Below are 288358 nucleotides of genomic sequence, written 5' to 3' on the forward strand. Positions count from 1 at the left end.
CAGCGAGATGTCTGCCCTTTTTATAGGCTTGCTGGACAGGAACGGGGAGTGGAATAGACCACCTTTGAGTCAGGGGACCCCTTCTCCCAGCAGGGGAGGAATCAAGTCCCATCTGGATTAAGTTTCTTTTCTCCACCTGGGGGCTGGGTTCTTTCAGCCTGTGTCGGTGTGAGCTGAAATTCCCCCCCACCAACAATAACCAGGCTAGCTCAGTCTGGAAGCAAATGAAAAGCTGTATTTACAAGCAGAGTCTAAAATCTACAATGAAATGCAATGAATATGTACAAATATACAAAATTCACAACATTCACAAATATATACAATCAACAGAAAAAGCACAATCGATCTCCCTTTGCTTCCCCCCAAGGGGACCCTCCCAAAGGGGCCTCCCTCTCCCAGGAGCTTCCCCCCCAGACCCCCCTGGACAGAGAAGCAGAGTTTAGTTAGAGCAGAAAGTTGTTAACTTAGCTGCCAAGGTCAGTACGTGTTATCTTCAGCCAGAAGAGAAGAAGAAACAGCATCCAGACAGCCCAGCAACTGCCCCCACTGCCGAACGCAGAATGTGCAGAATGCCTACTTTGTTTTGGGTAATAGTTCTTAAACATTTCTATCTATCCAATGGAAGTGTTTAGAACAATCGTTAGTTTGCTTTCTTACACCCAATAGTGACTTATTTACATTCTTTCACTTTCTCTGTTCTGAATTTTGCAAGGAAAAATTAAAAAGACAGTTTCAAACCATCACGCAGCCCCATCCAGGATGGGTGTAACCCAGCACACCTGCTCAGTTCCATAAACAAAGGGGCCTATATCTATATGTTATCTGTTACTCTTATGCACCTGGGAGCTTCTGACCAAACACCAAGAGTTCCCAGACACCCCCCGGGCAGCTGGGCACAAACACCAATTATCCCTGGGCAGGCATTGGCTGCTAGGGTATTTCTAATCAAACCTCCAATTAACTCTCCATTGCTACAGAGGGGTCTGGAGCACAAGCCCTATGAGGAGTAGCTGATGGAGCTGGGATTGTTTAGCCTGGAGAAGAGGAGACTCAGGGGAGACCTTATTGCCATCTACAACTATCTGAAGGGAGGCTGTAGCCAGGAGGGGGTTGGTCTCTTCTCTCAGGCAACCAGTGACAGAACGAGAGGACATAGCCTCAAGCTGCACCAGAGGAGGTTTAGGCTGGATGTTAGGAAGAAATTCTTCACAGAAAGAGTGATTTGCCATCGGAATGGGCTGCCCAGGGAGGTGGTGGAGTCGCTGTCCCTGGAAGTGTTTAAAATAAGACTGGATGAGGCACTTAGTGCCATGGTTTAGTTGATTAGATGGTGTTGGGTGATAGGTTGGACTAGATGATCTTGAAGGTCTTTTCCAACCTGGTTAATTCTGTGATTCTGTGATTCTTTATTTCAGCGCTGGGAGCACAAGTGATATCTCCTCCAAAATTCTGCTCACCCAATCAGGTTAAGTGGTCAACTTATATGCAGGTGTGGTGGGTTGAAAATTTCCCCCCAACATTAAACTTGCCAGACCAGCTCAGTTGGAAGCAAATGAAAGCTGTATTTTCAAGCAAAACTACAATCTACAATGGAATGCAATGAATATGTACAAATATACAATATTTACAGGTATTTACAATTAATGAACAGCACAGGGACCCCTCCTGGCCAAAGACCAGGGGAGCTGTAATAGCTTCTCCCCCGCTGCCTCCTCCATACACCCCTGTACAAAAGGGACAAGAGAAAGAGCAGAGAAACATTAGACTTAGCCAAAACAATGCAGCCAAGGTCAAGCAGAAGCCAGCAAAAGCACAAAGTTAGTATCTCCCAGCCCGAGGAAGCGAGAAGAGAGAGAGATTGTTTTGGCATAGCCTAAAACTACCACAGCAAGCCAAACATACATATTCATAACATTTCCAAGAAAGAACTAACATATTCATTATTTTTCTGATAACTCATTATCATAGGTTAACACCCTTTCTCAGATGCATACTGTAGTCTTTAGGTGGTCTTTAAGGACCTCTGGTGTTTGGTTAATTTTAGCTTCTCCTAGCTCTTTGCTCTAGTTGTAATCAGTCAGCATGGGGTTTTTTAGTGGTCCCTGAATGTCAACTCTCGAAGATTAACTCCTCTCCAAAGATTACCAAATGATTACATTCCACAGTTGCTGATATACTGCTGCTTGTTTTGTGGCTGGTAATTTTCCACCAAGCTGAACTTTTGCTTCACCACAGAGCAGCCTGGTCTAGAGGAAGTGGATACCCGGCTGAGCAGCTACGCCTCCCCAGAAGTGCATGCAAAAATACAGGCAAGACCCTTGGAGGGGACAGCCCAGGATTCAAAGTGCTCTGTTGCTTCCTTAGTTCTTATTTTCTGTGGGCAGTGGATGTTTTTGTAGGAAAGGGGGAAAATTAAAAAAAAAAGGTGGAGGGAAAAAGACCAATATTCTCTCTAAAAGCAGGCCTGATGGAAAATTTTCAGCCTGCCTGTGGTGAAGGCACCAGATGCCCAGAATTATGCCCCAAATCCTGTAAAACTTGTCCCAACATGTTTGGGCAAATCCCTCCTTCCACCCTCCTTTCCTGGAGTGGGGGACAAAGGCCCAGGTGCCAACCTGCCTTCTAAGGGGTAAACAACTACATGCACCCATCACATGGGATGCTCATGCTTCCTCTGAGTATGGGCAAAATTCTTGCTTCATGCTTTGTATAGGCTAAAGCAGGTTGCTGACAAGAGTGCCCATTGGTCAAAATCCAGCCTCGAGAAACTTATAAGTATTACCCCACTTGTCAACAAGTTGCTCTCTCTTTTTGTTCTCCAGAGCTCTGCACGCTCTCGCTTTGCTCTCTCACTGCTCGAGCTTTGTAAGCTCGCAGCACTTAAGTCATTGCCTGTAAGTCTTCTCACTCCCAAATGCAAGCATACGAGCGTCCTCTGCAACACGGAGAAGAATCCAGCACCCCGGGAAGGCCGCCATGCCCCAGTTTGCCCGAGGGATCTGCAAATGAGATCCCTTCACTGAACCTATGAAAGCCAGTGTCAAAAGCCCAGTCCCAGTGGATCGGAAGAAGAGCCTGCCATGTCTTAAAGAGGACTGAACTCCCCAGGGTAAGCTTTAGCCCAGAGGGGGAGGGACTAGCCCAAGCCTGGCAGTCCAACTTCTGCTACAGCTATAAGCAGCAGACCGAGCAGCCACAACCTCGTGTGTACTGACTCGCATAAGCAGGAACCACGCTCAGCCACCCTTCATGACCCTGCCATTCGTAGGAGACAAACGCAGCCACTCCGCAGCCCTGTGCCGTCAGGGCAACATAAAGTCGGGACTTCCTGAGAGAGAGAGTCCTGTCCTCTCTTTTGAGTTCAAGCTAAGGGACTGCCTCGTAACCTTAAATGGGAAACAATCGCTGATGAGATTTGGCATTGCCAGCTAGTTTGAGCCGAGGGGAACCACCGCTCTGTGTAGCCACGCCCCTTCCCCAAAGTCTGTCACCCCGCCTTGTGGCGAGGGCCGACTCTGCAAGGGCCAACCCCGCCTGGGAGCTGCACCGGCCCTGCCAGCCCCCAGCCGCCACAGTTGTGCTGTGCAACCACCCTGCCAAGGGAAGCCGCTGACCAGCGAAAGTCTTGCCCCTCCCGCAGAGGCGGGAGGAGAAGGAAAGTCACCGAGCCCGTCCGGAGGGAGCCTCCCCCGACTCGGTATGGACCAGCCCTGGACCAGCCCGAGGCAGACAGAGCATAATCCAGCAACTTGCTTCACTGCAAACACAAGACACAGTGTATCTTTTCACGTGTGTAACACTCGCTAACTTTCAGTTCAAAGCACCCATGCCTGGTCGCATGACATTCTAGCTTGAATTGCCTATGATAGCATTGTAAATTTTTCTCTGCATATAGTTGAGGCTGACAAGCATCTTGTCGAGTCGCTATCTGGTTGGACAAGCGTCGGAACTGCACCCTTCGTTCCCTTAATTAGAAATTAATTCTGTAAATATTCTAATTGGGCCAAATTGTACATACTAAACCAGTTATGGGATGTATATCACAACCGTGCACGAGAATCTATATATATATATAAAAGCGTGATTAATCAGTTAATAATTTTAATAATTAATAAAAACATTTTTCATAATTCATATTTCATAATTAATAAATTAATAACCTCGCCATCACACTGCCCTATTGAATACACCAGGGCTTTCTTTACTTTCTGCCTTGCATGATCATCTCTTTTGTTAACATTTGAGAGAGGCAGCAGGCAGATGGATAGAAGTCCTGAATAGCTTCATGTCTCCCACCATGAGGCTGGTTAAGACAAAGCCTGCACTGGAGGCTGGCTGCAAGGAAAGGTGTTTAAATTACTATAGAAATAGGGACAGTGGAATCCCAAAATAGCTCTGCTCCTGCCTGTTGAATCAACCCATTTTCCTCTGAGCTTGAGCAAAGCCACATCTGACTGGTGAGCTGTTATGCTGCGTTAACGGAGCAGGTCCTTGCTGTCTGATGTCAGCTGAGGAAAGTCACAGAATGGGCCTCCAGGTTGGATGCATTATTAGACTCATTGGCGATGTGGAGGGGTAACTGTAAGTACATACTGAGGTTGGGGCATTTGGGAATGATAGTGGCTGTGACATTAAATTTGGGCATTTGGGAGGTGAGGATAGAGGTGTGAATGGGGCTGATAAGGTTTGGGGAACAGGGAGCGTGGGCAGCTGGGATTGGCAAGAACAGGGATGAAGCCAAAGACTCATTGCTGACCCCCTGGAGAAGAGAAATGGTGATGGAAATACCTGCTACCTAAGAAGCAAGAGTGCAGCTCCCAGCCCGTGTGTCCTGCCAGTCATCCTGACAAAATATTATTTCCATCAACCCAAGAAATTTAAGAAGAATGTAAAGGTACTTGAATGTATCCAGGGGAGGGCAATGAAGCTGGTGAAAGGGCTGGAAGGAATGTCCTATTAGGAGAGGCTTGAGGACTCCGGATTGTCTAGTTTGGAGAAAGGGAGGCTGAGGGGTGATATCATTACTCTCTACAGCTTCCTGAGGAAGGTGAGTAGAGAGAGAGGTGCTGAGCTCTTCGCCCTGGTACCCAGCAATAGAACATGTGAGAATGGTTCAGAGCTGCATCAGGGGAGGTTTAGAGTTGGCGTTAGGAAACACTTCTTTGCAGAGAAGGTGGACAGACATTGGAACAGGCTTCTTAGAGAGATGGACCATGCCCCATGCCTGTCACTGTTTAAGAAGCATTTGGACAATGCCCTTAGTAATGTTTAAACTTTTGGTCAGACCTGAATTGGCCAAGCAGTTGGACTAGACGATTGTTGTAGCTCCCTTCCAACAGAAATATTCTATTCTAGACATAAATAAGAACACGCCTGTGATGGTTTTAAGGCTATACCTTTAATTGTTCTTCACAGAGTTCAAGCAGAAAGGTGAAAGAATGTAAATAAATCACAATTGGGTGTAAGAAAGCAAAATAATGATTATTTTAAACACTTCCATTGGAGAAATAGAAATGTTTAAGAGTCAGTACTCAAAACAAGATACGGGCAGTCTCTCTCTCTTTCTGTCTGGTGTTTCTCTGCTGAGCAGTCTGCTGGCTTTGGGAGATAACGCACACACCTGCATACTGACCTTGACAAGCTAAGTTTAACAAACCTCTCTGCTTCTTGGCTTTCTTCCCCTTTGCATGCTAGCTCTGGGAGGGGGTGGGGAAAGAAGAAGGGCCCCTCTGGGGCCAGGTGACTTTGCTGTGTCTTTCTGTTAAATGTACATATTTGTAAATGTTGTGAATGGTGTATATTTGTACATATTTATTGCATTTCATCATAGATTGTAGTTTTGCCTGTAAATACAGCTTCATTTGCTTCCAAACTGCGTTAGCCTGGTTATTGTCAGTGTGGGAGGGGGATTTCAGCCTACCATACTACAACAATTAATATTTTGGCACCCAGCGTGGGGCAATTGCTTGTATGATTTATTTCTGCTCAGATTAGGAAGCAAAATGAAGCTGCTTTGGATCCTGTGGCATGTTATATATTCTGTTCTGACTGTGGTGATTTGTAAATGGGCTGTTTCCACTATGGTAGATAAAATTGCAAGATATGTAGCATATAAACTATTTCTTTGGGGAAAGGACAAGTTACAGAAAGTTGTTGAGTATTGTTTTGCGTTTATTGGAGTAGGGGGTTATGGCAACTCAACGCTAAATCTGCCAGCAAAAGCATACAAATTTACTATTCCTATCGCAGAAGGTTCTGTGAACAAATAGATCCCTAAATTGATTTATATGCTATGCTTGAATCTGGTGTTTGCAGTAATAATTATATACCTGCTGATAGCACTGTATTGAGAGAGACATGGAGCTACTTGTTCTAGCAGCCTGTGCAGATGCAAAAGAAAACACAGAAGAGCTCAGATAGACCCTGAAATAGGTTCAGATTCAGACTACAGCATACAGGAGATGACAATCAAATGCAGACAGGTGAAAGCTTATGAGAAAGCGTCTCTGAATGCCAACAGTGGCAGTTTTTGCTCTGAGCCAGTATCTGCAGGAACTCTGCCAGGACCTCAGATGGCTACCGTAGTTACAGAGGCAGCCGCCATTAACAAAGCACAGTCTCTTCTGCCCTCTGCAGCGAAAATGGAAGCAGCAGCAGCTACAGGGTCTCAAAGATTCCCTGCTGTATCTCCACAGAATCTCTTTGTTTCTACTGATTCTGCTGTGAATTTGAAAGCTAAACCACTGAATTTAGTTACCACTCTGACCAAAAAGCACAAGGGAGACACAAGAGGGGGGGGAGCACAGGCTGCAGGAGGAGGTGCAGGAGGTGCAGAAGGTGCAGGAGGTCAGGATCCTTCTGTTCAGGGACCCTCTGTTAAGAAAGATGCTTCTGATGAGGAAGAGAAGTTTAGCCTTAAAAGTCTGGCAGACTTCATGAGACCACCCATGGATGGTGGAGGTGTAGGACAGGATATGAGCCCTGGTAAATTAGGAGCTGCTGGAAGTGCCTCTGAACCCCAGGAAATTGCACAGAGGCTTGCGGGAGGAGCATGGGGACAGCAAGTACAAGAAGAAGATGATGATGATGATGAGGATGATATACAGTCAGCTAATGCACCCAGAAAGGAAATTAGGCATATGAGGAAAGATTACATCAGAGAAGACACTGAGCCAATCCTGACTTGGCTAGGAAGGTATTTTGATACGGGACCTCCAGCCTTGGTGGTAGGTGACAAGTCTGTATCACAGCTAGGGACAATCACGAAAGACATTGGCATAGACAGGCATCTGGGCAGGTGCCTTGGTAAAGTTTCTCTGCGGGCACACCTCCTACTAGCAGTGGTTATGAGGTACCATAGCAGAGATGATTTACCATGGAACCCTAAGCCTTGGAACACAATAGATGAGGGAATCAAGCGTCTGAGAGAGTTTGCTGTGAGAGAAGGTATGTATGGAGATCATAATACACTGAATCCTGATGAAATTCCTGTGGGAACAGGCCTTGCCAAAAACTTCATTAAGCTTGATCCTCCTAATTATGCTACTAATATGGCAAGCAGAATGGTGGCAAGAAATTACAGTGGAGCGCCTCCAACTGTTGGCCATTTCAAAGAACAGATGAGGCAATTGGAGGATAGTCTCGCATGTACTTCTTTGGTTTCAGCCATTGAAACTCTGCCTGGAGAGCTAAAGAATTTCATGAAAGAGCTGAAGGAGGAACTTAAAACCTCCATATCCAACTTGATGAAGGGGGATGATGCTGATTCCTCTTCCACCAGATGGATACAAGTTTCAGCTGTCAGAAACAGATGTGCTCCAAGACCATTTCAGAATAGGTCAAACCAAATCAGACAAAAAAGGCAATCACGTGGGAGTATCTGGATAACTCCACGTGATCAGCTTAGTGAAAACATGAACAGGAGGGATGATCAACCAAATTATGATCTTTCCAGGAGGTTAGGGGAGCTGCAGAGTGGCAGAGCCTGAGGAAACAATACCAGAAGGGTAGCTGTCACTTCCTCAGTTTCCCAGGACAACTCTAATAGTTCCAACAGTGATTCGAACTCTGGCACAAGACATTGTACCAGCTGTACATGTGGATGTAATCCCCACCATTAGGGGTGCCCTGCCTTCTGCCAGGGGGAGGTAAGGGGTAGTGGAGATAACAGAATCTATTGGGATGTGTACATCCAGTGGCCCGGCACTTCAAAATTTCAGAAGTACAGGGCCTTGGTTGACACAGGACCTCAGTGCACCATAGTACCATCAGATTATCAAGGGGCAGAACCTATAACTATTCGGGGAGTCACTGGTGGAGCCCAAGAGTTGTTTAAGATAGAGGTTGTTATAATTTTAACTGGGAAACAGTGGAAGAAGCATATTATTGTAATGGGACCTAATGCACCTTGTATTTTGGGAATTGATTTTCTGAGAGAAGGGCGTTTCAAAGACCCTAAGGGTTACAAAAGGGGTTTTGGAACAGCAACTGTAGAAATTGATGGAGGAAAATTGAAGCTCTCTATCAGACCTGAGCTTTCAGATGAATCTGCAGTTGTGGGACAACGTGTAATAGAGGATGTGAAGTTGCCGGTTGCTTCTCAAACTGTGCATCACAGACAATGTAGAACCAACTGTGACGCTTTGGTGCCCATTCAAACTTGATTCATCAGTTAGAAGGTCAGAAGGTCATCAGCAAAACTCATTCACCTTTCAACAGTCCAGTCTGGCATGTGCGAAAGCAGAATGGAGAATGGCGTCTGACAGTTGATTTCCGTGCCTTGAATGAGGTAACTCCATCCATGAGTGCAGGTATACCAGACATGATTGAACTCCAATATGAGGTGGAATCCAAGGAGGCCAAATGATATGCTACCAGAGACATTGCTAATGCTTTCTTCTCTATTCCCATAGCAGAGGAATGCAGGCCTCAGTTTTCCTTCACCTAGAGAGGCATACAGTACACATTAAATTTTTTGCCCCGGGGTGGATTCACGGTTCAAGCATCTGTCATGCAGTGATCCATGATGCTTTGGAGAAAGGTAGAGCTCCAGAACACATTCAGTTCATCGATGATATCATCATCTGGGGTGAAACTGCTGAAGAAGTCTCTGAGAATGATAACAAAATCATTGACATTCTCTTGTAAGCCGGTTTCGCTATCAAGCGAGACAAGGTGAAAGGACCTGCCAGAGAAATCCAGTTTCTGGGAGTGCGGTGGCAAAGACGGTCGACATCACATTCCAATGGATGTGATCAACACAGTCTCCACCATGGCAAATCCCATCAACAAGAAAGAAACTCTACGTTTCTTAGGCATAGTGGGATTTTGGAGACTTCACCTTCCTGGATACAGTCAGATTGTGAAACCTCTCTATGATGTGACTCGGAAGAGAACAAGCAGACTTCGACCAAAAAAATCGAGTAGTCCAAGCAATGGGTCTGGGACCTGTCCGAACTGGTCCAGACATTAAGAACATTCTGTACATGGCTGCAAGTGATAATGGTCCAACCTGGTGATTATGGCAAAGAGCTCCAGGTGAGACACGTGGACATCCTCTTGGTTTCTGGGGTCATGGCTACAGAGGCTCAGAAGCAAACTATACTCCAAAAGAGAAAGAGATTTTAGCTGCTTATGAGGAGTGAAAGCTGCTTCTGAAGTGATTGGAACTGAGTCACAACTTCTTCTAGCTCCTAGATTGCCAGTTCTGAATTGGATGTTCAAAGGCAAAGGTTCTTCACCACATCATGCAACAGATGCTACCTGGTCTAAGTGGATGGCTCTGATAACACAGAGAGCTCGAATGGGAAATCTCGAAAGGCCTGGTTTGGTGGAGGTGATCACAAACTGGCCAGAAGGCACAAGCTGTGCAAACCTCCAGAGGAGAGAGTAACTCGTGCTGAGGAAGCTCCTCCTTACAGTGATCTGTCTGATGATGAAAAGAGATATGCTTTGTTCACAGACGGTTCCTGTCGTCTTGTTGGGAACAAGCGGAGGTGGAAATCTGCAGTGTGGAGTCCAACGCGCAGAGTTGCAGAAGCGAGAGATGGAGAAGGAGAATCCAGTCAATTCGCAGAGGTAAAAGCTGTCCAGCTAGCTCTTAACGTAGCTGAACGTGAGAGATGGCCAAAGCTTTATCTCTACACCGACTCGTGGATGGTAGCCAATGCCTTGTGGGGTTGGCTGAAAGACTGGAAGAAGAATGGCTGGCAGAGGAAAGGAAAGCCAATCTGGGCTGCAGATCTGTGGCAAGACATTGCTGCTCGCATTGAGAGAATCCCAGTGAAAGTGAGACACATCGATGCTCACATTCCTAAGAGCAAAGCTACTGAGGAACAACAACACAACCATCAGGCAGATCTAGCTGCAAGAGTTTCCCAGGTGGACACAAACTCTGATCCTGATCCTGATCTTGACTGGAAACACCGAGGTGAGCTGTTCTTAGCTCGGTGGGCCCATGACTCGTCAGGACATCAAGGCAGAGATGCAACCTACCGATGGGCTCGTGACAGATCCATTGACATTTCCATGGATGCTATCACACAAGTCATCCATGACTGTGACATTTGTGCTGCTATTAAGCAGGCAAAGCGGATCAAGCCCTTGTGGTACGGTGACCGATGGTCCAAGTACAAGTATGGTGAAGCCTGGCAGATTGACTACATCACTCTACCTCGTTCTCGATCTGGTAAGCAGTATGTGCTGACTATGGTAGAGGCGAGCACTGGATGGCTGGAAACTTATCCAGTTCCTCATGCAACTGCACGTAACACCATTCTTGGTCTGGAAAGACAAATCCTGTGGAGACACGGAACTCCAGAGAGGATTGAGTCAGACAATGGAACTCATTTCAAGAACAATCTTGTGAAAAACTGGGCCAAAGAGCACGGCATCGAGTGGATATTCCACATTCCCTACTATGCACCAGCTGCAGGGAAGATCGAACGCTACAACGGTTTGCTGAAAACCACTCTCAAAGCCATGGGGGGTGGATCTTTGAAAAACTGGGAGAAACATTTAGCACAAGCAACCTGGTTGGTGAATAGTAGAGGTTCAGTGAATCGAGCTGGACCTGCCCAATCAGATTTGTTGCGAAAGGAAGAAGGTGATAGAGTTCCTGTTATCAGAGAAAAGAATCTGTTAGGCAAAACTGTTTGGGTATTTTCTCCTTCAGGAGAGGCCAAACCTGTCCGAGGGGTGGTTTCTGCTGAAGGTCCTGGTCACACCTATTGGGTGATGCAAGAAAATGGTGAAATTCAGTGTATTCCACAAAGAAATCTAACTTTGGCTGAGAGAGGTTAAATTCAGAGTGTTGCACAGATACAGCATCGCGCCCAAGAGGAGAGTCCATGAGATCTACGGTGCACGAACCCTGAGAGCCCTGAGTCACCTGAGAGTCCCTGTTCCTTCCTTCGCTCCATCTGCGAGGAAACAAGCTGTTTGCTGTTTTTCCTGTGATTTGACTCTTTTGAATCATCTACATCTGAGATAGCCAGAATGGACTATAATCTTTATTCACCTATTGTTGTAGATATTATTTTAGATTCGATAAATGATAGTAGCAGCCAATGGAATTGTTTAGAAGGGGTGGACTGTGATGGTTTGAAACTGTCTTTTTAATTTTTCCTTGCAAAGTTCAGAACAGAGAAAGTGAAAGAGTTTAAATAAGTCACTATTGGGTGTAAGAAAGCAAAATATTGATTGTTCTAAACACTTCCATTGGATAGATAGAATTGTTTAAGAACTATTACCCAAAACAAAGTGGGCTCTCTGCACATTCTGCGTTCGGCAGTGGGGGCAGTTGCTGGGCTGTCTGGCTGCTCTTTCTTCTTCTCTTCTGGCTGAAGATAACACGTACTGACCTTGGCAGCTAAGTTAACAACTTTCTGCTTAACTAACTCTGCTTCTCTGTCCAGGGGGGTCTGGGGGGAAGCTCCTGGGAGAGAGAGGCCCCTTTGGGAGGGTCCCCTTGGGGGGAAGCAAAGGGAGATCGGTTGTGCTTTTCTGTTGATTGTATATATTTGTAAATGTTGTGAATTTTGTATATTTGTACATATTCATTGCATTTCATCATAGATTTTAGACTCTGCTTGTAAATACAGCCTTCATTTGCTTCCAGACTGGGCTAGCCTGGTTATCGTCGGTAGGGGGGGAATTTCAGCTCACACCGACAGGATGAGGATGTGAGAGCAAAATTAAGCAGTGAATGGAATCAAAGAAAGTGATACTTGACATCTGATGTGATTTGTCAAGCAGGTATTATTTATTGCAGTGCTGGGGTACACCAGGATGTCTCCCAGAGCAGTGTACTGCCAAACACTTGAACAAGTAAAGTTTTTATAGTACCAAGACATACATATTCATGATTTCTACATAAACTATCTAACATAACTCCTCCCAATCTAGAATGTTTCAAATTCAAGGATTATGTGATTTTTTTGTTACTATTCCACAGTCTCTATTACCAGCTACTGTCAGTTCTGCTGCTCTGAAGGTCTTGGTGGGCAGCCCCTCCCCCCCATCCTTGATGACTCAGTGGCTTAATCTTGCTTGTTCCTGTTTGGTAGCACCTGCTTTTCTTTGTCCTTCCTTTGGCAAGACTTCACACAGAATCGCACAGAATCAATAAGGTTGGAAAAGACCTCAAGGATCATCAAAGTGCAACCTGTCACCCAAGACCTCATGATTACTAAACCATGTCACCAAGTGCCACATCCAATCCCCTCTTGAACACCTCCAGGGATGGTGACTCCACCACCTCCCTGGGCAGTACATTCCAATGTCTAACAACTCTCTCCATTAAGAACTTTCTCCTCACCTCGTGCCTAAACTTCCCCTGGCACAGCTTGAGACTGTGTCCTCTTGTTCTGGTGCTGGTTGCCTGGGAGAAGAGACCAAACCCCTCCTGGCTACAACCTCCCTTCAGGTAGTTGTAGACAGCAATGAGGTCACCCCTGAGCCTCCTCTTCACCAGGCTAGACAATCCCAGCTCCTTCAGCCTCTCCTCATAGGGCTTATGTTTGAGGCCTCTCACCAGCCTCGTTGCCCTTCTCTGGACACGTTCAAGCATCTCAATGTCCTTCTTAAATTGAGGGGCCCAGAACTGGAGACAGTACTCGAGGTGCGGCCTAATCAGTGCTGAGTACAGGGGCACAATGACCTCCCTGTTCCTGCTGGCTACACTATTCTTGATGCAGGCCAGTATGCCATTGGCCTTCTTGGCCACCTGGGCACACTGCTGGCTCATGTTCAGCTGGCTGTCAATCAGTACCCCCAGGTCCCTTTCTGTCTGGCTGCTCTCCAGCCACTCCGACCCCAGCCTGTAGCGCTGCATGGGGTTGTTGTGGCCAAAGTGCAGCACGCAGCACTCGGACTTGTTAAATGCCATCATGTTGGACTCTGCCCATCTGTCCAGCCGGTCAAGGTCCCTCTGCAGAACCCTTCTACCCTCTAACCAATCAACACCTGCTCCCAACTTAGTGTCATCTGCAAATTTACTGATGACTGAATCAATCCCTTCATCCAGATTGTCATAAATACGCTAGCCAAAAAAATGTCTTTTAAAGTTTTATTGGGAATAAAAAAAAGCAAGCAAAGCAGTGCACTGGGCTGAGAAAAAGGGACGAAAATACAGCAACAGCAATAGCTTTTTTTCCTTCTTATTTAGCTACCTCATTTACATAAACAGGCTTATGTTAAATAGAAGGCAGGAATATGGCTATGAGTCCCCAGAATGTTCTGGGGTGCTCGGGAGAAGAACAGGATCAGAGAGTAAGACAATCTTTCTCACAGAACACTGAAAAACCTCCCACATTCTTATCTGAAATCTGCACTTTCCAAGGCAGAGCTAGGCAAGGCTGCTTTTATCTTTGGTCTGTCTGGTAAGAAGTCAATTCGAGCCTTTTGAAAACAGCTCTTTGCGATCTTTTAAAAGAAGTTCACTGAACTTAACTCTTCACTTGACACAAATCACATATTCTTTTATGAATATTGTAATAATATTCACAACAAGATCATCAATAAAGATATTGAACAGGATGGGGCCCAGAACTGATCACTGGGGGATAAAACTAGTGACTGGCCTCCAGCTGGATGTGGCACCATTCACCACCACTCTCTGGGCTCGGCCCTCCAGCCAGTTCCTAACCCAGCACAGAATGCTCCTGTCCAAGCCACGGACTGTTAGCTCGGCCATGAATTTGCTGTGGAGAACAGTGTCAAAGGCGTTGCTGAAGTCCAGGTAGACTACATCAACAGCCTTTCCCACATCCACCAGGTGGGTCACCTGATCATAGAAGGAGATCAGGTTGGTGAGGCAGGACCTGCCCTTCCTAAATCCATGTTGGCTGGACCTGATCCCTTGTCTGTCCTGCAGGTGTGCAGTGATTGCCCCCAAGACGATCTGCTCCATAATTTTCCCTGGCACTGAGGTCAGGCTGACAGGCCTGTAGTTTCTAGGTTCATCCATCCAGCCCTTCTTGTGGATGGGCATCACATTGGCCAGCTTCCAGTCATCTGGGACCTCTCCAGTAAGCCAGGACTGGTGGAAAATGATGGAGAGAGGCTTGGCAAGTTCATCTGCCAGCTCTCTCAGTACCCTAGGATGGATCCCATCCGGTCCCATGGACTTGTGAGTATCCAAGTGGCTCAGCAAGTCCCGAACTAATTCCTCATGGAAGTCAGGGATACTACACTGCTCCCTGACCCCATCAACCAATTCAGGAGGCCAGTTATCCTGAAGTCCTCCTGCCTTACTGTTGAAAATTGAGGCAAAGAAGGTATTTAGAACCTCAGCCTTTTCCTCATCTTTATTTACAGTGTTTCCTTCCAGGTCCAAAATTCCTCCCTATCTGGTGCCAGAAGCTCCGATGGCCTTATCTTGTTCTTGTCCAGTGAAGCATCTGCGGTTCTATCTTGTTCCTATCTCAGGAGGCATCTGCAGCCTTGTGAATTAGTACCAAAACATCTGTTAGTTTGACACTTATACATTCTAAACATCACTATCAGCTCAGCAGGATTCCATCCTGCACTTATCTTATGAAGTTACCAGTTTATGCACTTACAAGTTGCAGTAATATTCCGGTTAAGCTAGAAAATAGAATAAGGCTTGTTTATTAATATAATATTCTAAATCATACTAATTTATTGACCCTATATTTCAAACACTCATTTCAGAATTAAGCAGCTTTCTGTAAACGAGCTCACTCCAGGGTGGTAATCTCTGAAGTAAACACTTCTCAACGCTTCTCTATAAAGCAGCATCTCAGGGTCTTTTACCAGTTCATCCCTGGACTTTATGTAAGCAAATGCCACTGATTTATATTAAGGCATTATGCGATTTTCACTTTTATTCATCCACAATTTTTATTTGACCACAAGTCCAGAGATGACAGATTTCTTGCAAATAACCCTGACATTTTGGGGGACAGTACAACTAATTTATAACTCATCACAGCCTATTAGTTATTTAAATTATTCCCACTAGAATCACATTAATTCTTTATCAAGAAAAAGGCATCAGCTTTTCTCTGTCAGAGCTGTTATGTTCTTGTTGCTTCTCCTGTTCTGTCTGAGATATCCAGCTTGCACCTATGTCTCCATGCCCAGTATTTCTCATGCAGCTGGGTGGTCATTTGTGCTGATGAGCAGATGCATGCATTAACATTTCCAGAAGTGAAACTCAGATTTACACCATCTGGAGTTGTGCTACACTGTTTGTCCTCTTCCTGGATAATTACTTTGTTATTTTAATTTCTACAATGAATAATATTTATATTGTTCATTAAAGACTAGATAAGGACTAGGAGCTTGCAAGCACCATCTGAAGTGCTTGCTCACATTCACAGGTTTGCCACCTGAAAGAGGGAAACAAAATATGTCAGTATTTGTCAGAAAACTGTTGAATTTTTAAAATGTGTGATTCCGAAGGGATTCGTGGAGATAACTGAATTTTGCAAGGCTCAGCCCCTGCAAAACCGGTGGAACTTGTAGAGCTGGTCGCTATATGATACTGATTTACTTGACCAAAGAACTTGACAAGCAGCTTGGGGGCACACATCCAAAGGACAGACATCTGAGAGGATACAATCATCGGCCATTTGGAGGTGTTAAAGGACATGGACAACAGGTCAAGTGACCATGAAGTTACAGTAGCTGTGAATAATGTATGAGCGCCAGGTATAGGCGGGGACAATGATTTCTGGGAAAACTGGTGAAAATGTATGTTTATATGCTATAAAAACTCATGTGTCCATGGATTCGGTGGTGCACACTTTGGGAAAGATCCCAGTGTACCCCAGCGCTGCAATAAAAGAATACGGACTGGATAAACCTCATTTGCTATCTAGTGTAATTTCTTTGTTTCACACCTGCAAACGTTTTTCTCCTTTAACAGTGTTTGGGAATGGGAAAAAAATGGAAATAGTATTTTCTGCCTGTAGCACCTCATACATCTGTGGAGACATGTAAAAATAACACCCGTAGGAGCAGAGTAGCTTCCTGTTGCTCTCCTACTGCTGCTGGTGCTGCTTAGGGGTTATTCTAAATTTTTAGGAGATGCTGGGTCATGCGAGGTCGCTCCTCAAAAAACATCCTTTCTATAAAGCTTATCTTTTTCAACTGTAGGCATCTGTCAGCACAGCAGTGTGGGCCAGCCATACCCCGCTGTACCCACCCACGACCCCGCACAATACCATACTCCCTGTGTCGCTCCCAGTCCATCTTCTCCCCTGTTCCGTAACTCACCAGAAAGGAGACGCCAGACTGGCCCATGGGGGCTGATGTAGCGACAGGAGCCCCTCACCCACATACCATACAAGCGTTATTGCGGGTCCGTTGTCCCTTTAATCACGCCTGTAGGCGCGGCTTGTGCGGCGCGGCGCGCTGAGGTCAGCGGTGAGCGTGCGCCGTCACAAAAGGAAGTGGTGGCAGCAGTGGCCGTCAACGCTGGGGTCTGTGGGTTGCAGCGGCAGTGCGTGTGCCGTGCCGTGCCATGGCCCAGCAGCAGATGAGCAGCTCGCAGAAGGCGCTGATGCTGGAGCTGAAGTCGCTGCAGGAGGAGCCAGTGGAGGGCTTCCGCATCACCCTGGTCGACGAGTCTGATCTCTATAACTGGGAGGTGGCAATCTTCGGGCCCCCCAACACTCTCTATGAGGGTGGTTACTTCAAGGTATGGACTTTCCTCTGCCTCGCCGGCAGACCGGGCCTCTCGTCACCACAGTGGGCCTGGGGAGCTGCCGTTGGGGCCTGTACGCTCCCACTATCTCCGACTGCTGGGCCTTTTTGCTGGGCTCGATGGAATGGCTGGGGCTCCAGTGGGGCGGCCGGCCCACGGCCCCTGTCAGCCGTTTCATCCACCGCGAGAGGAGGGAGGATAAGGAGGCTTGGCTCCGTAGGAGGTGTCCCGGCACTTGCCCTTTCCTTCCTGCTGTTGGCGGTGAGGATATGGGGGCAGTCTGTAGGGTAGACTGGCTGAGATCTGTAGGACCGCTCTTCCCCTCTATCTTGGGATGTGCGTCGGGTTGAGAGGGGCGTGTCACAGCTGTCTATTCTATTATTTCCGTATTTTAACGCCGAAGAATGGCAGGTATCTCATAGCGGAGTGCAAATTCTTCTCTTTCACTCCCAAGTTGTCCTTATCTTTGGTCTGTATATATTTATTTCAAATGGGCTTCCTAGCTTTCCCTCAATAGCTTTTCTTGTTATGCAGGTGATGTATCCTGTGTAGGATGATGAATTCGAGATAAAGGGCGTGTTTTCCTCAGAACTTCATGCGCGTCATAACTGTTTTTCATGTTTATTTTTTCCTCATGTTTTCCTTTTCTTTTTCTCTAACCTTTTAGAGGGCAGCTTTCAAGGGGCTACAACAGCATGTAATAGGTAAAGGTAGAAAAATGCTTTCAATTTATTTCTCAGTCTTCTGGTAAGACAAAAAAAAAATCAAACCTGTTGTGGCTGGTTATTTCCCCCCTTGTAAATACAATAAGTGAGAAATCCATCTCTGCTGTCCAAGAAAGGGAATAGATTTAAATTTTCAAAACAGCTGGAGGATAAATTGCATGTTTTACCTTAAAAGAAGCAGTTAAAAAAACTTTGGTGCCTGCAGAAGACATGTTGTATTGGGCATATCCTTTTGTATTCGATGTCTACTTGATCTGTAGCAAAATATTGTCTTTTCCAGCTTGCTTCTCCCAGGAGTTATAGTTTTAATACTGACTCCTGTGTCTCCCATTTCATGCCCTTTGACTTCTGTCAAACTGAAAAAAATTAGCCTCCTCTCTTTGCTTGGCTAACATGCACCTCTCTGAGTCAAGGTTTAAGAGCTTTGTTCCACAAAACCAAAATAACACATAGCTTGGGAAATGATATGTTTGAGTCACATTTGGTTTGGCCTCATTGTCTTGAAAGAAAGGCTTTGGCACAAGACTTGCCTTCTGTAATGAGTTGACTGGCTTATTCCTGTAGGGGTGATAGCTTCCTGAATAAGTTATAATTTAGGCAAGTATAACTAGTATAGTCTTGGGTTGGTAACTGGGTAATTTTTACATCCAAATGATTTGATAACTTCTTCCTGCGCTTACATTACTCATCTATTTTTAATTTTTTTTTCAGTTGGCCAGTTGACTGACTTCAGTATTATAAATGTGATCACTTTTAAAAGTATTTTATGTGCTTGAACTGTTGTGCCTTTAAGTTCTTCTGACTATCCTGTGCTACTTATTTTGAGAGTAGGAGACTAAGATTTCATGATGCCTTTACTCTTCCACAGTAGAGGGATTCCCTTCAGGTGGCATGGTTGTAGTCTGTCCATATGTTGTTTCTGTCTCATTTTCTCTGTGAAGAGTCACAGACTCACAGAGTGGTAGGGGTTGGAAAAAGGACCTCTGGAGATCATCTAGTCCAACCCCCACACAGGAACGCATCCAGGTAGGTTTTGAAAGCTTCCAAAGAAGAAGACTTGACAACCTCTCTGGGCAGCCTGTTCCAGTGCTGTCACCCTCACAGTAAAGTTTTTCCTCATGTTGAGGTAGGACTTCCTGTGTTCTAGTTTGTACCCATTACATTTCAGCCTTTCACTGGGCACCAGTGAAGGAAGACTGGCCCATCTTCTTGACACCCACCCATAAGGTACTTGTAAACATTGATCAAATCCCATCTCAGCCTTTTCTTCTCCAGGCTGAACAGCATTTCCTTATGAGAGATGTTCTTTTCCTTTAATCATCTTTGTAGCCTTCTGTTGGACTCTCTCTGGTAGTTTCCTGTTTCTCTTGAGCTGGGGAGCCCAGAAATGGACATGCTACTCCAGATGAGGTCTCACTAGGGCAGAATAGAGGGATAGGACCAGCTGGTCATACTCTTCTTAATGCACCCCAGGATACCATTGGCTTGCTTGGCCACAAGGGCACATTGCTCTTTCACAGTCAACTTACTGTCCACCAGGACTCAAAGATCCTTTTCTGTGGCGCTGCTTTCTAACAGGTCAAGCCTTAACCTGTACTAGTGCATGGGGTTATTCTTGCCCAGGTGTAGGACTCTACAGTTTTCCTTGTTGAATTTCATTAGGTTCTTCTCTGCCCAACTCTGAAGTCTGTCCAGATCTTGCTGAATGGTATCACAGCCTTCTGGTGTGTCAGACAAACCTAGTTTTTGTATTATCAGCATACTTGCTGAGGGTATACTCTGTTCCCTCATCCAGGTCATTGATGGAAGTGTTGAACAAGACTGAACCCAGTATTGACCCCGGGGAGCAACACTACTAGTTACAGATCTCCAACTGGGTTCTGCACTGCTGATTACAACCCTTTGAGCTCTATTGTTTAGCCAGTTCTGAATCAATTTCACAGTCTACTCATCTAGCCCATACTTCCTGAATTTACATATGAGGATGTTATGGGACACAGTATCAAAAGTCTTGCTTGAAGTTGTGTAGGTGTGAGCTGAAATTCCCCCCCCACGAACAATAACCAGGCTAGCTCAGTCTGGAAGCAAATGAAGGCTGTATTTACAAGCAGAGAAGTGCAATGAATATGTACAAATATACAAAATTCACAACATTTAAAATATATATATAATCAACAGAAAAGCACAACCGATCTCCCTTTGCTTCCCCCCAAGGGGACCCTCCCAAAGGGGCCTCCCTCTCCCAGGAGCTTCCCCCCAGACCCCCCTGGACAGAGAAGCAGAGTTTAGTTAGAGCAGAAAGTTGTTAACTTAGCTGCCAAGGTCAGTGTGTTATCTTCAGCCAGAAGAGAAGAAGAAAACAGCAGCCAGACAGCCCAGCAACTGCCCCCACTGCAGAATGCAGAATGTGCAGAGTGCCCACTTTGTTTTGGGTAATAGTTCTTAAACATTTCTATCTATCCAATGGAAGTGTTTAGAACAATCAGTATTTTGCTTTCTTACATCCAATAGTGACTTATTTACACTCTTTCACTTTCTCTGTTTTGAACTTTGCAAGGAAAAAATTAAAAAGACAGTTTCAAACCATCACAGAAGTCGAGGTACACAACATCCACTGCTATTCCTTCATCTACCCAGCTAGTCAGCCCATCATAGAAGGCTATCAGATCAGTCAAGCATGATTTTGCCTTGGTGAATCCATGTTGGCTACTTCTGATAACTTTCTTTTCTTCCATGTGCTTAGAGATGACTTCCAGAATGAGCTGCTCCATCACCTTTCTAGGGATGGAGGTAAGGTGAATTGGCCTATACTTTCCTGGGTCTTCCTTCTTGCTGTTTCTGAAGACTGGAGTGACATTGGCTTTCCTCCAGTCCTCTATCCCCTCTCCCATTTTCCATGATCTTTTGAAAATGGAGAGTGGTAGAGCCACAACATCAGCCAGTTCTCAGCATTTGTGGATTCATCACATCATGGCCCATGGTTTTGTGGGTATTCAGTTTGCCCAAATGATTTCTAACCCAATCCTTCTTGACTAGTGGAGAGTGTTCCATTCTCTAGACTCTCCCTTACATCCAGGGACTGAGATTCCTGAGGGCTGGTCCTAGCAGTAAAGACTGAAGCAAAGGCGGCATTCAGTACTTCTCTTTTTTTGCATCTGCTGTCACCAGGGCTCCCTCTGAATTCAGCAATGGGCCCACATTTTCCCTGTTCTTCCTTTTGCCACTGATGTATTTGGAAAAGCCATTCTTCTTTTTTACTTTTGCCAGATTTAATTCCAAGAGGGCTGTGGCCTTCCTTGTTGCATCCCTACATTCCCTGACAGTGTTCCTATAATCCTCTTGAGTGACCTGTCCTTTTTTCCACATGCTATAAATTTCTTTCCTCCATATGAGTTTTTCCATCAGCTCCTTGCTCATCCGTGCAGGTCCTGCTTGCTGTTGTGTTTTGTTTTGTTAGCATTTGACCTTTGGTTATGCATCCTAAGTTCTGAGCCACTGAAAAAGTGGTCTTAGACCCTCCTCCTAGGGAGGAGTCCTAAGAAGTGATGTTCTTGGCTTTCTTTGTATTAAGTCTTCAGGCAAACCTTTTAAGTGTTAGACTTGGGTTGCTGAATTGTTTAGAGTGTTAATCTTATGTCTAAAGTTTATTTGGTGGGGTGACTTGTATAATATATAAGCCTAGTTTACATATACTCTGAATGCTAGTTCAGATCAACATCTGATTTATTTTTCCATTTTTTTTTTTGGCTTGATTAAATATCTAGCTTCATCTGTTTTTTAGTTTCCTTAGATTAGGTAAGCAGGTTTAAGAAATACACAATTACAAGATGTAACTTTTTAAAAACTTTGTCGTGATGCGAGTTTGGGAATTTTCTTCCACTTAATGTAGTTTGAGGATAGGAACTGAACAGAAAGTACAAAGGCTTCTACTCAAGATCAAGTATAAATATTTTGAGGAAAAACTGTTTTTAATGTGACCTTAATGAAGTGTTAGCTGATTTGGACTACAAATGCTTGATTTGTGCTCGTGGAGCTCTGGGAGCTGGTGATATCAGCTTTAGACACCTTGTTTATTCTTGGAGAAATGTACCCTTTATCTCTGGGTTGATGAACTAACTGAATAAACTGAAATGAGGAAAGTGTTCCCTTTGCACCTTCTTGATAGGAGCTACTGCTGTTAAAAGGTGGTTCAACATTTCAACAAATTATGGTTTTATTTGCTAATCCTGTAACTCTAGCATTTGAATTGAAGCAGAAAACACATCTCCCTGAATTTTTAAATAGATTATCAATACCCTAACGTTGGCTATAATAAACTCTGACTTCTTAAAAATTCAAGCACAGCATCTAAGCATATTTTATCAACTAATATAGTATGTTCATATTTAATCCAGTACTTCATATCTTAGGACCTCTCAGCTAAATGGAAAGGACAGCAGCCTTCAGAAGCAACCACTTTGTGAAGAGCAGCTTGTGAGTTGAGGGATAGGAGCAGTCTTGAACTACAAGCACCCCCTACATAATTGAGTACACATCTGCAGTGGAGTTTATCACAAGTCCAGGTGTTTCTGCATGACTGTCCTGTCAATCTTTGATTTGTCTAGTGAATTTATGTAGCGATTCAGCATGACTGGCAAAAGGCAAAAGTAGCTTGGGGTGACTGATGTTAAATTCTCTGAAGAGGTCCAGCGATTAAGAGCAAATATCTGTCCTTCGGTTGCTGTCAACAAGAAATTGACAGTTTGAGTTTCTGGCAGAATCAGTTGTGTTGGGTGTACAGGTATTTGACTGCAATAGGTAAACTTGATTTTTATTTTACTTAATCTTATTTTTTGCCCCTGGCTCATTTTGAGTTTAAGGGTGAAAGGTAGGTAAACCTTGTGTGTCCAAGATGTTACAGAATCACAGAATTCTTGAGGCTGGAATAGACCTCTGAGGTCAAGTCCAGCCTATGACCTAATACCACCTCATTGACTAAACCATATCATTAAGTGCCACATCCATTCTTTCCTTAAACACCTCCAGGAACAGTGACTCCACCGCCTCCCTGGGCAGTTCGTTCCAGTGTCTAATTACCCTCTCTGTGAGGAAGTGCTTCCTAACATCCAACCTAAACCTCCCCTGGTGCAGCTTCAGGCCATGCCATCTCATCTTGTTGCAAGTTGCCTGGGAGAAGAGCCCGATCCCCACCTTACTACAACTTTCCTTCAGGTAGTTGTAGAGTGTGATAAGGTCCCCCCTGAATCTCCTCTTCTCCAGGCTAAACAACCCCAGCTCCCTCAGCCTCTCCTCCTAAGACTTTTCCTCCAGTTCCTTCACCAGTCTTGTAGCTCTCCTCTGGACCTGCTCTAGCACCTCAATATCCCTCTTGAAGTGAGGGGCCCAGAACTGCATTTGACATTTTCCCACATGACATCCTTGTCTCTAAGATGGAGATGGATTTGATGGATGGACCACTCGCTCGGTAGATAAGGAACTGGCTAGAAGGTTGCGCTCAGAGTTGTGGTTAATGGCTCAATGTCCATGTGGAGACCAGTGACAAGTGGAGTTCCTCAGGGGTCTGTTCTAGGTCCAGTGCTGTTCAACATCTTTGTCAGCAACATGGACGATGGCATCGAATGCACACTCAGCAGGTTTGCTGATGACACCAAACTGTGTGGTGTACTCAGTTGAGGGAAGGGATGCTGTCCAAAGGGACCTTGAGAGGCTTGAGAAATGGGACAGTGCAAACTGCATGAGGTTCAACAAGTCAAAGTGCAAGGTCCTGTGCTGCCTGTGTTGGGCCAATCCCAGGCACAAATAGAAACTGAGTACAGGGTGGGTTGACAGTAGCCCTGAAGAGAAGGACTTGAAGGTGTTGATGGATGAGAAACTCAACATGAGCCAGTAGTGTCCTCATGCAACCCAGACGACCAACTGTATCCTGGGATGCATCAGGAGGAGCGTGGCCAGCAGATCGAGAGGCGATTCTCCCCCTTTACTCTGCTCTTATGAGACTCTACCTTAAATACTGTGTCCAGTTCTGATGTCCCCATCCTAAGAGGGACATAGGTTTGCTGCCTCCCTGGGGCCTGGATCAGAGATGCTACCAGAAGGCTATCTAGACTGGTACAGCCTTCTGATTACTATCCCTTACTAGTTATGCAGGTGTTGTAGTATGGTGGGCTGAAATTCCCCTCCCACATGAACACTACCAGACTAGCTCAGTTCAGAAGCCAATGAAGCGGTATTTACAAAGCAAAAACTACAGTCTACAATGGAATGCAATGAATATGTACAAATATACAGTATTTACAAATATGTACAATTAACAGAAATAGCATAAAACCCTCCTGGCCAAAGCCAGGAAAGCTGCCCCCCTGCCTTCCTCAGACCCCCCCTGGCAGAAGGAAGAAAGCCAAGAAGCAGAGAGGTTGTTAAACTTAGCTTTTCAAGGTCAGCATGCGGGTGTGTGTTAACTCTGAAAAAGCAAAAGTGCGGAAGAGAAATGCAGACTACCCAGCAGAGAAACACCAGACAGGCTAACAGACAGACTGAGACTTTGTTTTGAGTACTGACTCTTAAACATTTCTATCTCTACAATAGAAGTTTTAGAATAATAATTATTTTGCTTTCTTACACCCAATCATGATTTATTTACATTTTTTTACTTTTCTACTCACTCTGTGAAAAGAAATTAAAGGCATAGCCTTAAAACTGTCACAGCAGGTGAGAAGTGATGAGGTGAAAACCAGGAGTCCAAAAGTAATCAAAAGGGACTTCAAGGCACTAGGGAGACTGGTTGAAGGATCAGGGACACAAGATCGTGTGGTGTTTTTTTTTTTTGTTGTTGTTTTTGTGTGTGTGTGTTTTCTTTGTTTTCTTTTTTTTTTTTTTGTCAATACCCTCAGTGGCAGGAAGGAATACTGGAAGGAACAAGAAATCATGTGTGATTTATAAGTGGCTCAGAGGCTGGTGCTACCAACAGAATTTTGGGGTTTTTTTGATCTTGGTGAACTTTATCTGGCACTGGGTCTGCTAGCAGCAGATGGAGTACGTTTGTCTCAGAGGGGGGGAAAGATCCTGGCACATGAGTTGGCAGGGCTCATTGAAAGGGCTTTAAACTAGGCTTGAAGGGGGAGGAGGTTAAAATAAGGTACACTAGAGATGAACCGAAGGACAGCCTTCAGTCTGTCATTTCACTCGAGGTGGGAGATAACAATATCAAAAATGTCTGTGACAAGGGGCAGGAAGACACACCAGGGTTGAAAGGATGAGGTGATAGTAAGGGCCTTCAACCTGTTGCCCTGAAGCATGCTGTGAACACTGCAGCAAAGGTAAGGTCTTACAGAGGTGAGCCAGGGGCCTCTGAGGTAATAAGAGACAGGAGGGTAGCTCCCATGAAATGCCTTGGGGGAACGATGGGGTGCCCCTCTGAGAAGGTGACATGGCCATCAGCCCAGCTGAAGTGCCTCTACATTGATGCATGCAGCATGGGCAACAAACAGGAGCAGTTGGAAGCTACCCTGCTACAGGAAAGCTACAACGTAGTGGTAATCACAGAAACTTGGTGGGATGAATCCTGACTGGAGTGTGGCTATCAATGGCTACAAGCTGTTCAGAAGGGACAGAAGAGGAAGAAGGGGGTGGAGGTGTTGCCCTCCATGTAAAGAAATAGATAGAGTGCAAAGAGTTGTTGTCAAAGAATAGCCACAAGCAGGTTAAAGGAAGGGGTAGGAATTAGGGATTGGGACAGCAAAGGGAGCCTTGTGGTAGGAGTTTACTACAGGCTGCCTGATCAAGCGGAGCCTGTTGATGAAGCCTTCTTACTCCAGCTTGAGGAGACATCACAATCACAGGTTCTCATCCTTATTAAGGATTTTTACCACCCTGACACCTGTTGGAAAAGTAGCACAGCTAGCTGGTAGGCAATCCAGGAGGCTCCTAGAGTGCCTAGATGGCCACTTCTTAAAACAAGAAATTAACAGCCCTACATGAGGGGATGCGTTATTAGAAGTGTTGATCACAAATGCAAGTGAAGTCATCGGGGCGTCAAAGTCAAAGGGAGCCTGGACTGCAGCGATTGTGCGCTAGTGCAGTTCCCTGTCTTAAGGAGTATGAAGCCCATGAGAAGCATAGTTAGGACTAAATTTTAGGAAAGCAAACTTCTAGCTCTTCAAGGAGTTAATAAATAGGACCCAGTGGGAAACACCCTTCAGGTACAAGGGAGCAGAACAGAGCTAGCAGATCTTTAAGTGTGTTTTCTATAGAGAACAAGAGATCTCAATCCCCAGGTGTAAGAAATCAGACAAGGAGGGCAAGAGACCACCAAGGCTGAGCCAAGACCTGCTGGTCAAACTAAAAGGCAAGTTGGGACTACACAGGAAATGGAAGAAGGGACAGGCATCATGGGAAGAGTAGAGGGATGTTGCCTGGTTGTGTAGGGGCAAGGTCAGGAAGACCAAGGCACAGCTGGAACTGAACTTGGCAAGTGATGTAAAGAAAAACAAGAAAGGCTTCCACAGGTACATTAACCAGAAAAGGAAGGTTAAAGAAAACATATATGCCCCACCCCCTGATGAGCAACAGTGGTGAACTAGTAACAACAGACAAGGAGAAAGCTGAGATTCTCAACAATGTTTTTGCCTCAGTCTTCACTGGCAACCTGTAGCAGTTTAGGCTGGGTGCCTCCTGTTGCTGCCACATAAGCTACACCTCCGGTGTCCCTAATGTCCACCCAATAAGGTGGACACAGGAAATGGCATATTTCTACCCATAAATCCTGCGCCCTATAAATCCATCTGCAAAGTCATTCTCTTCCTCTTTCTTCCCTCTCTGCTCCTGTGGGAGATGCTCTCTTATCAGGTAACGGTGGGGGAGTAACTTTCCATCACTTGCCAATCTGTTTGTGTGAATGTCATACTTTTGTCTCTCTCGGGGCAAGAGAGGATCTGTCTGGCCCCAAACCAGTACCCAACCTCTCTCCTCATGGCTCTCATGTTGATGGCCCACAAGTTGGAGACAAAGATGTCAAAGTCCCTCCCACTGTAAGTGAAGACAAGGTGTGTGATCATCTGAGGAACCTGAAGATATACAAGACCTGATGAAATGCATCCCAGAGTCCTGAAGGAACTAGATGATGTAGTTGCCAAGCCACTCTCAATGATATTTGAGAAGTCGTGGCAGTCAGGTGAAGTCCCGGTGACTGGAAAAAAAGGAAACAGACCCATTTTTTAAAAGGGTAGAAAGGAGGACCCTGGGAACTACCGACTTGTCAGCCTCACCTCTGTGCCTGGGAGGATCATGGAACAGATCCTCCTAGATGCCATGCTAAGGCACATGGAGGACAGGGAGGTGATTCAAGACAGCCCACATGGCTTTACTAGGGGCAAATCCTGCCTGACTAACCTAGTGGCTTTCTATGATGAAGTGAGTAAGGGGCAACCTATGGATGTGATCTCTCTGGATTTCTGCAAGGCTTTTGTCATGGTTCCCCCCAATATCCTACTCACCAAGTTGGAGAGTTAAGGAATTGATGGTTAGACTGTTCAGTGGATAAGAAATTGGCTGGATGGTCACATCCAGAGGGTGGTGCTCAATGGCTGGAAGTCCAGATGGAGAGTAGTGACAAGTGGTGTCCCTCAGGGGTCTGTACTGGGACTGTTTAATATTTTCAGCAATGACATAGACAGTGGGATTGAGTGCACCATCAGCAAGTTTGCAGATGACACGAAGCTGAGTGATGTTGATATGCCAGAGGGATGGGATGTCATCCAGAGGGACCTGGACAAGCTGGAGAGGTGGACCCAGGTGAACCTTGTGAGGTTCAACAAGAGCAAGTGCAGGGTTCTGCCACTGAGGTGGAACAATCCTCAGTGTCAATACAGACTACGGGATGAGGTGATAGGAATCAGCCCTGTTTAAAAAGACTTGGGGTGCTGATGGACGAGAAGCTGGACATGAGCAAGCAGTGTGTGCTTGCAGCCCAGAAGGCAAATAGCATCCTGTGCTGCATCAAAAGATGTGTTTCTAGTAGACCTAGTGAGGTGTTTCTGCCACTTTGCTCTGGTGAGACCTCACCTAGAGTACTGTGTCCAGCTCTGGAGCTCTCAATATAGGAAGGACATGGACCCAATGGAGTGGGTCCAGAGGAGGGCCACAAAACAATCAGGGAGTTGGAGCACCTTTGCTATGAAGACAGGCTGAGGGAGCTGGAGTTTTTCAGCCTGGAGAAGAGGAGGCTCTGGGGAGACCTAATAGCAGCTTTACAGTATCTGAAGGGGGCCTACAAGAAGGATGGAGAGAGACTGTTTACAAAGGCCTGTAGTGATAGGACAAGGGGCAATGACTTCAAACTAGAGAAGAGTAGATTTAGATGGGATGTTAGGAACAGGCTCTTTACCATGAGGGTAGTAGAACAATGGAACAGGTTGCCCAGGGAGGTGGTTGCAGCCCTATCCCTGGAGATATTCGAAGTGAGGCTCGACAGGGCTCTGGGCAACCTGATCTAGTTGAGGATTCTCCCGCTTACTGCAGAGGGGGTTGACCTGGATGACCTTCAGAGGTCCCTTTCAACCCAGACCATTCTATGATCTGTTGGAACAAGTCCAGAGGAGGGCCATGTTATGAAATTTATTTAATTCATAAACGATATGGCAAATGGATATTAATAAAAATATTAACTTTCTATTATGAAAAATTTCCAAAAACTTATTAAATAGCTTTGATGTATAGTTAGAATATATATTTACACTGGGAATGTACAGTATTTAGGCAACTACAACAATTTTCACAATTTTATACAAACCGGTAGGAATAACAGGGAAAGAGAGAATTCCCAGGAGTGAAATGGTGCTTGACCGCAGCAGGGGGAGACTTGACAAGAACCATTAAGTCAAAGAGGCAATGAATTAATTAATCACAGCTGATTCCACCCAAGTGGGGAGTGCTGCTGCTATTAGCTGTTGAGACTTTTGGGGCGCTCTCATGCGCCAGGCTCAGCAGGTTGCCAGCAGGAAATGTCATGTGGTCTTGGGGCTGGTCTGGCTTCAGCAGGATGGCGGGCTGTTTTATGATGCTTCTCACAATGGGAACTTGCTTTTTTCTGGGTAAGCTGAGGCACAGCAAAATTCTAGTTGCAAGGGGAAGCAAGGCTACGCTCTGGCTCCAAGGCTCATGGCTTCTCTAGCTTGCAGTGTGTAGGCTTGTGGCTTTTATTCCAGGCTCTGGACCAGGCAACTTGAAGCAGGGCAAGGCAACTCAATGTGGCTTGAAGCAAGGCAGGTCCAAGAAGGCAATTCAAGCAAGGCAAGACGACTAGAAATCAGCCTGTACATATATCTTGCCCGAGATTCCATTGGGCCAATAGGGTAACTGAAGCCAGTACACAATTACCTGATGAAAAGGGGTTCTGCCAGGCTGTGGCCATAAAAGGCAGAAACATAGGCCTGGTCAGGGAGGAGGAGTGGCTAGTACATGTGCTCTTACCCCAGAAGCAAACTTGTTTACCAGACACACATGGTCCTGTCCCCTTTGTTCCTTTTCCCATGTTACCCTGACTTTCTGCAGGAAGGAGGGGGGAGAGTGGGACCATGTCTAGATGCATCAGGGCTTGTCTGGGTGTGATGGTTTGAAACTGTCTTTTTAATTTTTCCTTGCAAAGTTCAGTACAGAGAAAGTGAAAGAATGTAAATAAGTCACTATTGGGTGTAAGAAAGCAAAATAACGATTGTTCTAAACACTTCCATTGGATAGATAGAAATGTTTAAGAACTATTACCCAAAACAAAGTAGGCATTCGGCACATTCTGCGTTCGGCAGTGGGGGCAGTTGCTGGGCTGTCTGGCTGCTGTTTCTTCTTCTCTTCTGGCTGAAGATAACACACTGACCTTGGCAGCTAAGTTAACAACTTTCTGCTTAACTAACTCTGCTTCTCTGTCCAGGGGGGTCTGGGGGGGAAGCTCCTGGGAGAGGGAGGCCCCTTTGGGAGGGTCCCCTTGGGGGGGAAGCAAAGGGAGATCGGTTGTGCTTTTTCTGTTGATTGTATATATTTGTGAATGTTGTGAATTTTGTATATTTGTACATATTCATTGCATTTCATTGTAGATTTTAGACTCTGCTTGTAAATACAGCTTTTCATTTGCTTCCAGACTGGGCTAGCCTGGTTATTGTTGGTGGGGGGGGAATTTCAGCTCACACCGACACACTGGGTTTGTGCTAGGCCTGTTTGGCCCCTACCATGACAGGCCACAAAGATGATTCAGGGGCTGGAACACCTTTCCTATGAGGATAGTCTAAGGGAACTGGGATTGTTCATCCTGGAGAAGGGAAGCCTCTGGGGGGGGAGACCTTATAATTGTCTTCCAATACCTGAAGGGAACCTACAGGAAGGCTGGAGAGGGACTTTTTTTACAAGAGCATCCACTGATAGGAGAAGGGGAAAGGGATTTAAATGGAAGGAAAATAGGTTTCATTTGGATCTTAGGAAGAAATTCTTCACTATGAGGGTGGCAAGACTCTGGAATGGATTGTCTGGAGAGGTTGTGGATGCCCCTTCCCTGGAGCTGTTCAAGGCCAGGTTGGATGGGGCCTTGAGTAACCTGGTCTAGTTGAAAGATGTCCCTATCCATGGCAGAGAGGTTGGATTAGATGATCTCTAAGGTCTCTTCCAGCCTAAATCATTCTACGTATTGCTGAATGGTGGAATTCCAAGTAGAAACAGAAAAGATTGTCTGTTGGAGTTTTCTGAGATTCTATGTCTGCTAAACATCAAGAGGTTCTTTTGCAAAAGCATTAAGAAGTTTTATCTTAGCTTAAACACAAATCCCAACCTTCATGCAATACATTTATTTTTTTAATCTTGTCTGTGATGCCAATTTATGTAAATCCAATTGACAGGGTTAGCACAAGGGACATAGACACCAAGTTAAAGAAGTAAACTTATCTTTTACTTATGAATAGAGCAGTAAAAACAGGCAAAATAATAATAATACAGCGAAGGTAAAATACATCAAGGTAATATACCTAATCATTACTACATAAGGTTAGCTATAGTGATTAACAAAGATACATCACCAATTGCTCCAATGTTTTACCATCATCCAGAGCTGCAGCCACTGGGGAGCCCTGGTTACAGTGAGGATTTGGAGAACCTTTCCTAGCAATTGGGAAGTTCTCTGCAGTGCATTCTCTCATAGGTGAGGCTTCTAAAGTTGCTGCAAGAGGGCCCAGCTTTTGTACTGTTGAATAAACAAGTCTACATAACTTCAAATGCAGGGATATCTGGCTTTGTTCTCCTGTTAGATTCTTCCCATTGCCTAGCCAGGGCCCAGGAGGAAGTAAGGGAGTGTGTCTATTTATTTGGTTTTGACCATATCCTTCCCAACGGGGCCAAACACCTGGCTGTATGGTCTTGACAAGCTCCCAGATATGGTCTTGATAGTCTACCAAGCAAGGCCATGTGCCTACAGGACTTGATGATTTACTAAATAAGGCTGAACATCTGCTTACATGGCTTTGATACTCTAGTAAAGAATGAGAGTTAACTACATTCTCACAACATTTCATCCCCACTAATGAATATATTTTGTCAAAGCTACATCTTTCACTAATGAGCGTGCTTATTTTGCTAACAGTTACATACTAGGAACAGATACATATTCTGCTAATGAGCAGATACTAATATTATCTAATATTTGGTTTGGGGCCTAGTGCTCAGGCCACAACACGTCAGGTCAGCAGAGTGAGAGAGGTGATTCTGCCACTCTGCTCTGGTGTAATTTCACCTGGAGTATTGTGTCCAGCTTTGGAGCACTTAGCACAAGAAGGACTGTTATGAATAAGGGGGAATAAGGTGAGACATTTATAATAATATATTTATAAATTTGGCTCCATCTGCCTTGTAACGTGATACAGAGCTTATAAAGGTTCGGTGGTTTGGTTGTGGGTTATCTTCACAATAGGAATGGTTATGGATAGTTTGAGAGGAGTATTTGGAAAAGATAGATCCAAAAGTAGCAATATGTACTGGTTTGGGGCCAGACAGATCATCTCTTGCCCCGAAAGGGACAAAAGAATGAGACTCACACAAACGGATTGGAGAGTGATGGAAAGTTTAAATGGAAAAGCAATTGGTGAAGCTACAGAGAACTACAAGCTACAAAGCATAGTGACAAAGAGTATCCCAAAGCGTACAGAACCCCTCACAGAATTCCCAAAGCTTCCCAATCCTTCCCTTCTTCCCACCTGAGGGTAAACCCAAACCCCCCAGGGCTCTTTCTTCCCCCTCCCACTGCTAGGCAAGTCTCAGGCTGGCCAGGTCTGAGACTGCCCCCCCCTCCATTCTCCTCCTGGCATTAGGCCTAGACAGGCCTAAGAGGCCTTGAGGATACTCCCCCGGCATTACCCGATAAGAGAGGACATCTCCCGTGGGAGCAGAGAGGGACGAAAGAGGAAGAGAATGACTTTGCAGATGGCCTTATAGGGTGCAGGATTTATGGGTAGAAATACGTCGTTTCCTGTGTCCACCCCTGTGGGTGGGCACCCAGGACACCAGAGGTGTATCTCATGCGGCAGTGGCAGGGGGCACCCAGCCTAAACTGCCACATTCCACCCCTTATTTCATACCCATAATTCCTGCACCCAAAACATATCATCAAATTAGAAACAACTTTCAGATGACATGTCTGGCAAAGTCCAAGTCTCCATCTGGGCGTCCTTCCGAAAGGTCTCTCCCTCGGGCTCAGGTAACAGTTCAGTCCAGCTCTTCTCCCTCATCCTATGGAACCTCCCAGCGACGCAGAGTTCATTCTTCTGCACGGTGAACTCTTCATGGATCCGATGGAGCATCCTGGCCACCTGGAAACAACCTCATAACTTCTCAATCAAACATTTCTCCATCCACTCAAGCGGCATGTTTCCACCCCTCGGGGCAATCGAGTCTGAGCAATCAGGCTCCTCAACTCGACTCCTTCCACCCCTTGCAGGCAACAGCACGCTGAGACTTTCCAAAGCTGCACGGACCTTTCCCAAGCCCAGTGCTGACCGCTTCCAGCCGCGGCCCGAGGCTAATACGGATACACACCACGCACAGGCACACCGCTCCCCCTGAGCGTACGCATGCCAAGGCATGGAGGCATCCGGCTACACAGCCCTCCCCCGGAGAGGGAGTGGCTGCACTGCAACCCGCCGAGAAGAGAGGCGGAGCCAGGTGCTAGGCGCCATTTTCGGAGCGCGTCCGAAAATCAGGGGAGAGATAACAGCGAGAGCCGCCGTCACCTCTGCAGCCGCGGTACAGATCAAAACCGCCGCCACCCCTCGGGCCACAAGAGCGGCTTTTCCAGCCAAAGCTATACTCGCTCCCTGGGTCCTCGGAAGCAGCTTTTGAACTGGAGCCACCGCCCGCCTTCTTGAGTTGCGGGAGCCACCGCTCACCGCCCCGCTGCGGCTAGCCCCCACCGCCGCGGGACAAGCCGACCCTGGTCTGCTTCCGACTGTCCCTCCCCCTTCCTCGGCTCCGCGCCGCTCTACTCGCCGCTGGCGCCGCGGGGAACAAAAGGGAAAGGGACAGGCACCGCATTCTTAAGCTTTCCCCCAGTGCCTGCAGCTATAGAATCGCCGCTGCCGCTTCGGAACAGCAGGAGGGATTCCACGCCACGGCTACGCACCAGGGTGTCCCCTCGGAACCCATAAAACGCCCACACGGTCGCCCCAGCACAAAACCTTGAGCCCAGCCACCAAAAACCAACAACGCCCAGATACCATTTTAACTTTTCCACCCCTGCTCTTCTCCAATCCAATTTGCAGAGTTCAGCACAGGAACCATCCTCTGCTACCAAAAATCTGTGCTGGTTTGGGGCCAGACAGATCGTCTCTTGCCCCGAAAGGGACAAAAGAATGAGACTCACACAAACGGATTGGAGAGTGATGGAAAGTTTAAATGGAAAAGCAATTGGTGAAGCTACAGAGAACTACAAGCTACAAAGCATAGTGACAAAGAGTATCCCAAAGCGTACAGAACCCCTCACAGAATTCCCAAAGCTTCCCAATCCTTCCCTTCTTCCCACCTGAGGGTAAACCCAAACCCCCCCGGGCTCTTTCTTCCCCCTCCCACTGCTAGGCAAGTCTCAGGCTGGCCAGGTCTGAGACTGCCCCCCCCCCCCCATTCTCCTCCTGGCATTAGGCCTAGACAGGCCTAAGAGGCCTTGAGGATACTCCCCCGGCATTACCCGATAAGAGAGGACATCTCCCGTGGGAGCAGAGAGGGAAGAAAGAGGAAGAGAATGACTTTGCAGATGGCCTTATAGGGTGCAGGATTTATGGGTAGAAATACGTCGTTTCCTGTGTCCACCCCTGTGGGTGGGCACCCAGGACACCAGAGGTGTATCTCATGCGGCAGTGGCAGGGGGCACCCAGCCTAAACTGCCACACAATAATACCCCACTTACAAAAGGAAGGAACTTCCCAGGGACTTAGGAATACATCAGATACAATGCTGCTTGCTAATTGTGGGAATTCCTTTTTTTTTTTTTTTTTTGTCCCTTTTTATCAGAGAATTCTCCTAAACTGCTACAGCTGCTTAATCCACATGTGTGGTAAGGGAAAAACCCAAGAGAAAAAGCTTGCTTGCTCTGCAACTGTCCTGTTTGCATGAAAGCCAAATCTAATTTTGTCAGATGTCACCAGGAGAGCATTTCCAAAGCCAGACAATAGAAGTGGGTGCCAGGAACAGATAAAGATCTGTCCTTTGCCCAGACTTGCCTCAGCTTGGGGTCTGTGTCTTACCGTGCCTGGCAGGGTATATGGCTTGGAGGAAAGGCTCATAGGAGTCTACTGACCTGACAGCCCTGGCTGGGGGGAAGTGTTTCCCCTTGGCTTCCTCTGTCCCAGCTTCTCTGCTTCCCCCCAGCCCAGCTTTGCAGGGAAAGGAAGGGGCTTTGGATGTATTTTTACAAGGATGTGAACCTGTCAAATAATTTTTGTGACCCTTTGGACCTGCTCTTGAGGGCTGAAGCAACTCTCTTACAAGGACAGACTGAGTTAGGGTTCAGCTTGGAGAAGAGAAGGTTGCAAGGGGGACCTTATTGTGGTATTTTCAGTACTTAAAGGGCACCTATAAGAAAGACGGAGGCGATCTTTTTTTATCAGGGCCTGTTGTGACAGGATGTGTCAGTGTGAGCTGAAATTCCCCCCACACCAACAATAACCAGGCTAGCTCAGTGTGGAAACAAATGAAAGCTGTATTTAGAAGCAGATCTACAATCTATGATGAAATGCAATGAATATGTACAAATATACAAAATTCACAACACTTACAAATATATACAATCAACAGAAAAGCACAACTATGTTCCCTTGGCTTCCCCCCAAAGGGGACCTTTCCCAAGGGGCCTCTCTCCCAGGGGTTTCCTCCCCCAGATCCCTCTGGCAGAAAGCAGTTAGTTAAAAGCAAAGAGGATTGTTAACTTAGCTCACCAAGGTCAGTGTGTTATGTTCAGCCAGAAGAGAAGAAGAAACAGCAGCCAGACAGCCCAGCAAGTTGCCCCAATTGCAGGCTGCCCCACTTTGTTTTGAGTAGTAGTTCCTAAACATTTCTATCTATCCACTGGAACTGTTTAGAACAATCATTATTTTGCTTTCTTACACCCAATGGTGACTTATTTACACTCTTTAGTTTTCTCTGCTTGAACTTTGAGGAGAAAAATTAAAGAGACAGTTTCAAACCATCACACAGGGCAAGAGGTAATGGTTTTAAACTAAAAGGATAGATTTACAGTAGATATAAGGAAGTTGGGGTTTTTTTGTGGGTTTGTTTGGTTTTTTTATAATGCAGGTGACGAAACTCTGGCACAGGTTGCCCAAAGAGGTGGTAAAAGCCCCATTCCTGGAAACATTCAGGGTCAGGTTGGATGGAGCTCTGAGAAACCCCATCTAGTCAAATATATCCCTGCTCACTGTTGGGTGTGTGTGGGTGTGTTGGACTAGATGGCCTTTAAGGGTCCCTTCCAACCTAAAGAACTTTATGATCTTCTGCATTTTGCATCTAGAGAGTGGGAAATGACAGAGAAGTGAGAGGGGAGGGAGAAAAACACCAGAAAAACCCCCAAAGCTAACAAGCCAACAGAAAACCCAAACCAAACAAACACCACTTGTGGATCATTTACAATGGTTATGCGACTCTTCCCCAAGTTAATATATTTTAAGTTAAAGAATTTAAAAAAATGTTTTCATGTTTATTGTAGCAAAATATTTGGAGGGCTTAAGATGCAAAACCTTTTGCCCAGGGTATTGGAATAGTATGCAGTCCAGTGGTTAGCCAGTTCTGCAGCTTGGGTCTATTCTTGTGCAGTCTTGTCCAATGTACAAACTCTTGTTTTTTAAGTTAATCCATAGGCTTCTTTGCAGTTAGAAACCTTTTGCTGTCAGACCGAGGCAAAAGCTGAAAAAAAAATTCTATTTTCCAGCACTCTTTGTCAAAACAAAAGCCACGTAACAGAGTAGCTTTGACTTAAAATGCGTTTTGTGAAGATGCATTTGCTCTTGCATAAAGTCTGCTTCTATAAGCCTTTAATTCATGTATGTAAACTACACTGGTGTGCAAGTGTTTGCACATTTGACTGGAATAACTCTCTAACACTTTATTAAAAAAAAGGATTTCTTGCACTGAGATCAAATTCAATTTTCTTCAGTATTTGTAGTTGCTGCTTTTGCATAATAGTAACTGTACTCACACTAAATAGCTGAATGCCTTTCAGTGATGCATTAAGCAGTATGACTTTAGAGGTTAAGGTCTCTTGCACCTGAAGTGTCTTGCAGCTGTTATCTAAATCATAGAATGCTAAGGGCTGGAAGGGACCTAGAAAGATCATCTAGTCCAACCCCCCCACAGAGCAGGATCACCTACACCAGATCACCCAGGAATGCATCCAGGTGGGGTTTGAATATTTTTTTTTTTTCTCATGTTTCCATGGAACTTCCTTGTGTCAGTGTGAGCTGAAATTCCCCCCCCCCCCGTGACAATAACCAGGCTAGCTCAGTCTGGAAGCAAATGAAAGCTGTATTTACAAGTGAAATCTACCATCTATGATGAAATGCAATGAATATGTACAAATATACAAAATTCACAACATTTACAGATATATACAATCAACAGAAAAGCACAACCACTCTCCCTTTGCTTCCCCCCAAAGGGGACCCTTCCCAAAGGGGCCTCTCTCTCTCCCAGGAGCTTCCCCCCCAGACCCCCCTGGACAGAAAGCACAGTTAGTTAAGCAGAAAGTTGTTAACTTAGCTGCCACGGTCAGTGTGTTATCTTCTGCCAGAAGAGAAGAAGAAAACAGCAGCCAGACAGCCCAGCAACTGCCCCGACTGCAGAATGTGCAGAGTGCCCCACTTTATTTTGAGTAATAGTTCTTAAACATTTCTATCTATCCAATGGAAGTGGTTAGAGCAATCATTATTTTGCTTTCCTTACACCCAATAGTGACTTATTTACACTCTTTCACTTTCTCTGTTTAGAACTTTGCAAGGAAAAATTAAAAAGACAGTTTCAAACAATTACATTCCTATGCCTCAACTTCCACCCACTGCCCCTTGTTCTGCCTTTGGGCATCACTGAGAAAAGCCTGACTGTCGCAAGATGGGGCTGCACACAGACCAATATGATCGGCAGAATCCGTTTATTGATTTCCAAGCTCACACTTATATATGCTTACAGTTAATTATGCCTACTAGTCAACTACTAATTGGCTTACAGCTAGGTGTCAACCCCACCTCTTGTAGGTTAAACATTCCATTCGGCTTAATCACAACATCCTGTTTTTCTCAGGCCCGTTACTTTCCAGCTTTTCCCTCCTCCGCCCAAGGACACCGCAGCCCTGCAAGTTTGCAAGTCACAATGATTCAGCTAAACCCATCTTGTCCTAAGGTGCTGTATATCTTCTTCAGTAAAGTCCATCAGGCCTTCATGTCCTTTCTTTGCCAACCATTCCTCAACACCTGACTCCATCCTCTTAGCACTTACCCTTTACATATTTATAAACATTAATGAGGTCACCCCTTAATCTTCTCGTCTCCAAACTAAACAGACCCCGTTCCCTCAGTCTCTCCTCATAAGGAAGATGCCCGTGGTCCAAAAGAGACCAGGAAAGCTGTCTCTCTGCCCGTTGCTCTTCCCCCCCCCCCCCCCCTCCCCCCCCAGCAAAAAAGGAGAGAGAGAGAAAAGCAGGTAAGGTTAATACCAGACCAAGCAGTCAAGGTCAGCAGAGGCATGTTAGAAATCCTTCCCAGCGAAAGAAGCAAGAAGAAAGCAGAACAAACTGCCCCGCACTCCTAAATGGAACTGAACATTGTTTTGAGAAACAAATCTTAAGGGAGCTATCTCTCCAATGGAATTGTTTAGAATAAATGTAATTTTTTTTCCTTTTTACACCCAGTAATGATTTATTTCCATTCTTCTATTTTTCTGCTTGAAATCTGTGTTAAGGAATTGCACTTAACTAACAAATGATGTGGCAAATGGGTATCAATAAAAATACTAGTAACCCTTTGTTAATATGAAAAATTCCCAAAACTTGTTAAATAAGATTGTTGTATGGTTGGAATATATATTTACAATAGGAATGTACAGTCTTTGGGCAAAATACAACGATTCTATGCAAACTGGGAGGAAATAACATGGAAAGAGAGGATCCCCAGGAGTAGGTAGCGTTCAATCACAGCGGGGGGAGACTTGATAAGAACCCTTAAACCCTAGAGGCAATGAATTAATTACTCACAGCTGGTTTTACTCATGTGAGGGATGCTGCTGCTGCTATGTTAGCTACGAGGCTCAGGGGCGCTCTAGTACGGCAGGCTGCCAGGTGCCACGTTGTCCCAGGGCTGATCTGGCTTCAGTGGATGGCAGGCTGTTTACGATGCTTCTTGTGACGGGCACTTGCTTCGTTCCTGGGTAAACTGAGGCATGGCACAATTCTAATAGAAAGGGGAAGCAGGCTGGGCTCATCTGGCTTCTAGGCTCATGGCTTCTCTGGCTTGTTGTGTATGGGCTCATGGCTTTATCCCAGGTTCTGGACCATGGGCTTGAGGCAGGGCAGGGCGGGGCAACTCGAGGCAGCTTCATACAAGACGGGTCCAAGTAGGTTCAAGCAAGGCTTGAAGGCCAGACTTGAAGACTACAAGTCAGCTTGTATAAATACCTTGCCCAAGATCCATTTGGCCAATAGGGCAACTGAAGCCAACATACAGCTTCCCAATGGAAAGGTGTTCTGCCAGGCTATAACCATAAAACGCAGAAACGAAGTCCTTGTTTCTGGGGGAGCAGTGGTCAGCACACCTGCTCTTACCCCAGGTAAATAACTTGTTTACCAGACATGCACGGGTCCTGTCTACTTTGTTCCTTTTCCCACGTTGCCCTGACTTTCTGCAGGAAGGAGGGGAGAGAGTGGGACCGTGTCTAGACACCTTAAGGCCTGTCTGACTTTGTACTGGGCCTATTTGGCCCTACCGTGAGAGTCTGTGAAAAATGTTAAAGGCATAGCCCTAAAACCAGCACAATCCACCCTTTCTAAACAATTCCATTTGCTGCTACTACCATCTATCTAATCTAAAACAATACCTACAACAAGTAAATAAAATTCATAGTCCATTTCTGGCTATCTCAGATGCATATGATTCAAAAGTTCAAAAAACAGGAAAACAGAAAACTGTTTCTTGGCAGATGAGACAAAGAAAAGGAACAGGGATCCTCAGGTGACTCAGTGTTCTCAGGATTCTTATGGTGTTTCGGCTCTTATGGAATAGGAGCAGGAGGAACCAAAACTGCTCGGATAGGCACCTTACAAGTCGCTCCACCCTTGCCCACATCGAGCATCACATGTGTTGCACAATACCCACTACCAGCAGCAGCCAGACAAGGCATCACCGAAGTGATTGCAGACCTGGAAAAGAGACAAATCATCACCAGAACACACTCACCTTACAACTCTCCTGTTTGGCCAGTGCGTAAACCTGACGGATCTTGGAGACTCACCGTTGACTATAGGAAGCTCAACAGCAATACACCCTCTCTCACAGCCACAGTCCCGAGCCTGACAGCAACTGTGACAACGATCCAAGCTGCATCACACACCTGGATGGCCTCACTGGACATCAAGGACATGTATTTCATGATCCCTTTGTGTGAGGAGGACAAACCTCAGTTTGCTTTCACATGGCAAGGCTCTCAATTCACCTTCAATCGTCTCCCGCAGGGGTACAAATACTCAGGTACTATTGCACACAATTCCTTAGCAGCATTGCTAAACACTCTTGAGATCCCAAAGGATGTAAGTGTCTACCACTATATAGATGACATCTTTGTGGGGGGGAATGACAAAGATAAAGTGGGCTCAGTAGCTGCAGCCATCTGGGAACTGTTAACAGGTTACAAGTTCCACAAGCCAAATGTCAAGGCCCAAGTCAAGAGATTAAATTTCTCAGATCCTGGTGGGTAGCAGGGGCAATATCGGTGCCAGAGGATGCTCTGGGAGGTATTGAGAAGGGCCAAATCCCTAACAACAAGAGGGAGCTTCCACGACTCTTGGGTACCTTTGGTTACTGGAGAAAGCACATTCCAGGCTTCTCAGTAATTGCTCATCCCCTTTATGACTCGCTTAGAAAGCACAGCGTCTGGGACTGGACCCCAAGGCACACTGAAAGCCTCAAAGTCTTGAAAGACGAATTAAAGTCTTACCAGAAACTGGGCCCTCTACACCCACGAGATCCCTTAAGGGCAGAATGGGGCTTTTCTGAACATGCCTCCTATTGTGGGATTTTCCAAAAGGGACCCAAAGGCCCTAGCAGAGCCCTTTCATTCTCTTCAACAGCATTTAAAGATGCTGAAAGGAGGTACTCTGAATGGGAAAAGGGACTCCTGGTTCAGCATCCTGCCTATGCCTGAATGTATACAAAGTGACAATGATTCACATTTCACCTCAGCCTTAGTACAAGACTGGGCTAGAGGGGAAGGGGTCAAATGGATATTCCATACTCCCTATTACCCTCAGGCTAATGGCATGGTCGAAAGGGTAAACGGCCTCATTAAAAAACACACAAATGTCTCAAAGAGTAATTGGGACAAGCGTCTGCCTTCTGCAGTCTTTACTGTGAACAACCATTAGGGGAATTATGGTAGCCCCAAAGTGAAGGCATTTTGCCCCGCTGAACCAGCAAGGGATGCTAATTGCATGCCAGGGGGTCCAAAGGACAAACCCCCACACTCACTAACGCAGTTGCAGGTGGGTCAACCTGTATTAGTGAAGTTACCTTTGATTGGAACTGTGCTCATGACGTTGGCTACACCCAGAGGTTTGTATGCCTGGGAAGCAACAGACAGTAATGGGAAAACACATTGAATAAGCGCTCGATGGATTGTTCCAAATTACTAATTGTCAAGCCTGGCTTCTATATGCAATGGCCAGTTTTCTTTCCCCACAGAATGAAGCTGTTCCAGCAGACATCCTGCACTGAAAATGAAAACCTCCCCCATAAGGACCAGAAGTCAATCACCAGTCAGGGGGTGGAAACTGAAACACTGAGAGTACAAATTCAAAGCTCAGAACAGGTGCTACCGTATACTGCTTTTGCAGTATACTCTGGTTAGGGTATGGTTATACAGTTTGCAAGCTTATATGTATAATGTTCTTGCAATGTTCATATAAATTAGGATAACTTATTTGAAACAAATTCACTCATGGAGCAACATTTGCCCACATACACTTGCCCATAAGCAGGGGGTGGAATGTGGTGAATGATGCCTATGCCCAAGACTATATTCTAAATAGTGGCGGGACATGTCCCTACATGTTCAGCTTGAACCCCCTCTTCCCTCTCCCTTCTGGAGTGGGGGGGAGTCTTGGCACCACTTTGTCTGGGTAGACAATTCCCTGGGCCCACTGGGGTAAACAAAGCTCAGGCGACATGCTCATGCTGGCTTTGTTAGGAGTTATGCTCACACTATATTTGGTGAAACATCATTTCATTGGTTAAATGGTTAATTGCTCTGTTTACCAAGGATGCTCACTGGACCAGTGTTCGTGTGGCAAATGTTAAATAGGGGTTGTTTGGTAAACCCGTGTTCCATGTTTATACCCGTGCCTGTTCTCGTGTGCGTGCCTGTGTTTGCCTCGTGCGTTGTGCTGCCAAGAGATCCACTTTGCCCAGGACTCGAACCGGCGTGTTCAAGTGCATCGCCGCAGATTGCTACCTTTGCCCGACTGACCGGCGAGCACACCGCCCGTCCTGGATCGCTACAGCCGCCCTGAGGTGGGGACATCGTTCCGGCAGGACTGGCACCTCCCCAGCCGATCTCCGTGAATCGCGGAAAAGGTCGCCCCAGCCTCAGAGAGAAGACGCCTTTTGCCATACCCTGTGACTGTAGCGATAAGGCTTTTCCCCTGGAGCGGAAACCTTGTTTCACACAGCGCACCCCGCGAACTGACTTGCAAAAGCCTCCGAGGTTCACCGGCAAACTCCCAGGACCCTTTTGTTCTGAGAGGAGCCGCAACCACGCAGCACAGCACCACGCGGTCGGCACCATTTCAATTGCTTTATTCCAGCTGAATATTAGAACCTGTAAATATCAATTGTAAATACTTTGTAATATAGTGTAAATAAATATTTATTAAACCTTTATAAATATCTCTGCTGCTTATTTTCGGCGAGAATTTACATTTCACATCAGGTTCATACACCTTAGAGTCCTCATGGGATTCTTCCTTTGGGTGCAATGTTGCATCTGTACAACCCTCTGAATTTAAACTCTCTCAGCTAAAGTTAGCTTTCTTTGTGGAATACACTGAATTTCACCACTCCCTTGCATCACCCAGTAAGTGTGACCAGGACCTTCAGCAGAAACCACCCCTCAGACAGGTTTGGCCTCTCCTGAAGGAGTTTTGCCTAACAGATTCTTTTCTCTGATAACAGGAACTCTATCACCTTCTACCTTTTGTAACTAAATCTGGTTAAGCAGGTCCAGCTCGATTCACTGAACCTCTACTATTCACCAACCAGGTTGCTTGTGCTAGATGTTTTCCCCAGTTTTTCAAGGATCCACCCCCCCATGGCTTTGAGAATGGTTTTCAGCAAACTGTTGTACCATTCAATATTTCTTGGAGCAGGTGCATAGTAGGGAGTATGGAATATCCACTCTTTGGCCCAGTTCTTTACAAGTTTGTTCTTGAAATGAGTTCTGTTGTCTGACTGAATCCTTTCTGGAGTTCCGTGTCTCCACAGGGTTTGCCTTTCCAGATGAGGAATGGTGTTACGTGCAGTTGCATGAGGAACTGGATAAGTTTCCAGCCATCCAGTGCTTGCCTCTACCATAGTCAGAATATTGCTTACCAGATCGAGAACAAGATAGCATGATGTAATCAATCTGCCACACCTCACCATACTTGTACTTGGACCATCAGTCACCATACCATAAGGGCTTGATTCACTTTGCCTGCTTAATAGCAGCACAAATGTCACAGTCATGTATGAGTAGCATCCATGGAAATGTCAATGGATCTGTCATGAGCCCATCGGTAGGTTGCATCTCTGCCTTGATGTCCCGACAAGTCATGGGCCCACCAAGCTAAGAACAGCTCACCTTGGTGTTTCCAGTCAAGATCAGGATCAAGATCAGAGTTTGTGTGTACTTGAGAAACTTTTGCAGGTAGATATGCTTGATCGTTGTGGTGTTGTTCCTCAGTGGCCTTGCTCTTGGGTATGAGCATCAACGTGTCTCACTTTCACTGGAATTCTCTCAACGCAAACAGCAGTGTCTTGCCACAGATCAGCGGTGCAAATTGGCTTTCCTTTTCTCTGCCATCCATTCTTTTTCGCGTCCTTTAGACAACCCCATAGAGCATTGGCTACCATCCATGAGTCGGTGTAGAGATAAAGCTCTGGCCACCTCTCACGTTCAGCTACGTCAAGTGCTAACTGGACAGCTTTTACCTCTGCAAATTGACTGTTGTCGTCTTCTCTGTCTTTTGCCTCTGCAACTCTTCATGTTGGACTCCACACTGCAGATTTCCATCTCCACTTGTTTGCAACAAGACGACAGTAACTGTGTGTGAACAAAGCATTTTTCTTTTTATCATCAGAAAGATCACTATAAGGAGGAGCCTCCTCAGCACGAGTTACTCTCTCCTCTGGAGATTTTGCACAGCTAGCGCCTTCTGGCCAGTTTGTGATCACCTCCACCAAACCAGGTCTTGCGAGGATTCCCCGTCAAGCTCTTTCTGTTATTGGATCCATCTACTTAGACCAGGTAGCATCTGTTGCATGATGTGGTGAAGAACCTTTGCCTTTGAACATCCAATTCAGAACTGGCAATCTAGGAGCTAGAAGAAGTTGTGACTCAGTTCCAATCACTTCAGAAACAGCTTTTACTCCTTCATAAGTAGCTAAAATCTCTTTCTCTGTTGGAGTGTAGTTTGCTTCTGATCCTCTGCAGCCACGACCCCAGAAACCAAGAGGACGTCCTTGTGTCTCACCTGGAGCTTTTTCCCATAAGCATCAGGTTGGACCATTGTCACTTGTGGCTCTGTACAGGTGTGGACTTGTGGTTCAGACAGGTCCCAGACCCATTGCTTGGACTACTTCTTGCTTTATCTGGTCAAAGGCTGCTTGTTGCTCAGGACCCCACTGGAAACTGTTTCTCTCTTGAGTCACATCATGACGAGGCTTCACAATCTGACTGTATCCAGGAACGTGCAGTCTATGAAATCCCACTCTCCTGAAGAAACGTAGAGTTTTTCTTGTTGATGGGATTTGCCATGGACTCTGTTCATCACATCCATTGGAATGTGATGGTGACCATCTTGCCACCATGCTCCCGGAAACTGGATTTCTCTGGCAGGTCCTTTTACCTTGTCTTGCTTGATAGCGAAACCAGCTTGCAAGAGAATGTCAATGATTTTGTTACCTTTCTCGAAGACTTGTTCAGCAGTTTTACCTCAGACGATGATATCATCAATGACCTGAATGTGTTCTGGAGCTCCACCTTTCTCTAATGCATCATGGATCACTGCATGACAGATGGTTGAACCATCCACCCCTGGGTCAAACAATTGAATGTGTACTGTATGCCTCTCCAGGTGAAGGCAAACTGAGGCCTGCATTCCTCTGCTATGGGAAGAGAGAAGAAAGCATTAGCAATGTCTATTTGGCCTCCTTGGATTCCAGCTCATATTGGAGTTCCATCATGTCTGGTACATCTGCACTCATGGGTGGAGTTACCTCATTCAAGGCACGGAAATCAACTGTCAGACACCATTCTCCATTCTGCTTTCACACAGGCCAGATTGGACTGTTGAATGGTGAATGAGTTTTGCTGATAACCTTCTGACTTTCCAACTGAGGAATGAAGTTTTGAATGGACACCAAAGTGTCACAGTTGGTTCGACATTGTCTGTGATGCACAATTTGAGAAGCAACCGGCAACTTCACATCCTCTATTACATGTTGTCCCACAACTGCAGAAAGCAGAAAGCTCAGGTCTAACAGACAACTTCAATTTTCCTCCATCAATTTCTACAGTTGCTATTCCAAAAGCCCATTTGTAACCCTTAGGGTCTTTGAAACGCCCTTCTCTCAGAAAATCAATTCCCAAAATCCAAGGTGCTTTATGTCCCATTAAAATAATATGTTTCTTCCCCTCTTTCCCAGTTAAACTTATATGAAGCTCTATCTTAGACAACTCTTGAGATCCACCAGTGATTCCCTAAATAGTTATAGATTATGCCTCTTGCTAATTTGATGGTATTATGGTGCACTGAGCTCCTGTGTCAACGAAGGCCCTATACTTCGTGCAATTTCCTGGAGTTCAGAGGCAGTTCCAGCAATTCCTAATTTACTAGGGCTCATATTCTGTCCTAGATCTGCATCATCCATGTGTGGCCTCAGGAAGTCTGCCAGACTCTTCAGGCTTACCTTCTCTTTCTCATCAGAAGGATTTTTCTTAACAGAGGGTCCCTGAACAGAAGGATCCGGATCTCTTTCTGCACCCTCTGCACTTCCTCTTGCAGCCTCTGCACCTTCTCTTGCAGCTCCTTTGTGCTTTCTGGTGAGAGTGGCAACCAAATTCATTGGTTTAGCGTTCACATTCACAGCAGAGTCAGCAGAAACAAAGAGCTTCTGTGCAGAGACAGCAGGTACTCTTTTGGACCCTGTAAGCCGCTGCTGCTTTCATTTCGGCAGCAGAGGGTGGAAACAACTGCCTCGTTAATGGTGGCTGCCTGGGTAACCATGGGAGCCATCTCATGTTCTGGCAGAGTTCCCGCAGGTACTGGCAGAGTTCCCACAGCCACTGGCTCAGAGCCAAAGCTATCGGCAGCTCTCTCATAAGCCTTCTCTTCCCTGCACTTAATGGTGATCTGAATGCTGTAATCGGAATCCAAACCTAATTCCAGATTGCTCTAACCTCTTCTGTGTTTTCTTTTGTGTCTGTGCAAGCTGCTAGAATGTCTTTTTTGATACAGCGCTACCAGCAGCCATATGATTATTACAACAAACACTAGATTCTAACTTAGCATAAAAATCAATTTAGGGTTCCATTTGTTCGCATAACCTTCTGCAATAGGAATAGCAAATTCATATGCTTCTGCTGGCAGACTTGCAATCGAGTTGCCATAACTCTCTATTCCAATAAAACTAGAACAGTACTCAACAAATTTCTGCAACTTGTTCTTACCCAAAAGAAACTGTTTATATGCCATATATCTTACAATTTTATTTTTAATAGCAGAAACAGCCCATTTATAAGTGACCACAGTGAGAACAGAATATATAATATGCTGCAGGATCCAAAACAGCTTCATTTTGCTTCCTAATCTGAGCAGAAATAAATCATACAAGCAATTGCCTCATGTTGGAGCGCCAAAATAGGAATTGTCACAATGTGAGAGCTGAAATTCTTCTCTCACACTGACAATAACCAGGCTAGCTCAGTCTGAAAGCAAATGAAGCTGTGTTTTACAGGCAAAACTACAATCTAGGATGAAATGCAATGAATATGTACAAATATACACTATTCACAACATTTACCAATATGTACAATCAACAGAAAAACATGACCAAGTCCCCTTTGCTTCCCCCTAAGGGGCCTTCCCCAAGGGGCCTCCCCCCAGCCAAAAGGAATCTCCCCAGACCCCCCTGGGAGAAGGCAGAGAGTCAAGAAGCAGAGGCTGTTAGACTTTGCTTGTCAAGGTCAGTATGTTATTTTCAGCCAGGAGAGAGAAGAAGCAGAAAGAAGCCGAGCAAGCTGAGATTGAGTGACTTTGTTTTGAGTAGTGAGTCTTAAACATTTCTCTCTTTCCAATGGAAGTGTTTAGAATAATCATTATTTTGCTTTCTTACACCCAATAGTGATCTATTTACATTCTTTCACTTTTCTGCTTGAACTTTGTGAGAAGAAAAATTAAAGATAGACTTGAAACCATCACACCATAACACAGAGCTTAAAACACATAAGCAGAAAGCCAAATTTTACATTTGGCAAGCACTTTAAATGGAGAACTACCACACAAGTGACCTGAAGGTACTTTTCCTTTCATAAGGAAAACTGGTGCTATTTTTAACTGCTGGAGGCTTCTTTGCTTTAATTACAAATGCATTGGTAAATGCTATTGTAAAATACTTATTTGCTAAAGTAATGTTTGGTCACAGCTTATTGTGATTGCCATGTAGGATGTGCATTTCATGCAGAATATGAATTCTTTTTCTGCTCCAGTTTTGTTAACCTTGTATTAGTAGGTATGATGAAAAGACTTCTCAGAGCTTTTTCCAAGATACTGTGTCAACCATGACAAACCACAAAGGTTCATGGTACTAAACTGTTGAGATTCTTTTATGGTGTTTAAGTATGTCGATGTTGTAGCAGTGGCACATTTGATCTGTCTCAAGCACAGCAGTGGCCTGGTAGTGACAGCACAATATTTAAGACCTTTAGTGAATTGTCCACTGGACAACTCTGTGTGGGTGTGTATTAGTTTTGGGTTAAATTAACGAGGCGGGAATTATAAAATATAGTTATTTTTATTTTCCAAAAAACCCCACCCCAAAACTATGTACAAAACTGATAGAATTATTTACAGGTTCTATTTGGTCGTGAATTCTTCCAGGATGCTTAATGGCAATTTGGATACAATTTAGAGAGTTCAGAGACTGGGAAAAGCTATGACACAAATAGCTTCACCCACTTATAGACCAAAGGCCAGCCAATAACCCTTAGGAAAATATGATCAGGCCAGGGTTTACTCATGAGGATTAGAGTGGGAATTTGGAGATAGTCCCTAGCTCACTCTCTCTGCTGACAGGCTCCAGAAACTGTTGGTTTGTAATCCAGTTCGAGGCTCAGGCTTTATCCCAGGGCTCTGGACCAGGCACTCGAAGCAAGGCAGGGCACTCGAGACGACAAGGCTTGAAGTGAGGTGAGGCTTCAGCAGATGTGAGCAAGGCTTGAGCAAGGCGGATCTGAGCAAGAGCCCCTAGGCTACCTAGCCACTTGCATATATACAAAATGCCAGAGGTCACTTGGTCCAATGGGGCTCTAAAGCTAACATGTAGCCGCCCAGTGGAAAAGCATTCTGCTAGGCTATGACCATAAAAGGCAGAGGCCAGGACCTTGTATCTGGGGAAGCTTACGTGCTCTGACCCCAGATGGGCATCTTGTTTACCAGACAGGCAAGGTCCTGTCCCCTTTGTTCCTTTTCCCGCATTGCCCTGTTTTGTGGCGGGAAGGAGGGGAGATAAAGGACCTGTCTAGACATCATAAGGCCTGTCTGGATTTGTGCTGGGCCATGCGTCATGGCCTACCACCACAGGGTGGACAGATTTTATTGGTCTTTCCTGCTTTGTGGTGAGCTCTGCAAAACCCTTGAACATCAGCTGGGGCTCTGTGGGGAGCCCTGAGAGCCTGGCAGCAGTATGCATTAGATTAGGGGGAGGTACAGCTCTAGGTGTGTGAGGGGGCCAAGACGACCACCTGAGCACTGGTCTTGCATCATCCAATCTGTTCACAAAGCCAAAATGTAAGAGAAGCATCACCTTCCCCAGGTCTATCAAATGCATAAAGGTATCCATCACAAGTGAGTTTTTCCTTTCCTCTTTGGTTGTGAACCGTCACAGCCATCTCAGAAGTAGCAGCCGAGCAGTATGATTTTTGAAAGGAAGCTATATGTATATTTAAGGGGTTTAAAATGTAAGAAATAATGAGTCACACAATTTGTAATGTGCTAGTTGATTAATCACATACTTTCATTGTGCTTGGCTATCAGAGGTGTCCACCTTGCTCTGCAACTGTTTATGGTGGCAACCTTATGTTTGGGTTTGGTGATTTTGATCTTTTCCAGACAAAACAATTCTATGATAGCTAAAACATGAAATACAATAATTTGAAAACTTTGTCCAGCATAAGCAGAGTTAGTTAATGTGCAGGTGGAACGCAAGGTGGGTGGAGAGAGCTAGAGGAGGGATTTGCTTGGGAAAATGAGGTATAGGTGTTGCTGTTTTGCTTCTCCCTGGCACCGATCCTGTAAAGCTGTGAGCCTCGAATTGGATCACAAATGGACAGTTTCTGGAGCCTGTCAGCAGAGAGAGCAATCTAGGGACCGTCTCCAAATTCCTACTCCAATTTTTTGTGAGTAAAACCAGCCTTCTCATATCTCCCTAAGGGTTATTGGTCAGCCTTTTGATTTATAAGTGGGGTGAAGCTCTTTGTGGTTTAGCCTTTTCCAGTCTCTGAACAAATTGCAAATTGCCGTAAGCATCCTGGAAGAATTTGTGACAGAATAGAACCTGTAAATAATTTTTAACAGTTTTGTACATAATTTTGGGACAGGGTTTTTTGGAAAATAAAAATAACTATATTTTTATAATTCCTGCCTCGTTAATTTAACCCCAAACTAATACAGTAGGTGGCTTCCCCCCAGCTACTCTGGTGCTGGTATGCTGTGCTTGTTAAGCAGATGGGGAAGAAGCACCGCGATGGCAAGGACTGCTGACTCCCTCTGTTCCTGGTTGCCTGGTGCTGAGGGAGATGCTGGGGTGGTGGGATGCAATGCCCATAAGTCCCTCAGTTTCAAAAGCAGTAGCACCCTAAATAAAAGGGGAAGGGGCCAAATCAAAACCCTCACAAAAAAACACAAGGCATGGCAGGAACAAGCTTGTGGGCAATCCACTCTGCCTCCTGTGAGAGATCTGCATAGAATTGTCCAGTGGAGAGGTGGCTGCAAAGAATTGTCCCATTCTGTTTTGCAGCCTATGATTAATCTTCTATTTCCATGATTAGACCACTACCAGTATCTATGTTAATGGATGCAAAGCTCGTACATTTGTAGCTGTAAATCTGTGTGTAATTTACAGCAGTAAGGGCTATATAGATGTGAACTTGACTTCAAATGCTCATGGTACAAAGATGCTGGTAGCTTTGGTGGTGGTAGAACTTAACCAAACCTTGCTTGACTGTTTCTGTTGACCTAAATTTGGATTAAAGCTCTTATTGTGAAGCCTTTTTTTTTTTTTTTGGTCTATCATAGATGAATTGGAGGAAGGAGAGTGCTATGCAGAGTCTTATTTCCCTACTTTTCCTGTTGTGAAACTCCTAGAAACTGTATTGTATCTTCTGAGGACTTAGCTGCTTGCAGAACTCAGTTAATCACCAGGTTTTGTGGTTGCCATGGCAGGAGAGTCTGGCAGCTTAAGCCTTGCGTAGTTAAAACATGCATATACCTATGGGGATTATCCACTTATCACAGAATTTCCACAAGTAATTTTTAATTTTTTTTTAAAGACACCTATGTTGGCATGCATTTCAAGGCCTAGCTGAGTTTAAGTATTATAACAAATATTGAGTCTCTTGATAACAGAAAACAGAAAGAGTGTAGCGAGTTGCTGAAAGCAACAGCATGGGTGTGCATAAAGCTGATTTAGATGTATACAGCTATGATTGCATCTTCCCTTTCATCATCTCTGTGCCCTGGAATTTAAGCTATCTGGCTTCTTTTTAAAGAAGAAGTCAGAATTCAAAATGACTGTTTATGATCACTGATTTCCTAGAAGTCAGGGTGAAATGAAGGGAAGCCCAAGACAGATGTGATCACAGGATCACAGGATGTTAGGGGTTGGAAGGGACCTCTGAAGATCGAGTCCAACCCCCCTGCAGAGCAGGACCATAGAATCTAGCACAGGCCGCCCAGGAATATATCCAGATGGGTCATGAAAGTCTCCAGGGAAGGAGACTCCACAACTTCCCTGGGCAGCATGTTCCAGTGCTCTGTCCCCCTCACAGTGAAGAAGTTCCCCCTCATGTTGAGGTGGAACCTCCTGTGCTGTAGTTTATATTCCATTATTCTAGTCCTATGATGGGGTGCAACGGAGAAGAGCCTGTCCCCTCCCTCTTGACACCCAGCCCTAAGATATTTATAAATATTTGTCAATTTCCCCCTCAGTCTTCTCTTCTCCAGACTGTATTGGTTTGGGTTAAATTAACGAGGCAGGAATTATAAGATATAGTTATTTTTATTTTCCCAAAACCCCACCCCAAATCTATGTACAAAAACTGATAAAATTATTTACAGGTTCTATTCGGTTATGAATTCTTCCACGATGCTTATGGCAATTTTGACACAATTTAGAGAGTTCAGAGACTGGAAAAAGCTATGACACAAATAGCTTCCTCCACTTATAAACCAAAGGCCAACTAATAACCCTTAGGAAGATATGAGCAGACCGGGTTTACTCACGAGATTCAGAGTAGAAATTTGGAGATGGTCCCTAGCTCACTCTCTGCTGACAGGCTCCAGAAACTGTTGATTTGTAATCCGATTCAAGCTTTTGGTGACGGGTGCTTGCGTGGTTCCTGCGTGGGTAAACTGAGGCACGGCACTATTCTGGTGGCGAGGGGAAAGCAGGCTCGGCGACTCTGGCTGGCTAGGCACTGACTTCTCCAGCTTGCACGTCTATGGCTTGTGGCTTTATCCCAGGGCTCTGGACCAGACACTCGAGGCAGGGCAGGGCTTGAAGCAAGGCTTGGGCAAAGCAGATTTGAGCAAGGCGCCTAGGCTACCTAGCTGCTTGTATATATACAAAATGCCAGAGGTCACTTGGTCCAACGGGGCACTAAAGCTAACATGTAGCCGCCCAATGGAAAGCGTTCTGCTAGGCTATGACCATAAAAGGCAGAAGCAAGGACCTCTTATCTGGGGGAGCTTAAGTGCTCTGACCCCAGATGGGCATCTTGTTTACCAGATAGGCAAGGTCCTGTCCCCTTTGTTCCTTTTCCCGCATTGCCCTGTTTTGTGGCGGGAAGGAGGGGAGAGAAAGGACCTGTCTAGACATCATAAGGCCTGTCTGGATTTGTGCTGGGCCATGTGTCATGGCCTACCACTACAGACCACCCCCTGACCCCAATGGGGCAAGTGATTTCGGGGCAATAAATGCCCTTTAATGAGGGTACACTGTGAACCCTAGCTTAAACAAGCATAATGGCTTACATATCAAATACAGTGTTCTACATACAGTGGTTTACACAATTAAGCATAGTGACTTACAATTCATATGCACTATATGAGCAGTGTATACAACCACATAAACCATGTAGCCATAAACAAAGTGTTATACAAATACTGTAGAGAGCAGCATATGCTCTGAGCCCCAATATCGTGGTGTTCTTTTAATTATCCACCCTCTGACTGGTGATGGGTGCATCTCCGGTATGACACTGAATTAATCAAAGTGTCCACGGGGCTTTATTTCCTTTATCTCCCACCCCCCAGATGCAAATGTGTCTCTATTGCTGAGAGACACGGTTTCCACGAAAAGACATCTCTCATGAAGTCGTTTATCCTGGCTGCTGTGTTGATTCAGTATTGGAAGGACTGTTTTGGTTTTTTTTGTTTTGTTTTTTTTTTTTTTTAACTTGGGACTCCTTTAATAAACTTGTGAACCGCTCTGGCATTCCCAAGACAATGAATAGCTGGTACCAGTCCACCGGTGGGGGATCAGAGCTTTCAGGATGTCTCTGAGTATTTGTTTCTCCTTGACTACCGGAACGGCTGGGGCGACTGAGGTGTCCGTCTCCGCGGGGCACCGGTTCCCCATTGTCAGACCACTGGCACACGCTAATGAAGCGATGAGGCTGGCCTGTTGCCTTCACCGCTTCTTTTAGTTTTCTGTCTCCTGCCGACCGGGAGTAAAAGGGTTAATTTTTCCCTCAGGAGAGGCAGTAGGAGCCTCCGCGGGGGGGGCTGCGGCTCCTGGGCTCCCCGTGGCTGAAACCGCTTTTGTTTCTTAACGACCGTACTAAAACCTTAATTTGCCAGCCAGGTAAATATTTCAAAGTTACCTCAGGCACACCGGAAGACTAGCGCCTGCTTATACCAGCCTTGTGGGGGTGAGGAAGACCTGTGAGCTGGACGCGAGCTTGCCCCTCTGCTTGCCCATGTCCCTTCCCCGGTTTTGTCCCGAACGACGCTTGTTGCCAGGGGAACTAACAGCAGGAGGGGACGGTTTCGTAACCCGAACCGCACGCTTGTCCCGCGATACTGTCTGGGCTTTGCTTTTCTAGGGGCCGCTCTGGTTTCTCTCAAATCCAGAGCGTTTGCCCCCACGATCGCCAAAGCCGAATTTGTGGCCGTGAGCGGACAAATCCAACAAAAGCTCAGTCCATGTCATGACGTGCTCCCGGGCGTCTTTTGATTTGCGATTTTTCTCTATCGCTTTCTCAATTGCCTCCATCCTTTCTGAGGTGCGTCCCTGCAGACAGGGGGGCAGGCCGTGCATCAGAGGATGGAGCCGATCAGGGTCCACTGGTGCACTTAATGGGGATTCGTATTTTCCCTTATCATAAATTGCAGGGTTGGTCCCTGCAATCGGGAGGATAGAAGAGAACACTACCTGTGCTCCCACTCCTTTGACCAGTTGACCCAAGGCCCTGAAGTCTCTTTTGATAGCTCTCAGCTTCCTTTTTTCAAGGTCATCATTGCCTGTCTGGAAGGTTAATAATGGGTAATAATCTGTGGGCTGTACCAGGGTAGGAAGCCTTATTACCACATCCTTAACCCAGGCCCCGGGGAGACAGCAGATTTCCTTCTGAAGTGGGTCAGGTCTGCATATTGGGTCTTCTGTTTCCATCAGAAGGGAGTCACCTATAACAATGACTCTTCTCTTTTTTTTGATAGAAGATGTTTGTATGCTAGGCCTTGGCTTCCTTAGTCTTGGGAATGTTTCTAAGACAGATAGTTCGTCTTTCTCATTGTCTGGCTGCACTTGCAGGACATCATACCTGTTCTGCAAGGGCACCTGGGGGGCTAGGGGAATAACTGAAGCAACGCTCCTGCCATGCTGGGCAGGAACTTATTGCCACTCACCCTTGTTGAGGGGGAGGGGGGAGGTGGACAAGGCAGGAGTTTGTTTACTGCCTTGACCATGGACTTGCCTGCACTCCCTCCTTTCTGTTAGGTTGCTGCCTTCAGTCTGGAGGGGAAAGGCTACAGGGGATAATTGTCCTTCATTACTATTTAAAAGGTGTTCCTGACTCTTCAGGGCAGTCAGAGCCTGGTTCCATCAGTCAGTCTCATCCTCAGCTTTCCTAATGCTCCTAAGCCTATCAACTTCATCTTTCAATCTGTCAACTTTGCTTTGAAACTCTGCTGCATGGCTGAGTAGAAATTCTACCTGCTCGCAGCATGCACAGCTCCCCGCTACCAAGGAGAAACTGAGGCATTCACTACAGCCAGCAACCTGAATCATTGCATCCTCCTGGGGGTGCTCTGTCTGGGTACCCTCCTCCATCTTGACTGGCATCAGTAGCATAATCTTCTTCTGACAGGTAAAGACTATTATATTTTGACTGAGATGGTGAAAAGTAATTAATTGTGTTTGGGTTTTTTTTATATATATATATTCTACCTGACTGCTGACTATGTTTTACCCAGGCTACCACTAAGGCTTCTGCACTCTGTCACCTGACCTTGCATGCGCTGCCTGCTGTGATCCAGTGAGAGAGCTAGCTCTCTCTCTGTATTGCGGTCTCGTGGTTTTTCCTGTTCTCTCTGCATTTAAATTTCTTGCAGTTGACCCCTAGCTACATCACCCTCCCGAGCAGGTGCATGAGAGGAGGACCCTGCCAGTCCTCACTTTCTGTTTGAGTCCACCTGCCCTGGTAAAGCCCCAAAAAGAAACAAACAAAAAAAACCAACTGCTCAGCTAGAGTTCACCGGACCTGGTCCCAGAATCGCTCTCTCACTGTATTGCAGTGGTGGTGTTGATACAGAGAGATAGAAAAACTCAACAGCTAAGACTGTTAAGTAGGTATTCTTTAATAATTTTTGTACAGTGCTAGACACAGCTCATCTCATTCATGCATGGCAGCATGCCCTGGCAGTGGGCTTGGGAGGGTCTTCCTCTTAGTTGCATTTTTACGATCCACATATGCTCTTTTGGTTGTTTTTTTCTGTCCTTCTGCTCATGTCTGCAGGAACATCTGATCTGTCCCCTGCCTGTTTCCTTTTATCTATACATTGTCTTAGATAAGCATTCCACAGATTTACCTTCATCTAAATATTACATTTTTGTGTGACAGCTTTCTTCCTGCATGGTAAGCAGGCCTCGAGCTTCTAAATACAAAGTCCAAGATTTATGTCTTCCCTTCTTTCAATTCACAATTTAGAAGCACATTGTGATGTGTGGTCATCCTGTCCCTCAAACTCTCTGTTTTCCATATGTTAATTTAGTTCCTGTTATTCTGACTTACAATAGGTAAATGTATAATTATTCTAAACAGATTAATACAAAACAGATTAATATAAAAACTCTCCTTCACTGTTGATGAGGCAGTTGTCTTGGCAACTGCAGTAACTTTATCTCTAGGAAAATAAATAGCAAATGTTAAGATTGAGAAATAGTGACAGGTTGACAGAAGAATCAGGAGCAATGGACAGTTTGAGGTTCAAATTAATTCATTTGACTACAATAGGAAGTTGTTGTTTTCAGTGGTGGGATCTATGAGTGATGCAATCTTGATTGTTGCCTTGTAATGATAGTGTGTCTGGCTGCCCTCTTGTTGCATGAAGCAAGATCCTTGGGGAGAAATGCTGAATTCCCAGGATATATTCATTCCAAAAATAGTGGTGGATGAATGTGGTGTGAATTCTGGTACTGTCGGAGTGCTTCATTTCACAGCACCACTGGTCAATGTAGTCATACAAATATTGCAGCAACCCCCAGTGCAAAATGTATCTGTTTGCACACAGGGTTTATGTGAGAATTGTATTCCATGTCAAAGCTAAATTGCAGAAACTGCAATTGTGTCAGTGATTGTTTTAGGTCCTTTTAGTGGTTATCCTGGTAAGAAATTGAGACCATGTGTATTTCGCTACTCATGATTATACATGCTGTTTTGCGGTTCTGTAGGTAAAACTGGTAAGTTTTAATCTTTTCCTTTCCTATATGGAGCATTTAATTCTTCAACATTGGAACAAAAAGCAAACCCTGGAGAAAGCCCAACTGAATAAACCAAGTGAAGTTTGAGCCAATTGTTCCCTGCTGTCACAAAGATATTTGTAACTGCCAACTATGACAAGTGTTTCTACAGGCACTGAATCGTTAGCAGAACACCAGGTGCTCAGAGAAGTTACAGAAAACTAAGTGTACACTTTCTGCCTCTCATCCAATAACTGGTTTCTAAGCTTCTCTTTATGTAATGACTTGTGAAAAGTTGTGATCAAAAGCTTCATTCGAATGGAAGTGGAAAACTCATGAACTACTACTTGCTGCAAAGGGCAGAAGTGGACAAAACTGGTGGTAGGGTCAATTTCCTATCACTTTTTTTTCTTTCTGGGAAAACTCTAGAAATAGGAACAGTATATGTGTGTGTGTATATACACACAATCTTTCTCACAGAATGCTGAAAAGCCTCCCACATTCTTATCTGAAATCTGCACATTCCAAGGCAGAGCCAGGCAAGGCCGCTTTTATCTTTGGTCTGTCCGGTAAGAAGTCAATTCGAGCCTTTTGAAAACAGCTCTTTGCGATCTTCCAAAAGAAGTTCACTGAACTTAACTCTTCACTTGACACAAATCACATGTTCTTTTATGAATATTGTGATAATATTCACAACAATCTCCCCCATTTCTCTTTTAGCCATAATTGATTTGTGTTATGATTTCTAAGTTTTCAAAACTACCTGCCATCTACCTTTTACCTAGAGGACCTATCATCCTAGGACAATAATTACGAATTACTAAGGTTATACAGATCAGTGTTACAATTATTCTAAGAAGCATTGCAAACAATACCTATTCATAAAGCAAATCCGAAGCTAATCTATGTTGAGTAAGTATTTTCAAAAGACCATTAATCTTTACTTATATCATCATATGTAGGTCTACCTAATTTACTTATACCTAGGAATATGTTAGGTGATATCATTGATTTTGGCTGGACTCCTTATATAAAACAGTGTTAGGATCAGAGTTTCATTCCACCTGTATGTCAGTTCTGCCTCCTTAGCCTACTGGGTTGCAGCCAGCAGCTAGGTATGATGTCTTCTCAGCAACAATTGCATTCTTCAGGAACAGACTCCTTAACCCACTTTAAGATTTTAGTAGGAGTCACTTTTCTACTTCCTCGGTTAACTCATTTATCACTTCCCATAGTGCTTTTATTGTACCAATATCTCTTTCCTCTTTTTCCTTTTTACTAATTCCCTCAATTGCTCCTAGTACTCCTGTGGTGGTTTGAAACTGTCTTTTTAATTTTTCCTTGCAAAGTTCAGAACAGAGAAAGTGAAAGAATGTAAATAAGTCACTATTGGGTGTAAGAAAGCAAAATAACGATTGTTCTAAACACTTCCATTGGATAGATAGAAATGTTTAAGAACTATTACCCAAAACAAAGTAGGCATTCTGCACATTCTGCATTCGGCAGTGGGGGCAGTTGCTGGGCTGTCTGGTTGCTGTTTCTTCTTCTCTTCTGGCTGAAGATAACACACTGACCTTGGCAGCTATGTTAACAACTTTCTGCTCTAACTAAACTCTGCTTCTCTGTCCTGGGGGGTCTGGGGGGGAAGCTCCTGGGAGAGGGAGGCCCCTTTGGGAGGGTCCCCTTGGGGGGAAGCAAAGGGAGATCGGTTGTGCTTTTCTGTTGATTGTATATATTTGTGAATGTTGTGAATTTTGTATATTTGTACATATTCATTGCATTTCATCTGCTTGTAAATACAGCTTTTCATTTGCTTCCAGACTGAGCTAGCCTGGTTATTGTCGGTGGGGGGGAATTTCAGCTAACTAAAATTTCCCTATTATACTATAACATTATAAAATTATAAAACACTTTGAAATCATAAAATTACAAAATTATAAAACACAGTAAAATTATAACAGATACAATACCATTTCTTACAACATCTAAAAACATTTGCAGACTCTAGGATGCCTTATATGAGATAGGGGTGTAAGAAATCCTCGGTGTTCTCTCGCAACGCAGATTCAATATCGGAGGGTAGGCTGAGTCTGTCTTGTGAGCTCCAAATCTCCTGGATTAAGGTGTTACGTTTATTCGGGTACTTATCTGGTCTGTCGGCACTAACCACAGTCCTGGAGATACTTCAAACCACCTGTTTAGTGCTGGCACCAGGTTCACTTTCTTCATAGAATCACTTTAGTCTTTCCAGGCTCAGAGGTTACTGTCCATTCCCAAATTGGTCCTTTCACTTGTGAGACATGCATCCACCCTTTCTCCGCAGTTCGAACGGCAGCATCTGTTGTCAATAAAACAAGAAACGGTCCCTCCCAAAGGGGGGACAGTGACTCTCCCCTCCAAGTTTTTATTAACACTTTATCTCCAGCCTTAATTTTATGTATAGGAAAACCCAAAGGTGGGGTTTGAGACAAGATACCCACTTCCCTTAACTCATTCAGTCGTTTACCAATTTGGACGATATATTGCTTTATACTCCAATCTTTGATTAAGTTATCTTTGAGGGGCATCCCCTGAATATAGGGCATTCCATACAATAATTCGTAGGGGGAAAGGCCTATATCCCTATGGGGTTTAGTTCGGATATTCAATAGTGCTAATGGTGAATACTTGATCCAAGACATCTGGGTCTCTACCATCAATTTCGATAACTGTTGTTTTATGATTTGATTCACTCTTTCTACTCGTCCAGAACTCTGAGGATGCCATGGGGTATGGTACTCCCACCTAGTTCCCAAGGCTTGCATAAGTAATTTTATAACCTTAGAGGTGAAGTGTGTGCCTTGATCTGAATCAATTACTCGGATTATACCATATCTTGGAATCACTTCTTCCAATAGTGCTTTTGCTACCGTGTGTACAGTAGCTTTTGCAATGGGAAAAGCCTCCACCCATCGAGTGAGATGATCTATTATCACCAATAAATACTTAATCCTTCCTACCTTAGGCAATTCAGTAAAATCTACTTGTATCTTTTCAAAGGGTCTTACGGCCACCTGTCTTCCTCCCATCACTACCTGTCTAAACACCTTCCTATTTATCTTCTGACATATTAGACACCCCTGTGTTATTTGTTTTGCTATCTCATATACTCCGATGCAAGCATATTGTTTAAGAAAGGCTTCTCCCAGGGCTTTAGAGCCCCAATGGGTATGGGCATGCAGCCTATCCATAATTCTCTTAGTATAAGCTTTAGGTAGTAATTCTCTTCCGTCTGGGATATTACATTTCCCCTCTTCCAGAGTGGCCCCCATTTCTTTTATTCTAATCAATTCTTCCTCTTGATAAACTTTCGGTTCAGATTTTTCAGGATATCTTTGTTCTAAGTGTAAAATCTTCAGATCTTTTTCAAGTTTCCTCAGAGCAGCCTTCCTCGCTTCGCTGTCTGCAGCATTATTTCCACGGATGTGATATTCTAATCCCCTCTGATGTCCCTTTAGATGGACCACTGCAATGTCTTTAGGACCCCTTAAGGCCTCAAGGATTTTTACCACTAGCTCCTGGTGTATCAGCCCTTTCCCTTGGGTATTTGTTAATCCCCTTTCCTCCCAAATTTTTCCAAAGGTATGCACTGCCCTGTAAGCATATTTAGAGTCAGTATAAATAATTCCTGACTTATCCTTTAACAATTCCAGTGCTCGGAATAGAGCATACAACTCACAAGCTTGGGCTGACCAGCTGGCATTCAGAGGACCTGATTCCCCTACCCTCATTTCTCCATCTACGATGGCATAACCTGATTTTCTTTTACCTTCCACTATCTTGGAAGATCCATCTATAAATAATCGTTCTCCGCTGTCTAATTCAGAGCCTTTTAGATCTGGTCTTATTTCAGTTTGTAACTCAATTATTTCTACACAATCATGCTGCATATTTTCTGTCAGTTCCCCAAACAAAAACTGCGAAGGATTTTGGGCTTTTGTCGTTCTAAGTTCCATACCTGGTGATTCCATTAAAATAGCCTCATATTTCAAAATTCTGCTATCTGTGAGCCATTTCTCTGCCTTTTGTTGCAGAACTCCCCTTATGTTATGTGGAGTGTAAACCCTCAAAGGGGCATAAAAAGTTATTTTCTGGGCTTCCTCTACTAATAATGCCGTGGCCACTAAGGCTTGTAAACAGACTGGCCATCCCTTACTTACAGGATCTAATAACTTGGAACAGTATCACACAGGTTTCTTACTTCCAGCCCAGTCCTGAGTTAACACTCCCTATGCTGTGTGATTGGATGTGTTTACAAAGAGATCAAATGGCTTCTCCACGTCAGGCAGATTTAAAACAGGAGCCTCAATCAACATTCTTTTTATCCTATCCAGTCGCTCATCATCTTCTGGACCCCATTTAATACTGTTAAAGGTCAATTTCTCATATAGAAATTTCACCTTTTCACTATACCACTCTATCCATGGTCGACAATACCCCAAAAGTCCAAGCAACTGTCTGATTTCCTTTTTACACTGTGGGGCTCTCAAAGCCAGTATTCCTGACACCCTGTCACAGTCCAGCTTCTTTTTGCCCTTACTTAACCAGTGTCCAAGATATTTCACTTCTTGCTCTACAAACTGTAGTTTTGATCTTGAAACCTTAAGTCCCATATCTCCCAAGAAGTTTAGCATCTGTATTGTAGCCGACCAGGTCTCTTCCTCCTCTCTTCCTGCCACTAGCAGGTCATCCACATACTGCAAGAGTTTAATATTTTCTGGGATTTCCCAGCCTTGTAACAATTTTTCTAAAGTTTGCCCAAATAAATTTGGTGACTCTGTGAACACTTGGGGCAACACGGTCCACCTTAATTGCTGTTTCCTTCCCGTTTCAGGATCTTCCAACTCAAAGGTGAATAAATCCCTCAAATCTTTGTCTAAAGGACAAGACCAAAAGGCATCTTTCAAATCTATTACACTATACCAGGTGTATTCTGGGGACAAATGGCTTAGCAACGTATATGGATTTTCTACTACAGGAAATTTGGTTCGTGTTCTTTGATTTACTACTCTTAAATCCTGTACTAATCGATAAGTCCCATCTGGCTTCTTTATTGGTAATATTGGGGTATTATGAGGAGACATACAGGGAGGGCTCAAGTGTTCCCTTATTTATTAATTCATCTATGATTGGTTTCAAGCCCTTTCTCCCCTCTAGTGGTATAGGGTATTGTTTTATCCGTATAGGATTATTTGAATCTGTTATTTGAACTTTTATTGGGTCCATGTCAATTTTTCCTATGCTCCCATCTTTATACCACACCTCTGGATTTATATTCTTTTGATCTTCCTCAGTTAATTTGTATAATCGAACGTTCGATCTGTCCCCTTGGCTTTCCAAACCCAGCTTCTATTTTATAATTAAATCCCTCCCCAAGAGATCGTACACAGCCTCTGGAACAACTAGCAGATCATTTAAACAAATCCTTTTTTCAGATTCTACTTCTATGTCTTCAAGCAGGGCACCTTAAAGGGTTCCCCTTTAGCTCCAATTACCGTTACTGTTTTTCTTCCTTTCTCAACTCCCTCAGGAATCTTTTGTATAGTCGATTTTTCTGCTCCAGTATCTACCAAAAATATTACTTCCTCCTTTAGGGGACCTATTAATAGTTTTATCAAGGGCTCGTTTGATGTTCCCATCCCCAAAATATAGAGCCCCTGACACCCCTAGTCTTCCTTAAACACACTCTCATCTCTTTCCTTTTAGAACAGAATAGAATAGAATCAAGAAGGTTGGAAGAGACCTCAAGGATCATCGAGTCCAACCTGTCACCCTACACCTCATGCCTATCTAAACCATGGCACCAAGTGCCACGTCCAATCCCCTCTTGAACACCTCCAGGGATGGTGACTCCACCACCTCCCTGGGCAGCACATTCCAATGGCCAACCACTCTCTCTGTGAAGAACTTTCTCCTCACCTCCAGCCTAAACCTCCCCTGGCGCAGCTTCAGGCTGTGTCCTCTTGTTCTGGTGCTGGTTGCCTGGGAGAAGAGACCAAACCCCTCCTGGCTACAACCTCCCCTCAGGTAGCTGTAGACAGCAATGAGGTCTCCCCTGAGCCTTCTCTTCTCCAGGCTAAACAATCCCAGCTCCCTCAGCCTCTCCTCATAGGGCTTGTGCTCAAGGCCTCTCACCAGCCTCGTTGCCCTTCTCTGGACATGCTCCAGCAATTCAACATCTTTCCTAAACTGAGGGGCCCAGAACTGGACACAGTACTCAAGGTGTGGCCTAACCAGTGCTGTGTACAGGGGTACAATGACCTCCCTGCTCCTGCTGGCCACACTATGCCTGATGCAGGCCAGGATGCCATTGGCTCTCTTGGCCACCTGGGCACACTGCTGGCTCATGTTCAGGCGCCTGTCAACCAGTACCCCCAGGTCCCTTTCCACCTGGCTGCTCTCCAGCCACTCTGACCCCAGCCTGTAGCTCTGCATGGGGTTGTTGTGGCCGAAGTGCAGCACCCGGCACTTGGACTTGTTGAATGCCATCCTGTTGGACTCTGCCCATCTGTCCAGCCTGTCAAGGTCCCTCTGCAGAGCCCTTCTACCTTCTAACAGATCAACACCTGCTCCCAGCTTGGTGTCATCTGCAAATTTACTGATGATGGACTCAATCCCCTCATCCAGATCATCAGTAAAGATATTGAACAGGATGGGGCCCAGCACTGATCCCTGGGGGACACCACTAGTGACAGGCTGCCAGCTGGATGTGGCACCATTCACCACCACTCTCTGGGCTCGGCCCTCCAGCCAGTTTCTAACCCAGCGCAGAGTGCTGCTCTCCAAGCCACAAGCTGCCAGTTTGGCCAAGAGTTTGCTGTGGGGGACAGTATCAAAGGCCTCGCTGAAGTCCAGGTAGACTACATCCACAGCCTTTCCCACGTCCACCAGGCGGGTCACCTGATCATAGAAGGAGATCAGGTTGGTGAGGCAGGACCTGCCCTTCCTAAATCCATGTTGGCTGGGCCTGATTCCTTGGCTATCCTTCAGGTATGCAGTGATTGCCCCCAAGACAATCTGCTCCATGATTTTCCCTGGCACTGAGGTCAGGCTGACAGGCCTGTAGTTCCCAGGTTCTTCTGTTCGTCCCTTCTTGTGGATGGGCGTCACATTGGCCAGTTTCCAGTCTTCTGGGACCTCTCCAGTGAGCCAGGACTGGTGGAAAATGATGGACAGAGGCTTGGCCATCTCATCTGCCAGCTCTTTCAGCACCCTAGGATGAATCCCATCAGGTCCCATGGACTTGTGAATATCCAAGTGACTCAACAAGTCTCGAACTAATTCCACATGGATTTCAGGAGTACAACACTGCTCCTTGACCCCATCAACCAGTTCAGGAGGCCAGTTATCCTGAAGTCCTCCTGCCTTACTGTTGAAAATGGAGGCAAAGAAGGTATTTAGAATCTCAGCCTTCTCCTCATCCTTAGTTACAATGTTACCCTCCACGTCCAATAAAGAGTGGAGGCTCCTCTTGCCCCTCTTTTTAGCATTAATATATTTATAAAAATGCTTTTTGTTGTCCTTCACAGAAGCGGCCAGTTTAATTTCTAACTGTGCTTTTGCCTCTCTAATTTTTCTTCTACATGATCTAACAACATCCTTAAACATATCACTAGTTGCCTTCCCCCCTTTCCAAAGGCGATAAACCCTCTTTTTTTCCCTTAAATCCTTCAGGAGCTCCTTGCTCATCCAGGCCGGTCGTCTTCCCCGCCGGCTCGTCTTACGGCATGTGGGAACTGCCAGTTCCTGTGCCTTTAGGAGCTCCTGTTTGAAGTAGGTCCAACCATCCTGGACCCTTTGTTCTTCAGGGCTGTTACCCAGGGAACTTTCTGAATAAGTTGCCTGAACAACCTGAAGTTTGCCCTCCGAAAGTCCAAAGTGAGGGTTCTGTTACTGCTCCTCCCTATTTCCCTGCATATTGAAAACTCCTCTATCTCATGGTCGCTGCACCCTAGACAGCCTCCAACCATCACATCTCCCACCAGCCCTTCTCTATTTGAGAACAGCAGATCAAGCAGAGTCTTGCCCCTGGTAGGTTCACCTAAGAGCTGCATCAGGAAGTTGTCATCCATGCACTTTAGGAACCTTCTGGACTGTCTCCTCTCTGCTGAATTAAGTTCCCAGCAGATGTCTGGTAGGTTAAAGTCCCCTACAAGGACAAGGTCTGATGATCTTGAGACAGCTTCCATCTGCTTATAGAATATCTCATCGTCCTCCTCATCCTGGTTGGGTGGTCTATAACAGACTCCAACCAGGATGTCAGTTTTGTGTGGCCTCCCTCTGATTTTAACCCATAAGCATTCAATCCTTTCATCTGCAACCTCGAGTTCTGAGGCATCAAAAGATTCCCTAATATACAGGGCCACCCCTCCTCCTCTTCTCCCTTGCCTGTCTCTCCTAAAGAGCTTATAACCCCCCAGTGCAGTACTCCAATTGTGAGAATCGTCCCACCACGTTTCTGTAATGGCAACTACATCATAGTCTTCCTGGTGAACCAAGAGTTCCAGTTCCTCTTGTTTGTTGCCCATACTGCGTGCATTGGTGTACATGCACTTCAGCTGGGCTGCTGATTTCACCAGTTTGTGTGGTCCTCCCTCCTCTCCAGGGAGACTGGTTTCCACACCCACCCCCTTCACACCTAGTTTAAAGCCCTCCCAATGAGTCCTGCCAACCCCAGTGCCAGCACCCTCTTACCCTTTCTAGATAAATTCAACCCATCTTGGTCCAGCAGGTCAGGTGCAGTAAGAGTTGCCCCGTGATCAAAGAAGCCAAAATTCCTGCTGCACATCTCCTAAGCCAACTGTTGATGGTGTGGGTTTTCCTGTTCCTCTCAGTGTACACCACAGCTGCTGAGGGAACTGAGCAGAACACCACTTGAGCTCCTGCCCCGTCAATTGATTTCCCAAGGGCCTTAATTTCCTTTTTAATCTTCCTGGTGCTGCTCTTTTCAATTTCTTCACTTCCAGCCTGAATTACCAGCAATGGGTAATAGTCAGAGGGCTGGATTAGTTTAGGTAACCTCTGGGTGATGTCCTTCACCCGGGCCCCAGGTAGGCAGCACACCTCCTATGGGATGGGTCAGGACAGCATATGGGTCCCTCTGTTCCCCTCAAGAGAGAGTCTCCAACAACTATAGCCTTTCTCTTTTTCTTTGTAGCACTGGTCCTTAAGGTTTGGGGGGGCTGCTTCGTCTTTGGTATCTCCTTGTTCGGTTCCTCTACAATACTCTCATCCACATTGCCCTCAGCCTGCAGAGTCTCATAGTTATTGCTCAAGGGCAGCGGGGGAGGGGAAGAGGGTCGGGGTGCATTCCCTTTGCTTCCCCTGACAGGGACCCGTATCCACCCTCCACTGCTCCCCTCAACTGGAGAGGGTTTCAAAGCCTGTTCCCACATATCCAACTCCCTTTCACATTCTCGTATGGTCCTGAGCCTTGCTACTTCTGCTTTCAGCTCAGCCACTTCATCCTTCAGCTCAGCTACCAAATTTATGAGAAAATTCACCTGGTCACACCTGACACAGGTGTCTCCTTCACCCTCCACACCAAGTGCCAGGCTTGAACACTCACTGCAGCCAGAAGCCTGAACACCAGCATGCTTGCAGAGAAACTCAGTCTGAGAACCTACTGCATGTTTAACACCCTTTGTCCGAGTTGCTACCATGGTAGGTACCTGCAGACAAGAGATCTTAAGATCAGAGATTTTATTGAGGGTTGGTTTTTTGGTTTTTTTTTTTTCCCCTGTACCCTGTCAGCTGACCTGGCACGTGCAAGCAGGCAAGAAGCCTAGCTCACCAGCCAAAATGGCGTCGCGTGCTCAGCTCTGCCGGGTTTTAAACATTCCCGCGGCTGACGTCACAATCCCGAGCAGGCACGCGAGAGGACGACCGCTGGTTGTCGCTCTCTGCCAGGGGTCTTTCCGCCCCGCAAACCCCGAAAAGAAACGAAAAGAGAGAGAACCCAAAGCAGGCACAGCGGACCCGGTGTCGATCCTGATCAGCTCACCAGCCAAAATGGCTCTCTACAGTTTCTCTGGATGTGTCCCTTCTTATGGCAATAATAACAGGTAGGGGCCTCTTTCCTCTGAACCCTATTTCCCTGTTTCTGCTCCTGTGTTTCCTGTGGTTTCTGACTTTCCTTTATAGCAGTTACAAACAACTTAGCTTTAGCTTTTTGTTTCTCCTCGTCTCTTCTTACATATACCTTCTGAGCCTCTCATAATAAATCTTCTAACCCTCTGTCCTGCCAATCCTCGATCTTCTCCAACTTCTTTCTAATATCTCCCCATGATTTCGCTACAAACTGTGTTCTGAAAAGTGTCACTCCAGCTGCAGAATTGGGGTCTATTCCCGAATAAATTTGTAAACTTTTCTTCAATCTTTCCATCCATTCAGTGGGAGACTCATCCTTCCTCTGTTGTTCACTAAAAGCTTTGTCAATATTTTTTCCCCTGGATACAGCTTCATTAATTCCTTGTATTAATATAGTCCTCAGGTCACTCATATTCTGTCTCCCCTGAGGTTATTGATGGTCCCACCCAGGATCTTGATTAGGCCACTTCTGATCTCCCGGTGGTCCCCCTTGGTTTTGTCTCTCCCATGTCCTCATTCCAGCCTGTCTGATCAAATTTCTTTCCTCTGCAGTAAATAGAATACTCAAAATTGCTTGTACCTCTCTCCAGTTATATGTATTAGGACCCAAAAATTGATCCAATCTCTCAGCTACACCTAAAGTGTCATCCAACAAAGCACCCACCTCTTTCTTGAAATTACACACATCTGATGTATTAAGAGGTACAGCCACGAACACTATTCCGCCCTGAGCACACCCCAGGGGCACTTCCCTGAGTGGATGTAATCCAACACTGCTTTCTCTTTGTTCATCCCTGGCCCTGCTTCTTGTTTGAGCGGGTGAGCGAGGAGGGGTCAGCTGAGGAGCTGTTGGATTTGGGGGACCTCGACCCCTGCCCCTGCCCCGATAATAAGGAGGTGGTAGGTTATCCAAGGGTTCCCATCTTTCCTTTTCCCTATCTTTATCCTCTTCCTTATCTTCATTCTTATCTTCAGATTTTAATGCTAATATTGGAACAGGGGAAGGACATGTGGCCCTAACCCAAATAGCAGCATATTCACTCTCTTCCTAACTAAAAGGCTTTTTAGAGTTCACATGAAAATTCAGCGCTTGACAAACCCAGTTCTCAAAAGATCCAAAAACAGGCCAATATACACATAATCTTAATGGTTCTTTTGGCCATAACTTCATACAGTAGTGGATCATCTTTTCCTTTGATTTACCTTTTAACAGCCCGCATTCCCCCCAAAATTGTACCATCAAACTGAGTGGGCTTTCCGGGGGGATAAAGGGAGGAAGCTTTCCTCCTTCCTGTTCTAAAGATTTACTCTTCTTTTGTCCCATTTTCTTAATTAATTAGTCTCGTGGCTACCGCAAATATTCATGCAAGTGAAAGAACCTCAATAATTCTCACCCGTGAATACTATTTCATAGCTACTAAAAAAACTCATGCAAGCAGAAGGATCCCGACCCCCGCCCGCAGATGTTCTTAAGTACCTAAACTTAAGCACTTTGGTCTTTGACAGACCGGTAACCAAGGTTACCAAGTGTGCTGGTTTGGGGCCAGACAGATCGTCTCTTGCCCCGAAAGGGACAAAAGAATGAGACTCACACAAACGGATTGGAGAGTGATGGAAAGTTTAAATGGAAAAGCAATTGGTGAAGCTACAGAGAACTACAAACTACAAAGCATAGTGACAAAGAGTATCCCAAAGCGTACAGAGCCTGTTACATAATTCCCAGAGCTTCCCAATCCTTCCCTTCTTCCCACCTGAGGGTCTACCCAAATCCCCCAGGGCTCTTTCTTCCCCCTCCCACTGCTAGGCAAGTCTCAGGCTGGCCAGGTCTGAGACTGCCCCCCCCTCCATTCTCCTCCTGGCATTAGGCCTAGACAGGCCTAGGAGGCCTTGAGGATACTCCCCCGGCATTACCCGATAAGAGAGGACATCTCCCAGGGGAGCAGAGAGGGAAGAAAGAGGAAGAGAATGACTTTGCAGATGGCCTTATAGGGTGCAGGACTTATGGGTAGAAATACGTCGTTTCCTGTGTCCACCCCTCTGGGTGGGCACCCAGGACACCAGAGGTGTATCTCATGCAGCAGTGGCAGGGGGCACCCCGCCTAAACTGCCACACCAAGGGTCATGACCCTGGCAAACGGCTCAGACAGAAGCCGCAACTAAGAGATCCCGAAACCCGATCGCCTCGGAACTCAAATACATAGCCGAAAACAAACACAAGTAGCCAAGTAATCTCCCTCCCCGAACGGAATACAATTTTACTCACCTTTGTCCGGATCATCGTGCACAAAGTATTACAACTGAACAAAAGGAATTTCTTTGCTTGCTCTTATTTGGGTTCAGAAGGCATTGATTTCCTATCCTCCGAAGCCACAATGAAGCCACCAGAACCTTCGGTGGGGGCCCCCTTCAGATGAGGCTGAAAGACAGAAAAATCAAAACTTTCCCGGCCAAGCACCAAATTGTCGTAAATAAGCTAGCCAAAAAAATGTCTTTTAAAGTTTTATTGGGAATAAAATAAAGCAAGCAAAGCAGTGCGCTGGGCTGACAAAAAGGGACGAAAATACAGCAACAGCAATAGCTTTTTTTCCTTCTTATATAGCTATCTCATTTACATAAACAGGCTTATGTTAAATAGAAGGCAGGGATATGACAATGAGTCCCCAGAATGTTCTGAGGTGCTCAGGAGAAAAACAGGATCAGAGAGCAAGACAATCTTTCTCACAGAACGCTGAAAAGCCTCCTACATTCTTATCTGAGATCCGCACATTCCAAGGCAGAGCCAGGCAAGGCCGCTTTTATCTTTGGTCTGTCTGGTAAGAAGTCACTTTGAGCCTTTTTTAAACAGCTCTTTGCGATCTTCCAAAAGAAGTTCACTGAACTTAACTCTTCACTTGACACAAATCACATATTCTTTTATGAATATTTTAATAATATTCACAACATATATATAATTTTTTTTTTTTGCCTGCATGTTTAAAAGCTACGTGGTACTGCTGATCACAGTCAACATACTAGGCAGGTTTGATGTTCCTGTGATGCAGACACAGTTGGTGCTGTGGTTAATTCATTCAAAGCTTTTGTTGTCTGACCAGCTATTTCATAGAATCATAGAATAGTCCAGGCCAGAAGGGACCTCCAAAGGTCATTAGTCCGACCTCTCCCCAGTCAGCAGGGACATCCTCAACTAGACCAGGCTGCCCAGAGCATCGTCAAGCCTTACCTTGAATATCTCCAGGAAAAGGGCTTCAAGCATCTCCCTGGGCAACCTGTTCCAGTGTTCCACCACCCTCATAGTAAAGAACTTGTTCCTAACATCCAATCTAAATCTGCTCTTCTCTAGTTTGAAGCCATTACTCCTTGTCCTGTCACTGCAGGCTCTTGTAAACAGTCTCTCTCCATCCTTCATGTAGGCCCCCTTAAGGTACTGGAAGGTTGCTATTAGGTTTCCCTGGAGCCTCCTCTTCTCCAGGCTGAACAACCCCAGCTCCCTCAGCCTGTCATTGTAGCAGAGGTGCTCCAACCCCTTGATCATTTTTGTGGCCCTCCACTGGACCTGCTCCATCAGGTCCATGTCCTTTGATATTGAGGGCTCCAGACCTGTACACAGTACACCAGGTGAGGTCTCACCAGAGTACTTTGCCTATACTAAAAAAAGTGGCTAAATCTTTCTCTACTAGTGTGGTAAATACTGCATTATGCCCAGAATTATGCCCCAAATATTGCCAAAACTTGTCCTTACATGCTTTGCTCTACCCCTCCCTTCCCCCTCCCTTCTGGAGTGGGTACTCAGCCAGAGCTGAGAAAACAAAGGACAAGGCATCAAGAAGCCTGAGTAAACAACCCAACCTGCCTTGTTGGGATAAACAATAGCATGCACTGACCTTGTGGGATGCTTGTGCTGTGCTTGTGCTTCTTCCAAGTATGGGCATATTCTGGCCATATTCTCTGCCACTGGCTAATGGTACGCTGACCAATTTTGACTATTGGCTAAATCCAAGCCTTGAGCAAATTATAAATATTACCCAAAATTGTAAACAACTCATTCCTTTGCTATTAAGCTCTTTTGCTGTGCTTCTGCTCTTGCTCCTTGCATGTGCTCTACTCTCATGCACATGTTCTGCATTTGTCTGCAGTCCAGAGAGAAGCTTTGCTACCCGGGATGTGTCGTCATGCCTCATGTGGTAGGTTGACCTGGAAACTATAATTGTAGCTGTTGTGTTCTTCTCATAAGCTTCGTGTTATGGTGTTTCCAGGAGAAGATGAGACGAGAATACTCTTATGGTGAAAGGCAAAAGCATTTATTGCCTAAGCAACTAAGCAAAGTACTAAGCAAAAGCAGAGCAAGAGCTCTGCAGTTATAGTAACAAGCTCACAGTCCTTTCTCTTATTTCACAAGGTCAAGACACAAACAAGATAGTTGCTTCTCTGTTTCTCCTAAGGAAAGTTACTAAGTCCTTCTAACTAAAAGCCTCTAAAATTTTTAATCTTTCATAAATTCTGTTAAACCACACCAAAAACTGAAAATTTGAAAACATAACATGCTTTAACTAAGCATTCTTGTGAAAATATTTTTTGTGCTATAATCCATTTTGACCTTCCATTTAACCATTGGACATTATTACTTAACTATGACATTCTGGTGATTTAACATACAAATCCATGTAAACATATTTCCTTATTACATGATAATTAAGCAATTATGATAGCCCTAATTCAGATGTTTTCTCTTGACATTTGTGTCGGTGTGAGCTGAAATTCCCCCCCCCACCGACAGTAACCATGCTAGCTCAGTCTGGAAGCAAATGAAGGCTGTATTTACAAGCAGAGTCTAAAATCTACGATGAAATGCAATGAATATGTACAAATATACAAAATTCACAACATTTACAAATATATACAATCAACAGAAAAAGCACAACCGATCTCCCTTTGCTTCCCCCCAAGGGGACCCTCCCAAAGGGGCCTCTCTCTCTCCCAGGAGCTTTCCCCCCAGACCCCCCTGGACAGAGAAGCAGAGTTAGTTAAGCAGAAAGTTGTTAACTTAGCTGCCAAGGTCAGTACGTGTTATCTTCAGCCAGAAGAGAAGAAGAAACAGCAGCCAGACAGCCCAGCAACTGCCCCGACTGGAGAACGCAGAATGTGCAGAGTGCCCCACTTTGTTTTGGGTAATAGTTCTTAAACATTTCTATCTATCCAATGGAAGTGTTTAGAACAATCGTTATTTTGCTTTCTTACACCCAATAGTGACTTATTTACATTCTTTCACTTTCTCTGTTCTGAACTTTGCAAGGAAAAATTAAAAAGACAGTTTCAAACCATCACAGTCCACCCCTTCTAAACAATTCCATTGGCTGCTACTATCATTTATCTAATCTAAAATAATATCTCCAACACTAGGTGAATAACGATCAGAGTCCATTCCAGCTATCTCAGATGTAGATGATTCAAAAGAGTCAAATCACAGGAAAAACAGCAAACAGCTTGTTTCCTCACAGATGGAGCGAGGAAAGGAACAGGGACTCTCAGGTGACTCAGGGCTCTCAGGGTTCGTGCGCCGTAGATCTCATGGACTCTCCTCTTGGGCGCGATGCTGTATCTGAGCAACACTCTGAATTTAACCTCTCTCAGCCAAAGTTAGATTTCTTTGTGGAATGCACTGAATTTCACCATTTTCTTGCATCACCCAATAGGTGTGACAAGGACCTTCAGCAGAAACCACCCCTCGGACAGGTTTGGCCTCTCCTGAAGGAGAAAATACCCAAACAGTTTTGCCTAACAGATTCTTTTCTCTGATAACAGGAACTCTATCACCTTCTTCCTTTTGCAACAAATCTGATTGGGCAGGTCCAGCTCGATTCACTGAACCTCTACTATTCACCAACCAGGTTGCTTGTGCTAAATGTTTCTCCCAGTTTTTCAAAGATCCACCCCCCATGGCTTTGAGAGTGGTTTTCAGCAAACCATTGTAGCGTTCGATCTTCCCTGCAGCTGGTGCATAGTAGGGAATGTGGAATATCCACTCGATGCCGTGCTCTTTGGCCCAGTTTTTTACAAGATTGTTCTTGAAATGAGTTCCGTTGTCTGACTCAATCCTCTCTGGATTTCCGTGTCTCCACAGGATTTGTCTCTCCGGACCAAGAATGGTGTTACGTGCAGTTGCATGAGGAACTGGATAAGTTTCCAGCCATCCAGTTCTTGCCTCTACCATAGTCAGCACATAACTGCTTACCAGACAGAGAACGAGGTAGAGTGATGTAGTCAGTCTGCCAGGCTTCACCATACTTGTACTTGGACCATCGGTCACCGTACCACAAGGGCTTGATCCGCTTCGCCTGCTTAATAGCAGCACAAATGTCACAGTCATGGATGACTTGTGTGATAGCATCCATGGAAATGTCAATGGATCTGTCACGAGCCCATCGGTAGGTTGCATCTCTGCCTTGATGTCCTGACGAGTCATGGGCCCACCGAGCTAAGAACAGCTCACCTCGGTGTTTCCAGTCAAGATCAGGATCAGGATCAGAGTTTGTGTCCACCTGGGAAACTCTTGCAGCTAGATCTGCCTGATGGTTGTTTTGTTGTTCCTCTGTAGCTTTGCTCTTAGGAATGTGAGCATCGATGTGTCTCACTTTCACTGGGATTCTCGCAATGCGAGCAGCAATGTCTTGCCACAGATCTGCAGCCCAGATAGGCTTTCCTTTCCTCTGCCAGCCATTCTTCTTCCTATCTTTCAGCCAACCCCACAAGGCATTGGCTACCATCCACGAGTCGGTGTAGAGATAAAGCTTTGGCCATCTCTCACGTTCAGCTACGTTAAGAGCTAGCTGGACAGCTTATACCTCTGCGAATTGACTGGATTCTCCTTCTCCATCTCTCGCTTCTGCAACTCTGCGCGTTGGACTCCACACTGCAGATTTCCATCTCCGCTTGTTCCCAACAAGACGACAGGAACCGTCTGTGAACAAAGCATATCTCTTTTCATCATCAGACAGATCACTGTAAGGAGGAGCTTCCTCAGCACGACTTACTCTCTCCTCTGGAGGTTTTGCACAGCTTGTGCCTTCTGGCCAGTTTGTGATCACCTCCACCAAACCAGGCCTTTCGAGATTTCCCATTCGAGCTCTCTGTGTTATCAGAGCCATCCACTTAGACCAGGTAGCATCTGTTGCATGATGTGGTGAAGAACCTTTGCCTTTGAACATCCAATTCAGAACTGGCAATCTAGGAGCTAGAAGAAGTTGTGACTCAGTTCCAATCACTTCAGAAGCAGCTTTCACTCCTTCATAAGCAGCTAAAATCTCTTTCTCTGTTGGAGTGTAGTTTGCCTCTGAGCCTCTGTAGCCACGACCCCAGAAACCAAGAGGACGTCCTCGTGTCTCCCCTGGAGCTCTTTGCCATAAGCACCAGGTTGGACCATTGTCACTCGCGGCCGTGTACAGAATGTTCTTAATGTCTGGACCAGTTCGGACAGGTCCCAGACCCATCGCTTGGACTACCTCTCGCTTGATCTGGTCAAAGGCTGCTTGTTGCTCAGGACCCCATTGGAAACTGTTTCTCTTTCGAGTCACATCATACAGAGGTTTCACAATCTGACTGTATCCAGGAATGTGCAGTCTCCAAAATCCCACTATGCCTAAGAAACTCAGAGTTTCTTTCTTGTTGATGGGATTTGCCATGGTGGAGACTGTGTTTATCACATCCATTGGGATGTGACGGCGACCATCTTGCCACCGCACTCCCAGAAACTGGATTTCTCTGGCAGGTCCTTTCACCTTGTCTCGCTTGATAGCGAAACCAGCTTGCAAGAGAATGTCAATGATTTTGTTACCTTTCTCGAAGACTTCTTCAGCAGTCTCACCCCAGACGATGATGTCATCAATGAACTGAATGTGTTCTGGAGCTCCACCTTTCTCCAAAGCATCATGGATCACTGCATGGCAGATGGTTGAACTGTGAATCCACCCCTGGGGCAAACGATTGAATGTGTACTGAATGCCTCTCCAGGTGAAAGCAAACTGAGGCCTGCATTCCTCTGCTATGGGAATAGAGAAGAAAGCATTAGCAATGTCTATGGTAGCATACCATTTGGCCTGCTTGGATTCCAGCTCATATTGGAGTTCCATCATGTCTGGTACAGCTGCACTCATGGGTGGAGTTACTTCATTCAAGGCACGGAAATCAACTGTCAGACGCCACTCTCCATTCTGCTTTCTCACAGGCCAGATTGGACTGTTGAAAGGTGAATGAGTTTTGCTGATGACCTTCTGACTCTCCAACTGACGAATCAAGTTTTGAATGGGCACCAAAGAGTCACGGTTGGTTCTGTATTGTCTGTGATGCACAGTTTGAGAAGCAACCGGCAGCTTTACATCCTCTATCTCATGTTGTCCCACAACTGCAGATTCATCTGAAAGCTCAGGTCTAATGGACAACTTCAATTTTCCTCCATCAATTTCTACAGTTGCTATTCCCAAAGCCCATTTGTAACCCTTAGGGTCTTTAAAACGCCCTTCTCTCAGAAAGTCAATTCCCAAAATGCAAGGTGCATTAGGACCTGTTACAATAGTATGTTTCTTCCACTGCTTCCCAGTTAAACTTATATCAACCTCTATCTTAAACAACTCTTGAGATCCACCAGTGACTCCCTGAATAGTTATAGATTCTCCCCCTTGATAATTTGATGGTATTATGGTGCACTGAGCTCCTGTGTCAACCAAGGCCCTGTACTTCTGAAATTTTGAAGTGCCAGGCCACTGGATGTACACATCCCTATAGATTCTGTTATCTCCATTATCCCTTACCTCCCCCTGGCGGAAGGCAGGGCACCCCTAATGGTGGGGATTACCTCCACATGTACAGCTGGCACAACGTCCAGCACCAGAATTAGGATCACTGTTGGAGCTATCAGAGTTGTTCTGGGAAACTGAGGAAGCGACAGCTACCCTCCTGGTATTGCTACCTCGGGATCTGCCCCTCTGCAGCTCCCGTAACCTCTTGAAAAGATCAGAAGTTGGTTGACCATCCCATCTGTTCATGTTCTCACCAAACTGATCACGCAGAGTTATCCAGATACTGCCACGTGATTGCCTCTGCTGTCTGTTTTGGTTTGACCTGTTTTGGAATGGCCTCCTTGGAGCACGTCTGTTCCTAACAGCTGAAACTTGTATCCATCTGGAGGAAGAGGAATCAGAATCATCCCCCTTCATTAAGTTGGATATGGAGGTTTTAAGTTCCTCCTTCAGCTCTTTCATGCAATTCTTTATTTCTCCAGACAAAGTTTCAATGGCTGAAACCAAAGACGTACGTGCAAGACTATCCTCCAATTGCCTCATTTGGTCAGTGAAATGGCCAACAGTAGGAGGTGCTCCACCATAATTTCTTGCCACAATCCTGCTTGCCAGAATAGTAGCATAATTAGGAGGAGCAAGCTTAATGAGCTTTTTGGCAAGGCCTGTTCCAACAGGAATTTCATCAGGATTCAGAGTCTTATGATCTCCATACATTACTTCCCTCACAGCAAATTCTCTCAGATGCTTGATTCCCTCAGCTATTGTGGTCCAAGGCTTAGGGTTCCATGGTAAATCATCTCTGCTGGGGTACCTCAGCGAGACTGCCAGTAGGAGGCGTGCCCACAGAGAAACTTTACCAATGCACTTGCCTAGGTGCCTGTCTATGCCTGTATCCTTTGAGAGCATCCCCAACTGAGAGGCCGACTTGTCGCCTACCACCAATGCTGGAGCTCCCATATCAAAACACCTGGCTAGCCAAGACAGGACTGGCTCATTATCTCCTCTGATGTAATCCTTCCTCACATGTCTAATTTACTATCTGGGTGCATTAGCTGACTGTATGTCTTCCTCATCATCATCATCATCATCCTGAGGTTGCTGTCCCCATAATCCTGTTGTAATCCTCCGTTGAATTTCCTTGAGTTCAGAGGCTCTGCCAGCAGTTGCTAATTTAGCAGGGTCTACATCCTGACCTACATCTCCATCATCCATGTGGTGTCTCAAGAGGTCTACCAGAGTTTTAAGGCTAACCCTCTCTTCCTCATCAGAAGGATCTTTCTTAACAGAGGGACCCTGAGTAGAAGGACCCTCATCTCCATCTGCACCATCTCCTGCAGCATCTGCATCTCCTCCTGTAGCTCCTTTACGCTTTCTGCTTACAGTGGCCACCAAATTTACTGGATTGGCTTTCACATTCACAGCAGAGTTGGAAGGAGTAGAGGAATTTTGTGCAGGGTTAGCAGGAGCAGAGGGAGTCTGTGCAGGGTTGGCAGGAGGCGTGCTTTGAGATCCTGCAGGCACTGCTTCATCCGTCGGGGCAGCAGAGGGAGGAGGAGGAGACTGTGCCTCGTTAATGGCGTCTGCCTGCACAGCTATGTCTGTCTGCGCAACCATTTCTCTCTGTGTTACTATGTCTGTCTGCGCATCCATTTCTCTCTGTGCAACTGTGTCTGTTTGTGTACCCCTGTCTGCCCGTGTACCCCTCTCTGCCTGTGTAATCGAGTCTGTCTGTGTCGCCGAGTCTGTCATCACAACATTCTTGTGCAATTAACTTCAGATTGATGCTTTGGATCTCAGTTTAACATAACAGTCACTGTGGTGAGCCTCAGGTGTGATGATTTTTAGCTTCATGGGCAATCCCTAAAAAACTTAAAGAACTATTTTAAAATTAAACCATCAAATCAATGCCTAAAAAAAAAAATGTTACAATACCTAGAACACAGTTTACAATGTAAATCTATTCACTATAACCCTTACATTACAAAGAGCTCTCTTGGAAATGCTAGCACACAAAAAAGGTTCATTGAGAAGAAAAACAACCTCTGAACTCGTAGAATAACTTATTCTACTTAATTTTAACCATTATCAGTTATATCTTATTATTAATATTATTGATTACCATGTTTATTATAATTAATTATTAATTGTAATAGTATATGATAATTACCATATGCTTATCACAATCATTATTATTACTTATTACTTGATAAACCTTATTATAATTGCTAAATACTTATACGTATTTAGCATTCATTATCCTCAGTATTAATAATTCATAAATCATTATATTAAAACTTAATCATTACAAACATCAAAATAACAAATCACCAAAACCCTTACAATCAGAAATAATGCTAAAATCATTATCCACATCAGGTTTGCATGTACAAAATGGTGAAATACCCTTCATAACAAAATTTAGCAATGTGTCTTTAAATGTAAGCAGAATTTTTGTAGATTATAGACTGCTGCATACCAGAAGAGATAAGAGCAGCAACTAGAGCTTCTAAAAAACTGGAGGAGGAGGAGGGGGGGAAGAGATGGTTGTAGCTGTTGTCTTCAGAAATGTGCAGATTTTGAATCTTTTAGAAGAAAGTTCTGAATGGATTAATAGTGTTTTCAGGTCCAAATTTGATCTTTTCTAAGTTTTTGGTGATGATTTCTTCCATTGCTTGTTATCTAATGTTTTTCCCAAGTTTCTATAGGATCACAGAATGGTCCCGCATCGTAGCCACAGGGGTGGATGAAAGGGCATTAGCTTCAGAAGCTAGCAGCAGGGGGGCAGAGGGCTGCAGCGGCAGCAATGGAGGAGACAGTATAGTTTGGCAGTGGCTGGGGCGGTGGGCAGAGAGCTGCGGCAAAGTCCAAGCTGCAACGGCGGTGGCTTCAGAGGAGGAGAAGGGGGTAAAGGCATGAAGGCAGAGCTTTGATCTGAAGCAGTAGCAGCGGCAATTTTAGCAGCATCAATCAAAACTTTCCCTTTCCCTCTCCCAGGTTGTAGGTTCAACAGCGCTTTGCACTGTGCAATTTTTTGCGTTTTCTCTAAGCCATGCAATCAAAGCAGAAAGATTCTTTTCATAGACTTCTCTTGACATTAGCTTCCCCATTTTGTGCTCGCCAAAAAAATAAAAAATATAACTCCCTTTTATAATTGCCCCAACTGCTCACCTCTGACTTTTTTCTTCTTTCTTCTTCTTTTTCCCAGAGGTGCTTTTAAATTTCAGCCAGAGTTTTAACCTTCCTTTCAGGTCCTGCTCTGACTTCTTTTTGTCATTTCTTCTACTTCCTTGTGGGGTTTGTTTTTTTTTTTTGTTGTTGTTGTTTTTGGGTTGTTTTTTTTTTTTTTTGAAAGGCTGTTCAAAGGTTTGCTATCTTCCTACAGGAAACCAGCAAAGAGTCCTTTGAATAAGCTGCACTGAAACTAGAGGCAGCGTAGCGTTGTATCTGCAGTCCCGCTGGTAGGAAGAAGCTGCCTAACTGCACCCTGAAGGGACAGACACCCGGGAAGCCAAGCCCTGGGGAGAACTTGCCTGAATCCATTTCGGCAGTTCTAAGTGTGTCTGCTGCAAGCATGAAGCTGCAGATCTGCGAGCCAAAGCCGCCCTTCGTGCGCCTGCCACTCGCAAAGCCAGAACTGTGCCCAGTTGCTTCTGTGCTGGCTGCTAAGTCACAGGAGAAGGAGCCACCCGTTGCTCCACGCCCGAGAGCCAAGTGCCAGTACGACTCAGAGCACCATCCATGCCCTTGCCGGGACTACCAGGTAATGCCCCAGACAGCCTCATAGGCTTCTGTACTGTGGGAAGCCCGCCACACTCTGCAATCGGACATCATGTCTGTTGGAAACAGGGGAACTGAGACCAAAGAAACACGTGTGAGACGATCCTCCAATTGCCTCATTTGGTTAGTGAAATGGCCAAAATTAGGAGACGCTCCACCATAATTTCTTGCCACAATTCTGCTTGCCAGAATAGTAGCATAATTAGGAGGAGCAAGCTTAATAAGCTTCTTGGCAAGACCTGTTCCCACAGTAATTTCATCAGGATTCAGCATACCATGACTTCCATACATTACAGCAAACTCTCTCAAATGCTTAATTCCCTCATCTATCATGTTCCAAGGCTTAGGGTTCCATGGAAGATCATCTCTAGAGGGGTATCTCATTAGGACAGCCAATAGGAGGTGTGTCCACAGAGAAACCTTACCAAGGCACCTGCCTAAATGCTTATCTATTCCAGAATCTTTTGAAAGAGTTCCTAGCTGCGCTGCTGACTTGTCACCTACCACTAAAGCAGGAGCACCTGTGTCATAGCATCTTCCTAACCAGCTCATGATTGGTTCAGTATCTCCTCTAATGTAATCTTTTCTTACATGTCTAATTTCCTGCCTGGGTGCATCAACTGACTGTATGTCATCATCATCATCTTGCGGTCCCCTAGGAATCCCTGTCATAATCTTGTCCATGATCCTCTCAAGTTCAGAAGCACCTCCATTAGTTCCTGATTTACTAAGACTCATATCCTGTCCTGCATCTCCATCATCCATTGGTGGTTTCATTAAATTAGCTATATCTCTAAGGCAGACTTTCTCTGCCTCATCAGAAGGATCCTTGTCTCCTTCTGCGCCTCCCTTGCCTTTAGACTTCTTGCTCAGAACAGCAACCAATTTTACCGGTGCTGCTTTTAAGTTCACAGCAGGATCAGCAGAAGCAGAAGGAGTTTGCACAGAAACGGCATCACCAGGTGCTCTTTGGGACCCTGCTGCCACTGCTGTTGGTCTTGCTTCCATTCCAGTTGCAGAGGGCGGAAGAGTCTTTGCCTCGTTAATGGCTGCCGCCTGTGAAGTCATCGCTGCTGCTCGCGCAGGAGCTTGGGCTTGCAGATGGCCCCCCACTGACTTAGTGCCAGTACTGCCGCAGCTTCTGCTGTAGTTTAAAACAGCTCTTTTCCCATTAACTCATTTTCTTTGCTACTTCCTGTTACTGCAGGTTCTTCACCACTAGAATCGGTCTCTGTACCTCCCTCACTGCTTGTATTAGACATAGACCTCCTATGCTTCCTTCTGCGCCTAGAGCAATCAGCTGCATGTCTCTCTCAGTACAATGATATTAGCAGACCTACAATCACCACTACAAATAGCAAATTTAGGCACAGCAAACAGATCACCTTAGGATTCCAATTACTGAGATAACTCTCAGATACAGGCACAGTAAATTCATAAATCTCAGAAGGGACAGTCACAGTTGCATTGCTATATCCTCCCAAACCAATAAATCAAAGGCAGTAATCACCAAACCTCTTTAGCTTGTATTTAAACCAAAGGAACAGCTTATATGCTAAAAATCTGCCTATTATATCAATCATTGCAGAAACACACCATTTATACATCATTGCAGTTAACACAGAATACACCAAATGCCACAAAGCCCAAAACAGCTTCATTTTGCTTCCTTAATCTGCAGGAATTAATCAATCAAGCAATTGCCCCACGTTGGGCGCCAATTAATTTTGTAATGTGGTGGGTTGAAAATTCCCCCCTGCCACCATTAACTTTACCAGACTAGCTCAGTTTGGAAGCAAATGGAGCTGTATTTACAGGCCAAACTACAATCTACAATGGAATGCAACGAATATGTACAAATATACAGTATTTACAATATTTACAGGTATTTACAATTAACAAACAGCACTAGGACGCCCCTGGCCGAAAGATCAGGGAAGAAGCTGTAACGGCTTCCCTCTCCCTGCCTTACCCTGACCCCCCTCTACAAAGGGAAGAGAGAGAAGCAGAGAAAGTTAATACCAGACAAAACAATGCAGCCAAGGTCAGCAAAGCCAGTTAGCATATCTCCCCAGTGAAGAAGCAAGAAGAGAAGAGAGAAAAAGATTGTTTTGGGAACCAAATCTTATGGAGATATTCCTCCAATGGAGTTGTTCAGAATAATCATTATTTTCCTTTATACACCCAATAGTGATTTATTTACATTTTTACTACTTTATGCTTGCAATCTGTGAAAAATTTTAAAGGCATAGTCTAAAACTACCACACCAGCCTCCACACCGCACCCTGCAACCGTGGGAGAAAGCTGCCTCCACTGTGTCTGGAAGGGACCGCCCCTGGGAGCCAGTTACAGCGGCTACCAGCTTAGCAACAAGCTTAGCGATGAGCCTTCATCAGTGATATTGAATCTTTTTCAGTGTTCCCGTGTTTAACACCAGATTTTGTTCTGTTTAAAATCTCTGCACTTTAGCCCATGTGGTATCATGACCTGTGGATTATAATGCAATAGCCCGGTATGCCCGGAGTTATAATTCGTGGGAAAAAAAACTGGTTTAAGTCTCTTTGAAAGGTTCCTGTATGTTCCTGACACCTAGCCTCACTGCTGTAGTCAGCTGCCAGGTGCCTGCTGAGTCTCCCCCTGGTGGACAAATGGCAAATTGCACCCTAATTCTTATTAAATAACTATTTTATATTTTTCTAATTTGGTTCAAAATTGTTAAACTGTTGTGGTAGGGCCAAACTGGCCCAGCGCTAACCCAGACAGGTTCTGATGTGTCTAGACATGGTCCCCCTCTCCCCCTCCTTCCTCCTGCAGGAGTTGGGGTGACACAGGAAAAGGGACAAAAGAACAGGCCCAAATATGTATGGGTAAACAAGTCTCCTTTTGGGATAAGAGCATGTGTACTGGCCACTGCTCCTAGACCAAGCCTATGTTTCTGCCTTTTATGGCCACAGCCTGGCAGAGTCCTATTTCATTGGGTAACTGTTTGCTGTCTTCAGTTGCCTTATTGGCCTAATTGACTCTCGGGCTAGTGATGAACATACGCTGATTCGTAGTCGCCTTGCCTTGCCTGGTTGGTCCTGCCTTGCCTGAATATCCTTGCCTGGACTGCCTTGCCTCAAGTTGCCTGGTCCAAGACCTGGGATAGAAGCCCCGAGCCCTACTCGCTGCAAGCTTGAGAAGCCATGAGCCTTAGGATCCGATCCTTGCTTCCCCTTGCAACTAGAATTCTTGCCGTGCCTCAGTTTACCTAGGAAGTCGCAAGAGCCCTTTGCGAGAACACATCGTACAGCCTGCCATCCTGCTGAAGCCTGATCAGCCCCTAGACCGCGTGGCACCCTTACAGCCTTAACAGCTAATATGCAGCAGCAGCACCCTCCTATTTGGGTGGAACTCTTCATAATTAATTAATTTCCTCCTTGGCTTAATGGTTCTTGTCGAGTTCCCCCCCCCCCCGTGGTTGAGCGCCATTTTGTGCTGGGGGATTCTCTCTGTCCCAGCTATTCTTCCGGTTTGCTTAAAATTGTTAAATATTGCCTAAATACTGTACATTCCCATTGTAAATATATATTCCAGACGTACATTGAACATATTTAATAACTTTTGGGAAACTTTTCATATTAATAAAAAGTTATTAATAATTTTATTAATTTTCATATTTGTCATATTAATTTCATAAATTCTATAACTGTACCAGTTTATGGAAACTATATCCACGATCATACAGTAGAAACTGCATATATATATATACTGTTAAAAGGCTATTAATAATTTTATATTTGTAAATAATAATTATCAATATTTCATAATTCATATTAATAACCATGACAACTATCAACGTAAGCATGTGTTACAATCTATAGTTGATTGGACTTCTGAAGCCTTGCCAAATGGGAGGGAAGTTTTCCTTGGCAAGTGATATCAGGTTCTGTAATACTGAAATGTTAAAGTAAAACAATTGCAGTCCTTGGTGTAATGCAGATACCAATGTAAATTGGTTTTGTTTTTTTTTTATTTGAGTATCTTTACTGAAGGAGCAATGGCAAAAAAACCTATTTTGGTGTCTCCCCTCTTTCTCCCTTCCCTTTATGGTTTATAAGCTTTTAACCTGAAACATCTCCTTCTGACCCATCAAGGTGTTGTTACACTGAAAGTGTTAATCTCAGATACATGACTTCAGAAGCCTTATCTGGCACTATGACAGATTAAGGTTCATAAATAATCTCTGAAAATAGTGGTATATTTTCAAAATATTTCCTGTTATGGCCAGAGAATGCTTAATACTTTGACCAGGTAACCCACCTGGTGGATGTGGAGAAGGCTGTGGATATAGTCTACCTGGACTTCAGCAGGCTTTTGACACTGTCCCCCATAGCAAACTCCTGGCCAAGCTGTCAGCCTATGGCTTGGACAGGTGCACTCTGCGCTAGGTTAAGAACTGGCTGGATGGCCAAGCCCAGAGAGTGGTGGTGAATGGTGCCACTTCCAGTTGGAGGCCAGTCACTAGTGGTGTCCCTCAGGGGTCAGTGTTGGGCCCAATCCTGTTTAATATCTTTATTGATGATCTGGATGAGGAGACAGAGTCTACCATTAGTAAGTTTGCAGATGACACCAAGTTGGGGGCAGGTGTTGATCTGTTGGAGGGTAGGAGGGCTCTGCAGAAGGACCTTGACAGGCTGGACAGATAGGCGGAGTCCAACGGCATGAGATTCAACACGTCCAAGTGCTGGGTTCTACACATTGGCCACAACAACCCCATGCAGTGCTACAGGCTGGGGTCAGAGTGGCTGGAGAGCAGCCAGGCAGAAAGAGACCTGGGGGTACTGGTTGACAGCCGGCTGAACATGAGCCAGCAGTGTGCCCAGGTGGCCAAGAAGGCCAATGGCATCCTGGCCTGTATCAGGAATAGTGTGGCCAGCAGGAGCAGGGAAGTCATTCTTCCCCTGTACTCAGCACTGGTTAGGCCACACCTCAAGTACTGTGTCCAGTTCTGGGCTCCTCAGTTTAAGAGAGATGTTGAGATACTTGAACATGTCCAGAGAAGGGCAACGAGGCTGGTGAGAGGTCTCGAGCACAAGCCCTATGAGGAGAGGTTGAGGGAGCTGGCGTTGTTTAGCCTGGAGAAGAGGAGGCTCAGGGGAGACCTTATTGCTCTCTACAACTCCCTGAAAAGAGGTTGTAGCCAGGTGGGGGTTGGTCTCTTTTCCTAGGCAACCAGTGACAGAACAAGAGGACACAGTCTCAAGCTGTGCCAGGGGAAGTTTAGGCTCGAGGTGAGGAGAAAATTCTTCACAGAAAGAGTGGAATGGGCTGCCCAGGGAGGTGGTGGAGACACTGTCCCTAGAGGTGTTCAAAAAATGATTGGATGTGGCACTTGGAGCCATGGTTTAGTTGTTGTGAGGTGTTAGGTAATAGGTTGGACTTGATGATCTCTGAGGTCTTTTCCAACCTGGTTGATTCTGTAATAAAATAAGGGAGTATGGGATGAAACCTGGATCACCTGATGTGAACTCTGAATTATGTACTAATAGTGGGCTGCTCTGCTGTTTGGATCTGCTATGCTTTTAATCTGTCTACTTTCACTATTTTAGCAGATAAAAGTTGCAAAAAGGACTGGTACAATCAAAACCACCCTCTTGTCAAAATGAAGCTTGCTTTAGGCAAATTTAATAAACTAGGCACATGAGTTGTCTGGGTTTTCTGAAGAGAGCATGTGGTAGATGACCCTTCATCTGGAGGTAACTTGGTAATTACAGCACCTTAATCTCAATCCCTCTGCTATTTCATGGGGCTAATGGCAAATTAAGCTGCTCTTTGTAGATGTAAGGGGAGGCAAGCTGCTAAAAATATTTGGTTTCTGCACAGCTCTATTTTATCAGACTTGTGCTGGGCTGAAATCTTGGGGTCCAAGGTATGAGATCAAAGTGGTTAAACTATTCTAAAATGAGTAGTCCTACTACTCGTAACAAACCACTTTCAGAATGGAGAAGGATCTTGATTTTTCTGGTTCATCTTTTTTAAGACAGGACAAGGCAAGACTGTTAGAGACCTGTTTTTTTTCCTCTAGTTCCAGGTAACAGTGGGTTAGTGAAATTGGCAGACAATTACTTAGGTGCTTCATTGTGATAATTTGGCTTTGAGGGTGAGACACATCAACTTCTATGACTTAAATGTCTACATTCCAGATCAATGTGTTTTCAAGCATCCATGAATATAAATCAGCTAAAGTTTGGCCTGAGTTGCTTTTATTCTCATTAGAGAAGTTTGACACTGAGAAAGTGAAATCTAGTTTGTTTATTTTTTGTAGGTGTAATGAAAGAGGTTATTAATTTGAATATGAAAATTTGAAATATGAAAATTAATTTTTATTAGTATTAAAAATAACTGTTTATCAATATTTATATGCACATTCTAGTGCACGATTATGGATATATCCCATAAACTGGTACCATATAACGATTTGAACCCAATTAGAAAAATTATAAAATAGTTATTCCATTAAGAACAAAGGTGCAATTCTGCTGCTTGTCCACCAGATGGCGACTTGACAAGGCGCTGGCGGCTGCTAGCTAGCTAGAAGAGACAAAACGTCAGGGCAATACAACTTAAGGGAACCTTTCAGAGACTTAATTAAGATCACACATTATAGCTCTGGGCACTGCCAGGGAGGCTGCTTATAAGGCTTAGGTTATAATTCCACACGAGCTATAGGTGTGGAGATTTAAAGTGAACCATATCTGGTGCTGAACACGTGCACGCTGGAAAGATACACTTTCATTTGTGGCTAGTTGCTAAGCTACAGCTAGCTGGCTGCCTGCCGAGCTGGCTAGCTGGCTCGTTCTGAGACCCGACGGGGCTGCGGCTGCCAGGGGCTGGTCCATGCTGAGGCTTGGGGCTTGCAGGGCTGGCACAGCTCCTGGGGCGGTCCTTCCAGATGTGGTGGTGGGGGCAGCTTTCTCCTCTCACAACTGCGGGGGGGTGAAACATAGACTTCTGCTACTCGGGCAGGTTCCCCTGGAATGGGTGCTCTCTCTCTTGTGGCTCCCTTGGCACAGAGGTCCCCGCAGGGGCCAGCAGGGCGCTGTGGGGGAGGAGTTTCCCTCCTGGCAACTGCTTTACTATTTCTAAGCTTACGGGCAGTCCTTCGTGTGGGACACTCACAGGTAGTCCCGGCTCTGAATTACGGGCATGGACAGTGCTCTGAATTTCCCTGGCACATATAGGTCTGTGGAGCAGGCACGAGCAGACAGCTTCTCTTCTCTCGCAACAGCAGGGTCCTTCGTTGTGAGCTGGCATGCAAAGGGTTGTGGCTCACTGGTCTGCAGCTTGTGGCTGTAGCAGATGTTTCGACTTGCTGAGGTTCAAGATAGTCCTCCCCCCTCAACTGGGTTAAAGCTTACCTTTGGGGGTTCAGTCCCTTTCAAGACGCGGTGGCTCGTTCCCGCCGGTGGGACTGGCAGATTACAATGCTAGGCTGTGAAGCAAAGGACTCTTTGTGAGTTTCTGGGTAAACTGAGGCATAGTGGCTTTTCCTGGGTTGCTGGCTTCTCTCCGTACTGCAGAGGCTGGTAGTATGCATGCAAGTGAACGGAGCTTGATAGAAACAATAGCAAGGAGCTTAGTAGCAAAAGCTTAAGCACAAAGAGCAAAGAGTGAATTGCTTACAATTTGGGGAATACTTATACATTACTCGAGCCGTGAATTTGGACCAATGGTCAACCATGATGAGACCTTTCAGCCTATGACCAAGCATGTGGCTAGAATTATGCCCAAACTTCGAAGGAGCATGGGCCAGCCCAGCTGAAGTGCCTCTATGCAAATGCACGCAGCTTGGGCAACAAACAGGATGAATTAAGGGTCACTGTGCTGCTGGGATGCCATAACATAGTGGCTATTACTGAAACCTGGTGGGATGATTCCCATGACTGGAATGCAGGGATAGATGGGTACAAGCTCTTTAGGAAGGATAGGCAGGGAAGGAGAGGAGGAGGTGTTGCCCTCTATATCAGTGACCAGCTGGAATCAGTGGAGCTCCACCTGGGGAAGGATGATGAGCTGGTTGAGAGTGTATGGGTTAAAATTAAAGGCAAGACAGAGTAGGGTGATGTTACTGTAGGGGTCTACTACAGGTCACCTGACCAGCAGAACCAAGCAGATGAGGCCCTCCACAGGCAAATAGAAGCAGCTTCCAGGTCACAAGCCCTGGTCCTCATGGGTGATTTCAACCACCCTGACATCTGCTGGAGGGACAACACAGCAAGGCACCAGCAATCCAGGATATGACAACTTCCTCCTCCAAATGGTAGAGGAACCAAGAAGAAAAGGTGCTATGCTGGACCTTGTTCTCACCAACAGGGAAGGGCTGCTGACCAGTGTGAGGCTCAGGGACAGCCTTGGCTGCAGTGACCATGAAGCAGTTGAATTTAAGATCCTCAGGACAACCAGGAGGACGTATTCTAAGTTTACGACCCTAGACTTTAGGCATGCAGACTTTGATCGCTTCAGAGATCTGCTGGCCAAAGTATCATGGGATGCAGCCCTAGAGGGAAGAGGGGCCCAGGACAGCTGGTCAGTATTCAAGGACCACCTCCTCTGTGTCCAGGAGCAATGTATACCAACAAAGAGGAAAGCAGGGAAGAATGCTAGGGGGCCTGCCTGGATGAGCAAGGAGCTGCTGGACACCCTGTCACTTAAAAGGAAACTCTACAAGGAGTGGAAGAAAGAACAGCAAGAATGGGGGGTATATAAGGAAGCTGCCCGAGCAGCAAGAGATCTGGTTAGGAAAGCCAAGGCACAGTTTGAATTGAATCTAGCCAGGGAGGTCAAAGGGAACACTAAGAATTTCAACAGATATATTAATGATAAAAAGAAGACTAGGGAAGGTGTGGGCCCCCTCAGAAAGGAAACAGGCAAAATGGTCACAAGTGACCCGGAAAAGGCTGAGGTTCTCAATGACTTCTTTACCTCAGTCTTCACTGCAAGGGCCTCCAGCCACACTCCTGGAGTCATGGAAGCTAATGGCAAGGACCGGGAGGAAGAACTGCCCATCATAAGTGAAGATCAGTTTCGTGATCACCTGAAGAACCTGAAAGTGTTCAAGTCCATGGGACCCGACGGGATACACCCACGGGTACTGAGAGAACTGGCAAATGAGGTTGCTAAACCCCTCTCTATTGTATTCCAAAAGTCCTGGCAGTCTGGGGAAGTCCCCACTGACTGGAAAAGGGGAAACATTACTCCCATTTTCAAAAAGGGTAAGAAGGAAGAACCAGGGAACTACAGGCCAGTCAGTCTCACCTCTGTGCCCGGTAAGATCATGGAGCAGATCCTCCTGGAGGCACTACTGAGACCGAAGAATAGTGAAGAGGTGATTTGGTACAATCAGCATGGATTCACCAAGGGCAAATCCTGCCTGACAAACCTGGTGGACTTCTATGAACAGGTCACAACCTTAATAGATGAGGGGTGAGCAACTGATGCCATTTATCGACACTGTCCCGCACTACATCCTGGTCTCCAATCTGGTGAAACATGGGTTTGATGGGTGGACCACAAGATGGATAAAGAACTGGCTTGATGGCCGCACCCAAAGAGTGGCTGTCAATGGCTCCATGTCCCAGTGGAGGCCAGTGACAAGTGGAGTCCCTCAGGGCTCAGTCCTGGGACCAGTCTTGTTCAATATCTTTGTTGGTGACATGGACAGTGGCATTGAGTGCACCCTCAGCAAGTTTGCTGATGACCAAGCTGTGTGGTGCAGCAGACACGCTGGAGGGAAGGGATGCCATCCAGAGGGACCTTGACAGGCTGGAGAGCTGGGCACAAGCCAGCCTCATGAGGTTCAACAAGACAAAGTGCAAGGTTCTGCATCTGGGTCGAGGCAATCCCAAGCACAAATACAGGCTGGGCAGTGACTGGCTGGAAAGCAGCCTTGAGGAGAGGGACTTGGGGGTGCTGGTAGATGAGAAGCTCAACATGAGCTGTCAATGTGCACTTGCAGCCCAGAAAGCCAACCAGATCCTGGGCTGCATCAGGAGAAGTGTGTCCAGCAGGTCAAGGGAGGTGATTCTCCCCCTGCTCAGCTCTGGTGAGACCCCACCTGGAGTACTGCATCCAGTTCTGGAGCCCCTATTACAAGAGGGTTATGGACATGCTGGAACGTGTCCAGAGAAGGGAAATGAGGATGATCAGAGGGCCGGAGCACCTCTCTTATGAGGACAGACTGAGACAGTTGGGGCTGTTCAGTCTGGAGAAGAGAAGGCACTGAGGTGACCTTATTGTGGCCTTCCAGTATCTGAAGGGGGCCTACAAGAAAGCTGGGGAGGGACTTTTTAGGATATCAGGTAGTGACAGGACCAGGGGGAATGGAACAAAGCTGGAAGTGGTTAGATTCAGACTGGATGTGAGGAAGAATTTCTGCACCATGAGAGCGGTGAGACCCTGGAATTGGTTGCCCAGGAAGGTGGTTGAGGCCCCATCCCTGGAGGTGTTTAAGGCCAGGCTGGATGAGGCTCTGGCCAGCCTGATCTAGTGTGGGGTGTCCCTGCCCATGGCAGGGGGGTTGGAACAAGATGATCCTTGTGGTCCCTTCCAACCCTGACTGATTCTATGATTCTAAGCATGAGCATCCCATGCAGTGGGCTCATGGTCTTGTTTACCCCAAAGAAGGCAGGTTGGGTTGTTCACTCGGATCTGACTGGTGCCTTGGCCTTTGTTTACTGGGCTCTGGGCTAAGCTCCCACTCCAGGAAGGAGGGGGATATTGGGGACTTGACCAGAAAATGTTGGGAGAAGTTTTGGCAATATCTGGGGCATAATTCTGAGCATAGGATGTCTTCACAACAGTAGGCTTTAGTATAATTTAGCTAACAGTTGCTAGAGCAATGGGCATGATTTCTACTGCTCTATGCTTGGTGAAACAGTTACAACAATGTGATTGTTTGAAACTGTCTTTTTAATTTTTCTTTGCAAAGTTCAAGCAGAGAAAGTGAAAGAGTGTAAATAAGTCACTATTGGGTATAAGAAAGCAAAATAGTGATTGTTCTAAACACTTCCATTGGATAGATAGAAATGTTTAAGAACTATTACCCAAAACAAAGTGGGCACTCTGCATTATGCAGTCAGGGCAGCTTGCTGGGGTGTTTGGCTGCTGTTTCTTCTTCTCTTCTGGCTGAACATACACTGACCTTGGTGAGCTAAGTTAACAACTTCTCTGCTTTAGCTAACTCTGCTTTCTGCCAGGGGGATCTGGGGGAGGAAGCCCCTGGGAGAGATGCCCCTTGGGAAAGGTCCCCTTTGGGGGGAAGCAAAGGGATCATGGTTGTGCTTTTCTGTTGATTGTATATATTTGTAAATATTGTGAATTTTGTATATTTGTACATATTCATCGCATTTCATCATAGATTGTAGATTCTGCTTGTAAATACAGCTTTCATTTGCTTCCAGACTGAGCTAGCCTGGTTATTGTCGGGGGGGGGGGGCAGAATTTCACCTCACAATGACACAAACAATTTATGATATAGTCGCTGAATCATGCTACAAGGCTTGGTATTCCTTTAATCACTATTCATTTCTGATAAACTGTTGGTATTAATGTTGCCTTGCTATAGCTAGCAAAATACAGGTGGTTTCTGTATTAAGTCCTCACAGAAGCACAGAATGGTAGGGGGTTGGAAGGGACCTCTGAAAATTTAGTCCAATCCCCCTGTCAAAGCAGGATCACCAAGAAACACATCCAGACAGGTCTTGAAAGTCTGTAGAGAAGGAGACTCCACAACCTCTCTGGGCACCCTGTTCCAGTGCTCTGCCACTCTCAAAGTGAAGAATTTTTTCTTTACGTTTAACACTCACCCTTTAGATATTTATAAGCACTAAGAGATCCTTCACTCACTCTCCTCTTCTCCAGGCTAAACAGACCCAAATCTCTCAGCCTTTCTTCATAAAACTTGTTCCAGTCCCCTAATCATCTTTGCAGCTCTCTGCTGGACTCTCTCCAGTAGTTCCTTGTCCTTGAATTGGGGAGCCCAGAACTGGATGCAGTATTCCACATGAGGCCTCACCAGAGTAGAGGGGGAGGAGAATCTCCCTTGGCCTGCTGGTCACACTGTTCTTCTTAATGCATCCCAGGATGCCACTGGCCACCTTGGCTGCAAGGGCATACTGATTGTTCTTTCCCAGGTGCAGGACTCTACACTTGCCCTAGTTGAATTTCATTAGGTTTCTCCCTGCCCAACTCTCCAGCCTATTCAGGCCATGCTGAATGGCAGCACAGCCTTCTGGTGTGTCAAGCCACTCCTTGCAGTTTTGTATCATCAGCAAATTTGATGAGGGTACACTCTGCCCCTTCATCCATGTAATTGATGACAATGTTGAATAGGACTGGACCCAGTATTGAGCCCCCTGGGGAACACCAGTAGCCAGAGGCCTCCAACCAGACTCTGTCCCACTGATCACAACCCTTTCTGCTTTGTCATTCAGACAGTTCTCGATCCATTTCACTGCAATCATTCAATGCACATTTCTTAAGCTTGGCTGTGAGGATCCTGTGGGAGACAGTGTCAAAAGCATTGCTGAAGTCAAGGTAGACCCCATCCACTACCCTCTCCTCATCTATCCATCCAGTTATGCCATTATAAAAGGCATAATATATATGCTTTGAGACAGTTCCAACAACAAAATGTTCCTGTAGTTACTCAGGTCCTCCTTCTTACCCGTTTTGAAGACTGGAGTGACATTGTGTTGTGGTTTAAGTTTTTCCTGGAGCCCAAAAAGCCCACCAAAACAGATTTAGATTGCCTCCCCTCTCCCCCTTTTCCTGGTAGGGAAAAGCAAATTAAGCAGGAGGAGGAGAAAGAGAGGTAAAACTACAAAAGAACAGTCTTAAATTGATTTGGAAGTAAAAAGGTAAGCTTAACAAAATATATAAGGCATTTAAGTAAAAGGAAGGTTACAAAGGTATAAGGAAAAGGGATAAAAATATACAAAAAACCAGACACAGCTGGCAAAGGATTCTCTGGATGTAAGATGGAGTCTCTTTAGATGCAGTTCCCTTAGGAGTCTGGAACAGCACGGAGCAGGCCCGACCACGTAGTTAACAGCTAACAGCAGCAGGGTGTCGGCAAAGCGAGGGCAGGAGAAGGGAGAATGGCTTCCCACTAAATAGGGTTGTGGACAGGAAGTGGGAGTGGAATAGACTTTGACCTGGGGACCTGTCCCCCTGGGAGGGGGCCAAGTTTCTCTGCCCATCTGGGTCAGGTTTCTTTGTCCACCTGGGGCTAGGTTCTTTTCAGCCCACCCCTCCTGGGCTGGGCTTAACCTAGCACACTCCACCCCTTCTATTCCATTTCCACTTTCTGCCACAGTCTCTTCATCCAATTAGGAATTGTCTCTCTAAATGATGAGTGTTTGAGCTCCTGTTGCAACTCCTCCTTCATCCTGGCTGTCTCTCAGGTCAGTCTGACCCTCCGGTGCAGGTTGTCTTTGAGCAGGGCTGGAATGTGGAGAACAATCAGGAAACATTCTTTGTCTCTGAATGGAATCAGGAACAGTCTTTCTCTGTAGGGCATCAGGAAATCAGTCTTTCTCTCAGTAGAGCATCAGGAAACAGATGAAGGTGAGATGGTACAGGAGTCCTCCGGGTTGGTTCTTGTGTGATCTGGGTTCATCTTGGATTCTGGACACCACATTGTTATTTAAGTAGAAAAGAAACTTATAACCACTTATAACTATTATACATTGACTATATTACATTAACCTATGCTACACACTGAGATTAGACCTTTTCAGCTAGAGTTACGTTTCTTTGTGGCACACACTGAATATCCCCAGTTTCTAGCATGACCCAATATGTGTGACCAGAACCTTTGTCAGAGACCACCCCTTGGGTTGGTTTGCCCCCACTGGCAGCAGGAGAAAACCACACAGTTTTCCCCAACAGATTATTTTCACAGACCACAGGAACTCCATCCCTTTCTACTGTTTGCAACAGGTTGGATTGGGCAGGACCTGCTCGGTTTACAGACCCTCTGCTATTTACTCACCAAGTGGCTTGTACTAAATGTCTTTCTCAGTTTTTAAAAGTTCCACCCCCCATTGCTTTCAGAGTGATCTTTAGCAAGCCATTGTAGTGTTCGATCTTTCCCACATCTGCTGCATAGTATGGGATATGGTAAATCCATTCAATCCCATGTTATTTTGCCCAATTATTTATGGGGTTGTTCTGGAAATGGGTCCCATTATCTGATTTAATTCTCTCTGGGTACCATGTTTCCACAGTACATGTCTCTCCAGACCCAGAATACCCATTACATGGAGAGCTCTTTTGAAATGCCAACACACAGAAGTCCTAAATCATTCAAACTATAAAGGAAACATTGACCTATAAACTTATGAACAAATTATTCTATTTAAAATTACTCCAAACTTATTCTAATTATATTCCAATCACAAAACTTCCTATTCATTTACAACTATCATTACTACTATTTTACTATTATCAATTACTATAACCTTACTTATATTAATCTTACTTCAATCACTATCACTATTGTCTATTCTTATTACTTACAATCACTTATCCTATATTATACCATTCTATCCTAAAGTATTCTATTAATTATGTACTATTACTTATCCTATATTCTATTCCTTATTCATTATTATCCTATATTATTCTATTTACTATTACTTATCTATTATTATAAATATCTCATACTTAACATTTTATTAGAATTAACTACTTATTTTCTAATTACTTATTACTTAACATATTATAATTACTTAATACTTATCATAATTACTCATTATTTAATATTCCTACTGTTAAAACTTAATTATGGGCATTAAAAAGCAAATATTTAAGATCCATTACAATCAAAAACTAACTCTGAAGTATCATGAGAGAATTTGGCTGTAACAGAGTGAGAGCTGAAATCCCCGTCCCACACTGACAATTTCAGGGGGGCCTGACACAGACCCCCCTGGCAGAAGGCAGAGAGTTAAGAAGCAGAGAGGCTGTTAGACTTAGCTTGTCAAGGACAGTATGTTATCTTCAGTCAGGAGAGAGAAGAAGCAGACAGACAGAAGCCGAGCAAGCTGAGACTGCCCAACTCCCCAACCTTGTTTTGAGTAGTGGTTCTTAAACATTTCTACCTCTCCGATGGAAGTGTTTAGAATAATCATTATTTTGCTTTCTTACACCCAATAGTGATTTATTTACATTCTTTCACTTTCTCTGCTTGAACTTTGTGAAGAAAAATTAAAAAGACAGTCTTAAAAGCATCACATTGGCATAAACTTAAACTAAGCATGAAGTACGTTGTAAATCATCCCTTTAAGAATCCATCAAAGTGAAATGAAAACACAAGCAAAAATTGCCATCATGAGGTACGCATTAAAACTTTTTTGAAAAACCTTTTTCTGTGTCTTTAACAGTGAATACCGTAATGCGTCCCAGGGTGGGGGGGGGGTGAGAGCCATCGCCATTATTATTGCTGCGACTGCCCAACAACAGTCATAAAACTGTCTGTTGTAAAGCCATAAATTGATTACCATGTAAGCTTAAAAAACACAAGCTTGGGCTCTGCCTGTTCTCACCACAGAGGCAAATCCAAGAACTTAAGGAAGCTTTATAGCAGTTGTGTTTAATACTGTGCGTTTGTGTCCTTAGAAAGTATCCTGAACCCATCTTGTGTTTGTAAGATAAAAGAAAAAAAAGAACCTCCTCCAAAAAAAATGCTGCACGTGATGGGGAGCATTCCCTGGAACGTTAGGGAAGGTGCAGGCTAATTTTATACTCACCAGCTGGCTGCATCAACATTTGCTAGTCATGGGCAGGCCCTCCATCGAACTTAAAGCCTCCTCAGGCTTCCTCCATGCAAGAAGTAGACAGAAGAAAGGGCAGCACAGGGGCTGCTTAATCCCTTGGTTCTCTAGGCTTCGTAGAGAAATTTTTTGGCATCGACCACTCATGGGGCACCATCTGTGGGTTTTTTTCTGAGCGTATTGAGCAATATGTTGATCCCAGACCTGCCGGTCTCAACATGGAGAGCAAAAATACAGCTGACAGACCAGTTGCAAGGAGGTGACCACTGCCACAGAGTGGGCAAAGTGGCCCAGACCTGCAGAGCTGGTGGCTATTTATTGAGACATACGTGAATGTTATAGTTCCACTTTCCCACAGCCTGCCTCGATAAGCCCACTGATTTATCTTTATTATAACAGGTGCCTTTCTCCCCAGTTGCCTTCCCATCCATTTCTAATAGACAGTACTTTGTTATTTTTTACCCCTGTCCCTTTCTCACCCAGTTTGGAGGTACATCATCTCTTATCACTTCCAGGGTCTCACAAGCATGAAGGCCATATACACATTCCATTATTATTCCCTTTTCAGGTTCCCAGAGTGGCTACCTTATTTACTACATCCAGAGGGATATGGTGGTGGCCATCTTGCCATCGAACTCCCAGAAACTGGATTTCTCTGGCAGGCCCTTTTACCTTGCTTCTCTTTATGGCAAAACTGGCTTCCAACAGGATATCTATTATCCTCTTACCCTTCTGGAAGACATCCTCATCTATCTCACCCCATAGAATGATGTCATCAACAAACTGCAAGTGGTCAGGAGCTTCACCCTTCTCCAGTGCTGTCTGGATCACTCCATGGTGGATTGTAGGGCTGTTTCCACCCTTGAGGGAGATGATTCCAAGTATATTGGACTCCTCTCCAGGTGAAAGCAAACTGCAGCCTACATTCTTCTGCAATGGGAATGGAGAAGAAAGCATTAGCAATGTCTATTGTGGCATACCATTTGGCTGCCTCTGATTCCAGTTTGTACTGGAGCTCCAACATTTTGGGTACCTCAGCGCTGATTGGAGGAGTCACTTCATTTAGGCCGCGGTAATCCACTGTTAATCTCCATTCTATATTTGCCTTCTGCACTGTCTAAATCAGGCTGTTGAAGGGTGAGTGAGTTTTGCTGATGACCCTCTGGCTTTCTAGTCATCGAATCAGTTGATGTATGGGGAGCAGGGAGTCTCAGTTGGTCCCATATTGCCTGTGCTGTACTATACGAGAAGCAATAGGTAATTTCACATCCTGCACCTTATGTCTGCCAATTACGGGAGGGTCATCTGAAAGGTTGGGCATAGTAGACAGCTGTTCTTTGTCTGCAGTCTCTACAACTGCTACCCCAAAAGCCCACTTGTTCCCTTTAGGGTCCTTAAAATATCCTTCCCACATAAAGTCAATTCCAGGAATGCAAAGTGCATTTCTCCCACTTATTCCAAGTCAGGCTTATCTCAGCCTAACACACAGTCAATTCTTGTGAACCCCTGTCACTCCTGAAATGGTTATGGGCTCAGCCCCTCTATGGCTTGAGGGTATCAGGGTGCATTGGGCCCCTGTGTCCACTAGAGCTCAGTACTTCAGGGCTTCTGAAGTGCCAGGCCATTTCACAAACACGTCCCAATACACTCTGTTGTCATCCCTGTTCTCTGCCTGGCTGGAGGCAGGGCACCTCTAATGCTGATGGCGGTGTCCACACTTGTCACGTGGTCCTGAGTTACTGGCAGGTTCGCCTCTTGGACGAGAGGAACCACCCTGGGAAACTGAGGGAGCCCTTCTCCTGGAAAAGTTATTTCCATTGTGGCCACCTTGCAGTTCCCATACTCTTGCCCAGAGGGCAGAGGTGGGTTGGCCACGCCATCTGTCCATGTTTTCTCTGTGGTCACAGAAGGTTCGCCACAGAGACCCCTGTGATGCCCCCTGCTTAGCTTGATCTGATCTCCTAGGAGGAAGAGGGCATTTATTTCTGAGGGCTGAGACAGAAGGAGAAGGGGAAGTGTCATCCCCCTTCTTCAATTTGGACGTGGAGGCTTTAAGCTCTTTCATGTCTTTAGTTAGAGTTTCTAGGGCTGAGACCATGGACTGATGATTGACACTGTCTACAAATTGCCTTAAGTCATTAGCAAATTCACAGGTGGTTGGAGGATTTCCACCATTTACAGTCAAGACAGAGGAGTCCTGTAAACCCTTATTTGAATAAAGGGAGAGTCCACGAGGCAGATCCCTGTGGGGTCTCTCAAGTTGCTGGAAGACGCAGCTTCCCTTTTATCCTAAATTCCCAGATGCAAATTTCCCTCTCCCTTTCCCCATTGGCTGAGGTACTCAGAATTTACAATCTTCCAGATATGCTTACTACATGTCCCCCTTTACATGTAACCCCTCCCTGCATCATACATTGTATGTTCATTTAAATTAGGTTCTTCATTCTCTGGGTGAAGAAATTAATATTCAGTAGCCTATTAAGCCTGTGCTCTATCCTAAAAGTTCAGAAGTTCAGGCTGTGTTCAGTGTCTGCTATCTTCAGACAGCACCCTGCTGATTTACAGCAAGACCCCAGGTGAGGCACTTAGTAGAGGCCCTTTGTGATTTACATATAACATAGATAAAAGTGGACTGTCTGGTTCTTTCTTTGTTATCCCAACTCCCTCTAACTGACTCTTCATTTGTAATGACACCACCCACCTTAATCCTATCACTAAAGTGCCCAGCTTTGTAGTGGGACTTGGAGGGGTTCTGCCATCTGTTGCCTGGGGACAACTGTGCTCTCCTCAGGGCTTTGGCTTGTGAAAGAAATTTAATACGTGGTGCTCAGCGAGAAATACTGGCCAGTCTTGACTTATTGCTCAGAGCTGGTTCACTTCCCTCTTCATCTAAGCCAATATATTCTGGGTTTTTTGGGGTAACAGCTATCATGTTGTCCCAAAACTGAGTTCTTTACCCACTGTGCAACACCCAATTGACACAGAGCAGAGATATTTATTTTATTCCAGTTCTGCGCAGAAAAGGGTGCTAGATGATAATTTGTAAAGGTAGCACACCGTTTGAGAAAGGTCTTATATACAAAAATTATAATAAAAAAGAAACTACAGCAAAGCAATTGACTGGTCATTGTTGCACCCTACTTTGCATATGAAACAAGAAATTTACCTTTCTCTTATCTCCTGAACTTTTATGGGAGGGCATCTACTAAGAAGGTGGAGGATGCAAGTTAAAGTGCCTTTGGAACAAGTATCCCATTACCAGCTGACTGAATAAGATGTCCCAAAGAAGCTCTGTGTGGGGGGAAAAGTTTCTGTAGTTGGGGGGGGGGTGTTCTTTCTTTCATTTTTTGTTATTTTGGTTGGTTGGTTGATTGGTTTTGTTTGTTGGTTTGGTTTTATTGCGTTTTTGCTGTTGTTGTTTTGGGGGGTTTGGGTGTTTTGTTTTGCTTTTCAGTTAGGGTGACGATCTAAACCAAATGTGTGGTTGTGATGGTTTGAAACTGTCTCTTTAATTTTTCTTCTCAAAGTTCAAGCAGAGAAAGCTGAAGAGTGCAAATAAGTCACCATTGGTTTCAGCCATTGAAACTCTAACTGGAAGGATGGAGAATTGCATGAAAGAGATGAAGGAGGAACTTAAAACCTCCATAACCAACTTGATGAAGGGGGATGATTCTGATTCCTCTTCCTCCAGATGGATACAAGTTTCAGCTGTCAGGAAAAGACGTCCTCAAAGAAGGCCATTCCAGAATAGGTCAAACCAAAACAGACAGCAGAGGCAATCATTTGGGTGTATCTGGATAAGTCTTCGTAATCAGTTTGGTGAGAACATGAACCGATGGGATGGTCAACCGACTTCTGATCTTTTCAGGAGGTTACGGGAGCTGCAGAGTGGCAGACTCCGAGGTAGCAATACCAGGAGGGTAGCTGTCGCTTCCTCAGTTTCCCAGAACAACTCTGATAGCTCCAACAGTGATTCTAATTCTGGTGCTGGACGTTGTGCCAGCTGTACATGTGGATGTAATCCCCACAATTAGGGGTGTCCTGCCTTCCGCCAGGGGGAGCTAAGGGATAATGGAGATAACAGATTCTATTGGGATGTGTACATCCAGTGGCCTGGCGTTTCAAACTTTCAGAAGTGCAGGGCCGTGGTTGACACAGGAGCTCAGTGCACCATAATGCCATCAAATTATCTAGGGGGAGAATCTATAACTATTCAGGGAGTCACTGGTGGATCTCCAGAGTTGATTAAGATAGAGGTTGATATAAGTTTACCTGTGAAGCAGTGGAAGAAACATACTAAAACAGAACGTGATGCACCTTGTATTTTGGGAATTGATTTTCTGAGAGAAGGGCGTTTCAGAGACCCTAAGGGGTACAAATGGGCTTTTGGAATAGCAACTGTAGAAACTGATGGAGGAAAATCGAAGTTGTCTATTAGACCTGAGCTTTCAGATGAATCTGCAGTTGTGGGACAACATGAGACAGAGGATGAGAAGTTGCCGGTTGCTTCTCAAACTGTGAATCACAGACAATACAGAACCAAACGTCACTCTTTGGTGCCCATTCAAAAACTGATTCGGCAGCTGGAGAGTCAGAAAGTCATCAGCAAAACTCATTCACCTTTCAACAGTCCAATCTGGCCTGTGAGAAAGCACAATGGAGAGTGGCGTGTGACAGCTGATTTCCGTGCCTTGAATGAAGTTACTCTGCTCATGAGTGCAGCTGTACCAGACATGATGGAACTCCAATATGAGCTGGAATCCAAGGAGGCCAAATGGTGTGCTACCACAGACATTGCTATTGTTTTCTTCTCTATTCCCATAGCAGTGGAACGCAGGCCTCAGTTTTCCTTCACCTGGAGAGGCATACAATACACATTCAATCATTTGCCCCAGGGGTGGATTCACAGTTCAACCATCTGCCATGCAGTGATCCATGATGCTTTGGAGAAAGGTGGAGCTCCAGAACACATTCAGTTCATCGATGACATCATCGTCTGGGGTGAGACTGCTGAAGAAGTCTTTGAGAAAGGTAACAAAATCATTGACATTCATTTGCAAGCCGGTTTCGCTATCAAGCGAGACAAGGTGAAAGGACCTGCCAGATAAATCCAGTTTCTTGGACTGTGGTGGCAAGGTGGTCGCCGTCACATCCTAATGGATGTGATAAACAGAGTCTCCACCATGGCAAATCCCATCAACAAGAAAGAAACTCTGCATTTCTTAGGCATAGTGGGATTTTGGAGACTGCACATTCCTGGATACAGTCAGATTGTGAAACCTCTCTATGATGTAACTCGAAAGAGAAACAGTTTCCAGTGGGGTCCTGAGCAACAAGCAGCCTTTGACCAGAAAAAGCGAGAGGTAGTCCAAGCGATTGGGTCTGGGACCTGTCCGAACTGGTCCAGACATTAAGAACATTCTGTACACATCCACGAGTGACAATGGTCCAACCTGGTGCTTATGGCAAAGAGCTCCAGGGGAGACACGAGGACGTCCTCTTGGTTTCTAGGGTCATGGCTACAGAGGCTCAGAAGCAAACTACACTCCACCAGAGAAAGAGATTTTAGCTGCTTATGAAAGAGTGAAAGCTGCTTCTGAAGTGATCGGAACTGAGTCACAACTTCTTCTGGCTCCTAGATTGCCAATTCTGAATTGGATGTTCAAAGGCAAAGGTTCTTCACCACATCATGCAACAGATGATACCTGGTCTAAGTGGATGGCTCTGATAACAGAGAGCTCGAATGGGAAATCTCGAAAGGCCTGGTTTGGTGGAGGTGATCACAAACTGGCCGGAAGGCACAAGCTGTGTAAAACCTCCAGAGGAGAGAGTAACTCACGCTGAGGAAGCTCCTCCTTACAGTGATCTGTCTGATGATGAAAAGAGATATGCTTTGTTCAGAGACGGTTCCTCTTGTCTTGTTGGGAACAAGCGAAGGTGGAAGTCTGCAGTGTGGAGTCCAGCGCGCAGAGTTGCAGAAGCGAGAGATGGAGAAGGAGAATCCAGTCAATTTGCAGAGGTAAAAGCTGTCCAGCTAGCTCTTAATGTAGCTGAACGTGAGAGATGGCCAAAGCTTTATCACTACACCGACTCATGGATGGTAGCCAATGCCTTGTGGGGTTGGCTGAAAGACTGGAAAAGGAATGGATGGCAGAGAAAGGAAAGCCCATTTGGGCTGCACATCTGTGGCAAGACATTGCTGCTCGCACTGAGAGAATCCCAGTGAAAGTGAGACACATCGATGCTCACATTCCTAAGAGCAAAGCTACTGAGGAACAACACCACAACCATCAGGCAGATCTAGCTGCAAGAGTTTCCCAAGTGGACACAAACTCTGATCCTGATCCTGATCTTGACTGGAAACACCGAGGTGAGCTCTTCTTAGCTCGGTGAGCCAATGATTGGTCAGGACATCAAGGCAGAGATGCAACCTACCGATGGGCTCGTGACAGATCCATTGACATTTCCATGGATGCTATCACACAAGTCATCCATGACTGTGACATTTGTGCTGCTATTAAGCAGGGAAAGCGGATCAAGCCCTTGTGGCACGGTGACCGATGGTCCAAGTACAAGTATGGTGAAGCCTGGCAGACTGACTACATCACTCTACGTCGTTCTCGATCTGGTAAGCAATATGTGCTGACTATGGTAGAGGCGAGCACTGGATGGCTGGTGTGATGGTTTGAAACTGTCTTTTTAATTTTTCCTTGCAAAGTTCAGAACAGAGAAAGTGAAAGAGTGTAAATAAGTCACTATTGGGTATAAGAAAGCAAAATACTGATTGTTCTAAACACTTCCATTGGATAGATAGAAATGTTTAAGAACTATTACCCGAAACAAAGTGGGCACTCTGCACATTCTGCGTTCTGCAGTGGGGGCAGTTGCTGGGCTGTCTGGCTGCTGTTTCTTCTTCTCTTCTGGCCGAAGATAACACGTACTGACCTTGGCAGCTAAGTTAACAACTTTCTGCTCTAACTAACTCTGCTTCTCTGTGCAGGGTGGTCTGGGGGGAAGCTCCTGGGAGAGAAAGAGGCCCCTTTGGGAGGGTCCCCTTGGGGGGAAGCAAAGGGAGATCGGTTGTGCTTTTCTGTTGATTGTATATATTTGTAAGTGTTGTGAATTTTGTATATTTGTACATATTCATTGCATTTCATCGTAGATTTTAGACTCTGCTTGTAAATACAGCCTTCATTTGCTTCCAGACTGGGCTAGCCTGGTTATTGTCGGGGGGGGGGGGGAATTTCAGCTCACACCGACACAGCTGGAAACTTATCCAGTTCCTCATGCAACTGCACATAACACCATTCTTGTTCTGGAGAGACAAATCCTGTGGAGACACGGAACTCCTGAGAGGATTGAGTCAGACAACAGAACTCATTTCAAGAACAATCTTGTGAAAAACTGGGCCAAAGAGCACGGCATCGAGTGGATATTCCACATTCCCTACTATGCACCAGCTGCAGGGAAGATCGAACGCTACAACGGTTTGCTGAAAACCACTCTCAAAGCCATGGGGGGTGGATCTCTGAAAAACTGGGAGAAGCATTTAGCACAAGCAACCTGGTTGGTGAATAGTAGACGTTCAGTGAATTGAGCTGGACCTGCCCAATCACATTTGTTGCAAAAGGAGGAAGGTTATAGAGTTCCTATTATTAAAGAATTTGTTAGGGAAAACTGTTTGCGTATTTTCTCCTTCAGGAGAGGCCAAACCTGTCCGAGGGGTGGTTTCTGCTGAAGGTCCTGGTCACACCTATTGGGTGATGCAAGAAAATGGTGAAATTCAGTGTATTCCTCAGAGAAATCTAACTTTGGCTGAGAGAGGTTAAATTCAGAGTTTTGTGCAGATTCGACATTGCTCCCAAGAGGAGAATCCATGAGATCTACTGTGCACGAACCCTGAGAGCCCTGAGTCACCTGAGTCACCTGAGAGTCCCTGTTCCTTTCTTCGCTCCATCTGTGAGGAAACAAGCTGTTTTCTGTTTGTGGTGGTTTGGCCATGCCCTGGAGGCCAGATGCCCCCCAAAGCCACTCTATCACTCCTCCTCTTAAATGGACAGGGGGAGAGGGGAGGAAGAAAAAAGAATTGACCGCAGATAGTATTATGGTAGAAGCAATTTTAATAACAATATTAAGCAAAAGCAATAGACCGCGCGGAAGCAAAAAAGAAGGAAAGAGAGAGATGTTAGTCTCTACTTCCCATCAGCAGGACGATGGTCGGTCTCAGGAAGCAGGGCTCTCTAAGCTTGATGGTTGCTTGGGAGGATAGACACTGTGGACGAATCCCCCCACTTCCTTCTTTTACTTCATTCTTATGTCTGAGCTGACGTCATATGCCATGGAATACCTCTCTGGCCAGTCCAGGTAAGCCAGCTCAGCCATGTCCCCTCCCAGGATCCTGCCCATCCCTCAATGTACTCTTGGGGCAGGGAAACATTGAAAAGACACAGCCTGGATACTTATTCAACAGTAGCCAAAACACTGCTATGTTATCAACTGCCGCTGCAAAACACAGCACCGGAAAGATTCCATGAGAAGAATTAACTCCAGCTTGGCCAAACCCAACACACTGTTTTTCCTGTGATTTGACCCTTTTGAATCATCTGCATCTGAGATAGCCAGAATGGACTATGATCTTTATTCACTCATTGTTGTAGATATTATTTTAGATTAGACAAATAGTAGTAGCAGCAATTGGAATTGTTTAGAAGGGGTGGACTGTGATGGTTTGAAACTGTCTCTTTAATTTTTCTTCTCAAAGTTCAAGCAGAGAAAGCTGAAGAGTGTAAATAGGTCACCATTGGGTGTCAGAAAGCAAAATAATGATTGTTCTAAACACTTCCATTGGATAGATAGAAATGTTCAAGAACTACTACTCAAAACAAAGTGGGGCAGTCTGCAGTCGGGGCAACTTGCTGGGCTGTCTGGCTCCTGTTTCTTCTTCTCTTCTGGCTGAAGATAACACACTGACCTTGGTGAGCTAAGTTAACAGCCTCTTTGCTTCTACCAAACTAACTGATTTCTGCCAGGGGGTCTAGGGGGAGGCGGCCCCTGGGAGAGAGGCCCCTTGGGAAAGGTCCCCTTTGGGGGGAAGCAAAGGGAGCTTGGTTGTGCTTTTCTGTTGATTTTATATATTTGTAAATGTTGTGAATTTTGTATATTTGTACATATTCATTGCATTTCATCACAGCTTGTAGATCTGCTTGTAAATACATCTTTCCTTTGCTTCCAGACTGAGCTAGCCTGGTTATTGTTGGTGTGGGGGGAATTTCAGCTCACACTGTCACAGTGGTAAAGGTGATTATGTACAGGATTTTGAGTTCCAAGTCAGCCTCCTACAGACACCTGCTTGTAACCTTGAGTTCAGTATTAAATTCAGAGTTTGGAGTTCAGGACATGTTAAGGCATTTCCTTTGTTGTCACTTCTTTTGGGCCGCTCACCAAGCATTACTGAGAAGGGATATATTGAGAATCTTGAGAATTTCCCAGGATGGGTCCCTGGGTCAGCACTGGCTCCTGAGATGCACTTTACAAGCAGCACCAGGCTTGTAATGTTGTAATGGTTTAGTGCAAGGGTTAACCTGCCTGCTCCCCCAACACAAAAGTGAGAGGAAAAGTAACACACACAACTCAGGGTTGAGATAAAGAGATAAGAGTTTAATATATCATAATCACAATGCATAATTACCTTAGCTAATAGTCTAATTAATCTAATAATACAATGCATGATTACCTTATCTTAGCCTATTTTGCAGAAGTGCAGTGAAATACAGTGAAAAAAACAACATAAAACAGAAAAACAAAACCAGCAGATACCTGACTCCCACCCATTCTGCTGCGATGCCTGCAGAAAAAAAGCCAACACCAAGAACCCAAAACCCAGAAGCAGCAACCAGAACAGGATGCCTTCCATGTTGCAATCTGTACTTCAAGCCCCATAATACATTACTCCAGTTAGCACTTTCATTTTTTGAAGCTGGCATCACTGCAGCTTGGTATGAATAACAGCAGCAGATTCAAGTCAGTCCATAACAATTGTTCACCCATGCAATGCTTATCATGTCACTCTTGTTCTAGCAGTGTCCAGAAAATCAAAGGACAAGCTATTTGTAAATAGCTATCAATTTTCTTCTGGAGGATTCTTTTTACCTGGTTAAACTTGTTTATCTTTCTGGAGGACACTTCTGTTACATATGGGATAAGAAGGTAGCTTCAACCAGTTCCTGTTCTGTGCTATGTATTTCAGAGCAAAATATGGGGGGGGGAACTTTGTGTAATGTGGTAGTAGGCCATGACACATGGCCCAGTACAAATCCAGACAGGCCTCAAGATGTCTAGACAGGTCCTTTCTCTCCCCTCCTTCCTGCCACAATAACAGGCCAACGCAGGAAAAGGAACAAAGGGGACAGGACCTTACCTGTCTGGTAAACAAGATGCCTATCTGGGGTCAGAGCACGTAAGCTTCCCCAGATATGAGGTCCTGGCCTCTGCCTTTTATGGCCTCGTTAATTTAACCCAAACTAATACAGTAAAAGGATGATGACTTTTAAATCCATCATTGCAAGCATTTTGTCCTTGTCTGACTTCTTTTGGTTTTGCATATTCTTGGGTTTTTCTGGTGAAATTTTCTCATTAGTTTGCTATAGCTGGTTGTCTCTTGGATGAAGCTGTGATTATTTTTTTTTAAGACATCATTTCACAATGGAAGCAACTTTAATGTCCTATGATGACATGTACAAGAATGTCAGAGCAGTCAGTGTTTAATTTGAAAATTTAAAAATCTTCCTTTTGTGGCTTTTTGTTAAAGTGCTGAACTGTAAAGATAATGAACTAGTGATGGAGACTTACATGATCATTAATCTGATATTGTACTTGATGTGTTTTAAAGCTTAACCATTCACAGTAAAAAAGCAAATGAGTTATGTGTTACCTTTAGATATGCTGCCTTGTATGTTTAGTTTGGAGATTAGAACAGAAACATTAAGAACAAATGTACAATATAGGCTGGAATGCCCAGTGCAGAAGTGATTGTACAATGAATGCGAGCTCTGCAGCACATAGAATAATAGAATGGTTTGGGTTGGAAGGGACCTTAAAGATCATCTAGTTCCAACCCCCCTGTAATGGGCAGAGACACCTTCCACTAGACCAGGTTGCTCAAGGCCTCATCCAACCTGGTCTTGAACACCTCCAGGGAGGGGGCATCCATGACCTCCCTGGGCAACCTGTTCCAGTATCTCACCACCCTTACCGTAAAGACATTCTTCCAGTCTAAATCTACCCTCCTCAAGCTTAAATCCATTCCCTCTGGTCCTATCACAATAAGCCCTTGTAAAAAGTCCCTCCACATCTTTCTTGTAGGCTCCCTTCAGGTACTAGAAGGCTGCTGTAATGTTTCCCCAGAGCCTTCTTTTCTCCAGGCTGAACAGCCCCAACTCTCTCAGCCTGTCCTCATACAGGAGGTGCTCCTGCCCTCTGATCATCTTCATGGCTCTCCTCTGGACCTACTCCAGCAGTTCAATATCCATCTTGTGCTTGGAGCACCAGAACTGGACACAGCACTCTGGGTAGGGTCTCATGAGAGCAGAATAGAGGGGGACAATCACCTCCCTCATCTTGCTGGTCATACTTCTCTTAATGCAGCCCAGGATACAGCTTGCCTTCTGGGCTGCAAGCACACATTGCTGGCTCATGTTGAGTTTTTCATCAACTGACATCCCCAAGTCCTTCTCCTCAAGACTGCTCTTAAGCCACTCCTCACCCAGCCTATATTTGTGCTTGGTATTGCCCTGACCCAGGTGTAGGACCTTGCATTTGACCTTGTTGAACTTCATGAGGTTGTCATGGGCCTACCTCTCAAGCCTGTCCAAGTCCCTCCAGTGTGTCAACCTCCAACTTGGTGTAATCCACAAACTTGCTGAGGGTGCACTCAATCCCACTGTCCATATCGCTGACAAAGATGTTAAACAGCACTGGTCCCAGTACCGACCCCTGAGGGATGCTGTAGGAGATTAGCCAGAGTCAAGACACGGACTCAATATGAGTTTAGAATCTTGCTCATTTATTGCTAAAAGACACAGGCTTTTATAGTATTATGTGCTGTCCACACGAATAACATTAGCTCGCTATTGGCTAACATACATTGTTCACACGCCTGTTGTTGTATGCTGATTGGAATATAACATTTGCGTACATCAGCAATATCTTCCTGCCTTGCAGTTTCAGCACCTGGCTTCATGTCCTGTTTATTGCTTGCCAGCTTCCTCTTATCAGCCTCTCAAGGACATGTCAAGTTGTTTATAGTTAGTTAGCTTAGCTAAAAGGCTGGATTGTGCAGCTCATGGCCTTTATTTAACTCAGCTAAAAGGCATCTCTCCACAGGATGCCACTTGCCACTGGTCTCCATTTGGGCATTGAGCTGTTAGAATCATAGAATCAGTCAGGGTTGGAAGGGACCACAAGGATCATCTAATTCCAACCCCCCTGCCATGGGCAGGGACACCTCACACTAGATCAGGCTGGCCAGAGCCTCATCCAGCCTGGCCTTAAACACCTCCAGGGATGGGGCCCCAATCACCTCCCTGGACAACCCATTCCAGGCTCTCACCACTCTCATGGTGAAGAACTTCTTAGAATCATAGAATCAGTCAGGGTTGGAAGGGACCACAAGGATCATCTAGTTCCAACCCCCCTGCCATGGGCAGGGACACCTCACACTAGATCTTCTTCCTCACGTCCAGCCTGAATCTCCCCACTTCCAGCTTTATTCCATTCCCCCTAGTCATATCACTACCTGATATCCTAAAAAGTCCCTCCCCAGCTTTCTTGTAGGCCCCCTTCAGATATTGAAAAGGCACAATAATGTCACCTCGGAGCCTTCTCTTCTCCAGACTGAACAGCCCCAACTCTTTCAGTCTGTCCTCATAAGAGAGGTGCTCCAGCCCTCTGATCATCTTGGTGGCCCTCCTGTGGACACGTTCCAGCATGTCCATAACCCTCTTGTAATAGGGGCTCCAGAACTGGACGCAGTACTCCAGGTGGGGTCTCACCAGAGCTGAGTAGAGGGGGACAATCACCTCCCTTGACCTGCTGGCCACACTTCTCCTGATGCAGCCCAGGATCTGGTTGGCTTTCTGGGCTGCAAGTGCACATTGACAGCTCATGTTGAGCTTCTCGTCCACCAGCATCCCCAAGTCCCTCTCCTCAGGGCTGCTTTCCAGCCAGTCACTGCCCAGCCTGTATTTGTGCTTGGGGTTGCCTCGACCCAGATGCAGAACCTTGCACTTTGTCTTGTTGAACCTCATGAGGTTGGCTTGTGCCCAGCTCTCCAGCCTGTCAAGGTCTCTCTGGATGACATCCCTTCCCTCCAGCGTGTCTGCTGCACCACACAGCTTGGTGTCATCAGCAAACTTGCTGAGGGTGCACTCAATGCCACTGCAACAGCAACTGCCATATAACAACTTCTTCCACAAGGAAGAAGAGAAGAGTTGCAGTTGTTGGAGACTCGCTCCTAAAGGGAATAGTGGGCCCAATATGCAGGGTTGATCCTCATCATAGGGAAGTCTGTAGCCTGGAGCCTGAATCAGGGATATTACTAGGAAACTCCCCAAACTGGTGCTGTCATCAAACTACTACCCACTACTGATCTTCCAGACAGGTGGGGAGGAAGCTGCATCCCCTAGTCTGAAGGGAATGAAGGGAGACTTCAAGGCCTTGGGACGGTTGGTGTAAGAGTCTGGGGATCAAGTTATTTTCTCTTTGCTCCTTCCAGTTCTAAGTGATGACATGGGATGGAATAGAAAGATCCAGTCTGTAAATACCTGGTTCCAAGACTGGTGCTACAGGCAGGGGTTTGGGTTCTTTGATTGTGGCTGGTTTTATAAAACACCAGGCCTGACAATAATACATGGGAAGGCCTTATCTGGCAGGGTAAAAGGGTCCTAGGACAAGAATTATCAGGGCACATTCATAGAGCTTTAAACTAGACTCAAAGGGGGATGGGGTTGTAGCTGAATTTGCACCAGTGGGGCAGTGTTCTAGTATTAATGAAGACCAGAATGCCTTCCACCCCCCTAGGGTGGAATCAAAGTGCTCAGCTCACTCCCTCAAATGCCTGTACACCAATGCACACAGCATGGGGAATAAACAGGAGTTAGAAATCTGTGTGCAGTCAAGGGGATATGATCTGGTGGCAATTACAGAGATCACAGAATCACAGAATGTTAGGGGTTGGAAAGGGCCTCCAGAGATCATCGAGTTCAACTTCCCTGCCAAAGCAGGATCACTTAGGGCAGGCTGTACAGGAATGGATCCAGGCAGATTTTGAAAGTCTTCAGAGAATGAGACTCCATAACCTCTTTGGGCAGCCTATTCCAGTGCTCTATCACTCTTACTGTAAAGAAGTGTCTCCTCATGTTGAGGTGGAACCTCCTGTGTTCTGGCTTGTACCTGTTGTTCCTTGTCCTGTCACTCTGCACTTGTCCTTATTGAACTTCATGAGATTTGCCTTTGCCTAACACTCCAGCCTGTCCAGATCTCATTGGATGGCAGCACAGCCTTCTAGTGTGTCAGCCACCCCCATCCCCCACCCCCAGTTTCATATCATCAGCAAACTAGCTAACTTGCTGAGAGTATGCTCAATGAATGTTGGGACAGCTCATGTGACAGGAATATGGTCACGGATGGCTATGTCCTTTTTAGGAAAGACAGGTCAACAAGGAGAGGTGGTGGAGTTGCTCTTTACAATGAGAGAGCACCTAGAATGTATTGAGTTCTGTCTAGAGATACATGAGTAACAAATTAAGAGTTTGTGGGTGCAAATTAAGGGGCAGGCTAGCATGAGTGATAATGTTGTGTCTATTACACCTGATCAGGACAAGAAAGTTGATAGGCCTTCTACAAGCAGCTAATAGCAGCCTTGCAATTGCAGGCCCTGGTTCTCAAGGGGGCTTTGAATTACCCAGATATTTGCTGAAGGCCTACTCAGCCAGCCATTCACAGTCCAGGAGGTTCCTCGAGTGCATTGATGATAACTTCTTGATGCAAATAGTGGATGAGCCAAATAGGAGAGGAGGGTCTGGTTAAAGTGGTGAAGGTTCAGGGCAGCATTGGCTGCCACGACCATGAGGTGGTAGAGTTCAGGATCTTCTGTGGTAGAAACAGAATACCAAGCAGGACCACAAATCTGGACGTCAGCAGGGACAACTTTGTCCTTTTCAAACGATTGCTAGGGAAAATTCCATAGGAGAGTGTGTCAGTGTGAGCTGAAATTCCCCCCACACCAACAATAACCAGGCTAGCTCAGTCTGGAAGTGAATGAAAGCTGTATTTACAAGCAGATCTACAAGCTATGATGAAATGCAATGAATATGTACAAATATACAAAAGTCATAACATTTACAAATATATACAATCAACAGAAAAGCACAACCAAGCTCCCATTGCTTCCCCCAAAGGGGACCTTACCCAAGGGGCCTCTCTCCCAGGGGCCGCCTCCCCCTAGACACCCCTGGCAGAAAGCAGTTAGTTAGGTAGAAGCAAAGAGGCTGTTAACTTAGCTCACCAAGGTCAGTGTGTTATCCTCAGCCAGAAGAGGAAACAGGAGCCAGACAGCCCAGCAAGTTGCCCCGACTGCAGACTGACACACTTTGTTTTGAGTAGTAGTTCTTAAACATTTGTATCTATCCAATGGAAGTGTTTAGAGCAATCGTTGTTTTGCTTTCTGACACCCAATAGTGACATATTTACACTCTTTCACTTTCTCTGCTTCAAATCTGAGAAGAAAAATTAAAGAGACAGTTTCAAACCATCACAGTCCACCCCTTCTAAACAATTCCAATTGCTGCTACTACTATTTGTCTAATCTAAAATAATATCTACAACAATGAGTGAATAAAGATCATAGTCCATTCTGGCTATCTCAGATGTAGATGATTCAAAATGGTCAAATCACAGGAAAAAAGAGAAAAAAGCTTGTTTCCTCGCAGATGGAGCGAAGAAAGGAACAGGGACTCTCAGGTGACTCAGGTGACTCAGGGCTCTCAGGGTTCGTGCACAGTAGATCTCATGGATTCTCCTCTTGGGCGTGATGTCGTATTTGTACAACACTGAATTTAACCTCTCTCAGCCAAAGTTAGATTTCTTTGTGGAATACACTGAATTTCACCATTTTCTTGCATCACCCAATAGGTGTGACAAGGACCTTCAGCAGAAACCACCCCTCGGACAGGTTTGGCCTCTCCTGAAGGAGAAAATACGCAAACAGTTTTGCCTAACAGATTCTTTTCTCTGATAACAAGAACTCTAGCACGTTCCTCCTTTTGTAACAAATGTGATTGGGCAGGTCCAGCTCAATTCACTGAACGTCTACTATTCACCAATCAGGTTGCTTGTGCTAAATGCTTCTCCCAGTTTTTCAGAGATCCACCCCCCATGGCTTTGAGAGTGGTTTTCAGCAAACCGTTGTAGCGTTCGATCTTCCCTGCAGCTGGTGCATAGTAGGGAATGTGGAATATCCACTCGATGCCGTGCTCTTTGGCCCAGTTTTTCACAAGATTGTTCTTGAAATGAGTTCCGTTGTCTGACTCAATCCTCTCTGGATTTCCGTGTCTCCACAGGATTTGTCTTTCCGGACCAAGAATGGTGTTACGTGCAGTTGCATGAGGAACTGGATAAGTTTCCAACCATCCAGTGCTTGCCTCTACCATAGTCAGCACATATTGCTTACCAGATCGAGAACGACGTAGAGTGATGTAGTCAATCTGCCAAGCTTCACCATACTTATACTTGGTCACTGTACCACAAGGGCTTGATCCGCTTTGCCTCCTTAATAGCAGCACAAATGTCACAGTCATGGATGACTTGTGTGATAGCATCCATGGAAATGTCAATGGATCTGTCACAAGCCCATTGGTAGGTTACACCTCTGCCTTGATGTCCCGACGAGTCATGGGCCCACGGAGGTAAGAACAGCTCACCTCGGTGTTTCCAGTCAAGATCAGGATCAGAGTTTGTGTCCACTTGGGAAACTCTTGCAGCTAGATCTGCCTGATGGTTGTGGTGGTGTTCCTCAGTGGCTTTGCTCTTTGGAATGTGAGCATCGATGTGTCTCACTTTCACTGGGATTCTCTCAATGCGAGCAGCAATGTCTTGCCACAGATCTGCAGCCCAGATTGGCTTTCCTTTTCTCTGCCAGCCATTCTTTTTCCAGTCTTTCAGCCGACCCCACAAGTCATTGGCTACCATCCATGAGTCGGTGTATAGATAAAGCTTTGGCCATCTCTCACGTTCAGCTACGTTAAGAGCTAGCTGGACAGCTTTTACCTCTGCAAATTGACTGGATTCTCCCTCTCCTTCTCTTGCTTCTGCAACTCTGTGCGTTGGACTCCACACTGCAGACTTCCACCTTCGCTTGCTTCCAACAAGACGACAGGAACCGTCTGTGAACAAAGCATATCTCTTTTCATCATCAGACAGATCACTGTAAGGAGGAGCTTCCTCAGTGCGAGTTACTCTCTCCTCTGGAGGTTTAGCACAGCTTGTGCCTTCCAGCCAGTTTGTGATCACCTCCACCAAACCAGGCCTTTCGAGATTTCCCATTCCAGCTCTCTGTGTTATCAGAGCCATCCACTTAGACCAGGTAGCATCTGTTGCATGATGTGGTGAAGAACCTTTGCCTTTGAACATCCAATTCAGAACTGGCAATCTAGGAGCCAGAAGAAGTTGTGACTCAGTTCAAATCACTTCAGAAGCAGCTTTCACTCTTTCATAAGCAGCTAAAATCTCTTTCTCTGGTGGAGTGTAGTTTGCCTCTGAGCCTCTGTAGCCATGACCCCAGAAACCAAGAGGACACCCACATGTCTCCCCTGGAGCTCTTTGCCATAAGCACCAGGTTGGACCATTGTCACTCACAGCCAGGTACAGAATGTTCTTAATGTCTGGACCAGTTCAGACAGGTCCCAGACCCATTGCCTGGACTACCTATTGCTTTATCTGGTCAAAGGGCTGCTTGTTGCTCAGGACCCCACTGGAAACTGTTTCTCTTTCGAGTCACATCATAGAGAGGTTTCACAATCTGACTGTATCCAGGAATGTGCAGTCTCCAAAATCCCACTGTGCTTAAGAAAAGCAGAGTTTCTTTCTTGTTGATGGGATTTCCCATGGTGGAGACTCTGTTTATCAAATCCATTGGGATGTGATGGAGACTATCTTGCCACCGCACTCCCAGAAACTGGATTTCTCTGGCAGGTCCTTTCACCTTGTCTGGCTTGATAGTGAAACCGGCTTGCAAGTGAATGCCAATGATTTTGTTACCTTTCTCGAAGAATTCTTCAGCAGTTTCACCCCAGACGATGATGTCATTGATGAACTGAATGTGTTCTGGAGTTCCACCTTTCTCCAAAGCATCATGGATCACTGCATGACAGATGGTTGAACTGTGAATCCACCCCTGGGGCAAATGATTGAATGTGTATTGTATGCCTCTCCAGGTGAAGGCAAACTGAGGCCTGCTTTCCTCTGCTATGGGAACAGAGAAGAAAGCTTTAGTAATGTCTATGGTAGGATACCATTTGGCCTGCTTGGATTCCAGCTCATACTGGAGTTCCATCATGTCTGGTACAGCTGCACTCATGGGCGGAGTTACTTCATTCAAGGCACGGAAATCAACTGTCAGACGCCACTCTCCGTTCTGCTTTTGCACAGGCCGGATTGGACTGTTGAAAGGTGAATGAGTTTTGCTGATGACCTTCTGACTTTCCAACTGACGAATCAAGTTTTGAATGGGCACCAAAGAGTCACAGTTTGTTCTGTATTGTCTGTGATGCACTGCTTGAGAAGCAACCGGCACCTTCACATCCTCTATCTCATGTTGTCCCACAATTGCAGATTTATCTGAAAGCTCAGGTCCAATAGACAATTTGATTTTTCCTCCATCATTTTCTACAGTTTCTATTCCAAAACCCCATTTTTAAGCCTTAGGGTCTTTGAAACGCCCTTCTCTCAGAAAATCAGTTTCGATAATAGAAGGTGCATGAGGTCCTGTTGCAAAGGTATGTTTCTTCCACTGCTTCCCAGTTAAACTTATATCAACCTCTATCTTAAACAACTCTTGAGATCCACCAGTGACTCCCTGAATAGTTATAGATTCTCCCCCTTGATAATTTGATGGTATTATGTGCACTGAGCTCCTGTGTCAACCAAAGCCCTGTACTTCTGAAATTTTGAAGTGCCAGGCCACTGGATGTACACATCCCAATAGAATCTGTTATCTCCATTATCCCTTACCTCCCCCTGGCGGAAGGCAGGGCACCCCTAATTGTGGGGATTACCTCCACATGTACAGCTGGCACAATGTCCAGCACCAGAGTTAGAATCACTGTTGGAGCTACTGGAGTTGTTCTAGGAAACTGAGGAAGGGACAGCTACCCTTCTGGTATTGTTACCTCGGAGTCTGCCACTCTGCAGCTCCTGTAACCTCCTGAAAAGATCAGAAGTCGGTTGACCATCCCTTCGGTTCATGTTCTCACCAAACTGACCATGCAGACTTATCCAGATGCTCCCATGTGATTGCGTCTGCTGTCTGATTTGGTTTGACCTGTTTTGGAATGGCCTTCTTGGAGCACGTCTGTTCCTGACAGCTGAAACTTGTATCCATCTGGAGGAAGAGGAATCAGAATCATCCCCCTTCATCAAGCTGGTTATGGAGGTTTTAAGTTCCTCCTTCAGCTCTTTCATGCAATTCTCCATCTTTCCAGACAGAGTTTCAATGGCTGAAACCAAAGAAGTACGTGCGAGACTATCCTCCAATTGCCTCATTTGGTCAGTGAAATGGCCAACAGTAGGAGGCACTCCACCATAATTTCTTGCCACAATTCTGCTTGCCAGAATAGTAGCATAATTTGGAGGAGCAAGCTTAATAAGCTTGTTGGCAAGGCCTGTTTCAACAGGAATTTCATCAGCATTCAGTGTCTTATGATCTCCATACATTATTTCTCTCACAGGAAATTCTCTCAGACGCTTGATTCCCTCATCTATTGTGGTCCAAGGCTTAGGGTTCCATGGTAAATCATCTCTGCTGGGGTACCTCATAAGGACTGCCAGTAAGAGGCATGCTCACAGAGAAACTTTACCAATGCACTTGCCCAGATGTCTGTCTATACCCGTATCCTTTGAGAGCGTACCCAACTGGGAGGCCGACTTGTCACCTGCCACCAACGCTGGGGCTCCCATATCAAAACACCTGGCTAGCCAAGACAGGACTGGCTCAGTGTCTCCTCTGATGTAATCCTTCCTCACATGTCTAATTTCCTGTCTGGATGCATTAGCTGACTGTATGTCATCCTCATCATCATCATCATCATCATCATCATCATCATCATCATCATCATCATCTTGAGGTCGCTGTCCCCATACTCCTACTGTAATCCTCCGTGCAATTTCCTGAAGTTCAGAGACACTTCCAGGAGTTGCTAATGTACCAGGGTCAGCAGCCTGACCAACATCTCTATCATCCATGTGGGGTCTCTAGAGGTCTGCCAGAGTTTTAAGGCTAGCCTTCTCTTCCTCACCAGAAGGATCTTTCTTAACTGAGGGACCCTGAGTACGAGGACCCTCACCTCCTTCTGCACCTTCTGCACCATCTCCTGCAGCATCTGCACCTCCTCCTGCATCTCCTTTGCGCTTTCTGGTGATAGTAGCAACCAAATTTGCTGGGTTAGCTTTCACATTCGCAGTAGAGTCAGCCAGAGCAGAGGGATTCTGTACAGAATCAGCAGGAACAGAAGGATCCTGTGCAGAGTCAGCAGGTATGCTTTGAGACCCTGGCAGCACAGATAGGAGAAGGAGACTGTGCCTCATTAATGGCGCCTTCCTGTGCAGCCCTGTCTGCCTGTGCCTCGTTAATGGGGCCTGCCTGAGTAGTCTTGGCTGTTATCTCAGATTCCGGCACACTTCCCGGAGTTGCTGGCACAGGCCCTGCAGCCGCTGCTGCTGGCTCTGAGTCAAGGCTATTGGCAGCTTTCTCACAAGTCTTTTCTTCCCCGAACTTAACTGTGATCTCCTGGGCACTGCAATCAGAATCAGAACCGAATTCTGAATCTCTCTGAGCTTTTCTATGTTTCCTCTTACGTCTACGCAGGTTGCAAGAGCAAGTAGCCCTATGTCTTTCTTGATACAGTGCTACCAGTAGCCATATGACTACTACAACAAGCACTAGATTCAAGATTAGCATAAAAACCAGTTTAGGGTTCTATTGGTTCACATAATCCTCTGCAAGAGGAATAGCAAACTCAAATGCTTCTTCTGGCAGATTTATAGTTGAGTTACCATATCTCCCTAGCCCGATAATACCATAACAGAAATCAACCACATTTAGTAACTTGTTCTTAACTCAAAGAAACAATTTATATGCCACATACCTCACAATCTTGTCTATCATGGAGGAAATGGCCTATCTGTAGATAATCACACTGATAACAGAGGAAATAAAATTACTCAGAATCCAAAACAGCTTCATTTTGCTTCCTAATCTGAGCAGAAATAAATCATACAAGGAGTAGCCCCACGTCGGGCGCCAAAAATAAAAATGTGTCAATGTGAGCTGAAATTCCCCCCACCCCAACAATAACCAGGCTAGCCCAGTCTGGAAGCGAATGAAAGCTGTATTTACAAGCAGATCTACAAGCTATGATGAAATGCAATGAATATGTACAAATATACAAAATTCAGAGCATTTACATATATATACAATCAACAGAAAAGCACAACCAAGTTCCCTTTGCTTCCCCCCAAAGGGGACCTTTCCCAAGGGGCCTCTGTCCCAGGGGCCGCCTCCCCCCAGACCCCCTGGCAGAAATCAGTTAGTTAGGTAGAAGCAAAGAGGCTGTTAACTTAGCTCACCAAGGTCAGTGTGTTATCCTCAGCCAGAAGAGAAGAAGAAACAGCAGCCAGACAGCCCAGCAAGTTGCCCCGACTGCAGACTGCCCCACTTTGTTTTGAGTAGTAGTTCTTGAACATTTCTATCTATCCAATGGAAGTGTTTAGAACAATCATTATTTTGCTCTCTTACACCCAATAGTGACTTATTTCCACTCTTTCACTTTCTCTGCTTGAACTCTGAGAAGAAAAATTAAAGAGACAGTTTCAAACCATCACAGAGAGGGAACTAGAAGGTAAAGGGGTTCTGGCTTTTGCGAGCAGGCACATTAAAGGCTGGGTTTGGCTCTCAGGTCTGCAGCTTTGTGCTCTGCAGCAGACGCTTAGAACTGCCAAAAGGGTTCGGGCAAGTTCTCCCCAGGGCTTGGCTTCCTGGGTCTCTGTCCCTTCAGGGAGTGGTTAGGCAGCTTCTTCCTACCAGCGGGACTGCAGATACAACGCTAAGCTGGCTGTAGTTTCAGTGCAGCTTATGCAAAGGACTCTTTGCTGGTTTCCAGGTAAACCAAAGCACGAGGGCACTTCCTGGGTAGCAGGCTTCTCTCCGAACTGCAGACAAAGGCAGAACATGTGCACAGGGGCAGAACACATGCAAGGAGCAAGAGCGGAAGCAGAGCAAGAGCAAAAGAGTGCAAAAGAGCAAAAGAGCAAGTTGTTGCTATTTAGTCTTGAGAAGAGAAGACTGAGAGGAGATCTCATCAATGTGTATAAATATCTGAGGGGTGGGTGTCAAGTGGAGGGGGGCAAGCTCTTTTCGGTGGCTCACAGTAATAAGACAAGAAACAAGAGGTTCAAGCTTGAACATAGAAGATTTCACCTCAACATGAGGAGAAATTTCTTTACAATGAGAGTGACGGAGCACTGGAACAGGCTGCCCAGAGAGGTTGTGGAGTCTCCTTCTCTGGAGACTTTCAAAAGTGATCCTGCTTTGGCGGGGGGGGGGGGGGGGTTGGACCCAATGATCTCTTGAGGTTCCTTCCAACCTCTAATATACTGAGATACTGTAATATGCCCATACTTGGAAGAAGCACAAGCATCCCACACAGTGGGCGTGTGCTCTTGTTTACCCAAACAAGGCAGGTTGGGTTGTTTACCCAGGCTTGTTGACACCTGGCCTTTTGTTTTCTCAGCTCTGGGCTGAGTACCCACTCCAGAAGGAGGGGGAAGAGGGGGTTGAGCAAAACATGTAGGGACATGTTTTGACAATATTTGAGGCATAATTCTGGGCCTAATGCACCCTTTGCCACAAGACTGTCCTCAGGAGCCCCAAAACCCTGAGGCCCCAGAGCAAGTCAGGATAAAGGAGGAGTTTGCCTTGGTTGATGAGGATTGGCTTAGGGATCATCTAAGCAACCTGGTCATCCATAAATCCATGGGTCCTGATGGGATGCACCTGCAGGTGCTGAGAGAGCTGGCAGAAGCCATTGTTAAACCACTCTCCATCATCTTTGGTAAGTCATGGGGAACGGGAAAGGTGCCTGGGGACTGGAGGAAAGCAAATGTCACTGCAGTCTTCAAAAAGGGCAAGATGGAGGACCTGAATAACTACAGACTGGTCAGCCTCACCTCCATTCCTGGAAAGGTGATGGAATAACTTATCCTTGGCACTGTCTCTAGGCATATAAAGGATAAGAGGGTCATTAGGAGCAGTCAACATGGTTTTACCAAGGGGAAGTCATGTTTAACCAAGCTGATAGCCTTGTATGAGGACATAACCAGGTGGATAGATGATGGTAGTGCAGTGGATGTGATTTATCTTGATCTCAGGAAGGCATTTGACACTGTCTCCCACAGCGTCCTTGCAGCCAAACTGAGGAAGTGTGGTCTGGATGATCAGGTAGTGATGTAGATTGTGAACTGGTTGAGGGAAAGAAGTCAGAGAGTTGTGGTCAATTGGTACTGGGACCAGTAATATTCAATATATTCATCAATGACCTGGATGAGGGAATAGAGTGCACTGCCAGCAAGTTAGATGATGATGTTGCAGCCACTGCTGGACATGTGCAGAATGCATGATTCCTTAGCTGACTAATTCCTTAGCACACTGTGTAGAGCAAAGCAATAACATTCCATGTGTGCCAAGAACAACATCCTTATGTTGGAACCCTTTGATTGGAACATGCTGCAGAAGCCACTTCCTTGACATGCTGGCACCTCTTATTGGGAAAAGATTTTAGCTTATATATGTGGTTGTATTTTACTGGTTATGCGATTGATAACAAAGAGTATAAAAAACAGCCACTCTGAGCAATAGTCACTTTGGTTAGAGATTCAGCTAGGGCTTCGGTGTAGGAATGCTACTAGGGATATGCTCACGACTTCTGTTAGCTGCTTTGTCTGTTAAGGGCTTCTGGGACTTCATCTGTAAGTGGGACTCTGAGACTCTGGAATGCTAGGGATTCTAGAACACAGCAATAAAGGACTTCTGGGAGGACTTCTGAGATTCTCTGCTCTTTGCATTTCTGGAATCCTGTTGCTATACAGCAACGGGGTTTGTCATTTGTCACCCAATGGCACCTTGTTATAAGGGGTCTGCAACTACATTCAGCTCCCCTGGACGAGGGGAGCGACAGATGGCACAAAACTGGGAGGAGTGGCTGACACACCAGAAGGCTGTGTCGCCATTCAGCGAGGCCTGGACAGGCTGGAGAGTTGGGCAGAGAGAAATTTAATGAAATACAACAAGGACAAGTGTAGAGCCTTGCATCTGAGAAAGAACAACCCCATGTACCAGTATAGGTTGGGGACTGACCTGTTGGAGAGCAGTGAAGGGGAAAATGATCTGGGAGTACTGGTGGACAACAGGATGACTATGAGCCAGCAATGTGCCCTTGTGGCCAAAGCCAATGGCATCCTGGGGTGTGTTAGAAGGGGTGTGGCTAGTAGGTGGAGAGAGGTTCTCCTCCCCCTCTAGTCTGCCCTGGTGAGGCCACATCTGGAATATTGTGTCCAGTTCTGGGCCCCTCAGTTCAAGAAAGACAGGGAACTGCTTGAAAGAGTCCAGTCTGTATTCTTTTATAGCAGTGCCGGGTACACCGGGATCTCTCCCAAAGTGTGCAGATGGGGTTTTATAGCATATAAATATACATATTCACCAGTTTCCCCAGAGATCGTTATCTTATCCCCACCTGTACCTGATGCTCATACATTATGCATAGCTATTGTAACTTCATGGTCACTCTGTGACACATGCTGCCTGTTATCCTTCAAATAGTCTTGTGGCCTCTCCAAATGTTTGTTTTGTCAGGTGACTGTATCTTCTCCCTTGCATGTCCTTCAGATGTGTGCCCTCAAGTCATTCTTCAGCTTCTTGCCTTATTAGAGACAAGTTCTTTTGTCAAGCAAAGCAGTATCACATAGCAACCAGTTCTGCAAGGTCAGCAGGTTCTGCAGGGGCTACTCATTTACACAAGACTTGCAAAAATTAATTATCTATCCACCTTAAGATAGCCACAAATCTCTTTGGAATCACACATTTACAAAATTCATCAGTTTTCTAAAAAAATACCAACATATTTTAAGTTTCCCTCTTTCAATCCCCCCCTTTTTCTTGAAGGTCTGTGAATTATTTCACAGCATTCCATCATCAGTCAAACTTTTCTTAAAATATATTCCTGTTTCCACCTGGTGTTTTACTTTATTTCTTTTCCAGGTTTCATATTCTGTAGCAGTTAGTCAACGACATCAAAAAGAACATTGAATTAAAATACATGTTAATACAATTAACAATCCTAGGGTTATTACAAAAACAAATAATTGTTTTAACCATGTAAAATTTTGTCTGTCTTGGGGGGGGGGCAGAAGCTGCCAGCAGCCGAAAGCAGCCCTGTTTCGCCAAAACTACTGAACAAACCTAAAACAACAAACCCACCTTTGCCTAATTAACTGCAAAGTTTACACCCATCCTGAAGGGACAAACCCCAAAACATGCCCTAACCCAGACAATGGGCTAAGCACCTGTGAATTTGCAAAGCTGGACATTTCCAGGGATCCAGATGGTCTAAGTAAACATGTAGCACATGTAACTAACCTTGTAACACACCTGTGAACTGTGTGTGCTCCTGGCCATGTTTGGACATGCCCCATTCTATAGGTTCAGCTATCAGGTTTCTCTGTTACCAATAGACATTAATTGTCTTCAGACAGTATTTAAACCAGCCGAGATGGTAGGCAATTTGCCTTGTTCTCACCGAGAAAGCAACAAGAGCCGAATGCTACCAAAGTTGCAGCTGAACAGCTTGTCCTAGCAGGCAAACTACACCTGGGTCTTGTACCTGGCCTGAAGTAACCAATGCTCCAAGAGCCCTGCACTGGAGGCAGAAAGGGGAAAAGCCCTGAGAGAAACAAATCCTGGAAGAGCTGCACTGCTGCAGCCAGAAGCAATCAATGCTCTGAGAGCCCTATGCTGGAGCACCTGAGAGGAGAAAGTCCCCTTAGCTGTCTCCAAACCAAGGAAAAGACACAGCCCATGAACCAGGAAGAAAACGCTTGAATTATAGCTCCGAGGGCCCTGTGCCGGAGTGCATGAGAGGAGAGAGGCCCCTTAGCCCTCTCCAAGCCAATAACCACTTGAATTATAGTTACAGCATCTGGAAAGATACCAGTCAAAATAGCAAGCTGTGAGTAACCGTCTAATTTGCTATAGAATCCCTCTTGTGGGAGATTGCAGATCGCGGCACCTCAATTTCCAATTTGAATCGCTGTATTGGAAATTCTCAGATTTTTGCTTAAATTGTTTAACCATCTTCATATTCCTTGTGTATGGAATATATTGCCCACAACCAAATAACAGAACTTTTAAATGTACTTTGTAAATAAGTTACAACAGTGTCTGAAGATACCACTGACCAGAATATAAAATATAAATATATTTTATTACAGCGCCCCCTCCCTCCTTAGGCATTTGTGTGAATAATTACTTTCAGTGTCTCATCTACATGTACTACTAATACAACAGCCTATGCCCCAGGGAAGGACACTGGAGGTTCACCTGGGGTCTTTGCAGAGTTATTGTTAATTGAGAATGGCACAGTGCAACTTAGTCCTCCTGAACTTTATGTTAGCAGGAATTCATCAATGACCCAGACGAAGGGACAGAGTGTACCCTCAGCAAGTTTGCTGATGATACAAAACTGGGAGGAGTGGCTTGACACACCAGAAGGCTGTGCTGCTATTCAGCATGACCTGGATAGGCTGGAGAGTTGGGCAGGGAAAACCCTAATGAAATTCAACTAGGGCAAGTGTAGAGTCCTGCACCTGGGAAACAGCCTCACATATCAGTACAGGTTAAGGGCTGACCTGCTGGAGAGCAGCTCTGGGGAAAGGACCTGGGAGTCCTGGTGGACAACAGGCTGACTGTGTGCCAGCAGTGTGCCCTTGCAGCTAAGAAGGCAAATGGCATCCTGGGATGCATTAGAAGGAGTGTGGCTAGTAGGTGGAGAGACGTTCTCCTCCCCCTCTGCTCTGCCCTGGTGAGGCCTCATCTGGAATACTGCATCCAGTTCTGGACTCCCCAGTTCAAGGCCAAGGAACTACTGGAGAAAGTCCAGCAGAGAGCCGCAAAGATGATTAGTGGACTGGAACAAGTCTTATGAAGAAAGGCTGAGGGAGTTAGGTCTGGTTAGCCTGGAGAAGGGGAGATTGAAGGGGAGATCTCAACGCTTATAAATATCTAAAGGGTGAACATTAGGAGGATGAACCGAGACTCTTCTCAGTGGTGTCCAGTGACAGGACAAAGGACAATGGACACAAACTGGAATAGAGGAGGTTCCATGTAAACATAAGGAAAAAAATTCTTCACTGCAAGGGTGGCAGAGCACTGGAACAGGCTGCCCAGAGAGACTGTGGAGTCTCTGTCCTTGGAGGCATTCTGAAGCATCCAGGTTGGAAAAGACCCTCAGGATCACCAAGTCCAACCGATAACCCTACTCTACAAGGTTCACCCCTCGACCATATTCCCAAGCACCACATCCAAACCACCTTTAAACACATCCAGGGTTGACAACTCAACCACCTCCCTGGGCAGCGCATTCCAATGCCTGACCACTTTTTCCCTGAAAAAGTCACTGACTCTTTGCAAGGCCCTTCTGGTCAGCTGATTCAGGGGTGGGGCAAGGAGGATAATTTGAGTTTGGATCATTTCCATGAGCTGGTCCCACTGCATGGTTTCACATCTGTCTGCTGGGTCAGCAGTGGGCAGCACCATGGGCACAATGGCAGCCCATTCAGTTGACAAGCTGTGGACAAGCATCCTATTGGCGGCACCATACCACCACATACCACTGCTGCATCCCTCAGCTCCTCTGGGACAACTTCCTGCAGGGCAGCATGACAAACTCGCTCCACGTTGGACAGACAGCATCTCTAAGCTAGGCCTATTCCTGGAGCGGGGCCCTGGAGGAGTTTCACTCACCGCTTCACCTGAGCAGTGGAGTGGGCACGTGGGTACAGGAATGGGGAGCAGAGGAAGCTGAAGGCAACATTATTCCTACAGATGCTCACCTACAGCCTGGGAACCACAGAATTGTTTTGGTTGGAAAAGACCTCTAAGACCATTGAGTCCAATCATCAGTTAACACCACCACCATGCCCACCAAACCATGCCCCAAAGTTCCATCTCCACATGCTTCCTGAACACACCTCCAGGGGTGGTGACTCCACCACCTCCCTGGGCAGCACTCCTTGGCTTCACTCTGACATGTGAAGTGATTAAATGCTTCAGAATACAATTAAACTCCCAACATAATACTTTATAAACACGAGGCTGTTCAACACTAAAAATATATCCTGCTTAAAATCTGGAGTACAGCAGCATCATGCAAGTGCTGAGAATCACAGGATGTCAGGGGTTGGAAAGGACCCAAAGAGATTGTTGAGTCCAACCCCCCTGCCAGAGCAGGACCACACAATCTAGCTCAGGTCACAGAGGAATGCATCCAGATGGGCCTCCAGCGAAGGAGACTCCACAACCATTCTGGGGAGCCTGTTCTAGTGGTCTGTGACCCTTACAGTAAAGAACTTCCCCCTTGTGTTGAGGTGGAACCTCCTGTGCTGCAGCTTACATCCATTGATCCTTGTCCTATCACAGGGAGCAAGTGAGAAGAGCCTGTCCCCTCCCTCCTGACACCCAGCCCTAAGATATTTATAAATATTTATTAAATCCCCCCTAAGTCTTCTCTTTTCCAGACTAAAAAGCCCCAGGTCCCTCAGCCTCTCCTCATAAGGCACATGCTTGTGTCAGTGTGAGCAGAAATTCCCCCCCCTCCCCGACAATAACCAGGCTAGCCCAGTCTGGAAGCAAATGAAAAGCTGTATTTACAAGCAGAGTCTAAAATCTACAATGAAATGCAATGAATATGTACAAATATACAAAATTCACAACATTCACAAATATATACAATCAAAAGAAAAAGCACAACCGATCTCCCTTTGCTTCCCCCCAAGGGGACCCTCCCAAAGGGGCCTCTCTCTCTCCCAGGAGCTTCCCCCCAGACCCCCCTGGACAGAGAAGCAGAGTTTGTTAATCAGAAAGTTGTTAACTTAGCTGCCAAGGTCAGTACGTGTTATCTTCAGCCAGAAGAGAAGAAGAAACAGCAGCCAGACAGCCCAGCAACTGCCCCCACTGCCGAACGCAGAATGTGCAGAGTGCCTACTTTGTTTTGGGTAATAGTTCTTAAACATTTCTATCTATCCAATGGAAGTGTTTAGAACAATCGTTATTTTGCTTTCTTACACCCAATAGTGACTTATTTACATTCTTTCACTTTCTCTGTTCTGAACTTTGCAAGGAAAAATTAAAAAGACAGTTTCAAACCATCACAGTCCACCCCTTCTAAACAATTCCATTGGCTGCTACTATCATTTATCTAATTTAAAATAATATCTACAACAATAGGTGAATAAAGATCATAGTCCGTTCCGGCTATCTCAGATGTAGATGATTCAAAAGAGTCAAATCACAGGAAAAACAGCAAACAGCTTGTTTCCTCACAGATGGAGCGAAGGAAGGAATAGGGACTCTCAGGTGACTCAGGGCTCTCAGGGTTCCTGTGCCGTAGATCTCATGGACTCTCCTCTTGGCCGCGATGCTGTATCTGCGCAACACTCTGAATTTAACCTCTCTCAGCCAAAGTTAGATTTCTTTGTGTAATGCACTGAATTTCACCATTTTCTTGCATCACCCAATAGGTGTGACCAGGACCTTCAGCAGAAACCACCCCTCGGACAGGTTTGGCCTCTCCTGAAGGAGAAAATACGCAAAGAGTTTTGCCTAACAGATTCTTTTCTCTGATAACAGGAACTCTTTCACCTTCTTCCTTTTGCAACAAATCTGATTGGGCAGGTCCAGCTCGATTCACTGAACCTCTACTATTCACTAACCAGGTTGCTTGTGCTAAATGCTTCTCCCAGTTTTTCAAAAATCCACCCCCCATGGCTTTGAGAGTGGTTTTCAGCAAACCATTGTAGCGTTCAATCTTCCCTGCAGCTGGTGCATAGTAGGGAATGTGGAATATCCACTCGATGCCATGCTCTTTGGCCCCGTTTTTTACAAGATTGTTCTTGAAATGAGTTCCGTTGTCTGACTCAATCCTCTCTGGAGTTCCGTGTCTCCACAGGATTTGTCTTTCCAGACCAAGAATGGTGTTACGTGCAGTTGCATGAGGAACCGGATAAGTTTCCAGCCATCCAGTGCTTGCCTCTACCATAGTCAGCACATACTGCTAACCAGATCGAGAACGAGGTAGAGTGATGTAGTCAATCTGCCAGGCTTCACCATACTTGTACTTGGACCATCGGTCACCGTACCACAAGGGCTTGATCCGCTTTGCCTCCTTAATAGCAGCACAAATGTCACAGTCATGGATGACTTGTGTGATAGCATCCATGGAAATGTCAATGGATCTGTCACGAGCCCATCGGTAGGTTGCATCTCTGCCTTGATGTCCTGACGAGTCATGGGCCCACCGAGCTAAGAACAGCTCACCTCGGTGTTTCCAGTCAAGATCAGGATCAGGATCAGAGTTTGTGTCCACCTGGGAAACTCTTGCAGCTAGATCTGCCTGATGGTTGTGTTGTTGTTCCTCAGTAGCATTCCTCTTAGGAATGTGAGCATCGATGTGTCTCACTTTCACTGGGATTCTCTCAAGGCGAGCAGCAATGTCTTGCCACAGATCTGCAGCCCAGATTGGCTTTCCTTTCCTCTGCCAGCCATTCTTTTTCCAGTCTTTCAGCCAACCCCACAAGGCATTGGCTACCATCCACGAGTCGGTGTAGAGATAAAGCTTTGGCCATCTCTCACGTTCAGCTACGTTAAGAGCTAGCTGGACAGCTTTTACCTCTGCAAATTGACTGGATTCTCCCTCTCCATCTCTCGCTTCTGCAACTCTGCGCGTTGGGCTCCACACTGCAGATTTCCATCTCCGCTTGTTCCCAACAAGACGACAGGAACCGTCTGTGAACAAAGCATATCTCTTTTCATCATCAGACAGATCACTGTAAGGAGGAGCTTCCTCAGTGCGAGTTACTCTCTCCTCTGGAGGTTTTGCACAGCTTGTGCCTTCTGGCCAGTTTGTGATCACCTCCACCAAACCAGGCCTTTCGAGATTTCCCATTCGAGCTCTCTGTGTTATCAGAGCCATCCACTTAGACCAGGTAGCATCTGTTGCATGATGTGGTGAAGAACCTTTTCCCTTGAACATCCAATTCAGAACTGGCAATCTAGGAGCTAGAAGAAGTTGTGACTCAGTTCAAATCACTTCAGAAGCAGCTTTCACTCCTTCATAAGCAGCTAAAATCTCTTTCTCTGTTGGAGTGTAGTTTGCCTCTGAGCCTCTGTAGCCACGACCCCAGAAACCAAGAGGACGTCCTCGTGTCTCACCTGGAGCTCTTTGCCATAAGCACCAGGTTGGACCATTGTCACTCGCGGCCGTGTACAGAATGTTCTTAATGTCTGGACCAGTTCGGACAGGTCCCTGACTCATGGCTTGGACAACCTCTCGCTTGATCTGGTCAAAGGCTGCTTGTTGCTCAGGACCCCATTGGAAACTGTTTCTCTTTCGAGTCACATCATAGAGAGGTTTCACAATCTGACTGTATCCAGGAATGTGCAGTCTCCAAAATCCCACTATGCCTAAGAAACACAGAGTTTCTTTCTTTTTGATGGGATTTGCTATGGTGGAGACATGGTTTATCACATCCATTGGGATGTGACGGCGACCATCTTGCCACCGCACTCCCAGAAACTGGATTTCTCTGGCAGGTCCTTTGACCTTGTCTCCCTTGATGGCGAAACCAGCTTGCAAGAGAATGTCAATGATTTTGTTACCTTTCTCAAAGACTTCTTTAGCAGTCTCACCCCAGACGATGATGTCATCGATGAACTGAATGTGTTCTGGAGCTCCGCCATTCTCCAAAGCATCATGGATCACTGCATGGCAGATGGTTGAACTGTGAATCCACCCCTGGGGCAAACGATTGAATGTGTACTGAATGCCTCTCCAGGTGAAAGCAAACTGAGGCCTGCATTCCTCTGCTATGGGAATAGAGAAGAAAGCATTAGCAATGTCTATGGTAGCATACCATTTGGCCTGCTTGGATTCCAGCTCATATTGGAGTTCCATCATGTCTGGTACAGCTGCACTCATGGGTGGAGTTACTTCATTCAAGGCACGGAAATCAACTGTCAGACGCCACTCTCCATTCTGCTTTCGCACAGGCCAGATTGGACTGTTGAAAGGTGAATGAGTTTTGCTGATGACCTTCTGACTCTCCAACTGACAAATCAAGTTTTGAATGGGCACCAAAGAGCCACGGTTGGTTCTGTATTGTCTGTGATGCACAGTTTGAGAAGCAACCAGCAGCTTTACATCCTCTGTCTCATGTTGTCCCACCACTGCAGATTCATCTGAAAGCTCAGGTCTAATAGACAACTTCAATTTTCCTCCATCAATTTCTACAGTTGCTATTCCAAAAGCCCATTTGTAACCCTTAGGGTCTTTAAAACGCCCTTCTCTCAGAAAGTCAATTCCCAAAATACAAGGTGCATTAGGTCTTGTTACAATAGTATGTTTCTTCCACTGCTTCCCAGTTAAACTTATGTCAACCTCTATCTTAAACAACTCTTGAGATCCACCAGTGACTCCCTGAATAGTTATAGATCTCCCCCTTGATAATTTGATGGTATTATGGTGCACTGAGCTCCTGTGTCAACCAAGGCCCTGTACTTCTGAAATTTTGAAGTGCCAGGCCACTGGATGTACACATCCCAATAGATTCTGTTATCTCCATTATCCCTTACCTCCCCCTGGCAGAAGGCAGGGCACCCCTAGTTGTGGGGATTACATCCACATGTACAGCTGGCACAACGTCCAGCACCAGAATTAGGATCACTGTTGGAGCTATCAGAGTTGTTTTGGGAAACTGAGGAAGCGACAGCTACCCTCCTGGTATTGCTACCGCGGGATCTGCCCCTCTGCAGCTCCCGTAACCTCTTGAAAAGATCAGAAGTTGGTTGACCATCCCATCTGTTCATGTTCTCACCAAACTGATCACGCAGAGTTATCCAGATACTGCCATGTGATTGCTTCTGCTGTCTGTTTTGGTTTGACCTGTTTTGGAATGGCCTTCTTGGAGCACGTCTGTTCCTAACAGCTGTATCCATCTGGAGGAAGAGGAATCAGAATCATCCCCCTTCATCAAGTTGGATATGGAGGTTTTAAATTCCTCCTTCAGCTCTTTCATGCAATTCTCCATCTTTCCAGACAGAGTTTCAATGGCTGAAACCAAAGAAGTACATGCAAGACTATCCTCCAGTTGCCTCATTTGGTCAGTGAAATGGCCAACAGTAGGAGGTGCTCCACCATAATTTCTTGCCACAATCCTGCTTGCCAGAATAGTAGCATAATTAGGAGGAGCAAGCTTAATGAGCTTTTTGGCAAGGCCTGTTCCAACAGGAATTTCATCAGGATTCAGAGTCTTATGATCTCCATACATTACTTCTCTCACAGCAAACTCTCTCAGACGCTTGATTCCCTCATCTATTGTGGTCCAAGGCTTAGGGTTCCATGGTAAATCATCTCTGCTGGGGTACCTCAGCGAGACTGCCAGTAGGAGGCGTGCCCACAGAGAAACTTTACCAATGCACTTGCCTAGGTGCCTGTCTATGCCTGTATCCTTTGAGAGCATCCCCAACTGAGAGGCTGACTTGTCACCTACCACCAATGCTGGGGCTCCCATATCAAAACACCTGGCTAGCCAAGACAGGACTGGCTCATTATCTCCTCTGATGTAATCCTTCCTCACATGCCTAATTTCCTGTCTGGGTGCATTAGCTGGCTGTATGTCATCCTCATCATCATCATCCTGAGGTTGCTGTCCCCATAATCCTGTTGTAATCCTCCGTGCAATTTCCTGAAGTTCAGAGACACTTCCAGCAGTTGCTAATCTACCAGGGTCTACATCCTGGCCTACATCTCCATCATCCATGTGGGGTCTCAAGAGGTCTACCAGAGTTTTAAGGCTAACCTTCTCTTCCTCACCAGAAGGATCTTTCTTAACACAGGGACCCTGAGTAGAAGGACCCTCACCTCCATCTGCACCATCTGCACCATCTCCTGCAGCATCTGCATCTCCTCCTGCAGCTCCTTTATGCTTTCTGCTTACAGTGGCCACCAAATTTACTGGATTGGTTTTCACATTCACAGCAGAGTTGGAAGAGCAAGTAGCCTTATGTCTTTCTTGACACAGTGCTATCAGTAGCCATATGATTATTCCAAGAAGCAACAAAATTAAGATTAAGGTTAGCACAACATATCTAGGGTACCATTGGTTCCAAAGACCCTCTGTAGTTGTAAGAGGAGTAACAAACTCAAATGTGTCTGCTAGCACATCCATAGTTGAGTTACCATAGCTTCTTAGCCCAATAAGACCACAACAGAATTCACCAACATTCAGTAAATTGTTCTTAACCCAAAGAAATGACTTATATGCCACATATCTCACAATCTTGTCTATCATGCAGGAAACAGCCCATCTGTAAACAATCACACTGATAATAGATGAAATAGAATGACTCGGAATCCAAAACAGCTTCATTTTGCTTCCTAATCTGAGCAGAAATAAATCACAAGCAATCGAGCCCCGAGTTGGAGCGCCAAAAATAAAAAGTGTGTCGGTGTGAGCAGAAATTCCCCCCCCACCAACAATAACCAGGCTAGCCCAGTCTGGAATCTAATGAAAAGCTGTATTTACAAGCAGAGTCTAAAATCTGCAATGAAATGCAATGAATATGTACAAATATACAAAATTCACAACATTCACAAATATGTACAATCAACAGAAAAAGCACAACCAAGCTCCCTTTGCTTCCCCCCAAGGGGACCCTCCCAAAGGGGCCTCTCTCTCTCCCAGGAGTTTCCCCCCAGACCCCCCTGGACAGAGAAGCAGAGTTTGTTAATCAGAAAGTTGTTAACTTAGCTGCCAAGGTCAGTACATGTTATCTTCAGCCAGAAGAGAAGAAGAAACAGCAGCGAGACAGCCCAGCAACTGCCCCCACTGCAGAACGCAGAATGTGCAGAGTGCCTACTTTGTTTTGGGTAATAGTTCTTAAACATTTTTATCTATCCAATGGAAGTGTTTAGAACAATCGTTATTTTGCTTTCTTACACCCAATAGTGACTTATTTACATTCTTTCACTTTCTCTGTTCTGAACTTTGCAAGGAAAAATTAAAAAGACAGTTTCAAACCATCACAATGCTCCAGTCCCCTAATCATCCTCCTAGCCCTCTGCTGGACCTTCTCCAGCAGGTCTCTGTCCCTCTTAAACTGGGGAGCCCAAAACTGGACACAGTACTCGAAGTCTCACCAGAGCAGAGTAGAGGGGGAGCAGAACCTCCCTCAATCTGCTGGACAGACTTCTCTTAATACACCCCAGGATCCCATTGGCCTTTTTGGCCACAAGGACACATTGCTGTCCCATGGATAACGTGTTATCCACCAGGAGTCCCAGGTCCCTCTCCACGGGGCTGCTCTCCAGCAGATCACCTCCCAACCTGTACTGGTGCAGTTTATTATTCTTCCCCAGATGCAGGACTCTGTACTTGTCCTTGCTGAACCTCATTTGGTTCCTCTTTGCCCAGCTCTCCAGTCTGTCCAAGTCTCGCTGGATGGCCGCACAGCTTTCAGTTGTATCAGCCAAGCCTCCTGGCTTGGTCTCATCAGCAAACTTGCTGAGCAGACACTCTGTCTCCTCATCAATGTCATTGATGAAGATGTTGAACAGCACCGGACACAGCACTGATCCCTGGGGGACTCCACTAGTTACAGCTCTCCAGCGGGACCTGGCACCATTGATCACCACTCTTTGAACTCTGTCTTCTAACCAGTTCCTAATACACCTCACTGTCTGCTCTTCCATTCCACATTTCCTGAGCTTGCTCACTAGGATGTCATGGGAGACGGTGTCAAAGGCCTTGCTAAGGTCAAGGTAGACTACATCCACTGGTCTTCCTGAATCTACCCATTCAGTTATGGCATCCTAGATAGCTATCAGATTAGTCAAGCATGATTCCCCCTTGGTAAATCCATGCTGACTACTCCTGATAACCTTCTCTTCCAAGTGCCTTGAGATACCCTCCAGAAGGAGCCGCTCCATCATTTTTCCAGGGATGGAGGTGAGGCTGACTGGTCGATAATTCTCTGGATCCTCTTTCTTGCCCTTTTTGATGACTGGAGTGACACTGGCTCTCCTCCAGTCCTCAGGCACCTCTCCTGTCTTCCAGGATTTGGCAAAGATGATGGAGAGTGGCAGTGCGATAACATCCGCCAGTTCTCTCAGCACTCTTGGGTGCATCTCATCAGGGCCCATGGACTTGTGAATATTCAGTTTGTGTAACTGATCCTTAACCCAGTCTTCACTGACCAGTGGGGAGCATTCCCTCCTCCAGGCTTCTTCTCCTTCATCCAGGGTCTGGAGTACATAGGGGAATTCAGTCTTAGGTGTAAAGACTGAAGCAAAGAAGGCATTCAGCAACTCTGCCTTCTCTGCATCCTCATTTATCAATCTGCATCCTCAGTTAACCACTTGCTTAGTGTTTACAACAGGTAACAGAGAGCAGTCTGAGCCCTGCACTGAAGGCTACTAGGGGAGGAATTCTAAAGCATGTATCAAAATACAGATCTCTTTATGAGTATTCCATTTCATTAGGTAAGCACGCAGCAGGCAGGCAACATGATTTCATCACAGAATGGCTCAGGTTGGAAGGGACCTCAGAGCTCATCTCCTCCAACCTGCCCACCATGGGCAGGGACACCTCTCAACTAGACCCAGTTGCTCAAGGCCTCATCCAGCCTGGCCTTGAACACCCCCAGGGAGGAGGAATCCACAGCCTCCCTGGGCAACCTGTTCCAGAGTCTTCCCACCCTCCTACTGAAGAGCTTCTTCCTCAACTCCAGCCTAACCCTGCTCTCCCTCAGCTTCAAACCATTCCCCCTTGTCCTTTCTCTAGACACCCTCATGAAAAGTCCCTCTGTAGCCTTCTTGGAGGATCCCTTCAGCTCTATGGTCCCCCTGTAGTCTTCTCTTCCCCAGTCTGAACACCCCCAGCTCCCTCAGCCTGTCCTATCAGCAGAGGTGCTCCAGCCCTTGGATCATTCAAAAACTGCTTGGATGTGTTCTGGTGTGATTTACTCCTGCTCTAGCTGGGAGGTTGGACTAGATTATTTTTCAGAGGTCCCTTCCAACCCTTCCCATTCTGTGATTCTCTACTTAACTGATTTCCTAGTTAATCTTGTAAATATTAACTTCCCCCACAGCATTTTTTATTTTTGAATTATAGCAGTTTGTTTAGTACCATTTGAACTGTGTAGCACATTAGTCCAATATTATTTTTCAAATGCAGCTAAATTATTTCAGAAAGAAAGCATCCTCTGAGAAGAATCCAAGAGTCTAAATGCTGAATTCTGGAGCTTGATTAGTCAGTTTGGCATCTTCTTTACATCTTTTCTGTACAGACAGATAAATGCTTTAAGGCTGCAAAGTGGCAGACTAAAATGGCACACAGTACCTGAAATGAATTTGGATTTTAGACTAGGCTATTTAGACTATTCCTGTAGCTAATGACCTAATAAGTCAGTAGGAAGAAACCAAGGCTGTTAGGACACTGAAATTACAAACTAAATGATGCCAAGTAAAAAACTTTCTAGTCAATGCTTTTTGCTTGCATTTTGGGAAAGGGCTAAACATGGTTAATGAAGTTAAGAAAATTTTCTTGAGTTAGATGATCAAGGGATCACTGGGATCGGTTCCAGGGAAGGAAAGCAAATTACCATCTAGCTTGGCATACCTTGATATCATATGCTTCCTTATTTCATTATGCTATTCTGTGCAAGTGAGCTAGGTTTTATACTGATGGCTCTGCAATCTCATGCAATAAGTAGCCAAAACATTTCTGATGGGAGTACCCTGATTCCCCAGATATATCATACTTTTTGCATGTATAGTTCATGCTTGTGTCGGTGTGAGCTGAAATTCCCCCCCCACCAACAATAACCAGGCTAGCTCAGTCTGGAAGCAAATGAAAAGCTGTATTTACAAGCAGAGTCTAAAATCTACAATGAAATGCAGTGAATATGTACAAATATACAAAATTCACAACATTCATATATATATACAATCAACAGAAAAAGCACAACCAATCTCCCTTTGCTTCCCCCCAAGGGGACCCTCCCAAAGGGGCCTCTCTCTCCCAGGAGCTTCCCCCAGACCCCCCTGGACAGAGAAGCAGAGTTAGTTAAACAGAAAGTTGTTAACTTAGCTGCCAAGGTCAGTACGTGTTATCTTCAGCCAGAAGAGAAGAAGAAACAGCAACCAGACAGCCCAGCAACTGCCCCCACTGCCGAACGCAGAATGTGCCGAATGCCTACTTTGTTTTGGGTAATAGTTCTTAAACATTTCTATCTATCCAATGGAAGTGTTTAGAACAATCGTTATTTTGCTTTCTTACACCCAATAGTGACTTATTTACATTCTTTCACTTTCTCTGTTCTGAACTTTGCAAGGAAAAATTAAAAAGACAGTTTCAAACCACCACAATGCTCCAGATTCTATAGAGGAGCTGCTGCTCTGCTTTATCAACACTACTTAGTAGATGCAGAAATGCTGGTTATTAGAGATGGATTGCAGATGTTTTTGCCATAGTACACAACTTGAACCAAGCAGCTGCAGCTGGTTTCCTGACATACTAGAGCAGAAACCATAAAGGATGTTGTTTCCTTTCTACTCTTGAACTCATTGACAGTGCTGTGTTGCCTAATCAACTCATATTGCAGGTTTGTTTTAATTGTACTCAGTTTCCCAGACTACCTTCAGTGTTAGTGAAGGTTGCTGCTGTTGCAATCTCTGATGGAGACCATTTTGCTTGGCTGAAAGCTTTTCCTTAGAGGTTATGAAAACTGGAACAAGGTGGAACAATGGGAATTTTGTGGACTGCTTGTTGGTTTTGTTTGGGTTTTTTTCATGCAGGAACGTAATTGTACCCATGTAAAACTATAGCTTTGTAGTCTAAATAGGGAAGAAATTGTATTTGCCTTCCAGTCAATTTGCAGTGTAATTTTCATTCAGGGATTTTACACAGTGGCATGGTTTATTATATTAATAATTTAAATAATATTTGATGATACTTAGTTTTATATATATTATTTGAGAATACATTGAGGGATATACTTTTATTGAATCTAAGTCTTCTAAAACAAACCCTGACAAGTGACAATTGCTATCAAGTTAGTCTAGGAACAGCTGGATAATTTTTGGTAGTGTTTGGGGGGAAAACACACCAACAACATTAGCTCTGTTAATTATTTGATTTGGGGGAAATTTTACTCTGCATATCAGATGGAGTTATAAAGAAGATAAAGAGCTATAGTTGTCAGAAAAATCTTTCACCTGATAAAAAACAGATCTCTCAAGTACTTTGACAGTGTTTAGTCTGCAATTATAGTTGTAAAGTGCTGAAACAGCATTAACTTTTTCAGTGTCTGCACCTATTAACTACCAACAAAAGTTAGTTGTTTTGTTCAGTACCTGATGCCAGATGAGCAGTTGTTTAAGGGCTCTTGCTGGAACCTAAATAGTGTGTGAGTGGATGCAAGCAAATCACAAATATGAGGGTTTTTTGCTTTTCCCTTGTGCTAGGCTAAAGCATTATATCAAAAAGTGTAATGTTTCACAGCTTCTTGAAAGAGTGAAACAAGCTTTCCAGTTTTTGTGCCATATCAGTGTGGCTGCTTAATACACAGTTTATAAGATTGGGGAAACTGCATAGTTAATGGCTTGTATCAGAAATAGTGTGACCAGCAGGAGTAGGGAAGTGATTGCCTCCCTGTACTTGGCATTGGTGAGGCCACACCTCGAGTACTATCTTCAGTTTTGGGCACCTCAGTACAAGAAAGACATGGAGGTGCTTGAGCAGGTGCAAAGAAGAGCAACTAAGCTGGTGAAGGGCCTAGAGAATAAGTCTTATGACTTGAGGGAACTGGGACCGTTTAGTTTGAGGAAGAGTGTTGTGGTGGGCTGAAATTCCCTTCCCACATTAACAACACCAGACTAGCTTAGTTCAGAAGCAAATGAAGCTGTACTTACAGGCAAGAACTACAGTCTACAATGGAATGCAATGAATATATACAAATATACAGTATTTACAGTATTTACAAATATGTACAATTAACAGAAACAGCACAAAACCCTCCTGGCCAGAGCCAGGAAAGCTGCCCCCCTGCCTCTCCCTTCCCTGCCTTCCCCAGACCCCCCTGGCAGAAGGAATAAAGCCAAGAAGCAGAGAGGTTGTTAAACTTAGCTTTTCAAGGTCAGTATGCAGGTGTGTATTATCTTCATAAAGCAAAGTGCAGAAGAGAAACACGGACTGCCCAGCAGAGAAACACCAGACAGACTGAGAGACTGCCTCTACTTTGTTTTGAGTACTGACTCTTAAACATTTCTATCTCTCCGATGGAAGTGTTTAGAATAATCATTATTTTACTTTCTTACACCCAAACGTGATTTATTTACATTCTTTCACTTTTCTGCTCAAACTCTGTGAAGAGAAATTAAAGGCATAGCCTTAAAACCATCACAAAGAGGAAGCTGAGGGGAGACTATCACCCTCTACAACTACCGTAAGGACAATATAGAGAGGTAGGTGCTGGTCTCTTCTCACAGGTGATTAGTGATAGAACAAGAGGGAACGGCCTCAAGCTGCACCAGGGTAGGTTTAGGCTAGACATTAGGAAACAATTTTTCACTGAAAGAGTAGTCAAGCATTAGAAGGGGCTGCCCAGGAAGGTGGTTGAGTCACCATCCCTGGATGTGTTTAAAGGTCATTTGGATGTGATGCTTAGCAATATGGTTTAATGGTGAACTTGGTAGAGTAGGGTTAATGGTTGGACCTGATGATCTCAAGGGTCTTTTCCAACCTGAATGATTCTATGATTCTATGATACCTGCTCTCAGGCTTGCCAGATGGAGTACAAACAGAACTGTGTACAGCTCATACTGTGAAACAAAGTTCATGCTCTGAAAAAGTCATTTTCCAACAGCAAAATGTTCTCCAGTCTTGGTACCTATGGAAGACACTTCTCTAATATGTGCAAAATTGCTCAAAGGATGTGGTTTTGCAGTGCAACTCTTAAATGTCCTTGCCTTCTGTGTGCATAGGGACAATTTATTTTAAAATAGTGATCTACCTATGTCAATATAACTTGGTGCTTAAATCAGGTACAAACATTGCTCCCTGTTCTAGGAAGCATTCAGAACTCTATTTGCTTTATCTACTACATGTTATCTGCAAGAAAAAGAGAACAAAAAATAAGCTGGTTTGTTTCCTTATTTGAATCAAGGCAAGGTAAAACCTGTAGGTAGAGCACTATTTAAAGCATCCAACTTGATTCCAAGTATGTGTGGCTTTCAGACGCTGATGGAGTTCACTGTCTTAAGGAGTATGAAGCAGCTTGCAGTCCAGAAGGCCAATCACATCCTAGGCTGCATCAAAAAGATGTGTTGCTAGCTGTGTCAGTGTGAGCTGAAATTCCCACACACACCAAAAATAACCAGGCTAGCTCAGTCTGGAAGCAAATGAAAGCTGTATTTACAAGCAAAATCTACAATCTATGGTGAAATGCAATGAATATATACAAATATACAAAATTCACAACGTTTACAAATATATACAATCAACAGAAAAGCACACCCAATTTCCCTTTGCTTCCCCCCAAAGGGGACTTCCCAAGGGGCCTCCCCCCAGATCCCCCTGGCAGAAAGCAGAGTTAGCTAAAAGCAAAGAGGCTGTTAACTTAGCTCGCCAAGGTCAGTGTGTTATCTTCATCCAGAAAAGAAGAAGCAGCAGCCAGACAGCCCAGCAAGGAAGCGAACTCCCCACTCCGACTGTCCCTACTTTGTTTTGAGTAGTGGTTCTTAAACATTTCTATCTATCCAATGGAAGTGTTTAGAACAATCATTATTTTGCTTTCTTACACCCAATGGTGACTTATTTACACTCTTCTGCTTTCTCTGCTTGAACTTTGAGAAGAAAAATTAAAAAGACAGTTTCAAACCATCACACTAGCAGATCCAGCGAGTTGATTCTACCACTTTGCTCTGGTGTGACCTCACCTGCAGTACTGTGTACAGGTCTGTAGCCCTCAGTATAGGAAGGACATAGACCTGATGGAGCAGGTCCAGAGGATGGCCACAAAAATGGTCCGGAGTTTGGAACACCTCTGCTACAATGACAGGCTGAGGGAGCTGGGTTTGTTCAGCCTTGTGGTGGGTTGAAATTCCCCCACAACATAAAATTGCCAGACCAGCTCAGTTAGAAAGCAAATGAAGCTGTATTTACAAGCAAAGCTATAATAAAAAATATGGAATGCAATCAATATGAACAAAATATACAATATATACATATATATACAATTTATAAACAGCAGAAGAACCCCCCTGGACAAACCAGGGGGCTACTAATAGCTTCCCCTTCCCTGCTCCCTTCCCTCCCCCCTGTACACACAGGACAAGAGAAAGAGCAGAGAATTGCTGTTAATTACTTAACCACAACAAGAATGCATTCAAGGTCAGCAAAGCCAGCAGAAGCCAGAAGTTAGCATCTGCCAGAGCAAGGAAGCCAAAAAGAAAGTTAGTATACACAACTAGTTTATGTTGGTAATCTGTCCAATGGGATTATTTTGACCTTATCATTATTTTCCTTTTTACATCCAATGGTAATTTTTTTACATTCTACTACATTCTGTTCAATATTTGTGGAATTTTTTTCAAGGCACAGCCTAAAAGTACCACAAGCCTGGAGAAGAGGAGGCTCTGGGGACATCTAATAGCAGCCTTCCAGTACCTTAAGGAGGCCTACATGAAGGATGGAGAGAGATTGTTTACAAGGGCCTGCAGTGACAGGGCAAGGGGCAATGGCTTCAAACTTTGAGAAGAGCAGATTTAGATTGGATGTTAGGAACAAGTTCATTACTATGAGGGTGGTGGATCACTGGAACAGGTTTCCCAGGGCAGTGGTTGAGGCCCCTTCCCTGGAGATATTCAAGGTGAGGCTTGATGAGGCCCTGGACAGCCTGGTCTAGTTGAGGATGTCCCTGCTGACTGTGGGGAGGTCGGACTAAATGACCTTTGGAGGTCCCTTCCGGCCCAGACCATTCTGTGATTCTGTGATTCTGTGATTCTGTGATTCTATGATTCTATGATTCTATGATTTTTGGTAACCTGACTAGGGGTAACGCATCTGTGGGCTAGTTATCTTATACTTGAGCATCTGTTAATTCATAATCATATCTACTTTATCACCACTAGAGGGTCCTCCAAGTCATGCTTTGGGTATATTTGTGTCAAGAAGTAGCTTATGCTTTAAATAGCATGTGGATGTCTGAATCCGTATAGCATCTTTTTACAAGCAATGAAATTTTTTTTATCAAAATCAGCCATCCTCTTTGTTGAACCTGAACCATCAATTTAAAATAATTACTGATCATTAACTCCTGATGAACTTTAAAATTATGTTGAGTAGAAGTTTGTAGTGTTGCTTGCTAGTAACTGGAAAAAAATGCATGAAAAGATTTGTGTGGGTAAATAACTTTTTAACACCAATATATTTTATCCCAGCATAGATAAGGCTATAACTAACAACACAGATTATTTTAGAGTTATTTTTTAGAGTTGTCTGGGGTAGGTTTCCCATGACAAGGCTGTACTTACACTTGTGTTCTCAAAACACTGTCAACTTTTGCTGTGAACTGATTATTACTGCATTGTAATTTGATATGGTATAGGCACCTTGCATCAGTTGCAGTGTGTCTGAGATACAGGCTCTAATCAAACAACTTAACAACATTTACATTTTCAATAATTAATTTTATAAGACAGGAAAGAATAGCTAGCATAAAAATAATGATGAATTCTTTGTTCTCTGCCATACCAAAACCCAGGCCTCCAAGGAGGCCATTTCAGAATAGGTCAAACCAAAACAGAAAAGAAAGGCAATCACATGGGAGTATCTGGATAACTCTAATCCTGAGAAACTGAGGAAGTGACAGCTACCCTTCTGGTATTGTTACCTCAGGCTCTGCCACTCTGCAGTTCCCGTAACCTCCTGAAAAGATCAGAAGTTGGTTGGCCATCCCACCTCAGCTTATTCCATATACAAGCAAATTCTGTGCTTGAGTCTTAGTTTTTTGCAGATGTGTGGTTCCCAAACTGACCACATGAATGCTACAATTTTTGAGCATGATGACATGGAGGAGCACCACATTGGAATTATTGGAGACACAGTATTCATTTTTGTAGATTAAGCATCAGTGATCTCTGTAGTCACAGATACTTAAATGTGATGATCCTATTTAGAAAGTGGAAGAGCTTTTAGATGAGTTTTTTCAGGAAAGCAAAATGATTTGTTTCTGTGGAGGTTTCAAAATAAGAAAGTACTGTGTGGCTAATCACATGACCATCTACTGAAAGGCTATTTTTATTTTTATCTGTTTCTCTAGCATTTGGCTAGTGTTCTTAAACTTCAAGACCAGTAATATTTCAGAATGACAATTACCAGGAAAGTACAGAAACCTCAATATGATGTCAGTTTTCTTATGGGGGAGTCTGAAATCTTTAGTGCTCGACAAAAAAAAAAGTAAGGGAAGTGAACCTGGCAGTTGTTAGCCTAATATAGGTGAGTGCTCTTGTAATCTGCTTGTTCACTTGAACTGAGGGCACTGGTCAAGTTTCAAGAAAAAAAAAGTCTAAGTAAAACAAATGTGCCTTAAGGGTTTATACTAAAGAGCTCAGAGGTCTAACCCTTTCTGGAGACATTCTTGCTTTGCCATTATCAGCCTGGGATATAGAGCTGAGGCAGGAAAAACCTCGCTGTCAAACCATGGGTACTGCAGTACCGACCCATGTACAGCTGGAGATGGGCACCTGCTGCCCCTGTGCTGGTGGGGCCATGCTTAGTTTTGCAAGCAGAGGGGAACAACTTCAGGAGTGTGCAGGTGGCCTCTGGTCAGGGAAAACCTCTTATTCAGCTTTCAACCTGTCCCCAGCAAGCTCTCCACATATGAACATTAATAGCCACCCTGTCTGAAGCTAGATACTCCCTGGCTCAAGCATTGACAATGCTTCTAGCCAGAGCCAAAGTGGTTGTTGCATGATTTGGAGTGAACAGCACCATTTACAGGGTAATAATATGGACTTGTCCCTGCAGTAAAACCCCACTGCAAGAAAGAAATATCTTATCAAACTACTGAACTGCTTGAGATCCTAAACACAGCTAACTTGTGCAGGCTAATTCAATCTCTAGATGAGTAGCAGCTGCCATGAGCAGTTATTGTCATGAAGGCTAGAACCTTCACACTGAACTTCTAGGTTATCAAAGGGAGACAATATAAAAAAAAATCCTTTTATTTCTTTTGAGTAATGGTAGAAGAAAATGGTTTGGTTTCCAGACACTGCTAGTTCTAATGTCGTTTTTCAGAGCAGTTTTATTTTCACGGAACTGTTGAGAGATGGCCCAGGCAACAGGAATATGAATGTATGAAATCACAGGAGCTTAGATGCAAACCAGATTAACAGGGCTGTAGTTTTATGTCTATTGTTAGTCCTGATATCAGATCCAAGAAGCAAAAGACTAATATGTGGGTGAAAACCCTTTCTTTAAAGATGTAATTGTAACTTTGACTTTTATATCATAGGACCAAAGGGTCCAGATCAGGTGACTTAACAACAGTCACAGCTTTATGAAAATAGCGACACTGACAGAGGAATTTAACAATTTACTGTTCAAAGTTTTGGTAAACAGAAACCTAGTAATATCTTGGATAACTAAACTAGTGTAATGGTTTAGCACAAGGGCTAACCTGCCTGCTCCCCCAACACAAAAGTGAGGGGAAAAGCAACACACAAAACTCAGAGTTGAGATAAAGAGATAAGAGTTTAATATAACATAAAATATCATAATCACAATGCATAATTACCTTAGCTAATAATGTAATTAATCTAATAATACAATGCATGATTACCTTAGCCTAGCATATTTGCAGAAGCAGCACAGTGAAATACAGGAAAAATAAGCCAGCATAAAACAGAAAACCAAAACCAGCAGCTACCCAGTTCCCACCCGTTCTGCCGCCATGCCTGCAGAAAAGAGCCAACACCCAAGAATCCAGAACCCAGAAACAGCAACCGGAACAGGAAGCCTTCCATGTTGCAATCTGAACTTCAAGCCCCATAATACTTTGCTCCAGTTAGCACTTTCATTTAATGAAGCTGGCATGACTGCAGCATGGTATGAATAACAGCAGCAGATTCAACTCAGGCCATAACAATTAGGAAGTATATACAAGATATGATTTAGTGTGAAACACGAATGAACTCCTGTCTGTCAAACCAGTCTCTGAATTTTTGTAAGTTAACCTCATTTCTTGATTCATCTTTGCCCTACTGACTTGTGGCTTCTTTCTTTCTTTGTTTAGAAGCTTCATGTCCTTTTTGAGATCTAGTTCACTTTTCACATTCAGATATTTGATTTAACTTCCTTATGAAACAGCATAGGTAATATAGAATATAAAGAATTTCCTGCTGTCAGTGTTCTTATATCCACTGTAGCACTGTTTGCTATGGCTTTGCCATATCCAAATAGAAGAAAAATAACAAAACTGAAGTGCAGGAAAAAGGATGCCAGGGAGCAAGGCAGTAAAATAGGAAACAAAGTGACTGTGCTGCTGGCAATATTTTTTAAATGTGTCATGGTATAACTTAAGAGCAGTTGAAGTTCTTGTGCAGTAGCTGTAAATACCTATAAAGGACTGAATCTTTTGCCAGACTGGTCTATTGAGTGTAACATCAGGGGAGTTTTTTGGTTTTTTTTCTAGGGACTATAAGCATGATTAATTAAATTGGAAGAGAAGAATAGGTTGATGATTGTTGTCTCCACTTTCCTGGCTATTGAGGATGTTCATTTGTGTCAGAGCCATGGCAAGCAGGCAACTAAAACCAGGACACTGAAATAAGATTATTTCATTTCAGTTTAAGCTCAGCTGGAGGAGTCAAACATAATGAATGCAGTAGTGGTTGGGTACCTGTAGGTGGGGGACACATTGCATCTTTAGTCCTCCTAAATTAGTTTGGCTGTAAGTGAACTAGCAAGCTGTTCTAGTATTCTGACACACTCTAGTACCTAGCAGTGTATGGCTGTGATGGTTTTAAGGCTATACCTTTAATTTTTTCTCACAGAGTTTGAGCAGAAAGGTGAAAGAATGTAAATAAATCACTATTGGGTATAAGAAAGCAAAATAATGATTATTCTAAACATTTCCATTGGAGAAACAGAAATGTTTAAGAGTCAGTACTCAAAACAAAGTACAGGCAGTCTCTCTCAGTCTGTCTGTTCTGTGTTTCTCTTCTGGCTGGAGATAACACACACACACATACTGACCTTGACAGGCTAAGTTTAACAAGTCTCTCTGCTTCTTGGCTTTCTTCCCCTTTGCATGCTTGCTCTGGGAAGGAGGGGGGAAGAAGCATGGCCCCTCTAGGGCCAGGGGGCTTTGTTGTGTTTTTCTGTTGATTGTACATATTTGTAAATGTTATGAATAGTGTATATTTGTCCATATTAATTGCATTTCATTATAGATTGTAGTTTTGCCTGTAAATACAGCTTCATTTGCTTCCAAACTGAGTTAGCCTGGTTATTGTTAATGTGGGAGGGGGATTCCAGCCCACCACACTGTAACAATGGCAGAAATAAAATCAGCTGATTTGCCTTCCATTAGTGAAATTGTAGGGGGATAACCTTTCTGTGAGCTACTGCTTTATTTAAAGACATGTTTATTGCCCAGATGTTATGAATTATCAATATTTATCAGGTGGATATAGTAATAAAAATATATTAAATATTTATTAATCCAAAAATCTCACTGAAAACTTATTTACAGTTGATATTTACAGCTATGGGTATTCAGTTGGGGTTGGTATTTCACAAAAGGTACATATAAACAATTTAAAGCGGTTTAAGCAAAATCGGAAATTCCCAAACAGGAATTTAAATTAGGAAAGAGATTCACGGCAAAATGCCTGCTTGCCCACAAGGGGACTCTAAACAAGGTGGCTGGCACAAACCTTTACAAAGAGACTTTATAGAAAATTATTACTCACGGTGCTAGTCGTGGCAGTCAGGTTAAGTCCCTGGGGACTGGAAGAAAGGAAACATCAGATCCATTTTTTAACAAGGGTAGAAAGGAGGACCCTGGTGTGTCGGTGTGAGCTGAAATTCCCCCCCCACCGACAATAACCAGGCTAGCTCAGTCTGGAAGCAAATGAAAAGCTGTATTTACAAGCAGAGTCTAAAATCTACAATGAAATGCAATGAATATGTACAAATATACAAAATTCACAACATTCACAAATATATACAATCAACAGAAAAAGCACAATCGATCTCCCTTTGCTTCCCCCCAAGGGGACCCTCCCAAAGGGGCCTCCCTCTCCCAGGAGCTTCCCCCCAGACCCCCCTGGACAGAGAAGCAGAGTTAGTTAAGCAGAAAGTTGTTAACTTAGCTGCCAAGGTCAGTGTGTTATCTTCAGCCAGAAGAGAAGAAGAAACAGCAACCAGACAGCCCAGCAACTGCCCCCACTGCCGAACGCAGAATGTGCCGAATGCCTACTTTGTTTTGGGTAATAGTTCTTAAACATTTCTATCTATCCAATGAAAGTGTTTAGAACAATCGTTATTTTGCTTTCTTACACCCAATAGTGACTTATTTACATTCTTTCACTTTCTCTGTTCTGAACTTTGCAAGGAAAAATTAAAAAGACAGTTTCAAACCACCACAGTCCACCCCTTCTAAACAATTCCATTGGCTGCTACTATCATTTATCTAATCTAAAATAATATCTACAACACTAGGTGAATAAAGACCATAGTCCACTCCATCTGTTCATGTTCTCACCAAACTGATCACGCAGAGTTATCCAGATACTGCCACGTGATTGCTTCTGCTGTCTGTTTTGGTTTGACCTGTTTTGGAATGGCCTTCTTGGAGCATGTCTGTTCCTAACAGCTGAAACTTGTATCCATCTGGAGGAAGAGGAATCAGAATCATCCCCCTTCATCAAGTTGGATATGGAGGTTTTAAGTTCCTCCTTCAGCTCTTTCATGCAATTCTCCATCTTTCCAGACAGAGTTTCAATGGCTGAAACCAAAGAAGTACGTGCAAGACTATCCTCCAACTGCCTCATTTGGTCAGTGAAATGGCCAACAGTGGGAGGCACTCCACCATAATTTCTTGCCACAATCCTGCTTGCCAGAATAGTAGCATAATTAGGAGGAGCAAGCTTAATGAGCTTTTTGGCAAGGCCTGTTCCAACAGGAATTTCATCAGGATTCAGAGTCTTATGATCTCCATACATTACTTCTCTCACAGCAAACTCTCTCAGACGCTTGATTCCCTCAGCTATTGTGGTCCAAGGCTTAGGGTTCCATGGTAAATCATCTCTGCTGGGGTACCTCAGCAAGAGTGCCAGTAGGAGGCGTGCCCACAGAGAAACTTTACCAAAGCACTTGCCTAGGTGTCTGTCTATGCCTGTATCCTTTGAGAGCATCCCCAACTGAGAGGCCGACTTGTCACCTACCACCAATGCTGGGGCTCCCATATCAAAACACCTGGCTAGCCAAGACAGGACTGGCTCATTATCTCCTCTGATGTAATCCTTCCTCACATGTCTCATTTCCTGTCTGGGTGCATTAGCTGACTGTATGTCATCCTCATCATCATCATCATCATCCTGAGGTTGCTGTCCCCATAATCCTGTTGTAATCCTCCGTTGAATTTCCTTGAGTTCAGAGGCTCTGCCAGCAGTTGCTAATCTACCAGGGTCTACATCCTGACCTACATCTCCATCATCCATGTGGGGTCTCAAGAGGTCTACCAGAGTTTTAAGGCTAACCCTCTCTTCCTCACCAGAAGGATCTTTCTTAACAGAGGGACCCTGAGTAGAAGGACCCTCATCTCCATCTGCACCATCTCTTGCAGCATCTGCATCTCCTTTACGCTTTCTGGTTACAGTGGCCACCAAATTTACTGGCTTGGTTTTCACATTCACAGCAGAGTTGGAAGAGCAAGTAGCCTTATGTCTTTCTTGACACAGTGCTATCAGTAGCCATATGATTATTCCAAGAAGCAACAAAATTAAGGTTAAGGCTAGTACAAGATATCTAGGGTACCACTGGTTCCAAGGACCCTCTGTAGTTGTAAGAGGAGTAACAAACTCATATGTGTCTGCTAGCACATCCATAGTTGAGTTACCATAGCTTCTTAGCCCAATAAGACCACAACAGAATTCACCAACATTCAGTAACTTGTTCTTAACCCAAAGAAATGACTTATATGCCACATATCTCACAATCTTGTCTATCATGCAAGAAATGGCCCATCTGTAGACAATTGCACCGATAATAGATGAAATAGAATGACTCGGAATCCAAAACAGCTTCATTTTGCTTCCTAATCTGAGCAGAAATAAATCACACAAGCAATCGAGCCCCACGTTGGGCGCCAAAAATAAAAAGTGTGTCGGTGTGAGCTGAAATTCCCCCCCCACCAACAATAACCAGGCTAGCTCAGTCTGGAAGCAAATGAAAAGCTGTATTTACAAGCAGAGTCTAAAATCTACAATGAAATGCAATGAATATGTACAAATATACAAAATTCACAACATTCACAAATATATACAATCAACAGAAAAAGCACAATCTATCTCCCTTTGCTTCCCCCCAAGGGGATCCTCCCAAAGGGGCCTCCCTCTCCCAGGATCTTCCCCCCCAGACCCCCCTGGACAGAGAAGCAGAGTTAGTTAAGCAGAAAGTTGTTAACTTAGCTGCCAAGGTCAGTGTGTTATCTTCAGCCAGAAGAGAAGAAGAAACAGCAGCCAGACAGCCCAGCAACTGCCCCCACTGCCGAACGCAGAATGTGCCGAATGCCTACTTTGTTTTGGGTAATAGTTCTTAAACATTTCTATCTATCCAATGGAAGTGTTTAGAACAATCGTTATTTTGCAAGGAAAAATTAAAAAGACAGTTTCAAACCATCACACCTGGGAACTACCGACCTGTCAGCCTCACCTCCATGTCTGGGAAGATCATGGAACAGATCCTCCTAGATGCCATGCTGAGGCACATGGAGGACAGGGAGATGGTTCAAGACAGCCAGCATGACTTTACTAGGGGCAGGTCCTGCCTGACTAACCTAGTGGCCTTCTATGGTAGAGTGACTGTGTCAGTAGACAAGGGACAACCTATGGATGTGATCTATCTGGACTTCTGCAAGGCCTTTGACACGGTCCCCCACAACATCCTGCTCACCAAGTTGGAGACATATGGATTTGATGGGTGGACTGTTCAGTGGATAAGAAATTGGCTGGATGGTCACATCCAGAGGGTGATTCTCAATGGCTTGAAGTCCAGATGGAGAGCTGTGACAAGTGGTGTCCCTCAGGGGTCCGTACTGGGACCTGTGCTGTTTAATATTTTTATCAATGATATAGACAGTGGGATCGAGTGCACCATATGGAAGTTTGTGGATGACACCAAACTGTGTGGTGTTGTCAATACACTAGAGGGAAGGGATGTCATCCAGAGGGATCTGGACAAGCTGGAGAGGTGGGCCCAGGTGAACCTCATGAGGTTCAACAGGAGCAGGGTTCTGCACCTGGGCTGGAACAATCCTTGCTATCAATACAGAGGTGTTAGAAAGCAGCCCTGGACTTGGGTGGTATGGTAGATTAAGGCATGGACTCCAATGTGGTGATTGAAGACATTTTATTAACGCATCTGAGGGTGTATATATACTAAAGTGTCTGATGTAATGTGGGCAAAATTACAAAAGCTGCAGCTGTGTGCTTAACAAGCAAACATTCTTTCACTACTCAGGGACATCTCTACTTCCTTATCTAAGAGGTCAGGGTAGCCACAGACAGATTCTTCTCTTAGACAGATGCCAGATTTTCATCCCATGGCTTTAAGCTCACAAGCATAACATTGCCTTTGTTGCCTTCCTGATCTCTTAAGGAAGACTTAGATCCTGCTGGTCCAATTCCCACATCTCCCCCTTTTTTATATATAAAAAAGGCCTGTTTCAAAGCATGTTTAACCATTGCTTGCAACACAGCGTAACAGTAACACCATCCTGTAAGTCTCGAATGCTCTTATGTATAGACTCAGAATGATCATAAAGATTCATACAACACAAACCTTCAAACTCTTGGCAACCATGGCCTTGGGCTAATAATAAACAATCTATAGCTGCTCTGTTCTACAAAATAGCGTGTCGAACAGAATCTACATCTAACAGAAGCCCTCTCAGGGCCAGGCAGGTAGCATTAGTTTGCTTTGACAGCCAACATCCCAGCTTATTCAGAGTGCCCTGGGCCTTAGCCAATGCCACTCCTGGAGTAAAGAGAGATGCTGCTACAATTTTTCCTGTTCCCTAAAAATCAACATTGTCTTTACAATCTGCTTCAAAAGCATGAATGCTATGCCTCTGCCTTTTCCCAAGATGGTTCAAAATTACAGAGTTTTTTGGCATCAACATGGTCAAATGACCAAGGCTACAGGGTCCTCCCCTAATCCGTGAGGGTAAGGCTGGCCGGGCCCTATCCCCACAGATAAGGAAAAGACCTGCAGGCAGATGGCGAGGGTTAGTAAACCCTTTCACTACTGTGCTTTCAGTTTGATTACACCATGCACTATAGTTTTTGTATTCCCTCCCTGCCAGAATGACATCCTGAATATATGTAGTTCTGTCTGATGTAAAATTAAACATCATACAATAATCCATTTTTACTGATCCTAAAAGACTAACCTCTTGAGGCTCCATTTCGGCTAAAGGAAGGCATCAAGTCCAATTTTTCCAACTCTTGACCATATATTCTAATGTTTGTTTTTTTCAAATCCTTCCCAACCAAAGCCACCAAAACTTTTAAGTCCTCCATAAGTTTTGTTAAAATGTATCAAAAAAATGCATGTAAAATGATCTCTTTAAGTTCAGTGGTTCAATTTTCTCTGTGATGTCCTTCCATCCATTCACTGGAATGCCCACCAGACAGGTACAGGATTGGTAAATGTTGATACTACGAGGCCTAATGTATCTTGTCTCGTGGCATTAGCAAGCGTGACCCACACATTTTGCTGTGGCTGCTCCGGGATCCATATGGCTGCCCCTACAGTCAGCATCCTGAAGATGATGAAAGCGCTGGTTGAACCCATTGCACCAGGACCCATTGTGGTCCAGTACCTGTTGAGACACAAGCATATCCTTTACCCCAGGTTATTAAAGGATAAGGTCCTTCCCACTGACCTGAATTCAAATCTTTTATCTCTACTTGTGCCTTTTCTTATATTTGACTATTTCCTCCCCTAAAGTGCCTATATATTGGTGGTCCTTCTTCTGTCCAGTGATTTAAAAAAATTAAGAACATAACATGCTTTAGCAATTCTTTCTTGTGGCATCGTACCTGTGCTCCCCCTTTTTTGTTTTTGTAACATGGACTTGAGGGTACCATGTGCTCGTTCTATGATTGCTTGGCCTGTTGGAGAGTGTGGGATTCCTGTGATGTGCTTGATACCCCATTGTTGAAAAAAATGAAAGTGTCTTTTGTGCTATAATCCATTTTAACCATCCCTTTAACCATTTGAGATTATTACTTAACTATGACATTCTGGTGAGTTAACACATAAACCCATGTGAACATGTTCCCTAATCACACAGCAATTAAGCAATCATGGTATTCAGTCCTAATTCACATGTCTTCTGGTGTCATTCATGTGTGATCAGCCTCAGATCGATGTCATCGGTCTCAGTTCAGCATGACAGTCATTGTGATCTGTCTCAGGTCTGACTCCCGGCTTCATGGGCACTGCTGTCATGACAGTTAGCCTTCATTCGGCTGTGGTGTTCCCAGTGGTGTTTCAACCATGCGTTGATTCCTGCGTTGTCAGCTGAGATGTTTGCAGAACTGAGTTGCAGAACTGATCTCTCCAGCTCATGACATGGATTGACTTTTCCTTGCTGGTGTCACTAAAAACCTGTAGGTGATAAAATACACACACATCCCTTTCCTACACTAACAAATCTTCTGACCTTTCTAGGCAAAATCTGTGTGATATATCAGATTTTTTTTGGGGGGGGGGGGGTATTTTTATAATCCTTATCTTAAAACACTATCATAAATATAAAGAAAAGAACAAAAAACATTCTGTAATATCCCTATACTAAACTCCTGACTTATGCTAATACTAGAAATCTATAAAAAACTAAAAAAAAGTTAAAGTAAAACCATCAAATCAATGTCTAAAACAAAGCAAAAAAGATTTTATATTACATAGAGCTCTTTTGAAATGCCAACACGCAAAGTCCTAAATCATTCAAACTAGAAAAAAAACTTAACCTATGAGCTTACAAAACAACTTATTCTATTTTAAATGACTCATGATTACTCATATTTCATTATTATTAATCACCATATTTTACTATGATTAATTACCATATTTTAATATAATTGATAACTAATTATATTCTATGATAAATACCATATATTTATTCCATTTTATTATAATTACTTATAAATTTTATTATAATTACTTATTGCTTAACATACTTTATTATAATTATGAAATACTTATCATATTTATCATTATTATCATTATTTATTATCCCTACTGTTAAAACTCAATTACTACAGACATTAAAAGAACTAATCTCCAAGATCCATTATAAACAAAAAAAAAATGCCAAAGTTATTATCCATACCATGTCTGCACCTACAAAATGTTAAAATATCTTTCATAACAAAATTCAGCACTTTCACTTTAAAACCTTAAACAGCTTCTGCAAACTGCAGAAGACTTCAAGGGAGGGAGAGAGGGGGGTGAAGAAGAGGGAGAACTGCAAACAGATGACAGTGGAAAAGCAATTTTCTTCCATTATTTACAAGCTGTTGTCTTCAGAAATGTGCAGGTTTTCAAGCCTTAGAACTAAAGTTCCTACTGCATGAATACTGCTCTCAGCTCCAAAGCTCCTTTTTCACTAGATTCTTGGCTCTGTAAAAAACAGACTAGTGTTCTTTTAAACCAGATCTGTGCAAAAGAAAACCAAAGGCAGGAGGAGAAGCTGCAAAAGCCTCTGCTGCTAAAGACGCTCGATGTTGATGCATGCCTATACTCATACTGGTTGTCAGCATATCACTTATAGTAGGATATTTTTAAGGTGTGCAAAACTCTCTGGCAATCAATGTTTGCATTTTCAATAGCCATCTGTTTAAAAATAAGATCTCTAGCTTGCTCATTTTCCACTTGCTTCTCCAAGGCATCTTTCAGATGATCAAGAAGTAGCATATAAGGCTCTTGAGGTCCCTGCTTAATGTTGACAAATGATTGTCTTTGTTTACCAGCGTCAGGCACTGCTTTGATTGCTCCGATCTTATCATCCTTCGTAGCAGAGTCCCAGAGCTTTAACCCCAATCTTATCCCAGACTCCTGGGTCATACATTGTCCATCTAGCAATAGAGGGGTGGTGTTTATTAGCCCATAAAAGCATTTGTTGAAGAGACAAGTTACTGATAGATTTCCCATGTTGCTTAAAGATTTTCTGAAAGGCTTCCAGGACAGTTTTCTGTTCCTGAATTACATTATTCCCCTGGTCTTCAACAATAGTGTTAAAAGTGCTCAAAATATTTTTCTGTTCGTGTGTTAATTGATTCCCCATAGTTCACAGCCCCTTACCTTCATCCAGCAATAGGTAATTGTTACATGCACGTCTATGTGTTTCCTTTCAACACCTTTTTAGTTCGGCTGTGCTCCACCACCAGATCCTTCCTTTGAGGATTTCAGACTTTGGGTCCCTCAGAATTCAAGCTTCAGGCCCCTGTTCAGGCGTCATTTGACATGGTGGATTAAGGCACAGACTCCAGTGTGCTGATTGAAGACATTTTATTAACACATCTGAGGGTGTATATATCCTAAAACATCTGATGTAGCATGTGGGCAAAATTACAAAAGCTGCAGCTGTGTGCTTAACAAGCAAACATTCTTTCACTACTCAGGGACATCTCTACTTCCTTATCTAAGAGGTCAGGGTAGCCACAGACAGATGCTTCTTTTAGACAGATGCTAGATTTTCATCCAACGGCTTTAGACTCACAAGCATAACATTGCCTTTGTTGCCTGCCTGATCTCTTAAGGAAGACTTAGATCCTGCTGGTCCAATTCCCACACTTGGGGGTGATAATAGACGAGAAGCTGGACATGAGCAGGCAGTATGCGCTTGCAGCACAGAAGGCAAATCACATTCTGGGCTGCATCAAAAGATGTGTTGATAGTAGATCCAGAGAGGTGATTCTACCACTTTGCTCTGGTGAGACCTCACCTGGAGTACTGAGTTCAGGTCTGGAGCCCTCAGTACAAGGACATAGACCTGATGGAGTGAGTCCAGCAGAGGGCCATGAGAATGATGAGGGATTTGGAGCATCTCTGCTACAATGATAGGCTAAGGGAGCTGGGGTTGTTCAGCCTGGAGAAAAGAGGCGGCTCTATGGAGACCTAATAGTGGCCTTCCAGTACCTGAAGGGGGCCTACAAGAAGGATGTGGAGACTGTTTACAAAGGCCTGCAGTGACAGGACTAGGGGCAATGGCTTTAAGATCGAGAAGAGCAGATTTAGATTGGATGTTAGGAACAAGTTCTTTACTGTGAGGGTGGTGGATCACTGGAACAGGTTGCCCAGGGAGTTGATTGAGGCCCCTTCCCTGGAGATATTCAAGGTGAGGCTCGATGAGGCCCTCAGCAACTTGGTCTACTTGGGGTGTCCCTGCTGACTGCAGGAAGGTCAGACCATTCTATTATTCTATGATTCTATAATATGGCATCCGCAACGTGGAGCACTGTGCCTGAGAAAAACTTTCCGAGAGTTTGCAGCTTTACTTTCTGGAGCGGTCTTGGGGAAGCTTTACCACCGAGGTCTTTGAAGAAGCACAGCACTACTGCGACTGGTCTCTGAGACGGCTCTCTCAACTCATGGTGCAGTGGTTTATTTTGCGGCTCAGCAACTGGCGTGGTTCGCCAGCTGGGCATGGAGCAAGCGGCTTCTGCTTGCATGTTAGCAGCTGGTAACGGCTTTTTGGGTGCTCACAGGGTGAGCGGTGTTTCTTGGCTTGGCACGGCAGTGATGTGGCTTGACAGCTCAGTTTGGCAAGGCGACTTTTCCTGGCTTGCAGATGGTGCTTTCGGAGCTTTTGCGGGGCGCTGTGGCAACTGTCCCCTCTCGGGCGAGTGGCTCTGTGCTGGTTTGAGGCTAGACAGATCCTCTCTTGTCCCGAGAGGGATAAAAGAATGATACTCATACAAACGGATTGAAGAGTGGAAAAGCAATTGGTGAAACTACAAAAAACTACAAGCATAGTGCCAAGAATATCCCAAAGCATAGAGAGTCCCTTACACAACACCCAAAAGACTCCCAACTCTTCCCTTCTCCCCACCTGAGGGTATACCCAAACCCCCAGGGCTCTTTCTTCCCCCCCCACTGCTAGGCTAGTCTTAGGCTGGCCAGGTCTGAGACTGCCCCTCCCCTTTTTCCTCCTGGCATTAGGCCTACACAGGCCTAAGAGGCCCTGAGATACTCCCCCACCGTTACCCGATAAGAGAGCATCTTCCACAGGAGCAGAGAGGGAAGAAAGAGAGAGAGAATGACTTTGCAGATGGATTTATAGGTTGCAGGATTTATGGGTAGAAATATGCTGTTTCCTGTGTCCACCTTATTGGGTTGGACACTCAGGACACTGGAGGTGTAACTTATGTGGCAGTAAAAGGAGGCACCCAGTCTAAATTGCCACAGGCTTTTGAGCTCTGGAGCTTGGCTTGCAGGCTGTGGTGGCAACTCAGTGCTCTGGCTGCAGCCGGCTTCTCAGCACAGAGACTGCGGCGAGTTCTTGATGCACAGAGCGAATGGCCTGGCAGCGGCTATTCGCTTATGGGCTGCAGCAGTGGCTTTGTGGCTGCAGCTTCGGCTTGCCTCATCATTCTCATGGCCCTCTGCTGGACTCACTCCATCAGGTCTATGTCCTTCCTGTACTGAGGGCTCCAGACCTGAACTCAGTACTGTTGCAGTGGTTTGGGCTCATGTGACTGGTTTCTTTTCAGCGCACGGAGGCTGCAGAAAGTTCAGCAGCTTTTGCTTGCAAAGGCTACGGTGCGACGGGCTTTTGAGCTTTCCGGGTTGTGACAGTTTTAGGCTGATGCCTAGGAAATTTTCCATAGATTGAGTAGAAAGTGGTAGAATGTAAATAGATTACTGTTGGATGTAACGAGAAAATAATGATAAGGTTCAAATAATCCCATTGGTCTGACAATGAACATAAAGTTAGTTGTATGAACTCTTTCACTTTCTTGTGCTCTTCACTCTAGCAGATACTAGCTGGTTGCTTCTGCTGGCTTGCTGACCTTGGCTGCATTTCTTTGTTGTGGCTAACTACTGACAAGCTACTCTCTGCTCTTCTCTCTCTCTTCTCCCTTGTACAGGGGGGGGGGGGGGGGAAGGGAGCAGAGAGGGGAAAGCTAATGGTAGCCCCTGGTTTTGTCCAGGGGGATTCTTGTGTTGTTTATAAATTGCAAATACATATAAATATTCTATATTTTGTACATATTCATTGCATTTCATATTTCTAGATTTAGTTTTGCTTGAAAATACAGCTTCATTTGCTTCCATCTGAGCTGGCCTGGCAATTTTATTTTGGAGGTATTTTACTCCAAATTAGCTGGGGGGTAAATTCAACCTGCCACATACTTTAATTGGCACTTATCCAATTGTGGGGCATTGATCAATTGATTGATTAATTAGCGCTCAGATTAAGGAAGCCAAAATGAAGCTTTGGAATTCGGTGAAAGCAATGTTTGGAGTGGTTGGTGATTATTGCTTTGGTTTTGTCAGTTTTGGGGGATATAGTAATATTTCACTGCACATATTCCATGTGAGTTTTTCGAAGTCATAGTCCCCATAACTATGAGTTATTTAAGTGATTTGAATTCTACAGTGGTTTGTCATCTGTGTCTAAATTTGCTGGGTTTTGTTCCTATATTAGGATTTGCTATAGCTTTGTGGAGAGAGAAACGTAAGACTTGGCAAGTTTTTACCTTTTCTGCAAGCAGCAGCAGGGAGCCGAGTTAACAAAGAAGCAGTTTCAGATCACAGCAGGGGAGGGGGAAGAAGACAGAAGCGCCAAGCTAAGAAACCTTTAGAAAGGGAAAGAAAATGTCCAGATCCCCCCTTTCCCATTGACCCAGAGATCTGGAACCAGCAGGCAATGTGAGTTCCTTTAGTGCTTGATATAAGACAGCAAAGCAAAACCCCGGCAAAGCCGGCAGCACAAGCAGGAACAAGCAGCAGCAGTGCTGGAGAAAAGCCAGTGGAGGGGCAGCCGCAAGCTCAAGTGGCAGCACCAGCAAGCCCTGCACAAGCGGCGGCTGTACCTGCAGCCCCTGTGCAGGCAGCGGTGAGCGCAGCTGTGAGAAATGATGCCTATGGTAAAATCACTCGTAGGGATGAGGTGGAAGAACTGTGTTGTATAAAACACGGTTTGGACAGTGTGTTGTGCTGGGTTACACCCATCCTGGATGGGGCTGAAAGAACCCAGCCCCCAGGTGGACAAAAGAAATTTAACCCAGGTGGGACTTGGTTCCTTCCCTGCCGGGAGAAGGAGTCCCCTGACTCAAAGGTGATCTATTCCACTCCCCCTTCCTGTCTAGCAAGCCTATAAAAAGGGCAGACATCTCGCTGCTTGCTCTCTTTTTCCTGCCTCGTCCGCTCGAAAGAACATCGCTGCTGCCGCTGCCTCCTGCACTGACCACGTGGCCAGGGCCTACTTCTTCCAACTGAATCCACTTGCATCCAGGGGAACAGAAGGCCATCCAGGCTTGGTTTTGTATATTTTCCCATTTACCCTCATCCCTCACCTTTGTGAACCCTCCCTGTTACTGCTATATATATATACATATATATATATTTTTTTTTTTTTTGCTAAAAAAAATTTACCTCTTCTACTTCCAAACCAATTCCAGACTATTTCTTTCGTGAATTTACTTCTCCTCTCCCCTACCTTTTTTTTCCTTTCCTTCCCCTCCACCTTGCCGGGAGAAAGGGGGGGGGGGGGGGGAGGAATCTCCATCTGTTATCATTTGAGCTCTTAAACTCCAGTCAGAGCTCAAACCACTCCATGTATATTGTATAAGAGTGCCGGCAGACCATGTGCAAGCGGCAGCAGCGGCAGCAGCAACTTGGTCGGCAGTGGCCATGACTTCCGCCTGCAGAGGCTGGAACTGGAACGAGTCCAGCAGTGGCGGCAAGGTCCCAAGGAGCACCCGGTAGCGCTGTTTCTATGCTAACTGCTTCTGCTGTAACAGCTGTGAATTTCCAAGTAGCACCAGTGTCTGTAAACCTGGTTCCTCCGGTGGAAAAGGATCCTTCTAATCCAACTCCAATTCTGTTAAGGAATTTATTGAATAATTAATTAAGATATGGCAAACGTTTTGCTTTTGAGTGATGCAGGCAGTTCCCTTTTCCACGGGTCAGGAACAGGATTGCTTTCTGCCTCTGCGACTCCTCTTAAGGAGGCATTAGACTTAATTTGCAGCACTAATAAATTATAAAGCCTCTGGTTCTGTCTCTCCATCATTTCTCATTCTCTTTCCAGACAAAAAATCTTTTTGTCATAATTTTTAAATTCCTCTAGCATCTGAATGATGCAAGTTCTATTATCACAGCATGTACACTGCTGGGTTCGCTAGCATTCTTGGCTAGCTTTTGGGAAATACATTCTGGATTTCTGCAGTTTTGTTTTGCCCAGTCTAAACCTAAGACTGTTGGTACATATCCCAATTTTTGTAAAATATATCTGATTGTACATCCTGCTCTATGCTGCTCCATTCTGTTAAGGAATTTATTGAATAATTAAGATATGGCAAATGGATATAAATTAAAATATTAATAACTTTTTATTAATATGAAAAATTGCCAAAAACATATCAAATAGGTTCAATGTATGGTTAGAATATATATTTACAATAGGAATGTACAGTATTTAGGCAGCTATAACAATTTCTAACAGTTTAAGCAAACCGGTAGGAATAACAGGGAAAGAGAGAATCCCCGGGAGCAAAATGGTGCTCGACCACAGGGGGGAACACTCTATAAGAACCGTTAAGCCAAAGAGGCAACGAATTAATTACTCACAGCTGATTCCACCCAAGTGGGGAGTGCTGCTGCTGTGTATTAGCTGTTGAGGCTTTTTGGGGCGCTCACATGCACCAAGCACAGCTGATTGCTGGCAGGAATGCCACACGGTCTCGGGGCTGGTCTGGCATCAGCAGGATGGTGGGCTGTTTACGACGCTATTACTGTGACAGGCTCTTGCTTTGTCTTGGGTAAACTGAGGCACGGCAAAATCCTAGTTGCAAGGGGAAGCGAGGCTAGGCTCCGTATCCTAAAGCTCGTGGCTTCTCTAGCTTGCAGTGCATAGGCTCGTGGCTGTTATCCCAGACTCTGGACCAGGTAACTCGAGGTGAGGTAACTTGAGGTGAGGTAACTCGAGGCAACTTCAAGCAAGGCAGGTCCGAGCAGGAAAGACAGGTTCAAGCAAGGCAAGGCAAAGGCACCAAGAAATCGGCCTGTATATATATCTTGCCCAAGATTCAATTAGGCAAATAGGGCAACTGAAGCCAGCACATAGTTACCCAATGAAAAGGGATTCTTCCAGTCTGTGGCCATAAAAGGCAGAAACATAGACCTGGTCTGGGCAGTACATGTGCTATTACCCCAGAACTAGACTTGTTTACCCAGACATGTTGGGGCCTCTCTTTTGTCCCTTTTCCCGTGTTACCCCAACTCCTGCAGAGGGAGGGGAAGAGTGGGACCATGTCTAGACACATCAGGGCCTGTCTGGGTTTGTGCTGGGCCCATTTGGCCCTACGGTGACAAATTCCATCTCCATGTAAAGCAAAGGAAAAGACAAACCAACCAGTCTTGGATGACCTCTTAGAGGGTTTACGTAAGGGTACACATTCACTTGACGAAAGTCGATGCCAAGAATGCAAGGTGCATCTGGACCAGTCACTATGGTGTGCTTTCCCCACTCATTCACAGTCAGGCTTATCTCAGCCTGCAGTACAGTCAGATCTTGCGAGCCCCCTGTGACCCCTTGAATGGCTATGGGCTCGGTCGCTCTGTAGCTTGAGGGTATTAGGGTGCATTGGGCCCATGTGTCCACCAGAGCTCAGTACTTCAGGGCTTCTGAAGTGCCAGGCCATTTCACAAACACATCCCAGTATACTCTGTTGTCCCTGACCTCCGCCTGGCTGGAGGCGATGCCCACACTTGTCACAGGGCCCCGTGTTACTGGGAGAAGGATCTCTTGAACGAGAAGAACCACCCTGGGAAACTGGGGCTGCCCTTCTCCTGGGCAAGTTATTCCCCTTAGGGCCACCTTGCAGTTCCTGTACTCTGGCCCTGAGGGCAGAGGTGGGTTGTCCATGACAGCTGTCCATGTTTTCTCCATGGTCACATAAAATTCTCCATAGAGACCCCATCGACATCCCCTGATTAGCTTGGGGTGACCTCCTAGGAGGAGGAGAAGGACGTTTATTCCTCATGGCTGAAACATGGATCCATTCTGAAGGAGAAGGTGAAGAGGGAGAAGAGGTGTCATCCCCCTTCTTCAATTCATACATGGAGGCCTTAATCTCTTTGACGATGTCTTTAGTCATAGTCTCTATGGCTGAGATTATGGGACTCTGACACTGTCCTCATATTCCCTCAAGTCACTTAAAAGGAAACTCTACAAGGAGTGGAGGAAAGGACAGCTAGAATGCGGGGTATATAAGGAAGCTGCCCGAGCAGCAAGAGACCTGGTTAGGAAAGCCAAAGCACAGTTTGAATTGAATCTAGCCAGGGAGGTTAAAGGGAACACTAAGAATTTCTACAGGCATATTAATGGTAAAAAGTCGTCTAGAGAAGGTGTGGGCCCCCTCAGAAAGGAAACAGGTGAAATGATCACAAATGACCTGGAAAAGGCTGAGGTTCTCAATGACTTCTTTACCTCAGTCTTCACTGCAAGGGCCTCCAGCCACACTCCTGGAGTCATGGAAGCTAATGGCAGGGACCGGGAGGAAGAACTGCCCATCATAAGTGAAGATCAGGTTTGTGATCACCTGAAGAACCTGAAAGTGTTCAAGTCCATGGGACCCGACGGGATACACCCACTGGCAGATGAGGTTGCTAAACCCCTCTCTATTATATTCCAAAAGTCATGGCAGTCTGGGGAAGTCCCCACTGACTGGAAAAGGGGAAACATTACTCCTATTTTCAAAAAGGGTAAGAAGGAAGAACCAGGGAACTACAGGCCAGTCAGTCTCACCTCTGTGCCCGGTAAGATCATGGAGCAGATCCTCGTGGAGGCACTACTGAGACAGAAGAATAGTGAAGAGGTGATTTGGTACAATCAGCATAGATTCACCAAGGGCAAATCCTGCCTGACAAACCTGGTGGACTTCTATGACAAGGTCACAACATTAACAGATGAGGGGCGAGCAACTGATGCCATTTACCTGGACCTGAGCAAAGCCTTCGACACTGTCCCGCACCACATCCTGGTCTCCAAACTGGTGAAATGGGTGGACCACTAGATGGATAAAGAACTGGCTTGATGGCCGCACCCAAAGAGTGGCTGTCAATGGCTCCATGTCCCAGTGGAGGCCAGTGACAAGCGAAGTCCCTCAGGGATCAGTCCTGGAACCAGTCTTGTTCAACATCTTTGTCGGTGACTTGGACGTGGCATTGAGTGCACCCTCAGCAAGTTTGCTGATGACACCAAGCTGTGTGGTGCAGCAGACATGCTGGAGGGAAGGGATGCCATCCAGAGGGACCTTGACAGGCTGGAGAGGTGGGCACAAGGCAACCTCATGAGGTTCAACAAGACAAAGTGCAGGGTCCTGCATCTGGGTCGAGGCAATCCCAAGCACAAATACAGGCTGGGCAGCGACTGGCTAGAAAGCAGCCCTGAGGAGAGGGACTTAGTGCTGGTGGACGAGAAGCTCAACATGAGCTGTCAATGTGCACTTGCAGCCCAGAAAGCCAACCAGATCCTGGGCTGCAGCAAGAGAAGTGTGGCCAGCAGGTCAAGGGAGGTGATTGTCCCCCTCTACTCAGCTCTGGTGAGACCCCACCTGGAGTACTGCGTCCAGTTCTGGAGCCCCTATTACAAGAGGGATATGGACATACTGGAATGTGTCCAGAGAAGGGCCATGAGGATGATCAGAGGGCTGGAGCACCTCTCCTATGAGGACAGACTGAAAGAGATGGGGCTGTTCAGTCTGGAGAAAAGGCGGCTCTGAGGTGACCTTATTGTGGCCTTCCAGTATCTGAAAGGGGCCTACGAGAAAGCTGGGTAGGGACTTTTTAGGATATCAGGTAGTGACAGGACTAGGGGGAATGGAATGAAGCTGGAAGTGGGGAGATTCAGACTGGATGTGAGGAAGAAGTTCTTCACCATGAGAATGGTGAGAGCCTGGAATGGGTTGTCCAGGGAGGTGGTTGAGGCCCCATCCCTGGAGGTGTTTAAGGCCAAGCTGGATGAGGCTCTGGCCAGCCTGATCTAGTGTGGGGTGTCCCTGCCCATGGCAGGGGGGTTGGAACAAGATGATCTTTGTGGTCCCTTCCAACCCTGACTGATTCTATGATTCTATGATTCTATGATTCTATGATTCTATGATACTACGTCGCTAGCAAACTCACACACAGGTTTAGAACTTCCTGTCCTTTCAGGAGAATCCCTCCTAGTGTGTGTGCATATCTTTGAGGGGCACCCTGGGTGAGTTTCTTTACTAAGAACCGTCTCATGGGCACCTCATCTGGGTCCAAGGGGAGCTGGCCATTTCCTTAAATTATCTCCAGCACAGCCATCTGTCTCAGGTACCGAATGCCCTGTTCCATAACTGTCCATTTAATTGGGGCCCAGGGCAAATCCTCTTTGGTAGGGTACCTGCGCTTTATAGCATCAATAATCCGGGCCCAGGGAGTTTGTGTTCCATCGAGTTTTGCTAACTCTCTTTGTCCAGACCGGCATCACGAGGCAGGGAGCCTAGAAGCTTTGCCTCCCTCTTATATAGATCTACAGTTTCTGCACCGTCATCCCAACATTTTAGGGTCCAGTTTAGTATTGTCTCACCCTCTTTCTGTGCATAGTCCAGATGAGTTTTGCCTTAATTCTTTTCTGGGCAGAGATGTGATGGTTATTATCTCCTGATCTGAGTCCTCTTCATCTGCTGGTAGGTTCTGAGATGTGCTAGGTCCTGCTGAGGTGCCTTCTTCACCATCCGTGTTTGGAGCTGATTTTTGCGTCTTTTTCGTGCGTGTGGTGACCAGTGCTAGAGAAACTAGTGTGTAGGAGCATCAGGGGTTAGGTTTGAAGCTGTTGGTGGGGGGTCAAACCCTCGGGGCTGGGCCTCAGGCTGGGCCAGTCCCTGTCGGGCTGGACAGCAGTAACTGCAGCCAGATTCCTCCCTCCTGTTTTTCCAAACATTATCACAGTGTCTACAGTGTTAGCAGATCTCCACCCCTCGGCCATCAAGGCTTACAAAAGACTTCCTTGAGCCTATTGTCCCCCCCAAGAGAGCTCTTAATGGATCAGCACATCACCCTCCCCGTGTGGCCAGAGCTGATTTGATTATCAAGATTACATTTAAGCCTATAGAACATATTGTTCTATAGTTCCATTTTCCTTCAACAATATTTTTATTTACACGGTTAGTTAGGCTTCAGAGAAATTCTTTATGTCACAGAAGTTTGAGAAGTGCCCACTGCCAGTAAAGTTGATGGAATTCAAGAGGTACATGCAAAACTTCATCGGTAAGGTTTTTACCCAGTCAAGCAGCATCTCTATCATTAACCAAATCACATGGTAAGTGTGTCAGTGTGAGCTGAAATTCCCCCACACACACACGGACAATAACCAGGCTAGCACAGTCTGGAAACAAATGAAAGCTGTATTTACAAAGCAGAATCTCCAGTCTATGATGAAATGCAAAGAATATGTACAAATATACAAAATTCACAACATTTACAAATATATACAATCAACAGAAAAGCACAACCAATTCCCCTTTTCTTCCCCCCCAAAGGGGACCCTTCCAAAAGGGGCCTCTCTCCCAGGAGCTTCCCCCCCAGACCCCCTTGGACAGAAAGTAGAGTTAGTTAAGCAGAAAGTTGTTAACTTAGCTGCCAAGGTCAGTGTGTGTTATCTTCAACCAGAAGAGAAGAAGAAGTAAACAGCAGCCAGACAGCCCAGCAACTGCCCCGACTGCAGAATACAGAATGTGCAGAGTGCCCCACTTTGTTTTGGGTAATAGTTCTTAAACATTTCTGTCTATCCAATGGAAGTGTTTAGAACAATCAGTATTTTGCTTTCTTACACCCAATAGTGACTTATTTACACTCTTTCACTTTCTCTGTTTTGAACTTTGCAAAGAAAAAAAATTAAAAAGACATTTTCAAACCATCACAGTCCACCCCTTCTAAACAATTCCATTGGCTGCTACTACCATTCGTCAAACCTAAAATAAAATCTACAACAATAGCTGAATAAAGACCATAGTCCATTCCAGCTATCTCAGATGTAGATGATTCAAAAGAGTCAAATCACTGGAAAAAACAGCAAACAGCTTGTTTCCTCGCAGATGGAGCGAAGAAAGGAACAGGGACTCTCAGGTGACTCAGGGCTCTCAGGGTTCGTGCATCGTAGATCTCATGGATTCTCCTCTTAGGCGCGATGTCATATCTGTACAACACTGAATTTAACCTCTCTCAGCCAAAGCTAGATTTCTTTGTGGAATACACTGAATCTCACCATTTTCTTGCATCACCCAACAGGTGTGACCAGGACCTTCAGCAGAAACCACCCCTCGGAAAGGCTTGGCCTCTCCTGAAGGAGAAAATACCCAAACAGTTTTGCCTAACACATTCTTTTCTCTGATAACAGGAACTCTATCACCTTCCTCTTTTTGCAACAAATCTGATTGGGCAGGTCCAGCTCCATTCACTGAACGTCTACTATTCACCAAACAGGTTGCTTGTGCCAAATGCTTCTCTCATTTTTTCAGAGATCCACCCCCCATGGCTTTGAGAGTGGTTTTCAGCAAACCGTTGTAGCGTTCGATCTTCCCTGCAGCTGGTGCATAGTAGGGAATGTGGAATATCCACTCGATGCCGTGCTCGTTGGCCCAGTCTTTAACAAGACTGTTTTTGAAATGAGTTCCGTTGCCTGACTCAATCCTCTCAGGAGTTCCGTGTCTCCACAGGATTTATCTCCCCAGAACAAGAATGGTGTTATGTGCAGGTGCATGAGGAACTGGATAAGTTTCCAGCCATCCAGTGCTTGCCTCTAGCATAGTCAGCACATATTGCTTAGCAGATCGAGAACAAGGTAGACTGATGTAGTCAATCTGCCAGGCTTCACCATAATTGTACTTGGACCATTGGTCACCGTACCACAAGGGCTTGATCCGCTTTGCCTGCTTAATAACAGCACAAATGTCACAGTCATGGATGACTTGTGTGATAGCATCCATGGAAATGTCAATGGATCTGTCACGAGCCCATCCATAGGTTGCATCTCTGCCTTGATGTCCTGACGAGTCATGGGCCCACCGAGCTAAGAACAGCTCACCTCGGTGTTTCCAGTCAAGATCAGGATCAGGATCAGAGTTTGTGTCCACTTGGGAAACTCTTGCAGCTAGATCTGCCTGATGGTTGTGTTGTTGTTCTTCAGTAGCTTTGCTCTTAGGAATGTGAGCATCGATGTGTCTCACTTTCACTGGGATTCTCTCAATGCGAGCAGCAATGTCTTGCCACAGATCTGCAGCCCAGATAGGCTTTCCTTTCCTCTCCCAGCCATTCTTTTTCCAGTCTTTCAGCTGACCCCACAAGGCATTGGCTACAGTCCATGAGTCGGTGTAGAGATAAAGCTTTGGCCATCTCTCACATTCAGCTACGTTAAGAGCTAGCTGGACAGCTTTTACCTCTGCAAATTGACTGGATTCTCCTTCTCCATCTCTCGCTTCTGCAACTCTGTGCGTTGGGCTCCACACTGCAGACTTCCATCTCCGCTTGTTCCCAACCAGATGACAGGAACCATCTGTGAACAAAGCATATCTCTTTTTATCATCAGACAGATCACTGTAAGGAGGAGCTTCCTCAGCACGAGTTACTCTCTCCTCTGGAGGTTTTGCACAGCTTGTGCCTTCTGGCCAGTTTGTGATCACCTCCACCAAACCAGGCCTTTCGAGATTTCCCATTCGAGCTCTCTGTGTTATCAGAGCCATCCACTTAGACCAGGTAGCATCTGTTGCATGATGTGGTGAAGAACCTTTGCCTTTGAACATCCAATTCAGAACTGGCAATCTAGGCGCTAGAAGAAGTTGTGACTCAGTTCCACTCATTTCAGAAGCAGCTTTCACTCCTTCATAAGCAGCTAAAATCTCTTTCTCTGATGGAGTGTAGTTTGCCTCTAAGCCTCTGTAGCCATGACCCCAGAAACCAAGAGAACGTTCTCGTGTCTCTCCTGGAGGTCTTTGCCATAAGCACCAGGTTGGACCATTGTCACTCGCGGCTGTGTACAGAATGTTCTTAATGTCTGGACGAGTTCGGACAGGTCCCAGACCCATCGCTTGGACTACCTCTCGCTTGATCTGGTCAAAGGCTGCTTGTTGCTCAGGACCCCACTGGAAACTGTTTCTCTTTCGAGTCACATCATATAGAGGTTTCACAATCTGACTGTATCCAGGAATGTGCAGTCTCCAAAATCCCACTATGCCTAAGAAACGCAGAGTTTCTTTCTTGTTGATGGGATTTGCCATGGTGGAGACTCTGTTTATCACATCCATTGGAATGCGACGGCGACCATCTTGCCACCGCACTCCCAGAAACGGGATTTCTCTGGCAGGTCCTTTCACCTTGTCTCGCTTGATAGCGAAACCAGCTTGCAAGAGAATGCCAATGATTTTGTTATCTTTCTCAAAGACTTCTTTAGCAGTCTCACCCCAGACGATGATGTCATCGATAAACTGAATGTGTTCTGGAGCTCCACCTTTCTCGAAAGCATCATGGATCACTGCATGGCAGATGGTTGAACTGTGAATCCACCCCTGGGGCAAACGACTGAATGTGTACTGAATGCCTCTCCAGGTGAAAGCAAACTGAGGCCTGCATTCCTCTGCTATGGGAATAGAGAAGAAAGCATTAGCAATGTCTATGGTAGCATATCATTTGGCCTGCTTGGATTCCAGCTCATATTGGAGTTCCATCATGTCTGGCACAGCTGCACTCATGGGTGGAGTTACTTCATTCAAGGCACGGAAATCAAGTCAGATGCCATTCTCCATTCTGCTTTTACACATGCCACACTGGACTCTTGAACGGTGAATGAGTTTTGCTGATGACCTTCTGACTCTCCAACCGACGAATCAAGATTTGAATGGGCACCAAAGAGTCACGGTTGGCTCTGTATTGTCTGTGATGCACAGTTCGAGAAGCCACTGGCAACTTCACATGCTCTATCTCATGATGCCCCACAACTGCAGATTCATCTGAACGTTCAGGTCTAATAGACAGCTTCAATTTTCTGCCATCAATTTCTACAGTTGCTATTCCAAAAGCCCATTTGTAACCCTTAGGGTCTTTAAAATGCCCTTCTCTCAGAAAATAAATTCCCAAACTACAAGGTGCATTAGGCCCTGTTACAATAGTATGTTTCTTCCGCTGCTTCCCAGTTAAGCTTATATCAACCTCTATCTTAAACAACTCTTGAGACCCACCAGTGACTCCCTGAATAGTTATAGATTCTCCCCCTTGATAAGTTGATGGTATTATGGTGCACTGAGCTCCTGTGTCAACCAAGGCCCTGTACTTCTGAAATTTTGAAGTGCCAGGCCACTGGATGTACACATCCCAATAGATTCTGTTATCTCCATTACCCCTTACCTCCCCCTGGCGGAAGGCAGGGCACCCCTAATTGTGGGGATTACCTCCACATGCACAGCCGGCACAATGTCCAGCATCAGAATTAGAATCACTGTTGGAGCTACTGGAGTTGTTCTGGGAAACTGAGTAAGTGACAGCTACCCTTCTGGTATTGTTACCTCGGGATCTGCCACTCTGCAGTTCCCATAACCTCCTGAAAAGATCACAAGTTGGTTGACCATCCCATCTGTTCATGTTCTCACCAAACTGATCACGCAGAGTTATCCAGATACTGCCACGTGATTGTCTCTGCTGTCTGTTTTGGTTTGACCTATTTTGGAATGGTCTTCGTGGAGCACGTCTCTTCCTAACAGCTGAAACTTGTATCCATCTGGAGGAAGAGGAATCAGAATCATCCCCCTTCATCAAGTTGGATATGGAGGTTTTAAGTTCCTCCTTCATCTCTTTCATGCAATTCTCCATCTCTCCAGACAGAGTTTCAATAGCTGAAAATAAAGGACTACGTGCAAGAGTATCCTCCAATTGCCTCATTTGGTCAGTGAAATGGCCAACAGTAGGAGGCACTCCACCATAATTTCTTGCCACAATTCTGCTTGCCAGAATAGTAGCATAATTAGGAGGAGCAAGCTTAATGAGCTTTTTGGCAAGGCCTGTTCCAACAGGAATTTCATCAGGATTCAGCATCTTATGATCTCCATACATTATTTCTCTCACAGCAAATTCTCTCAGACGCTTGATTCCCTCCCCTATTGTAGTCCAATGCTTAGGGTTCCATGGTAAATCATCTCTGCTGGGGTACCTCAGCGAGACTGCCAGTAGGAGGCGTGTCCACAGAGAAACTTTACCGAAGCACTTGCCTAGGTGCCTTTCTATGCCAGTATCCTTTGAGAGTATCCCCAACTGAGAGGCTGACTTGTCACCTACCACCAATGCTGGGGCTCCCATATCAAAACACCTGGCTAGCCAAGACAGGACTGGCTCATTATCTCCTCTGATGTAATCCTTCCTCACATGTCTAATTTCCTGTCTGGGTGCATTAGCTGACTGTATGTCATCCTCATCATCCTCATCATCATCATCCTGAGGTCGCTGCCCCCATATTCCTATTGTAATCCTCCGTTGGATTTCCTGGAGTTCAGAGGCACTTCCAGCAGTTGCTAATTTACCAGGGTCTACATCCTGACCTACATCTCCATCATCCATGTGTGGTCTCAAGAGTTCTGCCAGAGTTTTAAGGCTAACCTTCTCTTCCTCACCAGAAGGATCTTTCTTAACAGAGGGACCCTGAGTAGAAGGACCCTCACCTCCATCTGCACCATCTGCACCATCTCCTGCAGCATCTGCATCTCCTCCTGCCACCCCTTTGCGCTTTCTGGTGATAGTGGCCACCAAATTTACTGGGTTAGCTTTCACATTCACCGCAGAGTTAGCAGGAGCAGAGGAATTCTGTGCAAAGTTGGCAGGAACTGGGGAATCTGTGCAGAATCGGTAGCCACTGCTGCGTCCGTCACGACAGCAGAGGGAGGAGGAGGAGACTGTGCCTCGTTAATGGTGTCTGTCTACGCAGCTGTGTCTGTCTGTGTAGCTATGTCTGCCTGTGTACCCGAGTCTGCTATCTCAGATTCTGGCAAAGGTCCCGCAGATGCTGCTGCTGGCTCTGAGTCAAAACTATCGGCAGCTTTCTCACAAACCTTAACTGTGATTTCCTGGTCACTATAATCAGAATCAGAAGCGAAATCTGAATCTCTCTGAGCTTTTCTATGTTTCCGCTTATGTCTACGCAGGTTGGAAGAGCAAGTAACCTTATGTCTTTCTTGATATAGTGCTACCAACAGGCATATGATTATTCCAAGTAACAACAAAATTAAGGTTAGCACAAGATATCTAGGGTACCACTGGTTCCAAAGACCTTCTGTAGTTGTAAGAGGAGTAACAATCTCAAATGTGTCTGCTAGCAGATTCATAGTTGAGTTACCATATCTTCTTTGCCCAATAAGACCACAACAGAATTCACCAACATTTAGTAACTTGTTCTTAACCCAAAGAAACGACTTATATGCCAGATATCTCACAATCTTGTCTATCATGCAAGAAATGGCCCATCTGTAGATAATCACACTGATAACAGAGGAAACAGAATGACTCAGAATCTGAAACAGCTTCATTTTTCTTCCTAATCTGAGCAGAAATAAATCATACAAGCAATCGAACCCTGAGTTGGAGCGCCAAAAATAAAGACTGTGTGAGTGTGAGCTGAAATTCCCCCCGCCACACACCGACAATAACCAGGCTAGCCCAGTCTGGAAGCAAATGAAAGCTGTATTTACAAAGCAGAACCTACAATCTATGGTGAAATGCAATGAATATGTATAAATATACAGAATTCACAACATTTACAAATATATGCAATCAACAGAAAAGCACAAGCAATCCCCCTTTGCTTCCCCCCAAAGGGGACCCTTCCAAAAGGGGCCTCTCTCCCAGGAGCTTCCCCCCCAGACCGCCCTTGGACAGAAAGCAGAGTTAGTTAGAGCAGAAATTTGTTAACTTAGCTGCCAAGGTCAGTGTTTGTTATCTTCAGCCAGAAGAGAAGAAGAAGAAAACAGCAGCCAGACAGCCCAGCAACTGCCCTGACTGCAGAATGCAGAATGTGCAGAGTGCCCCACTTTGTTTTTGGTAATAGTTCTTAAACATTCCTATCTATCCAATGGAAGTGTTTAGAACAATCAGTATTTTGCTTTCTTACACCCAATAATGACTTATTTACACTCTTTCACTTTCTCTGTTTTGAACTTTGCAAGGAAAAAAAATTAAAAAGACAGTTTCAAACCATCACAGTAAGTTAGTAGTTTATACACATGTGTCCAAAAGATCCGGCCAACAGCCCATCCAAAAACTTGAACCATAAGAATTTGTAAAATTAACATCTCTACTTCCAGACCCTTCTTTCCCAATCAAGTATTACTTTTTAAGCAAAATATTATTTCCCAAGCCCCACGTTGGACACCAAAAATATTGTGGTGGTTTGAGCTCTGACTGGAGTTTAAGAGCTCAAATGATAACAGATTGAGATTCCTCCCCCCCTCCCTTTCTCCCGGCAAAGTGGAGAGGGAGGAAAGGAAAAAAGAGGTAGGGGAGAGGAGAAGTAAATTCATGAAAGAAATAGTCTGGAATCGGTTTGGAAGTAGAAGAGGTAAATTTTTTTTAGCAAAAAAAAATATATATGTATGTATATGTATGTATATATATATAGCAGTAACAGGGAGGGTTCACAAAGGTGAGGGATGAGAGTAAATGGGAAAATATACAAAACCAAGCCTGGATGGCCTTCTATTCCCCTGGATGCGAGTGAATTCAGTTGGAAGAAGTAGGCCCCAGCCACGTGGTCAGTGCAGGAGGCAGCGGCAGCAGCGATGTTCTTTTGAGCGGACAAGGCAGGAAAAAGAGAGCAAGCAGCGAGATGTCTGCCCTTTTTATAGGCTTGCTAGACAGGAAGGGGGAGTGGAATAGATCACCTTTGAGTCAGGGGACTCCTTCTCCCGGCAGGGAAGGAACCAAGTCCCACCTGGGTTAAATTTCTTTTGTCCACCTGGGGGCTGGGTTCTTTCAGCCCCATCCAGGATGGGTGTAACCCAGCACAACACACTGTCCAAACCGCGTTTTATACAACACAGTTCTTCCACCTCATCCCTACGAGTGATTTTACCATAGGCATCATTTCTCACAGCTGTGCTCGCATCTGCCTGCACAGGGGCTGCAGGTACAACCGCCGCTTGTGCAGGGCTTGCTGGTGCTGCCACTTGAGCTTGCGGCTGCCCCTCCACTGGCTTTTCTCCAGCACTGCTGCTGCTTGTTCCTGCTTGTGCTGCCGGCTTTGCCAGGGTTTTGCTTTGCTGTTTTATATCAAGCACTAGAGGAACTCGCATTGCCTGCTGGTTCCAGATCTCTGGGTCAATGGGAAAGGGGGGATCTGGACATTTTCTTTCCCTTTCTAAAGGTTTCTTAGCTTGGCGCTTCTGTCTTCTTCCCCCTCCCCTGCTGTGATCTGAAACTGCTTCTTTGTTAACTCAGCTCCCTGCTGCTGCTTGCAGAAAAGGTAAAAACTTGCCAAGTTTTACGTTTCTCTCTCCACAAAGCTATAGCCAATCCTATTATAGCAACAAGTGACCACAAATGCAGGCACAATGAACAGACCATCATAAAATTCAAATCACTTAGATAACTCTCAGTTACAGGAACACTAAATTCAAGAAACTCAGAAGGAATACTCACAGAAATATTACTATATCCCCCGTAACCGACAAATCCAAGGCAATAATCACCAAACCCTCTCAACTTGTTTCTAAACCAAACAAATAGCTTATATACGATGCACCTGCCGATTTGGTCAATCATTGCAGAAACAAACCACTTATAAAGCAACACTTAAGACAGAATATACCAAATGCCACAAAACCCAGACTAGCTTCAGTTTTGCTTCCTTAATATGTGCACTAATTTATCAATCAAGCAAAGCCACATGTTGGGACACCAATAAAAAATGTGGTGGGTTGAAATTACCCCCCAACTAATTTGAAGAAACTACCCCCAAAATAAATTGCCAGCCTCGCTCAGAACATTTTGAAGCAAATGAAGCTATATTTAGAAGCAAACTAAAATCTAGAAATATGACATGCAATGAATATGTACAAAACATACAGTATATGCTATATATATACACACACACACACAAAATTTATAAACAACACAAAAAGTCCTCAGACCCACCTGGACGAATCCAGGGGACCCATTCACCTCCTCCCCCACTCACTCCTTCCTTCCTGTTACCTCACACAGTAGTCAAAACAGAGATACCCCAGCAAGGCCACAGAAAAGAGAGAGAGAGAGGTTGCAAACAGAGGTGACAGAAGAAGAAAAGATAAAGAACTGTTTATGCTTCTGCATCCCCATTAGCAATCCAATCATTATTTTTCTTTTGTATACACTGGTCATTCTATTATACTTTCAGTCTTTGCAGTCAGGAACTAGGCTAAAGTTTCCCCTTCAAATTCTAACAGTGTGGTGACAAGGCATTTCCTTGCTGTGCCTGGAAAATTGTTTAGGGTTTATGTTCACATAAACCCACATTTTTCTGTCTACCTGGCACTCTGTTCTCGTAAAATAAAGTTTACAAGGCAAAAATAAATGCCAATCTAAGTTAAACTGTACCCAGGTACTAAATGGCTCTTAAGGGATTACACTTAACCAACAAACGATATCAAACAATATAGCAAATGGGTATTAGTAAAAATACTAGTAACCCTTTATTAATATGAAAAATTCCCAAAACTTGTTAAATAGGATTGTTGTACAGTTGGGATATATATTTACAATAGGAATGTACAGTCTTCAGGCAAAATACAACAATTCTATGCAAACTGGGAAGAAATAACATGGCAAGAGAGGATTCCCAGGAGCAAAAGAGCGCTCACCCACAGCAGGGGGGGGCGAGACTTGGTAAAAACCCTTAAGCCCAAGAGGAAATGAATTAATTACTCACAGCTGATTCTACCCACACGGGGAATGCTGCTGCTGTGTTATCTGTTGAGGCTTTGGGTCACTCTTGTATGGCACTGGTCCGGCAGGTTGCTGGCAAGAAGGGTGCCACGTTGTCCCACGGCTGATTTGGCTTCAGCGGATGGCGGGTGGTTAACAATGCGTTCTTTGCGACGGGCACTTGCTTTGTTCCTGGGTAAACTGAGGCATGGCATGATTCCAGGTGCAAGGGGAAGCAGGCTTGGCTCCTAAGCTTGTGGCTTCTCCAGCTTGCTGTGTTGCGGGCTCGTGGCTTTATCCCAGGCTTTGGACCAGGCACTCGAGGCAGGTTCATGCAAGATGGGTCCGAGGCGGCAATTCAAGCACAGCTTGAGCAAGGCAAGGCTTGAAGGCAAGGCAAAGGTGACTACAAATCAGCCTGTATATATATCTTGCCCAAGATACATTTGGGCCAGCATATAGCTGCCCAATGAAAATGGTTCTGACAGGTTGTGGCCATAAAAGGTAGAAACAAAGGCCTTGTTTCTGGGGGAGCAGTGGCCAGTACACATGCTCTTACCCCAGGTAAACAACTTGATTACCAGACATGCACAGGTCCTGTCCCCTTTGTTCCTTTTCCCGCATTGCCCTGACTTTCTGCAGGAAGGAGGGGGAAGAGGGGGACCATGTCTAGACACCTTAGGGCCTGTCTGGGTTTGTGCTGGGCCTGTTTTGGCCCTACCATGGCAGGAATTAAATCTGGCAAAGGATGTGAAAGACAACAGGAAGGGCTTCTTCAAGTACATCAGTAGCAAAAAGAGGATTAGGGAAAATGTGGGCCCACTGCTGAATGAGGTGGGTGCCCTGGTAATGGAGGATATAGAGCAGGTGGAGTTACCAAAAGCCTTTTTTGCTTCACTCTTTATTGCTAAAGCCAGCCCTCAGGAATCCCAGTCCCTGGAGATAAGAGAAAGTGTGGAGGAAGGAAGACTCTCCTTTAGTTAAGAAGGACTGGATTAGAGGTGAGCAGGACAGCCACAGATCCATAGTCCCTGAGGGGACACACCCATGAGTGCTGAGGAGCTGGATAAGGTTGTTGCTAAGCCACACTCCATTTCTGAAAAGTCATGGAGAACAGGAGAGGTGCCTGAGAAGGGGAAGAAAGCCAATGTCACTCCAGTTGTGATGGTTTGAAACTGTCTTTTTAATTTTTCCTTGCAAAGTTCAGAACAGAGAAAGTGAAAGAGTATAAATAAGTCACTATTGGGTGTAAGAAAGCAAAATACTGATTGTTCTAAACACTTCCATTGGATAGATAGAAATGTTTAAGAAGTATTACCCAAAACAAAGGGGGGCACTCTGCACATTCTGCGTTCGGCAGTGGGGGCAGTTGCTGGGCTGTCTGGCTGCTGTTTCTTCTTCTCTTCTGGCCGAAGATAACACACTGACCTTGGCAGCTAAGTTAACAACTTTCTGCTCTAACTAACTCTGCTTTCTGTCCAAGGGGGGTCTGAGGGGGAAGCTCCTGGGAGAGAGAGGCCCCTTTGGGAGGGTCCCCTTGGGGGGAAGCAAAGTGAGATCGGTTGTGCTTTTCTGTTGATTGTATATATTTGTAAGTGTTGTGAATTTTGTATATTTGTACATATTCATTGCATTTCATCATAGATTTTAGACTCTGCTTGTAAATACAGCCTTCATTTGCTTCCAGACTGGGCTAGCCTTGTTATTGTCGGTGGGGGGTGGAATTTCAGCTCGCACCGACACACCAGTCTTCAAAAAGGACAAGGAAGAGGAACAAGGAAAGTAAAGGCCAGTCAGCTTTACTTCCATCCCTGGAAAGGTGATGGAACAGCTCATTCTGGAGGGCATCTCTAAGCACGTGGAGGAAAAGAAGATTATCAGGAGTATTTGGCATGGATTCATAAAGTGGAAATCATGTTTGACCAATCTGATAGCCATTTATGATGGTGTGATTAGCTGGGTAGATGAGGGAAGATCAGTGGATATTGTCTACCTTGACTTCAGCAAGGCTTTGGACACTGTCTCCCATAACATCTTCATAGGTAAGCTTAGGAAGCGTGGGTTAGATGAGTGGAGAGTGAGGTGGATTGAGAACTGGCTTAAAGAGCTCAAAGGGGTGTGATCAGTAGTGCAGAGTCTAGTTGGAGGCCCGTGACTAGTGGTCTTCCCTAGGGGTCAGTACTGGATCCAGTCTTGTTCAATGTCTTCATCAGCAACCTGGATGATGGGAAAGAGTGTACCCTCAGCAAGTTTGCTGATGATATAAAACTGGGAGGATTGTCTGACACACCAGAAGGCTGTGTCTCAATTCAACAGGACCTGAACAAGCTGGACAGTTGTGCAGAAGTGAACCTCATGATATTCAGCAAGGACAAGTGTAGAGTCTTGCACATGGGGAAGAATAACCCCATGTATCAGTACAGGTTAGAGGTTGACCTGCTGTAAAGTAGCTCCACGTTAAAGGACCTTGGAATCCTGGTGGACAACAAGATAACCGTGAACCAGCAATGTGCTCTCATGGCCAAGAAGACCAGTGGTATCCTGGGGTGCACTAAGTGTGTCCAGCAGGTCAAGGGAGGTTCTCTTCCCACTCTACTCTGCCCAAGTGAGGCCACATCTGAAGTACTGTGTCCAGTTCTGGGTTCCCCAGTTCAGGAGAGACAGGGAATTACTGGAGAGAGTCCAACTGTGGTGGGTTGAAATTTCCCTCCCACATTAACCACACCAGACTAGCTCAGTTTGGAAGAAAACGAGGCTGTATTTACAAGCAAAAACTACAGTCTACAATGGAATGCAATGAATATATACAAAATATACAGTATTTACAATATTTACAAATAAGTACAATTAACAGAAACAGCACAAAACCCTCCTGGCCAGAGCCAGGAAAGCTGCCCCCCTGCCTCTCCCTTCCCTGCTTTCCCCAGACCCCCCTGGCATTATATCAAAAAGTGTAATGTTTCACGGCTTCTTGAAAGAGTGAAACAAGCTTTCCAGTTTTTGTGCCACATCAGTGTGGCTGCTTAATACACAGTTTATAAGATTGGAGAAACTGCATAGTTAATGGCTTGTATCAGAAATAGTGTGACCAGCAGGAGTAGGGAAGTGATTGCCTCCCTGTACTTGGCATTGGTGAGGCCACACCTTGAGTACTGTCTTCAGTTTTGGGCACCTCAATACAAGAAAGACATGGAGGTGTTTGAGCAGGTGCAAAGAAGAGCAACTAAGCTGGTGAAGGGCCTAGAGAATAAGTCTTATGACTTGAGGGAACTGGGACTGTTTAGTTTGAGGAAGAGTGTTGTGGTGGGCTAAAATTCCCTTCCCACATTAACACCACCAGACTAGCTTAGTTCAGAAGCAAATGAAGCTGTACTTACAGGCAAGAACTACAGTCTACAATGGAATGCAATGAATATACACAAATATACAGTATTTACAGTATTTACAAATAACTACAATTAACAGAAACAGCACAGACCCCACCTGGCCAAAGCCAGGAAAGCTGTCCCTCTGCCTCTCTCTTCCCTCCCTTCTCCAGACCCCCCCTGGCAAAAGGAAGAAAGACAAGAAGCAGAGAGGTCATTATAACTTAGCCAAGGTCAGTGTGCAGGTGTGTTATCTCCAAAGCAAAGCCAGAAGAGAAACACAGAAGCACTCTGCTAGACTGCCCAGCAGAAAAACACCAGACAGGCTGAACAGAGTGAACTTTGTTTTGGGAACTGAATCTTAAAGGTTTCTCTCTCTCCAATGGAAGTGTTTAGAATAATCATTATTTTTCTTTCTTGCATCCAATAGTGATTTATTTACATTCTTTTACTTTTCTGCTCAAACTCTGTGAAAATAAATTAAAGGTATAGTCTTAAAACTACCACACCAATGGAGGACCATGACTATGATTAGGGGACTGGAGCATCTCTATTATGAGAGACCTGAGACTGTTTAGCCTAGAAAAGAGTGAGAGGGCATCTTATAAATGCATGTAAATATCTAAAGGGTGCCATGAGGATGGGGCTGGGCTCTTTTCACTGGTGTCCAGTGATAGGACAAGGGGCAACAGACACAATCTAGAACACAGGGAGTTCCATCTGAAGATAAAGAAAAACTTCTTTACCTTGAAGGTGACTGGGCACTGGAACAGGCTTCCCAGAGAGTTTGCATAGTCTCATTCTCTGGAGATATTCAAAACCCATCTGGATTCATTCCTTTGCAGCCTGATCTAGATGAACTTGTTCTACAGGTGGGTTGGGCCAGATGATCTCCATAAGTCCTTTTCAACTCCTACCATTCTATGATTCTGTAAATCAGATCACCTTAGCAAATATTTTTAGTTAGCAAGATGGTGATTATATTTTGAGTTCTAGTTTTTCAAATATATTTTATCCCATTGAACAACAGTTGTTGGATAGTCCTGCTTGAATTAGGACTTTGGCTTTTTTTCCTAAGCATTACCAGCCCATGTAAAGGCCTGTTTTTTAGTTTTTGAGCGTAAGAAATTGTAGAGTCATACTGTGAATCTACATGTGCACTGATATATAAAACCAACTATTTAATGGACTTAATGTAAAATGTTTGTTTTTTTCTAGGTTTTCACTGCAATGATTGCTTGTTGATCTCTCTTTGTTCTATTTCATAAAACAAACTTTGTTTTTTTTCCAGGCTCACATTAAATTTCCTATTGACTATCCATATTCACCACCTACCTTCAGATTCCTGACTAAAATGTGGCACCCCAACATTTATGAGGTAAGGTGTTTTTTAAACTATTTTTTTTTTCTCAGGCATATGAAAAGGCTTTCAGTCTTTAAACTTCTGGAAATGTTGAAGGTATTAAATGTCTGAAGTGATGCAACTGTTTGTGTTTAAATGTCACTCTCATGGTTGCAGAGTTAAATCAAAATGTTGTAGGAAATGCTGTTCCTGTAGGCAGAGATGTAGCCTTCCTCATAATTGCAAGTGCAGGAGGCAGCCCCAGCTGAGGCATCATGCCATGAGTGGTGGCAATTATAAGGAATTCTTGGATTAAGCCTGGTGTATGGGGTCTTGCTTTACTGTGCTACTTAGGCAACTAGTTATTGTTTGTATACCTTTCAAATACATTTTTAATTTCAGTATATCCTACAAAATTTTGTGATGAGGTATGAAATAGTGGGAAACAGTCTTTTGCAGCAGTCAGCCTGTGATGAAAGGGTTTGGACTTGGGGTGTTCCAAGTGCAGAAGAAAGAACCAGAGATGGAGTCTAGCTGAGTCCACAACTCAGACCATCATAGCTGAGTTGTGATCTGCTAGCCAAACTAAAGGGCAAGTTGGAAATGGAAGAAGGGACAGTAAATGGAAGAAGGGACAGGCAAATTATAAATTTTACCCAAAACTGCAAACAACTTGCTCTTTTGCTCTTGCTTCTTGCACATGCTCTGCCCTCATGCACAAGTTCTGCCTTTGTCTGCAGTCCGGAGAGAAGCCTTGCTACCCAGGAACTGCTGTTGTGGTGGGTTGGAAATTCCCCCCCAACATTAAATTTTCCAGACCAGCTCAGTTGGAAGCAAATGGAAGCTGTATTTACAAGCAAAACTACAATCTACAATGAAATGCAATGAATATGTACAAATATATAAGATGTACAATATTTACAGGTATTTACAATTAATAAACAGCACAAGGACCCCCCCGGCCAAAGACCAGGGGAGCTGCAACAGCTTCTCCCCCCCTGCCTCCCCCTTAACCCCCTGTACAAAAGGGACAAGAGAAAGAAGCAGAGAAACGTTAGACTTAGCCAAAACAATGCAGCCAAGGTCAAGCAGAAGCCAGCAGAAGCACAAAGTTAGTATCTCCCAGCCTGAGGAAGCGAGAAGAGAGATTGTTTTGGGAACTAAATCTTATGGTAGATATCTCTCCAATGGGATTGTTTAGAATTATCATTATTTTCCTTTTTACACCCAGTAGTGGTTTATTTACATTCTACTTTCTGTTCAATATCTGTGAAAACATTTTAAAGACATAGCCTAAAACTACCACAGCCATCATTCCTCAGTTTACCTGGGAACCAGCAAAGAGTCCTTCGCATAAGCTGCACTGAAACTACAGCCAGCTTAGTGTTGTATCTGCAGTCCCGCTGGTAGGAAGAAGCTGCCTAACCACTCCCTGAAGGGACAGAGACCCAGGAAGCCAAACCCCAGGGAGAACTTGCCTGAATCCCTTTCGTCAGTTCTAAGAGTGTCTGCTGCAAGCACAAAGCTGCATACCTGCAAGCAAAAGCTGCCCTTCATGCGTCTGCTGCTGGCAAAGCCAGAACCATGCCCAGCTGCTCTTGTGCCAGCCGCTAAATCATGGGAGAAGGAGCTGCTCATCGCTCCACATCCCTGTAAGCCAAGCGCCAGGGCGATCCAGAGCACAATCTGTGCCCTGCCGGGACCGTCTGTGAGTGCCCCAGACAGACTCATAAAGGACTGTCCCTTACCCCTAGAAACGGGAAAAGCAGCCGCCGAGGAATCAGCCACTCTCATTTCATTCTGAGCTGAGCCAGGGGAAAAGCTGCTCTGCACCACCCCCATGCTCTCCAGCTGCTTCAGGAGGGGAACTGCTCCCCCACAGTATCCTGCAGACTCCACAGCGCCGCGGAACTGCTCCCCCACAGTATCCTGCAGACTCCACAGTGCCACCAGCACCGAGGGAATTGCCCATAGCCTGTTCCACGTGAACCAGCCTCAGGCAGCCTCCACGCCACACCCCTGCAGCAGCAGGAGAAAGCTGCCTCCACCACGTCTGGAAGGGACCACCCCCAGAGCCAGCCACGGTACCCACTGAACCCCTTGAGCCTCCACAGCAACCAGCTTAGCAACCAGCTTGGCAAGTGAAACTGCATCTTCTCCAGTGTTCGTGTTTAACACCAGTTTTGGTTCTGTTTAAAAATCCCCATGCTTTAGCCCACGTGATATTGTAACCTGTGGATTATAAAGCGGCAGCACCTGGTTATGCCCAGAGCCATAATTTGTGAGTAAAACATTGGTTTAAGTCTCTTTGAAAGGTTCTTTTAGTTGTATGTGCTCTGACACCTAGCTTCACCACTGTATTCAGCCACCAGGTGCCTGCCAAGTCTACCCCTGGTGGACAAACAGCAGATCGCACCCAGTTCTCTAATTGAATAACCATTTTGTATTTTTCTAATTTGGTTCAAAATTATTTATGGAATTATACCCACAATCATACACTAGAATCTGCATATATATACTGTTTAAAAGTTATTAATAATTTTTGCTATTATTATTATTATTTTGTACTTCATAATTCATATTAATGACTATGACATTTCTGGTGCAGCGAGCAGGGTGTACAGCAGTGGAATATTTCCACAATTTGGGATACATAATTGCAACTTCAGATTTGGAATGGGCAAAAGAAAATTGCAAAAATCCAGATTGCATTTTTGAAAAGCTAGCTGAGAGTGCTAGTGAACCCAGCAGCGAACATGCTGTGCTAATGGGGTCCTGCATCGTCCAGATGCTGGAGGAATTCAAAAATTTTGACCAAAAGGTTTTTCAATTAGAGAACTAGCAAAGTCAGAGACACAGAATGAGAGAGTTCAAGATTTATTTGAGCTGCATATAATAGAATCCATAGCTGCCTTCAAGGCGCAACTGCAACCAAATGCCTTTTTTAAAGCATTCAGAGGACCAGTAAATGATTTTTTTTATGATCCATGGGAGCCAGCCTCCCCCACCCTGCTTGATCAAACTGATAAGCAGTGGCCAGCTGATTTTTATTCAGCTGCCCCACAGCAGCCTGTGAGCGAAACCAGATCATCCCAACTAGGGCTCTGTGATCACAGCCTGCCTGAAACCGAAAGCTTCAGCCATCCAGCTTTGGGAAACCAACCCGACAGCACAGCTCCAGGCACCCAGAGGCAGCAGCTACCACGCAGTGGAGACTTAGCTTCTCCTCCCCCTTCACCACTAATAAAGGAGGGAAACCTGAGAAGGGACCCTGAATTGCAAGCAGCCACCGAACCGGTTTGGCAAGCTACACCAGGCTTCACACCCTCAGGCAAGGAAGCTCCCATCTTTGCCAGCAGTGAATTTCCCTACAAAAGGCGAAATCTGACTCAGCCCTGCTGGGGACACACCAGCAATTAGCCTGCACAATCCCACAGACCACAGCAGATTGAATTTCCTGATACATAGCAATTTGAAAGGCAAGCAGGGGAACAAAGGCTCCAATTCAGACATGCACAGCCTGTCTGCAACAGACCCAGCCCGGGAACTCACCATGACTTTAAAGGCACAGCGCTTACTAAGTCTGGTTCAGACTCAGGCTGTGATTTAAGCCCTCAGCATTGCCATAAGCCGTGGAAAAACAATGCTGTAACTCAAGCCAGCGACAAGGCTACATCCCACCGCAGCCTGAGAGGGAATCCCAGGAAAAAGCTGCAAACTTCAAATTTGAAAATGCCTCCAACTCTGAGAGTTCTGATTGGAATTCCAGTTCTGGCAAGGAAAACCATCTAAAGGCACACACTGACAGCCGTACGGTGACACCGCATGGCCAGAGAAGTGAAATGCATCGCACCCAAGCTTCCCGAGCCACCAGTCCCCCACAACATCCTGCTTGCCAAGTTGGAGATATATGGATTTGATGGGTGGACTGTTCAGTGGATAAGGAATTGGCTGGATGGTCACATCCAGAGGGTAGTGCTCAATGGCTCGAAGTCCAGATGGAGAGCAGTGACAAGTGGTGTCCCTCAGGGGTCCATACTGGGACCTGTGCTGTTTAATATTTTTATCAATGATACAGACAGTGGGATCGAGTGCACCATCAGCAAGTTTGCAGATGATACCAATCTGAGTGGTGGTGTCAATACACCAGAGGGATGGGATGTCATCCAGAGGGACCTGAACAAGCTGGAGAGGTGGACCCAGGTGAACCTCATGAGGTTTAACAAGAGCAAGTGCAAGGTTCTGCACCTGGGAATGAACAATTTTCTCTATCAATACAGACGAGGAGATGAGGTGATAGAAAGCAGCCCTGAGGAAAAGGACATTCCAGTACCTGAAGGGGGCCTACAAGGATGGAGAGAGACTGTTTACAAGGGCCTGTAGTGATAGGACGAGGGGCAATGGCTTCAAACCAGAAAAGAGCAGATTTAGATTGGATGTTAAGAGGTTCTTTACTATGAGGGTGGTAGAACACTGGAACAGGTTGCCCAGGGAGGTGGTTGAGGCCCCATCCCTGGAGATATTCAAAGTGAGGCTCAACAGGGCTCTGGGCAGGCTGATCTAGTTGAGGGTGCCCCTGCTTACTGTAGAGGGAGTTGGACTAAATGACCTTTGGAGGTCCCTTCCAACCCAGACCATTCTATGATTCTATGATTGAGGAGGAGTCATGTACAGCCTGGTCATCCTGGGACCAGACTGAACAGATACCTTTGGACTTTAATGTCTAATAGCCAGTTTGAAGTGTCCCTTAGTTCAGTGCTTGTATGGGTCATGTTCAAAGTGTAACACTGGGCTATCAAGTTCATGATTGGATCATGGTACAACTATATAGCGAGTACAGAAAGAGAATGATTTTATAGAACTGCTTTTTAGAAAGCAGGACTCCCCTAGCTTGAAAGTACTGTCTTCATGATGCAGAGCACAGGCTGCTTAGAGAGATTTTAAGGTAAAATTGTCATGGACCAAAGCACTGGGGGAAGTCTTCTAATGAGGATATGTCTAGTGCATCTCAGCATGGTGTGATACTCTGCTGACGGACTAGCTCAAGGGCCAATGGTGGCTGTTGCATTTAGCAAAGGATAAATTTGGTAAGAGATAAACCCCCTTGCATTCTGAATGGTCCTCTGAGATTAGAGTGGCTAGGGGCAGCTGGGTATGCCAGTTGTTGGTATTATAGGCCTGATATCAGATACCCAAACAGCCTGTCTGCTGTAGGTCCAGCTGCATTCAAAAGAAGTGATCGGGTGAACGAATAGCACAGTTTATTTACATGCAGCATACACAGATTCTTTAAGATTGCCAGTGATAAGTGCGCTAAACTACAGAATTGCTATATAGCTCCAAAAACTCATCAATCTGTCCCAGCTAAACTCGATCCCCTCCAAATGAGATATGAAATTGGGGCAATATTTATACCTCATTATCTACAATTGTGCGGGGGGGGGGGGGGGGAGACTGCAGTCAAGCCATCATTCCTGGTGGTCAACCAGTTGTTCCTTTATCAATTGCACAAGACATTTCTTAGGGTTTTTCGGTGCGACTTCTCTGGTCAGTAGTGTTGCAGGTGGTAAGTGGAAGAATGGAGTGGTGGGCTTCTGCCTTTCCCCTTCCATTCTCTTCAGTGCCATGACAACACAGACCACCAGGTCTCCACCCAGCCCCTGTGCCTGCTCTGGTCACTATGTGTTTATCAGTAACATCAGGCTAAGTATTTTTTCCCCATTATTTTATGCTTCCACTCCCCTGATTGCTGTCACATGCACACACTTAAATTTGGGCTCAAATTAAGAACTCAGTACCAGGGACATCAACTGGGTTATCATCCTCCTGATCCTACTTCTCCAAAGGAGTATAATCAGTAAGTTGAACCATCTTAATGCTAGCAGCTTTCATGATAGTTGATTTTACACAGGAGATTACTATACTTATGAAAATTATAATCACAATACACATCTACACATTTTGTATTAAACTTTGGATCTCTATGGAAAGCTTTCATCGTTAGAGGTTAGTGTTCACAAGGAGACAGAGACCTGTAATAAAGTCCTTTGAATAAAGGGAGATTTCACAGGGCATATCCCTGTGGAGTCTCTCAAATTGCTGGAAGACGCAACCTCCTTTTATCCTGATTTCCCAGCCACAAGTATCCTGATCTAGTTGAGGAGTTCCCTGCTTACTGCAGCAGGGTTTTGGACTAGGTGACCATCACAGGTCCCTTCCAACCCAGACCATTCTATGATTCCAGCAAGACAGCATGGCTTTACTAGGGCAAATCCTGTCTGACCAATCTAGTGGCTTTCTATGATAAAGTAACTATGTCAGTGGACAAGAGCCGACCTATGGATGTGATCTATCTGGAATTCTGCAAGGCCTTTGAAGTGGTCCCCCACAACATCCTATTCACCAAGCTGGAGAGATACAGACTTGATGGGTGGACTGGTCAGTGGACAAGGAATTGACTGGATGGTCAATAGTGCTCAATGGCTGGAAGTCCAGATGGAGAGCAGTGACAAGTGGTGTCCCTTGGGGGACCATACTGGAACCTGTACTGTTTAATATTTTTATCAATGACATAGATAGCGGGATCAAGTGCACCATCAGCAAGTTTGCAGATGACACCAAGCTGAGTGGTGCTGTTGATACACCAAAGGGATGAGCTGTCATCCAGAGGGACCTGGACAAGCTGGAGAGGAGGGCCCAGGTGAACCTCATGAGGTTCAACAAGAGCAAGTGCAAGGTCCTGCACCTGAAATGGAACAATCCTCATTATCGATACAGGCTGAGGGATGAGGTGATAGAAAGCAGCCTTATTTGATTCTAGTAGGATGTTATCCCTTTCCATAACAGGTCTGTTATAGACCACCTAATCAGGAAGAAGAGGTTGATTTAATTTTCTTTAAGCAGCTGGAGGCTGCCTCAAGATCGATTCCCCTTGTTCTTGTGGGTGACTTTAACCTGCCAGACATCTGCTGGGAACTGAACACTGCAGAGAAGAGGCAGTCTAGAAGGTTCCTGGAGTGTATGGAAGCTAGCTTCTTATCCCAGCTGTTACACGAGCCTACCAGGGGTTCAGCCCTGCTCGATTTGCTGTGTACAAATAGAGAAGGGCTGGTGGGAGATGTGGTGGTGGGAGGCTGCCTGGGGTCCAGTAACCATGAAATAATTGAGTTTTCAATATATGGTGAAACCAGGAGGGACAGCACCAAAACCTCCACCCTGGACTTCCAAAGGGCAGACTTTGGCTTATTCAAGGAATTAACTCGGAAAGTTCCTTGGGAAACAGCCCTTAAAAACAAAGTGGTTCAGGAAGGCTGGACTGACTTCAAGAAAGAACTCCTGAAGGCACAGGAACAGGCTGTGCCCATGTGCCGGAAGAGGAGCCAACAAGGGAGACAACCGGACTGGATGAGCAAGAAGCTTCTAAAGGAATTAAGGGAAAAAAAGAGGGTGTATCACCTTTGGAAAAAAGGGGAGGTATCCCAGGATGAGTTTAAGGACATTGCTAAGTCTTGTAGGAAAAAAATTAGAGAGGCAAAAGCCCATTTAGAACTTAGACTGGCCATGGCCGTAAAGGAGAATAAAAAATATTTCTATAAATATATTAATGGTAAAAGAAGAGGCAAGGACAACCTCCACTCCTTATTGGATGTGGAGGGGAATATAGTAACAAAAGACGAGGAAAAGGCAGAGGTACTTAACACCTTCTTTGCCTCAGTCTTCAATAGTGGGACAGGCTGTCTGCAGGACAACTGGCCTCCTGAACTGGCAGATGGAGTCAGGGACCAGTATAGTCCCCCTGTAATCCAGGAGGAAGCGGTAAGGGACCTGCTGACCCACTTGGATCCTCACAAGTCCATGGGACCTGATGGGATCCATCCTAGGGTGCTGAGAGAGCTGGCAGATGAGCTGGCCAAGCCACTCTCCATCATTTATCAGCAGTCCTGGCTCACAGGTGAGGTCCCTGATGACTGGAGACTGGCCAATGTGATGCCCATCCACAAAAAGGGCCTGAAGGAGGAACCAGGAAATTACAGACATGTCAGCCTGACCTCGGTGCCAGGCAAGGTTATGGAACAGGTCATCCTGAGTACAATCACACAGAACCTGCAAGATGGTCAAGGGATCAGGCCCAGCCAGCATGGATTGAGGAGGGGCAGGTCCTGCCTAACCAACCTGATCTGCTTTTATGATCAGGTTACTCGTCTGGTGAATGCGGGAAAGCCTTTGACACTGTCTGTCGTAAGAAGCTCCTGGCAAAGCTGGCAGCTCGTGGTTTGGACAGATTCACTCTGAAATGGGTCAAGAACTGGATGGAGGGCCGGGCCCAGAGAGTGGTGGTGAACGGTGCCACATCCAGTTGGCGGCCAGTCACTAGTGGTGTCCCCCAAGGATCAGTGCTGGGCCCCATCCTGTTCAATATCTTTATTGATGATGTAGATGAAGGAATTGAGTCCATCATCAGTAAGTTTGCAGATGACACCAAGTTAGGAGCAGGTGTTGATCTGTTGGAGGGTAGAAGGGCCCTGCAGAGGGACCTGGACAGGCTGGATGGGTGGGCAGAGGCCAGTGGGATGAAATTTAACAAGACTAAGTGCAAGGTTCTACACTTTGGCCACAACAACCCCAAGCAGCGCTACAGGCTGGGGACAGAGTGGCTGGAGAGCAGCCAGACAGAGAGGGACCTGGGGGTGCTGGTTGATAGTAGGCTGAACATGATCCAGCAGTGTGCCCACATGGCCAGGAAGGCCAATGGCATCCTGGCCTGGATCAGGAATAGTGTGGCCAGCAGGTCAAGGGAGGTTATTCTTCCCCTGTACTCAGCCCTGGTCAGGCCACACCTTGAGTACTGCGTCCAGTTCTGGGCTCCTCAATTTAAGAGAGATGTTGAGGTACTAGAATGTGTCCAGAGAAGGGCAACGAGGCTGGTGAGGGGTCTGGAACACAAACCCTATGAGGAGAGGCTGAGGGAGCTGGGGTTGTTTAGCCTGGAGAAGAGGAGGCTCAGGGGTGACCTCATTGCTGTCTACAGCTACCTGAGGGGAGGTTGTAGGCAGGTGGAGGTTGGTCTCTTCTCCCAGGCAACCAGCAGCAGAACAAGAGGACACAGTCTCGAGTTGTGCCGGGGGTGGTATAGGCTGGATGTTAGGAGGAAGTTCTTCACAGAGAGGGTGATTGCCCATTGGAATGGGCTGCCCAGGGAGGTGGTGGAGTCGCCATCACTGGAGACGTTCAAGAGGAGACTGGATGAGGCACTTAGTGCCATGGTTTAGTTGATTGCTTAGGGCTGGGTGATAGGTTGGACTAGATGATCTTGGAGGTCTCTTCCCACCTGGCTGATTCTATGATTCTATGATTCTAACATGTATAGACCTATCAAGCCAAAACATATCTTCCCAATGCAGGCTATAAGTGTCCTGTTTACCAACCACAACTATAATCATTATCTGACTAAGCATATGAATGTGGAACTTGCAGTTAGCACCTTTGTTCATGATGAAAAGTTATCCTATCAAAAACATTTGGTTTACAAGTACATATACAAATCAGGAACAAAATCACAGCACCCAAAAGCTATCAATCCCTGTGGACACTCAAAGTTAGCGTAGGAGAGTCCTTGGTTCCAGGTGCAGTTTTCCGACATTTGGGGTACCTGGAAAATATAAAAGAGAATGGCTTGGTGTCTATCTAACTGGCACACATTAGGTTAGAAAGAGGGCATTATCTGTCTCGTAGTATTTTGATGGATTTTTTCCAGAACTATCTTTTGCTTCCTGAGCATAAAGATTCTTTGCAGTGGTTAATACCATTGCCACCATTCCAATCTGTGGTTGCTTGATTAATACAGGTTGCCCTGCATAGAAACCTCTAGGGTATTCCCCAGGTTTCTGATACACCTGTGCTGCTATAGTTGTAGCAATAACACAGAAAGCTTTCATTTTAGGACAGCCATTTCCATGCCATCTACTGTTTGATAGATGGCACTGGAAATTTGTAGATGCCATCCAGTCTCCTGAGTTTTAGCAAATCGCTTGACCAGTCTGTTCACTCAATATCATTAGCCTGGGGATAATGTGAAGTATGAAATACCCACTGGATGGGCAAAGGAAGAAGACATGCTTGTACCGTTGTAGCAGTAAAGTGGGATCCATTTATATTAGTTTGGGGTTAAATTAACGAGGTGGGAATTATAAAAATGTAGCTATTTTTATTTTCCCAAAAAACCCGCCCCAAAATTATGTACAAAACTGGAGACAGTCCCTAGCTCACTCTCTGTGCTGACAGGTTCCAGAAACTGCCGATTTATAATCCAATTCTGTGGATGGCGAGGCTCACAGCTTTACAGGATCAGTCCCAGGCTGGTGGTGGCAGGCAGGTCCCACGGCTGGCGGGCCAGTCTGGGGAGAAGTGAGCAAGAGCGGCGAGAGATGAGCGCCCAAAATGGCAGAGCCGAAATGAGCGGGCCCCAAAACACTGGTGAGCGATGTAAAACTGAGAGCCCCAACTGCTCTCTGCTCACCCTTTTATATATTACTAGACAATCTGTCCAGGCCAAAATGTGAAATATCCCCCTTATCACATTTCCAAATCCCAGAGGGCTTCTCCCCACACCGGTAAATACCCTGTGGGGCCTCCACCCAGCAGAGACAATAGGTGGTTATTACTGTCCTCAGGGCAGGGGAAGACCATTTCACACCTTTGTATCCCCTATTCAGACCTCAGCTGATAGATAATGAGGGAAGGTGGGGGGATTTGGAATACCCTGCAACACCATTATCACTTTGAATATCCTCCGGGAGAGTCAGGGTACTAAACCACTCCTTCAGACTGAACTGTATTTTCTTCTTTGGCAGCTGTAATGGCTGTGGCCTTGGTGATCCCTGAAATAGCTTCTACTCCTACCAGTATATATTTTTCCCCCTGAATGTCGTAGAGGGCCTATGTAGTCCATTTGTCATATTGCCACAGTGTTTTCCCTTCCTGGATATGTAAGGGAGGTGTTTTACCCGAGTGGTCCTTGCTGAGCCATATGCAACAGTGGGAACAGGCTGTCAATATCTGTTCACATAATTTTACAGAGACAGGCCATCCTCAGGTTATGCCTTCCTGATATAAATCAGCTTGTCCAGTATGGCCTTTTTTTATGTGTAGCCATTGAAGTAAACGTTCCCATTCATGATCAACTTCTTGTAACCAGGTAAGGTTATCAATCTGTTTAAATCAAGTAGCTATAGATGCTGATCTATCATGTCCTTTCACCCAACCAATATGTAATGTTCATTATTCTCCTAGCAATTGTATCCAGATGTCAATTTGCCAGACCGGGACCCTGTTCACTTGCCAAATATCAGATGACCAGTGACTTATCCATTCTGTAGCTCCTTTAAAGACAGCATGTGAGTTGGTGTAGATATGATCAACATTGCGTTGTGCTGCTCATAGAACTTCCCTAAGGTCTCCTACTTGTGCACTCCCTTGTCCTGTTTCACTTAGTCTCTTGTGGACATGTCTAGTGCCATGGTCTTATAATTCCATTCCTTGTTTTGTTTATAGGATGACGCATCAGTCAACCATACCCCTTTAAAGTTGCTGCACTCTTTCAAGGGAGATGCTTCCCTAATGGGAGACTGTTTGCCTGGTGGAGTTTGAAATAACAAATCGTTATCTATATCTTTCTGTAATTTAGATACTTTAATGTTGCCTTCTGTAATAGGCATGGTGTCATTAATGCTCTCCAAATAGATATACCACTTATGGACTGTCAGTTTCTGGGCAATGCCTGCAAGTGGGACTGTGCCTTTATAAACTACATCTAAAAGACAGAAATGTCCCCGGATGATTACACTTTGTCCCCTTCTTATCTACTCTACTCAGTTCACTACTCATACCAGTGATGACAAACCCTTCTTGAGGTCTGAATATCTGGTTTCAGTGTCATTGAAGTGTTGTAATGTGGTGGGTTGAAATTCCCCTCCCAAAATTAACTTCACCAGACTAGCTCAGTTTGGAAGAAAATGAAGCTATATTTGCAAGCAAAACTACAGTCTACAATGGAATATATACAAATATACAGTATTTACAGTATTTACAGATATTTACAATTAACAAAAACATCACAAAGCCTTCCTGGCCAAAGCCAGGAAAGCTGGCCCTCTGCCTTCTCTTCCCCTCCCCTGTGCAAAAGGAAGAAAAAGAGAACAGAAGCAGAGAATATGTTAGAACTTGCCAAGGTCAACACGCAGCTGTTATCTCCCCCAGTGAAGGAAGAGAGAAGAGAAAATGCTGAAAAACCCTGCTAGACTGCTGCAGCAGAAAACTGAAACTTTGTTTTGAGAACTAAATCTTAAGGGAACTATCCCTCCAATGGAATCATTTAGAATAATCATTATTTTTCCTTTTTACACCCAATAGTGATTTATTTACATTCTTACTACTTTCTGCTCAAGATCTGTGAAAAATTTTAAAGGCATAGCACTAAAACCAGTACAATCCACCCCTTCTAAGCAATTCCACTGGCTGCTACTATTATCCATCTAATCTAAAACAATATCTACAATGAGTAAATAAAATTCATAGTCCATTTCTGGCTATCTCAGATGTAAATGATTCAAAAGTTCAAAAACCAGGAAAATGGAAAACAGTTTGTTTCTTCCCAGATGAGACGAAGAAAAGAAACAGGGATCCTCAGGTGACTCAGGGCTCTCAGGGTTTGTGCACCACAGATTCCTCATGGATTCTCCCTTTTGGGCGTGATGTTGTATCTGTACAACACTCTGAATTTATACTCTCTCAGCCAAAGTTAGATTTCTTTGTAGAACACACTGAATTTCACCATTCTCTTGCATCACCCAGTAAGTGTGACCAGGACCTCCAGCAGAAACCATCCTTTGGACAGGTTTGGCCTCTCCTGAAGGAGATAATACCCAAACAGTTTTGCCTAACAGATTCTTTTCTCTGATAACAGGAATTCTATCACCTTGTACCTTTTGCAACATATTTGATTGAGCAGGTCCAAAGAGCATGGCATCGATTTTTTTACAAGATTGTTCTTGAAATGAGTTCCTGTCATGGTAGGTCCATGACATGGCCCAGTACAAACCCAGACAGGCTTTAAGATGTCTAGACAAGGTCCCTTTCTCTCTCCTCCTTCCTGCAGAAAAATAGGGCAATGTGGGAAAAAGAACAAAGGGGACAGGACTCCTGCGTGTCTGGTAAACAAGATGTTTATCTGGGGTGAGAGCACATAAGCTGACCACTGTTCCCCCAGAAAAAAGGTCTTTGCTTCTGCCTTTTATGGTTATAGCCTGGCAGAATGCCTTTCCATTGGGCAGCTACACGTTAGCTTTAGTGCCCCATTGGACCAGTCGATCTCTGAGAAGATGTATATATACAAGTGACTTGGTCGTCACCCTTGCCTTGCCTTGCTTCAAAACTTGCTTCAAGCATACTTGGATCCGTCTTGTAGAAGCTGCCTTGAGTTGCCCTGCCCTGCCTTGAGTGCCTGGTCCAGAGCCTGGGATAAAGTCATGAGCCATTCACATGCAAGCTGGAGAAGCCACAAGCCTAGAAGATGGATCCACCTAACCTGCTTCCCCTTGCCACCAGAATCGTGCTGTGCCTCAGTTTACCCAGAAACTAAGCAAGCGCTTGTCGTGAAGAGCGTTGTTAACTGCCCGCTGTCCACTGAAGCCAGATCAGCCTGGGACCACATGGTAAAGTTTCCTTGATGGCAATCTGCTGTGCCATGCCGTACGAGAGTGCCCCAAAGCTAACACAGCCACAGCAGCATCTCCCCATGTGGGTAAAACTAGCTGTGAGTAACTAACTCATTGCCCTTTGGGTTTAAAAGTTCTTATCGAGCCTCCCCCCACTGTAATTGAGTGCTATCTGCTCTCGGGGACCTTCTCTTTCCAAGTTGTTGCCTCTGAATTTGCATAGAATAGTTTGTATTTTGCCGTAAGACTGCATATTCCCATTGTAAATAAATATTCCAACGGTACAATGATCCTATTCAAAGAGTTTTGGCATATTTTTATTAATAAAGGGTTACTATTTTTATTAATACCTGTTTGTCATATAGTTTATTATTGTTGTGAGAGTAACTAATAAATAATTCCCCCCTCGACCACAACAGTTCCGTTGCCAGATTCAATTCTCTCTGGAGTACTGTCTCCACAGGATTTTTCTTTCCAGACCAAGAATGGTATTATGTGCAGTTGCATGAGGAACTGGATAAGTTTCCAACCATCCAGTGCTTGCCTCCAACATTGTCAGCATGTATTGCTTACCAGATTGAGTACGAGGTAGTGTGACGTAATCAATCTGCCACGCCTCACCATACTTGTACATGGACCATCGATCACCATACCACAAGGGCTTGATTCACTTTGCCTGCTTAATACCAGCACAAATGTCACAGTGTGATGGTTTTAAGACTCTCTTTTTAATTTTTCTTCACAAAGTTCAAGCAGAGAAAGTGAAAGAATGTAAGTAAATCACTACTGGGTGTAAGAAAGCAAAATAATGATTATTCTAAACACTTCCATTGGAGAGAGAGAAATGTTTAAGAACTACTACTCAAAACAAGGTTGGGGAGTTGGGTAGTCTCAGCTTGCGTGCTGGGCTTCTGTCTGCAGCTTCTTTTCTGGCTGAAGATAGCACACTGACCTTGACAAGCTAAGTCTAACATTCTTTCGGCTTCGTGACTCTCTGCCTTCTCCCAGGGGGTTCTGGGGTGAGTCCTTCTGGCTGGGGGGGAGGCCCCTTGGGGGAAGCAAAGGGGGCTTGGTTGTGCTTTTCTGTTGATTGTACATATTTGTAAATGTTGTGAATAGTGAATATTTGTACATATTCATTGCATTTTATCATAGATTGTAATTTTGCTTGTAAATACGGCTTTCATTTGCTTCCAGACTGAGCTAGCCTGGTTATTCTCAGTGTGGGATGGGGATTTCAGCTCTCACACTGTTGCAATTCAGTATTTTGGTGCTCCAATGCGAGGCAATTGCTTCTATGATTATTTCTGCTCAGATTAGGTAGCAAAATGAAGCTGTTTTGGATTGTTTGGCATTTTATTTATTCTTGTCTGACCGTGGTGGCCTATAAATGGGCCACTTTCTCCATGACAGATAAGATTATGAGATATGTGGCATATAAACTGTTTCTTTGGGGTAAGAACAAGTTACTGAAAGTTGTTGAATACTGTTCTGGTTTTATCAGACTAGGAAGTTATGGTAACTCAACTACAAATCTTCCAGCAGAAGCATTTGAATTTGCTATTCCTCTTGCTGAGGGTTATGTGAACCAATGGAACCCTAAACTGATTTTTATGCTAAGCTTGAATCTGTTGTTTGTTGTAATAATCATATAGCTACTGGTAGCACTGTATCGAGAAAGACATGGGGCTATTTGCTCTAGCAGCTTGCGTAGATGGAGGAGAAAGCATAGAAAAGCTCACAGAAATTCGGAATTAGGTTCTGATTCTGATTACAGCGTCCAGGAGATCACAATTAAGTGCAGGAAAGAGAAGGCTTTTCAGAAAGCTGCCAATAACTTTGGCTCAGAGCCAGTAGCATCAGCTGCAGGAACTCTGCCAGTAGCTCCAGGAACTTTGCCAGGATCTGAGATAACTACCATGACTACACAGTCAGGAGCCATTAACGAGGTACATTCTCTTCCTCCCTCTGCTGCCGAGATGGAAGCAGCAGTGGCTAGAGGGTCCCACAGAGTACCTGCTGTCCTTGCACAGAATCTCTCTGTTCCTGCTGACTCTGCTGTGAATGTGAAAGCTAAACCAGTGAATTTGGTTGCTACTCTCACCAGAAAGCACAAGGGAGCCACAGGAGGAGGTGCAGATGCTGCAGGAGAGGGTGCAGAAGGTGCAGAAGGAGGTGATGATCCTTCTGTTCAGGGTCCCTCTGTTAAGAAAGATTCTTCTGATGAGGAAGAGAAGGTTAGCCTTAAAACTCTGGCAGACCTCTTGAGACCACACATGGGTGATGGAGATGTCGGACAGGATATGGACCCTAGTAGATTAGCAACTGCTGGAAGTGACTCTGAACTCCAGGAAATTGCATGGAGGATTACAATAAGAGTATGGGGACAGCGAACTCAAGATGATGATAATGAGGATGATATACAGTCAGCTAATGCACCCAGACAGGAAATTAGGAATGTAAGAAAAGATTACATTAGAGGAGATACTGAGCCAATCCTGTCTTGGCTAGGCAGGTGTTATGATATGGGAGCCCCAGCATTGGTGGTAGGCAACAAGTTGGCCTCCCAGTTGGGGAGGCTCTCAAAGGATACGGGCATAGACAGGCATCTAGGCAAGTGCATTGGTAAAGTTTCTCTGTGGGCACACCTCCCACTGGCAGTCCTGTTGAGGAACCCCAGCAGAGATGATTTACCATGGAACCCTAAGCCTTGGACCACAATAGATGATGGAATCAAGCGTCTGAGAGAGTTTGCTGTGAGAGAAATAATGTATGGAGATCATAAGATGCTGAATCCTGATGAAATTCCTGTTGGAACAGGCCTTGCCAAAAAGCTCATTAAGCTTGCTCCCCCTAATTATGCTACTATTCTGGTAAGCAGAATTGTGGCAAGAAATTATGGTGGAGTGCCTCCTACTGTTGGCCATTTCACTGACCAAATGAGGCAATTGGAGGATAGTCTCGCACGTACTTCTTTGGTTTCAGCCACTGAAACTCTCACTGGAAAGATTTTTAATTGCATGAAAGAGCTGAAGGAGGAACTTAAAACCTCCATATCCAACTTGATGAAGGGGGATGATGCTGATTCCTCTTCCTCCAGATGGATACAAGTTTCAGCTGTTAGGAACAGACGTCTTCCAAGAAGGCCATTCCAAAATAGGTCAGACCAAAACAGACAACAGAGGCAATCATGTGGGTGTATCTGGATAAGTCTGTGTGATCAGTTTGGTGAGAACATGAACAAATGGAATGGTCAACCAACTTCTGATCTTTTCCAGAGATTTCGGGAGCTGTAGAGTGGCAGAGCCCGAGGTAACAATACCAGAAGGGTAGCTGTCACTTCCTCAGTATCAGAACACCTCTGATAGTTCCAACAGGGATTCTAATTCTGGTACTGGACATTGTGCCAGCTGTACATGTGGAAGTAATCCACATGTGCCCTGCCTTCTGCCTGGGGGAGGTAAGGGATAATGGAGACAACAGAATCTATTGGGATGTGTATATCCAGTTGACACAGGAGCTCAGTGCACAATAATACTTCAAATTATTTAGGGGGAGAATCTATAACTGTCCAGGGAGATCCGAGTTTGTGTCTACGTGAGAAACTTTTGCAGCCAGATCGATCTGCCTTATGGTTGTGTTATTGTCACTCAGTAGCTTTCCTCTTAGGAATGTTAGCATCAATTTGTCTCACTTTCACTGGAATTCTCTCAATGTGAGCAGCAATGTGTTGCCACAGCTCTGCATCCCAAATAGGCTTTCCTTTCCTCTCCTAGCCATTCTTTTTCCAGTCCTTAAGCCAACCCCACAGAGCATTGGCTACCATTAATGAATCCGTGTAGAGATAAACCTTTTGCCATCTCTCATGTTCAGTGACGTCAAGAGCTAGCTGGACAGCTTTTACCTCTGCAAATTGACTGGATTCTCCTCTCCATCTCTCGCCTCTGCAATTCTGCGTGTCGGACTCACACACTGGAGGCTTCCATCTCTGCTTCTTTCCAACAAGATGACAGGAACCGTTTGTAAACTAAGCATATTTATTTCATCATCAGAAAGATCATTGTAAGGAGGAGCTTCCTCAGCACGAGTTACTCTCTCCTCTGGAGGTTTTGCACAGCTTGTGCCTTCTGGCCAGTTTGTGATCACCTCCACCAGACCAGGTCTCTCAAGATTTCCCACTTGAGCTCTCTGTTTTATCAGAGCCATCGAGTTAGACCTGGTAGCATCTCTTGCATGATGTGTTGTAGTACCTTTTACCTTTGAATATCCAATTCACAGCTGGCAATCTAGGAGCTAGAACAAGTTGTGACTCAGTTCCAATCACTTCAGAAGCAGCTTTTACTCTTTCATAAGCAGCTAAAATCTCTTTCTCTGTTGGAGTGTAGTTTGCTTCTGAACCTCTGTAGCCACTACCCCAGAAACCAAGAGGACGTCCTCGTGTCTCCCCTGGAGCTCTTTGCCATAAGCACCAGTTTGGACCATTGTCACTCACGGCCGTGTACAGGAAGTTCTTAATGTCTGGACCAGTTCGGACAGGTCCCAGACCCATCGCTTGGACTACCTCTCGCTTGATCTGGTCAAAGGCTGCTTGTTGCTCAGGACCCCACTGGAAACTGTTTCTCTTTCGAGTCACATCATAAAGAGGTTTCACAATCTGACTGTATCCAGGAATGTGCAGTCTCCAAAATCCCACTGTACCTAAGAAACGTAGAGTTTCTTTCTTGTTGATGGAATTTGCCATGGTGGGGACTCTGTTTATCATATCCATTGGGATGTGACGGCGACCATCTTGCCACTGCAGTCCCAGAAACTGGATTTCTCTGGCAGGTCCTTTCACCTTGTCTTGCTTGATAGCGAAACCAGCTTGCAAGAGAATGCCGATGATTTCGTTACCTTTCTCGAAGACTTCTTCAGCAGTCTCACCCCAGACGATGATGTCATCGATGAACTGAATGTGTTCTGGAGCTCCACCTTTCTCCAAAGCATCATGGATCACTGCATGACAGATAGTTGAACTGTGAATCCACCCCTGGGGCAAATGATTGAATGTGTACTGAATGCCTCTCCAGGTGAAGGCAAAGTGAGGCCTGCATTCCTCTGCTATGGGAATAGAGAGGAAAGCATTAGCAATGTCTATGGTAGCACATCATTTGGCCTCCTAGGATTCCAGCTCATACTGGAGTTCCATCATGTCTGGTACAGCTGCACTCATGGGTGGAGTTACTTCATTCAAGGCACGGAAATCAACTGTCAGATGCCATTCTCCATTATGCTTTTACACATGCCACATTGGACTGTTGAAAGGTGTATGAGTTTTGCTGATGACTTTCTGACTTTCCAACTGATGAATCAAGTTCTGAATGGGCACCAACGAGTCGCGATTGGTTCTGTATTGTCTGTGATGCACAGTTTGAGAAGCAACCGGCAACTTCACATCCTCTATCTCATGTTGTCCCACAACTGCAGATTCATCTGAAAGCTCAGGTCTAATAGACAACTTCATTAGTATGTTTCTTCCACTGTTTCCCAGTTAAACTTATATCAACCTCTATCTTAGACAACTCTTGAGATGCACCAGTGACTCCCTGAATAGTTATAGGTTCTGCCCCTTGATAATTTGATGCTGTTTTGGTGCACTGAGCTCCTGTGTCAACCAGGGCCCTGTACTTCTGAAAGTGCCAGGCCACTGGATGTACACATCCCAATAGATTCTGTTATCTCCACTATCCCTTACCTCCTCCTGGCAGAAGGCAGGGCACCCCTAATTTCTACAGTTGCTATTCCAAAAGCCCATTTGTAACCCTTAGGGTCTTTGAAACGCCCTTCTCTCAGAAAATCAATTCCCAAAATACAAGGTGCATTAGGTCCCATTACAATAGTATGTTTCTTCTACTGCTTCCCAGTTAAACTTATGTCAGCCTCTATCTTAATCAACTCGTATCTTAGTCAGCTCTTGAGATCCACCAGTGACTCCCTGAATAGTTATAGATTCTCCCCCTTGATAATTTGCTGGTATTATGGTGCACTGAGCTCCTGTGTCAATCAAGGCCCTGCACTTCTGAAATTTTGAAGTGCCAAGCTACTGAATGTACGCATCCCAATAAATTCTGCAATCTCCATTATCCCTTACCTCCCCCTGGCAGAAGGCAGGGCACCCCTAATTGTGGGTATTACATCCTCATGTACGATTGGCACAGTGTCTAGTGCTAGAGTTAGAATCACTGTTGGTGCTGTTAGAGGTGTTCTGGGAAGCTGAGGAAGTGACAGATACCCTTCTGATATTGCTACCTTGGGATCTGCCACTCTGCATCTCCCGTAACCTCCTGAAAAGATCAGAAGTTGGTTGACCATCCCACCCGTTCATGTTTTCACCAAACTGATCATGCAGACTTATCCAGATACTCCCATGTGATTGCCTCTGTTGTGTATTTTGGTGTTGCCTGTTTTGGAATTGGCATCATCCCCCCTTCACCAAGTTGGATATGGGGGAATTAAGTTCCTCCTTTAGCTCTTTCATGCCATTCTTTATCTCTCCAGACAGAGTTTCAATGGCTGAAACCAAAGAAACATGTGTGAGTCTATCCTCCAATTGCCTCATTTTGTCACTGTAATTACCAGCAGTAGGAGGCTTTCCCCCATAATTTCTTGCCCCAGTTCTGCTTGCCAGAATAGTAGCATAATTAGGAGGAGCAAGCTTAATGAGCTTTTTAGCAAGGCCTGTTCCCACATGAATTTCATCAGGATTCAGCATCTTATGATCTCCATACATTACTTCTCTCACAGCAAACTCTCTCAAATGCTTGATTCTGTCATCCATCTTGTTCCCAGGGTGAGAGTTCCGTGGTAAATCATCTTTGCTATGGTACCTCATAAGGACTGCCAATAGGATGCGTGCCCACAGATAAGCCTTACCAAGACACCTGCCTAAGTGCCTGTCTATTCCAGTGTCCTTCAAGAGGGCACCTAGCTGCGATGCTGACTTGTCATCTACCACTAAAGCAGGAGGACCTGTGTCATAGCATCTCCCTAACCAGCTCAGGAATGGCTCAGTATCTCCTCTAATGTAATCTTTTCTTACATGCCTAATCTTCTGCCTGGGTGCATTAGCTGACTGTATATCATCCTCATCATCATCTTCTTCAGCCTGCTGTCCCCATGCTCCTACTGCAAGCCTCCATGCGATTTCCTTAAGTTCAGAGGCACCTCCAATAGTTCCTAATTTACTAGGATTCATATCCTGTCCTGCAACTCCACCATCCATCGGTGGCCTCATAAAAATTGGCTATATCTTTAAGGCAGACCTTCTCTTCCTCATCAGAAGCATCCTTTTAAACAGAAGTCCCCTGATCAGTTGAAGAATCCTGGTCAGCAGGATCCTGACCTCCTTCTGCACCTCCTTTTGCGGCTCCCTTGCGTTTAGCCTTTCTGGTCAGAGCAGCAATTAAATTCCCTGGTGCTGCTTTTAAATTCACAGCAGGATCGGCAGAAGCAGAGGGATTTTGCACAGGAACGTCAGGTGCCCTTTGGGATCCTGCCACTGCTGTTGCTTCTGTTCCAGCTGCAGAGGGCGGAAGAGTCTTTGCCTCGTTAATGGCCACTGCCTGTGAAGCCGTTGCGGCCATTTTAGGTGCCGTCCGGGACTGGGGCTGCCCTCCCGCTGGCTTAATGCCAGAGATGCCACTCTCGCCATTTAGAGCAGCTTGTCCAGCCCTTCCATTAACTCCTGCCTGCCTACACTTGCCTGGAACCTCCTTAGCACTGAAATCAGACTCTCTATCTGCCTCATTACTAAAATTGCTTGCATTAGACCCAGATTTCTTATGCTTTCTTCTGCGTTGAAGGCATACAGATGTATGTCTCTCTCTGTACAGTGCAATTAGCAGGCATATTATTATCACCACCAATAGCAAAATTAGGCACAGCAAATAGAATATTTTAGGGTCCCATTTGCTCAGATAGCTCTCTGTAACAGGAATGGTGAACTCATAAATTTCAGCAGGAAGAGTCACAGTTGAATTACTATAACCTCCTAATCCAATAAAACTGAGGCAGTAATCACACAATCTCTTTAACTTGTATTTAAACCAAAGGAATATCTTATATGCTAAATATCGACCTATTTCATCTATCATAGAAACACATCATTTATAAGTTACCACAGTCAAAACAGAAAGTATTAGATGCCACAAACCCCAAAACAGCTTCATTTTGCTTCCTTAATCTGAGCAGAAATTAATCAATCAAGCAATAGCCCCACGTTGGATCGGCGCCAATAATTTGTCGTAATGTGGTGGGTAGAGAAGTTCCCCTTCCAACATTAACTTCACCAGACTAGCTCAGTTTGGAAGAAAATGAAGCTATATTTACAAGCAAAGCTACAGTCTACAATGGAATGCAATGAATATATACAAATTTATAGTATTTACAGATATTTACAATTAACAAAAACAGCACAAAACCTTCCTGGCCAAAGCCAGGAAAACTGGCTCTCTGCCTCCTCTTCCTCCCCCTGTACAACAGGAAGAAAGAGAGCACAGAAGCAGAGATTATGTTAGAACTTGCCAAGGTCAGTACACAGCTGTTATCTCCCCCAGTGAAGGAAGCGAGAAGAGAAAATGCTGAAACACCCTGCTAGACTGCTGCAACAGAAAACTGAAACTTTGTTTTGAGAACTAAATCTTAAGGGAACTATCCCTCCAATGGAATCATTTAGAATAATCATTATTTTTCCTTTTTACACCCAATAGTGATTTATTTACATTCTTACTACTTTCTGCTCAAGATCTGTGAAAAATTTTAAAGGCATAGCCCTAAAACTGGTACATGAAGGAATGAGAGCTAAATTCTAATGGTCTCTCTGGTCCTTCTGGTCCTTATTGCCATAGATTGCAATGGGAGCCATGTTCACTGAATATTCATTCTACATGGATTGAATCAGTTGGATATAAGGGGCCTAATTGTTGGAAAAGTCTTAATTCTTTAATTAGCAAATCTAATGCAATCTCATATTGTTGAGTCCATTTCCATGATTTATGCCTTTTTGAGCAGTTTGTATAAAGGACATGCAATAATAGGAAAGCCAGAGATGTGCTTGTGCCAGTAACCCAAAGTCCCTAAAATTTGCTATAATTCCTTTTTGCTAGTTGGACTCTGTCCTTGTTCTATTTCTCCAAGGTGTCTGGGGGAACAGAGGCAGCTCCTTTAATCCACCAGACCGCCAGAAATGTAACCCTACTATTGTTTAATTGGGCTCATCCTTTAGAGGAATGGATTTGACTGTTTTAAATACTCAATCTCCTAATTGCTTAAAATATTTCTATTATCTAAGGATAAATCCTATCCCTTTGACGTGTTTTCTGCTGTCTTTGGCCCCATCATCAGCCAATCTATTACCTTTCTCTGGATCAGTGTTAGCCTTTGGTGTACTTGGCAATGCATAACAGCAACTTTGGTCAGTGGCTGGACAGCTTCTAACAGATGTAGTATTTCTTCTGCATATTTTATCTTGGGTTTTGAATCCCAACTGAGTGGTGTTTCCCTTTATCAGTTTGTATCACCAACCTATAATTTCCAGAAAGTCTCTCAGTTCTTTTACCATCTGGGGAGAAGTTCTGCAGATGGCTACTTCTGGTGTTCCTGTCCAGATGGATTACTTGCTGCTGCATCTGACTTTTTAAGAGACTGACTTGAGATCTGTTTAGTCTAGGCCTTAAGTTCTAATTGTAAGTTCTAAAATTACAGGGATGTTCTTAAACCCTTGAGGTAACACTGTTCAGGTAAACTGATTTTTCCTACGCATGGTAGGGCTTTTCCATTCAAATGCGAAGAATTTCTGGCTCTCTTGAGGCAGACAAAAAAATGCATCTTTTAGATCTGTCCCTGTGAACCCACCTAATATGTCCCATTTAGTTTTCGTACAAATACATGTCACATTTTTGCTTTCCCTGGAACCCCTGCAGCCTGCTTGGTTCCCTTGATATCTCTAAATTCATTAAAACTAAACTTAAAACACTCAGTAGATGTTCCCCCTTAATATTATACTTCTCTGCCTAAATGTTATCACTGCACCCAATTGTATTAACAGTTCCCTGACTAATAATGATTTTGGAGAGGTCGATAAATATAAATTTAATGTATTCCAATTTGTTTCCCAATTTAAATTTTAAAGGTTTAAGAAAATGCCTTTTCCTGCTGGCCAGTGGCTTTTTACAATTAATCACTTACTTCAAAGAAAATAATCCCTTTTAGAGTTCTCACACTCTAATTGTTTCAAGGTCTTACACTAGCTCCATGTTTTCAGTTTCCACACACACAAAGGCAGGGAGAGAAGACGAACCCGGGTTTCACTAACACACGCGTGCACACACACACAAACAAAGGAAACAGAATTTTCAGGCTCAAAAGTGCCTGCATTAACTGCAAAACTTTACTCCCTCTCCCCAAAAAATTTAGCACAGTGGGATGATTACAACTTTCATACTTTTCTCCTGAGGCAAGAGTTTGCAGTCGACTCCCCCCTCCCTTTTCAGGGCATTTAGGCTCTTAGGCTTTTCTTTTTATTCCCTTACTCTGCTGACATTTCACAGAATCACAGAATGCTAGGGGCTGGAAGGGACCTCAAAAGATCATCTAGTCCAACCCCCCTGCCGGAGCAGTATCACCTATACTAGGTCACACAGGAACGCATCCAGGCAGGTTTTGAATATCTCCAGAGAGGGAGACTCCACAACCCACCTGGGCAGCCCGTTCTAGTGTTTCATCACCCTCACAGTGAAAAAAAAAATCCTCATGTTTTCATGGAACTTCCTATGCCTCAACTTCCACCCATTGCCCCTTGTCCTGTCATTGGGCATCACCAAGAAGAGCCTGACTGCATCCTCTTGGCACTCACCCTTCACATATTTATAAGCGTTAATGAGGTCACCCCTTAGTCTCCTCTTCTCCAAGCTGAAGAGCCCAAACTCCCTCAGTCTGTCCTCTTAAGGAAGATGTTCCACTCCCTTAATAATTTTCGTGTCGCTGCGCTAGACTCTTTCAAGCAGCTCCCTGTCTTTCTTGAACTGAGGGGCCCAGAACTGGACACAATATTCCAGATGTGGCCTCACCAGGGCAGAGTAGAGGAGGAGAACCTCTCTCAACCTACTAGCCACACCCCTTCTAATACACCCCAGAATGGCATTGGCCTTCTTGGCCACAATAGCGCATTGCTGACTCATGGTCAACCTCCTATTCACTAGGACCCCCAGGTCCTTTTCCCCTTCACTGCTCTCCAACAGGTCAGTCCCCAACCTATACTGATACATGAGGTTGGTCTTTCCCAGGTGCAAGACTCTACACTTGCCCTTGTTGAACTTCATTAAATTTCTCCCTGCCCAGCTCTCCAGCCTAAGTCTCGCTGAATATCAGCACAACCTTCTGGTGTGTCAGCCACTCCACCCAGTTTTGTGTCATCAGCAAACTTGCTGGAAGTGCTCTCTGTGCCCTCATCCAGGTTGTCGATGAATATATTGAATAGTACTGGTCCCAGTACTGATTCTTGAGGGATTCCACTAGATACAGGCCTCCAACTAGACTCCGTCCCACTGACCACAACTCCCTGACTTCTTTCTTTCAACCAGTTCACAATCCACCTCACTACCCGATCATCCAGACCACACTTCCTCAGTTTAGCTGAGAGGATGCTGTGGGAGATGGTGTCAAATGCTTTACTGAAATCAAGATAAACTGCATCCAGTGCTTTAACATCATCTATCCACCTGGTTATGTCCTCATAAAAGGCTATCAGGTTGGTCAGACATGACTTCCCTTTGGTAAAATTATGTTGACTGTTCCTAACAACCCTCTTGTCCTTGATGTGACTAAGATTAGCTCTGAGGATAAGTGGCTCCATTACCTTTCCCCAGGGGTGGAGATGAGACTCATTGGTCTATAATTATTTGGGTCCTCCTTCTTACCCTTTTCGAAGATTGGAGTGACATTTGCCTTCCTCCAGTCATCAGGCACCTCTCCTGTCTGCCACGACTTACCAAAGATAGTGAAGAGGGGTCTGGCAATGACCTCCACCAGCTCCCTCAGCACCCGTGGGTGCATGCCGTCAGGACCCATGGATTTATGGATGTGTAGATTGCCTAACTGGTCCTTAACCCAGTCTTCATCAACTAAGGAAAATTCCCCCTTTGTCATGCCTTCCTCTGGTATCTCAGGGGTCTGGGGCTCCTGAGGACAGTCTCCAGCTGTATAGATGGAGATGAAGAAGGAATTTAGTAACTCTGCCTTCTTTGTGTCCTCTATCACCAAAGCACCCACCTCATTCAGCAGTGGACTTACATTACCTCTGGTATTAGTTTTTCCTGCAATGTATTTGAAGAAGCCCTTTCTGTTGTCCTTGACCTGCCTTGCAAGGTTGAGTTCCAACGAGGCCTTAGCCTTCCTAGTTCCCTCCCTACATCCTCTGACAACAGTCTTATACTCCTCCCAAGTGGCCAGTGCCTTCTTCCATGATCTGTAAACTCTCTTCTTCCACTTGAGTTTGCTCAGCAGCTCCCAACTTAACTATGCAGGTCTCCTGGCTCCCTTTCTCGATTTCATACTTGTTGGGATGCTCTGATCTTTGTCGGTGACATGGACAGTGGCATTGAGTGCACCCTCAGCAAGTTTGCTGATGACACCAAGCTGTGTGGTGCAGCAGACACGCTGGAGGGAAGGGATGCCATCCAGAGGGACCTTGACAGGCTGGAGAGGTGGGCACAAGGCAACCTCATGAGGTTCAACAAGACCAAGTGCAGGGTCCTGCATCCGGGTCGAGGCAATCCCAAGCACAGATATAGGCTGGGCAGGGACTGGCTAGAAAGCAGCCCTGAGGAGAGGGACTTGGGGGTGCTGGTGGACAAGAAGCTCAACATGAGCTGTCAATGTGCACTTGCAGCCCAGAAAGCCAACCAGATCCTGGGCTGCAGCAAGAGAAGTGTGGCCAGCAGGTCAAGGGAGGTGATTGTCCCCCTCTACTTAGCTCTGGTGAGACCCCACCTGGAGTACTGCATCCAGTTCTGGAGCCCCTATTACAAGAGGCATATGGACATGATGGAACGTGTCCAGAGAAGGGCCATCAGGATGATCAGAGGGCTGGAGCACCTCTCCTATGAGGACAGACTTGAAGAGTTGGAGTTGGGGCTGTTCAATCTGGAGAAAAGGCGGCTCTGAGGTGACCTTACTGTGGCCTTCCAGTATCTGAAGGGGGCCTACAAGAAAGCTGGGGAGGGACTTTTTAGGATATCAGGTAGTGACAGGACTAGGGGGAATGGAATGAAGCTGGAAGTGGGGAGATTCAGGCTGGATGTGAGGAAGAAGTTCTTCACCATGAGAGTGGTGAGAGCCTGGAATGGGTTGTCCAGGCAGGTGGTTGGGGCCCCATCCCTGGAGGTGTTTAAGGCCAAGCTGGATGAGGCTCTGGCCAGCCTGATCTAGTGTGAGGTGTCCCTGCCCATGGCAGGGGAGTTGGAACTAGATGATCCTTGTCGTCCCTTCCAACCCTGACTGATTCTATGATTCTATGATCCTGAGCTTGGAAAATGAGGTCCTTGAATATTAGCCAGCTATCATGGGCCCCTTTGCCTTCTAGTACCTGTCAGAGACTAAATCTTGTCTCTCTTGATGTGAATCAACAAAGATAAAATCACCTTTGCTCATTGCCCAGACAATAGCTGATGTGTATTGGGCAGAATCCACTGGATAAGGACTCTGGAATGTGCATAGACAAGATCATCTCTACCCATCAGCTACCCTGGAAAGGGAGGATGGTGAAAAGGACAATGGATTCACCACCTGGACACATACCTAAAAAAACCTGTGACTGAAAAACTGTATAAAAAGACCTGAGCAATGCCTGCTCAGGAGAAGAAAAATGGAGAAGAAAATACAAGGATAGACAGAGGAGAGAAGACATCACCATGTAGCCTGGAAGCAGCAGGCCAGGAGAAACTCTCTTTCCATGTTCTAAGTTCTGCCTGCTGCAACTCTTGGAGCTGAAGAGGCTGCTCAGAGAAGGACTTGGACTTTGGGATCTCTCCCTCCCCTCTTCCAGCAGAGGACAGCACAGCCAACAAGGATGACATCTCCAAGCCAAAGCGGCAGAACCCTTCATCCACAGACCCAAACCGTCTTGGGAGGTGTGGTAATATAATTCCTTTTGTCTTCTCTCTCCCTTTTCTCTCTCTCTCTCTCTGTTTTTTCCCTCTCTCTCTCCCTTCTTCTGTTCCGTCCACTTTATTCTGTTAATAAATAGTCTTGCTGTTGATATTTTGGCCTTGTTTGTGCCTCTAATTTCATAACATGGGAATATTCAAAAGAATTGGGTCTCTTTTCCTCTCTGGACTGAGACAGTACCCTGTCCCACAAGATTTCCCCTAGCAGTTGCTTGAAAAGGCCATTGTTGGCCCTGATAAAATCCAAGGTTGTGATCCTGCTCCATATTCTGCTCCTACCAGTCAAGATCCTGAACTCCACCATCTTGTGATTGCTGCAGCCAAGGCTGCCCTCAACCTTCGCTGCTTCAACCAGACCCTCCTTGTTAGTGAGTATGAAGTCCAATCACTGCTTCTTTTATAACCACTATGAGGGGGTCTTGGGAGGGAAGATTTATGTCACATTCATATTGCCATTCTAGGTGATCTTGGAAAGTGAAAAACATATTAGACTTCCTCCCATTTTACTGATTCTGTATTCTATGTTGCCATCCACACCACAGTGTAATTATTTCTCCAAACCTATATACGTTATCCCATTCAGACCAAGATTTGTACTTGGGTAAAAAGACACTCAATCACTTTACATTCGTTCTCAGGGGGAAACACACAGGACAAGGGGCAACAGGTGACAGAACACTGGAACAGGCTGCCCAGAGAAGTTGTGGAGTCTTCTCTGGAGACATTCAAAACCCACCTGGATGACCTTCTGTAGGTGATCCTGTTCTGGCAGGGCAATTGGACTAGATGATCTTTCAAGGTCCGTTCTAACCACTAACATTCTGTGATTCTGTGATTCTGTGATTCTGTGATTGTTAAACCATCTGTCACACCAGCTGCTCTCCAAGAGCTATTAAGGGCCATCAACATCATCACCCTGTCTATTCAGATCACTTATGGTACACCTTGTTTGCAACTATATAAGGTGGGAAAATCATTAGGGGCCATCAACCAGGCCCTACCACACACATTGTTTTGAGACAATAAAATATTGTGCTCTCAGACAAGGTTGCAGCTATGTCTCCACCCACCAATAAGGAAACACAGGCTTTCTTGGGTATTGTGGGTTTCAGGAGGATGCATATCCTAGACTACAGCCTGATTGCGAGCCCTCTCTACCCCTAACATTGAGATTCTGTGATTTTTCCAGTTTCCCTTGTCTCTCTCTCTCACAAACTAATGATGTTTTAAGTACCTCATTCTTTGACTTCAGAATAGTATATTATGCATTTGAAATCGTTTCAGGGGGTAGGGAACTTTTGTTTTCTTTTTGCACGCAAGATAAGCCCCCCCAAACAGCACAAATAACTCCATTACAGGTTCCTATTTTTATCTTCCATTGACTCCTACATTGTTCTATTCGCTCTAGTAGCTTGTCCTCATCCTTCCAAAATTTACGGGCCCATTCTGTCCCTGCCTGGGACAGTGTACACTTGTGTTTCTGTATCAGTTTATCTGTGGCAATCCTGCTGACTATGCCAATTTACTGTTGCGTTTATAGAAAGACATATTTGGTAAGAGATGATTTCCCGTGTGTTCTAGCTGGTCCTCAGAGATTAGAGGGGCTAGGGGCAGCTGGACTTATCTCTTAATAGATATGCTAATTGTGAGTACTGCAGGCCAGACACCACATACCCAAATAGCCTGTCTGTCGTAGGCCCAGCTGCATTCAAAAGAAGTGATTGGGTGCACAAATAGTACAGTTATGGTAGTTTCAGGCTGTGCCTGGAAAATTTTCCACAGATCTTGAACAGAAAGTAGTAGAATGTAAATAAATCACCCTTGGGTGTAAAAAGGAAAATAATGATAAGTTCTAAATAATCCTGTCATAAATACGCTAGCCAAAAAATGTCTTTTAAAATTTTATTGGGAATAAGGGCAAGCAAAGCAGCGTGCTGGGCTGAGAAAAGGGACGAAAACACAGCAACAGCTTTTTTTCCTTCTTATATAGCTATCTCATTTACAAAAACAGGCTTATGTTAAATAGAAGGCAGGGATATGACAATGAGTTCCCAGAATGTTCTGGGGTGGTCAGGAGGAGGATGGGATCAAAGGATGAGGCAATCTTTCTCAGAGAGTGCTGAAAAGCCTCCACCCTTAAACATGCATCGTTCCCAAGGTTTCTTATCTGAAATCCATACATTCCGAGGCAGAGCCAGCATCACTTTTATCTTTGGTCTGTCTGGTCAGAAGTCAGTTCGAGCTTTTTGAAAACGGATCCTTGCAATCTTTTAAAACAAGTTCCTTGAAATTCACTCCTAACTCACCTTTTGACACAAATCACATATTCTTATGAATATGAATAACAATATTAATAACAATATTCATAACAATTCCCCCATTTCTCTTTTAGCCATAATTGATTTGTGTTATGATTTCTAAATCTTCAAAATTACTACCATCTACTTGTAACTTATTAGTACAAACAATTTTACCTAAAGGAGCTATCGTCTTAGGACAATAATTACTAAGGACAATAATTACTTAGATTTATGAAGATCAGTATTACAATTATTCTAACAAGCAATACAAACAATACATATTTGATAATCAAGAAGGTAACTTATCTCATATTTCTTTAAATCCCCAGGGAGTATCACCCCAAGAAACATAGCAAATAGCATAAAACAAATCCAAAGCTAACCTATTTTGAGTAGGTATTTTCAAGAGACCATTGATCTTTGCTTTTATCGCATCTATGTCTACCTATCATTACTAGTATTGGACGTGAATTTACTCACACATGGGAACATGTTAGGTGATCTCTCTGATTTTGGCTGGACTCCTTATACAAAATAGGGTTAGAATCAGAGTTTCGTTCCACCTGTAGGTCAATTCTGCCTCCTTAGCCTACTGGTTGCGGCCAGCAGCTAGGTATGATGTCTTCTCGGCAGCAATTGCATTCTTCAGGAACAGATTCCATAACCCACTTTAAAATTTTAGTTGGAGTCACTTTTCTACTTCCTCGGTTAACTTGTTTATCATTTCCCATTGTGCTTTTATTATACCAATACCTCTTTCCTCAAAATTGTTTTCCTTATGTCTCCCTTACTTTTCCCTTTTTACTAGTCCCTTCAATTGCTCCTAGTATTCCTGAACTAAAATTTCCCTATTATACTATAATATTATAAAATTATAAAACACTATGAAATCATAAAATTACAAAATTATAAAACATTGTAAAGTTATAACAGATACAAGACTATTTCTTACAACACCTAAAAACATTTACAAGTTACAAGTTCTAGAATGCTTTATATGAAATAGGGGTGTAAGAAATCCTTGGTGTTCTCTCGCAATGCAGATTCAATATCAGAGGGTGGGTTGAGTCTGTCTCGTGAGCTCCAGAGCTCCTGGATTAAGGAGTTACGTTTATTCGAGTACTTATCTGGTCTGTCAGCACTAACCACAGTCCTGGTGATACTTCAAACCACCTGTTTCGTGCTGGCACCAGCTTTACTCTCTCTGTAGAATCACGTTAGTCTCTCCAGGATCAGAGGTTACTGTTCATTCCCGAATTAGTCCTTTCACTCGTGAAACGTGTCCACCCTTTTTCTGCAGTTCGAACGACGGTACCTGTTATTAATAAAACAAGAGAAAGGTCCCTTCCAAAGGGGAATATGATTAATTTCATTATTTGTCCTGATTTGTCCTGATGTGAGTGGTATAGAGGTCCAGGGCCAGTGGGATAGGCCCATAGGCCCTCCACAAACATAAGTTACTTAAATTAAAAGCCTCACTTGCAAATTTTGCCAACAAAATAAACTCATTACCCCCAAAGGGGTTATGTGGATAAACATGAGAAGGAGGTAGCTTCCCTCTCTCTATACAAAAAGGCTGGCATTAACATCGAGAAGCCCAGCGTGACCCACACATTTTTCTGTGGCTGCTTCTGAATCTGCAAAGCTGCTACTGCAGTCAGCATTCAGAGGATGATAAAAGCACTGGTCAAACCCATCTTGCTGAGACCCAGCATAGTCCAGAACCTGTTGAGACACAAACATATCCTCTACCCCAGGTTATTAATTCACAGAAATCAGACCACTGACCTGTTTGTAGATTCCAAACTTTTACTTTGGCACCTGAAGGTGCTGCATTCGTGGTGGTCAGGGAGTTGGAATGGTGTATCATTGGGACCTCCTGAAAATCATCAGAGGGATAAGAGAGATGCAAAAAAACTTTTAAAACATACATAGTTATCTGATGTGATACTCCAGCAATAAAAGGCTCGCTGTCAATGGCAAATGACATCTTCAGCAGTTTCTCCTGTATGAACAGTAGCAATGATGACTGCAGAAAATGTATCAATAGTTACATGAACAAATTTTAAACTGCCAAATTCAGCAATATGAGTGACATCTGTTTGCCAGACCTGAAGAGCTTGCAACCCCTCTAGGGTTGGTCCCATAATAGCGAGGGATGTGCTGGACTAGACAGATAAAACTGGCACTTCAGGGCACGATAGCCTTGATAAAAAATTGGTGGGGCCCTTAACATGCAAAATATAACAAGGGGAATGTCACTTTTAGACTTTAGTCCACAACAGCTTTAAAATCCCAAAAAGTCTTTCCTGAATAACCATTTGACATTATCATTTAACTATAACCTTCTAGTGAGTCAACCTGTAAATCCACAATGAACATATTCCCTAATTACACGACATTAAGGCATTGAGATATTTAGCCTCAAATAGGAGGTTTACTCGGGGGACACTCATGTGATCCACATCAGATCTGTTAATTTTCAGATTCATGGGCATTGCTGTTTGTCCCATCCTTTGAGTCGGGTACTTTACCATGCTGGCATCAGGAATAAAATCCTTATCTTAAAACCTTTATAAACACAAAGACCAAAACAACATTCTATAACGTTTCTAAAACAAACTGTTAAATCCTACTAATACCAAAAAAAAAAAAAAAATCCTAATAACTTAAAGAACTCTGTGAAAATTAAACCATCAAGGTAATGTACAGGAAAAGAACAAAAAAATGGTATATCATATAAAGCGCGCTTTTCAAAATGAAAATTTCTTTACAGAGCTCTTTTTTTAAAAGAGTCGGCACACTCGAAAAAGAAAGGTTCGAACCAAAAAAAAACTTAACCTACAAACTTATAAAACAATTTACACCTACTTATTCCTTAGCATACCTTATCAATTACTAAATACTTACAAACAATTCTTATTACCTATAACTTAATATTCTTACACATTTGTCTTATACTTGTTAATCATTATCGTTAGTGCAAAAATGCAATGACTACAAACATCAAAAGAATGTGTCCCAAATTTCATACAATCAAAAATAATACCAAAAACACTACCCATATCAAGTTTACTTTCACAAAATGCTATAATACCTTTCTTTTCAAATTTAGCACTGTTACTTTAAATCTTGCAGGTTGCAGCTGCCTGCAAGCATGGGAGAGAGAACAGAGAGTAAAAGGGGAATGAAAGGGGGTGAGAAGATGCGGAGCAGGAAAAAGTTCTTGTCCCACCATTTGCAAGCTGTCATTAAGCTATCAATCACTAGCTTAAGGCCCCCTTTTTATTGCCGTAATAGCAAATGGTAACTTCTTTCCTCTGAACCCTGTCACTCTGTTTCTACTCCTAGCGTTTTCTGACTTTCCCTTATGGCAGTTACAAGCAACTTAGCTTTAGCCTTTTGTTTCTCCTCGTCTCTTCTTACATATACCTTCTGAGCCTCTCGTAATAAATCTTCGAACCCACTTCGAATCCTCGATCTTCCCCAACTTCTTTCTAATATCTCCCCATGATTTCTCTACAAACTGCGTTCTGAGAAGTGTCACTCCAGCTGCAGAATTGGGGTCTATTCCCTGTGTCGGTGTGAGCTGAAATTCCCCCCCCCCCAACAATAACCAGGCCAGCCCAGTCTGGAAGCAAATGAAAAGCTGTATTTACAAGCAGATGAAATGCAATGAATATGTACAAATATACAAAATTCACAACACTTACAAATATATACAATCAACAGAAAAGCACAACCGAGCTCCCTTTGCTTCCCCCCCAAGGGGACCCTCCCAAAGGGGCCTCCCTCTCCCAGGAGCTTCCCCCCCAGACCCCCCTGGACAGAGAAGCAGAGTTAGTTAAGCAGAAAGTTGTTAACTTAGCTGCCAAGGTCAGTGTGTGTTATCTTCAGCCAGAAGAGAAGAAGAAACAGCAGCCAGACAGCCCAGCAACTGCCCCCACTGCCGAACGCAGAATGTGCAGAATGCCTACTTTGTTTTGGGTAATAGTTCTTAAACATTTCTATCTAGCCAATGGAAGTGTTTAGAACAATCGTTATTTTGCTTTCTTACACCCAATAGTGACTTATTTACATTCTTTCACTTTCTCTGTTCTGAACTTTGCAAGGAAAAATTAAAAAGACAGTTTCAAACCATCACATTCCCGAATACATTTGCAAACTTTTCTTCAATCTTTCCATCCATTCAGTGGGAGACTCGTCCTTCCTCTGTTGTTCAGTGAACGCTTTATCAATATTTTTTCCCCTGGGTACAGCTTCTTTAATTCCTTGTATTAATATAGTCCTCAGGTCACTCATATTCTGCCTCCCCTGAGGTTGTTGATGGTCCCACCCAGGATCTTGATTAGGCCACTTCTGATCTCCTGGTGGTCCCCCTTGGTTTTGTCTCTCCTATATCCTCATTCTGGCCTGTCTGATCAAAATTCTTTCCTCTGCGGTAAATAGAATACTCAAAATTGCTTGCACCTCTCTCCAGGTATATGTATTAGGACCCAAAAATTGATCCAATCTCTCAGCTACACCTAAAGGATCATCCAACAAAGCACCCATCTCTTTCCTGAAATTACACACATCTGATGTATTAAGAGGTACAGTCACAAATCCTATTCCTCCCTGGGCACCCCCCATAGGCTCCTCCCTAAGTGGATGTAATCCTACACTGCTTTCTACTTGTTCATCCCTAGCCCTGCTTCTTGTTCGAGCGGATGAGTGAGGAGGGGTCTGCTGAGGAGCTGTCGGATTTGGGAGACCTCGACCTCGACCCCTGCCCTAATAATAAGGAGGTAGTAGGTTATCCTAGGGTTCCCATCTTTCCTTTTCCCTGTCTTTATCCTTTTCCTTGTCTTTATCCTTATATTCAGATTTTAATGCTAATATTGAAACAGGGGAAGGACATGAGGCCCTAACCCAAATAGCAGCATATTCACTCTCTGATTAAAAGAATTTTTAGAGTTCACATAAAAGTTCAGTGCTTTTCCTTTGATTTCCCTTTTAACAGCCTGCATTCCCTCCCAAACTGTACCATCAAACCGAGTGGGCTTTCCAGAGGGTAAAGGGGTAGAAGCTTTCCTCCTTCCTGTTCTAAAGATTTACTCTTCTTTTGTCCCATTTTCTTAATTATAATTATCAATTTGTCTTCTGGTTACTGCAAATATTCATGCAAGTGAAAATTTCATTAATTCCCACCCGCGAATGCATTTCATAACTACCCATAAAACTCATGCAAGCAGGAGAATCCCAACCCCTGCCTGCGGAATACTCTTAAGCACCTAAGCTTAAGCTTCGGTCTTTCACAGACCAGTAACCAAGGTTACCAAGGGTCACGACCCTGGCAAATGGCTCAGAAGCCACAACTAAAAGATTCCAAAACCACGATCGCTTCGGAACTCAAGTGGGTAGTCAAAATCAAAAACAACCGTAGTAACCACCATCTCCTACCCGGGCGGAACACGGTTTCTTATCTGAAACCCACACATTCTGAGGCAGAGCCAGCACCGCTTTTATCTTTGGTCTGTCTGGTCAGAAGTCAGTTTGAGCTTTTTGAAAACAGCTCTTTGCGATCTTTTAAAACAAGTTCCTTGAACTTCACTCCTAACTAACCTTTTGACACAAATCACATATTCTTATGAATATGAACAACAATATTAATAACAATATTCATAACAATCCCATTAGACAGGTATCTGCCATAAAACTTAGGTAAAGTAACTTTCCCTCTTTTCGCATCCTCTGCTCTGGCTTGTGCTTCTGCTGGGTTTTGCTGACCTTGGCTGTGCTTTGTTTTGGCTAGATACTAACAATCAACCCTCTGCTCTTTCTCTTGTCCCTTGTGTATAGGGGGGTAGGGGGAAGGGGGCAGGGAGTGGGGAAGCTATTAGCAGCTCCTCTGGTTTGTCCAGGGGGGTTCTTGTGCTGTTTATAAATTGTAAATACCTGTAAATATTGTAAATATTGTATATTTTGTACATATTCATTGCATTTCATTTTAGATTGTAGTTTTGCTTGTAAATATAACTTCATTAGCTTCCAACTAAGCTGATCTGGCAATTTTATGTTGGGGGGAATTTTCAACCCACCACAACAGTTTATTTACATGCAACATACACAAATTCTTTAAGATTGCCAGTGATAAACACATGGTCTTAGTCTACAATGGGAGAGATGCTCTATTGCCCCAAAAGGGGCAAAAGAATAATGCTCACACAAGTGGATTGGATAGTAATGGAAAGTTTAAATGGAAAAGCAATTAATATTCTACTAAAACTACAAAGCATAGTGGTGAGCATATCCCAAAGCATACAGAGTTCCCTTATACCACACCCAAAAGCCCAACACTTCCCTTCTCCCCACCTGGGGTGCACCCAAAAGCCCCAGGGCTCGCTCTTCCCCCCCTCCCCCCACTGCTAGGCTGGTCTCAGGCTGGCCAGGTCTGAGACTGCCCCCCCTCTCCTTCTTATCCTGGGATTAGGCCTAAACAGGCCAAAGAGCTCTGCAATACTCCCCCACCATTACCCGATATGAAAAGCATCTCCCATGGGATCAGAGGAGGAAGAAAGAGAAAGACAATGACTTTGCAATCAGATTTATAAGGAAGCAGGATTTATGGGCAGAAATACACTATTTCCTGTGTTCACCCACTGGGCTGGATACTGGAGGTGTACTCTGCGGCTTTGGTTTAGGAGGCACCCAGCCTAAGCTGCCACATACACTAAACTACAGAATTGTTATATATCTCCAAACTATGATTGCAGTCTTTCAGGGGTGCACTCAGCATAGATGAGGTCACAAATCTTATCCAAAAGGCTTCCCTTTTAGAGAGTGTAAGGGTGTGTGATAGGGAAAAAACACATTGATCCACACTGACACATTGTCTCCATCCAGCCTTCCTGCCTGCTCTGGTCACTATGTATTTATCAGCAACTTTGAGCTCGGTATTTTTCCCCCCATTATCTTATGCTTCTAACAGTGGTCTAGTTGTGCTAACCTCTGCTGTTGATGGGGCATAGCATATGCTGCCCTGCATCTGGTGTGAATGGGCTATATTGTGATTCTTGCTGGGCTTTCATCTAGCAAGTGACATTTGAGGTTTATCCTGGAGCCTGGTTGAGTTGAGCTGCTGTGTTGGAGCTCATGTGAGCAGTAGCCTGAAACAGGGTTTAAAAATGCTGCTGTGAAAACTGAGAAGCAGTATTTTGTTTCATACCTTCAATACCATGGTTCAAACTTGCCAAACTTCATAGAGCTGTATTTGAAAACCTGTTTTGGATCAAAACTTAATTTAGGCTTTTAGTAGAGGCCAGTCAAATCCCTGCTATACTTTTCAGATATCCTAGCGAAGTGTCAGTCTGCTAGGACTACTGCTTGAATAGTTTGAGGAACTAAAGGCCTTTCAAAAATGTTCCTGTTGGTGCAGCTCTGTCACTTTATCACATCTTCCTCTGAGAGGTTTGGCAGGCTTCATTTGGGTCCACTTCAAACCAGGAATGCTACTTCTCTTTCTTGCTATAAACAATGGCTTCAGCTGATGCCTTCAGCTTGGAAGGCCCTTTTCTAACGAGCTGCTGCTAAATGCCCAGTCTGAAATAAGCATGCTTCAAATGTCATGGTGAAAACAGCATTGATGGCTTAGTAATAAATGGATAAACCCCACACACACACAAACTTCAGTGTAAAAACAGTTAGTAATTAGCTTTAATTACTGGATGCTTGGGAGGATTGCCCTGTTACCAAATAATATGGCAAAGAAACTCCCTAAGACCAATGAGGTGTTACAGAGCAGGCATTTCTTTATTGATCTCGACACCAGACACCTAGGGGATCATTCCACCTAAGTGGACCTAAGCCAGTAAAATTCAGAGAATATATGGTTAACTCACATACTTAATCATCCTTTTTCTAAGAAGTTATTAGCATATTCATATTAGTTCTAGGAATTTGTTACATATGTAAATCTCTTACATGCATGCTCATTGTGTACTGTGGGGGTCCTCTGGTGGTTGTTCAGGGTCTTCATCTCCCCCTACCCTTATGGCCTTTAGCTGAACTTCCTCCTTGTGCATGCTCTCTAGGCTGCCTGATATGGTTGATGAGACAAGTTGGCCACAGAGTCAGCCTAAACCATCTTACTCTTCTTTCTAAAGCCCACAATTACAGTTTCTTATTGTTTACACAGTTAATGATGATCAGTTCATACAATAGATACGTTCTATAAAGACTCCATATTCCCAAATGTTCCTAAGTTAGTACAAATGGATACATTCTATGAGGAATACAGATTTCTAAATGTTCCAAGGTTAGTATGGTATCAGCCTGAAACTCAGGTGTGTCGGTGTGAGCTGAAATTCCCCCCCCCCACCGACAATAACCAGGCTAGCTCAGTCTGGAAGCAAATGAAAAGCTGTATTTACAAGCAGATGAAATGCAATGAATATGTACAAATATACAAAATTCACAACACTTAAAAATATATACAATCAACAGAAAAGCACAACCAACCTCCCTTTGCTTCCCCCCAAGGGGACCCTCCCAAAGGGGCCTCCCTCTCCCAGGAGCTTCCCCCCCAGACCCCCTGTACAGAGAAGCAGAGTTTCGTTAGAGCAGAAAGTTGTTAACTTAGCTGCCAAGGTCAGTGTGTGTTATCTTCAGCCAGAAGAGAAGAAGAAACAGCAGCCAGACAGCCCAGCAACTGCCCCCACTGCCGAACGCAGAATGTGCAGAATGCCTACTTTGTTTTGGGTAATAGTTCTTAAACATTTCTATCTATCCAATGGAAGTGTTTAGAACAATCGTTATTTTGCTTTCTTACACCCAATAGTGACTTATTTACATTCTTTCACTTTCTCTGTTCTGAACTTTGCAAGGAAAAATTAAAAAGACAGTTTCAAACCATCACAGTCCACCCCTTCTAAACAATTCCATTGGCTGCTACTATCATTTATCTAATCTAAAATAATATCTACAACACTAGGTGAATAAAGATCATAGTCCATTCCGCTATCTCAGATGTAGATGATTCAAAAGAGTCAAATCACAGGAAAAACAGCAAACAGCTTGTTTCCTCGCAGATGGAGCGAAGAAAGGAACAGGGACTCTCAGGTGACTCAGGGCTCTCAGGGTTCGTGCACCGTAGATCTCATGGACTCTCCTCTTGGGCGCGATGCTGTATCTGCGCAACACTCTGAATTTAACCTCTCTCAGCCAAAGTTAGATTTCTTTGTGGAATACACTGAATTTCACCATTTTCTTGCATCACCCAATAGGTGTGACCAGGACCTTCAGCAGAAACCACCCCTCGGACAGGTTTGGCCTCTCCTGAAGGAGAAAATACCCAAACCGTTTTGCCTAACAGATTCTTTTCTCTGATAACAGGAACTCTATCACCTTCCTCCTTTCGCAACAAATCTGATTGGGCAGGTCCAGCTCGATTCACTGAACCTCTACTATTCACCAACCAGGTTGCTTGTGCTAAATGTTTCTCCCAGTTTTTCAAAGATCCACCCCCCATGGCTTTGAGAGTGGTTTTCAGCAAACCGTTGTAGCGTTCGATCTTCCCTGCAGCTGGTGCATAGTAGGGAATGTGGAATATCCACTCGATGCCGTGCTCTTTGGCCCAGTTTTTTACAAGATTGTTCTTGAAATGAGTTCCATTGTCTGACTCAATCCTCTCTGGAGTTCCGTGTCTCCACAGGATTTGTCTTTCCAGACCAAGAATGGTGTTACGTGCAGTTGCATGAGGAACTGGATAAGTTTCCAGCCATCCAGTGCTTGCCTCTACCATAGTCAGCACATACTGCTTACCAGATCGAGAACGAGGTAGAGTGATGTAGTCAATCTGCCAGGCTTCACCATACTTGTACTTGGACCATCGGTCACCGTACCACAAGGGCTTGATCCGCTTTGCCTGCTTAATAGCAGCACAAATGTCACAGTCATGGATGACTTGTGTGATAGCATCCATGGAAATGTCAATGGATCTGTCACGAGCCCATCGGTAGGTTGCATCTCTGCCTTGATGTCCTGACGAGTCATGGGCCCACCGAGCTAAGAACAGCTCACCTCGGTGTTTCCAGTCAAGATCAGGATCAGGATCAGAGTTTGTGTCCACCTGGGAAACTCTTGCAGCTAGATCTGCCTGATGGTTGTGTTGTTGTTCCTCAGTAGCTTTGCTCTTAGGAATGTGAGCATCGATGTGTCTCACTTTCACTGGGATTCTCTCAATGCGAGCAGCAATGTCTTGCCACAGATCTGCAGCCCAGATTGGCTTTCCTTTCCTCTGCCAGCCATTCTTTTTCCAGTCTTTCAGCCAACCCCACAAGGCATTGGCTACCATCCACGAGTCGGTGTAGAGATAAAGCTTTGGCCATCTCTCACGTTCAGCTACGTTAAGAGCTAGCTGGACAGCTTTTACCTCTGCAAATTGACTGGATTCTCCTTCTCCATCTCTCGCTTCTGCAACTCTGCGCGTTGGACTCCACACTGCAGATTTCCATCTCCGCTTGTTCCCAACAAGACGACAGGAACCGTCTGTGAACAAAGCATATCTCTTTTCATCATCAGACAGATCACTGTAAGGAGGAGCTTCCTCAGCACGAGTTACTCTCTCCTCTGGAGGTTTTGCACAGCTTGTGCCTTCTGGCCAGTTTGTGATCACCTCCACCAAACCAGGCCTTTTGAGATTTCCCATTCGAGCTCTCTGTGTTATCAGAGCCATCCACTTAGACCAGGTAGCATCTGTTGCATGATGTGGTGAAGAACCTTTGCCTTTGAACATCCAATTCAGAACTGGCAATCTAGGAGCTAGAAGAAGTTGTGACTCAGTTCCAATCACTTCAGAAGCAGCTTTCACTCCTTCATAAGCAGCTAAAATCTCTTTCTCTGTTGGAGTGTAGTTTGCCTCTGAGCCTCTGTAGCCACGACCCCAGAAACCAAGAGGACGTCCTCGTGTCTCCCCTGGAGCTCTTTGCCATAAGCACCAGGTTGGACCATTGTCACTCGCGGCCGTGTACAGAATGTTCTTAATGTCTGGACCAGTTCGGACAGGTCCCAGACCCATCGCTTGGACTACCTCTCGCTTGATCTGGTCAAAGGCTGCTTGTTGCTCAGGACCCCACTGGAAACTGTTTCTCTTTCGAGTCACATCATATAGAGGTTTCACAATCTGACTGTATCCAGGAATGTGCAGTCTCCAAAATCCCACTATGCCTAAGAAACGCAGAGTTTCTTTCTTGTTGGTGGGATTTGCCATGGTGGAGACTCTGTTTATCACATCCATTGGGATGTGACGGCGACCATCTTGCCACCGCACTCCCAGAAACTGGATTTCTCTGGCAGGTCCTTTCACCTTGTCTCGCTTGATAGCGAAACCAGCTTGCAAGAGAATGTCAATGATTTTGTTACCTTTCTCGAAGACTTCTTCAGCAGTCTCACCCCAGACGATGATGTCATCGATGAACTGAATGTGTTCTGGAGCTCCACCTTTCTCCAAAGCATCATGGATCACTGCATGGCAGATGGTTGAACTGTGAATCCACCCCTGGGGCAAACGATTGAATGTGTACTGAATGCCTCTCCAGGTGAAAGCAAACTGAGGCCTGCATTCCTCTGCTATGGGAATAGAGAAGAAAGCATTAGCAATGTCTATGGTAGCATACCATTTGGCCTGCTTGGATTCCAGCTCATATTGGAGTTCCATCATGTCTGGTACAGCTGCACTCATGGGTGGAGTTACTTCATTCAAGGCACGGAAATCAACTGTCAGACGCCACTCTCCATTCTGCTTTCGCACAGGCCAGATTGGACTGTTGAAAGGTGAATGATTTTGCTGATGACCTTCTGACTCTCCAACTGACGAATCAAGTTTTGAATGGGCACCAAAGAGTCACGGTTGGTTCTGTATTGTCTGTGATGCACAGTTTGAGAAGCAACCGGCAGCTTTACATCCTCTATCTCATGTTGTCCCACAACTGCAGATTCATCTGAAAGCTCAGGTCTAATAGACAACTTCAATTTTCCTCCATCAATTTCTACAGTTGCTATTCCAAAAGCCCATTTGTAACCCTTAGGGTCTTTAAAACGCCCTTCTCTCAGAAAGTCAATTCCCAAAATACAAGGTGCATTAGGACCTGTTACAACAGTATGTTTCTTCCACTGCTTCCCAGTTAAACTTATGTCCCAAGGGGACCCTCCCAAAGGGGCCTCCCTCTCCCAGGAGCTTCCCCCCCAGACCCCCCTGGACAGAAGCAGAGTTTAGTTAGAGCAGAAAGTTGTTAACTTAGCTGCCAAGGTCAGTGTGTGTTATCTTCAGCCAGAAGAGAAGAAGAAACAGCAGCCAGACAGCCCAGCAACTGCCCCCACTGCCGAACGCAGAATGTGCAGAATGCCTACTTTGTTTTGGGTAATAGTTCTTAAACATTTCTATCTATCCAATGGAAGTGTTTAGAACAATCGTTATTTTGCTTTCTTACACCCAATAGTGACTTATTTACATTCTTTCACTTTCTCTGTTCTGAACTTTGCAAGGAAAAATTAAAAAGACAGTTTCAAACCATCACACTCAGGGACATCCTGAAATCAATCATCCGACTGTCTTCTTACTTGAGTTTTGGACTTGGCACCAAATTTTGCATGTAGCCAAGGATCATGTTCCTCTTTAAAGCTCTATTCCAGTTACATGGGAGTTTAATCTACAAAGACAACTTTGAGACCTACAGATTACTGTAGATCAATACTGCAAATGTTGATTCTGAATCCAAACATTTTCATGCAGGAAGCAAGTGGGAAATGGTTACCAAAATGGTATGTACAAAATGAGTATTGGAAAGGACATCTCCCAGACCTAGTATGGAAGATGAAAAATTTGCTCTAGAAACAACTAAAGTTAGGAGGAAATCGAACCCAAAACTTGATGGAGTTTTGTTTAGGCTTACACTTCATATGCTCCAGCTCTCAGCATTGTATTTTGTGTTTACAGCAGTATTTCTTGAAGCTGAGGGAATCTAAAGCTGTTTGCAGACTGTTTTGGAAACAACATTGAAGCAACGAAGATGAGGCACCGAGATAATGTCATAGTTATGGTTATTAATTTGAATTATGAAATATTAATAATAATAATTTATTAATATAAAATTATTAATAACCTTTTAGCAGTATATATATGCAGATTCTAGTGTATGATGGTGGATATATTCTCCATAAACTGGTACAGTTTAACAATTTTGAACCAAATTAGAAAAATACAAAACAGTTATTCAGTAAGAACCAAGGCTGTAATTCTGCCACTTGTCCACAAGGTGGTGACTCGACAAGCACCTGGCAGCTGCAGGCACATACAATTTTAAAGGAACCTTTCAGATACTTAAATCAATTTTTCATCATGAATTATAACTCTGGGCATTCTGGGAGCGGCTGCATTATAAACCACAGATTACAATACAATGCGAGCTAAAGCGTGGGGATTTTAAACAGAACCAAAACTGGTGTTAAACATGTGAACACTGAAAAGAGAGACAGTTTTGCTTGCTAAGATGGTTGCTACGCTGAGTTGCTACCGAGGCTGGCTGCTGCTGACCCCTCAGTGGGGCTGCGGCTAGCTGGCTCCCAGGGGCGGTCCCCTCCAGACACGGTGGAGGCAGCTTTCTCCTGCTGCTGTGGGGGTGTGACGTGGACTGGTTTACCTGGAACAAGCCCTCAGGTACTTCCCAGTGTTGGTGGTCCTGTGGATTCTGCAGGACACTGAGAAAGGAGGGGGGGGGAGCGGGCAGTTCCCCTCCTGGAGCAGCTGGAGAGCGTGGGGGCGGCTGCATAGAGTGACGTGACCTTCCCCCTGGCTCAGCTCAGAAATGAGCTCTTGGCAACTGCTTTCCCATTTCTAAGGTTACGGGGTAGTCCTTTGTGAAGCTGTCCGGGGCACTCACAGGTGGTCCCGGCAGGGCACAGACAGTGTTCTGAATCACCCTGGCACTTAGCTCTCAGGTGTGGAGTAGGCGGGCGGCAACTCCTTCTCCCACTGCCTAGCAGCTGGCACACAGAAGCGGCTGGGAGTGGTTCTTGCTTTTGTGAGCGGCACACAGAGGGCTTTGGCTTACAGGTCTGCAGCTTCATGCACGCAGCAGACAGAACTGCCAAAAGGGATTCAGGCAAGTTCTTCCACGTTGGTGAGGCTTACCAACAGGGCTCAGTCCCTTCAGGGCGTGGTGGCAGCTTCTTCCTACTGGTGGGACTGGGGTACAACACAAAGCTGGCTGTAGTTGCAGCACAGCTTATGCGAAGGACTCTTTGCTGGTTTCCAGGTAAACTGAGGCACGACGGCATTTCCCAGGTAGCAAGGCTTCTCTCCGGACTGCAGACAAAGGCAGAACATGTACATGAAGGCAGAGCATGTGCCAGAAACGAGCAAAAGAGCACAAAAGAGCAAAAGGGCAAAAGAGCGAGTTGTTTACAATTTGGGTAATATTTATAATTTGCTGGAGGCTTGGATTTAGCCAGTAGTCAAACTTGGTAAACACCTCATTAGCCTATAACAAAGCATATGGCCATAATATGCCTATATTTGGAAGAAGCACAAGAATAGCACAAGCATCCCACAAGATGGGTGCATGCTCTGTTTACCCAAAAAAAGGCAGGTTGGGTTGTTTACCCCAACTTGTTGATGCCTGACCCTTTGTTTACTCACCTCTGGGCTGAGTAACCACTCCAGAAAGGAGGGGGAAGAGGGGTTTGAGCAAAACAAGTTTTGACAATATTTGGAGCATAATTCTGGGCATAGGCACCCTTTACCACAGATAACTCCAAATGAAACTGAGAATCAAGGTCTTAAGGTTTGAAATTTTGTCAGGAGGGGAAAAAAGAAAAAAATATATTCAGTCTAAAGAAGATGAAATAAGGTGGCAGTTTACAGAATCTGCTGGTGGGACCAGATGGAGAGGCTGGGGCTGATGTTCCAGTTCTGAGCAATGAGACTTGAGCAACTTGTATGTTTTCCACATCTCAAATTTACTTGGTTCATCTAGTTGAATTTTCATAAAACTGCATTCAAGACTTGGTTGGGGGTTTTTTGACATAAGATCTCAGTCCTAATAGAAGTATAGGCTATTTCCTATTGGCAGATGAATACCCTATCCTCCTTGTTTATATATTTCAAAAATGTATGTGTGAAAAGGCTCTCCCACTGACTACAGTGATCCCTTGTGCTGATATCATTAGGCCTCATGACACCTTTACCTTTCCAGATTCTGTAATGCTGCACTGCCATGCTTGAATTCCCAAACATGTAACATTGATTGTTGCAAGAGGGAAATTTCTCATATTCTTGCTTCCCTCTATATCTTTATATTGTCAAATATCTGCTTGCCCACATCTGCTTACCTGATCACATAAGGAAATTCCCCAAGTGTAGTGATGACCTCCAGCCACCAGGACTGCATTCTCCCAGGAGACGGTTAAAGGAGAAACCAGGAAAACGAATAGAAATTATGAATAAAACCAGAACAGGTTGTGAACATAATCTAACATTAGTAACGTTAACTTCACCTTAAAATGGTATTAAAATATTTCTAGATTGCACAAGCCTGTTGAGTCCTAAAAAGGAAACTGCCTTGTTATGGAAAACTGTTCCAGTAACATAAATGGGTGCTTGGGTATTCAGCAGTTCTAGGTGCTATGTTGTTGGTTTTCGTTGTGTTCTTGACAAAAACAACCTGTTAAATTAGCACACCTGGCAGGGTTAGTAAGGTGCTGAAATCTGGATACTGATCACAAGCCTCCACTGTTGAAGCAGAATCTTGTTTGGCTATAAAACAAATGCCCTTCAGGTGAGCTGTTGGTATCTGTAGCTGTGATCACTGGCTTGGGCTCAAAGGCAGGGATGCCAGTGAGCAGTGCTACTTTGTGTTTTGACTCCTGTGCATTAAGCAGTGTTGGAGGGTTATCAGGATGTATCTGAGACCAGGTGCAAGAGGAACTGACAGCCTGCAGTCTTGAACAGAACTGATCTGTGGCTTCTGCTTTTGTTCCTGTCATCAACCTGTGCCTTGGATCAGGGTGACAAGGGACAGTGGGAGTGTTGCTCATCAGCTGAGGCTGTGCCACCTGAAGGTGTGGGGCTGCCTCTGGGAACTTGCAAGAGGCAGCAAGCCAGTGGGACCTGGAGAGGCCAATATCTGTTGGCCAGCCTTGGGCCCCATCTGTACCTTCACCCCATCCTGCAGTAAGGCATGGGAACCTCCATGAGTCCCTGGAGTTAACTTCAGTGGAGAATATCAGCTGTGGTGAATACTGCTACAGCACACCTACAAGTAAATCATATCAGAGTGCTGTTGCTTATGGAGAATTGGTTTTACAGGCTTCTTAAAGTGTTTATAATTGGTAGGCATTATGGAGCTTTGAATTTATATTCAAGGTATAACACTGGTGAGTAGAACAGATTTGAGGATTATGTGGCTGTATGGTTTCAATATGCCGCCAAAATATTCTTTCTCTTTCATGCTGGAAGAAATTTTCAGTGAAACCTTCAGAATGCCTATTCTGCTTTTTCACTTGACATTTCAAACAACTGTGTCCTAGGGGAGCACTATAAACCTGCCCCACACCATCTGTTCAACCTCCTTCTCTCCTGGAAGCAGCATTGTTTTGACATCTGAGCAAGACACCCTACTTTGGGTGTCTTGTGACTGAAGCTCACTTATATCACTGTCACAGTACTTGCTATCAGGAGACTAGTTTTATAAGACTTTATTTTTTTGCTTGCTTCACTACATTCTTTAAACCTCTTGACTTAAGATTGTTTTGCACCAATTTGCAGACTAATCCCATTTAACAAGGGAGACTTGAATGTAGAAGTAGAGTAGACCCAGGAAGACTTGCATGTACTTTTACTGGTACTTGGGGTGTCCATATCAACAAGGTTAAACTGCTCAAAACATAGTGTTGGAGTTGAGTCATCAGACCTCTGCCTCAATCTAGGCTATTCTCAACTTTTGTTTCTCTCTTGCAGAATGGAGATGTATGTATTTCAATTCTTCACCCACCTGTAGATGATCCACAAAGTGGAGAGTTGCCATCTGAGAGGTGGAACCCTACTCAAAATGTCAGGTAACAGTATGAATCTGTGATGTACAGTGATGACCTCGAAGGTCTGTCATCTCTATACAAGACTGAGGCCTGTGTTGGGAAAGGTTTGGAAGGGATTTTAAGACTTCAGAGGCTTTAGGTCTTGAATTGGGTGGGAACCATACTTATCAAGCTGTCTGAAGTGCTGTCCCCCCAATGCTGGGCTAACAATGTAGAGACTTCTGCCCTATTCACAGGGATCCATGCTCTTAAAGCAAATTATCTCAAACACTCTAGTCTTTCCCAGTTCATGTTATCTTTCATTTAAGTTTTTCAAACTTCTCCAAGATATCACTAGTAGAAAAGAACTTTTTTTATATATATATTTGGGCCCAGTAAGAGTAACCATGCATAATCCTACCTACTGTTTGCCTTCCAATATTTCTGTCTCCTGTCCTGCAGTGTGGTATCTTAGGCTAGCTGGGTAGTTTTCTTCCTGCCAAAAAAACCTGAAGGATCGGTAAGTACCAGAGGCATTCGAGGCTAACCTGTCTATTTTTTTGAAACTTCAACTTATTTTCATTCTCATTACAAGACACTGCAAATAAAGAACTGATAAAATTCATATCAAGTAGCAGCTCACTGACCTGTGCAGCTGGAGTAGTAAGTGACATAGTGGAAAACCCTTGAAGTAAGATATTTTAGCATATTGTGAGATTTATGCTTGCTTTCAGAGTGATTTATTAGATGTCAGTTCCCCAACTTGAAATCTGTTATTTTTTGGTAAAATCCAGCTAGGGATCTTGGCACACCTGGGGGAGTGCAATGATTTGAAAAGGGTTCTCTGAGAGTTTGACTCAGCTTTCATCTAATTTGGCTTAATGAAATTAATTTGAAAAGAACCTTTGTCAAAGTAGAGATCTAGCAAGGGAGAGAGATTTATTGGATTCTTGATCTTTGGAATAGAATTGTAACATGCTCTGCAAAGTGCTGGGCTAGAGCTAATGTGGCAGGAGATTAGGAACTGTAAGAGTCAGCAAATTATAACTGATGTCTCTCCTGGAGCATGTTACTTCAAGGTTTAAAAGAGAAATGGTGCCTTTTAGCTGTGTGAAGTTGTGAAGAGTTGGGAATCTGACTTTCTGAGCTTGAGGTAAACTTTATCCAACCCATCTGTACCAGGTACAAGTGAATATGAAGCAATTTCTCAAAGTTCTAGTTCAGATTTTTTTTAAATAAAACAGCTTAAATGCTATTTTAAGCTATATATTTCTAAGTTATGTTCACATGTCCCTCTGCTTACAAGGCCATTAAACAAAGTTTTTGTATGTCTGTGTCTTGTGAAGATAGGTGATGCACTGTCTCACTTTTTTTCCTGAGGATGCCCATTTTTGTTGGCTTTTTTGGCTACTTTAGTACATTAGGCTGGCTGCAGAAACTGTCAGGTCTAACATTACTATTAGTACAGCCTAAGCCAAAACCCCTTACTCTATACTGGAGAGTAAAAATGTGCTAGGACAAAGATTTAAGTTATCTCTAAATGTGTCTCTCAGAAGCTACAGTGTAGATAGTAGCTGAAACAACAACAAAAAAATCCTTTTCAACAAGGTATATAACAGGATGTGCTGGTTGGAAGCCTTAGACACTCTATGTAATGTCTGGTTTTGTTTAGATTAAATTCAGTCATGTCTGAGCCTTCTGTTGATATGTGGAGAGAAAAAGGCTCTTGATTCCTTGAGACTCTACTAGCTTCTCTCTTCTACTGATAAAAAGATGTAGAGGGATTCACTTTAAGTGTTTATGGTGCTGTTGTCTTCAAAGTGGCATGGCAGCTGATGAGCATGCTGTTCCCCAGAATGGAGTGGGAGGATGTAAGAAAGCAGAAGGTGGACTTGAAATCTTTGCTCTTCATGTAAACAGCTTTCATGAAACAACGTACTAGAACAAATTTGCCTGAGGGAGAATCAGAGGGTCAGTCTTTATCCAGTCTGGTGCAGTCCATATTTGACGCTAAGGATGTTTTCAGTTGCTCATGGTTGAACTTTGTGCTTTTGGTCCTGCCAGATCCCATGTAGTGAGGCCCCTTCCTGTTACTGTACCTTGTTCACCTTGCTTACTGTGACGGTTTGAAACTGTCTCTTTAATTTTTCTTTGCAAAGTTCAAGCAGAGAAAGCTAAAGAGTGTAAATAAGTCACTACTGGGTGTAGGAAAGCAAAATAATGATTGTTCTAAACACTTCCATTGGATAGATAGAAATGTTTAAGAGCTACTACTCAAAACAAAGTGGGGCAGTCTGCAGTCGGGGCAGCTTGCTGGGGTGTCTGGCTGCTGTTTCTTCTCTTCTGGCTGAAGATAACACACTGACCTTGGCGAGCTAAGTTAACAACTTTTCTGCTTTAACTAACTGCTTTCTGCCAGGGGGGTCTGGGGGGAGGCAGCCCCTGGGAGAGAGGCCCCTTTGGGAGGTCCCCTTTGGGGGGAAGCAAAGGGAACTTGGTTGTGCTTTTCTGTTGATTGTATATATTTGTAAATGTTGTGAATTTTGTATATTTGTACATATTCATTGCATTTCATCATAGATTGTAGATCTGCTTGTAAATACATCTTTCATTTGCTTCCAGACTGAGCTAGCCTGGTTATTGTTGGTGTGGGGGGAATTTCAGCTCACACTGACACACTTACCCACAACAAGAGTTTGAGTTGGTGGAGACTGTCTAGTTCTTTAGTTATCAGCAGTGATGGAGCTGATCTAATGTGCTAGTTGGGAATGAAGAGTGAGTGAGGGAGCCTCACCTCTAATAGGCAGTTGCTTTGGTATATTTAAACAACTTTGCATTGACTTTGAATTTGGAAGGCACCACAGTAGAAACTGACTTCTTAATTTGTTGATGGAAGTGTGGTAGAGGAAATGCAAAATCCAGACACAAATTCTTGTCCTTGACCTTTCCTAGACTTTGCTTGCTCTACAGTAAAGCTACTACAATGATGCTGGAGCTGATGTGCTGGGTTTACAGCCTGTTTGCTGAGAATCAAAGGCTTTTAAATGAATTCTTGGGTTGAAGTAGATGATGGTCTCTCTTCTGCCCATCATTCTAGTCTGACCAGACGGTTCTTTCCAGAGCTGCTGTTCTTCTTCCTACTGAATTATATTTGGAGAGTAAATTGTATACCACTCTCCTGATAGCTATGCTGAACAGTCTGGCCAGACACAAGTGTTTAATTTCAAAACTTTTTCAAGAAACTGCCTCCAAATGACCAAGCATTTCCTGGACTTGTATCCCAGACATGATCTGGTAGATGTGCTCAGCACATGCTGCTCTGAATGTGCCCCTAAATCAATGCAAGTACATCTTGGGCTATCATTTCCTTTAATCAACTTCTGCAAAGCAGTTGCTATATACTGCTGTATTTCAAGACTTACTCCTTTTCTCTTCTTCTTCACTTCCATTTTAATCAAAATCTGTTGCCAGCAGAACCACCTTGACATGTAAAGCTATTGCAGTGGTAGCTACAGTCAAATAGCTGGATGAATAGAACTGTCTGATGGGATTTGCTGTTGAGTTTTGTGCTGATTGTGGCATTGTGTGAGCAGCAAAGGGCTGAATCTCTGAAATGCAAAGGGTTGTAGGAAATGCAGGAGAAAGATCTAGGTGAGGGAGGTGGTGGTTGCACCTGGTAAATGTTAGTAGGGTATCTAGCAGCTCTGTGCTGCTGCTAGAAATCTAACAAGGCTATTTGTCTGCCAGGGGTTACATGACTGGTTCCTCCTGGCTTTACTGAGTTCCAGTAGCTGAATCCTGCTGAGTCTTTGGCGACTTGCTTGGGTATTGAAAAATATCTGCACTGTCTTCCCTTTGCTGTGCGCAAGTGCTGCTACAGCAGTTATAGTGACTGAGGAGAGATCTGGCCACAGCTCCAACCTCTTAACAGACAGTGGGGCATTACAGCCTCATCTGATAGCCTTGGGTTGTAGTGGTCCTCCCTACATGGGGTAGGCAAAGTGTTACACAGTGTGGAGAGCTGGAATTCTCCTCCCACACTGACAATAACCAGGCTAACTCAGTTCGGAAGCAGATGAGGCTGTATTTACAGGCAAAACTACAATCTATGATGAAATGCAATGAATATGTACAAATATACACTATTTACAAATATGTACAATCAACAGAAAAACACAACAAAGCTTCCCAGAGCAGGCAAAAGGGAAGAAAGCCAAGAAGCAGAGAGAGGTTTGTTAAACTTAGCATGTCAAGGTCAGTATGCAAGTATGTTATCTGCAGAAAAGAAGACTGCTCAGCAGAGAAGCACCAGACAGAAAGTCAGAGATAGACTGCCGGTACCTTGTTTTGAGTACTGACTCTTAAACATTTCTATCTCTCCAATGGAAGTGTTCAGAATAATCATTATTTTGCTTTCTTTCACCCAATAGTGATTTATTTACATTCTTTCACTTTTCTGCTCAAACTTTGTGAGAAGAAATTAAAGGTGTAGTCTTAAAACTATTACACAAAGGAGCCTTGTCGGAGGCACCCGTTGTCGGTTGCCAAACACACCGACACCAAGGAGCTTTTGCATCAACAACCACCAGCAACAACAACCTTTACTGACCACATTATGGTTTATATATCCTTCCTCCTGTGCCAAGCCTCCTTTTGCCCTTAAGCAATTGGCTTAGCCTTGTTGTCCAGGTGCCTCTCTCCTCTCCTTCCCCAAGCCGATGAATCCTCCCCCTTCTCCCTTTGTTATTCACAGATGTCCTTCCCTGGAGTTATTTACATTCCTCATTCAAGGCAGAGCTGCCTTTATATTCCACAGAGCCTGGCTTTCTGCTGGGAGGGTGAATGCCATAAATGTCCCCGGGTTAATACAGACTGCTCTCACAAGCAAGCCTCCTGCCACACACACAGATGGGAAGGAAAGTAACACAAAGAACCCTGTCTGGGTTGAGATAAGGAGTTTAATGAGATGATATGCTATACAGTTACTTTAGCAAAAGCACCAACAGAAGCCAGTAATAAAACGGTTCCCCCATCCAAGCATGTAGTTGCCAGCACAGCGGAACAGACCAACACTCCAAAACCGGAAACCAGAAGCAGCAACTGCAACAGGAAGCCTCTGCAAGTTAATTTTATTATTAATTATTAAAATTATTAATAACCGATTAATCACTATTTCTTATATTGATTCTAATGCACGGTTATGAAAACATATCCCATTACTGGTTTAGTATAAACAATTTGACCCAATTAGAATATTTACAGAATTAATTTATAATTAAGAGAACAAAGGGTGCAGTTCCACTGCTTCTCCACCAGATGGCAACTCGACAAGACACTTGGCAGCTGTAATTATGTACAGAGAAAGATCTACAATGTTATCAAGAGGCAATTCAAGCTGGAATATCACGCAGCTAGGCGTGGGTGCTTTGAACTGAATGATAGCGAGTGTTGCAGGTGAAGAGTCTCCAGGTAATGGCAAACAGGCCTGCATTCCTCTGCTATGGGAATAGAGAAGAAAGCGTTAGCAATGTCTATGGTAGCATACCATTTGGCCTCCTTGGATTCCAGCTCATATTGGAGTTCCATCATGTCTGGTACAGCTGCACTCATGGGCGGACTTACTTCGTTCAAGGCACGGAAATCAACTGTCAGATGCCATTCTCCATTCTGCTTTTGCACAGGCCAGATTGAACTGTTGAAAGGTGAATGAGTTTTGCTGATGACCTTCTGACTCTCCAACTGACGAATCAAGTTTTGAATGGGCACCAAAGAGTCACGGTTGGTTCTGTATTGTCTGTGATGCACAGTTTGAGAAGCAACCGGCAACTTCACATCCTCTATCTCATGATGTCCCACAACTGCAGATGCATCTGAAAGCTCAGGTCTAATGGACAACTTCAATTTTCCTCCATCAATTTCTACAGTTGCTATTCCAAAAGCCCATTTGTAACCCTTAGGGTCTTTAAAACGCCCTTCTCTCAGAAAATCAATTCCCAAAATACAAGGTGCATTAGGTCCCGTCGCAATAGTATGTTTCCTTGTGATGGTTTGAAACTGTCTTTTTAATTTTTCCTTGCAAAGTTCAGTACAGAGAAAGTGAAAGAATGTAAATAAGTCACTATTGGGTGTAAGAAAGCAAAATAACGATTGTTCTAAACACTTCCATTGGATAGATAGAAATGTTTAAGAACTATTACCCAAAACAAAGTAGGCACTCTGCACATTCTGCGTTCTGCAGTGGCGGCAGTTGCTGGGCTGTCTGGCTGCTGTTTCTTCTTCTCTTCTGGCTGAAGATAACACACTGACCTTGGCAGCTAAGTTAACAGCTTTCTGCTTAACTAACTCTGCTTCTCTGTCCAGGGGGGTCTGGGGGGGGAAGCTCCTGGGAGAGGGAGGCCCCTTTGGGAGGGTCCCCTTGGGGGGAAGCAAAGGGAGATCGATTGTGCTTTTTCTGTTGATTGTATATATTTGTGAATGTTGTGAATTTTGTATATTTGTACATATTCATTGCATTTCATTGTAGATTTTAGACTCTGCTTGTAAATACAGCTTTTCATTTGCTTCCAGACTGGGCTAGCCTGGTTATTGTCGGTGGGGGGGGAATTTCAGCTCACACCGACACATTCCTCCACTGTTTCCCAGTTAAACTTATATTAACCTCTATTTTGAACAACTCTTGAGATCCACCAGTGACCCCCCTGAATAGTTATAGCTTCTCCCCCTTGGTAATTTGATGGTATTATGTGCACTGAGCTCCTGTGTCAACCAAGGCCCTGTACATCTGAAATTTTTAAGTGCCAGGCCATTGAATGTACAAATCCCAATAGATTCTGTTATCTCCATTATCCCTTATCTCCCCCTGGCAGAAGGCAGGGCACCCCTAATTGTGGGGATTACTTCCACATGTACAGCTGGCACAATGTCCAGCACCAGAATTGGAATCACTGTTGGAGCTATCAGAATTGATCTGGGAAACTGAGGATGTGACATCCACACTTCTGGTATTGTTACCTTGGGATCTGCCACTCTACAGCTCCCGTAACCTCCTGAAAAGATCAGAAGTTGGTTGACCATCCCATCTGTTCATGTTCTCACCAAACCGATCACGCAGAGTTATCCAGATACTGCCGCGTGATTGCCTCTGCTGTCTGTTTTGGTTTGACCTGTTCTGGAATGGCCTTCTTGGAGGACATGTGTTTCTGACAGCTGAAATTTGTATCCATCTGGAGGAAGAGGAATCAGCATCATCCCCCTTCATCAAGTTGGATATGGAGGTTTTAAATTCCTCCTTCAGCTCATTCATGCAATTATCAATCTTTCCAGTCAGAGGTTCAGTGGCTGAAACCAAAGTACGTGCAAGACTATCCTCCAATTGCCTCATTTGGTCAGTGAAATGGCCAACAGTAGGAGGCACTCCACCATAATTTCTTGCCACAATCCTGCTTGCCAGAATAGTAGCATAATTAGGAGGAGCAAGCTTAATGAGCTTTTTGGCAAGGCCTGTTCCCACAGGAATTTCATCAGGATTCAGAGTCTCATGATCTCCATACATCACTTCTCTCACAGCAAACTCTCTCAGACGCTTGATTCCCTAATCTAATGTGGTCCAAGGCTTAGGGTTCCATGGTAAATCATCTCTGCTGGGGTACCTCATAAGGACTGCAAGTAAGAGGCATGCCCACAGAGAAACTTTACCAATGCACTTGCCTAGATGCCTGTCTATGCCCATATCCTTTGAGAGCGTCCCCAGCTGGGAGGCTGGCTTATCGCCTACCACCAATGCTGGGGCTCCCATATCAAAACACCTGGCTAGCCAAGACAGGACTGGCTCATTATCTCCTCTGATGTAATCCTTCCTCACATGTCTCATTTCCTGCCTGGGTGCATTCGCTGACTGTATGTCATCCTCATCATCATCATCATCCCGAGGTCACTGTCCCCATACTCCTACTGCAATCCTCCGTGCAATTTCCTGGAGTTCAGAGGCACTGCCAGCAGTTCCTAATTTACCAGGGTCTACATCCTGATCTACATCTCCATCATCCATGTGTGGTCTCAAGAGGTCTGCCAGACTTTTAAGGCTAACCTTCTCCTCCTCATCAGAAGGATCTTTCTTAACAGAGGGACCCTGAACAGACGGACCCTCACCTCCTTCTGCACCTTCTGCACCGTTTCATTCAGCATCTGCACCTTCTCCTGCAGCTCCTTTGCACTTTCTGGTGACAGTAGCAACCAAATTTACTGGCTGAACTTTCACATTCACAGTAGAGTCAGCAGGAGCAGGGAGAATCTCTGCAGAAACTGTGCAGAGGAATTCTGTGCAGGGTCAGAAGATACAGAGGGATTCTGTACAGAATTAGCAGGAACAGAAGGATCCTGTGCAGAGTCAGCAGGTACACTTTGAGACCCTGTGATGGTTTGAAACTGTCTTTTTAATTTTTCCTTGCAAAGTTCAAAACAGAGAAAGTGAAAGAGTGTAAATAAGTCACTATTGGGTGTAAGAAAGCAAAATACTGATTGTTCTAAACACTTCCATTGGATAGATAGAAATGTTTAAGAACTATTACCCAAAACAAAGTGGGGCACTCTGCACATTCTGTGTTCTGCAGTCGGGGCAGTTGCTGGGCTGTCTGGCTGCTGTTTTCTTCTTCTTCTCTTCTGGCTGAAGATAACACACACTGTCCTTGGCAGCTAAGTTAACAACTTTCTGCTCTAACTAACTCTGTGGAGAGATGGAACTCCAGAGAGGATTGAGTCAGACAACAGAACTCATTTCAAAAACAATCTTGTAAAAAACTGGGCCAAAGAGCACGGCATCGAGTGGATATTCCACATTCCCTACTATGCACCAGCTGCAGGAAGATCGAACGCTACAACGGTTTGCTGAAAACCACTCTCAAAGCTATGGGGGATGGATCTTTGAAGAACTGGGAGAAGCATTTAGCACAAGCAACCTGGTTAGTGAATAGTAGAGGTTCAGTGAATCGAGCTGGACCTGCCCAATCAGATTTGTTGCGAAGGGAGGAATGTGATAGAGTTCCTGTTATCAGAGAAAATAATCTGTTAGGCAAAACTGTTTGGGTATTTTCTCCTTCAGGAGAGGCCAAACCTGTCCGAGGGGTGGTTTCTGCTGAAGGTCCTGGTCACACCTATTGGGTGATGCAAGAAAATGGTGAAATTCAGTGTATTCCAGAAAGAAATCTAACTTTGGCTGAGAGAGGTTAAATTCAGACTGTTGCGCAGGTACAGCATCGCTCCCAAGAGGAGAGTCCCTGAGATCTACGGTGCACGAACCCTGAGAGCCCTGAGTCACCTGAGGGTCCCTGTTCCTTTATTTGCTCCATCTGCAAGGAAACAAGCTGTTTGCCGTTTTTCCTGTGATTTGACTCTTTTGAATCATCTATATCTGAGATAGCCGGAATGGATTATGATCTTTATTCACCTATTGTTGTAGATATTATTTTAGATTAGATAAATGGTAGTAGCAGCCAATGGAATTGTTTAGAAGGGGTGGACTGTGATGGTTTGAAACTGTCTTTTTAATTTTTCCTTGCAAAGTTCAAAACAGTGAAAGTGAAAGCGTGTAAATAAGTCACTATTGGGTGTAAGAAAGCAAAATACTGATTGTTCTAAACACTTCCATTGGGTCGATAGAAATGTTTAAGAACTATTACCCAAAACAAAGTGGGGCACTCTGCACATTCTGTGTTCTGCAGTCGGGGCAGTTGCTGGGCTGTCTGGCTGCTGTTTTCTTCTTCTTCTCTTCTGGCTGAAGATAACACACACTGTCCTTGGCAGCTAAGTTAACAACTTTCTGCTCTAACTAACTCTGCTTTCTGTCCAAGGGGGGTCTGGGGGGTAAACTCCTGGGAGAGAGAGGTCCCTTTGGGAAGGGTCCCCTTTGGGGGGAAGCAAAGGGAGATTGGTTATGATTTTCTGTTGAATATATCTATATTTGTAAATGTTGTGAATTTTGTATATTTGTACATATTCATTGCATTTCATCGTAGATTTTAGACTCTGCTTGTAAATACAGCTTTCATTTGCTTCCAGACTGGGCTGGCCTGGTTATTGTCTGGGGGGGGGGGAGAATTTCACTCACACTGACACAGACCCTACAGCTCTTGCTGCGTCCATATCAGCAGCAGAGGGTGAAGGAGACTGTGCCTCCTTAATGGCGCCTGCCTCAGTTGTCACAGCTGTTATCTTAGATTCTGGCACACTTCCGGGGCCTTTTGGCACAGGTCCTGCAGCTGCTGCTGCTTGCTCTGAGTCAAGGCTATCGGCAGCTTTCTCACAAGCCTTCTCTTCCCCGCACTTAACTGTGATCTCCTGGACACTGCAATCAGAATCAGAACCTAATTCCGAATCTCTCTGAGCTTTTCTATGTTTCCTCTTATATCTACGCAGGCTGCAAGAGCAAGTAGCCTTAGGTGTTTCCTTATGTATTTCTTGATACAGTGCTACCAGCATCCATATGTTTATTTCAAGAAACACCAAATTCAAGCTTAGCATAAAATATCTAGGGTACCATTGGTTCCAAAGACCCTCTGTAGATGTAAGAGGAATAATAAACTCAAATGCGTCTGCGAGCAGATTTATAGTTGAGCCATATCTTCTTAGCCCAATAAGACCACAACAGAAATCAACCACATTTAGTAACTTGTTCTTAACCCAAAGAAACAACTCATATGCCACATATCTCACAATCTTGTCTATCATCTAGGAAATGGCCCATCTGTAGATAATCGCACCGATAACACAGGAAATAGAATGACTCAGAATCCAAAACAGCTTCATTTTGCTTCCAAATCTGAGCAGAAATAAATCATACAAGCAATCGCCTCTCATTGGAACACCAAAAATAAAAATATATCAGTGTGAGCTGAAATCCCCCCACACCGACAATAACCAGGCTAGCTCAGTCTGGAAAGCAAATGAGAGCTGTATTTACAAGCAAATCTACAATCTATGATGAAATGCAATGAATATGTATAAATATACACAATTCACAACATTTACAAACATATACAATCAACAGAAAAGCACAACCAAGCTCCCTTTACTTCCCCCCAAAGGGGACCTTTCCCAAGGGGCCTCTCTCCCAGGGGCCTCCTCCCCCCAGACCCCCCTGGCAGAAAGCAGAGTTAGCTAAAAGCAAAGAGGCTGTTAACTTAGCTTGCCAAGGTCAGTGTGTTATCTCCAGCCAGAAAAGAAGAAGCAGCTGCAGCCAGACAGCCCAGCAAGAAAGCAAACTCCCCACTCCGACTGCCCCAACTCTGTTTTGAGTAGTGGTTCTTAAACATTTCTATCTATCCAATGGAAGTGTTTAGAACAATCATTATTTTGCCTTCTTACACCCAATAGTGACTTATTTACATTTTTTAGCTTTCTCTGCTTGAACTTTGAGAAGAAAAATTTAAAAGACAGTTTCAAACCATCACATGCCCCATCACAAACGTGCACAGATGTGATAGTCTGTCATCGGATTAGGTCTTTAAGTTTTATATTGTGTCATCTTCCCTGTGCTGATGGCCACAGTCTGAAGTTCATAAATAACTGCTGTCACTTCAATTATTATATCTATCTATCCTTAACAAATTCTGACTTGAAAAAAAGTTTCCAATGCATCATCTGAAGAAGCTCACATAATCACAGGTTGGAGGGGACCCTCAAAGGTCATCTTCTGCAACCCCCCCTGCAGGGAGCAAGGACATCGCCAACCAGATCAAGTTGCTCAGGGCCCCATCAAGTTTGACCTTTAATGTCTCCAGGGATGGGGCCTCAACCACATCTCTGAGCAACCTGGTCTAGTATTTCACCACTCTCATTGTAAAGAACTTCTTCCTAATGTCTAGTCTAAATCTATCCTGCTCTAGTTTAAAACCATAGACCCTTGTCCTATCAATACAAGCCCTTCCAGAAAGTCCTTCCCCAGCCTTCCTCTAAGTCCCCTTCAGATACTGAAATGCAGATATAAGGTCTCCCCAGAGCCTTCTCTTCTCCAGGCTGAACAGCCCCAACTCTCTCAGCCTGTCTTCACAGGAGAAGTGATCTAGCTCTCTGATCATCTTTGTGGCTCTCCTTTGGACCCATTCTAGCAGGTCCATGCTCTCCTTGTGTTGGGGGCTCCAGAGCTGGACACAGTACTCCAGGTGAGGTCTCGTCCACCATTACCTCCAAGTCCTTTTCTGCAGGTTTGCTCTCAATCCCATCATCCCTCAGCCTGTACTGATATCAAGGAGTGACCTGACCTAAGTACAGGACCTTGCACTTTGTGTTGTTGAACCTCATGAGATTCTCCTTAGCCCACTTCTCCTGCCTGTCTAGGTCCCTCTGGATGACATCCTGTCATTCAGTTTTATCAACTGCACCACTCAGCTTGGTATCATCTGCAAACTTGCTGAGGGTGCACTCAATCTCTCTATGACATTGATGAAGGTATTGAACAGCATTGGTCTCAATACAGACCCTTGAGGGACACCACTTGTCACCCGTCTCCATCTGGACATTGAGCTGTTGACCACTACGCTTTGTATGTGATCATCCAACCAGTTCCTTATCCACTGAACAGTCCACTGTGATGGAGAGGTTATTAATTTATGAATTATGAAAAATGATTATTAATAATTATTTAAAATTATTAATAACCAATTAATCACTATGTTTTAATATATAGATTCTAGTGCACGGTTGTGAAATACATACCATAATTGGTTTAGTATGTACAATTTTACCTCATTAGAATATTTATAGAATTAATTTCTAATTAAGGGAACAAAGGGTGCAGTTCCACTGCTTGTCCACCAGATGGTGACTTGACAAGACGGTTGGTGGTTTTAACTATATACAGAGAAAGATTTACAATGCTGTCAGAGGCAATTCAAGCTCGAATGTCATGCAGCTAAGCGCGGGTGCTTTGAACTGAAAATTAGCAAGCGTTGCACACGTGAAAAGATACACTATGACTTTGTAGCGAAGTAAGCTACTAGGCTTCGTTAGCTGGCTGCTACCTGCTTACTGTCTGCCCGGGGCTGGTCCATACCGGCCGGAGAAGGCCCCCGGGGCTGAGGCTGCATCTGAGTCGCTGGTGGGCTGCAGGGGGGGCTTCCCTCCAGATGGTGACTTTCTTTCTCCTCCCACTTCTGCGGAAGGGGTGAGACTTTCTGCCGATTGGCAGCTTCCCTTGGCAGTGTGGTCCCACAGCTCAACTGCAGGGGGCTGGCAGGGCCGGTACAGCTCCTGGACGGGGTCAGCCCTTGCAGAGTCGGTCTTCACTGTGAGATTTCAGGGAAGGGGTGCAGCTACACGGAGAGGTGGTTCCCCTTGGCTCAGCTCAGAGTGGAGCTGGCAATGACGAATATCATTGGCGACTGCTTCCAGTTTAAGGTTACGAGGCAGTCCTTGGCTTGAACTCAAAGGAGAAGACGGGACTCTCTCTCTCTCGAAGTCCCAACTTTATGTTGCCCTGGCAGCACAGGGCTGCGGAGCGGCGAAGTGGGCAGCTCTGTTTGTCTCCTGCGAATGGCGGGGTCACGCAGGGCAGCTGAGTGCAGTTCCTGCTTATATGAGCCAGTACACACGAAGGCATGGCTGCTCAGTCTGCTGCTTATAGCTGTAGCAGATATTGGACTGGCTTGGGCTAGTCCCTTCCCCTCTGGCCTAAAGCTTACCCTGGGGAGTCCAGTCCTCCTTAAGACACGGTGTGCTCTTCTTCCGATCGGCTGGGACTGGGCTTTCGACGCTGCCTTTCGTAGCTTCAGCGAAGGGATCTCCTTTGCAGATTCCTCAGTCAAACTGAGGCACAGCAGCCTTCCCGGGGTGCTGGCTTCTTCTCCGTGTTGCAGAGGCCACTAGCATGCATGTATGTGGGAGTGAGAAAACTTACAGGCAATGGCTTAAGCGCTACGAGCTTACAAAGCTTGAACGAAGCAAGAGCATACAAAGCTCTGGAGAACAAGGAGAGCAACTTGTTTACAAATGGGGTAATACTTATAAGGTTCTTGAGGCTGGATTTTGGCCAATGGGCAGTCTTGTCAACAACCTGCTTTAGCCTATAGAAAGCGTGAAGCTAGAATTATGCCCATACTTGGAAGAAGCATGAATACCTCATACGATGGGTGCATGTAGTTGTTTACCCCTTAGAAGGCAGGTTGGCGCCTGGGCCTTTGTCCCCCACTTCAGAAAGGAGGGTGGAAGAAGGGAACTTGCCCAAACATGTTGGGACAAGTTTTACAGTATTTGGGACATAATTCTGGGCATATGGCACCTTCACCACATCCACCCATCAAATCTGTATCTCTCCAGTTCTGAGAGAAGGATGTTGTGGGGGACCGTGTTATACACTTTACAGAAGTCCAGATAGATGACATCTGTTGGTCTTCCCTTGTCCACTGATGTAGTTACACCATTGTAGAAAGCCACTAGATTGGTCAGGCAGGACTTGCCTTTGGTGAAGCCATGCTGGCTGTCTCAAATCACCTCCCTGTCCTCCATGTACATAATTTCTAGGAGGATCTGTTCTATGACCTTCACAGAATCACAGAATGTCAGAGGTTGGAAGGGACCTCCAGAGATCATCAAGTCCAACCCCCCTGCCAAAAGCAGGATCACCTAGGGTAGTCCACACAGGAATGCATCCAGGTGAGTTTTGAAAGTCTGCAGAGAAAGAGATTCCACAACCGCCCTGGGCAGCTTGTTACAGTGCTCCGTCACCCTCACTGTAAAGAAGTTTCTCCTCATGCTGAGGTGAAACCTTCTATGTTCAAGTTTGCAGTGTCCCCAACACTGGTCAACAGGGCCCATGCTAGCACCACTTTCCTCTAAACATTCTGAGTTGACCTTCTTTTTGTTACAGGCAAGACTGATTTCTTCTCCCTTCTTGCCAAGTTGTTTGCATCCAAAATTCATGAATGTGTTAGCTCTGATTCTGCTGTTATGGTTGCCTTTTTCAGGACTATCTTACTGAGTGTAATCTCTTTGCTTAATGAGCCGAACACATTCTCTCCTGCCAATGTGGATGCATCAGTCATGTTCAGGAAATGGAGGGACAGTAAAGGAAAAGACAAGCAGTATGCTGAAATCATAAGGTAAGCTTTGCCATGTGTGATGCTGTGCTACTGGCCTCCTGCTTTGAATCCTATGAAACAGGTTGCTTGCAGAATTTGCTGAAACCAGCTTCTTGCTGTGGTTGTTCCTTTGGAAATTAATTTTATTCCAAGTCCATGCTTCTGGTCCTTATAGGATTTTCAGCACACCAAAGCAATGAAAACTTTGGAGCAGGAGGACTAGGCTGATCTGTCTTTGAATTGTTCTTTTTTAGACTATTTTGGCACAATGCTCTGCAAAACCTGTTGGCTGCTAGTAAATACCAAAGTCCCTGCTTGCCTTTGAGTGCTCTTGCATTGCTTGGGATGTGATTCAAACTGACTGCATCCTACTAATTCTGTGCTTAATGCATTCATGAATCATAATCTTGTCCCTCCAATTTGGAGGACTATCAGGAGGATTTGGTAAGCACTCGCAAAACTGATTTTTATTAGCTAGCAGCACTGTTCAGTCTTGACTGTCCTTTGCTGAGAAGTTCATGGTTCATCAAGTACTGCAGGGAGATGATGTAAATTTCAGATAGGGTTTCTGTGGAGTGGTGTCTAGGTAGCTCATGCTGCAGTGGGATCACTGTCATGCTTGCCTGGGGCAAGACCATATATGCATTGACTGCTAGTTGGGCATGCAGGATATACCCCTGGTTGGACCTATTCAGGGCAGTCAGTCAGTAGCCTGAGATGTGTAAAGAACCTTGCTCTGTGGTTATCTTAATCCCCTCCAGCTCCTTTGGCTTCAGTGGAGCTGAATGTACTCCATGAACAGAGTATGGCAGACTGATGAACAGGTGGGTGGGGGTGAAGGGACAGACTGCTATCTGTTCCTCTCCCTGCTGGGAGCAACACCAGGCCAGCAGCAGTTCACAGCCCAAGTGCTGCTAGGAGGCAGTAGCCAGAGTCTGTCCTGGGGTGATGGGAAACACTTGTTTCCTGCTACCTCCAGGCAGTGCTAGGGTTATGGCTATATTTCAGGGTGCAGCCATGTGCTCAAGATGCTCTTACTCTACAGTGGGAGCAGCCAAATGCTTGTGGGAATTGTAGTTTTGAGCATGCTGGGGTAGAGTCATCAGTGGTGGAGGGTGTCTATGGATGATATCTCTGAACCTACCTATAAGTCATCTTAGGAAATCTCTGAACATCCCTTCTGTAACAAATGTAATGAAAATTGCTCTCTGAGCTCTGGAAGGTCTCTAATGTAGACTCCTGTAGAATAACTGATTCCATATGTTGCTGAGAGCATGTGTGCTACAAACACCCTTGGAGCACTCCCAAGCCCACAGCTACAGAACTAAATATATTTCTAGTGCTTCTTGTGGTGCTTCAGTCAACCATCAGCTCCCCTAACTCAGCTGCCAGGAGGGCTGGTCTGGGGCTGGTTAGGAGTTGGGGAGTTGAGCCATGCTGCTGCCAGCGCACAACCATGCTCATGTTGATGTGTCCTCCCTGCAGGAAACAGGTTTTGGCTACAAAAGCTGAGGCAGAGAAGGATGATGTGAAGGTCCCCACTACCCTGGCAGAGTACTGCATCAAAACTAAAGTGCCTTCCAATGACAACAGTTCAGATTTACTTTATGACGACTTGTATGATGATGACATTGATGATGAAGATGAGGAGGAGGAGGATGCCGACTGTTGCGATGACGATGATTCTGGCAATGAAGAATCGTGACCTGCTCCCTCTGCCCCTATATTGCCCTGCCAACTCAGGCCTGAAGGGAGCAGCAGTAACCTAGCAGCAGTCCAGCAAAAACATGTGCTGGGGATAAAAAAAAAATCTTATCTCCTGCTGTCTTCTGTTTTATGGATCTGTTTGCTTCTTTTGTATGGACCTCTTAGAGACCCTCCACAGAATGTCTGAATTCTTGCATTTTTAACCCTTTCATCATTATCATTTATTTTTAAACAAACAAACAAACAAACTCCCTTTTCCACTTCTCTATGAAATGCTCACAACAAAACAGGTTTGCTTGTGTTTAGGTTCTTGAATTAAATACAGTCTTGCATTGAGATGTGCAATATATTTAAAGCTGGAACCATCCCATTGGAAGCTGGGTTTTGAGGAGCTCAAGTGCTACATTTACTGGGAAGAAAAAAGTCCACACAAAGCAAATCATCAAGGTTTAGCTGCTCCATTTACAATAATAGTGTTTGTACATTTGTTTAGCCTTGGTGGTGCTGGCTTTTCCTTTATAAGGTATGGGGCAGAGAGTATAAAGCTACTGTGTGTTGAGCTTGATGGGATGTTACTGAAAGGTACAGTATTCCTTTTCAGCCTGCTCAGTTAGGAAATAGCTGGCCCCTGGAGCCCCAGAGTACACAATTGACTTTGTCTCTGAAAAAGGCTTGTGATATGAATCCTAAAATAAACACTTAACGTATATACAACTGAGCCCTGGGTTGCCTTTTTTTTTTTTGCCCCAGACTAGGTTGAGGTTGAAAAATTTCAGTTTAGCTATGCTGCTGAGATTTGTTGCCAGATGCCCCTCTCCTGAGGGAGGAGAACAGATGTGCATCCTGCTGCCCAATGGGCCAGCATTTATCCCAAACTTGGGTTTTGGCAGTGGGAGAGACCAATAGCCTCCTGCCCTAGTGCTCATTAGCAGTCCTTGCTTCCTGCAGCCTAAGTCTGGTGCTGGCTTGAGCCTTCTTTCTGTTGCTTAAGTAGGTAATATGTTGGTAAATGCAGATTGCTGTAGCTCTGTGGGATTGGCAGAAATCAAAGCTGCCTTTGGTGCCTACCTGGGGTGGCCAGGCTGTCCCTGTGCCTGCAGTGCCTGCTGGGGCATGGGGCAAAGGGGATGGATGTGTGCTGGGCTCTCCCCTGGCTGGCTGGAGCATGGGTGAGTGTGTGCAGCACCCCAGGAGAAGGGTACATAGTGCTTTCAGGCTGAAAGAGAAGGCCAGTGGTAAGATTTGATGGGGTATTTAGCAGCATGCTTCAGTTGGTGCATTGAGCTCAGCCTTCTGCATGTTTTTGAGAGCTCCTGGTAGAGCTTAGGGCCCTCCCTCATGGGCAGAAGGGATCCTGCATGCAGACACTGCAGAACCCTCTTCTTCAGTCCCTCAACACCTTCACCCTGATGCAGTGTGCTGCTCTTGTTCATCTGTGGTCCAGTGACCTGAATTCAACTTTTGCATGATTCCTTGATAAGTAGCCAGCTCTGTTTTCATGTGCTAAGCCCTGGAACCTCAAAGAGCAGATCTGAGATGGTGGCTCTGCTTGGATGAGACCCTCCATTCCCACAGGTAGAGAGGCAGTTACCCTGATAAGAGCATCAGGCTTGGCATTTGTTTATGCCTCTCCATTGCATCTGTCAAGGTTTTCAGTGGTATGTCACCAGTTGTGGTCTCTTGAAGGGCATTTTGGTGGGGGCAAACTTTGTTCTGCAATCAGCTTGGGGGCTGTGGCCTGGGAGTAGGATGAAAGTGAGCAAGCTCAAAGTGTGCTGCCTGGTGGGACATGAGGGGAAGGCAGCCCTTGGGGAGGAAGGCTGGTGGGGCTCTGAAGTGAGCAAGGCTCAGGGATGCACTGGGACAGGGACAACAACCTCCAGCTTTCGCGGGGGGGTGGGGGGGGGGGATTGTTGGGGAGTGGAGGAGCAATGCTAATGACTTGGTTTCTAATGATACTGCATCTTTCAGGATTTCCCTTGTACTTTTGACTGTCTTCACTGTATATTCTCCAGTCACTTTTTATATGCTTAGTGGTATAACATGCATTATCATGACTCTTCTGTGTACGTTTTTTTTAAAGAAAAAAAAGCAACCTATTTTGAGAGCTCCTACTCATTTATCTTCCCCAGTGTCCACTGCTTGGTTTCCTCTTTTAAAACCAAACTATGAGGGTTGGTTTTGTTTCAGTGTTTGTTGGGGTTTGTGTTTTGGGGTTTTTTTGGTTGTGGGTTTTTTGTGTGTTTTTGATTGGTGGTTTTGTTTGTTTGTTTTAGGGTTGTTTTTTTTTTTTTTTTGTTTGGTTTGGTTTGGTTTTTTAACTATTTAAGAAATTGTGGAAAATATTTACCTGAGCTGTGTATTCTGTGTTTGTTTTGTTTTGTTTTGTTTTCCTGGCTCAGACAACATTAGTGTTTACATTTGCAACTACATGCCTCTTCAAATGCAATTTTCAACTATTCTGAAACCAGCAGGGTATACTAGATTTCTTAGTACTTTCCTTAGATGTTTCCCCTTTTTTTTTTTTAGTATAATTTACCAGAAATAATTAACTGATACATTTTTTGTGGTGTCTTCTCCTTCAGTAGTTATATTTTGTCTTTTCTGCACATCTGCCCACTAATAAAAATGTGAAATGAAAATATCCCTGTATTGTTAGTTCCCTGTTAATTGAGCTGGTTTATTTGCGTAGGCTTTGAAGAACAGCTATTCATAAGTTCAGTACTGCTCCATTAGCAATGTGTATTCATAAATAGCTTTAAGGTTACTGGAAAATGAAGCTGCTAGTTGACAACTGCCTGCTTGATGGGTTAGGAAAATACCTTGGCAAAAGGCCTTTGCTGTTACGTTTAGTCTTCCTAAGTCAGCAAAGGGAAGACCAACCTAAATAGGGTTCATAGTGTCATGTGACTGCAGTAAAGCTGCTGCTGCTGTGGGGCTGATGTGCTGTTAGTGTCAGGTTCCCTAGCAGGGCAGGAGCATAGCAGTCCTGAAATGGTCAAACTAGGCAGGAGGGGAGCTTGCTTACTGGGCTGGGGGCTTTGATGTCATGCAGAAGGCTGGCAAATGAATTGCTCCCAACCAACCCTTCAGGACATGTGCCCTGCCTAGCCTAGTGCCTGCAAGCTCTAAAGTGGAGAAGTTTGGGGTTTTTGCAGTGCATTGCTGCTGCTGTCAAACTAAAATTAACAGGACAAGTATACAGGAATTGCACTTGCTGCATTTAGCCTTGTTTGCAGCACAACTGAGTCAACTGTGGTTGAGATATGAGTGCTTTGGCTTCACTGATGTGCAATATTTCAGAGCTGCAGTCCCAGGAGTCTCTGTATTGGAGAATGGAACAGAGGGGGGATGGTGCTATCTGGGCCTGCTGACTGGGATCAGACTTCCTGCCAGGTTCCCACAGCACCAGGAAGGCCAGAGCTGCCAGTAGCTGCTTCACCCAGTGGAATGTGTGGTACCAAAGCCAGGACAAACTCTCCAGCCTGTCCTGCACTGACAAAAGTAAGGTAATGGAACAACTTATCTTCTGCACTGTCCTTAGGCATACCAAGGACAATAGGGTCATTAGGAACAGTCAACATAATTTTACCAAAGGGAAGTCATGTCTGACCAACCTGATAGCCTTTTATGAGGACATAACCAGGTGGATAAATGATGGTAAAGCAGTGGATGGGGTTTATCTTGATTTCAGTAAAGCATCCTCTCAGCTAAACTGAGGAAGTGTGGTCTGGATGATTGGGTAGTGAGGCAGATTGTGAACTGGTTGAAAGAAAGGAGTCAGAGAGTTGTGGTCAATGGGGCAGAGTCTAGTTGGAGGCCTTTATCTAGTGGAGTCCCTCAGCAGTCAGTACTGGGATGAGTAGTATTAAATATATTCTGTGCCCTGGATGAGGGCACAGTGCACTGTCAGCAAGTTTGCTGATGATGCAAAACTGGGTGGAGTGGCTGACACACCAGAAGGTTGTGCTGCCATTCATTGAGACTTAGGCTGGAGAGTTGGGCAGGGAGAAATTTAATGAAATTCAACAAGGGCAAGTGTAGAGTCTTGCACCTGGGAAAGAACAACCCCAGGTATCAGTATAGGTTGGGGACTGACCTGTTGGAGAGCAGCTTTGGGGAAAAGGATCTTGGGGGTCCTAATGGATGGAAGGATGTCCATGAGCCAGCAATGTGCTCTTTGTGGCCATGAAGGGCAATGCCATTCTGGGGGTGTATTAGAAGGGGTGTGGTTAGTAGGTCAAGAGAGTTTCTCCTCCTCCTCTACTCTGCCCTGGTGAGGCCACATCTTGAATATTTTGTCCAGTTTTGGGCCCCTCAGTTTAAGAAGGACAGGGAACTGCTTGAAAGAGTCCAGCGCAGAGCCACAAAAATGATTAAGGGAGTGGAACATCTTCCTTACGAGGAGAGACTGAGGGAGCTGGGGCTCTTTAGCTTGGAGGAGACTAAGGGGTGACCTCATTAGTGTTATAAATATGTAAAGGGTGAGTGCCAAGAGGATGGAGTCAGGCTCTTCTCTGTGATGCCCAATGACAGGACAAGGGGTGGAAGTTGAGGCATAGAAAGTTCCATGTAAACATGAGGAAAAATTTTTTTCACTGTGAGGGCAACAGAACACTGGAACAGGCTTCCCAGGGGAGTTGTGGAGCCTCCTTCTCTGGAGATATTCAAAACACACCTGGATGTATTCCTGTGTGGTCTACTCTAGGTGATCCTGCTCTGGCAGAGGGGTTGGACTAGATGATATTTCAAGGTCCCTTCCAACTCCTGTGAGTAAACCTGGCTGCCACTTTTGCAGATTTGGGTTGGTTTGTGTTTATTTTTTTGTTGTGGGTTGTTTTTTGGTTGGTTGGGTGGGTGGTTGGTTGGTTGGGTGGGTTTTTTTTACACCTTTCCTTGATGGCCAAGTATAGCTGAGCAACCTTAGCTTTACCATCAGACTGTGAAATGGAAGATTAGAGAGGAAATGCCTGCAAAAGATCCTTGCTGAAAGCAACAGTGTAGGGGAAATAGGAAAAGCATCCTGTTTAGTTTTGCCTGGAGAGAGAGGGGAGAAAATGTGTGGCTGACTGTATGGTGCTGCTTGTGGGCAAGCCTCCCACCCCAGTTGGGAATTTGCTAAAATTGGCTTTGCTGCCTTGTACTAGGGTTAGAGGAGGGTGCTGGGGGGCAACACAGCCCCTTGCCTCCAAGTGTTGCCCTTATGTGCCCACAGACATGGCTGAGGATGGAAGTTGTGCAGCTGAGAACAGAACTGGAGTCCTTGTGAGGATGTTGCCCTTGCAGCTACTTTGCAACAAGCCTAAGGCTCAGGAAGGATGGTGTGCACTAGCACCAACTCTCAGCTGTTGCCTTTTGTCAGTCCAACTGCTGCTGGAGCCTGGCACAGAAGCAAGGACTGATCTGCACCTGTGGGGCAGCAATGGATTTTTATAAACAAGAAATTGTGTGAAGATGGCATTGGGGGAGTCTGTTTTTTAAAAAAAAGACAGCAGCTCTGACCACAGCTCTATGGGCTCAGCTGCTGACAACAGCCCTTGTACAAGCTGGCAGTTAAGGCCCCAGCCTATTGCAACATTTTGTCCTTGACAGAACTTGCAGCAGCTGCTGAAGTTTGACCATTATCAAAACTTGAGCTGGGGCAGAAGAATTGCCAGTATGGTTCACATTGTGCTGCTCAGAGGTAGGGCAAGAGCTGGGTGACACGCTGACTTCTTCCAACCAACTGGGTCCCACTGGATCTGAGTGCTGGTGAAAGTGTGACTAAGAAAGAAAAGTAGATGTGGGTTGTTTTTTTCCTTTCTTATAGTCTTGAAACAGAATTGCAAAGTGAAAAAAAGCCTCTCACCTGCTGTGTGGACACACAGGGCTCCACATTTACCTACCTTCTCTACTGTAAGAGGCCAGGATGTTCAGAAGGATGAGCCTGGGGCAGGAACCATCCCTCAGGAGCCCTCACCACTGACCCTCTTGGTAGAGGCCAAGGGAAGGCAGTGCTGTAACTGTGCTCCTTCTTTACCCATCTGTGTCGGTGTGAGCTGAAATTCCCCCCCCACCGACAATAACCAGGCTAGCCCAGTCTGGAAGCAAATGAAAAGCTGTATTTACAAGCAGAGTCTAAAATCTACAATGAAATGCAATGAATATGTACAAATATACAAAATTCACAACATTCACAAATATATACAATCAACAGAAAAAGCACAATCGATCTCCCTTTGCTTCCCCCCAAGGGGACCCTCCCAAAGGGGCCTCCCTCTCCCAGGAGCTTCCCCCCCAGACCCCCCTGGACAGAGAAGCAGAGTTAGTTAAGCAGAATGTAACTTAGCTGCCAAGGTCAGTGTGTTATCTTCAGCCAGAAGAGAAGAAGAAACAGCAGCCAGACAGCCCAGCAACTGCCCCCACTGCCGAACGCAGAATGTGCAGAATGCCTACTTTGTTTTGGGTAATAGTTCTTAAACATTTCTATCTATCCAATGGAAGTGTTTAGAACAATCGTTATTTTGCTTTCTTACACCCAATAGTGACTTATTTACATTCTTTCACTTTCTCTGTTCTGAACTTTGCAAGGAAAAATTAAAAAGACAGTTTCAAACCATCACAGTCCACCCCTTCTAAACAATTCCATTGGCTGCTACTATCATTTATCTAATCTAAAATAATATCTACAACAATAGGTGAATAAAGACCATAGTCCATTCCGGCTATTTCAGATGTAGATGATTCAAAAGAGTCAAATCACAGGAAAAACAGCAAACAGCTTGTTTCCTCGCAGATGGAGCGAAGAAAGGAACAGGGACTCTCAGGTGACTCAGGGCTCTCAGGGTTCGTGCACCGTAGATCTCATGAACTCTCCTCTTGGGCGCGATGCTGTATCTGCGCAACACTCTGAATTTAACCTCTCTCAGCCAAAGTTAGATTTCTTTGTGGAATACACTGAATTTCACCATTTTCTTGCATCACCCAATAGGTGTGACCAGGACCTTCAGCAGAAACCACCCCTCGGACAGGTTTGGCCTCTCCTGAAGGAGAAAATACCCAAACAGTTTTGCCTAACAGATTCTTTTCTCTGATAACAGGAACTCTATCACCTTCTTCCTTTCGCAACAAATCTGATTGGGCAGGTCCAGCTCGATTCACTGAACCTCTACTATTCACCAACCAGGTTGCTTGTGCTAAATGTTTCTCCCAGTTTTTCAAAGATCCACCCCCCATGGCTTTGAGAGTGGTTTTCAGCAAACCGTTGTAGCGTTCGATCTTCCCTGCAGCTGGTGCATAGTAGGGAATGTGGAATATCCACTCGATGCCGTGCTCTTTGGCCCAGTTTTTTACAAGATTGTTCTTGAAATGAGTTCCGTTGTCCGACTCAATCCTCTCTGGAGTTCCGTGTCTCCACAGGATTTGTCTCTCCAGGCCAAGAATGGTGTTACGTGCAGTTGCATGAGGAACTGGATAAGTTTCCAGCCATCCAGTGCTTGCCTCTACCATAGTCAGCACATACTGCTTACCAGATGGAGAACGAGGTAGAGTGATGTAGTCAATCTGCCAGGCTTCACCATACTTGTACTTGGACCATCGGTCACCGTACCACAAGGGCTTGATCCGCTTTGCCTGCTTAATAGCAGCACAAATGTCACAGTCATGGATGACTTGTGTGATAGCATCCATGGAAATGTCAATGGATCTGTCACGAGCCCATCGGTAGGTTGCATCTCTGCCTTGATGTCCTGACGAGTCATGGGCCCACCGAGCTAAGAACAGCTCACCTCGGTGTTTCCAGTCAAGATCAGGATCAGGATCAGAGTTTGTGTCCACCTGGGAAACTCTTGCAGCTAGATCTGCCTGATGGTTGTGTTGTTGTTCCTCAGTAGCTTTGCTCTTAGGAATGTGAGCATCGATGTGTCTCACTTTCACTGGGATTCTCTCAATGCGAGCAGCAATGTCTTGCCACAGATCTGCAGCCCAGATTGGCTTTCCTTTCCTCTGCCAGCCATTCTTCTTCCAGTCTTTCAGCCAACCCCACAAGGCATTGGCTACCATCCACGAGTCGGTGTAGAGATAAAGCTTTGGCCATCTCTCACGTTCAGCTATGTTAAGAGCTAGCTGGACAGCTTTTACCTCTGCAAATTGACTGGATTCTCCTTCTCCATCTCTCGCTTCTGCAACTCTGCGCGTTGGGCTCCACACTGCAGATTTCCATCTCCGCTTGTTCCCAACAAGACGACAGGAACCGTCTGTGAACAAAGCATATCTCTTTTCATCATCAGACAGATCACTGTAAGGAGGAGCTTCCTCTGCACGAGTTACTCTCTCCTCTGGAGGTTTAGCACAGCTTGTGCCTTCTGGCCAGTTTGTGATCACCTCCACCAAACCAGGCCTTTCGAGATTTCCCATTCGAGCTCTCTGTGTTATCAGAGCCATCCACTTAGACCAGGTAGCATCTGTTGCATGATGTGGTGAAGAACCTTTGCCTTTGAACATCCAATTCAGAACTGGCAATCTAGGAGCTAGAAGAAGTTGTGACTCAGTTCCAATCACTTCAGAAGCAGCTTTCACTCCTTCATAAGCAGCTAAAATCTCTTTCTCTGTTGGAGTGTAGTTTGCCTCTGAGCCTCTGTAGCCACGACCCCAGAAACCAAGAGGACGTCCTCGTGTCTCCCCTGGAGCTCTTTGCCATAAGCACCAGGTTGGACCATTGTCACTCGCGGCCGTGTACAGAATGTTCTTAATGTCTGGACCAGTTCGGACAGGTCCCAGACCCATCGCTTGGACTACCTCTCGCTTGATCTGGTCAAAGGCTGCTTGTTGCTCAGGACCCCATTGGAAACTGTTTCTCTTTCGAGTCACATCATAGAGAGGTTTCACAATCTGACTGTATCCAGGAATGTGCAGTCTCCAAAATCCCACTATGCCTAAGAAACGCAGAGTTTCTTTCTTGTTGATGGGATTTGCCATGGTGGAGACTCTGTTTATCACATCCATTGGGATGTGACGGCGACCATCTTGCCACCGCACTCCCAGAAACTGGATTTCTCTGGCAGGTCCTTTCACCTTGTCTCGCTTGATAGCGAAACCAGCTTGCAAGAGAATGTCAAGGATTTTGTTACCTTTCTCGAAGACTTCTTCAGCAGTCTCACCCCAGACGATGATGTCATCGATGAACTGAATGTGTTCTGGAGCTCCACCTTTCTCCAAAGCATCATGGATCACTGCATGGCAGATGGTTGAACTGTGAATCCACCCCTGGGGCAAACGATTGAATGTGTACTGAATGCCTCTCCAGGTGAAAGCAAACTGAGGCCTGCATTCCTCTGCTATGGGAATAGAGAAGAAAGCATTAGCAATGTCTATGGTAGCATACCATTTGGCCTGCTTGGATTCCAGCTCATATTGGAGTTCCATCATGTCTGGTACAGCTGCACTCATGGGTGGAGTTACTTCATTCAAGGCACGGAAATCAACTGTCAGACGCCACTCTCCATTCTGCTTTCTCACAGGCCAGATTGGACTGTTGAAAGGTGAATGAGTTTTGCTGATGACCTTCTGACTCTCCAACTGACGAATCAAGTTTTGAATGGGCACCAAAGAGTCACGGTTGGTTCTGTATTGTCTGTGATGCACAGTTTGAGAAGCAACCGGCAGCTTTACATCCTCTATCTCATGTTGTCCCACAACTGCAGATTCATCTGAAAGCTCAGGTCTAATGGACAACTTCAATTTTCCTCCATCAATTTCTACAGTTGCTATTCCAAAAGCCCATTTGTAACCCTTAGGGTCTTTAAAACGCCCTTCTCTCAGAAAGTCAATTCCCAAAATACAAGGTGCATTAGGACCTGTTACAATAGTATGTTTCTTCCACTGCTTCCCAGTTAAACTTATATCAACCTCTATCTTAAACAACTCTTGAGATCCACCAGTGACTCCCTGAATAGTTATAGATTCTCCCCCTTGATAATTTGATGGTATTATGGTGCACTGAGCTCCTGTGTCAACCAAGGCCCTGTACTTCTGAAATTTTGAAGTGCCAGGCCACTGGATGTACACATCCCAATAGATTCTGTTATCTCCATTATCCCTTACCTCCCCCTGGCGGAAGGCAGGGCACCCCTAATGGTGGGGATTACCTCCACATGTACAGCTGGCACAACGTCCAGCACCAGAATTAGGATCACTGTTGGAGCTATCAGAGTTGTTCTGGGAAACTGAGGAAGCGACAGCTACCCTCCTGGTATTGCTACCTCGGGATCTGCCCCTCTGCAGCTCCCGTAACCTCTTGAAAAGATCAGAAGTTGGTTGACCATCCCATCTGTTCATGTTCTCACCAAACTGATCACGCAGAGTTATCCAGATACTGCCACGTGATTGCCTCTGCTGTCTGTTTTGGTTTGACCTATTCTGGAATGGCCTCCTTGGAGCACGTCTGTTCCTAACAGCTGAAACTTGTATCCATCTGGAGGAAGAGGAATTAGAATCATCCCCCTTCATCAAGTTGGATATGGAGGTTTTAAGTTCCTCCTTCAGCTCTTTCATGCAATTCTTCATTTCTCCAGATAAAGTTTCAATGGCTGAAACCAAAGAAGTACGTGCAAGACTATCCTCCAACTGCCTCATTTGGTCAGTGAAATGGCCAACAGTAGGAGGTGCTCCACCATAATTTCTTGCCACAATCCTGCTTGCCAGAATAGTAGCATAATTAGGAGGAGCAAGCTTAATGAGCTTTTTGGCAAGGCCTGTTCCAACAGGAATTTCATCAGGATTCAGAGTCTTATGATCTCCATACATTACTTCTCTCACAGCAAACTCTCTCAGACGCTTGATTCCCTCAGCTATTGTGGTCCAAGGCTTAGGGTTCCATGGTAAATCATCTCTGCTGGGGTACCTCAGCGAGACTGCCAGTAGGAGGCGTGCCCACAGAGAAACTTTACCAATGCACTTGCCTAGGTGCCTGTCTATGCCTGTATCCTTTGAGAGCATCCCCAACTGAGAGGCCGACTTGTCACCTACCACCAATGCTGGGGCTCCCATATCAAAACACCTGGCTAGCCAAGACAGGACTGGCTCATTATCTCCTCTGATGTAATCCTTCCTCACATGTCTAATTTCCTGTCTGGGTGCATTAGCTGACTGTATGTCATCCTCATCATCATCATCATCATCATCCTGAGGTCGCTGTCCCCATAATCCTATTTTAATCCTCCGTTGAATTTCTTTGAGTTCAGAGGCACTACCAGCAGTTGCTAATCTACTAGGGTCTACATCCTGACCTACATCTCCATCATCCATGTGGGGTCTCAAGAGGTCTACCAGAGTTTTAAGGCTAACCCTCTCTTCCTCATCAGAAGGATCTTTCTTAACAGAGGGACCCTGAGTAGAAGGACCCTCATCTCCATCTGCACCATCTCCTGCAGCATCTGCATCTCCTTTACGCTTTCTGGTTACAGTGGCCACCAAATTTACTGGCTTGGTTTTCACATTCACAGCAGAGTTGGAAGAGCAAGTAGCCTTATGTCTTTCTTGATACAGTGCTATCAGTAGCCATATGATTATTCCAAGAAGCAACAAATTTAAGATTAAGGCTAGTACAAGATATCTAGGGTACCACTGGTTACAAAGACCCTCTGTAGTTGTAAGAGGAGTAACAAACTCATATGTGTCTGCTAGCAGATCCATAGTTGAGTTACCATAGCTTCTTAGCCCAATAAGACCATAACAGAATTCACCAACATTCAGTAACTTGTTCTTAACCCAAAGAAACGACTTATATGCCACATATCTCACAATCTTGTCTATCATGCAGGAAACAGCCCATCTGTAGACAATCACACTGATAACAGAGGAAATAAAATTACTCAAAATCCAAAACAGCTTCATTTTGCTTCCTAATCTGAGCAGAAATAAATCAAACAAGCAATCGAGCCCCGAGTTGGAGCGCCAAAAATAAAAAGTGTGTCGGTGTGAGCTGAAATTCCCCCCCCACCGACAATAACCAGGCTAGCCCAGTCTGGAAGCAAATGAAAAGCTGTATTTACAAGCAGAGTCTAAAATCTACAATGAAATGCAATGAATATGTACAAATATACAAAATTCACAACATTCACAAATATATACAATCAACAGAAAAAGCACAATCGATCTCCCTTTGCTTCCCCCCAAGGGGACCCTCCCAAAGGGGCCTCCCTCTCCCAGGAGCTTCCCCCCAGACCCCCCTGGACAGAGAAGCAGAGTTAGTTAAGCAGAAACTTAGCTGCCAAGGTCAGTGTGTTATCTTCAGCCAGAAGAGAAGAAGAAACAGCAGCCAGACAGCCCAGCAACTGCCCCCACTGCCGAACGCAGAATGTGCAGAATGCCTACTTTGTTTTGGGTAATAGTTCTTAAACATTTCTATCTATCCAATGGAAGTGTTTAGAACAATCGTTATTTTGCTTTCTTACACCCAATAGTGACTTATTTACATTCTTTCACTTTCTCTGTTCTGAACTTTGCAAGGAAAAATTAAAAAGACAGTTTCAAACCATCACACCATCCCAGCTGTTCCACCAGAATGTCAGAAGACACCAAAGGCAGAGATGTGATGCTTATGGCAGGAGTCAGGGTGCTGCCCAGGATCAGGTGCCTGTGATCTCTCAGCACTGAGGTGCACTCACCTTGGACTTGGTATTCAGCATTCCCTGCAGACGCATGTACTGCTCTCCCAGCAGGAGCAGGTGAAAAAGAACAGGCTCCACTAACACCAGTGATATGCTTAGATCTTGTGGCAGTTTAGGCTGGGTGCTCCCTGCTACTGCCACATGAGATACACCTCTGGTGTCCCGGGTGCCCACCCAATAGGGGTGGACACAGGAAACGGCGTATTTCTACCCATAAATCCTGCACCCTATAAGGCCATCTGCAAAGCCATTCTCTTCCTCTTTCTTCCCTCTCAGCTCCCATGGGAGATGCTCTCTCTTATCGGGTAATGCTGGGGGAGTATCCTCAAGGCCTCTTAGGCCTGTCTAGGCCTAATGCCAGGAGGAGAATGGAGGGGGGGGGCAGTCTCAGACCTGGCCAGCCTGAGACTTGCCTAGCAGTGGGAGGGGGGAAGAAAGAGCCCTGGGGGTTTTGGGTATGCCCTCAGGTGGGAGGAGGTAAGGATTTGGAAACTTTTGGGATTATCTAAGGGGCTCTGTACGCTCTGGGATATTCTTTGTCACTATGCTTTGTAGTCTTCTGTAGTTTCACCAATTGCTTTTCCATTTAAACTTTCCATCACTCCAATCCGTTTGTGTGAGTGTCATTCTTTTGTCCCTTTCGGGGCAAGAGACGATCTGTCTGGCCTCAAACCAGTACAGATCTTTATTAGGTAAAGGAAGGGCTAAAAAGAAATGAAACTCCTAAAACATTCATTGCACTGGTACAGGACAAGCAGCACCAGCCATTGCCTCCAGGCTCTTGTTTTAAGAAAGTGGGAATGGACAGGTGAAGTTTCCATTCAGTAGCTCTGGCTTTCCTGGGCAGGGTGACTCAGGGCAAAAAGAGATACAGGACACAATTTATACTTTTATTTTAGAAACCACTACATAGCTTTTGCCTCTAATGATGCAAAGGAGGTTCCAGCACCCACTGAGCCGTCTGTAGTCTTGTGCTAGAGAAACAAACAGAAAAAACCCAACCAATTAAAAAAAAGAAAAGCATTTCTTTATTATTTAAAAATTTAAAAATAAAAAGGTGAGGTTGCTCAGGGTCACAGTGACCAAACTGCCCACGAGAGTTCATCTTTCGCAGCAGGAGCAAGGGAGAAAACAAAAGAAAAGGGAAAGCCCACAAAACATTTTAATTTGCTTTTAACAAATTTAAAACTTTGTTTTAAAGTAACAGCTATATTGGGGGCTGGGAACAGAAATCAAACCAACAGGGCATCTTGATTCTTTTTTAGGGGGAGGGCTAGGCCTCCTTATTTGCCTGAATTTAGAGCTGCATTAAATAAATGGGCTTCAGCTCCAAATAAGTAGCACAAGTCATCTTTGACAGTGTTATAAAGCTTAAAAAAACCCAACCAAGCAAAAAACACCCCCCAAAAAACAAGGAAAGATGTTCTGGCGCAGATGGGAAATTGATAACTAGTTTTCATACAAAGAAAATAAAGCAGGCTGCAAAATGCGGAGAACCACATTTAGGCTCTATTACATTTACAAATACATACATAAATATATTACATACAACAGCAACTCAAAGAGGAAACAGGTGAATCACACAGAGAATGGCTGTCTGGCTGTCTGCACTTCTCCCTGCACAGATTGTTTGGCTGAGCAGTTACTTCTCATAATTCCAGCAATGGGCTTCACTTTATTTTTCCTTTTCCTTTCTCTCTCTTCTTTTTTCCCCTTTCCTTCTCCTTTCCTTTCATTCTCTTCCCTTTCCCCAGTTTCAAAGTTAGTTTGTCCAGTATGAAGAAGTGCCATAGGCAGTTTTGGTAGCCTGAGACTTTTGCTGCATGGTGCTGGACTGGTTGCGTTGGCCAGATCCCCCCTAGAAATTAGAAAGGAAGGAAACATGGGCATCAGCTGTCATAGCACCAACGCTCCCAGAAAAACAAGCCTGTCTGTACATGAGCAGAAGACCTGCTACCCTGAGGGACAGCCCTGACACCAATCAATACAGCTATGCTCCCCCCAAACAGATCCATTTCTGCTCTGCAACATCTCTGCATCTTGCAATCCAGGACAAACAGCCACAGAGACACCAAGCAGGAGTGTGGAGACGCACCATCCCCCTGCTCCCACCTAAGACAGGTTCAAGTACAAGGAAGGAGAGGAGCAGGGCTGGGGGCAAAGGAGCTCTCTCAAGGTGAATAGAGGCTGTGCACTAACCAAGGATGTCACTCATTCAGAGAGAGGTAATTTCATATTTCTGAACTCTAAGGCAGAACACTTTTTTCAGGGACTATTTATAGTGAGGAAAGGAGAAAACATACCTGCATGGGAAACAAAATCAGAAATCAGAGCTGACATGCAACCTGCAAGGGGATGCTTGATTTCCCCAACCCCAGAATTACAGCACAAGCGCTCACACCCTGCTCTCCTGCCACAGCCAGGGGACAGCAGCATCTACCTTGGCTTCACACTTTACAGCCCATCTCTCCAAAACCCACATCAAGATGGCCTCTTCACAGAATCACAAGTTGGCTAAGTCTGGCAGAGACTTCTCAAGGTATCTTGTCCAATCCCTCTGCTCAAGCAGGGCCACCTAGAGCAGGTTGCCCAGGACCATGTCCAGACAGCTCCAAGGATGGAGACTCCACAACCTCCTTGGGCAACTTGTGCCAGTGCTTGATCACCATCACAGTAAAAAAAGTGTTTCCTGATGTCCAGAGGGAACCTCCTGTGTTTCAGTCTGTGCCCATTGCCTCTGATCCTGTCACTGGGCACTGATGCCATCCCCTTGTCTTGGAAGGACACTAGCCCCCAAACATGCCCTAAACCAGACAATGGGCTAGGCATCTGTAAGTCTGGTTACCTGGACATGGCCCAGACTTCCCTGGACATGTCCTGGGGTCCAGGAAAACTAAGTGTACGTGTTACATGTGTGCCTGACCTTGTGACACATCTATGGAATGTCTGTGCCATCAGGCCATGTTTGGGCAAACGTGATTCTATAGGTTAAGGTATCATGTTTCTGTCTTTCAATCTCTTTTACCATTGGCCATTAATTGTCTCCGGACATTGTTAAATATAACCTAAGATGTAAACATTGTGCTGCTCTCGCTCTGTTTACCAAGAAGCTCTGGGTTTTGCCAAAGCCGCTGCAAAACTGGAACCGTGCCATAGCCGACTGAGTCGGTGAAATCTGTTTGTATTTACAACAGTCTTAGCATGAAAGCCCCACCAGCAAGTAGAAGCCACCTTGCCGTGCAGAAAGGGGAAGCCCGGGTGTCATAAATACACTAGCCAAAAAAATGTCTTTTAAAATTTTATTGGGAATAAAGGCAAGCAAAGCAGCACGCTGGGCTGAGAAAAGGGACAAAAACACAGCAGCAGCAATAGGTTTTTTTCCTTCTTATATAGCTATCTCATTTACATAAGCAGGCTTCTGTTAAATAGAAGGCAGGGATATGACAATGAGTTCCCAGAATGTTCTGGGGTGCTTGGGAGGAGGATGGGATCAAAGGATGAGGCAATCTTTCTCACTGTGTCTGCCAAAGGCCTCCCACCTTAAACATGCACCGTTCCCAAGGTTTCTTATCTGAAATCCACATATTCCAAGGCAGAGCTAGTACCGCTTTTATCTTTGGTCTGTCTGGTTAAAAAGCCAGCCCGAGCCCCTTGAAAACGGCTCTTTGCAATCCTTCAAAACAAGCTCCTTGAACTTCACTCCTAACTCACCCCTTGACACGAATCATACATGCATAATAATATTCATAACAATTCCCCCATTTCTCTTTTGGCCATAATTGATTTGTGTTATGATTTCTAAATCTTCAAAACTACTACCGTCTACTTGTAACTTATTAGTACAAGCAATTTTACCTAAAGGACTTATCATCTTAGGACAATAATTACTAAGGACAATAATTACTTAGATTTATGAAGATCAGTATTACAATTATTCTAACAAGCATTATAATCAATACATATTCGATAATCAAGAAGGTAACTTATCTCATATTTCTTTAAATCCCCAGGGAGTATCGCCCCAAGAAACACAGCAAATAGCATAAAACAAATCCAAAGCTAACCTATTTTGAGTAGGCATTTTCGAGAGACTATTGATCTTTCCTTTTATCGCATCTATGTCTACCTATCATTACTAGTATTGGACGTGAATTTACTCACACATGGTAACATGTTAGGTGATCTCTTTGATTTTGGCTGGAGTCCTTATACAAAATAGGGTTAGAATCAGAGTTTTGTTCCACCTGTATGTCAATTCTGCCTCCTTAGCCTACTGGTTGCGGCCAGCAGCTAGGTATGATGTCTTCTCGGCAGCAATTGCATTCTTCAGGAACAGATTCCTTAACCCACTTTAAGATTTTAGTTGGAGTCACTTTTCTACTTCCTCGGTTAACTCGTTTATCATTTCCCATTGTGCTTTTATTACACCAATACCTCTTTCCTCAAAATCTTTCAAAATTGTTTTCCTTATGTCTCCCTTACTTTTCCCTTTTTACTAGTTCCTTCAATTGCTCCTAATATTCCTTAGCTAAAATTTCCCTATTATACTATAATATTATAAAATTATAAAACACTATAAAATCATAAAATTACAAAATTATAAAACATTGTAAAACAGATACAAGACCATTTCTTACAACACCTAAAAACATTTACAAGTTACAAGTTCTAGAATGCTTTATATGAAATAGGGGTGTAAGAAATCCTTGGTGTTCTCTTGCAATGCAGATTCAATATCAGAGGGTGGGTTGAGTCTGTCTCGTGAGCTCCCGGATTAAGGTGTTACGTTTATTCGAGTACTTATCTGGTCTGTCAGCGCTAACCACAGTCCTGGAGATTCTTCAAAACACCTGTTTCGTGCTGGCACCAGCTTTACTCTCTCTGTAGAATCACTGTAGTCTCTCCAGGATCAGAGGTTGCTGTCCATTCCCGAATTGGTCCTTTCAGCCATGAAACATGTGTCCACCCTTTTTCTGCAGTTCGAACGACGGTACCTCTTATTAATACAACAAGAAAAAGGTCTCTCCCAAAGGGGAATATGATTAATCTCACTGTAATTACTCATGATTTGTCCTGATTTGTCCTGATGTGAGGGGTATAGAGGTCCAGGGCCAGCAAGATAGGCCCATAGGCCCTCCATAAACATAAGAGTTACTCAAATTAAAAGCCTCACTTGCAGATTTTGCCAACAAAATAAACTCATTACCCCCAAAGGGGTTATGTGGATAAAGGAGAGGAGGAGGTAGCTTCCCTCTCTCTATACAAAAAGCTGGCATTAACACCGAGAAACCCAGCATGACCCACACACTTTTCTGTGGCTTCTTCTGAATCTGCAAAGCTGCTACTGCAGTCAGCAGGGTTGGTCCCATAATAGCGAGGGATGTGCTGGCCTAGACAGATAAAACTGGCACTTCAGGGCACGATAGCCTTGATAAAAAATTGGTGGGGCCCATAACATGCAAAACTTAACAAGGGGAATGTCACTTTTAGACTTTAGTCCACAACAGCTTTAAAATCCCAAAAAGTCTTTCCTGAATAACCATTTGACATTATTGTTTAACCATAACCTTCTAGTGAGTCAACAAATAAATCCACATGAACATATTCCCTAATTATACAACATTAAAGCATTGAGATATTTAGCCCCAAATAGGAGGTTTCCTCAGGGGACACTCATGTGATCCACATCAGATCTGTTAATTTTCAGATTCATGGGCATTGCTGTTTGTCCCATCCTTTGAGTCTGGTACTTTACCATGCTGGCATCAGGAATAAAATCCTTATCTTAAAACCTTTATAAACACAAAGACCAAAACAACATTCTATAACGTTTCTAAAATAAACTCTTAAATCCTGCTAATACCAAAAACCATCCTGAAAACTTAAAGAACTCTGTGAGAATTAAACCATCAAGGTATTGTACAGGAAAAGAACAAAAAAATGGTATATCATATAAAGCGCTCTTTTCAAAATGAAAATTTCTTTACAGAGCTCTTTCTTTAAAATTGCCGGCACACTCAAAAAAGAAAGGTTCGAACCAAAAAAAAACTTAACCTACAAACTTATAAAACAACTTACACCTACTTATTACTTAGCATACCTTATCAATTACTAAATACTTACAAACAATTCTTATTACCCATAACTAAACATTCTTACATATTATTTACCATACCTAAATACCACATTTGTCTTATTAATCATTATCGTTAGTGTAAAAGTGCAATGACTACAAACATCAAAAGAATGTGTCCAAAATTTCATACAATCAAAAATAATACCAAAAACACTACCCATATCAAGTTTACTTTCACAAAACACTATAATACCTTTCTTTTCAAACTTAGCACTGTTACTTTAAATCTTGCAGCTTGCAGCTGCCTGCAAGCGTGGGAGAGAGAACAGAGAGTAAAGGGGGAATGAAAGGGGGTGAGACGATATGGAGTAAGAAAAAGTTCTTGTCCCACCATTTACAAGCTGTCGTTAAGCTATCAATCACTAGCTTAAGGCCCCCTTTTTATTGCTGTAATAGCAAATGGTAACTTCTTTCCTCTGAACCCTGTCACCCTGTTTCTACTCCTAGCGTTTTCTGACTTTCCCTTATGGCAGTTACAAGCAACTTAGCTTTAGCCTTTTGTTTCTCCTCATCTCTTCTTACATATACCTTCTGAGCCTCTCGTAATAAATCTTCGAACCCTCTGTCTTGCCAATCCTCGATCTTCCCCAACTTCTTTCTAATATCTCCCCATGATTTCGCTACAAACTGCGTTCTGAGAAGTGTCACTCCAGCTGCAGAATTAGGGTCTATTCCCGAATACATTTGCAAACTTTTCTTCAATCTTTCCATCCATTCAGTGGGGGACTCGTCCTTCCTCTGTTGTTCACTAAAAGCTTTATCAATATTTTTTCCCCTGGGTACAGCTTCTTTAATTCCTTGTATTAATATAGTCCTCAGGTCACTCATATTCTGCCTCCCCTGAGGCTGTTGATGGTCCCACCCAGGATCTTGATTAGGCCACTTCTGATCTCCTGGTGGTCCCCCTTGGTTTTGTCTCTCCCATATCCTCATTCCAGCCTGTTTGATCAAATTTCCTTCCTCTGTGGTAAACAGAATACTCAAAATTGCTTGCACCTCTCTCCAGGTATATGTATTAGGACCCAAAAATTGATCCAATCTCTCAGCTGCCCCTAAAGAGTCATCCAACAAGGCACCCATCTCTTTGTTGAAATTACACACATCTGATAAATTAAGTCACAAATCCTATCCCTCCCTGGCCCTCCTCCATAGGTGCTTCCCTTAGTGGATGTAATCCTACACTGCTTTCCCCTTGGTCATTCCTAACCCTGCTTCTGTTTCTTGCTCGAGTGGGCAAGTGAGGGGGGGTTGGTTGAGGAGATGTCGGATTTGGATAATCTCGATCCCTGTCCTGATGATAAGGTGGTGGTGGTAGGTTATCCAAGGGTTCCCGATGTTCCTTTTTATCGTCATCCTTATCTTTATCCTTATCCTCAGGTTTTAATGCTAATAGTGAAACCGGGAAGGACGTGGGGCCCTAACCCAAATGGCGGCATATTCACTCTCTTCCTGACTAAAAGGCTTTTTAAAGTTCACATGAAAGTTCAGTGCTTGACAAACCCAGTCCTCAAAAGATCCAAAACCAGGCCAATATACACATAATCTTAATGGTTCTTTTGGCCATACCTTCATACAGTAGTGGATCATTTTTTCCTTTGATTTCCCTTTTAACATCCCTCCCGATACTGTGCTATTATTGTACTTTCTGGAGGAATAAACGGTAAAAGCTTTCCTCCTTCCTGTTCTAAATATTTACTCTTCTTTTGTCCCATTTTTTTAATTAATTTGTCTCATGGCTACCGCAAATATTCATGCAAGTGAAAGAATCTCAATAATTGCCACCCGCTATTTCATAGCTACCCACAAAACTCATGCAAGTGGAAGGATCCCAGCCCCTGCCCGTGAATACTCTTAAGCTCTTAAGCTTAAGCTTCGGTCTTTCACAGACCAGTTACCAAGGCTACCAAGGGTCACAGCCCTGGCAAACGGCTCAGACAGAAGCCGCAACTAAGAGATCCCGAAACCCGATCGCTTCGGAACTCAAATAGGTAGCCCAACACAAACAAGCTGTAATCTCCCTACTTGGAGGGAATACAATTTTACTCACCCTCGTCCAGATCTTCGTGCACAAAGTATTACAAGGGATAACGTATTGCCAATTGAACAAAAGGAATTTCTTTGCTTGCTCTTATTCGGGTTCAGAAAGCACTGATTTCCTATCTTACGAAGCCACACTGAAGCCACCGGAACCTTCGGCGGGGGCGCCCCTTCAAATGAGGCCGAAAGATAGAGAAAAATCAAAGCTTTCCCGGCCAATGCACCAAAATTGTCATAAATATGCTAGCCAAAATCATGTCTTTTAAAATTTTATTGGGAATAAAGGCAAGAAAGCAGCGCGCTGGGCTGAGAAAAGGGACAAAAACAGCAGCATCAATAGGTTTTTTTTCCTTCTTATATAGCTATCTCATTTACATAAGCAGGCTTCTGTTAAATAGAAGGCAGGGATATGACAATGAGTTCCCAGAATATTCTGGGGTGCTTGGGAGGAGGATGGGATCAAAGGATGAGGCAATCTTTCTCACTGTGTCTGCCAAAGGCCTCCCACCTTAAACATGCACCGTTCCCAAGGTTTCTTATCTGAAATCCACACATTCCAAGGCAGAGCTAGTACCGCTTTTATCTTTGGTCTGTCTGGTTAAAAAGCCAGCCCGAGCCCCTTGAAAATGGCTCTTTGCAATCCTTCAAAACAAGCTCCTTGAACTTCACTCCCAACTCACCCCTTGACACAAATCACACATTCATAACAATATTCATAACACCGGGTGAGCCAAGTGCCCTGGAGAGCTGTACCGCTGCAAGCACGAAGCTGCATCCCTAAGAGCGATAAGCCGCTCCTAGCATCTGAGCACCCACTCTGCAAACCAAGACCTCGCTGCAGTCCTGTGCCGTGAGGGAACTGACATGTACCCATGAGTGTCCAAAAGCCGTTACTGGCTGCTGTGCCGCAAAAGGAACCGCCGCAGCAGCCCCGCAAACCTGAGAACCAGCTGCTGCCATGTGAGCCAAAGCTGCTCCCCCAGAACCGCATGCCATGGAAAGGAACTGCTGCTGGTCACAGCAGAGAGCCATCCTGTGAGCATAGTGCTGGGATGTGTGAGAGAAACTGTGCCGGCTATAGCCAAGCCTGAGAAAAGAAAGCCGAAGCTGGGGAAAAGCTTCTTTGCTGCCCCCACCCCCCTGAGAAGCTCTGCATCCATGGAAAAACCGCTAGAAAGCAATCTGTAAAACTCCTGGAAAGTTTTACTCCAGCAATCACTACATGGCACAGTGCCATTTTTGCTTTTGTTCAAACTGGTGCATCTGTACCATATTCTTTGGATTACAATTACAGCTCCATTAAACTTCGGACAGTCAAGGTCATGAGTAAACTGACCTCATTTCCATAAAATCTCTTTGTAAAAGTTTCTTGCCAGCTGCCTTGCTTAGCAGCAGAAAGTTCCCTAAGTGTTTGCTTAAACTGTTTAAATTGCCTGTTTCTTGTGTAAATAACCAACCACTACCGAACACCCATACGTGTAAATATATTGTAATGTTTCCAGCGATATTTTTATTATTAAATAATAATTAATATTTTTATTAATATGTCTGCCACTTATTAATATTAATAATCATAACGCCCCTTTACACTCTCCCTTCAGGTATTTAATAAGATCCTTCTTGAGCCTTCTCTTCTCCAGGCTGAACAGTCCCAGTTCTCTCAGCCTTTCCTCATAGGAAGGATGACCCAGTCCCTCTTGTACTGGGAAGCCTAGAACTGGACATAGGACTCCAGGTGTGGCCTCATCAGTGCTGAGCAGAGAGGAAGGATCATCTCTCTTGACCTCACTGGCAACACTCTTAATGCAGCCCAGGATACTGTTGGCTTTCTTTGCAGCAAGGTCACGTTGTTGGCCCATAGTCGACTTGGTGTCTACCAGGATGCCCAGGGCCTTTTCTGCCAAGCTTCTTTGCCCCCCTCCCAGAATATACTGGTGCATAGGATTGTTCCTCCCCAAGTGCAAGACTTTGCACTTTCCCCCTGCTGAACTTCATGAGATTCCCTCCCCAAACTGGTCAATGGCATCGTCTGTCATCAATCTGCAATCATGAGAAAGGGCTTTTCCCAATGAGGAAAGCAAAAAACAGAAGGAAGCCAAAACCCCTAAGACCCTGCTGGGTTGTGGGTAGGATCAATCTGCCCTCAGGCACTGTAGATGTGGTAGGAGCAAGCTCACCTGCCCATCTTGCTGAAGATGGTGATGCAGCATCTGGAAATGAGGCTGCTGATGTGCAGGCAGGATATGAAGAAATGGGGCTGCAGCATAACCTGGGGCAGCACCAGGGTTCAGGGACCCAGTTGATCCAAGACCAGAGGGCAGGCTGAAAGGAGGTGGTGTGCCAGCATGGAATCCCTGCTTGTCAAACATCTGCACAATAAGCAAGGAGACTGCATCAGACTGGTGCGAGCCAGCCTCACAGTGACCAGAGAAGAACAAGAGTGGCCCACATCACCTGAACTTTTCACTCCATTAGCAAGCCAAGTCACATCTGCAAGCAATTCAGCAGATGAGTTTCAGATCCTATTCTCACCTATACTTCTGCACTAATACCTCCAACATTTTATTTTATTTTATTTTATTATATTTTATTTTATTTTATTTTATTTTTATTTCAACAGCTACTGTGCTCCCTTTTCCCCCCAACCTCTTTTTACTCAGTGGAACATGGGATGGCAGCAGCTGCCTGAAATTGTAGAGGCTCAGACTGGAATTACTCAATCCACCCAGGGAGGCCCAATAAAAAGAAAAAAAACAGGAATTTGCAATAAGAGTTTCCTCCCCCTGGCCAAAGCTCCACCTAGTCTCTCAATTCACCTGCTTTGGGGGGCTATTTTGACTAAAAATATTAGTGCAATCACAATTCATTTGCACCCAGGATACAGCATGCATGGGACACCATGGGCAGCATAGAATGCTGTGCCTATGCCAGCAGCTGCCATCAGGAGCTAACATGGCAGAAACAGCAGAACAGAGAGTGAGATTCCTCTCCAATGGCAAACAGAGACAGCGTAAAATATGACACAACCTGCTGACCCTGAGACTGACTGGCCTGGGAACAGCCCTAGCTACCAGCATTCTGCAGGGAGACCCATCAGCCTGGCCTCAGGCCACAGGGGAAGAGGGTCCAGTGTGGCTCACCTGAGTCTTGCTATAGGCTGTCACAGATATCAGGCACACCTGTGTTACTTGAGGTCACAGAAACACCTGGAAAACAAAAAAGCCAACAACGAGAAAGTCAACCATCACCCAGCATGAGCCCTGTGCTTTGCTCCCACCACCTCTGGCAGACTCAGTGGATGCACCTTTGTCTGTGTGATGGGGAGGTTATTAATTTAGGAATTAGGAAATATGAATTATAAAAATAATTAATTATTAATTATTTAAAATATTAATAACCAATTAATCACGATTTCATATATAGATTCTAGTGCACGGTTGTGAAATACATCCCATAAGTGGTTTAGTACGTACAATTTAACCCAATTAGAATATTTACAGAATTAATTTCAATTAAAGGAATGAAGTTGCAATTCCGCTGCTTGTCCACCAGCTGCAGACTGTGGTGAAGGCACCATGTGCCCAGAATTATGCCCCAAATACTGTAAAACTTGTCCCAACATGTTTGGGCAAGTTTCCCCTTCCACCCTCCTTTCTGGAGTGGAGGACAAAGGCCCAGGCCCCAACCTCCCTTCTAAGGGGTAAACAACTACATGCACCCATCGCATGGTGTGATGGTTTGAAACTGTCTTTTTAATTTTTCCTTGCAAAGTTCAAAACAGAGAAAGTGAAAGAGTTTGAATAAGTCACTATTGGGTGTAAGAAAGCAAAATACTGATTGTTTTAAACACTTCCATTGGATAGATAGAAATGTTAAAAACTATTACCCAAAACAAAGTGGGGCACTCTGCACATTCTGCATTCTGCAGTCGGGGCAGTTGCTGGGCTGTCTGGCTGCTGTTTTCTTCTTCTTCTCTTCTGGCTGAAGATAACATGTACTGACCTTGGCAGCTAAGTTAGCAACTTCCTGCTCTAACTCTGTTTTCTGTCCAAGGGGAGTCTGGGGGGGAAACTCCTGGGAGGGAGAGGCCCCTTTGGGAAGGGTCCCCTTTGGGGGGAAGCAAAGGGAGATTGGTTGTGCTTTTCTGTTGATTGTATATATTTGTAAATATTGTGAATTTTGTATATTTGTACATATTCATTTAATTTCATTGTAGATTGCAGACTCTGCTTTGTAAATACAGCTTTCATTCGCTTCCAGACTGAGCTAGCCTGGTTATTGTTGGTGGGGGGAGGAATTTCAGCTCACACTGACACACATGGGATGCTCATGCTTCTTCCAAGTAAGGGTATAATTCTAGCTTCACACTTTCTATAGGCTAATGCGGGTTGTCGATGAGGCTGCCTATTGGTCAAATCCAGCCTTGAGAAACTTATTGCCCCAACTTGTGATCAAGTCATTCTCACGTTCCCCGAGCTTGTAAGTTCATGGTGCTTAAGCCTTTGGTGCTAAGCACCATTGCCTCTAAGTTTTCTCACTCCCACATGCATGAATACTAGCAGCCTCTAGACCCCATCCAGAGGGAAGCCCCCCCGTGGCCCTCCAGTGACTCAGCCGCAGAGTCAGCCCCAGGAGCCTCCCCCAACTCGGTACAGACCAGCCCTGGGCCACCCCCGGGCAGACAGTAAGCAGGCAGCAGCCAACTAGCCTAACCTAGTAGCTTACTTCGCTACAAAGACACAGTGTATCTTTTCACATGTGCAACACTAGCTAACTTTCCGTTCAAAGCAGCCACACCTAGCCACATGACATTCTAGCTTGAATTGGCTCTGATAACATTGTAAATTTTTCTGTGTATATAGTTAAAGCAGCCGCAGTGTCTTGTTAAGTCGCCATCTGGTGGACAAGCAGTGAAACTGCAACCTTCATTCTCTTCACTGAAATTAATTCTGTAAATATTCTAATTGGGTCAAATTGTACATACTAAACCAGTTATGGGATGTATTTCACAACTGTGCACTAGAATCTGTATATAAAATAGTGATGAATCAGTTATTAATATTTTTAATAATTATTAATAAATTATTTTCATGATTCATAAATTCATAACCTCTTCATCACACCAGCCTGACAGAGTTCTCCATACTGTCAGAACCACAGCACCCCACATGTGAACAGAAGAAAGGGCTCCGTTCCTCACTCCCACTACAAAGCAGGAAACCAGCCCACTGGGATAAATTACGCATATTCACAACCCAGTGGTTACCACTTGGATTCAAATGCACTTTACCAGACAGCAGCTGAATGCAGCTCATTTAAGCCATCCCTAGGATTAGGGATGCATTTGGCTCTATTGCAGCATTCAAGAGCTTTCCAATACTGCACTGGATGATGAGACTCAACATTTGCTATACATTTGAACTCTTGTAAAAGAGAAGAGAGATGACGGGTGAGGTCTGCAATACCCTGAAAGAATTAGTATCAATGATTAAGGCTATCTTACACTTGGACTAGCTGTTGCCACAACAGGCTCAGAAACACTGACTTGCCCGCAAGGTCATTCTCAAACCATCCACTTAGAGTCTCATAAAGATTGGTTCTAATAATTTCACTTGGATCTGAATAAAAGTAGCAGTTCCTTTGACCAGTGAATTAAGAGCTCCCTGCCCAGCTCCCCGTGTCCGCGTGTCCGTCCATCTTGTCTGCGGGGCTGCAATGGGGTGAGTGCCCCCTGCCCCTAGTCCCGTTCGCACTTCAGCCAGCCCTTTCACTTTCTCTGTTCTGAACTTTGCAAGGAAAAATTAAAAAGACAGTTTCAAACCATCACATGGTGTCTATTGTTATTCCTCCCTAGATGTAGGACCCTGCACTTGTCCTTATTAAACTTCATGTGGTTTGCCTGCACCCAGCTCTCCAGCCTGTCCAGGTCACAATGGATGGCTGCACAGCCTGACGGGGTGTGCTGGTTTGAGGCCAGACAGATCCTCTCTTGCCCCGAGAATGACAAAAGAATGACACTCACACAAACGGATTGAAGAGTCATGGAAAGTTTAAATGGAAAAGCAATTGGTGAAACTACAAAAGCATAGTGGCAAAGATATTCTAAAGCATACAGAGTCACTTACACCACACCCAAAGGCCTCCCAACTCTTCCCTTCTCCCCACCTGAGGATATACCCAAAACTCCCAGGGCTCTCTCTTTCTCCCCCCCCCCCCGCTAGGCTAGTCTCAGGCTGGCCAGGTCTGAGACTGCCCCCCTCTTTCTCCTCCTGGCATTAGGCCTAGACAGGCCTAAGAGGCCTTGAGATACTCCCCCAGCATTACCCGATAAGGAAGCATCTCCCACAGGAGCAGAGAGGGAAGAAAGAGGAAGAGAATGGCTTTGCAGATGGATTTATTTGGCACAGAATTTATGGGTAGAAATTCCTGTTTCCTGTGTCCACCTTATTGGGTTGGACCCTTGGGACACCGGAGGTGTAACTTATGTGGCAGTAACAGGAGGCACCCAGCCTAAACTGCCACACGGGGTGTCAGCCAACCACCCCAGTTTTGTATCATCAGTGAACTTGCTGAGGATACTCAGTCCCCTCATCCAGGTCATTGATAAAGATATTGAACAAAACTGGACCCAGTACCAATCCCTGGTGGACACCACTTGCCACAGGCCTCCAAGTTGACTGTTGTGCCACTGATGACGACCCTCTGAATTCTGTTGTTGAGCCAGTTTTCAATCCATCTCACTGACCAGCCATCTATGCCATATGTCCTGAGCTTTTCTATGGGGATGTTATGGGAGACAGTATCAAAAGCTTTACTGAAGTCAAGATATATGACGTCCACTGCTCTTCCCTCATCTACCCATTTGGTCATAACTTCATAGAAGGCTATCAGATTAGTTAGGCAGGATCTCCCCTTGGTAAAACCATGTTGGCTACTCCTGATAACCTTCTTGTCTTCCATGTGGTTAGAGATGACCTCCAGGATGAGCTGCTCCATCATCTTTCCAGGGATGGAGGTGAGTCTGACTGGTCTGTAGTTGCCTGGGTCATCCTTCTTGCCTTTTTTGAAGACTGGAGTGACATTTGCTTTCTTTCAGTTGTCAGGCACCTCTCCTGTTCTCTGTGACTTTTCAAAGATGATGGAGAGAGTTTCAGCAACAGTATCAGCCAGATCTCTCAGCATTTGTGGATGCATCCCATCAGGGCCCATGGATTTGTGTGTCTTGTGATGGGATTGTTTAGAACTATCATTATTTTTTCTTTTTTCACCTAATAGTGATTTATTTACATTTTAGTACTTTCTGTTCAAGATCTGTGGAAAATTTTAAATGCATAGCCTAAAACTACCACTCCAATCTCCAATGCTGCAGCTTTGTAGTGCCACTGGTATCCCACATAGTGTGAGGATGCATCTTTGAACCACACACCTCCTGTACCCGAGTCCATGGTCACTTCTGGTGCTTCCTTAATTGGAGAAGCCTTGTAGGGTTGACCTAATAGAACTGTGTCTGGGTTTACAGACTGTTGCAATTTGGAAATCATTATTGGACCTTCTTTCAATTGCAATAGTTGTCCAGTTCTTTCCATATAGGCATACCACTTTCTTACCATGGCCTTCTGGGCTATTCCCTCAGCTGGAGGTGATCCCTTGAGGATTGATTTTAGAAAAGGAAAAGGGCCTTGCACCACAATGTTTTGTGAAGTTTGCAGTCTCTCTGCTTCTTTGACAGCCCTGGTTAGGGACAGGAGTCCCTTTTCCCATTCTGAGTACCTTTTCTCGGTGTCCTTGAACAAAGCAGATGAAAATAATAGGTCTCTGCTTGGGTCTTCCAGTCCCTTCTGGAATATCCCACAGTATGATGGATGCTCTGAAAAATCCCATTCAGACCTTAAGGCATCTTGTAGATGTAAGGGACCCAGTCTCTGGTAAGACTTTAGCTCATCCTTTAAGACCTTCAGGGTTTCTGTATGCCTTGGAGTCCAATCCCAGGTTTTATGTTTTCTGAGTGTATTAACATGTACAGTTTTTACCCCTTTTGCTTCCACCCTGTAGCTCCAAAAACTCCATAGTAAGTCACTGGGAAAGTTCCACCTCTTTCCAGCTCGGACATCAAATCCCAGAATGTTTCCGGGATAAGGGCTTAAAGCAACTTCCACAATTGTGCTGCATTTTTCTCCTGGCAATCATAGCCTTGTTTTGTCCAAGTAACAGGTATCAGGTGTTCCTGTAACTCCCAGTATTTTTATTCTTTTACTGGATGGTTGAATTCCCAGGCTTTTTTCTTCCTGCACATTTAAAACACTCATTTGAGCACCTGTGTCAATGAGAAATTCATTAGCAATTCTTTTTGTCCCTACTGCAATTAAAATAAAAGGTTCAGAATTAACAGACCATTGACATGCATTCACAAAGATGTCAGGTAGGTCTGGAACAGACAACACAACATCTAGTTTTTAAGATTTTCTTTATTTTCCTGTCAGCAAGATACATAAGGGTTAACTTTCTGGTTTGGGCAGGGAGGGGTAGAAGACACTTCTGGAGAGCTATTCCCACAGCTACCATTTCTCTCACCACTGCCGCTTTCCCCACTGCAGCTGCTGTTTTGCTGTTTTTTCCTTAAAGTCTGTATTAAAGACTTTTTCTGCCAGCTGGGCATATGCTTTAAAACATCAGCATGGATTCCCAATGAAATTCACAGAATCACAGAATTGTCAGGATTGGAAGGGAACTCAAAGATCAACCAGTTCCACACACACCCCACCCCCACCCCCCCCCCCCCCACCATGGGCAGGGGCACCTCACACTAGATCAGGTTGCTCAGAGTCCCATTCAGCCTGGCCTTAAAAACTTCCAGGGATGGGGCTTCCACCACCTCCCTGGCCAACCTGTTCCAGTCTCTCACTACCCTCATGGTGAAGAACTTTTTCCTAACATCCAGTCTGAATCTACCCACTTCTATTTTTGCTCCATTCCCCCTAGTCTTATCACTATTCAACATCCTATAAAGTCCCTCACCAGATTTCTTGTAGGACCCCTGTCATAGTTATGGTTATTAATTATGATTTATGAGTTATTATTATTACTATTGTTATTGTTGTTATTATTAATAATACAGTCATGGATATATTCCCATAAACTGGTACAGTTTCACAATTTTGAACCAAATTAGAATAATACAAAACAGTTATTCAATAAGAACCAAGGGTGCAATTTGCCCTTTGTCCACCGGGGCCAACTCGACGAGATGCCTGGTGGCTGTATACAGCTGCAAGGCTAGGTGTCAGGCACATACAATTTTAAAGGAACCTTTCAAAGAGACTTAAAGCAATTTTCACTCACGAATTACGGCTCCGGGCATACCAGGCTACTCCCGTAATAATCCACAGGTTCCAATACCACACGGGCTAAAGCGCAGGGATTTTAAACAGAACCAAAACTGGTGTTAAACATGTGAACACTGGAAAGATACAGTTTCACTTGCTGAAAGACTCATTGCTAAACTGGTTGCTAAGCTGGTTGCTGCCGAGCCCTCAGCAGGGCCCTAGCTACCTGGTCCCTGGGGGCAGTGCCTTCTGGACACAGCCGAGGCAGCTTTCTAACGCAGCTGCAGGGGTGCAGCGTGGACTGGCTCACCTGGACCAGGCTTTTGGGTGCTTCCCTTGGTGCTGGCAGTCCTGTGGAGTCTGCAGGGGGGGAGCAGCGCAGAGCAGCTTTCCCCGTCTCAGCTCAGAAATGAGCGAGCATCGCCCGTTCCTCTCACTGGCTGCTTTTCCTGGGACTTCTCGGGGCTGTGGCAGCTGGGTCACCCTGGCACTTAGGCTCTCGGGTGTGGAGCGACAGGCAGTGGCTCCTACAACTCAGCGGCCAGCACACAGGATGCATCTAGGCGTGGTTCTGGCTTTTGTGAGTGGTGCACGGAAGGCGGCTTTGGCTCACAGGTCTGCAGCTTCGTGCAACAGACACTTAGAACTGCCTAAAGAGATTCAGGCAAGTTCTCCCTGCCTGGCGAAGCTTTGCCAATGGGGCTCAGTCCCTTCAGGGTGCAGTTAGGCAGCTTCTTCCTACCAGCAGGACTGGGGTACAACACAAAGCTGGCTGTAGTTCAGAACAGCTTATGCAAAGGACTCTCTGATGGTTTCTGGGTAAACTGAGGCACGACGGCACTTCCCGGGTAGCAAGGCTTCTCCAGACTGCAGAAAAAGGCAGAGCATGTGCACGAGGGCAAAGCACGTGCAAGGGAGCAAAAGAGCAAGTTGTTTACAATTTGGGTAAGATTTATAACCTGCTTAAGGTTTGTATTTAGCCAATATTCAAACTCTTGGTCAGCACATTAGCCAATAGCAAAGCATATGGTCAGAATTATGCCCAAACTTGGAAGAAGCACAAGCACAGCACAAGCATCCCATAAGGTGGGTGTGTGATCTTGTTTACCCTAAAAAAGGCAGGTTGGGTTCTTTACCCCGGCTTGTTGACATCTGGCCCTTTGTTTTCTCATCTCTGGCTGAATACCCACTCCAGAAAGGAGGGGGAAGGGGGGGTTTGAGCAAAGCATGTAGGGATGTGTTTTGACAGTATTTGGGACATAATTCTGGGCATAGGCACCCTTTACCACACCCCTTTAAGATACTGTAAGGGCACAATAAGGTCTCCTCGGAGCCTTCTCTTCTCCAGACTGAATAACCCCAACTCTCTCAGCCTGTCTCCATAGGAGAGGTGCTCCAGCCCTCTGATCATCCTCGTGGCCCTTCTCTGTAGATTAGCCAAAGTCAAGACACGGACTCAATATGAGTTTAGAATCTTGCTCATTTATTGCTAAAAGACACAGGCTTTTATAGTATTATATGCTGTCCACGCAAATAATGTTAGCTCGCTATTGGCTAACATACATTGTTCACATGCCTGTTGTTGTATGCTGATTGGAATATAATATTTGTGTACATCAGCAATATCTTCCTGCCTTGCAGTTTCAGCATCTGGCTTCATGTCCTGTTTATAAGAAAAATTGCTTGCCAGCTTCCTCTTATCAACCTCTCAAGGACATGTCACGGTCAAGTTGTTTATAGTTAGTTAACTTTAGCACAAGGCTGGATTGTGCAGCCCATGGCCTCTATCTTCCAACCATCTCTCCACAATTCCCCCGTCTCCTTTTTGCACAAGCCAAGCATGATTGGTAATGGGAAATAATAAGTGTTTTATACATGACAAAGCACAACTAAGACATAACAAACCAATTAACACTATTGCTAATATTAAGAGTCCAGTCTGCACTAACCCTTTCAACCACCCACTCAGCCCCAGCCAATTGCCTAGAGCGTTTAATCCAAATAGTCCAACGTCCTGTTTTACCTTTTGGAAGTGGGCAATCAATTGCTGAATGTCTTTATGAATAGATTTAGAGTGATCTTGCAGATCCATACAACACAATCCTTCTGTGTTGGTGTGAGCTGAAATTCCCCCCCCACCAACAATAACCAGGCTAGCCCAGTCTGGAAGCAAATGAAAAGCTGTATTTACAAGCAGAGTCTAAAATCTACAATGAAATGCAATGAATATGTACAAATATACAAAATTCACAACATTCACAAATATATACAATCAACAGAAAAAGCACAATCGATCTCCCTTTGCTTCCCCCCAAGGGGACCCTCCCAAAGGGGCCTCCCTCTCCCAGGAGCTTCCCCCCCAGACCCCCCTGGACAGAGAAGCAGAGTTAGTTAAGCAGAAAGTTGTTAACTTAGCTGCCAAGGTCAGTGTGTTATCTTCAGCCAGAAGAGAAGAAGAAACAGCAGCCAGACAGCCCAGCAACTGCCCCCACTGCCGAACGCAGAATGTGCAGAGTGCCTACTTTGTTTTGGGTAATAGTTCTTAAACATTTCTATCTATCCAATGGAAGTGTTTAGAACAATCGTTATTTTGCTTTCTTACACCCAATAGTGACTTATTTACATTCTTTCACTTTCTCTGTTCTGAACTTTGCAAGGAAAAATTAAAAAGACAGTTTCAAACCATCACAGTCCACCCCTTCTAAACAATTCCATTGGCTGCTACTATCATTTATCTAATCTAAAATAATATCTACAACAATAGGTGAATAAAGACCATAGTCCATTCCGGCTATTTCAGATGTAGATGATTCAAAAGAGTCAAATCACAGGAAAAACAGCAAACAGCTTGTTTCCTCGCAGATGGAGCGAAGAAAGGAACAGGGACTCTCAGGTGACTCAGGGCTCTCAGGGTTCGTGCACCGTAGATCTCATGGACTCTCCTCTTGGGCGCGATGCTGTGTCTGCGCAACACTCTGAATTTAACCTCTCTCAGCCAAAGTTAGATTTCTTTGTGGAATACACTGAATTTCACCATTTTCTTGCATCACCCAATAGGTGTGACCAGGACCTTCAGCAGAAACCACCCCTCGGACAGGTTTGGCCTCTCCTGAAGGAGAAAATACCCAAACAGTTTTGCCTAACAGATTCTTTTCTCTGATAACAGGAACTCTATCACCTTCTTCCTTTCGCAACAAATCTGATTGGGCAGGTCCAGCTCGATTCACTGAACCTCTACTATTCACCAACCAGGTTGCTTGTGCTAAATGTTTCTCCCAGTTTTTCAAAGATCCACCCCCCATGGCTTTGAGAGTGGTTTTCAGCAAACCGTTGTAGCGTTCGATCTTCCCTGCAGCTGGTGCATAGTAGGGAATGTGGAATATCCACTCGATGCCGTGCTCTTTGGCCCAGTTTTTTACAAGATTGTTCTTGAAATGAGTTCCATTGTCCGACTCAATCCTCTCTGGAGTTCCGTGTCTCCACAGGATTTGTCTCTCCAGACCAAGAATGGTGTTACGTGCAGTTGCATGAGGAACTGGATAAGTTTCCAGCCATCCAGTGCTCGCCTCTACCATAGTCAGCACATACTGCTTACCAGATCGAGAACGAGGTAGAGTGATGTAGTCAATCTGCCAGGCTTCACCATACTTGTACTTGGACCATCGGTCACCGTACCACAAGGGCTTGATCCGCTTTGCCTGCTTAATAGCAGCACAAATGTCACAGTCATGGATGACTTGTGTGATAGCATCCATGGAAATGTCAATGGATCTGTCACGAGCCCATCGGTAGGTTGCATCTCTGCCTTGATGTCCTGACGAGTCATGGGCCCACCGAGCTAAGAACAGCTCACCTCGGTGTTTCCAGTCAAGATCAGGATCAGGATCAGAGTTTGTGTCCACCTGGGAAACTCTTGCAGCTAGATCTGCCTGATGGTTGTGTTGTTGTTCCTCAGTAGCTTTGCTCTTAGGAATGTGAGCATCGATGTGTCTCACTTTCACTGGGATTCTCTCAATGCGAGCAGCAATGTCTTGCCACAGATCTGCAGCCCAGATTGGCTTTCCTTTCCTCTGCCAGCCATTCTTCTTCCAGTCTTTCAGCCAACCCCACAAGGCATTGGCTACCATCCACGAGTCGGTGTAGAGATAAAGCTTTGGCCATCTCTCACGTTCAGCTACGTTAAGAGCTAGCTGGACAGCTTTTACCTCTGCAAATTGACTGGATTCTCCTTCTCCATCTCTCGCTTCTGCAACTCTGCGCGTTGGGCTCCACACTGCAGATTTCCATCTCCGCTTGTTCCCAACAAGACGACAGGAACCGTCTGTGAACAAAGCATATCTCTTTTCATCATCAGACAGATCACTGTAAGGAGGAGCTTCCTCAGCACGAGTTACTCTCTCCTCTGGAGGTTTAGCACAGCTTGTGCCTTCTGGCCAGTTTGTGATCACCTCCACCAAACCAGGCCTTTCGAGATTTCCCATTCGAGCTCTCTGTGTTATCAGAGCCATCCACTTAGACCAGGTAGCATCTGTTGCATGATGTGGTGAAGAACCTTTGCCTTTGAACATCCAATTCAGAACTGGCAATCTAGGAGCTAGAAGAAGTTGTGACTCAGTTCCAATCACTTCAGAAGCAGCTTTCACTCCTTCATAAGCAGCTAAAATCTCTTTCTCTGTTGGAGTGTAGTTTGCCTCTGAGCCTCTGTAGCCACGACCCCAGAAACCAAGAGGACGTCCTCGTGTCTCCCCTGGAGCTCTTTGCCATAAGCACCAGGTTGGACCATTGTCACTCGCAGCCGTGTACAGAATGTTCTTAATGTCTGGACCAGTTCGGACAGGTCCCAGACCCATCGCTTGGACTACCTCTCGCTTGATCTGGTCAAAGGCTGCTTGTTGCTCAGGACCCCATTGGAAACTGTTTCTCTTTCGAGTCACATCATATAGAGGTTTCACAATCTGACTGTATCCAGGAATGTGCAGTCTCCAAAATCCCACTATGCCTAAGAAACGCAGAGTTTCTTTCTTGTTGATGGGATTTGCCATGGTGGAGACTCTGTTTATCACATCCATTGGGATGTGACGGCGACCATCTTGCCACCGCACTCCCAGAAACTGGATTTCTCTGGCAGGTCCTTTCACCTTGTCTCGCTTGATAGCGAAACCAGCTTGCAAGAGAATGTCAATGATTTTGTTACCTTTCTCGAAGACTTCTTCAGCAGTCTCACCCCAGACGATGATGTCATCGATGAACTGAATGTGTTCTGGAGCTCCACCTTTCTCCAAAGCATCATGGATCACTGCATGGCAGATGGTTGAACTGTGAATCCACCCCTGGGGCAAACGATTGAATGTGTACTGAATGCCTCTCCAGGTGAAAGCAAACTGAGGCCTGCATTCCTCTGCTATGGGAATAGAGAAGAAAGCATTAGCAATGTCTATGGTAGCATACCATTTGGCCTGCTTGGATTCCAGCTCATATTGGAGTTCCATCATGTCTGGTACAGCTGCACTCATGGGTGGAGTTACTTCATTCAAGGCACGGAAATCAACTGTCAGACGCCACTCTCCATTCTGCTTTCTCACAGGCCAGATTGGACTGTTGAAAGGTGAATGAGTTTTGCTGATGACCTTCTGACTCTCCAACTGACGAATCAAGTTTTGAATGGGCACCAAAGAGTCACGGTTGGTTCTGTATTGTCTGTGATGCACAGTTTGAGAAGCAACCGGCAGCTTTACATCCTCTATCTCATGTTGTCCCACAACTGCAGATTCATCTGAAAGCTCAGGTCTAATGGACAACTTCAATTTTCCTCCATCAATTTCTACAGTTGCTATTCCAAAAGCCCATTTGTAACCCTTAGGGTCTTTAAAACGCCCTTCTCTCAGAAAGTCAATTCCCAAAATACAAGGTGCATTAGGACCTGTTACAATAGTATGTTTCTTCCACTGCTTCCCAGTTAAACTTATATCAACCTCTATCTTAAACAACTCTTGAGATCCACCAGTGACTCCCTGAATAGTTATAGATTCTCCCCCTTGATAATTTGATGGTATTATGGTGCACTGAGCTCCTGTGTCAACCAAGGCCCTGTACTTCTGAAATTTTGAAGTGCCAGGCCACTGGATGTACACATCCCAATAGATTCTGTTATCTCCATTATCCCTTACCTCCCCCTGGCGGAAGGCAGGGCACCCCTAATGGTGGGGATTACCTCCACATGTACAGCTGGCACAACGTCCAGCACCAGAATTAGGATCACTGTTGGAGCTATCAGAGTTGTTCTGGGAAACTGAGGAAGCGACAGCTACCCTCCTGGTATTGCTACCTCGGGATCTGCCCCTCTGCAGCTCCCGTAACCTCTTGAAAAGATCAGAAGTTGGTTGACCATCCCATCTGTTCATGTTCTCACCAAACTGATCACGCAGAGTTATCCAGATACTGCCACGTGATTGCCTCTGCTGTCTGTTTTGGTTTGACCTATTCTGGAATGGCCTTCTTGGAGCACGTCTGTTCCTGACAGCTGAAACTTGTATCCATCTGGAGGAAGAGGAATTAGAATCATCCCCCTTCATCAAGTTGGATATGGAGGTTTTAAGTTCCTCCTTCAGCTCTTTCATGCAATTCTCCATCTTTCCAGACAGAGTTTCAATGGCTGAAACCAAAGAAGTACGTGCAAGACTATCCTCCAACTGCCTCATTTGGTCAGTGAAATGGCCAACAGTAGGAGGTGCTCCACCATAATTTCTTGCCACAATCCTGCTTGCCAGAATAGTAGCATAATTAGGAGGAGCAAGCTTAATGAGCTTTTTGGCAAGGCCTGTTCCAACAGGAATTTCATCAGGATTCAGAGTCTTATGATCTCCATACATTACTTCTCTCACAGCAAACTCTCTCAGACGCTTGATTCCCTCAGCTATTGTGGTCCAAGGCTTAGGGTTCCATGGTAAATCATCTCTGCTGGGGTACCTCAGCGAGACTGCCAGTAGGAGGCGTGCCCACAGAGAAACTTTACCAATGCACTTGCCTAGGTGCCTGTCTATGCCTGTATCCTTTGAGAGCATCCCCAACTGAGAGGCCGACTTGTCACCTACCACCAATGCTGGGGCTCCCATATCAAAACACCTGGCTAGCCAAGACAGGACTGGCTCATTATCTCCTCTGATGTAATCCTTCCTCACATGTCTAATTTCCTGTCTGGGTGCATTAGCTGACTGTATGTCATCCTCATCATCATCATCATCATCATCATCCTGAGGTCGCTGTCCCCATAATCCTATTTTAATCCTCCGTTGAATTTCTTTGAGTTCAGAGGCACTACCAGCAGTTGCTAATCTACTAGGGTCTACATCCTGACCTACATCTCCATCATCCATGTGGGGTCTCAAGAGGTCTACCAGAGTTTTAAGGCTAACCCTCTCTTCCTCATCAGAAGGATCTTTCTTAACAGAGGGACCCTGAGTAGAAGGACCCTCATCTCCATCTGCACCATCTCCTGCAGCATCTGCATCTCCTCCTGCAGCTCCTTTACGCTTTCTGGTTACAGTGGCCACCAAATTTACTGGCTTGGTTTTCACATTCACAGCAGAGTTGGAAGAGCAAGTAGCCTTATGTCTTTCTTGACACAGTGCTATCAGTAGCCATATGATTATTCCAAGAAGCAACAAATTTAAGATTAAGGCTAGTACAAGATATCTAGGGTACCACTGGTTACAAAGACCCTCTGTAGTTGTAAGAGGAGTAACAAACTCATATGTGTCTGCTAGCAGATCCATAGTTGAGTTACCATAGCTTCTTAGCCCAATAAGACCATAACAGAATTCACCAACATTCAGTAACTTGTTCTTAACCCAAAGGAACGACTTATATGCCACATATCTCACAATCTTGTCTATCATGCAGGAAACAGCCCATCTGTAAACAATCACACTGATAATAGATAAAATAGAATGACTCAGAACCCAAAACAGCTTCATTTTGCTTCCTAATCTGAGCAGAAATAAATCAAACAAGCAATCGAGCCCCGAGTTGGAGCGCCAAAAATAAAAAGTGTGTTGGTGTGAGCTGAAATTCCCCCCCCACCAACAATAACCAGGCTAGCCCAGTCTGGAAGCAAATGAAAAGCTGTATTTACAAGCAGAGTCTAAAATCTACAATGAAATGCAATGAATATGTACAAATATACAAAAATTCACAACATTCATAAATATATACAATCAACAGAAAAAGCACAACCGATCTCCCTTTGCTTCCCCCCAAGGGGACCCTCCCAAAGGGGCCTCCCTCTCCCAGGAGCTTCCCCCCCAGACCCCCCTGGACAGAGAAGCACAGTTAGTTAAGCAGAGAGTCGTTAACTTAGCTGCCAAGGTCAGTGTGTTATCTTCAGCCAGAAGAGAAGAAGAAACAGCAGCCAGACAGCCCAGCAACTGCCCCCACTGCCGAACGCAGAATGTGCAGAGTGCCTACTTTGTTTTGGGTAATAGTTCTTAAACATTTCTATCTATCCAATGGAAGTGTTTAGAACAATCGTTATTTTGCTTTCTTACACCCAATAGTGACTTATTTACATTCTTTCACTTTCTCTGTTCTGAACTTTGCAAGGAAAAATTAAAAAGACAGTTTCAAACCATCACACCTTCAAATTCATCACACCCGTGTCCATGAGCTAATAGTAAAAAGTCAATAGCAGCCTGATTTTGCAAAATGGCAGGCTGTGCGGTGGACAGGTCCTTAGCTATTTCTGATATTACCTCACTAGTGGCGGTTGCCTGTTTGACTACCCAGCAAGCTAGTCTTCCTAAATTTTGATGTGCTGTAGCTGCTGATACGCCTGGTAAAAATATTGATGACAAAATAGCTTGCCACGTATTCCACAATATTAGGTTGTCATTACATGTGGAAGTCAATGTTTGCACTGTGTCTCTTTTTCGATGATACCGTACCATAGCATCTGGGTGATGTCGAGGAGCAGAAAGGCTTAATTGCCCAAGAGTGCATGGCCCTCCTATGGGGTGTGAAGGAATACCAGCCCAGGCACGATTCCCGCAAATTAAAAAGAATCCGGGAGGGAGTTGCCGTGGGTACTCTGTTCCCAGGGCAGGGTCGTTTACTGTCCTTACTACCGCAGTGCACCACTCAGCCTCCGTCCAACTACCAATTGGTGTAACATCAGTGGGTACAGATATGTTTATGAGTTTTCCTTCATTTTGGCCATTTGACCATTTTGACGCATTAATATAAATACAAGCAGTGGCATTCAGAGTACCAATTAAATCCAACTGCTGAGGTTCTGATCCTATTGGCAACTTCTTATCATCCCAGGAGTCATAATTACTTAGGCAGGTTGATACGTTATTATTGCTGTCACATTTATGCAAGTTGCCTCGCAGATGTTTCCCAAATTGTTTCATTGAGTCATTGTTGAGTGGAACACCAACCAGACGTTGTGATGGGGGAGCTCGTTGTAGCTAGGCTAGCACAAAAAGTGGTAGTATTTAAGGCTCGAGCCAAAGAGACCCAAATGTTCTGCCTTGGATCAAATAATGCAGGATGATAAGTAGCGCCAACGCAAATGCCAAAATGTGACCATCCCACAAGCAATATAATCGTCATGCTAATACTATCCATAATGTCGTTTTGTGCTTTCTTAAGCTGAGCTTTAGACCAAGGCTAATAAAGGACAAGCAACAAAAGCTGATTGGCTAAGATCTCTAAATATACAATAAAGGACAGTTCAAAAGGCTGGCTGGCCTTCCTTAGTAGAGGCCGAAGTATACGTCTCCACCGGAGGATTTTTCATAGTTGTGCATCAGGATCTAGTCATGCATTACTGCTCATTCTTTTGCATCACAGCCTTGGTCTATCGGCTAGGCACCCACAGTGGACCTGTTTGGGTGGAAACATACATATATCCTCTGCCATTAAATAATACATTAGTCGGGCCCTCCCACATCCCTGTGCGTGGGTTGCAGTAATAAACCATCATTTCTTCTTTTATAGATCCTGAATTAACACATGATGTGTGAATAACCACTGGGGGCTCTCGGTTCTCTCCAAAAACACACAGATGATTAAGTACAAAGAGCGCCTTGTCTAGTCTTTGTTTGACATCACTTACTGTCTTAAATTTCCCCAAATATTCCTTTAAAGTTCTGTGTGTTCGCTCTATTATGTCCTGACCTGTGGGAGAGTTAGGTATTCCTGTTTTATGTGTCACCCCCCACATGTTCGCAAATTGTCAAAAACTCTCACTAGTGCAAGCCAGCCCGTTGTCTGTCTTAACTGTTTCTGGCACTCCCATAATAGCAAAACAGGCTGTCAAATGCTTACAGACGTGGATACTTTTTTCCCCTGTTTGGGCTGTTGCCCAGAGCATTTTGGAGTACGTATCCATGGTAACATGAACATATTTTAGTCTCCCAAATTCTGATATATGTGTAACATCCATTTGCCATAACTCAAGGGATCGCAGACCTCTGGGGTTCACTCCTACTCCCAACCCTGGACCATGGTGACTACACTGTGGACAAGCTTTTACTATGGCCTGTGCTTCACCTATGGACAATGTAAACTGATGGCGAAGGACCTTCGCATTTTGATGAAACTGATCATGTGAGATTCGAGCAGCCTCAAACCGGTTTATGGGTGCTTGCTGGCACACAAGACTAACTAACTGATCGGCTTGGTGATTCCCCTCGCCGAGGCCTATTTGCCATTGATGACTACGTATATGAATGATGCAGTATGGTGCTGTTCTCTGACAGATTGTACGTTGAAGGCTCTGAAACAGTTCTCCTAATTGCTTATTTTTGAGGTTTCTTATAAATGCATCCTCTATCCGTCGTGCCACTCCGGCAACATATAGGGAGTCAGTTACTACATTGAGTGGTATCGACATCCAGCTGCTCATTGCCCAGCACACTGCAGCCAACTCCAATGTTTGAAGTGTATCACAGGTTTCTGCAGTTAATACATGCTGTTGCCAACGTTGTCCTTGTTTCCAAGTGATGGCTGCTTTTTTAGATGTTTTTCCTGCATCCATAAACACTGTGAGGCCATTTTTTACCAGAGTTGGTGAACACTTTGGGATATTAATCCAATCCTTATTCAGTAACCATCCAGCATCTTTTCCCACTGGTACATCAGTATCTATCTGGCCAGGATAGCCTAGGAGAGCGAGTTGCAAGGATGTGGAATGTCACAGGCACCATTCTAAATTGCCAACTGTCATTGGGATGTGGATAGAATCAGGTTCTTTTCCGGAAATTGCCACCACATGGGTTCGCCCTTTCCTAATAACATCCCCTACAGCTTCCAGTCGTGTCTGGATGTTCCATCGTGGCTGTGCCAGCAAAAAGACCCATTCCAAGATCTGCACTACTGGAGTGCTTGGTGTCTGGATGACGGCCACATTGCTTGCATTAGGGCAGCCATTTGCAGTGGCAGCATCAATTCTTGGAGGAGATACTCCCCCATTTCTTTTTTGCCACTGAGCAATGACTGCAAAGACCGTAGACGTCCATGAGATGACAAGAAGACAAATGGCAAAGTCCAGACTCAGTCGCGCTGCCCATCGGGTGGACATGATTTGACCCAAATGAATGAGACACTTAGCTTGCTCTTCATTAATAGTTATAGGAGCATTTGTGTCAGAGCCTTTGAGTAGGGGTCGTAGTGGCTCTAAATCTGCATTAGCAATGCCAAAGGTGGTACGTATCCTCTGTAAATCTCCCATAAAGGTCTGGACATCAGTGAGAGTTTTTAACTCAGTCTTAAACGTAGTCTTCTGAGGGACAATGATGCTGTCATTAATTGACCATCCAAGATATTTCCAAGGCACTGATCGTTGCACTTTTTCTGGGGCTACTTGTAGTCCCGCACGTGCTAAAGCATTAGTCAGTTCTTGTAAATCTTGGTCCGTGAAGGCCTTTTCTCTTGCTACAAGGATGTCATCCATATAATGGTATATTAAACAAGTTGTCCATGTTCTTCTAATTGGTTGTAGAGCAACAGCTACAAAAAGTTGACACATGGTGGGGCTATTCTTCATACCTTGGGGAAGAACAACCCACTCAAATCGTTCTGCTGGCTCTATTTTATTGACTGATGGTAAGGCAAATGCAAATCTTTGTGTATCTGCTGGATGTAAGGGAATCGTGAAAAAACAGTCCTTCAAATCCATGATGAGTAAATCCCAGCCTTTTGGCAACATCGCTGGTGAAGGCAAACCTGGTTGCAAAGCTCCCATAGTTTGCATTTGATCATTAACTCGTTGCAAATCATGCAACAGATGGTACTTTCCTGATTTCTTTGGAATTACAAAAATAGGGGTATTCCATGGGCTAGTAGATGGTTTGATGTGTCCTGCTTGTAATTGTTCCTTGACTAACTCATGAGCTTTTTGCAGCCTCTCTGTGCTTAGCGGCCACTGTTCATCCCACACTGGCTCATCTGACAGCCATGTGAGCTTTAAAATTGGAGGCCACTCTACAGATGCCGCTGCCAAAAAAACGTGTCTGGAGTAGTTAAAACAGCCCCCCACTGGGTTAAACATTCCCTTCCTATAAGGGCTTTAATTCCAGGGGGCAAGGGCAACACATAGACATGGGTAGTAGCTATTTTGTTTTCAATGCCCACAGTCACAGGATAAACGCTTACAACAGCAGCAGATTCACTGCCCACTCCAGAAATTCCGGCATCACCACTCTTTACTGGTCAGCGACATGGCCAAAGGGCCTTGGTGACAATAGTCTGATCAGCCCCGGTGTCGAGGAGTGCATCAAAACGGATCGTCTCTGTTCCATGTGTAACTATAACCGGTTGTATCAGGCGATTGTTCATCCTTACGGTGTGTGGCAGTTTAGGCTGGGTGCCCCCTGCCACTGCCGCATGAGATACACCTCTGGTGTCCTGGGTGCCCACCCACAGGGGTGGACACAGGAAACGACATATTTCTACCCATAAATCCTGCACCCTATAAGGCCATCTGCAAAGTCATTCTCTTCCTCTTTCTTCCCTCTCTGCTCCCCTGGGAGATGTCCTCTCTTATCGGGTAATGCCGGGGGAATATCCTCAAGGCCTCTTAGGCCTGTCTAGGCCTAATGCCAGGAGGAGAATGGAGGGGGGGGCAGTCTCAGACCTGGCCAGCCTGAGACTTGCCTAGCAGCGGGAGGGGGAAGAAAGAGCCCTGGGGGGTTTGGGTTTACCCTCAGGTGGGAAGAAGGGAAGGATTGGGAAGCCTTTGGGAATTCTGTGAGGGGTTCTGTACGCTTTGGGATACTCTTTGTCACTATGCTTTGTAGTTTGTAGTTTTTTTTGTAGCTTCACCAATTGCTTTTCCATTTAAACTTTCCATCACTCTCCAATCCGTTTGTGTGAGTCTCATATGTCCGGTACGTCCACAACGATAGCAGGCCCACTGTGTTATAGTAGCTTTCCCTCCTTGTCCTCTTTTGGCTAATGGCTTTAATGCAGCTGCTAAGGTATGGGTCTGTTCATTCATAGCAATTTTAACAGCCTCAGAAACAAAGGCGGCTTGTTGACTAACTTCATTGCGTGCCATTTTGTCAACCATTTCTTCAATAGTACAGTTAGTGGGTAAGGTTGATAATAGCAACTTTGCCTTTGAATTAGCATTTTTGTAGGCTAACATCTTTAGCATATGTGTTTTCAATTCCTCACTTAAGTCAGCAGCACGATTTAAGAATTCAACCATGCGATTTATAAAACTGCCATAGGGCTCTTGCAGTCCTTGCTTAATCGTAGTAAAAGCATGTTGTGAATATTATTACCAATTATTACTAATATTCATAAGAATATGTGATTTGTGTCAAGTGTCAAGAGTGAAGTTCAGGGAACTTCTTTTAAAAGATCGCAAAGAGCTGTTTTCAAAAGGCTTGAATTGACTTCTAACCAGACAGACCAAAGATAAAAGCGGCCTTGCCTGGCTCTGCCTTGGAATGTGTGGATTTCAGATAAGGAACCCTGTGAATATGGGAGGTTTTTCAGCACTCTGTGAGAAAGATTGTCTCACTCTCTCATCCTGTTCTTCTCCCGAGCACCCCAGAACATTCTGGGGACTCATTGTCATATCCCTGCCTTCTATGTAACATAAGCCTGTTTATGTAAATGAGATAGCTATATAAGAAGGATAAACAGCTACTGCTGTTGCTGTATTTTCATCCCTTTTTCTCAGCCCAGCGCACTGCTTTGCTTGCCCTTATTCACAATAAAATTTTAAAATACTTTTTTGGCTAGCATATCTATGACAAGCAGGTTCTTTTTTCTCTGGTGGTATCATAAACAATGCTTGTTTTGCTGCTTCCGCAGCTGCATTGTGCATCACAACAGGAAAAGGGAGCTGCACGCTGGTCTCTCGGTATGGACCTCAGCCAAGAAGTTATAATCATAGAATCATAGAATCATAGAATCATAGAATCAGTCAGGGTTGGAAGGGACCACAAGGATCATGTATTTCCAACCCCCTGCCATGGGCAGGGACACCCCACACTAGATCAGGCTGGCCAGAGCCTCATCCAGCCTGGCCTTAAACACCTCCAGGGTTGGGGCCTCAACCACCTCCCTGGACAACCCATTCCAGGCTCTCACCGCTCTCATGGTGAAGAACTTCTTCCTCACGTCCAGCCTGAAACTCCCCACTTCCAGCTTTATTCCATTCCCCCTAGTCCTATCACTACCTGATAGCCTAAAAAGTCCCTCCCCAGCTTTCTTGTAGGCCCCCTTCAGGTACTGGAAAGCCACAATAAGGTCACCTTGGAGCCTTCTTTTCTCCAGACTGAACAGCCCTAACTCTTTCAGTCTGTCCTCATAGGAGAGGAGCTCCAGCCCTCTGATCATCCTCGTGGCCCTCCTCTGGACACAAGTTGCTCTGCTGTAACTGCATACAGAGGATCCCCCACCTGCCGTGGCAGAGCTACCACGCATTGAACTTGCTTTTCCATTTCCACTCCCACAACAGGTATTGTGTAGGCGTTAACAGCAGCCGCGACAAAGCAGTACAGTCATTAGGGCATAAGACGTTTGCACTATATATGTATTGGATAATATGTTTGTCAGGCTCCGAATGCAATCCGTGTTGGGATACAGTCGCCTTTGCTTGTTGTAATAACTTCCAGTCAAATGGGTGCCATTCCCCTATGCCTTGTCCATTAGCGCCAGGTTGTATTCGCACAGGCATGGCTATAACAGAGTCAGCCTTCCAATCGCCTTCCAAGACAGCATCTCTAATTACCCCAGACCATCTCGTATCTGGACAAGCAGGTTTCAGTATCATTCCCTGAGAAGTTGTTACTTGCAGATCCCCAATAGGGGCTGTTGACCTTGCAACAAAATCAGGATTGAAAGCAGGTGGTTGACCAGCCGTATTGGCATTATCACCATGTTCTAATTTGTTCAAACGATCCACTACTTCTTGCAGTAATTGATCGGATGGCTTTGTTCGAACAGTATGTTTTTTCCTTCCCTCATCTGGTAGTGGCACTGTCTCATTCTCAGCCTCTGATTCAGATGCTGAGGTAGATGTGGAACTACTGTCATTTGTTTTTCTTGGCCAACACTTCTCGCCACCTACCAGTGAAATGGTCACAAGTGACCTGGAAAAGGCTGAGGTTCTCAATGACTTCTTTACCTCAGTCTTCACTGCAAGGGCCTCCAGCCACACTCCTGGAATAGTCATGGAAGCTAATGGCAAGAACCAGAAGGAAGAACTGCCCATCATAAGTGAAGATCAGGTTCGTGATCACCTGAAGAACCTGAAAGTTTTCAAGTCCATGGGACCCGATGGGATACACCCACGGGTACTAAGAGAACTGGCAGATGAGGTTGCTAAACCCCTCTCTATTATATTCCAAAAGTCTGGGGAAGTCCCCACTGACTGGAAAAGGGGAAACATTACTCTCATTTTCAAAAAGGGGAAGAAGGAAGAACCAGGGAACTACAGGCCAGTCAGTCTCACCTCTGTGCCTGGTAAGATCATGGAGCAGATTCTCCTGGAGGCACTAGTGAGACAGAAGAATAGTGAAGAGGTGATTGGGTACAGTCAGCATGGGTTTACCAAGGGCAAATCCTGCCTGACAAACCTGGTGGCCTTCTATGACAAAGTCACAACATTAATAGATGAGGGGAGAGCAACTGATGTCATTTAGCTGGACCTGAGCAAAGCCTTTGACACTGTCCCACACCACATCCTGGTCTCCAAACTGGTGACACATGGGTTTGATGGGTGGACCATGAGATGGATAAAGAACAGGCTTGATGGCCGCACCCAAAGAGTGGCTGTCAATGGCTCCATGTCCCAGTGGAGGCCAGTGACAAGCGGAGTCCCTCAGGGATCAGTCCTGGGACCAGTCTTGTTCAACATCTTTGCTGGTGACATGGACAGTGGCATTGAGTGCACCCTCAGCAAGTTTGCTGATGACACCAAGCTGTGTGGTGCAGCAGACACGCTGGAGGGAAGGGATGCCATCCAGAGGGACCTTGACAGGCTGGAGAGGTGGGCACAAGCCAACCTCATGAGGTTCAACAAGACAAAGTGCAAGGTCCTGCATCTCGGTCGAGGCAATCCCAAGCACAAATACAGGCTGGGCAGTGACTGGCTAGAAAGCAGCCTTGAGGAGAGGGACTTGGGTGTGCAGGTGTACGAGAGGCTCAACATTACCTGTCAATGTGCACTTGCAGCCCAGAAAGCCAACCAGATCCTGGGCTGCATCTGGAGAAGTGTGGCCAGCAGGTGAAGGGAGGTGACTGTCCCCCTCTACTCAGCTCTGGTGAGACCTCACCTGGAGTACTGCATCCAGTTCTGGAGCCCCTATTAGAAGACGGATATGGACATGCTGGAACGTGTCCAGAGAAGGGCCACCAGGATGATCTGAGGGCTGGAGCACCTCTCCTATGAGGAGAGACTGAAAGAGTTGGGGCTGTTCAGTCTAGACAAGAGAAGGCTCCGAGGAGACCATATTGTGGCCTTCCTGTGTCTTAAGGGGGCCTACAAGAAAACTGGGGAGGGACTTTTTAGGGTGTCAGGTAGCGATAGGACTAGGGGGAATGGAGCAAAACAAGAAATGCGTAGATTCAGATTTGATGTTAGGAAGAAGTTTTACATCATGTGGGTGGTGAGACACTGGAACAGGTTACCCAGGGAGGTGGTAGAATCCCCATTCCTGGAGGTGTTTAAGGCCAGGCTGGATGTGGCTCTGAGCAACCTGATCTAGTGGAAGGTGTCCCTGCCCATGGCAGGGGAGTTGGAACGAGATGATCCTTGAGGTCCCTTCCAACCATAACAATTCTATGATTCTATGATCCATGGAAATCTCAATGGATCTGTCACGAGCCCATTGGTAGGTTGCATCTCTGCCTTGATTTCCAGACGAGTCATGGGCCCACTGAGCGAAGAAGAGCTCACCTCGATGTTTCCAGTCAAGATCAGGATCAAGATCAGAGTTTGTGTTCACTTGGGAAACTCTTGCAGCTAGATCTTCCTGATGGTTGTGTTGGTGTTCCTCAGTAGCCTTGCTCTTAGGTATGTGAGCATCAATGTGTCTCACTTTCACTGGGATTCTCTCCATGTGAGCAGCAATGTCTTTCCACAGATCTGCAGCCCAGATAGGCTTTCATTTTCTCTGCCAGCCATTCTCTTTCCAGTCTTTCAGCCAACCCCACAAGGCATTGGCTACCATCCATGAGTCGGTGTAGAGATAAAGCTTTGGCCATCTCTCACATTCAGCTATGTTAAGAGCTAGCTGGACAGCTTTTACCTCTGCAAATTGACTGGATTCTGCTTCTCCATCTCTCGCTTCTGCAACTCTGCATGTTGGATTCCACACTGCAGATTTCCACCTCCACTTGTTTCCAACAAGACGACAGGAACCGTCTGTGAACAAAGCATATCTCTTTTCATCATCAGACAGATAACTGTAAGGAGGAGCTTCCTCAGCACGAGTTACTCTCTCCTCTGGAGGTTTTGCACAGCTTGTGCCTTCTGGCCAGTTTGTGATCACCTCCACCAAACCAGGCCTTTCGAGATTTCCCATTCGAGCTCTCTGTGTTATCAGAGCCATCCACTTAGACCAGGTAGCATCTGTTGCATGATGTGGTGAAGAACCTTTGCCTTTGAACATCCAATTCAGAACTGGCAATCTAGGAGCTAGAAGAAGTTGTGACTCAGTTCCAATCACTTCAGAAGCAGCTTTCACTCCTTCATAAGCAGCTAAAATCTCTTTCTCTGTTGGAGTGTAGTTTGCCTCTGAGCCTCTGTAGCCACGACCCCAGAAACCAAGAGGACGTCCTCGTGTCTCACCTGGAGCTCTTTGCCATAAGCACCAGGTTGGACCATTGTCACTCGCGGCCTTGTACAGAATGTTCTTAATGTCTGGACCAGTTCGGACAGGTCCCAGACCCATCGCTTGGACTACCTCTCGCTTGATCTGGTCAAAGGCTGCTTGTTGCTCAGGACCCCATTGGAAACTGTTTCTCTTTCGAGTCACATCATAGAGAGGTTTCACAATCTGACTGTATCCAGGAATGTGCAGTCTCCAAAATCCCACTAT

At 44.9% G+C, this 288358-nt stretch overlaps 1 protein-coding gene across 1 annotated transcript; it reads left to right on the plus strand.

Moving 5' to 3' along the window:
- The first annotated feature begins 16990 nt into the window (after nt 1–16990).
- LOC128979902 (ubiquitin-conjugating enzyme E2 R2) lies at nt 16991–239653 on the plus strand. Its single transcript, XM_054398299.1, has 5 exons — nt 16991–17167; nt 175568–175654; nt 222825–222922; nt 237835–237969; nt 239434–239653. The coding sequence occupies exons 1-5, from the start codon at nt 16991–16993 to the stop codon at nt 239651–239653; spliced, it is 717 nt and encodes a 238-aa protein (XP_054254274.1).
- Nucleotides 239654–288358: the final 48705 nt, after the last annotated feature.

This window comes from Indicator indicator (genome assembly GCF_027791375.1).
Source record: "Indicator indicator isolate 239-I01 chromosome W unlocalized genomic scaffold, UM_Iind_1.1 iindW_random_scaffold_59, whole genome shotgun sequence".
NCBI classification, from domain to species: Eukaryota; Metazoa; Chordata; class Aves; order Piciformes; family Indicatoridae; genus Indicator; species Indicator indicator.

What these genes read in the sequence shown, in the direction of transcription:
- LOC128979902 (XM_054398299.1), top strand. Translation starts at nt 16,991, where the DNA reads ATGGCCCAGCAGCAGATGAGCAGCTCGCAGAAGGCGCTGATGCTGGAG. An exon ending in GGCACCCCAACATTTATGAG is followed by an intron (nt 175,655 to 222,824) that starts GTAAGGTGTTTT and finishes TCTCTCTTGCAG; the next exon opens with AATGGAGATGTATGTATTTC. An exon ending in CAGTATGCTGAAATCATAAG is followed by an intron (nt 237,970 to 239,433) that starts GTAAGCTTTGCC and finishes TCCTCCCTGCAG; the next exon opens with GAAACAGGTTTTGGCTACAA.